Genomic DNA, 288,358 nt, shown 5'->3' on the forward strand with positions numbered 1-288,358 from the left:
ATAATTTAAAAAAAGAAAAAAATTAGTTTTTTAATGATGCAAATTCTGTATAAAATATATTACAGGCTGGGTGCAGTGGCTCATGCTGGTAATACCAACCAGCACTTTCAGAGGCTAAGGTGGATGGATTGCTTGAACTCAGGAGTTTGAGACCAGCCTGTGTAACATAGCAAAACTGTGTCTCGACAAATAAATACAAAAAATTAGCTAGGTGTGGTGGCACACGCCTGTGGTCCCAGCTACTCAGGAAACTGAGGCTAGAGGATCACTTGAGTCTGGGAGGTCGAGGCTGCAGTGAGCTGAGATTGCACCTCTGCACTCCGGTCTGGCCAGCAGAGTGAGACTCTGTTTAAGAAAAAAAAAAGGGACCTGTAATGCCAGGCACCGTCATTGTCTTGTAGAATAGGGCACTCCATCAGAAGTTATCTAACAGTTGGAGCCTCATCCTCCTGATTATTCTGTAAACCAATGACTAATATTTCACAATGATAATGTCTTTTTATTGGATTCCCAAAAACACATTACCAAATTTTGATAATTTAAAGATTCACACTTAAAAAATGTTTACATTAATTTTCCTTTTGATATGGTTTGGCTGTGTCCCCACCCAGATCTCATCTTGAATTCCCACATGTTGTGGGAAGGACCTGGTGGAAGGTAATTGAATCATGCGGTCAGTTCTTTCCCATGCTGTTCTTGTGATAGTGAATAAGTCTCACGAGATCTGATGGTTTTAAAAAGGGGAATTTCCCTGCACAAACTCTCTTCTCTTGTCTGTTGCCACGTGAGACATGCCTTTCACCTTTAGCCATGATTGTGAGGCCTCCCCAACCACATGGAACTGCAAGTCCATTAAACCTCTTTCTTCTGCAAATTGCCCAGTCTTGGGTATGTCTTTATCAGCAGTGTGAAAACAGACTAATACACTTTTTGTGATAGATTAAATTTTCCATGTACTAAGAAAACTTAAAAAAGAATAGTGCAAATTGTAAGGAAATTTAAAATATAAGTTAACCAATGTGATGAAAATAAACAGAAGCCTAGATCTCCCCATAGAAGAAGGTGCTTTGGGATTGCTGGTTTCTGTAGTCTTCTTTTAGCAGCAAGATGGAGACAGGGTCCCTGATGAGAATGGGGTGAGAGCTAAGGGTGTTGGTATGGTGAGAATTCAGGGTGAGGCTGCTGACCAGGGTACTGAGAGGGGAAATTCTTAGAAGAGCAGCTGCCTGCCCATTCCGGTGAAGAGTGAAGATGGACAGAGCTTTGCACTGACCCTGCTGCTCTTCCCACTGGGGTGGCCAGTGTGGAATCCAATGAGCTACTAACAAGGACAGTTACTTTTGCAGATAAAACAACAGTAATTTAGAAGAGAATTGCAATTTACTGGGATTCACTAAAAGACTACCCAGGAGGGAACACTACTTGCTATTTTATAATCATCCAATCAAATTTAAAAGATGTTTATTAGCTCATGCCTTTCTACAGTAATGCATCGTCTTTCATGGGATTGTAGAGAAGCTCAGTGCAATAATTTCTTTGGTTCAATTCCTTTGCTACATATAATTAATCTGCATTGATAACTATGATATTTTGGGGATGTATCATTTGGGAATTGCATTCTCAAATACCTTTATTGTGATGCTAAAGAGTCCCAAATCATAATATATTAAACCAGATATATATTTCCTTTCATATAACAAGAAGCTTGAAAGGAGGTAGTGCAGAGATGAAATGAAAGTCCATAGCCCTACCACAGTCTTAGCGAGTTCTTTCCATCTGTTTTGCCATCATTAGCATATGGTTCCCTGATGGTTGTTTCAGAATTGAAAGATGGCTGCTACAACAACCAGCCATAGCATCCATTTCATAAGCAGAAAGAATAAGCAAGGGAGAAAAGATTCCTACTAGTTTAGCAGGCCCCCTTTGGATAACTCTCTTAGATGACCCACACAAAGACTTCTTCTTCCATCTTATTACCCAGCATGATCTTCTAGAGAGGTGGGGAAATGGAGTTGTACCTGCCCTCAACAACATAAGGATTCTGTTAGTAAAAAGGAAGGGTAATATGAATATCGGGTAGGTAACTGGTAGACTCTGGCTACCACTGTGTGGCATTTTAGTGAATGAAAGATGACGATGTGGTGTGTATATTCTTAGAAAGTCCATGTAAGATGATGTTATCTATGGGTCAAATGAATTTCCCTTCAGGTGACCAAAGTAGCTACACACATTCATTGCAGGCATTAAAAAGAAAAAGGAAGGAGGGCAGGGAGAAAGCCACTGCTACAGTTGTGGCCGAGTGAAAGGTGAACACCTAGGTGTGGTAGTTCCAGTATGGCAGATGGAATTGTTCACTCTTTCAGTGCCCCCTTGTGCCCAATATACTGTAACAGGATAATACAGGGAAACAGTCAAGAAAGAAACTTTTTGAAAACTCCATTCATTAAAGCAACAGTGTAGCAATGGGTGGTTTTAGCTACCAGAAATGCAAAAAAATAAAAAATACCTATACAGTATATAACTTTATGACGTTGGGAGAAGACGTCACAATGTTAAGGCATATCTTTGTTGTGCTAAGTTGTTCTCTTGTCAAAAAATATGTGTTACTTACATTTAAATTTGGAGCTGTTGGGCTTTTTTCCTCCCTTATATCTATGTATGGTCTGATTTTTTTTTTTTTTTTGTATTGGCTGGTTCTTCATTAATCTACCAAGCTAACTGTACTTATATGTAAACTCAACTTAAGCCTGATGCAAGGGTCTTTTGTTTGTTTTATTTCATTTTTAAATAACTGTCTGAAAAGCATTGGAATATGGGTTGCAAAATTTACCAGCAGCACTATCATCCAACAATCAGTTTAAAAAGGTGAAGCAAAAATAAGGCTGCTCACACCCCTGTTATGGGTAGGCACTAATTGAACATTGCGTGTGCCCTGCAGACCTGCATTCTCCAGTGATCCCAGTCCAGTTCCACAGAATCAACTTTTAGAACTGTAATCATCAATACAGACCAACTTACTCAACTCCCTCTTTCACAGATAAAGATGCTGAAGCCACACAGGAAAAACCAATCCTCTCACAGTCTCGTGGGACAGGGTAGGAATTAGAACCAACGACTCATCCGGAGTTCATAACTCCGAACTGTTGCCACCATTTACAGAGACTCATAGGAGAAGCCACTTGCTCTACAGTGTGAGGATTGCAAGCAGGGCTAGGATTCAAGCTCAGAGTCCCTGAGCCTTTGTCTCCTGTTCTTTCCTGTGTGCTTATGTGGTCAGTCCACTTTCCTTCTCCGACATGAAGGCTTGGCCCATTCCAAGCCTCCTTTGGAAGAAAATGGGTAAACTATGAATGCCATTGTTTAACACTGTCAATTGGAAAATTAAAATGTTTCTTTCATTAGAAATAAACTTTTGTCAATTTAAACAGTGGAAGAGTAATTCATCACAGGGGAAGAGGAATGAGAACCTTTGGAATTTATTTTCAATAAAAGATCCTGCTAGTAGAAGAAAACTCCTGAAACCCTGGTTTTACTGATGCCCATTAACATGTATACTTGAAGCAAGAGTATGAAGCTCTTAAAATCTGCCCTTTCAAAAACTTTAAAAAGTTATGTAGGGAGTTATAAGTACATAAGATGAGAATGAACACCTTCTCTTAGTAAATGTATTTTAGGAGCATAGAGAAATTGTAAAGAGAAAGATGGGAGTAATAGAACTTCACCTGGTAATTTTCTGGGGTAAAAGAAAAGGGGATAAAGGGCCTGGGGCTATATTACTAGAGAAAAAATGAGAAAGAAGGGCAACACGTTGTTAAATAATGTATGTAACATTCTGTCCTGAAATTTTTATTTTGAATAAGATCTTTTACCTTCCCTGACGATATGATCGTATTGAACAGTTTGATTAAAAAAAATTGTGGCTTAGTTCAGTAAAACCTAAATACCAGGGGAATATCTGCTTTCTTTATACCCATATAATTAGATGGAAAGTGGAAAAATCCAATCAAGCTGTGTCTGACTGTGTATCTAATCTGATTGGCTTTCAACTGGATCATAGAGGAGATAAGTGGCATTTCTACAAGACAGCCATTCAGCCACTTTGTTATGAACTTTTTCCTTACCTTAAATTCATCCATAAATGCCATTTATACTCTGGTCCCAAAGGTAGTGAGGTGGTGAGTAGAAAATAGAATCTTAACACCCACTTCCTCTGTTCAGTTATGTCTTTGCTCCTTCAAGTACGGTCTGCAGGCTGGTCATCACGTGGGAGCTTGTTTGAAATGCACCTCTCAGGCTCTCACTCTGACTTGTGCAACCAGAATCAACATTTTCAAAATATCTTTGGGTAAACTGTTTGCACATTAAAGTTTAAGAAGCTGTCAGTCATCTGTATAACTTCTATTCACATGGAAGTTCTGATTATGAAGCTGCTGCTTAAATCTAAGATATAGTTCACATGACTTACACACCTATTCTGGAAAATATCTGAAAATATCCAGGAATAAAATGCATGAGACTATCTGTGTATATATAGCTTTCTATGTTTCTACTTGACTTTTCTTTTTTTTACTATTTTATGGCAACAAATATTTTATTGAAGCAGCTTGGGTTTTTTTTTTGATTGGTTAACTGACTTATTCATCCCACAAATCTTCATTAAACACTTCCTGTGCCAGTAAATAAAAAAAGATGATGAAGACATGCCGATCTCCTCAAGAAAATCAGACTCTGGCAAGGGGAGCAAAATTAAAGTCTCAAGGAGCTCAGATATTCATAACCTCAAGCAGGTCACAGACACTCTTGCTATCATGATGAAAGCTAAACAAAACTTTTCTAGGAAAATGTCCACAATTTCAAGGAATTCATGGTACCACTGGAGACCCTTTGTAGAACTCCTCAAGTAGGTTTTCCTAATCTGGTGCTCACCAGTCACAGTGTCTGGGATTCATGATTTCTTTCTTTTTTGAGACAGGGTCTCTGTTGCCCAGGCTGGAGTGCAGTGGCACAATCTCCACTCACTGTAACCTCTGCCTCTCTGGTTTAAGTGATTCTCGTGCCTCAGCCTCCCAAGTAGCTGGGATTACAGGCGTGCACCACCATGCCCAGCTAAATTTTTATTTTTTTATTTTTTGGTAGAGAGGAGATTTCACCATGTTGGCCAGGCTGGTGTTGAACTCCTGATCTCAAGTGATCCTCCCACCTCAGCCTCCCAAAGTGCTGGGATTACAGGTGTGAGCCACTGCACCCAGCCTATGATTCTTAGAAGTATTTTAAATCTCCTGAAATTGTACATAAAATTCCATTTTTATGTGCTGCTTTCTGGGAGGAGAAACCATAATTTGAATCTGGTTACCAATGAAATTCACTCCCCAAAAGGAGATCTGGCAGGTGATAATGATTTTGAAGGTTTACATAGGCTTTTTTGCTACTTAGAAAAGTCTTTACATGTGTCATCCTTAGTGACTCTAGAGTGGGTTAACCGGAGATTTGGCGGGAAGAGGGTAGAGTCTAAAGAAAACAAAAGTGAATTGGTTTAGCTTTCCACTCAAATCGCCTTTCTTTACCTGTTGGGCAGGCATACCCTTGTGTGTTCTGACTCCTAAACCTAGTCTTCTCTGGGCATCACCAATCAACCGCATCATCCCAGGAGGCCAGTTGGGTCCTCAAGAAGCAGCCTCCCAGGTTTCCTGTAGAAGACAAGCCAAGTAGATCCTCTTTAAGGACATTCATGACCAAGGACCTTCTTGAAAGAAGAAAGAAAGGGAGTATGAAGGGAGAGAGGGAAGGAAGGAGATACATTGCCATCACCTTGTCTTTCATGATAGTACTGAAAAAATTTGTTTTGAAAAAGTTTGCTGAAAATGCAGCCAAGATGTGGGCAAGCCTTTTCTTTGGGCAGAATGAATTTTAAAATGATTTAAAGTTTATTTTAATAAGATTATTTAAATAAAGAGTCTTAGCTTGACCAAGGATGCTCTGTTAATAAAGCTCCCGTTCTATTTCATGATGTTAGTATTTTAAAATATAGCTCTCTGTATTCTTTTTCTTGAATAGCCTTGGTTGTCTTTACAAATACTAGCAATTTTAGCACTTTCTTTGTAATATTTTGTGCTTTAAAATATGTATCTTTGGTCAGGCGTGGTGCCTCATGCTGTAATCCTAGCACTTTGCGAGGCCAAGGTTGGAGGATCATCTGAGGCCAGGAGTTCAAGACTAGGCTGAGCAACATAGACAGACCCCATCTCTACAAAAAAAAAAATAATAATAATAAAAAATTAGCTGGGTTCAGTGGCATACACCCGTAAACCTAGCTACTCAGGAGGCTGAGGCAGAAGGATTGTTTGAGTCCAGAAGTTCAAGGCTGCAGTAAGCCATGATTGCACCACTACACCTCAGCTAGAGCAACAGAGCAAGACCCTGTCTCAAATAAATAAATAAAAATGAAATATCTATTTTTCTTTTGGTCTTTAAGGGTAAGATACATAAAGCAGGCAATGTGCTAAAATGTACTTCTTTTTCTCTTTAATGCTAACTTTTGACCTGTAATCTCAGTCACATATACAGACGTAGATTTGACAACCAGAGAACATTCTAGGTTAGTAAAAGTTGGCATGCAACTTCTTTGAAACTGAGTTTCTTGTTAGATGATGAAAACTTAGAAAAACTCTTTTTCTTTTCTTGTGGGTAGAGCTTTTTGTAGATTGTTATAATGTACATGATGGTTTCTTAGTTTTTAAAGCTGGGCTTCATGTATGAATTATCATTTTAATTTATCTAATAGTAACAATTTACTCTAATTGAATCTTTTAATTGAGAAATACCAGGGTATTTTACAGGCATTAATTAATGCTTCCTACTTCCCTGTGCGGTAGGTAAACGTTAACCTTGTTTTATAGGTGGAGAACTTAAAGGACACAGTTAAGTGTTCTGGGGCCACCCAGAAACTCAGTGGGTGGAAGGCCTAGACAACCCATTTTGGTTCTGGACCGATGCTCAGTCCCTTGGTTCTCGAGCTAGAATCCGGCCTTTGCTCTGATTTATGTGGAATAAAAGAACAAGGAAAAAACATGGAGATCTCTTAACTTTTATTCTTTTGCTTTATAAATGAGGAAACTGAGTCAGAGAGCAGTGATGTGAATTCACTATCCATGATAAAGTTGCTCATCTGTTTATTCATTGAACAAATATTCATTTAGTACCTGTTGCATGGTGTGCGTGCTTCTTGAATTCTGTAAACACATCGAACAAAACAAGTGAAGCCCTTGTTCTTAAGGAGCTTATGTGACAATGGGAGGAAGACAACAGTCAATAAACAAATAGAAAAATAACTGAAACTGAATCAGGTTGTAGTGTTAGTGCGTTTTGCATTGCTGTAAAGGAATACCTGAGGCTGGGAGATTTATAATGAAAAGAAGTTTATTTGGCTCATGGTTCTGCAGGCTATACAGGAAGCATGGTGCCAGCATCTGCTTCTGGTGAGCTCAGCAAGCTTTCAGTCGTAGTGGAAGGCAAAGCAGGACCAGACAGCTCATGGAAAGAGAGGGAGCACAAGAGAGGGGATGAGGTGGCCGGATGCTTTTTAGTGATCAGATCTCATTGTAACGAACAGAGTGAGTAACCCTCCATTACTGTGGGAAGGGCACCAAGCTACTCATGAGGGATCTTCCCCGATAAGCCAAACACCTCCCAGCAGGCCCCACCTCTAACTTTGGGAGTCACATTTTCACATTAGATTTGATGGGAACAAATATTGAAACTGTATCAGTTGTAATAAGTGTTTTTTGGAAAAAAAAAAAAAAGCCAAAATTAAAAGGCTGTAGAGGAGGTGCTATGTGTGTAGGGGTGGAGCTGTTGCTGTTTTATATATGATGTGCAACAGGGCTGTTTTATATATGATGTGCAACAGAAGTCTCATCTGTAATATAATGTTTCTGTAGAGACATAACATGATGTACAAGTCATGCAGGTAGCTGGAGAAAGTTTTTCAAGCGAGGAATCAGCATGTGCAAAAGGCCTGAGGTAGGAGAATACTTGACTTCTTTGAAAAACAGAAAGGAGGCTAATTTATCCAAGAGAAGCAAGCAGGTAGAAGAGTCATAAGCAATGAGATCAGAGTAAAAAGTGGGGCAATATTTTAGAGAACCTTGTAAGCTATTGTAAGGACTTCAGCTTTAACCCTGACATGTGAAATCATGAGAAGATCAGGGCAGAGGAGTGATGTAATCTGACTTACATTGTAGAGGGCTTACCCTGACTATTAGGGGGAGACAAGTCAGGGGTGTGTAGAGGAAGTGTGCAAATAGGGAGACCAGTTGAATGTGCAAGACAGTATACGGAAATTGAATATTGATCAAGACTGGTGGTAAGGAATCGGAAAAGCTGTCATAAAGCTGAATAACCATTGTATTAAATTCCAACTTCAAGGCACAGGCCCTTCTTGTCATGCCAGGTAGTCAGTAAGTTTCAGAAGGTTTAAAAATATTCCTCCTGGGTGAATAATAGTAAATGCATCTAAATTTTCTTCAATGAGTGCTCTGCAAGGTACAGCTCTCAAAAGATAACCAAGGGGCAAGTTGTACCTTAGGCATGGGTGCCATGGTCACTTAGATGAGCAGCTTTCTAAGATCCTGACTCTACAAATCAAGAATAAAAGGAAGTAAAGGAGTTGCTGATGGGTTGAATATTCCTGCTTTAGCAAGAACATTATAGGCTGCAGTAATTCTGCTTGTTCTTTGTCATCAGGTATTTGTACTAATTAGGAATGCTTTCAGCTGTGTGTAACAGAAGACTCTGACCAATGGTCTTAAGTGATTAACATATGTAATTATTTTACAGGCCAAGTTGTCTAGAGGTTGGTGGAAGAGGATTTGTTGTAGTGGCTCAAAGATAAAAGTCCTGAGCTCTTTATATTTTCCAATTTAACCATTCTTAGTATGTTGGTTTTTTGTCATCATGCTGCTTATTTCATAGTCACAAGATGGCTGCTGCAGATCCAGGCATTACTTCTTCATAGTAGAGTCACATTCAGAAAGGCAGTGGGAGGGGCAAAACACCCTCTCCTCATTAGACTTGCTCTTTTTTTTTCCCTTGGAAGAACAGCCCCTAACAGACAACCTCTCACCTCTCACTGGTCAGCAGAGGACCTCAGGAGATTTCTAGATCCTTTTGCTTTGTTGACAAAGAGCAAAGGATTACCTTGCCTGTTATAGAGCAATCATGAGTCATCTCCTGTGGCTAAGAGGAGGCCACATTCCCCGAGATCAAGGTCTCTTTACCTGCTCTTGGACACATCAGGAGTCTATTAGCAGGTATGACGTACACTTGGGTTTGTGGTGAAGGGTAGAGGGAATGGGGCAGAAATGACAATTGGGTATGGGAGTGGCTGAGTGAATACTTTTGAGAGGATAGTTTGGGCTCGTTCTTCTAGACTTCATATTTAAGCTGTGACCTAAATCTTTCAAAGGAAAATGAACACAATCTGGTTTGCTGGAGGAACAGAAGTGTACCCACAGTGCTGGCAGTGAGGGAACATGAGGTTGACAGCTGGGCAGGAACCAGATTAAGAGATTGGATCTTATTTTAAGTACAATGGGGAGCCACTGCAGGTTTTAAGTACAAGAATAACTTATGTTTTAAAAAAGATAGTTCTGGCTGCTGAATGGTTAATAGATGGCAAGGAGAGAAGCAGAAAGATGGAATAGAAGGCAATTTCAGGTATCTAGGCAATAGAGGGTGAAGACTGGAGCTACGATTCTATGATAGCTGTCTTCCATATTTCCCCTCAGTGATTCTCTCCTTTTGGTATTTACACCCTTTGGAAGTCTTCTGCATTTTACCAGGGTTAGTCTCAATGTAACCAATAGAATACAGCAGAAGTGATGGTCTGCTGCTTCTGACCATGGTTATAAAGGCCATGACTTCCATCTTGGTCTCTCTCTTTCTTGGATCTCTTGCTCTGAAAGAAGCAAGCTCCTAAGTTTTGAGCTACCTTAAGGAGAGGCCCATGTGGCAAGGATCAACAGCCAGCAAGAAATGGAGGCCTGCCAACAACTACATAAGTGGCCCCAGAAGTAGACCCTTTTTTTTTAATAGAGATGACAGTTGGCAATTGGCTATGATTCCAAAACTATGGGGATAAATTAGGAATGGAGAAATAGATTTAATAATCTCTAGGGCCAGGTGTAGTGGCTCATGCCTGTAATCCTAGCACTTTTGGCAGCCAAGTGAGGCCGATTGCTTGAGGCTAGGAGTTCAAGGCCAGCCTGGAAAGTATGGCAACACCCTGTCTCTACAAAAAATAAAAATAAAAATAAATAGGTGTGGTGGCAAGTTCTTGTTGTCCTAATTACTAGGGAGGCTGAGGTGGAAGAATTGCTTGAGCCCAGAAGTTTGGGGCTGCAGTGAGCTGTGATTGCACCGCTACACTCTACCCTGGGCTACGAAGTGAGATTCTGCTTCTAAAACAAAAGAGAGAGAGAGAGAGAGAATATCTAAAATATAGGTAGCATTTAAAGCTGTGGAATTGGATGGGATAACCTAAATCAAATTTATTGAGAAGAGACAAGACCCAGGGCATGAATGAATGAAACGAATGAATGAAATATGAATATCTACATTAAAACACAGTTCCCTTTAAAAATTTAAACTCAAAATGGGAATACATATAGGTGTTAAGTTGTCCATACTGGGAATATTCAATACTAGACATTACTACTGAAGAAAATTTCTTAAACTTCTTTATGATGTGACATTTATACACTGTGAGTGTGTGTTAAGGTTGCTGTGGGGACCTTAACTCTTGAACTTCCTGATACTTGGTATATTTTCATTTTAAACCTTCCCATTCTATCACAATAAATTTACAAGTTAAACATGTATAGCTATGCACATGGCTTCAAATGTGTCTGAATTTCCAAGGAAACATGCACTATGGTATTGGCTATTTATGAGTGTGGAGAAATCTAAGGAAATATATTTTCATTTCATATTCCTCAGCAAATTACAGCTCGACATGGGACTTTAAAAAATAGACTTGCTTTTACTTCAAACAACTTGCTTACCTTGAGGTTTCCTGGGAACGTAGGGCCGTATACTTCTGAGAGCTCTTTCATAAATGATGGGATGTGCTGCAAACTCTCAGCTCCAGGCACCTTGAAACAGACAGGAAGGGGGTTTATCTTTTGCCTTCCGTGTTTGCTTAAGGGAAACTAAAAGCAATCTTCTATTTGAGGTCAAGTTCTATTACACTGAAAACATTTAGTCTTCAACATACACGATTAAGATAGCACATCTGTAGCGGCCATGAGGATACATGCCCAACTTGCCCCATAGAAAGATAGTAAAGGAATCTCTTGTATTGGTGGAGTAATAGGACTGAAACATATTGAACTTCTTGAGGGGAAAGTATAAGTAGCATCCTCTCCTTTTGCTTTCTGGACACATCTTTTCCCATCTCCAGAAAGACTGAGTCCCCAGGGAATGAAGACTTTTGATGTGGCGTTAAGTTTGCAATTTGTGCTTCCCATAAAAATTCCTCCCCCAACTATGTACTGTATGTCAATCATGATATGTCACCAGCAGGTGGCAACAGCGAGTGCAATAGAATGGAAAACCCCAGGTCAGAATCTCTGCAGATCACTAGGAAGGGTGGCATGCCAGTGTACACAGTGTATGCAGAAGGGAAATGACTGCTATTTATTTTTTTTAAAGTGCTTTACCACGCTGTCCCACCTCTCCAAGAGTCCATTTTCTTTCTTCCACAAAAATTGATTTAGACCAGAGGTCAATACTCTTATTAATCAGAGGGAGGTCCTTTTAATAGCCCGTAGGTCTTTTCCTCTACATCAGGGACAGGGTGGTTTGCCCTTGTTTGTTAAAGAGTTCTCATTTTCTGACTTGCCTGCCCCATGGGCCTCTTAAAACAACTCTGAAAGCAAGTGGCAAAGAATAATTTTTTACTAGAAGACTTAGCAAGAGCCAACTAATTTGACCCATTAAGTGGGATATCAGAAAGCTAGGAGGAGATGACGGGGTTGTTTGCCAACATGAAAGAAAGAGAGATATCACTGGTTTTTTGTTTTTTTTTTCTTTTCTTTTCTTTTGTTTGTTTGTTTGTTTGTTTGTTTTTTTGTTAAGCTGGCAGCTGCTGTAGTCAGAGGGATTCACCGGCATTGACTGCCACCTGGTTGGGGAGGAGTCCTATATCTTTGCAGATTCCATCTCAGAGATGGGACATTGTCCCCCTGTAATTGCCTTTTGTGTAATTTCAGGACTAGCATCGTGATGGATACTATATGACAGAGCAGGCATGCTTGGGCTTGTCACACGTACAATGAGGGACTCAAGCTGTCTTTCAGGTCCAAGGAGCAAAGTTATTTGAGGAAAGCTCAGCTGGGAGTGAGTGTTCTTCAGGAAACATCTGCTCCATAGGGATGTAGACCCTTAGAAGAACATCCTTTGTAGGTTGTGCATGAGACAAGCCATAAGTTAGTAGGATGAGCTCCTCCTGTAGACTACTCTGAGTACAGAACTACCTTACAGACAATAATTCAGTTAGGCCTCAGACATCGCAGTGCACCAAGGCAAATAAATCCAAAAGTGGGAGGATATGCTTACAGGCACAGCCTTCATGGGGGAACTGTAAAAATTATCCCTTCGTGTTCCTCTGAAAGCAAGTGTATGAGCATTTTATGGAAACCTAGTGCCTCCCATCCCACTTGGAATCTGAATTGCCCGCAGTTTCCTGAGATGCCACTCCAGCCATCCATGAGGCCTGTTCTCACTTCACACATGCTCTAAGACCAATGACTTGTCATATTATTGAGAAGGTGGGAAACTATTTATATTACCACCTAAAGAAAGCGCATTATAAGAAATCAGGCTATGACTTTGGTTTTGCAGATAGCTGACATTTCAAATTCTGGCAAGTCACAAAAATTTCATTTCCGCTTACTCATGTGTCAAGTAGGGTAGTGATCCTGCCTTGGAGACCCTATAGAATATTTAATGATAATAATAATAATAACTAAATGATTATCACTTATTCATGTGCTGATTTCCAGCCTGATAGACAGGCTCTTCACCCATCTATCTCAGAGAAAAGCCAATGTCCTACCACCATCTCCAGGGCCCTATATCATCTGACCCCTTTACTTCTGACCTTGTTTCCTCCTGTTCTCCTTTTACTCATTCAAACTAAGAAACTAGCTTTCTTGTTATGTCTTGAATACACTAGGGTCTTTGCATTGCCTATGTGCTCTTCCTGGACTGCTCTTTCTCCAAATATGCAGATGATAGAATTTCTTACCATCTTTCCATCTTTGTTCAAATGCTGCCTTCTTAATTAAGTCTACCTGGCGCACACATTTCACAGTTAGAGCCTGTCCTCAACCAGACTCCTAACCTCTTCATTTTCCACATTCAAAAGCACTTACCTGTTAATTATGATTACTGTTTACTGTTTGTCTCCTCCAATTAGAATATAAATTCTTTAAGTACTGGAATTTTTGTTTGGTTGGTTTGTTTTCAATGGAGTATCCAAATACCTTGAAGTTCTTAACATACAAAGGGATTTGATTAATATTTGGCAAATGAATGACAACACAGCAGTCCTGTTAGGTACACACACAAAAACACACATGTATACATATATTCACACACTCCCGCTCTCACATACACTTGTATAGAGAATTTAGATTTATTTTATAACTTGATGAGGTTGATTAATAACCCATTCTGTGCTCCTATTACAAAAGTAGCACAATTAGAAATATTTGAATATGTCTTCAGGTGAGTCTGTTAATTTTCTTTTGAATAATTTTAATCAAAAAATATGTTTATATTACAGAAGAAATACACCTCCTTAGGCATTTTAAGAGAAAATGCAGTTTTATTGTTTTCAGTGATGTATAATATAAAGTAATAGTAAGGGGGCTACTGAGACACTGCAAATAAACACCCTGCTAGACCTAGTTGAATGGATAGATAAGACTCATTTACAATTAACACACTGTATGCAGTTGGGTTGTTGTAAATGTGTTTGAAAACAATTTGTTCTCAAGTAAATTGTAACACCCTCTACATTCATTCTTGTTTACATTAATTTTATTAATCTATTTTCTATAGATAATGGGAAAATAAACTGTAGCGACATAGACAAAGCTGTGTTTGAATTGTCACAAATTACAAATCACAAGGAATCTTAACTGACGAGTTTCTTTCTTGAAAATGTGTTACTCCGCAATGTAAACATCAGGTGCTTTGATTGCTTTTGGCTTACTCATATTCATGCTTCTTTATCTGGGATCCTTGCAAATAAAGCATCCAGAAAATGTTTGAGTCACAAAAATATGGGCTTTGTATTGTTTACAAAGGAATACTGGTGGTAGAGATGAGGGATGGATTTCAGTTCTATTTCACTCACCTCACATTTGGTTTAGCGTTTCCTATTTTTGGGCTATCATTACATGAAGGAAGCCTACCAACTTTTGCCAGGCACTTTGCATCTTCCCTTGTTTTGAGTGAGAAGCTCTAGATTCTTCCCCATGTCTTCCACCACAGCTTTAGGTTGGCTATTTGGCTTTGACTGAACACTCCAGCAGAGTCTTATCATTTTCCCAAACAGAGCATTACATGATGTGTAGTTGTAGACGTTAGAAAGTTCTTCCTGACATGTAGCTAAAATTTGACTCTTGGGAGGCAGCCTTTGTAGCTAGCTGTAGATCTGCCTAATAATGGAATAAGAGGCTATCTACCTCTTCCTTCCCCTGCATGTTAAGCTCCTTTCTCAAGAAAGCTAAGAGTGGCATTGCTTCTCAGCATTTTCTTCTCCAGATTAATAAAACCGTTTCTTAACTTTTTTTTAAGAAAGTGAGCATTTATAGGCACACACACACAATAGTTTATATCACCATTTTTTAGAGGTTAACTGCTTTCCTAGGTGTGATCTTGTGCTTTTTGCCACTTGGAAGAAATATTGAATTGATAAGAGAGTAAAAGGAAAAATAATTTGCTCTGCAGAGGCTTTTGACTGGATAACTTCTGAGGAACATATATTGTCTGAAAAAGAAGGCACAAAATTATTTCATGGTGAAGTCTACATAGGGTACACTGGCAATAACTGTTTACCTCTTTCAGGCCAGATTTAGATGTTCTTACTGACATCATTGGTCCTCAAAACATCCCTGAGATTGAGCCTTACTTCTATGATTCCAGGAAGGATAATACCAATATACAGATTGACTAAGAAACTGTCCACATATTAGACAAATCTAGCCAAAAATCAAGTCCAACTCTTTGGTCATAGATGAACACCTGTGAGGGAGGGTAAGTGAAACGCACACATCTACCCATGAAAATGGCATTACTAGAAGTAATGACAATTTCAAGTCATAATCGTGATGCTGTAGCATTTTCTACTTGATCAAAAATAAGGAGATGTGGGCCAGGTATGGTGGCTCACACCTATAATCCCAGCACTTTGGGAGGCCAAGGCAGGCGGATGACTTGAGGCCAGGAGTTTGAGACTAATCTGGCCAACCTAGTGAAATCATGTCTCTACTAAAAATACAAAAATTACCTGGGTATGGTGGCACACGCCTGTAGTTCCAGCTACTGAGGTGGCTGAGGCACGAAAATTGATTGGGCCCAGGAGGTCCAGGTTACAGTGAGCCAAGATGGCGCCACTGCAATCCAGCCTGGGGAAGAGAGAGTGACTCAGGGAAAAAAACAAACAAACAAAAAACCAAGGAGATGTGGAGAGAGTTTGCCATCTTTGGCAAAAAGTTAAGATCACTAATGTGGTGATCTTAATTTGATCTCTAAATGTTGTTTTGCTTTGAAAAATAGCTGAACACATAGCAACGTTCAGTTTAAAAATCATAATTAACAAAATTATGTATCTTTTCTCAGACCCGGATCACAGAATCATCAGGAGGAGATTAAATATTGGGATAGAGCAGAGTAAAAAGAATCATGAAGGAAAATCATCTTTAACTTAAAACTAAATTTGGTAACATCTAATATCAAAGGGTATTCTTATAGCATGTGGAATTGTTTACTCATTACCATAATCATTTCAAAACCAGATTTTCTGCTTTACCGCTATGGTAGTTCTTGCCTAGCAAATGAGGAGCAGATCTTGAGTTCTTGGAAACATTCATGCTATTTTATAGAACTTTTCACAGACACCTGGAGGGAATGGGATTGTAAATTAATGGTTTACATAGCTGTCACCTGAATTCCTAGAATTGGAACATTTTGACTTCCTTGATGAGCTCAGACTTTTGCTTCATGCCACCTATGAACATATTTCCAAAATTTGGAAAATAAATGAGTTAGTTTCAAAGTTTATAAATTTTTTTTGTGAATTTAGAGAGAGAATTAAAGTGGTGGAATATGGTCACAAAGTAATGTTATTAGCTATAATTAATCAGCATGGACAAATATTGTGTCCTAGGATAAAATTTTAATTAGCAAGGTCTTAATTAAGAGTGAATAGAAGCTGTCAGTGAATTTATATATAATTTTGTAAATTCAGTAGATAGCAACCTATGACATTATGCAAATGACTGTTTTGCATATTTATTAATTTTTTTTCATATTTTCCTTATTGGGAGTCAAGAAATTTGTGCATATTAAAGTTATAAAGTGTGCCACATTATGACAAAGACTGTGACCTCTTTAAGAAATGTTTCCCAGCTGGGTGCATGGCTCACACCTGTAATCCTAGCACTTTGGGAGGCTGAGGTGGGCGGATCACCTGAGGTCAGGTGTTCGAGACCAGCCTGGCCAACATGGCAAAACCCTGTCTCTACTAAAAATACAAAACTTAGCCAGGCGTGGTGGTGCATGCCTGTAATCCCAGTTACTCAGGAGGCTGAGGCAGGAGAATCGCTGAAACCCAGGAGGCGGAGGTTCTAGTGAGCTGAGATCGCACCACTGCACTCCATCCTCGGCGACAGAGTGAGAGTCCATCTGAAAAAAAAAAAAGAAAGAAATGTTTCCCAGTTTTTCATGGCCTCTGATGATTTGAACAAAGGCACTTGTTAAATAGAAGATGAGATACACATGACACCTTCGCTCAGCAGTCCTCTCATCTCTCTGTGACAGACAATTTTAAAATAAGGTGTGATTTCTTCCCCCTATTCTAAAATAATATATTTGCTATTATGGAAAACATGTAAATTCGTGAAAAGTATTTTAAAAAATCAGCCTGATCCTATAGCTTAAAACTAGCAATTATAGTGAATTAATTAGTTACTTTATTTGCTTTTAAGTCTGAATCTCACTGTTGCCCAGGCTGGAGTGCAGAGGTGTGATCACGGCTCACAGCAGCCTCAACCTCCTGGGCTCAGGTGATCCTCCCACCTCAGCCTCCTGAGTAACTGGGACTGCAGGCACATGCCATCATGCATGGCTAATTTTTTGTAGTTTTTGCAGAGACAGCGTTTCACCATGTTGCTCAGGCTGGTCTTGAACTCCTGAACTCAAGTGATCCACCTGCCTCAGCCTCCCAAAAGTGCTAGGATTACAGGGGTGAGTCACCGTGGCCAGCCAACTCTTAATATTTTAATGTTTCTTTCTCATCTTATGTCTACCACTGCATATTATAGAGTCTATATTATTTTGTGTTTGACTTTTTACTTCATATTATTGTTTTGTATATTATGAGCTTTGCATATTATGAGCTCTTTCTAAATATATTTTGTCATATTCTGACAGGATGTTATCAATGGATGACTGATAGCACAAATTACCAAATCTTTCTATGTTGTAACAACATTGTTTAGAAAAAGCGTACTTTAGATGTTTTCAGGAAAAATGTGAAAACTAAAAAGCAAAGCTTCATTTATTATTGATCACTATTATGAAAATATTAGGTGCCTGTGAAATACCTCCTGACTGCTTGATTTTCCAGCACACTGATAATGGTGGTCTAAAACTATCGTTTAGATATTGGGAATAGATTTTTGAAAGCTGGACTTCAGACTGGGAGACTTACTGGAAAATAAAACCACCAAGAAAAACACTTTGAAATTTATGAAACTTCTAAAGAAAAGTTATACATTTTAGATTTTCCTAAGTTAATGTTAGGCCTGAAGGCAAGCTGAAAATGATAAATTTTTAATGACCAATTTTTTATACTGTGATGTTAAATGAAATAGAAAATATTCCCAATATCTGTAACACACACATACACTATAGTTTATAGCTAGAAAGGAAAGATACTATTTTCTAAATAGCTTTTTTGTCTTTTTGATTCTTCTAGGTTCAAAGTTCACACTACAAGATAACAGTCATTTGCATTTCTCTGGTTTAAGTTTTTTTGAAGGGGACGGAGGAAAGGGGCAGTTTGTATTAGCACAGTTTTTTAGTCTGCTGAAACTTTTCAATACACTGAAAATGTTTGAGCATATCCTCACCTTTCGAGATATCACATAACTCTTGCTTATTTAACAGGGGAAAAAACTCCAAAACCCAAAAAAACCTCTAACCAAACACGAACATAACACTCTTAGATCAAATTGTGCTCCTGGCTATTTCTGAATAAGTCAAAGTAACACATGGTTAGTGGGATATTTTAGTTGCTGAGATGGCATTCTTTTTGTACCCAGGGCTTTAAGACTTTTGGATTTTCAAAATTCACCCTTGTCAACCTAAATAACAAAGAGAGAGGCTCTCTACAAAGGAAGAAGTTTATTTGAGAATACAGCATTGTAATGGGAATACACATGTCATAGTGAAATATATGTGTATTCAGGGAGGTAAAGGCTCTGTTTGTCTGTTTCTTAACATTTGTGATTCTATTTTGATTCTGACACTTTAACACCCTGATCATCCTGTACCCTAGGGTGATATCATAGAGCTTCAAATGCACTTTTAAATTAAGCAAGGTGATTAAAAATGTAATAACATAATTGAGAGATACATAAATTCTTCTTTAGATTTGCAGTTCCAAATAAAGACAGTAGTTATGAGCTCCTACTTAAAAATTTTAGGGTTCACATTGTAAAAATCTTAGATCTGGAAGGCCTATCACTGTCTTGTCCCAACCAGTCCTTATTTTCCTAAAGAGTAAAATCTCCATATGTTTCAGTTTGCCTAGGATAGTCCCAATTTATGCCAATTGTCCATGTGTAATTATAACAGCACCTGTTATTACTATCAAGAGTTTCTAGCTTAAAGGATTGGTTATATAATCATCTTACTAATGAGAGGACCAAACCCCAACCCTTGAAGGGGTTGCACAAGCGTATGAACTAGACCAAACTAGTTTATGGTGAAGTAAAGATGCACTCTCTAAACTTCCAAACCAGAGTGTAATTTATTCTTAACATTCACGATTTAAGATGAATTGGATGAATGCAAAGCTTGTAAGATTTTTGACCAAACAATGTAGGTACCAGTGGTTCCCAATTTTCAGCTTGCATTTGAATCACCTGGAGGCCTTGTTAAAATAGATTCCTGGGCCCCACCCCAGAGTTTCTTAATTTGAAGATCTAGGGTGGGACTGAGAATTTGCATATCTAACAAGCTCCCAGAGATGCTGACGTGGCTTCTACAGGGAGCACTCACTTTGCGAACCTCTGTCACAGAATGTTAAGGCAACCTTTCCATGCTGTAAAGGTAGACAGAGGTGAGAGCATGCCCTTCTGCAGCTGTAAATGTTTGCCTCTTCTTCTCAATATATAACTTATTTGATATGCACCAGAGTTTTCTCACAGCAAAAACTAGAGGTGTGAAGTGAAAAATCTGAAATACAAAATTCACAGAAGAAGGTAGGGTTATGTGGGGTTGGTTTGGTTTTTTTTATTAGGGGGTGCAGGGCCATTCTTTGTGGACAACACAGGGAGGCTACAAAACCAACAGGAAGAAATAGCTTTTACGTTATGATCTAGAAATTTGCTACTCAAAATATATGAGCCATCAGCATCATCTGGTGATTGCTAGAAATACAGAGATGGGAGACACAAGGCTCCTGTGACAACTTCTTTAATAGATCATGGTTAATTTGCTACTGTGAATGTGGAAGGAACTGAGTTACTGAGTTGGAGAGAAGACTTAAGGATTACCTTGATATGGAGGAAGCATTAAGAGAGACTGAACTGCAAAAATTCTTTCCCACTGAGATACTAGTTCAGAGATTCTCTGCTTTCAAACCACTATAGAAGTGAGATTAAAGTTTACCATGAATTGATCTGAAATCGTTCCGTGTTCTAAATGCTTAATAAAATCCTGAACGAGAAATCTGGGTATGGAAAACAGAATTTTCTTATTTTTTCTCCCCTTTCTTTCATTTGGAGAAATAAGTAGCTGGAATAGTAGCTTAAGAAAAACCAGCATCACTGCAAGAAAACGGAGGCAGATGAGTTTAGAATCGTAAGGAAAGCATCAGGTAGCTCAGGGAAAAGTTTGTTGCAACAAATGTTTAAGCCTGGGTTAGGGATTGTAGTTGGTTAGAATGAAGTTATATATTGACAAGCGGTACTGAAATCAGATTCACCAGAAGTTTCTAAAAGCAGAGTTAATAAGGAGAATTTCCGGTAGTGCTATTGAAACTACTTGGAATTTTCTAAGAACTGTTAGATCTGAAAGATAAGACCACGGCAGTAAATTCTCATTCCCTGCTTTTCTTTAAGGACAACAACAAAATGGGAAGACTATTTTCCTGTCAAACACACATTAAAAACAGAATTTAATGTGAGTCAAATAGAATTACCTTTGCAACTGTAGCAATGGTGAGTCACCATGTAAAATTACTTGTCAACTCTCAAAACTCTGTGGTTGCTATGAATGACATAGCCTTTCCTGGAGACAGTCTCGAAGATATTCAGCTCACAGAGCACCATTTTCCCTCCACCACTATTCCTTTGTGCACCTGCAGTTTTGAGTCAACAAAAATTGCCAACCCAGGGTGATAAGCTCCATATAAATAATTAATGACATGGAACTAATTACTCCTGTATTAGGCCACCTGCACCCTCAAAGCTCAAGAGCCCCAGGTGTGAAAATTGCAGGGGCAACTAATGGTGAGCTGCATTTCATCACGTAAGCCCTGTAGAGGAGGCCCTGGCTGTTTCCTGCTCACGCTTTTTTCAGGGTTCAGTAAGCAGAGCCCGGGTGGGACTGACTGCTTTTGTAATATCTCAGAAGGCAACCAGACGACGTGGTGACGCTTGAAAATCGAGCTCTTACAGGCCACCAGGAGGTAAGAGGGATTAGGTTTAATTAGAGGAAAATACACCTTGAAGGATATGGTTGGAAATTGTCCCTTGAGGTATGCGAAACCTGCTTCAACAACTCTATGTGTGCATGCTACATTTAAGAGTTATGGGACTTCCGTTTCATTATTTAAGCAGATTCGCAGGATTTCAGGATTTCAATCTTCAAATATGTGAATTAAATTATATACGTATCTATACATCTGAAATGTATATTATAACACAACATTATAACATTTATATTACTACTTTTTGGTGGGGATCTTTATTTTCCTGGCTTGGTGGTGTGTGTGTGTGATTGATTGATTGATTGATTTGTTGGTTGATTGATTGATATAGACTCTTTCCAAGTGAGATCTTAAAATCTTCTTTGAAGAAAATCTACTGCAAAGTAGTCTATAGTTTATGATGACTTAAACACCAGTAGAAATTCTCAGGCCATCTTGTAGCACATTATTATTAGTTTTGCATTGGCTTTGGAATGAAGAGGAAAAGGAGAAAATATGATTGAAGTTACTACCTCTAGGAACTTTAAGTTCCTTGATTTCACTGAGTGCAAAGCTCAGTATGGGAGATCCAACTTCTCATTTAGTGACAGCCTCTTATCAGTTATTATTCTTTTGTTATGTTTTGAAGGTGAGTTGAGGAAAACAACAATTAGATACGCAATAGAACATTTATGAAATGCTAGAATTAAAGATTCTAAAAGTCCGTGGGGAAAATTCCAGGAGAATTTGTCTAACTATATATTTTTCTAAAACACACTCACTAGTTTACACTAATTGGCCCACAGAATACCTATTTCTATTGTTTTCAACTTGCGAGTTGGAAAGTTTAGGAAAAAACTTTTTTTGCTTTCACCCTCTTCTGTTCCCTTAGCCCCACAATTAAGCTTGAATTACATTTTTCTATACTCATCATATTAAAATTTATATCCAAATATATATAGTAGTCTCTAATAATTTTGTTTAATTAATAGACTTTGTTTTTGGAGCAGTTTTAGGTTTACAGAGAAGTAGAGTGGAAAGTAGAGTTCCCATATATCCCTCTTACCTCCTGCTCCCCAGTTTCCCTTATTATTAACATCTTGCATCAGTATGGGACATTTGTTATGGCCAATAAGCCAGTAAAACCAGTATAGACACATTATTATTAACTGAAGTCCACTGTTTACATTAGGGTTCATTCTGTGTGTCACATATTTTATGGGGTTTGATGAATGTATAATGACATGTATATACCAATACATTACTGTACAGAATAGTCTCACCGCCCCCAAAATTCTACCCCCTCCTTTTTTTAACAAAAATGAGATATTTATTATACTTTGATTTTTCTTTCAACTTCTTCAAGTCAACTGACCGGGTTGATCTACCCCATTCCTTTTAACAACTGTGTAATAGTACGTGGTGCAATGATGTCATAGTTGATTTAACATTTCCCCTTGTGGATTAGAATTCATATTATATCCTTGTGCAGATCATGCCTTTACACTTACAGAATTTGACTCCCAGGAGGAGGGCTGCAGAATCAATGGCTTTGTGCACTATTACTTTTAATGAGCATTGCCATGTTGCTTTTAAATAAAGCTGCATAGAGTGACATTTCCACCTGTGATATGAAAGTACGTTTTTGCCCCAGTCCTCACCAGGAGCAGATATTATACACCCACAGTTGAAAACATCTGGTAATTTTTATTTGAGGGATGAATAACACACTAGTTGTATATGTTGGCTCTGAATTCTGATTGGGCTAGAGCTCTAGCACTACCACTTTCTGCTCAGCAACCTTGGGCAATTCGTTTCATTTCCAGTACCTCAGTTTCCTCATCTGTAATATATGGATATAATAATCCTATTACATCATAGGGTTGATTGGGTGATTAGACAGGATAATACATAGAACAGGCTGAGCCTGTACCTGGCTTAGACTAAGTATTCAGTTAATGATAGCTTTTATTACTAGAATATTATGGATGGATCATGAGATCCTTTGAACAATATCCAGAAATATTGCTTCATTATAATATTCTTGGATAAATTGTGGAATTCTACTAAATTTTGAGGTAATTAGGTGAGATCAAAGCAGATACAAACATTCCCTTAATGCCAAACCACAGAATGTAGTATCCAAAAACAGAAGGCTACCTCTGATCATCATCCCTCTGTAAATGTACAAAAATAATTAACTAAAATTTAGGTTATTAGAGAATCTCACTTTGTATAAGCACAAACCTTTTGTCAGAGTTGAAGCTAACATCTTGTCATACTAAATTTATTCAGGTGTTACTTCTTCCCTCCTTATATTTAAAAATAAAGTCAAAGCTGTTACTATCAAATTATTAAGTGACCAATTTCTCTTTAGCTCTTATTTTAAACTCTTTGTCAAGGTAGTCTCTGTAGACTGTACCTCAGGGCGTATTATAGCATTCCCTGATTCTTCAGGACTAAGACTGTATCCTCCAACTTTCCCCATATATCATGCTATTTCTGTTCTTCACCTGTAACCTCTGAGGCTGGACCAAAAGTTATTCCTTAAATTCCTTAGCAGGAGCTGAGTGCATCCTTGAGAGAAAGAGAGACAAGACAGAGAGAGAGAGAGAGAGAGAGAGAGAGAGAGAGAGAGAGAGAAGGGAGGGAGAGAGAAGAGGGAGGGAGAGAGACGAGGGAGGGGGAGAGAGAGAGAGGAGGGAGAGAGAGAGAGAGGAGGAAGAGAGAGGAGGGAGAGAGAGAGAGGAGGGGGACAGAGAGAGGAGGGAGAGAGAAAGGAAGAATAGAGAGTTGGAGGCAGAGAGATTTGGAGGAGGGATGGGTGCCTGGTCTCTACCTTAAAAATGTAATCATTATCCTCCCTGAGCCCCTGCGTGGATGGCACTTCCAACCATGTGAAATGCCCTCTCCTTCCGATGGGAATTTTGTGATAGTTTAGGAAATTGTGAATGGTCTGACAACATGGCTCCCTGTTGCATACTGGGCAACATCTAGTTATGACAGAAAGCTTGTTATATTAGATAAAGGCTGTAAAGAATCTTGAGAATTTTTGCTTGTTTGCCTGGGGGCTTTTGTGCTATCCTGAAGTAGGAACTGTGGAGTACGAACTGTATGACGTCCTAGTAGACATGCCCTGCTACGCTGGCCCTTCTTTCTGATCCAAGAGTCAGGGAATATTGTCTAACAGGAATTTCAGCAGCAGCTGTAATGCCAAACATTGAAAATTTCAAGACCTTTTTACTCTATCTGTGGGATTTGTGGAAAGGAGTATTCAAAATTGTTATTGACTTAAAAAATCAAAAGTGTAGCTCATGAACACTAAACTTGAAATTACTGTAGTTGTGTATTTTAAAAATAAATTGCAACCAATTTTTATGACTCCATACCAAACAGCAATTTATCTTAGCTGTTTTAAATTATTTATTCAGTAACACTCTCTGAATGCCATGCTACTTAGAGAATGAATGGAAAATGTCAGAAGACCTGCTCTAACTTAGCTTCAGGATTGCCATGGGAAACAGAAAACACTTACCTGTAATTTCAATATATATGAAGCTCTGAGCAGGTAAGCATGACCCTAAGCGAGTGTGAGAGGAAGAAGGAATAAGAGAAAGAAGCAGTGACACGTAGCTGAGAGTGGAAGGAATGTTCTAGAGAGCATGAAGAGATTGGATTGGACTGCAGATGTTATGGGGCCAGTCTTAATTTCAAATATTCCCTCTTGCTCTTTAATTAAACAGATTTGTGAATCAATTAAAAAAACAACAGCAACAACCTTGTTGAGCCATGAATTTCTACTCTGGGTTCACAAACATGTTCACCCAAATCAAAAAAAAAAAAAAAAAAAGTGATGGGCACAGTAACTCTTGATTGGTGGCGGAACTATAATATGGAAGGTCCTGAACAACAGCTTTTTTCAAAAAAGGACTCCCATTCTGGGGTCCACAGGTAATACAATGTTTTGAGCAGCCATGGTTGTGGAATTGCCAGAGATGAGAGGATCTCTAAGACAGTCCGAGGAAAAATGACTTGCCAATCATTTATGTAGAAGAGGCAATGAACTGGGAGGACCCAGAGAGGAGCCTGAATTTTAACTTGTTGCGGGCCAATTGAAAAATAATATAATAATTAAATGCTTGACCTGCAGAATGCATGATGTAGTTTAACTCTTATTTCCCCCACTTCCTAAGAGTGCAACTTTAGGAGAGTTTCCTTATCTTTAAAATAGAAATCCTGTTCATACCCAGATTATAGAATTGCCTAAAATAATCTGTGCTACATAAATTGTAGTTATTTATACTATGAAGACAGTATTTCAGGCAAGAAAGCCTAAACATTCTCACTTGACTGCTCATCTATCTTCCCTTTGTCAGACTCAATACATCAGGGGTAGAAATCAAAATCAGCATGAAGGACTGAGTAGGATTTTGCCCTCTTTTCCCATTCCCTCCAGAATGCCATTGATGATTTATGCAAGTTCTAGTAGTGAAAGATTGGAGAGAAAAAAAAAGGAAAAATGGGAATGATAAGGTGAGATAGCCTGAACCAAGGCAAAAAATTATTACAGGGAAAAGAAAGCGTAATAGGGGATGGGAAGCCGGCAGAAGGACACTGGATCATGTGTGTTTTCACTACACCACTTATTTTGGAAAAGATGTGGAAAATTGCAGAGTTCAAAAATTACTGTCCCAGCTATGATTCACTAAAGAAGTCACTCTCGGCCACATACACCCTGGCTTTTTTTCAGAGGTCATGTTTACACATAATTTATAAAGTTCTAACATGCCGTTGAAAGTTTCCCTGGCATCTTTAAAAATGTCTGGAAGAGCAGTTCTCACCATTTCACTCTGCCTGCCTTTGATTTCTGCCTATGTTTTAATTCAGTAAGTATTTATTTTGCTTAGGGCAAAGAAGGGCTCCAGTTTTGTGTGCTGTGAACTGCAAAGCTGGAGCCCTCTGGAGAATTCAGTTCCTGCCATGTCTGCCACCTGATTCTCACCTGGCAAGTTTTATTTTTAATTTTTTGAGACAAGGTCTTGCTCTGTTGTCCAGGTTGGAGTGAAGTGGTGCAACCTCAGCTCACTGCAACCTCTCCTATGCTCAAGCTATCCTCCCACCTCAGCCTCCCAAGTAGCTGCTCACCTTGGCCTCCTAAAGTGATGGGATTACAGATGTGAGCCACTGCACCCAGCCCTGGTAAGTTTTCAATAATGAAGAAATGTCTGTGCTGTGGACTCTGGATGTCTGAGCCTTGCTTATCTAGCCCTTCACATCAGTCCTCTTCATTTTCTGGGTCATAACTGGGGAGAAGATCTTACAGATGCTTTGAAGGAAGGTCAGCAGGTCTGGAGTATGATGAAATCCCATCCTGCTGCTCTTTTTCTCTTGTGATTTGATACCATGAAAGGAAGATGCCTTCTGTAAAGGCGCCTGTCTCATTTCTAGGCAGTTCTGGTTGCTAACAGGCTCTTCCTTAAAATCTGGGTCTAATATTTGCTTATTGCTGCTGGATCTCATTAGAATAATTTGATTTCTTTTTTTTTTTGCATAAAGAGAGATTAATTTGAAATTTCCATTTCTCTCCTTGGTTGTTTCTTCCTCCTTCTAAACCTACCCAATTCCTTCAACAATTTCTCACAAGACAACGCCAACACTGTTTCCTCTTTTCAATATTTGAATACTGTCCTATCATCAATAAATAGTATAGTATTATAACTAAAGGAATATATATTTACACTTATATGTATACACACACACTTATGTATATACGTATAATTCTTTTTTTAAAAGAGACAGACGGGGCTGGTCTCAAGTTCCTGCCCTCAAGCAATCCTCCCTCTTGGCCTCCCAAAATGCTGAAATTACAGGTGTGAGCCACTATGCCTACACAGGATGATCTTGATAGGTAAACTAGACTTTCACATACATGAGCATGCACTTTCAAAAACTAGTTTCTTTCTGAAAGCCTGTTGAGTTGCAGAGGTGATAATTTCAATTGTCTGATCAATTTTCTTTTTTTTGAGACAGAGTGTCACTCTATCGCCCAGGCTGGAGTGCAATGGAGTGATCTCGCTCACTGCAACCTCCGCCTCTTGGGTTCAAGCAATTCTCCTGCCTCAGCCACCGAAGTAGCTGGGATTACAGGTGACCGTCACCATGCCCAGCTAATTTTTGTATTTTTAGTAGAGACGGGGTTTCACCATGTTGGCCAGGGTGGTCTCGAACTCCTGACCTCAGGTGTTCCGCCCGCCTCAGCCTCCCAAAGTGCTGGGATTACAGACATGAGCCACCGCGCCTGACCATCTGATCAATTTTCTAAGGAAAATCCCATGGGCCTGATTTAGAGTTTGCCATTCTGCTTTCCAAAGAGGTTTCTGATGACCAATGCAATTTGAATATGCATTATATTTTTTAAGAAAGGAGTTTCTGGCTTTGGGGAAAAATTATTTAATATTATTAGTTTCTTTGTAGCAATATCAAAGTGGGCTCCTTTATTCATTTATTCATTCACTTGTTCATCAAATGTTTACCGAGTGCCTGACACATACTAGGCTAGAAACTGTAAAATGTGAATAATGCTCCTGCTAGTCACCAAAAGCTCCCCTGGCCTCGGTTGGCTCTGTCCTTTCACGAATAAAGCTCCTTCTGCTGTTCAAGCTGCTTTCATCTGTGCTATGGCATTTGAACCACCTGACACTGGAATCTGCAGGAGCAGAAGGGCTGAAAGTCTCACCTGAGAACTGAGTTAACTGAAACCCAGAGTGTTAAAGGCATTTGACCTTTGTCCCACCCCATCCACCAGACCCTGCAAACAAAGAAATGTAAAGTCACCAAAGCCAGTTTGGGATTGAGCAAAACAGTCCTTACTTTGAAACCAAAAGTAATGTGAGAAGGTTTAAAACTTACAAATGAGTAATTTTTTAAATATTTTTGAGTGGAATATGTTACTCTCCATACATCCCAGAGACTACTTCTGGTGTTTACTGAATAGGAACAAGTCTTGGGGAAATATTTAGAGGTTGTTATTACATGTCCTGATACCTCTGAGATAGTAGCATATTTTTTGTGTGTGTGATTTGGCAACAAATGTATCTATAGGACATTTTTCTAGCCACTTCAACTTTGGGAACAAAGACAAAGACCTGAGGGACTCAAAAATTCATTGAGTGGCTAATTGGACGTTACAAATCCTATGACAAAATTTTAAAGAGAGGATTCTGCAAATGCATGAAACAGCAAAATGTGGTTTACACATTATCCTTAAGATGGCAGGGAAGAATTTAATAAATTTTAAAAGTTGGTTAACAGATATACCTTTTAATGACATTAAAAAGTGGAAATCTTCACTTATGTATAAAAATTACTAAGGTAGAACAATGTTGGATACATGAGCTGTTACGATGATCTGTTTAGTGGAACACAAAGGAAGCTAGATTTGAAATTGAAGCTGTTGGAAGGAGAGACATAGCAGTTGATTATGGTCCAGAAGGAGTTTTGTTTTTTTGTTATTTTAAGTGATGTTGCTAAGTAAAAGGATTTTTGAACTACAAGACTTGAGGCTTCTGCCTACCCTTTGAAGCTGTGATTTTTGCCTGTGGCTTTGCCATCTTTTACCTAAATTTCATCACTCTCCTTCCACTCCATCATTAAGCACGTTACTTGGCAGTATAGGTAAACTGTTTTCAAACAAATGCCACTAAAATGCAAATGAGATTCCTAAACATCACTAACTTTACATGGCGTTGCATATAATAAAATTTTAGAACTGTAAAATAATAAACCTGAGAGCTACTGTATAAGAGAATTTGGACTGTGTTCAAGTTATCTGAAGTCCAATACTGTTATCCATCTGGGCTGAGCCTGACTTCCCATGAGCTTTGGCAATGACGTAGGGGGTCTTGAGCTAATTAGTCAATTCTTACCAGAGGCCAGGGATTAAATCATGTTTCCTGGAAACTGTATAAATCTATAGATCTATTTCCAAAGGCTTGTACTTCTCAACAGTGTCACCAATTTGCAAAGTGGCATGGTATTTTTTTCAGCTTGAGTATAAAGGGAGAAAAAGCATATGGTTGGATTGATCTGGAGTTTGGAGGTGCAGTAAAAGGACAGGCAATAAGAAGTTAATACGTAAGTTGGAAGTGGAAAAAAAATACTGAGTGAGGGAGTGAAAGACTGAGGAAGATGGAAGAATATGCTCAGAGAGAAGGGTATTTGGAAATAAAAATGTGGAAGTGGAACAATGCTGAAATTTGATATGGCTACAGAAGTAGATTAGCAAAAGGCAGCAGAAATTTTAGTCATTGGATCTAGGGAGACAGTGAATCATAGGTACCTGATAATGACTGTGTTGTCTACTTGGATGTTGTCAATTGGTAAGAGGTATGGTGATCTAAGAAGACAGTGGTCCAATTTCCAAAGTCTTCAGTGAATGACGGAAATATTCTAGGAGCCAGTAGTGCCAACGCTGCAGAGGGACAGGGAATGATGGCATTAAGTGCCATGAGGCTTCGTGGAAAGGAGGTTTTGCAGGAGGTTGTAAGGCAGTGAGGAGAAAGGAGAATGGCTGAACTGGTCCATGAGTGGTGGGAGATTGAACAGTCTGCCCTTAGGAAAGGGTAAAGGAGTGAACTTGAAAAGGGCAAGTTTACTTGAGTTGGGGGGTGGTGGGTGTAGAACATATCTGACCTCCAGTTCTCCAGTTTCTTTTTCTTTTTCTTTTTTTAAATTATACTTTAAGTTCTAGGATACATGTGCAGAACATGCAGGTTTATTACATAGGTAGACACGTGCCATGGTGGTTGGCTGCACCCATCAACCCGTCATCTACATTAGGGATTTCTCCTCATGCTATCCCTCCCCTAGTCCCCCAACCCCCGACAGGCCCTGGTGTATGATGTTCCCCTCCCTGTGCCTATGTGTTCTCATTGTTCAACTCCCACTTATGAGTGAGAACATGTGGTGTTTGATTTTCTGTTCCTGTGTTAGTTTGCTGAGAATGATAGTTTCCACCTTCATCCACGTCCCTGCAAAGGACATGAACTCATCATTTTTTATGGCTGCATAGTATTCCACGGTGTATATGTGCCACATTTTCTTTATCCAGCCTATCACTGATGGACATTTGGGTTGGTTCCAAGTCTTTGCTATTGTAAACAGTGCTGCAATAAACATATGTGTGCACGTGTCTTTATAGTAGAACGATTTATAATCTTTTGTGTATATACCCAGTAATGGGATTGCTGGGTCAAATGGTATTTCTGGTTCTAGATTCTTGAGGAATCTCCCACGCTGTCTTCCACAATGGTTGAACTAATTTACACTCCCACCAACATGTAAAAGCATTCCTATTTCTCCACATCCTTTCCAGCATCTGTTGTTTCCTGACTTTTTAATAATCGCCATTCTAACTGGCATGAGATGGTATCTCATTGTGGTTTTGATTTGCATTTCTCTGATGACCAGTGATGATGAGCTTTTTTTCATATGTTTGTTAACCACATAAATTCAGTTTCTTTAATCCATAAGCCATGTAGGATCTGTTTTTTTCGAAGTTTAGACTTCTCAACATCATCTACAGCAGAGTAGCCAGTGCTACACCCTGCAAATAAAGAGATCTGGTTACTTGGTTTTAACACCTTGTTTGAAAATCAGCAGCCTGAATCGGCAAGCCTCATCCTTCCCCATCATGTCCCACAGCTGTGAATTCCCCAGTTAATTATATGTTGGGTAATGAGGACTTGCTTTTATCTATACTAAATTTTAGTTTTAAGCCCTATTAATGGGCTTTCATTTTGGCACTTGTGGGAAAGGGGCAGTGAAGAGGCCTATTAAATTTTCTCTTGGGTTTTTATATCCTTCCTTCCAAAGAGGAATAATAAAAATTTCCTTCCTTACTTCTCTTGTAACTTTCTTTTTGTTTTAACCCAGATGCCTTTCCACCATTTCTGTATTCCAAGTATGCCACTTATTAGTTCTTGAGCTTCTCTGTGCCTCAGTTTTCTTGTTTATAAAGTAATGACAATAATGTGATTTACCTCAGAGGGTTGTTTGAGATACAAGTGAGGTATTTGCAAAAGGAATAATAAGAATGGCAATAGTAAAGCCCCATTAAATTGTTTGTTAAATAAAAATACTTTTATAAAAAGTATTGGTTTTAGTTAAAACCCATTGCTTTTGGTTAAAAGTATTTGGTCCTTGTTTTGATTAAAAACAAAGCAACAAAACCTTGCTGGGAACTTGGCCATAGCAGTATAAAGCTATGGTCTAGCGTTGTCCTCTTAAAAATGAAATGCTTCTTCTTGGGGCTCCCCATTGTGGTTCTGCAGACTCGAATATCTCCAGTGAAATCTTGTGAACAAATACATCCTCAGTATCACCCTCATAACTTCCTCTGCCACTATCACCCCAGGCCACTTCTCTCTATGATGTCTCACACTTATTCCAGCCAAAGATTAGGAATTTCAATCAAAGTCTTAGTGGTGGATTAGGAAGCCTTCTGCTTTGGTGTGCTGTACCAAAGCCTCTCAAGGCTGGTAGTTGGGCCATTAAAGGGCCTTAGCTGAACTTAATTGTCAACCCACTTCCTAACCAAACCTCTAACTCAATTAGCACTTATTTGACTGTCTAAATCTTTGGCTTGAAGCACCCTGCCAGTTTGGGTGGGAGCTTTTGGTATGAAAGACACCCTTTTCCTGGGAACTCAGCCCGGACAAACCAATTCATTTCACACTCCTTTCCAGCCGCCTACAAATGGGAAGCAAATCTTCATCCCAGTTTGTGTTCTGGGATTGCAGCCAGCAAGCTGATATATCCCATCAGCCCATCTCTTAAGTTACCTGGTCTTTTCAAATGTATAATGACTTTTGAGTAACACTTTTGCTTTGAATAACCAACTCATTGAGAGACTTCCCTTGCTCTCTGGCAGCACCTTTGGGGGGAGTGACATTTTTTGAAGATGATGTTTGTGTCCCTCTTAAGACCCTTTTATAACTTGAGCGTTGAAGATTGTTGAGCAAACAAGTACAGCCTTGGGTTTTGTACTAACGTTTTACGACTGGTGAATTCACTGACCTTCTCGTTAGGCTTTGATCTTAATTATTTTAAATATCATAGGGTCTGATTCACAAGGCAGTAACGGCAGGTCATTATTCCTGGCATGATTAGTCTAGGTTAGAAATTAGCTTTGAGGCCCCCCGGCACTATGCTCTAATACTTTCTGAAATGGAACACCTGTGTAATGGCTGCACAATCGTTTGGTGAAATCAGTCTCTAATTTAATGAGCTCTGACTTCACATTTTTGTTGTGATTTTTAAGAGTTAAATATGCGTGCATAGCTTTACATTTGCCATGTCGTATGATTTTCTTGTATATTGTTGTATGCTCACCTAGTGTACTCTATTGCTACTAATTTGTGTGAGAAACTTTTACATAGATAAGCGCCTGTAAATTGAAGAATCAGTCTTTAAGGTAAACAAAATAGAAATGCATAGTAATTTATCTGTACATCAACTTGCTGGCTAGAATGTAAAGAGCAGCAGAAGAACACACTCATGATTCATCCTCAGAAACTTTGGATGAAGTCACAGTGAATATGAGGCTTTAGCATCTACTCCAGAGGTTCAAAATTTGACATGGCCAACTGACATTTAGTAGGTTTCTGTTTCATATTTTGATTTCTGAACTGTTTGCATCACTTGGGAGCTTAGAAATGCATAATCTCAGGCTTAACCAGAATCTGCATTTTAACAGGATCCTCAGGTGATTTGTAGGTAAAGTGAAGTTTGAGAAACACTAATTAGCTTATGTTCTTTAAGCTGATATTGAATTCTGCCCCCATGGTTAGTATTAAAGGGCAAAATTCCTAGAAAGATCAAATCAAACAATACTAAGAAAAGCTAATATAATTTGTATTTCTGACAATATCAGACAATCCTGACTCCAACCGTTTCTCACCAAGGCCACCCTAGCATACATTTTTTTTTTTTTCTTGAGACGGAGTCTTGCTCTGTCACCCAGGCTGGAGTGCAGTGGCGTGATCTTGGCTCACTGCAACCTCTGCCTCCAGGGCTCAAGCAATTCTCTTGCCTCAGCCTCCTGAGTAGCTGGGACTACAGGCGTATGCCACCACGCCCAGCTAATTTTTTGTATTTTAGTAGAGACGGAGTTTCACAGTGTTGCCCAGGCTGGTTGCAAACTCCTGAGCTCAAGCAATCCGCCTGCCTTGGCGTCCCAAAGTGCTGGGATTACAGGTGTGAACCATTGTGCCCGGCCCTTACCATCCTTTTCTAAGCCCTCGTCAAGTCTTGCCTGAATTATTGCAGGAGCCTGCTAAGTTGTTGTCTTTTTTCTACCTTACTACTCACTACTCATCTCTCTCTCTGCTTAACACATTTTGTTGGCTCCCCATGTTACTCAAAGTAAAATAAAAAATAATCCATTACACATAGATATGGTCTACCCAAGAATTTAAAGCTAATGAGCACTCTTAGAATTATGTGAATTCTTCCTGGAGTGGGTGGATATTGGCCATCAACCAGATATCCATTCCCTAATCATATTTTAATATGGAGTTACTTTTCATTTTCCCAAATCTTTGAAACTACTGAGGTTGATGTTACTGAACTTACCTTGCTAGATAAGGTAAGGGGTTGCTACTGGCTGCTTACTTCTCCTTGCTTAGAATTCTAGGAAATCAGGATTGTGGGAGGGAGGGAGGCATGCTGAAATAGTGTGTTGGAGGTGTTGTGCCTATAATTTGGCTGCTGCTGGAACAACTATTTTGGGTAATCTCCTGTTACGCTGATACAGTTGCACTCCTTGTCCTATCCTCTCACTACCTTCATCTCCTTCCTGCTTGCTATATAGTTTTTCTTTCTTCACATTTTTGATCTACTTTCTTTTTCTTCTTTATTTTCTTTCATGCCTTCATGTACCCTTGAGAACTGAAGCATATTGTGAATTGCTGACTATATTCAAATGTCTTTATATTCCCTTTTCTGATTTTAAAGAAAATTTGAATTATTATTTATATTTCCTTAAGTATATCCTCTAGCCTAAAAAATGAAGTATTTTAGCCAGGCGTGGTGGCACATGTCTGTAATCCCAGCACTTGTGGAGGATGAGGTGGATGGATCACCTGAGGTCAGGAGTTCAAGACCAGCCTGGCCAACATAGTAAAACCCCATCTCTACTAAAAATACAAAAATTAGCCAGGTGTGGTGGTGCATGCCTGTAATCCCAGCTACTTGGAGACTGAGACAGGAGAACCGCTTGAACCCAGAAGGCAGAAGTTGCAGTGAGCTGAGATTGTGCCACTGCACTTCAGCCTGGGTGAAAGAGCTAGACAAAAAAAAAAAAAAAAAAAAATCAAGTATTTTTCTTTAGCAAGTTAATGGATCTAAAAAGACAAAAACTGCCATCTTGGCCCTGAATATTCAACTAACTGCATTTGAGCAAATACTATGCAATTAGTTCACTCATGGGGATGTTATCGGAAAGGCTTCTCGATCCTGACCCCAAGAGAGGGTTCTTGGATCTCACACAAGGGAGAATTTGGAGGGAGTCCATACAGTAAAGTGAAAGCAAGTTTATTAAGAAAGTAAAGGAATAAAGAATGGCTACTCCATAGGCAGAGCAGCAGCATGGGCTGCTGGTTGGCCATTTTTATGGTTATTTCTTGATTATATGCTAAACAAGGGGTGGATTATTCATGAGTTTTCCAGGAAAGCGGTGGTCAATTTCCAGAACTGAGGGTTCCTTCCCTTTTTAGATCATATAGGGTATCTTCCTGACATTGCCATGGTATTTGTAAACTGTCATGGTGCTGTGTGAATGTCTTTTAGCATGCTAATGCATTACAATTAGTGTATCATGAGCAGTGAGGATGAACAGAGGTCACTTTCCTTGCCATCTTGGTTTTGGCGGGGCTTGGCTGGCTTCTTTATGGCACACTGTTTCATCAGCAAGGTCTTTGTGACCTGTATCTTGTGCTGACCACTTATCTCACCTTGTGACTAAGAGTGCCTTAACCTCCTGGGAGTGCAGCCCAGTAGGTCTCAGCTTTATTTTACCCAGCTCCTGTTCAAGATAGAGTCGCTCTGGTTTAAATGCCTCTGAGAGGAACACCTGTCTGTGACCAGTAAGTAACATTCTATGAGTCAAAGTTTTTGCTTTGGTTTGAGCAAACTCAATCAAAAATCATTTGAGTATTGAGTAGATTATATATTGTATTGTCATAGATGGCAGCAACAATATCTTCCATCCCACAGTCTAGAATCTTGACACTACATTATTGCCATTAAGAGGTGAAGTATGTGTCCTCTTTCATTGAAACTGGATGGGCCCTTATAACTGTATCAATGAATAAAGTAAAATGAAAGCAAACACTGTGTGACTTCTGAGGCTAGCTCATAAGAATGTCATGTGCTTCAGAACATCTGGGATGTTCACCAGACAGCCCATGGTGAGGCTACATTGAGGGGAATCATATCCCCCAGCTCACAGCCCCAGCTAAGCTCCCTGCCAACCATCCAGCACAATCTTGAGCCAGGCCTGCGTCAGCCATCTCCAAACTGGTACCTCCAGCCTCTAGTTAAACCACATGGAGCAGAGATGAGCAGTCCCTGACAAACCAAAACTACATATTCATGTGCAAAATATACAATTGTTTTAAGCTACCAAATTTTAGGATGATTAATCATGCAGGAATAGATCTAATACAAATTTATATAAATTAATATTTTATTTTTGAATTTATCCAAAGAGGTTGAAAACCATTAATGATCAAATATTGCAAATCACTTAATTTAAAATGGGAGCCACCCACAAAGAATAGACCCTGTCTCACTTTTCTGAAGCATTTACTTTGCCCCAAGGTCATAATTTAAATGCAAACTCTTTGGAACTCTGTCCAGGATTAGCTTAATTTTCTAACAACCTATCACATGAGTATAAATGATGTGCTATTATTCTCAGACCTATCTCAGCCTCCTAGAAACAATAGTGAGGGCCTTTGAGATGCTTCACATCACAAATGAAAGTGGCAAATGTGAATTCCAAGCTCAGTCACCACCATTATCTGGGCAGCTTTAGTTTTCTCAAGGCCAGGCAGTGCCTTAAATAAGACATGATCTAAAAGGTAGTGGGTCTTTTTCCTTCCAACTTTTCTTTTAGGTATGGGGGTACACATACAGGTTTCTTCCATGGGTAAATTGTGTGTTTCCTGGATTTGGTGTACAAATTATTTTGTTACCCAAATAGTGAGCATAGTACCTGATAGGTAATTTTTCAATGTTCGCCTCATCCCACCTTTCATTCTCAAGTAGGCCCCAGTATTTATTGTTCCCTTCTTTGTGTCCATGTGTACTTAATGTTTAGTTCCCACTTATACATGAGAACATATGGTATTTAGTTTTCTAATTTGCTTAGATAATGATCTCCAGCTACATCCATGTTGCTGCAAAGGACATGATTTTGTTCTTTTTTATACCTGCATAGCATTCTGTGGTATATGTGTACCACATCATCTTTACCCAATCCACCAGGACAGGCATCTATCTAGGCTGATTCTATGTCTTTGCTATTGTGAATAGTGCTGCAATGAACCTACACATAAGGCAGTGAGTCTTCAGTGAGAAATAAGACTGAGACTAACAGGACTTAACAGTTCTCCAGGACTGACCCCCAAAAAACTTGGATGGCAACTAAGTGGAGAGAAGGATTGTACATTAAGAACCATCTCAACTGACCTCAGTAGCCCAGGAATTCAGCCTGTTAGGTGTGTGCCTAGTGTTAGAAATTTTGGGGCAAAAGTGGTGTTCAATGCCGGGCAACTGCTTGCAAAGCTCATCCATGTGGAGGTAATGTCTTACCTGGTGTTTATGATCCAGGCTTTCTGAGAGAGAGAGGCTAGTCAGCATCAGGCAGCCTGTCTGAGCTGTGGTTCACAAAAGGACTTCCAACTCAGAGGGGAACTGGATCATCAGCCAGCAAGGAAATTGAAACAGGCTTTCCCAGGGGAGAGAAAGGGGCTAAAATTTGTGTTGTTGTTGTTGGTCTATTTATTGCATATCATTCTGAACATTTCTTAGGTCTAAAAAGGAAACTGGAAAAGAATTATCAGTCTGTAATATAGTCAGCTGTTTCTTAAGATGTTTGCCTTGCTTGTGATATTTTTCTTAATGCTTTACTGTTTTCTTTTTTTTTTTTTTTGGGACGAAGTCTCGCTCCGTCACCCAGGCTGGAATGCAGCGGCACAATCTTGGCTCACTGCAACCTCCGCCTCCCAGGTTCAAGCAATTCTCCTGCCTCAGCCTCCTGAGTAGCTGGGATTACAGGCACTTGCCACCATACCCGGCTAATTTTTGCATTTTTGGTAGAGACAGAGTTTCACCATGTTGGCCAGGCTGGTCTCGAACTCCTGACCTCAAGTGATCTGCCTGCCTCGGCCTCCCAAAGTGCTGGGATTATAGGTGTGAGCCACCGTGCCTGGCCTGCTCTACTGTTTTTAACACAAGCTCTCAATTACTCATTTATTTGTCCCTTGCAAATTTCAAAGACCCATTTTTATAACAGATTCTCAACATTAGAGAGGTCATCCCTTGGATAAATGGATTCTTCTGCCAATTTGCAGAAGTGGTGGTGAAGAAGCACGCAGGAGGCAGATGAGTTGCAAAGAGGATTACGTGGCAATTCCACAGTAGGAAGAGGCTTAGGGAAGTGTCCTGTAAACACGAGAAAAATGCTGAAGCATCCTAGAGAACAGTGTGGGGCAGTTTAGTCCTCATGTAGAAGAAAAAAAAAATTCATGTTTGTGTCTGTTTGATTCCCTATTATATCTCTGGCAATTAGGGCAACGCCTGGTATATAGTAAGTACTCAAAAATATTTAGAGAAGAAATGACCACACACAAACCCTACAGCTTCCCCAGCACATCTCTGGAATAAATCCAAGCTATTGGCCCTGAGTTTTCAGGCCTTGTAACCATCTTCCAAAGTCTCTCTTGCCTCTTTCTTTAAAATTATTAGTGGCTATAGAAGAGTAGAAAACTCTTCTTTAGAAATCCTTGTAAATATTAGGGAAAAATACATTTTTTTTGACTATCCTCTAATTAATTGATTGGATCTTTCAAATGCATTGGGATAGAGACTATGAATTCTAAGGCATAAAAGTCAATTTCCCCAGCTCCCTGGCTTTACCATAAACCCCTTTTATTTCCTGCTTGAAGTTATAATAGAATCCAGTACTATTAGTTTGGGATCCTTAGCCTTCTGCTGAGGAGGCTTCTTCCTCTTTTTTTAAATGTCCAAAGTGTGGAGACCTGCCCACCTCCCTTAAATAAAGAAAAACAGAACTTAATTCACCAGAGAGATCTATAGACATGGCCAGGTTACAGTTTCCCGGGGGGCAAAGAAACTTGACTCTCTTTTTAATAAGCTTGACCTTGGTGACATCCACTTACCACTTTTACTTTCTCATTTGAGGCCTTGAGAGATAGGTTTCCTCTCTTCTCTAACAGACATATTATGAAATTCCAAGCATACAAAATTTCTCAGGACAAAGAGCAAGGTATAAAAATGAGCAGAGTATCTTGTGCTTCAGGTTGTTTCTTAGGTTTTAGTATTTCTATATCATCTTCTTGAATGAAATGATCCTAGCCTTATGCTCCATACTCCAGGAATAAGAGTTTATCAAGCTATTTTTTTCCCCAGTTCCAGGGTGATTCCAATGTGTAAGCATTTATTTTTGTGCCTTATGCCACCTTCCCACTGAGGACCTTGGATTTCAGCTGCAGCACATCCAACATGGTTACTCAGGGGGTCCCCACAAGATGGAACCCAGTCGTGTACAGTGTGAATAGATCAACTCATCTTTCACCTGGATTTCCCTCATTTCCCATCTCATTCTCCTGGGATCATTCCTGGAATCACTTTTTAAATGAGCTACCTGCACCCAAGTCCTTAATCAGGCTTTACTTTTGGGAGAACCCAAACTAAGAAAAACTGTCATATGCAAAAGCACAGACAGTATTGCAACTTTCATATGAACCACATAGGCAGTGGCGTGCTGGTTATCCAGGTATCCTAAAGAAAAACTCCTGATTTGTAGTGTTGGCTGACGTCTGTGGCATAAATACTTCCATCATGGCTGTTTTCAGCTACCAATAGGATATTGCTGAACTCAGAGTGGGAAGAAATGTACACCATCAGCTCGCCAAACTCATGCTGGCTCCAGTGCACCACTGCTAGAACCCAGGCCAATACAATTGTCATAACTGACCATCAAGAAATATCAATTAAGAGTGTGGATACTATTAATGTTCTGTTAGATATCCTAACACATGATACTGCATATCGATTTATTTCTTTTCTTTTTTCTTTTTTGAGACGGGTTCTCGTTCTGTCGCCCAGGCTGGAGTGCAGTGGCGTGATCATGGCTCACTGCAGTCTCAACCTCCCAGGCCCAAGAGATCCTTCCACCTTAGTCTCCTGCGTAGCAGGGACTACAGGCACACACTACCATGCCTTTGGAAAGATGAGGTCTCACTATGTTGCCTAGGCTGATCTCAAACTCCTAGGCTCCAGCTACCTCCCTGCCTCAGCCTCGCAAATTGTTGAGATTACAGGCGTTAGCCACCAAGCCTGGCACTTTATTTCTTTTAAGCATTTAAATAATACATGTTTTATAAAGATACCTATATTCAGAATGTAAATGACTGAGATTTGAAACTGCCTTTATCTAATTATGTTGTACAAAAAGACAGCCAGTTGTCATCGCTCCACAGGGTAACAGGTGATACACTCTGGGATAATTTGAGGAGAGTTTAGTAAAAGAGCTATTTACAAAGAGGTGGCAGAGTGTAGAGAAAGCGACATTTGTGACATACCACTGAGTCCCTGTTATTAATCTAGAAGGGAATGAGGAAGGTATAGCCATCAGACCCAAGGACAGAAAGGGATGTATGGAAAGGGCCACCTGGCAGAAGTCGAAAGTTTGCAAAGACAAAACCAGTCCACAGTAATGTCTCCAGAGGCTGCAGGGAGGAATTATTCCAGCAATACTCTTCTCCTTCCTTCCAATCTCCTACCCAGGCAACCCATTGGCAAAACCCTCCCTGCTCTTATGAAGCTTACTGTCTGGTTCTAGTAGAATCTGCACCCTCATTTGGGCCTCAGAAAAATCACTATAATGGCACAAGAACGTGTTTTCACAAAATGTACTAGTTGAGGCCATACGAATTAGGTTACAATAAAGTTAGGTTGCAATATGAAATAGTAACCGCACTTTGGCTGTTAGGAATGATCATGAGAAGTGGAATCAAATGCAGTGCTAATCTGCTTACTGGAAAGCTGTGCTTTAACTAATGAAAGTACCATAATCGAAGTTGGAAGAATTGGTTCACCTTGTGAAAGGCGGAAAGTTACAAGGCAAGTGTGCCAGGGAAATTCTGAAGGAAATCCAAGAGAAAGGTGTCTAGACAATATTAAGGAGTGGCTGGACAACACTGTCAGCTGGTGACACAAATAACTATCTTTAAAGTTAGTGGCTCAAAATGGTTGCCATAGATACCCCTGGAATGGAACAATAGGGTTTCTAGCAATGCTTTTTTTTCCAGCATATTAAAATGCTTGAAGGAAATCTCCTTAATTTTATTTTTAATTCTTGACTACTGACCTGTTCACGTGGAAAACTGTAGGTTTTAGAATATGAGCCTGGAACTAGTACTCTATCCTGGCCTAGATTTTGACCTCATTTTCCTTTCTGATCTTTGGTCAATAGGTTCCAGAGAAACTATAAAATATGAACTTGGATGTTGATTTCCAGCCTTGGTTTCCATTAGTGAGAATTTGGGAATAGAATAAGGTGAAGGAAAGGTTGCTCTAAGTAAGAACTTTTAGAAAGATGTCAATTAAATGAAATGGTGTCAGTGATTCTTAACTTGCAGTGGCTGGATTCCTGGCAGCTGAAATTTCTATCTGAATTTTGGTCAGTGTTGCTTATAGGGCTTATGATAGCCTGCAGCTTGTATGGTGTATGCCAATCTGTTCCCTTCTTTCCACAGACCTGGGACCACAGCTTTGGCATGAAATTTTTTGGGGGTATGCTTAGAATGTGGTTTGTAAGCCCATCTTTATTACAAAGAGGTAGGGAGAGAATGATGTACTGAACACAAAAGCAAGAGAGTTTATCAGGATGCATTTTGCTTATAAATAAGAGAAGACCAACTCAAGCTGGCTTAAACAATATGGGGTTGTGTCAGTTTTCACATCTGGAAGGTTTATAAGCTTCAAACTTGGTTTGTTCAGGGTTCAGGATTCTCTTCTCAGTCTCTCAGTTCCTCCCTGTTTTGTGTGTTTTTGTGCTCATGGCACCAAATCCATACCCTGCATCTCTCAGGGAATGAGTCCCCATTCCAGAATCCTCAGGGAATCCCCATAAGTCACTCTGGCCATATTGACTTCAGCCACACATTCATGCTTGCATCAATCCTGGTCAGAGCAATAGAGAGACAGTATCTTCTTTACCCCCAGAGTCTGCCCTTCCAGGCACTTCCACCGGAAGGGAGGTGTGGAATGAATGCAAGAGAGATCACCCTGGAACCCGCTGCAAAGAATGAGTGTGAGATGGAAAAAGAGAGCACCAAAGGGGAGTGTGACGATAAAAAGTCTAATTTTATTCTGCAGCTAGTTCAGGCAAACCAAAAGTGGATCTGAGGTGGTATAATTGAATTAAGTCAAAGTGGTTCTATCAAACAATAAGATGTTTGTGCTATCAGCTATAGACTGTGAGTTCTTGGATGTGGCAGTTCATTTTTCTGAGTCTCAGTTTTTTCAACTGTAAGATAGATAACAATTACTGTTGTGCAGAGTTTTATTGATGATTAATAAATGTAGTGTTTTATAAAGTCCCTACTGTAATATCTGGCAAAAAAAAATAGGCGCAAAGTGAATGGGAGAATTAATTATCAAAATGACAATTTATTGCTATCATTTTTAGTACATTTTTGGGTACTCCCAAAGTGCTAGTTACTATATTTTAGAGTTGTTTTGATAAATATAAAAGATAGTGTCTCTAAACAATGTGGAATAAGTGGGTAGAAAATTAATGTTAGAATTAATAACAATATATTCTATTTAATATTACATAACATGTAGTTGTATCTATCCATAATAATTTATTGTTAATTTCACATTTTATATAATTCCAAGGTGCTAATTTGAAGAACAATGCTTCCCTAAATATTTAAATTTAATGATGGTAGCTTATAAGCTTTGTCTTCTTACTATGTGGTTCTATATCACAGTCATTGCAAAAGGACAATAAATTAAAAGTGCTTTAGTGATGATTATAATTCACTATTATTACTTGTCAATAGTTATTAACAAAAGGTTAACTCTTCATATGTGTTCATTTGTTTACAATGCTGTATACTTTCTGCCTTTTGATACTAAACACCTTGTGTATACAGTGAACTAACTTTTGGGGAAGCAAAGTGCAGATGGCCATAACTGGATTCTGGGGATGGGGTCTACCCCGGCAATGCCTTGCCTGCTTGTACTTTCAATTATGTTCTAAAGGGCTTATCTTCAGCAATCTTATTCCTATAAGCTGCTTTTAAAAACTTAGAGATGTCAGGCAGTGGGTCAGATGACAGCTGTGCAACATGGCAGTATTTAGAGTATTTCTGTTTTGAACTGTTTTGTACCACTCAAAACTTCAGTATATTTCTCACATCATAGCCTTCCATAGTCACATATGCAACTTCATATTCATAATCAACCTTGTGGATTATTCATCTCTGACACTATTATTAATTCCTATGGCATTCTTATTTTTAGTTCCAAGTGTTCTCTTTACTTAAAAGCCTTTGTTGTCATCAATTGTTAATTTTAACATTATAATCCATGTGATTGTTTCTCTAGTATTTCCTAAGCATTTTTTCTGGGTTCTTGTTCACCTTTCAACCATTTTAATACATCCCAGAACACTTAAACTTTTGCTTAAGTCTCAAAAGCACATACAATTATTTGACCAAATAAGTACATGATTAGAAATTCATAGGTCTCTTAAAAATATTTTATGTCCTATATTAAATGTCAAATAAGAGATATAAGTTTGTGATTAGATAATATTAGAAACTTGGACTTACTTTTATATGTTAAGTAAACTAATGTTCAGATGCATGCAATGCTTACTAAATACCGCTACCTGTAACTTTTAAGCACTGACATTTATCAATTAACAGTTATTTTATTAAGCAATCATTGTATGCCTGGACATTCATTTGCTGACATCTTCATGTGAAAATCATTCCTTCTAAATCTTAAGGATACACACATAAGTGATATATTCCCCTTATAGGTTATAGATGACATGAGGAATGATTTGCATTTAGGATGCATGATCAAGTGCATTAGCTCTTCTTGCAATTTGGTCACCAATGAAAAGAAATTTGGGGAATTTTGACACTGGGATGTAATAAAATGGGTTATCAAAAGACATGCTTTTTTTAAAAAAAAAAAGAGAAAATATTTTAGGATGAGGTATGCCTTACTTACAAAACGAATGAGGTATGCCCTATTTACATAACATCAGTATAATTCTAAGATGAAACCATTAAAAGATAGGGAGAAAAAAACCCACCCTTCTGCTGATGAAATGGTGGCTCCAGAAGGCATAAGGGCTATCTTAAGACAGTAACGTGACCAACTACAAATTATTTACAACCAGAAAAAAGGGAATAACAGAGGAGGCACTACTGGATCAAGGCCTCCAAACTCATTTAGTAGGATTAGGTTTTTTCCTTAAAAAATAAAGAACTGTGGAACTCTCCCTGGAGACTTCACTTTGAATATGATGCATCTGATGAAGGATGCTCTTCATCCTTTATATTGGTAAAAATAGAGCAACATAATACAAAAAGTAAATAAAATTAAAATAGTAAGGTTATTGAGACCAGGCGTGGTGGCTCAGGCCTGTAATCCCAGCACTTTGGGAGGCTGAGGCGGGCGGATCACAAAGTCAGGAGGTTGAGACCATCCTGGCTAACATGGTGAAACTCCGTCTCTACTAAAAATACAAAAAATTAGCCAGGCGTGGTGGCGGGCACCTGTAGTCCCAGCTACTCGGGAGTGGCCGAGATCGCGCCACTGCACTCCAGCAGCCTGGGTGACAGTGCGAGATTCCGTCTCAAAAACAAAAAAAAAAAAGTAAGATTATTGAAATAAGATTAAAATAAAATTATGGAACATAATGTAGGATGCAAAATTTTTATGTACATGAAGCCAGATTGCCTCACTTATCCAATTTAGATGAATCTTAGAAAGTATTATGCTTAGAGCATATAAATACTATATTTTTAGTTGTTGGCATTGGGCATTTAGCCTCAAACCCCTTACCACACTGCTGGTTCATGGGAAAATAAATTATGACTTACAAGCTTACCCTGTTGAGTACTGTTTTAGAGAAGGTAATGTGCCTTGGGTAACAGAATCACATTTGTTCATTTGCATCCCTGCTCTCAGATGTGTGTTAACAAATTTATAAATATTAAGGAGAAGTTTTATCTCTATGGGATTGACATAAATCACTTAGAGGGTAGGTTTGTGGAAATGGTATGTCATTTCTTCCATTTTCCAATGAATAGAGCAGAAAGACCACTGGAGAGTCTTGAGTTCTTTCTGGGACTGTGGGCAAATTGCTTCACCTCTCTGAATCTCAGTTTCTTCCTCTGTAAAACGAGGTGGTTGAAGCAGATTATTTAAAAAGTGTCCTTCTATTTCAAATTTTAATCTCAGACAGTAGATTAGCAAAGTGGGAGTTACTCCTTGGTAGAACACTAATGTGGGAAAGGCTGACACATGGAACCTAATTGCAAACTTCTTGTCTCAACCCAATGCGTGGAGATGAGGTTCATTGGTGTGTAGGAAAGTGTTGGTCGTGACACAGCACAGCTCAGGTGAGCCTGCATGGAAAGCAGGAAGTCCCAGGATGTTTCTGAGCTTTGTCCAAGCAGAGTGATGTTTCCTAGGTCTCCCTGTGAGTCAATAACAATAAGGCATGAGCTTCAATTAACTTTGAACTCCCAATCCTTAAATAACTTTCACTCCCAGAACAAGAATAACCATTTTAGGTGCTTGATTAAAATTCTCTGAGTGCTTTTGTAGCTTTAGAACTTTTCTTAGCACTAGCTTTAGTTACACACACACAGTCACCCCTTGGTATCCATGGTTCCAAGATTCCTGGGGATACCAAAATCCATGGATGCTTAAGTTTCTTATATAAAATGGTGTACTATTTGTATGTAAACTACCAACATCCTCCACATACTCCAAATTATCTTTAGATTACTTATAATACCTAATGCAATGTAAATATTATGTAAATAGTTTTTATACTATATTGTTTAGAGAATAATGACAAGAAAAATATCTATAGATGTTCAGTACAGACACAACCATCATAGGCCTAACTATATTTCCTATCATCAGTTGGTTGAATCCACGTACATAAAACCCATGGATATGGGGAGCTGACTGTATTTGCATGTATGCATATACACACGTGTATATATACATATACACACATATGTGTGTTTATAAATACATACATGTCTACTATATATAGGTTAATATGTATGGATAGTATATGGTAAGAAATATATACATATTTCTGTCCACACTTTTAAAATATGTGAATTATTTTTACAGAAAACCCACTCTTGATTTATTTCCAGAAAGTTTCTAACGATTTTCCCATCTATTTTTCTGTGTCTGAGCCCTGAGGATGTTTCCTTCATAATCTTTGCATTTATTTATGTGTTTTCACTTATATGTGCGTTTTCTCTATTAGAAAACCATTTCTAAGAGGACAAAGCCTTAGCTTCCAGGACCTAACAGTTTTACTCAGAACGTGACACGAATAGATGCATAATTAATATTGTTGAATAAATACATGAAATAAGGTTTATTGTTTGCAATGTTCTATGAAGACACTGTGTTAAGGATTACCTAATACCCTCCTATAATTTTGAGGTAAGTTAAATTATGATCTCCTTTTTGACAGGTGAAGAAACTAAATATCCATAATAAATACAAGAAGATTAAACTCTCCTATAAAAATATGTTTGGTTGAATATTTGAAACAAACATAAAACAAAAATAAAAATAATGAAGTATTATATCTTATGAAAAACCTAAAGCAAACAACAAAGCAGTTTGAAATACTAAGAGATGGACAAACATCCACCACAAAGTTTGAAAATAAAAAAAATCAAGCATAGCAATATTATCAGAAAAAAACTCATTTCATTTAAGTCCAAGAAAATAGGTAAAAGGAGGAATAGTGGATACTATAATTAAAGATGAAATAATCATGAATCTACCTGTACTTAACAATACAGATACATATGCAACTATAAGAAAAAATGGACAAAGGTACCATCATAGGGGTATTTCTAAACATTTCTCTCAAAACTGACAAACAAAAGATTATTATGGTAATAAAATTTTGGATCATTAAAAAGCTTAATATTAACCTTACTCTCCAACTTGGCTATTACTTCTGTTATTTTTTTTAAAAACTTAACTTTATTGAATTATACATAGAATAAAATGCACAAATCTTAATTGTACTATTTGTCGTACTTTGATAAAGGTATACACACATGTCACAGTTACCCTTGTGAAAAATTACAGCATTTTCATAACCAGATAGTTCTCTTGTGATCACTTCCATCCAATTCCCAAGCCTTACACTCCAGAGACAACCCTGATCTCATTCCTATTACTAAAAATTTGTTTTTCTTGTTCTGAACTTTATATAAAAGAAATCATATAGTATGTCCTTTTGTTCAGTCTGGGTCTTTTCACCAAGCATAAAGTTTCTGAGACTCAATGATGATGATGTGTGTATTAGTAGTTCATTCCATTTTATAGTTAAGTAGATATGTATGGATTTATCATAATTTGTTTATCTCTTCACCTGTTGATCAACATTGGGATTATTTCCAGGTCTTGGTGATTATAAATTAATTCTCTAGGAACCTGTAAATACAAGTCTCCTTGTAGACATATGCTTTTATTTTTTCTGGGGTAAATACCTAAGAGAGGAATTGCTGGATCATATAATAAGTTTAACAATATAAGAAACTGCTAAATTGATTTTCAAAATGATTGCATTATTGTATTCTGATCAGCAATATATGAAAATTCTAGTTATTCTACATTCTTGCCAATACTTGTTTTAATCATAGTGCGTGTGAAGTGGTAGCTCATTGTAGTTTTAATTTGTATTTTCCTGATGACAAATGATTTTCATGTTTACACATGCTCATTCAATCAAGTATTGTATTAAAAGATTCAGGTTCCTTGCCCTATTACAAACAACTGGGTTATGTGTCTTATTATTATCACTTTTTTATTATTAAACTTCAAGTTCTGAAATACATGTGCAAAACGTGCAGGTTTGTTACATAGGTAGACACGTGCTATGGTGGTTTGCTGCACCCATCAACCCTTCATCTATGTTAGATAGTTCTCCTAATGCTATCCCTCCCCTAGCCCCCCACCCCGACAGGTCCCAGTGTGTGATATTCCCCTCCCTGTGTCCATGTGTTCTCATTGTTCAACTCCCACTTATGAGTGAGAACATGTGGTGTTTGGTTTTCTGTTCCTGTGTTAGTTTGCTGAGAATGATGGTTTCCAGCTCCATCCATGTCCCTGCAAAGGACATGAACTCATCCTTTTTTATGGCTGCATAGTATTCCATGGCGTATATGTGCCACATATTCTTTATCCAGTGTATCATTGATGCACATTCAGGTTGGTTCCAAGTCTTTGCTATTGTAAACAGTGCTGCAATAAACATACGTGTGCATGTGTCTTTTTAGTAGAATGATTTATAATCCTTTGGGTATATACCCAGTAATTGGATGGCTGAGTCAAATGGTATTTCTGGTTCTAGATCCTTAAGGAATCTCCACACTGTCTTCTATAATAGTTGAACTAATTTACACTCCCACCAACAATGTAAAAGCGTTCCTGTTTCTCCACATCCTCTCCGGCATCTATTGTTTCCTGACTTTTTAATGATCGCCATTCTAACTGGAATGAGATGGTATCTCATTGTGGTTTTGATTTGCATTTCTCTAATGACCAATTATGATGGGTTTTTTTTCATATGTTTGTTGGCTGCATAAATGTCTTCTTTGGAGAAGTGTCTGTTCATATCCTTCACCCACGTTTTGATAGGGTTGCTTGATTTTTCTTGTAAATCTGTTTAAGTTATTTGTAGATTCTGGATATTAGTGCCTTATTATTAAGTAGCATGAGATCTTTTTAAATGTATTTTGAATATGTCAATGGTAGGCAGAATGGCCCCCCAAAATCTCCATTCCCTAATTCCTGGATTCTGTATATATGTTACATTATAAGGCCAAATGAATTCTCCAGATGTAATGAAGGTTAGGGACCTTAAAATAGGAAGATTATTTTGGGTTATTTGGATGGACCCAATCTAATCACTTGAGTCCTTAACAGCAGAGAACTTTCTCTGTCTTTGGAAGCAGAAGGAAAAGTCAGAGGGATGTGAAGCCTGAGAAAGGACTGAGTATACCATTGCTGGTTTAAAGATAGAGGTGACAATGTGACAAAGAATATAGACAGCCTGGGAGCTAAAAGAGGCTCCTGGCTGACAGCCAGCTAGGAAATGAGGACTTCAGCCTTATAGCCTCAAGAAAATGAATCCTGCCAATAACCTGAATGAGCTTGGAAGTGGATTCTCCCCTAGAGCCTCCAGATAGGAGCCCAGGATGGCTGACACCTTGATTTTGGCCTTGTGAGACACAGAGCAGAGAAACCAGTCCAGCCCACCTGGACTTCGATCAACAGAGCTGGGAGATAATACATTTGTGTTGCTTTAAGTCACTAAGTTTGTGGTAATTTGCAACAATGCAAAACTTATCAAAGTTCTTTATCAAATACATTTTGTTAATATTTTCTTCCAATTTTTGATTCAACTTCATTTTCTTAATGGTGTCTTTTGATGAGTTTAAATTTGTGTGAAGTTCACTTTATAATTTTTTTTTTTCCTTCATCATTAGTGCCTCCTGTTTTGTGCTTGGGAACTTATCTCTTATATTAGGTCTCCTGTTCCAGGAGATCTGGGGCTTTTCAAAGTTAAGCTTTGTCGTGTAGCTCCTAGAATTGTTCAAGAGCAATCAAAGTGTGTCAGATCATTGGTGAACCTAGGATTTTAAATATCACACCCACATTTATGGGCCAGGGTCTCCCTATAAACAAAATTATTCTTACTTCATTAAACTGATTTTGCTCCATTTTTCCCAAACCATTCTCTTTCCTTATAATTACATAATGGATTATTTCAATTCTAAGAGAAAGTAAACTATCTTAAATACATACTTTCCTTAGCTCCCACTTACTGAGTCTGTCAATGTGGCAGGTACTCCTGGGAATATGATATATCTTTAATCTCCATAATAATTCTGCAAGATAGATATTACTGACATCACAGTTAAAAGTAATGTCATAGCTTGGAATTTAAAGGACAACACAAACATCCTGAAAATCTACTGTTTTGGGTTTTGACATTTTCCAACTCTGATTCCCATTAGGATGTTAATCCATGTCCATAGAATTATCTTCAGAGTAGCACTTTACTTGTTTTTACTTTTTAAATAATTTGATTCTGATAAAAAACATTTAAACAAGAAGATCTTAGTTTCTTCCTGTTTAAATGTTCTTGCAAAAAGACTATAGAAAAAAAATTTAGGAGGAATATATTTGCATAATTTTAAAGTGTATATTCTTTAAATAAAAAGAAAAATATAGTAAGTAGTGAAGAAGTCAGACTCGACAACAAAATAAAATAACAAAAATAATATAAATGTGAGGCAGATAGACACCCTATGCCTGCAAGTGTGACATCCTGAGAAAGACACATTATATACAATATTCCAACTGAAAAAGCATAAACTGAATCTAAACACAAGGCAAAATCAGACAAATCCCAAATGAGGAACATTACATTCTTTTAAAAAAGGAAACTGTTCTTCAAAATTGTCAGTGTCCTCAAAGAAAAAGATGAGGAACTGATCAAGATTAGAGCCTAAGGAGGCTTGCGGTCAGCTTGCACTGGTTTGCGAAAGCCAGTTTTGCACGTCTCTTTTCAACTGTAGGTTCGGTGATAACATTTTGGTAGCTTAAAATTGGTTATATTGGGAGTGTTTATAGAAATGACAAAGGTTACAAATTGGGGTGTTCATCCATTGGAGCACTGGTTGTTAAGCATTTACCAGCAAATCACTGAAGACATTACATTTAAGCACAATATGTGATCCTAGACTACATCATGAACTGAAGAGAAAAATATGCTCTAAAGAACATTACTAGGTCAAATGGCAAAATTGGATTAGAAGAGAAAGAAGTATTGCACTAATGTTAAATTTACCAAAGTTTATAATCAACTGTGGTTATGTAAGGGGATATTTTTATGGTTAGAAAATGCACATTGAAATGTTTAGGAATAAAGGGGGACGATGTATGCAACTTATGTTTTAAAAAAATATATAAAAGAACAAATGATAAAGCGAATGGGATAATACATAACCTGGATAAAGATTATATGAGCATATTTTTATTCTTGCAACTTTTCTATAAGCTTAAACTTATCTTTAAGTAAAAGTTTTAAAATATCCCAAATGATAAAAGAGAAGCTTGATCACAAGTAATCTATTTTAAAACCAGAAGATTTGTCTATGCATTTTATTTCATGTCTATTTTCAAGATAGAAGGCATTGTTCTCCTGAGCCACACATGGAAAAGAAAGGGAATTTTACCATGTGGAAATTTTACCTCTCTTGGTAAATTTTATATTTTGGTGGGTTTAGGAATTCATGAGAGATGTGCCCTGGCTGTTGCAGTTTTTGTATATTTATGCCATCTGGATCAAAGACAGCTCAGACTCTCACCTGTATTGGGCAAACACTGCTACATGAAACTCAATCCACTGTAATTCATTCTCTTGAAATCTTTATAAAGAAGTTGCAAGGGAAATGCATGGATAATTACTGTTTATGCTCAAGGACCAAATTTACCCCTTTCATTGGGTTTGAAGGAGATGGTAATGAGCTTCTTTTGTGGCCCTGCCATTCACCAGATGACAAGCTCTTTTAAACTGAAGCCTGGTTTAATTCCTTCTCGCAGAATAGCATTTTAGCAAACTTGACAGCAGAATTTTATTTTTGTTTTGTTTTTTTTTTTGGTAAAAGTATTATGTACAATTATTTTAAAAAATCTAAATGTAGAGAAAGCTACAAGATGAGAAATAGCAATACTCCCTGCACTCCTAACTCCATAGTCACTGTTAAATATTTCTTGTATACTCCTGGGAGTAGTGAGTATACACTTTCACCCATATGCATACTTTAAAAAAATACAAATAATGATTTATGCTTTACAGTAACTTATATTTTTTCCAAATAGTGATATATCTTACTTCCCTCTCTTAATAATATGTCTAGAACATGTTTCTTCTAGGTTGAACCATATGAAATTACTGTTTTGCTAGTTTGACCCAATATCTCAGGACATGGGTATAGCCCATTCTTTAGACCATGGTGTAGATTTTTCTTCTACAGATACAAAGATATCTATCAGTCCCATATTGCTGGACATTTAGTTTGCTTACAATTTTTTCTGTTATATATAATGCTAAAATGATCACTGTTTACATATATCTTGGGATACTTTCATGACTTTGTGTTAAATTCTTAGTAGAAAAATTTCTAGGTGGAAGAGAACATATATTTTTAAATCTCAGTTTTGTCAAATTGACCTCCAAAACTGTTAATGTTTACAGGGGACCCAGTTATGCAGAACACTGTGGCATCTCAGAAATTTTAATTTTTGACAATCTTTTTGGTGAACATTTTTATTTTTATTTCATTGTTTTGACTGACATTTTAAAAATGGTTTTGAACATCATCTTATAAGCTTATTTGCTTTTTGCATTTATTTTCCTGCAAAAGTTGTCTTTTTCATAACTTTTAAAGATCATTCTTTTAATTCAGTATCATTAATTTGTGGGTGTGATGTTTAAGTTAAAAAAATTTGCTATTTGTCAAGTATTTTGCAGTAATCAAATGACAAGAAAGTATGAGGAAAGTTAAGGAGGAAATAGTAATTTTGAGACTATGCTACATTCCACATACAGGCTTTTTTTTTTTTTGCAATTTGATTTCATTGATTTTTTTCTTTGCTATTGGATTTATTAATTTTTTGTGGCTTTTGTATTCTGTCTGACTTGGAATGACATTTCTAATATATCTGGGTTTTTCTTGTTTACTTTCAAAGACTCACATACATTCCTGCTTTTCTGGAAAATTTCTGATTACAAATGTTTGTAATATTTGTACAATATTATTGGACTATGCTACCAGAATTTGATTTCAAAAATAAGGTAGCTACAGTAACTCTAGTTACCACAACATAGCTATGTCATGGTCTACATTAATTAGACATCCTTTAAAACTGTTTGTACTAATTCCTCCACCTTCCTGTGCTGTGCTCTCAAAACAACTTTCCAATCATTCCTTCAGTGTTCAGGAAGGTGATGCTCCAGAGAAGGAACGCAGTTAGAAAGCCCCCTGTAAATGATCAATTTGTGTTCTAGTGCAAAGCACTGTTTTCTGAAAGCTGGGTTTCCCCTCAACATTCCAGACTTGCTCAGATGAGACCTCACTCACTGTGGAAGCCGGAGTTAAAAGTGACTTGGAATTATAGGTTAAGGAAAGAGGTAGATCCTTTTTCTATCTTAAGTTTCCATCTGAAGGATGGTCCTGATACTTGTTCCACGTAAGCCAAAAAAAGAGTCTCCAGGTAACAAGATCTTCCCTGGGACAAGCAAAAGTTAAGGCAACAAAGCATGAGGTTTTGGTTGTTGTTTTTGTGAGTTTTCTGTTTGTTTGCTGGCTTGTTTTTTCCAAGGGTTCATTGGCTCTAGGCAGCCCAGCTTTCATTTAAGGAAAGGTTCGTGGGCGTTTTGTGGCCTCCACTCCACATGCCTCTGCACTATGTCTATGACTTGCAAAAACAACCGTGTGGGATGCTAATTCAGTCTTTGGTTTCTTTTTCATATCAAATACTGCCAACTTGGCCTTAAATATGTGCCAGATGCACGATGGTTTTATGATGTGATACCGTTAGGAAGTCTGGGCTGAGTATAGCTGGATGTGAGCTGGCTTCTTCTACTGGAGCAGTTCCTGTCACTGATGACTCTAGCACAAGCTAGAGAGCTTGATGGCTTTGCTGGGCACCTTGGAAAATAGTGCCTGGCAGTGGATGGTCATTGAGTCCCTGGTGAGAACTGCAGGTTCTCTTTTCTCTGATGTCCAGATTTCTGAGTCCTTTGAGAACTTGCATGGTGCTTTTCTGGGAAGGGAATGAAAAGCCTCATCATCGTGTAGCACACAGTGTCAAAATCTTGTCACAAATATCCCAGGTACTACCTCCTGATATGCATACCTAGGGCATTCTTGCCTTTCCAATTAATATTTTAAGGAAGTTTTCGTTGCTGATAGGCCCAGAAACTCAAACATATTTAACTTTGAGTTAAAATTAAACACCAAAGGACTGAGAGAGATACCCAGTTGAAAAAATAACTAGAAAGTTTAGGGAGATTATTTGATCTAAAATGACTCTTTTGGAGAGTAAAACCTATGGGCAGAGTTCTCAGTTCTTATGTACAAATTTTACAAGAGACGTAGTCCAAGCACTGTAAGCGCACATTATTTTTTTTTTGTATACATTTTCTCTTTTGTTTTTATTGCCTGCAATCAGGTGAAATAATGGTGGCAGTTCAGTGCTTTATTTCTGACTTTGACCAAACACAATCTCTTTTATGCCTGTGATCAGAGATTTATTACCAAGCAGTGTGAAAAAATTGGACACTTAGAAAACGAATCGATGTTATGATTCAATGAAATTCTTAACATTTTTAAGTCTTGAAAATCCAAGGATAACTTATGTGCAGGTTCTGTTGGTCACTGTGGAGACGTAAATATTTTATTTGTGAAATCTGTTTGCTTACTCTCCAAGTATTCAGGGTGAAGTAGGTTGTGCCAGAATATTTAGTGGTACTGATAATAGTAACTACAGATGGAGAAAATCATAGAGGACGGTGGTGATATGTCTTGGACATCATTTCCGTAATATTTACAAAAAGCAGAGCAACGAAAGGGCTTTCTACTTGAATCAAAATGATGTACCAAAGACCAATCTGTTTTCAGGATGTGGCAGGCAGCGACTCCCATTTCCTGTAATAGGATCAAAACCTCTTGCTAACAGGCTATCTTCTCCCACACCTTCGTGGCTCCAAAAAATTTATAACCTTTGCTGCCCAGAATCTTGCTTAGTAAGGGGTATATGAAGAGCGTGCACTTGTAAACTTGGTGTAAAAATAAAAAATATCATCCATTTCCTTTATTTTCTTTCATATTTATGAACATATCCTAGGGCAGAGCTGTGCAACAGAACTTTCTTCGGTGATGGAAATGATCTAAATTTGTGCTAATATGGTAGCCACTGGCAACATGTGGCTATTTGAGTGCTTGAAATGTGGCTAGTGTGAGGAAAGAACTGCATTTTAAATTTTATTTAATTTAAACAGATGTATATGACTAATGGCTGCTGTATTGGACAGTGCAGCCCTTGATTAGAGCTTAATTTTCTCAGTGAGGATTGGCTTGAGAAAAACACCACTAATGAGCACTTCCTAAATAACAGCACAGGTAAAATAAAATTGAACAGATGTTTAGATTTTCCTGAATTCAGCTTAGGCAAGATTTCATAGGATCATAGTTTTGACTCTAATGGCTCCAGGGAAAATCATTGATTTTATTAAAAATAAACAAAAAAGAAGCTCTGATACCACTTTCTAAAATGTTTAAACAAAAATGCATGATTTGATAAATAAATCTGTCACTTAGATCTTTAAGATTTTCTTCTTCTCAAATACATTTATGTTCATCTGGTGTGACCTTAAGTCAGGTTCAGGGTCAATTTGGAGGCCTCTTATCTTTGACCTAAACTATCTCCTTCAAAATCCTATGCGACAAGATTTTCAGTGGAGATACTTTTTTTCTACGTTTTCATGCTTTGCATTCATCTTCTTTTAAATCATTAAGAGGTAGGGAAGAAGGCATGAAATTACTGTCATAAGTACATGCTGCAGTTGGCTTTGCTTCGCAGATCTGAGGAGAGCAAAGGTTTGGCTTCTGTGTGATCCAAGACGATTGCTATCATTCCAAACAGTATATCACCCAAAGAAATCTTTCTATTCCCAAATGAGTGATTTTTATTGTATTTGTCTATTGATTTATTTATTTTCATGTATGTAGGGGGGTAAAAGTGCAGGTTTCTCACATGAATATATTGCATAATGGTGAAGTCTAGGCTTTTAGTGTACCCATCACTCGAGTAGCGCATTGTACCCAGTAGGTAGTTTTTCAAACCTCACCCACCTTCACCCTCCCAGGCTCCATAGTCTCCAGTGTCTATTATTCCACTCTGTATGACCATGTATACCCATTGTTTCGTTCTCACTGATACATAAAAATATGCAATATTTGACCCTCTGTGTGAGCTATTTCATTGAGGACAATGGCCTTCAGTTCCATGTTGCTGCAAAAGTTGTGATTTCACTCTTTTTTATTGCTGAATAGTATTCCATATTCCATGGTGTGTATATATGTATATGCTACATTTTCTTTATCTAGTCCTCCACTGATAGACACTTAGGTTGGTTTCATATGTTTACTTTTGTGGATAGTGCTGTGATAAACATAGGAGAGCAGGTATCCTTTTTATATAATGATTTACTTCTGTCTAGGTCTATACCCAGTAGTGGGATTGCTGGATTGAATGGTAGTTCTATTTTTAGTTCTTTCAGAAATCTCCACGTTATTTTCCGTAAAGGTTGTACTAATTTACATTCCTACCAACAGTGTAAATGTTCCCTTTTCTCTGACTCCTTGCCAGCATCTGTTGTTTTTAGGCTTTTTAATAGCCGTTCTGACTGGTGTGACACGGTATCTCATTGTGGTTTTGATTTGCATTTCTCTGACTAGTGATGTTGAACAATTTTCATATATTTCTTGGCCACTTGTATGCCTTCTTTCGGAAAACGTCTGTTCATGTCATTTTCCTAGTTTTTAATGGCGTTATTTGTTTTTTTCTCGTTGACTTAAAGTTCTTTGTAGATTCTGGATATTAGCCTTTGTTGGATGCATAATTGCAATTTTTTTCCATTCTGTAGGTTGTCTGTTTCCAAATGAGTGGTTTTTAAACATGTAGACTAGCAGTCATCAAGGTGAAATGTTTTTTAAAAGGATCATAACATAAAAGATGACACCAAGGCATAGAGTTTAAGAGATATCAAATATGTGTGAGCAGGGGTACATGAAATAAATAGTTTGACTTTCTGGGTACTGGTTTTATTTGCAGAGTATGGAGTGTTATTGCACTCAAGGAACAGAACATCAAAATTTATAGGGGTCATTTCAGGCAGGTGTCTTGGGCCTTGCTAAGCTGCTATAGGTAATTTGGGGAATCATGGAAAGATTTAGGCAGAGGGTTTGCAAGCCTGATTTGCATTTCAGATAAATCATACTCAAAGCTTGATGGTAATGAACTTGTGAAAGGGATATCCTTCAGGGTAACTTCAGCAGGACTTGGAAATTGACTAGATGTGAGGTACAATGCGAGTAAAGCAGAAGACAAAAAATAGAATTCAGTGTTCTCACTTGGGACTGGGCAGATATTGCTGTCAACAATTACAACTGGAACTGTTGTTGGGGAATAAACAAAACTGAGAGAAAGAGAATGAGCTAAATGAACCCTTGGAATATACCCTCAGGAAACTATCCAGCAGGCATTGAGATGTTTAAGTTGGGATTAGAGGAGGTATCTAGGCAGAAAAGAGAAATTTAAGAATAATCTGCATTCTGGCAAGTCACTGTATATGGTCAATGATGAGCTAGAATCATCAACTTGTAAAATAAGCCAAAGAAAAAGGAGCTCTTTAAGGAAACAGAGAAGAAATGAGAGGAGAAGAAGGAAAACAAATAGAAGTAAATAATCAAGAAAAGAAGTAGTTTCTGGAAGGTCACTGAGGTAAACATACACTATATAGTGGGGACTGAAACTATCCTGTAGACATTGTGTTATATGTGACAAATACCTGCCTTCTATGGATTGCTTCTCTTTCTCATTTGCTCCTCTCTGTGCTATGTTCCTGCATATTCTCCCACACATCCTTCAAAACTCAACATAGAGGCATTGTCCCCTGCAGGCAAGCTTTCCTGCCTCAGTGTCTCACCCAGCCAAGCTACATGAGTTGTTTTTCCATTTGCCCCTATTGCTCCAGTGCCATCCTAAGTTATTGCAGGGATAGTACCTACATGCCAGCCTCTCTGTCTGTACTGCAAGCTTTTCAGGGTTATTGTGGGGGACTGATTTGCACTAGGGATTACACATTTCATGTGTCCCTGTATTCACTCCTTTGGTAGTGCCCCTTCCACACTTGGACTTGACTATGTGTTTTCTTTTGGCCAATGGAATGATACAAACTTGATTTCAGCAGAGGCTTGAAAGTGTTTGTGCATTTTGAGTTTCTTAGACTCCTGCTACCACAGGCAGATATGTCTGGGCTCACCTGATGGTGGAAGAGAGAGTACTTCAAGCAGAACCAAGTCATCCTCAACAAAGCCATTCTAGACTAGCCAGCCCCTAGCTGACACAACAGCTGAATTCATGAGCACTAAGTTTTGGAGTGGTTTTCATACAGCAATAACTGATACAATTAGGAATCATGCCTTATACATCTTTTTTATTTCTAGCACATTAACCCAGTACTTAACATCCACTGGGTGCTCAATAAATATATGTTGAACTGAAAAGTCTAGAAGACATAGAATGAAAATTCCAATCTATTGCAAAGCATTTTTCTTTCCTCTCTTTCTGCCAAACATTATGGCTATACCTCAAGTTTCCCACTAACTTTTACCTCTGAGATTTTAGGAGCTAAGACTGCAGGGGTGGTTGTGGGAAATCCAGCATGCGCAGTGTGGTTTGAAATCCACAGACAAGGGGTGATGGCTTCCTTCCTTGGCCCACTGCCCTACACGCGGTAAGCAGAGCAGCCAAGCCAGAGTGGCAGCCGCAGTGTGGGAGCCCAGCTCTGCTGCCATAAATTACCCAGGGGCAGGAAGGAGCAGTGAGAGTCAGCGGTTTCAGCTACCTAGTAGTTCATTTTTGTTCTTGTTTTTCAGTTAGCAATCTGTAAAATTTATTACAAAATTAAGCTCCCTGCTCCAGAGTCAATAATATTCCTGGTGCCAGGTGGTGTAATAATTCACCGAAAGGGCAGAAGTTGGAGGGAATAAGACTGATTTAGGAAGTAGACTTCCAAGCCCTATTGCTGCTGCCTATTCCCTGCTGCTAAAGGTCAGGTAAGTAGAGGGCTAAGGTTACAGCCTCCTGATATCCTTGGAGGGCTAGAATTTCTATTGGGTTTGAAATTGAAAACAAAAACTGTTTCTATTGCATGATGGATTCCTTTTATCCTTCCCACCTCTGTTTCCATTTTAGCGTAAAAATAGAAACGTTCACTTTCATATTTTGTTTCTAGCTTTGCAAGGAAGAGGTACTGTAGAAAATCTGGCCATGTACAAGCTTCCTGCAGTGCTTTCTAATACCCTAACATCAATGTCTCTGTGAACTGGAGGGGCTACTGGAGATCTCTCTAATCCAACTTCTTCATTTACAGATGCAAACATCCAGTCTGGGAGTAATTAATGATTGTTCAGTTTCTGTCCAGAAACTTACTTGAGGCTAAACACTAAATCTCATTCCCAGGTTATATGCCAACTGCTTCACTGGACATTCTGCTCCTGAAAAGACTTCAATTTTTCTTTGTTCTTTCTTGATTATGTACGGTATCTTTAAAAAATTATCTCTCCCTCTCCTATTATTTCTTAAAGAGTCTTAATTATGGGTCTGATTATCTAAAAGGACCATGAAGCCACATTTTCATTCCAGATGCAAGGGACAAACTGTTACCATCAACTAGCTTGTATTTAGTTATCTTTACAAATTAATTCCCTAATGGATGATTGAAATGCCGTATTTGGCTATTCCCTATGTCTCTTTCTTGAAATGCCTACAAAATCATCTTTGCAACCTGGGATGCAAGTTTGGTATTTCTTGGGACAATTAGCAGTTGGGAATTACACTTTACAAGTTAAATGTGTATGAAATTCAACATCACCATCTACTCTTTTAGAAAATTTAGATGGAATTTCTTCCTTTCACATCCTCAGTTCTTCATTGGTGTTGGAGCCTTAGCCACTAGCTCAGTGCTAGCTATAAAGCTCAGATTAGAAGAAATTGCTTTGATGTTTTCAAAGTCAAGAAAGAATTTTACACCTCTCTGAGTAGCCCTTGACTGCAGATGAGGTATGCACCTCTGGAGAGGTACCATTAGAGCTAATTGTATATTACCTGATTGATCCATCAGAGCTCTTAGAGTTTCTAATTGAATTTGCTTTTGTCTTCATAAAATGAAGATTTGATTTAGTTGTAAGTTGTGGATTGGAGGAGCTGGCTGCATTCCGTATCTGATCACAGGGATACAGTTGATATGATGATCTGAAGTGGGCTGCATAAATCCACCCTTGTCACCCAATTCCTCCCCTGTTACCCATGTAAATCAAGGATAGCTCCGAGAAGCTCGTTCTCCATCTAGGAGGGAATGCCAGTTTCACCTCTTAGAAGCTGAGGCATTTCTCCAGTTATTAGCATCAGGGTGAGAAGGGGCCTAGAAACCAGAACATTGTGAAACTTTTGTAACCTGACCTGAAACTGGGCAGGAGGAGTTTGGCTTCAGGCTTCACCAAGACCTTGAAACTCGGCCCAAGCTGATTAAAACTTGAGAGTGTGAGTCTTTTCAAGTGCACTAATTGTGTTATGTTGTGGATAGAAACCATGAAAAACCGATGTTTTGAAAGTCTCCATCTTCGGTGAATTTTACTTCTAAGCTAATTAAACATCTGTTCCATCCTGAGATTTGGATCAAAACTTGAATGAAAAGTTGGAAAACAAATTAAATAGTCATAGTTAAGCCATCAATAAAACAGATACACACACTAGAGACATTTATTCTGATGTAGCAAAATTAAATGCCCAAACTGAACATCATCTTTTCAATTCTATCTACCAGTATGTTCAAAATATAATTAAATGATTTTTTTAATTCCATAAGATACTGTCTATATCAAATTGTCTTAAAATGGGAATTGTCTACTATCTCCTGTTTATATACACACACTCACACATACACACACACACACATGCACATGCACACACATGTACACAAATATATGTGTATATATATGGTGAGCACTCTATGATTTCCCATTGGAAGCAAAATTAAGTCTAGTTTAAAATGTTATTTAAAATTTGGTGTTTGGCTGGGTGCTGTGGCTCACGCCTGTAATCCTGGCACTTTGGGAGGCCAAGGTGGGTGGATCACTTGAGGAGAGGAGTTTGAGATCAACCTGAGCAACATGGTGAAACCCCATCTCTACTAAAAATGCAAAATAGAAAAAAAAGATTAAAAAAATTTTGTATTCTATTGTCTTTCTCACTTCACACACACAGATACACTTCATTTGTCTACAAACCATGCATCCTTGTCCTTACAGTTGAAAGTGTCAGCCTTTCAGAATCTACTATATACAATCAAGAGAAGAAAGTCATCGCTTCCTCAACTAGCCCTCAAATCACATAACAACAAATGGTCTGCAATTAATTTTATGTGGAGCAGATGTATAGACAGTATATAATGTTGTAGTGAAAGGTGTATATACTTTGAAACTGGACAGCCTGAGCTCAAATTTCTACTCTCCCACTTATTAGCTGTATGACCTCAGGCAAGTCATTTAAACTGTTTGAGCCCCAGTTGGCTCATCTATAAAGTGGGGTAATAATTCCACCCATCTCAAGGGATGTGGATGAAACGAATCAATCTTCATAAAGTTCTTGAAATAGTGCCAGGGTGATATTACACTTACATAAGCAACATGCACGTGTTTCTCCCATAATACCCTAAATGTCTTAGTAATCATATATTTGTGAATCCAAATGGTTGTTCATGCAGTAGATAATTTTTCATTAATACAAGATATACCTAATTAAGGGGCTCCAAGTGGAACTTGTTTGGTATCTACATGCCGCCCTCCCCTTGAAATCCAGGGTATTTTCCTTGTAGTTAAGAGCTCTTCTGCTTGTAAAGCATATGCCACGAAGCCCCGGATACCAATTTAGAGATTTTAAAGACAGTTTTTTTGTGTGTGTTTGCTTTTGCCTTTGTTCTGGTTTGTATCAGCATTTATTCTTCTTATCATCGCAAAGGAGAAGGAAGGCTGGCTAACCTGATGGAATGGTTTAGTTAGGAAATAAACGGACATCACCTGGTTTGAGCTGACTCTTGTCTCTGGCATCTGTTCATCTTTCACACACCCCTTAAAATAGTAAAACGTTATTTTTCTAGGGTCATTCTCATTGGGAAAAGCTTTAAAAGATCCACTTGAAAGTTAATTGTACACAGGGTGATAAGGCTTTCCTGGTTCAGGGATTTGTTTCAAATTAAGCTATAAATCAGTAAGTGTGCTGCACTCCCTGGTTCCCTTTATGATCCTGAGGGGGACTGCACCATTCTTTAATTTGAACCTTAAATGAAAGGGAAGGAGAAGGGGAAGTGAAAGGAAAACTAAGCCTTAAGATTCGAAGGAAACCCATCTATCTATCTAGGCTCTATTCTCCAGTCTTTCCCTAAGACAGGTAAACTTTGATGAAGTCACCTCTCAGTTAGGCAATAGACTGGATAAATTCCTGCATTTCCATGTCATGTGACTTTTATTCTTTCCCATAATACAAGGAGGTTAAATGATCTCCTAGCCCCTTTTCGCTGTATTAACTTTTACATTTTGACCGAAACATGTTTTTCTTCTTGTAGGGATCATGGCTACATTGTTGCCTCCATTTTGGAGTTTCTCCTCTGTAAACCCAAATATAATTGTCTCTGTCCTTATTTCAATAACCTTTGGTAATCTCACCAATTTATCAGATGGTAACTTCAAGAATAAATGAAGTATATCCCGAAGGAATTCAAAATAAGAGCAGGTTAATCCTTGTTTGCATTCCCTTCTACAGCATGAGCTAGCAACTTCTCATCCAGAAGGTACCAAACCATCAGTAGGTATGGGAGAGCCAGTTATTACCAATGATTGCTCAGGAAAAGACCATTTACATGCACAAGGAAAGACAAAAATAGAGTGTAAAAAGAAAGTACTTTAAACGGGTTCATAATGTCTCCCCTCCAACAAATGTCCTTTCTAAAATGTCTTGACCTTTCCCATCTGCCTCTGTTTTGTGGGTCCTCCTTTCTCAGAAGCCAGAGAGAAATTCTCAGTGGCTGCTGATGTATTATCTTTAGGAATGGAAGGTTATCGTATAACATGCATTTTCACTGCTTGAATCTTAATTTCCTGCAAGCTGCCCCATCTATGAGTCAAAATAATCTAAGTGTGGAAGACATTTATAGAACGTCCTCTGGCTTATTCCTCATCACTGAGTGGGTCATTGGTGGTGTGACTCTAGCATTGAAACCAGGGCATTTTTGAGAGTGAGAGGAAAAGCCACTAATAATTATCTAGAATAGCAGAAACTGGAATGATCCTACACTAATTGGGATGAATTATCAAGGAATAACTGGGCAATAAATAAAAACTTATTCAGTGATTGAGTTTTAAAAAGAAATGAAGAAATCAAAGTAAGAGTTTCTTTTTACTATTATATTTAGAAACTGTGCTGTGTACTTTGTATCTATTAACTCATTATAATACCTGTATTAAATGGGTGTCATTCTCATTTTATGGATTAGAAAACCATGGCTCTAGGAAGTACAGTCATTTGCTCAAGGATGCAATATATTATATGTTGGGGAAAGCATTGAATTAGAACGTTTGAATTGAATTAGAAAGCATTGAACTAGAAATTCTGTAAATTTCTAATTTAGAGAAATTAGAAATTGTCAAAGGAACTAACCAAAAATGAATAAATAAATGATTGAGGGAATATGCAAACAAATGATTGAATAAATAAAATTTTTAAAAGCCCAGCAAATCTCGGCCGGGCGCGATGGCTCATGCCTGTAATCCCAACACTTTGGGAGGCCTGGGCAGGCGGATCACAAGGTCAGGAGATCGAGACCATCCCGGCTAACATGGTGAAACGCCGTCTCTACTAAAAATACAAAAAAATTAGCCGGGCGTGGTGGCGGGCGCCTGTAGTCCTAGCTACTCTGGAGGCTGAGGCAGGAGAATGACGTGAACCCAGGAGGTGGAGCCTGGGCGACAGAGCGAGACTCCATCTAAAAAAAAAAAAGCCTAGCAAATTTCACTTATGAGATGAGGAGAATCCTGTGCATATGACCATTTAGGCTTGCAGAAATCTGCCAATTTAAAAATATTCATAGCTAATTTACATTATCTGCTCTTATTTTACTTTTACTACATCATAAAGATGATAGCAAATTCCAGCAAGTAAGAAAGTTAAACCTCAGGACTATTGTTATGGCAATTTCTCCAAATGGAGGAAAAAAAAAAAATATATATATATATAATATATATATATATACACCTTCCTATTTATATATGGAATAGTTTAAAAGAGCTTTTTTACTTTTACCTGCTAATTTCACTCATGATAATGTATTTTAAGGAAATAGAGCTGGGCTTTGGCACCCCTTGCATAGGCCAGTAGTTAGATGCAGGCTGCTCTGGGGAGGGGTTGAGGTTTTGGGCTGGAGCCTTTCCTCAGCCAAGGGCAATCCCCAGAAAGAAATCCAGGCTAATGTATGACCTTTAGCAAGTTACTTTATCCTCTTTGGTTCTCTGCTTTCTCATATTAAAATGAGGGTTAATAATTACCATCTTATTTACTATGCATGGTTGTTATGAGAATCAATAAAATGTCACTGCATCTCAAAATACCTCCAAATATAAAACATGAAATACGACAGATGTTGCTGTCAGTCCTATTGCTCTGAATAAATTAGGAACTCAAGTTGGGCTGTCTCTGAGACCTGATCTTTTAAAAGCAGGTCTTTCAGCAATATAGTCTGCCTTTAAAAAGGTTTATAAAAGCCAACTGTGTTGAGTGTATTTCTTCTCTTTATGTTCTCTTCTATTTCAGAGTTGTTTATTTATTCTTTATTTTTTAGAGAGACAAGGTCTCACTATGTCACCCAGGCTGGAGTGCAGTGGCGGGATCATGGCTCACTGCAGCCTTGACCCCCCAGACTCAAGCGATCCTCCCACCTCAGCCTCCTAAGTAGCTGGGAGTATAGGCATGAGCCACAGCACCAGGCCTATTTCAGGGTTTTTGAGTTCAGAAAGTTGGTTTCTGCAATCCCCAGACTGCTCTTCACTGTTTCCAGTGACTTTTGAATAGACACTTTGATTTTTCATCTTTAAGAACTCCCTGCTATCTTCAAAATGATACATTTTAATGACCACTAATTCTTGTTTTATGGATGCATTATTCTTAGAGATACAATTAGATTACAAATTCAAGGTGTTTGAGATTTCCTCCCTTTCTTGCACTATGTTTTATGAAGTGATAGCTCTTCTACTTTCTCAGGTAGATCCTTTTCTTGTAAGTCTGATTTGCTTAGTTTGTTCTATGAATATATAACAATTTACTTCTCCATTCTACTATTGGTGAATTTTTAAGATTTTTTCCAATTTGGGACTACTACAGTAATGCTGGGATGGCTATTTTTTTTTTAATATTTATTCTGGTTCTTATAAGCTAGCTTCTCTTGGTTATATTTTAAAAAGTGGAATTACGAGGTCATATGTATGCACATCTTCAGCTTTCCTTGATAATGCTCAACTGTTTTCCAAACCAGTTGCACCATATCACGGTCATACCAGTAGTGCAGGTCTTCAATTGTCAGACGTTGTAGCAGATGTTGCCGATGCCCCATATACCTGGCACTCACCATTTTCATGCATGACCAACTCAAAAGCTTCCAACTACAAACACCTGCAACTGTTTGCCTAAGGGCTTTCTTTCACTGTCAGTGCCCACTCACCTCACAAGTGGAACAGAAATTAACCTTTTCTCCACCTGGCCCTGGAAGTTGCCCTAAAAAAATTCCTAACTGGCTGGGGGCAGTGGCTCATGCCTGTAATCCCAGCATTTTGGGAGACAGAGGTGGGTGGATCATGCAGTCAAGAGTTCAAGACCAGCCTGGCCAAGATGGTGAAACCCTGTCTCTACTAAAAATACAAAATTAGCTGGATGTGGTGGTGTATTCCTGTAATCCCAGCTACTCGGGAGGCTGAGGCAGAAGAATTGTTTGAACCCGGGAGGCAGAGGTTTCAGTGAGCCGAGATCGCACCACTGCACTCCAGCCTGGGTGACAGAGTGAGATTCCGTCTAAAAAAAAAAAAAAAAAAAAAAAATTCCTAACCATAATGATGTATAATTCCAGCTCCCCTTTCCCTTCCCACAAGTGAGAAAGCTCTGAGGTGTATTCACCAACTCCTGGTATTTTTAGGAGATAAAGCTCTACTTGCTCACAGTGATAACTCACTCCGTAGTGATACTTTATTTGGCTTTCATCTCTTCGTCTCACTCCCCCATTTTCATATTAATGTTTCCTGTGATCATTTTCCAAATAAACTATTTGCACTTGAATCCTTCACTGATACTTCTTAATGTGTACAGGTTGATCCTCCCTCCTGTCATCTCACGCAGCCTTGTGGCCTTACTCTCATGATAACATTCCTCACCCTCCATTGTATTCCAGAGTGTGAGCTCCATGAGGGCAGACACTTGAAGTGTTTCTTTCACAGCTGCATCTCTCATGTCTAGCACGGTCCCTTGTAGGTAGAAGGTGCTCAGTATTTTCTGGGAGAATGACTGCCTCAAGGGGTATCAGGTGAGTTAAGGGGGCATGATGAAAAATAAAGCAGATAAAGGTGACAGTAAATATAGGGAGGGTGGAGTACTGATGTATCTTTGAGAGTATCTCTGAGGAAGAACACTTGAACTCAATGAATTGAAGAAAGCCATGAAAACATCTGAGGAGAGAGCATTCCAAAGACAGGAAGAGCATGTATAAATGCCTAGAAATAGGAATACGCGTGACCATTCCAGGGTGAGCCAATAGACCTGTGTAGCTAAGCAGAGCAAGGGGAAAGTGGCAGGACATGAGACAGAAGTAGCCAATGATCATAAAAGTGATAATAGACTGAATAAATGCAAACATATCTGAATACATCTATAAGTGAGAGGTGGCAAGGTACCATTACAATATATTTGAGTTAGATCTTCTTGTGACTAAATTTCCTAATTTGTAAGATAGTAATATTAATTCTTAATGTGGAACAGTTGAGGATTAAAAGAATATGTATTATGTACTGGGCAAACTGCCTAGTCAGAGTAGACTCTCAATGAGGACTTATTGTTAGAAGCAGTAGCAGTAGTAGAAGTGGTGATCATCATTCTGGTGGTGGGGTAATGTTATGGTACTCTGACCACTGTTGAGTAGAAAAAATTAGTTTTCTCAAGCAAAGGAGGGTTAAGGGCAAGTACTGAGAGCAACTGGTATTTGAAGTTCAAGTTGGAATCTATGGCTTTCAACATAGCAAACTAGTTAATGCATAGGGTTTACAATGGATATTCAGAAAGAGAAATTCATAAATAATGTACATCACAGTAGGCCCTATGACAAAATAAATTGGGAAATGTGAAAAATATGTGTGACAACATTGGGCCCAAATATTTCAGATACGTTGCTAAGAAAATTAGAAATATTTTTATTTTTCTACTCATTTTTCCTTCTGCCTGCCTTCCATTCAATCCATTCAAGCTCTAAGTCTTTATAAATACCTTACTCGAAGCATTGCCTTTGCAAAGCCTGCTGTTAATGTTGTTAAAGTGAGTGGGAAGACAACTGCTGGTTCTGGAGTTTACCTGCAGTTGGAGGCTCTTTGCCTATTGACAAGGATGTTCACAGAGAATGCCAAATCTAAAGCATTTGAGGCTTAAGCAGAAGAAAGACAGGCTGATGAATCATGTATAAGGTAATATATGAGGAGTCCATGAAGCAAAAACCTATGGCATTTGGAAGACATCATTATCTTACAATTTTCAAAAATCTTGCATCCATTATTATCTATTGCTTACAGAATCAAAACTGACATATCAATGAAAAAACATTAGTTACACAGGTGATGGAAGAGCCAAGAAGGTAAAACTGGGATATTTTTAAAGTAACTCAGATATTAGCAACAACAGGAAGTTCTTACCACCCCAGTGGCTGGAAGAACAGAGAAAGAGGTGTCATTATCAGAGTTCAGTGACAAGGTTCACCAATGGAAGCTGGAAGCATGGTAGGCTTGCCCGGTAGGAGCTAGTGTCATGGAAGAGATACAGCCAACACTGAAGATGTCACCTATGGGAGCCGGAGTGGGGCTTGGACAGAGGGAGACCGTAGCCTGGTCTCTCCATCACACTCTCCTTCCATTCTTCTGCCAGTGCCTGCCTGACATTGGCTGAAACCAGAAGAATAAATGCTGATTTGGAAGCCTGGGAAACAGAGTCCACAGAAGTCAGCCACACGTGATTCAGATCAGAGCAGAAAAAGAGCAAGCAATGGATCTAAAGACAAGGCCAGGATGACACACAAAGGGACAAATGAACAATCAAAGTTCAAGGACTTTAGAGAGACACCTGCTCTCTAGAGCTCTGCTACTAAGATATTCCAATTCCAAATTCTTCGTCACGGTGCCTCAGTCTGATTTTCTAGAGAAATAATCTAATTTGTTTCATCTTCATCCTGATGCAATCAGGATGGTCAAAGTGAGGCATCAGCTCATACAAATATGGCAGACTGGCACTTAACCCCATGTGAATTCCATTTCTGAGTAAGGTGGTGGGGACACAATTTGGAGAAAGGAGTAGCTTAAGGGCTAGACATATACTCTACATTTTACCTGACTCTGCTAGATTTCAGTTAGCTAGTATCTTCTTTAGGGTTTTTGAATATGTATTCTTAAGTGAGATAGACTTAATTTGAGATATATTTGTCAGATGTGTTATCAGTATTATGCTAACAATATGCCATTAATTGGATAGCTTTAAATATTTTTGGAATAGATTTTGTAGTATGTAGTATGGAGATTATCTTTCCCCGTGATTGTTTAACAGAACTCAGGAGTAAAACATCTCATCAGAACCATGTTTTGGAAGCAAATCCTGAACAACTCACTATTATTATTAGTCTTTCATTTGCCAATATTTTTTTATCTTCTCAAAAATATGTTATATAAATATTTATAAATTTTATACATGATAGTGTGCTTTCTATCTTACATTTAAAATATTCTGTCTTAGTTATATATGTGTTTTTATTCCTAATTTTATGTTTTGTATCCTCAATTGTATTCAAGATTTAACATTTTTAAAGAGGTTAAAAAGACATCAGTTTTACAATTGTTTTCTACTTTCTAGCTTGTTAAAAATTTATGCACAAAGCTTTTCCTCTTGCTTAGGCAATTGTTTGACATTTTTGTTTATTTCGTAATTCAAAAATTGTCCAGGACATGTCTATGTATCAGTTAGTTTCTTTTCACTAAACTTAGTAAACTTTTAAAGAATTGCTAATTTGCTTTTTTCCCCTCAAACCCCCCAAAATTGTAATCCTGTTGTGATTACCTAGGCTTTAATTTTACTTAGTTTCCTATTGAGAATACACTTAAGAGTTTGGTGGGATTGTCATTCCTTTGTTGTTTTCATTTCTTTTGTTCTTGCTCTCCACATTGAGGTAAACTGTGAATATCTGTCCTGGTTTGCCCCAGACTGACAGGCTTCCTGAGATACGGAATGTTTAGTGCTAAAACTGGGAAAATCCTGGGCCAACTGACATGATTTGGTTACCCTAACTACATATCACTGACAATTTTCCACAGCATCCTGCCTGTATTTTATTCCTTCTTTCTTCCCAATATGGGTTTTCTTTTTTTTCTTTTCTTTTTTTTTGAAATAGGGTCTTGCTCTATCGCTCAGGCTGGAGTGCAATGATGTACTCACGGCTCACTGTGGTCAAGTAGCTAGGACTGCAGGCATGCACCACCACGCCTAGTTAATTCTGATTAAAAAAAAAAATTATAGAAACAGGTTCTCACTATGTTGACCAGGCTGGCCAGTATAGGTTTTAATTATCTTATTTTTTAAAAATCATTTTCTCCCAGTTTTTCCTCACCTCCGTGTTCTTTTTTCATCATGTCCTATAGTTTTTCACTTCAGTCCACCTAATCCCTTTTTGTCTTCTGTTCACCTTTAAGCTAACAACCTTCTATCTAGTAGATATGCCACCAGTTTTGTTTAAAGCTGTTTAAAATTTACTTCGTTTCCATAGTAAATAATTTTCAGAGCTGTTATCTTTAAAAATTCCAGCTTGATATTCTTTTCCTATTACCCTGTATCACGTAACACTGCCATTTTAAGACCAAAAATGGTAAAATATCTAAATTTCCAGAAGATTCTACAAATATTATTATGTAGTCATTTTCTTAGTTTTCAGTGATTCCTTCTTTCACCCTCGATAGGTGCAATTAATGTTTGCTTTCACCAAAGACCAGGAATGTGGATTTCCTTTGTTTTTACCTACTGTTTGGATGTACTTATACTCAGATCCAAAGGTAGAGGACAGGGTTATATGCACTTGATCTAGACTGAGTGATTCTGCTTCCTTTTCCCATAATCTAAGCTCTGCTTTACTGTTCTGTCTTTCCCACGACCACCAGAGAAATGGGAAGGGCCACACCCAGAGTGTGGCCCTTCCAGGGCTTTTAATAACTCACTTTCGCAAACTACCCTCCTGCCTTGCCTCCTTTGTCTTTCCTTCCACCTGTTCTCTTATAACAGCTTCTGCCCTATCATTTCCTGGAAACCAAAAATAAATGCAGAAACATAAAGGTTGTGTTAAACTTGGTCTAGCCTCGTCAAGTACCATCAACAATGTAGCAATGACAACAGCAATAATATTGACATTCATTGAATACTTGCTATGTATTAGATATTGTGGTAAATCCCTTAGATAGGCTGTCACATTTACTGAGTGTCCTGATGTTCTTGTTGGTGAAGTTCATATGTCTCTAAACTAGGGACAGATAGTAAATAAGAACAAAATTCATTCCTATTTTTTTTCAGGTGGCAGGCATCTTCTGATTTATAGGCACATCACTTATTTATTTTTCAGCTAACCAGCTCCATCAGCATTCTCATTGGTGACAATTCCTTCTACGTTGTAGCATCCAGTAGCTTATAAGTTTTTAGCATCAATGTTTTTGAGAGTTGTCATAATTTCAACGGGCTATTTAAACATTTGACGAGAAGTTTTTTGTAAAAAAAAAAACTTTAGTATTTGTAATCGTGTGACTTTGTTTTGCTTATAAATTGGAATCCTATATTTTAATAGACAGAAATAATGTAATATGTTTTTATGGCACATAGTAGAAGATATAATTCTTAAACAATAGAAGTGATTTGTTGGGTCATGTTACTGCAAAGGTCAGAGTAAGGATGAGACACGTGAGTTTTAATTGTGTCTTCCTTTCTTCATGGTTCTCTTGATTTTTCCCTCACCTGTGTTCATACCTTGCTTTCAGGCTTCTTTCCCTAATAGTGACAAATTTGCATATTAAACTCTGAACATTAAGCCATGAAGAAAGCATAGGTTGTTCTGTCACATCCTTAAAAAATATTCTAGACCCTGAGACTGTAACTGTAGCAGTGCTTCCCAAACTTCTGCCTACTATGTACGCCAGGCAGTGGGAAGGGAACCATCACCAGGAAGACAAGTACCACATTCACAGTCATAGACATATCCACATTCTCTCAAAAGTCAGAAACACACAATGGACAAGACCATGCTCCTTCTTTCTGAAACAAATATCCAGCAAGTGGTTTGCACTTGAAAACTTTTATTAAAATGTTGCTGGGGTGAGAATATATCATTATTTGTCCTGGAAAACTCCTCATTTTTTATTTTGGCCATTCAGTTCCTTCTTCTCTGGGAAGTCTCATCGCTTCATGGGACCTTTCCCGATTTCATCAAATCATGTAATGAAATAAAACACATATTGCCCTCATTTTCAGTATTCCTTACTTTTACATTTAGGATCTTTACTAGATCATTCTTGTAATGTTATTAGATCAACAAGACATGATCTCTCGCAATGTTTTCAGCTCTAAAGCTTTACATGACTATTTTGTGTGTGAGTTAACCTTATGTTTTCTATTGACGTCCACAGCACATTGAAAGTTAGTATGATAGATACTTGCCCTCATTCCAGGCACCTCCTGTATTATGCCTATAGCATATGCTAAATTAAATTCATTAAATCAAAGAAATAAAATATTCCACTGGAATAGAAAAATTTGCTCTAAAACAATCACTACCTAGATAGGACTTTGAGATCTACTCTCTCATCTCCATCCAAATTATATGCTCAGCCTTATCTCTTCCCTCTAATTATACCCCCTCTTGACCTGTAAATGATGGGAATGACTCACTGACCTTTGCTGAACTGGTTTTAAGTTTCTCTCCTGTTTGCAAATCTAATGCATTGAGTGTTTTCCTGCTATAAGTTCCTTCCTAGAGGGCTGTGCCAAGGTCTCTCGTTTGAGTTACAGTGTACCTAGCATAATATTAAGCCCAATTTGGTTCATAAGAATTGGTTTGTGATTATACGGTTATTTTTTATTTATATGGTGTGATTATATAGTGTGACTCCGAACAAAGTCACATAGAGTAGAAGTACATAATATAAAGGAATGCACCCTCAAAAAACCCCCTGCATTAATGCAAACCTCATGTAAAAGAACAGAAATACAGAGGATGCTAACATAAGATAATTAAAATGTACTTCAATAGTTTGAAAGCATAAACAAATTCTTCCTCTTTTAAATGTCTGGTAGATGTACACATGTATACTATCACTGGACAAAAACAAAAACTATATTCAGAGATGAATTTTTTTATGCTTAGAAAAAGTTAGCTGACTTTTAATCTCATTCTTGAGAATCTTCCATTTCAAATTGGAAAGATTTATGTGTTTTTATTAAAGTTTTTAAATACTTCAGAATAATACATAGCATTTTTTGAGATTGATTTAATCTTTCTCATTTTTACTCCCATAGCAACAAGACTGTTGATTTGCACTAGTCACCACTTTTCTCCCCTTGCCCAACAGACCTCTCCTAAATTACTCTGAGTGGATTTTAGAAAGATTGGCTATAATATAAAGTGTGTTGCCTGTCTTTTCTTCCATTTCCCCTAAAGGCAAAATGCAGTGAAAACAAAATGGAATTAAAACACATAAAGGAACTAAACTAGAACGAAGTAAAAACTTCTTATATTTGTCAGAACATTGAGATAGGTGAGAAGCTCCAATGCTTTAAGCATTTCTTTTTTTTTTTTTTGACAGAGTCTGGCTCTGTTGCCCAGGCTGGAGTGCAGTGGCACAATCTCAGCTCAGTGCAAGCTCCGCCTCCCGGGTTCATGCCATTCTCCTGCCTCAGCCTCCCAAGTAGCTGGGACTATAGGCGCCCGCCACAACGCCCAGCTAATTTTTTGTATTTTTAGTAAAGATGAGGCTTCACTGTGTTAGCCAGGATGGTCTCGATCACCTGACCTCGTGATCCGCCCACCTCGGCCTCCCAAAGTGCTGGGATTACAGGCATGAGCCACTGCACCCAGCCTGCTTTAAGCAGTTCAAAAGAGATGTTAGCATTCTGAATTTAAAAGTGTTGAATTCTCTTAAAATCTGAAGTACTCACAATTTTTACCATAGTAATCCAAACCAGAGGACACAGAATCTAGATAATTCTCAACTCTGCCACTACCTCTGAATTTTAAGTGGAATATTATTAGTGATGCATTTTTTACTGTAGTTTCTATCAATATAATTTTCACAATTGGCTGGGCGCAGTGGCTTACACCTGTAATACCAGCACTTTGGGAGGCCGAGGTGGGTGGATCACAGGATCAGGAGATCAAGACCATCCTAGCTAACACAGTGAAACCTCGTCCTACTAAAAATACAAAAAAAATTAGCCAGGCATGGTGGCGGGTACCTGTAGTCCTAGCTACTTGGGAGGCTGAGGCAGGAGAATGGCGTGAACCTGGGAGGCGGAGCTTGCAGTGAGCCAAGATCTCGCCACACTGCACTCCAGCCTGGGCAACAGAGCGAGACTCCATCTCAAAAAAATAAATAAATAAAATTTCACAATCAACTAATTTCTATAAAAATTCCATTGAGAGCTAACTAGATTGATAACCGAGTAAAACAGATAGCATACATTCAAGTGAAACTGATAGGCTATACAGTTGCAAAGACAGTAGTTAACACTCTGAACATGGAAAGTTGATGTTTAACACCAAGGAATGAAGTAAGTGATAATAAAAATGCTATGTCTTGCAGATCTGCTCTTCTGTGACTCAACTAAAAAATATTGAACTAAACTTAATTCCTTATTCTCTCTGCAATGGTATTCATTAGACACAGCTCAGGGCATAGTTCATCTACAATGTTGCAGTTAATTTCACTTCATTCCCAAACCATGAAATAAATTCCCAAACTCGGTCTGCTACCTTGCAAATGTTAATTTGGAACAATGCACTGTGCCGATCCATCACTGTTATTTTTTAAAAAAACTTAAAATCTGTGATATGGATAACTAGGATTCGTATAAATTTAACTGTTTAAGTAATATCTTTATGTTATTATCAGATTGTCAGTCAGCTGATTCACTGGGGTGGTAGCAAGGTCTTTGAATGTAAGAACACAGAACACCTTTGCATTAAGAATGAATCTTAGGCCAGGTGTGGTGGCTCACACCTGTAATCCCAGCACTTTGGGAGGCCGAGGCGGGTGGATCACAAGGTCACGAGATCGAGACCATCCTGGCTAACACGGTGAAACCCCGTCTCTACTAAAAATACAAAAAAATTAGCTGGGCGTGGTGGTGGGTGCCTGTAGTCCCAGCTGCTGGGGAGACTGAAGCAGGAGAATGGCGTGAACCTGGGAGGCGGAGCTTGCAGTGAGCCGAGATCCCGTCTCTGTACTCCAGCCTGGGCGACTGAGCGAGACTCCGTCTCACAAAAAAAAAAAAAAAAAAAAAAAGAAAAAAAATGCATCTTATCAGCTAGAGAAGTTGATTTCTCAATTTAATGAATTGTATTGGGAGATAATTAGCAACGTCTTGAGAGAGGAAGGGAAGTCTATTACCAGTCAAGCAGTGTTAATAATGAACAGCATTTATCCAGTATTTTCTTGTTCTTTTTTTTTTTTTTTTTTCTTTTTTTTTTTTTCTTTTATTATTATTATTATTATTATCATTATTATACTTTAGGTTTTATGGTACATGTGCGCAATGTGCAGGTAAGTTACATATGTATACATGTGCCATGCTGGTGCGCTGCACCTACCAACTTGTCATCTAGCATTAGGTATATCTCCCAATGCTATCCCTCCCCACTCCCCCCACCCCACAACAGTCCCCGAAGTGTGATGTTCCCCTTCCTGTGTCCATGTGTTCTCATTGTTCAGTTCCCACCTATGAGTGAGAATATGCGGTGTTTGGTTTTTTGTTCTTGCGATAGTTTACTGAGAATGATGATTTCCAGTTTCATCCATGTCCCTACAAAGGACGTGAACTCATCATTTTTTATGGCTGCATAGTATTCCATGGTGTATATGTGCCACATTTTCTTAATCCAGTCTATCATTGTTGGACATTTGGGTTGGTTCCAAGTCTTTGCTATTGTGAATAATGCGGCAATAAACATACGTGTGCATGTGTCTTTATAGCAGCATGATTTATAGTCCTTTGGGTATATACCCAGTAATGGGATGGCTGGGTCAAATGGAATTTCTAGTTCTAGATCCCTGAGGAATCGCCACACTGACTTCCACAAGGGTTGAACTAGTTTACAGTCCCACCAACAGTGTAAAAGTGTTCCTATTTCTCCACATCCTCTCCAGCACCTGTTGTTTCCTGACTTTTGAATGATTGCCATTCTAACTGGTGTGAGATGGTATCTCATTGTGGTTTTGATTTGCATTTCTCTGATGGCCAGTGATGGTGAGCATTTTTTCATGTGTTTTTTGGCTGCATAAATGTCTTCTTTTGAGAAGTGTCTGTTCATGTCCTTCGCCCACTTTTTGATGGGGTTCCCAAAGGAACGCAGTTCCTCACCAGCAACAGAACAAAGCTGGACGGAGAATGACTTTGACGAGCTGAGAGAAGAAGGCTTCAGACGATCAAATTACTCCGAGCTACGGGAGGATATTCAAACCAAAGGCAAAGAAGTTGAAAACTTTGAAAAAAATTTAGAAGAATGTATAACTAGAATAACCAATACAGAGAAGTGCTTAAAGGAGCTGATGGAGCTGAAAACCAAGGCTCGAGAACTACGTGAAGAATGCAGAAGCCTCAGGAGCCGATGTGATCAAATGGAAGAAAGGGTATCAGCCCTGGAAGATGAAATGAATGAAATGAAGCGAGAAGGGAAGTTTAGAGAAAAAAGAATAAAAAGAAACGAGCAAAGCCTCCAAGAAATGTGGGACTATGTGAAAAGACCAAATCTACGTCTGATTGGTGTACCTGAAAGTGACGGGGAGAATGGAAACAAGTTGGAAAACACTCTGCAGGATATTATCCAGGAGAACTTCCCCAATCTAGCAAGGCAGGCCAACATTCAGATTCAGGAAATACAGAGAACGCCACAAAGATACTCCTCGAGAAGAGCAACTCCAAGACACATAATTGTCAGATTCACCAAAGTTGAAATGAAGGAAAAAATGTTAAGGGCAGCCAGAGAGAAAGGTCGGGTTACCATCAAAGGGAAGCCCATCAGACTAACAGCGGATCTCTCGGCAGAAACCCTACAAGCCAGAAGAGAGTGGGGGCCAATATTCAACATTCTTAAAGAAAAGAATTTTCAACCCAGAATTTCATATCCTGCCAAACTAAGCTTCATAAGTGAAGGAGAAATAAAATACTTTACAGACAAGCAAATGCTGAGAGATTTTGTCACCACCAGGCCTGCCCTAAAAGAGCTCCTGAAGGAAGCGCTAAACATGGAAAGGCACAACCGGTACCAGCCACTGCAAAATCATACCGAAATGTAAAGACCATCGAGACTAGGAAGAGACTGCATCAACTAACGAGAAAAATATCCAGCTAACATCATAATGACAGGATCAGATTCACACATAACAATATTAACTTTAAATGTAAATGGACTAAATGCTCCAATTAAAAGACACAGACTGGCAAATTGGATAAAGACTCAAGACCCATCAGTGTGCTGTATTTTCTTGTTCTAAATACTGTGCTTTGTATGGATTAGTCCTCACAGGCCCGTGGCAGAGGAATATTAGATGTTCGTTTTGTTGTGGAGGAAACTAGGTCATAGATGATCCAAAGCTAGAGAGGTGGTATGTGGCAGAAATAGAATTCAGACCCAGGCTGTCTGACCCCAAAGCCTTTTTGTTATGTACTGATGAACCATGGAGCGTTTTCCAGTAAGGGCTGCTTTATTTCCAAGTAGGGGAATATACATCAACCTACATAAGGGCAGAAAGTCGGGCTGGGTTTTATTGAAAACTGAAATAGGAAACCGGAAAGCCACTAGGAGCCAAAATATCTTTCTTCATTATCTGCTATCTCTCTCCAGCTCTTTCTTCTTTCTTGCTTTCCTTCAGTTGGTTTTCTATGCTTTCAAATTTCTACATTGTCCAACATGAGTTAACAAAAGTCTGTGTATGTCTTCATTAAGATTTTCAAGAGATATAACCCTGGTTGATTCAGCTCATCACTCATATGCTGCTGGATAAACAATGACTTGTCTGGTTAAGATGTTCAGTCTTGGTCCCCAAATGGGAGAGGGTAAGAGGCACATAGACTAGAGCTACAGCTGCCATGGACCAGGCTAAGGATGGAGACTCTGCAGACATAGTACCATCTCCTTCTCCTCAGGCCACTGGCCTATGCAAGCATCCATACTTCAGTCAGCTCCTGGATGCCTTGGTTCTCTGCAGGTTAAAGGCCACCTTCATAAACTGATTGAGGTCCAGAGCCAAGGAAGAAGCTACCTAATGCTTCAGGTCACTTCTCTGTGTATGATGGGGGCTTAGTAAAAATTAATGCTGCCAGGAACTACAGTCATTTTTATTTCATCTTAGCAAGAGAGAACTCATGCCTCTGTTTGGTTCTTTAATGGGTGAGGGATTTGGGCCTAGAAAATGAAGGGAAATTGAGAAGAATACTCTTAAACCTCCCAGCAAGAGAAGAAATGTCTTGCTGGGATCATACCTATTCCAAAAGATCCAAGTATTGCAGCGAGTTCTCTTCCTCTCTTACTCCATCTCCTGTTCTTCACTGAGGGAAGCGGGACCATATTGATTTTCCTGTTGAGACAATATCCCCTAGGATATAAGCAGAACCCTCAGGAGGAACTCATACTTTTCCCTTTGTCTTTGGCCTTCTTTAGAGTAGCCTTTTTTATGTAACAAGATTTCCCTGCAATTTAGACCACCATTGCCTTAACGTGTGAGCCTAAAAGCTGCTATTTATTTTTCTAAGCATCAGGGTGAAATAATTCCTGTGTAGTTTATATTTCCCCAAGCACTACATTATTGTGTTATACTATTGAAAATTAGCCTCTATATCTTTATTATGGCATATGACCTTGCTGGCAGAAAAAAACACTGATGACATTATAGATCCTTAATTATATAGATCCTTAATTAATCCTCATAGAATCTTTATTCATAGTTGAGTGAAATGAAAATGGAACTACTTTGCCACCTCTGGTTAGATCTCTTAAGTTGACTTTGGAATTTGTTGGCTTGGCCTCTGAAGAACAAAGAATTGGGAAAGTTTGACCTTGCCTGCGATTAACTTTCTCAGTGCATGGAATTTAGAGCTAGACTGGGCTTCTTTCTGCAGTCTCTTTAGTCAATCCACAGGCCAGTGGAAGCACTAGTTTTTCAAGGAAAAGCCAACTCTTGACATAGCAAGAATCAGAGCTAGAATCCTAGGAAGCATGCTTGGCTGTACACGATCCCTCTAATTTCAAAGCAAAGCAATGTAAGGAGACAGCTTGGTAGTTGTTTTATTTTCTCGAGTGGACTTATGTTGTCAGTGGCAGAAATCCATGAACCATGAAGATAAAATAATGCTAACCAGAGTGCTAAGTAAAGAAAACAAAGATGGCTCCACAATTAGTAGCATTATATATGTTAGTGCTAAGTAACAACAGATGTGTCTGCAGGGAGAGAAGCATTCCTTGCAATCCATCAGAAACCAAAGTTCTCTGACACCACAAGCTATCATGATTATCTTAGGCTTGGGGGATGATGGCTGAGTCCACTGGGTTGGCAAAGTAGGGATGCTGTTGAGGGTGTTCCAACCCACCTGTGTCATCCTTCCCGCGTTGCACACTTGTGCTGAGTTAACAGGGCGATGTGCTCTGTAAAATCCGGTTCTGTAAAGACATGCACTAGCCATGAGTCATTAGCAAGCATGCGAAGCTAATTGGCAAAATACTCATAAAAGATTTTGAAGGTGGGTTAATTACAATTCATTACACAGTAAACTGTCCCCAGGCTATTGTTAAAAAGTGCAGGAGTTTCAGGGCCCATTATTTTATGATTCATTTTGCCATGTTGTGAAAAACAGACTCTAAATCAAACTACATTTATTATAGGTCAGACCACAAAATCTTTATTGGTTTTTCCAACATTCCACCCTTGTTATATGAATTCATATGGACTGCACATTTCTGTCAATTGGCAAGAAAGCATGAAATAAAATTTATGATATTTTCTTACCTTATCCTCAGTGTAGCCTTAAAAATCACAAGATCTAATTGCTTCCCCTACTTTCCCAAGTTCATGCAAGAAATAAGTATTTCAAAATCAACTCCAAAGTTCTAATGATTGAAAGCAACTAAAGCATAATGAAATCTGTCTTCTAAAGTAAGCATCTTAAAGAAAAACTCAAAGCAACATCCACTTGAAATGTGTTGAAGCTTTTTTCTCACTCTACCCAGTAAAATAACTAGAATGTACTTTACATTTGGAGGATAATTTGAAGTTCATTGGCTCTATAACACAAATCTTGTTCTTCTCATCTCTACCTTTGAAAACATCTTTCTTTCTTTCTTTTTTTTTTTTTGAACCAAACCAAACCCTCAACATTTATTTCTTGAAAAAACAAAAAACAAAAAAAATAAAAAAAACCTCTGGTACAGTTGTGTGCCTCCTGTTATTACCATAGGCAGATTTGGTCAGAATCATGTAAGGCCTCATAAGTAGTCATTCTGTACCATTACATGTAATTGTTTGTTGATTAATGCTTTCAATTATGTTGATTTTCACTATGTGACCCAAACCACCTTGACATAGCCAGCCTGGTATACTCATTACTGGGGATGAGCAAGGAACAAAATGCTAGGTTCACTTCCAGCCTCCAAGAGTTCAGCAGCTCATTTGAACCTTATCTGAACTATCAAAAGTTTTGACTCTGCAGAAACCTGTGTTTGGGGAAGGGGCAGGAGTGTGTGGCTCAAGAAAGGCTTTAGGATGAAGTGGGGGTTGCGGGGGGAGATGTTGGAAATTGTGCAAAAACTGGTTTCCTTGTGAGTGATCAGGTACTTCCTGATTCTGGCTGGGCCAGAAATACCACAAAAGCCTTTCTTGAAATTTCCGAGATCTTTGGAAGGTCTTCCTCCAAGCAGCTTGCCACTTCTGCATGCCTGGGTTTTGGCTAGGGCTGGAGACTAAAGTATGTGCAAGAGGAAACCGTTTAATAGAAAGTTACCTGTATACTTAAGAATTGTCAAAAGAGTTTTACCTCTACTAGAATAAAGCCTGAATGGTTTGATCAGTGTCAATGATCTTAACCACTCCCATTCCTCATAGAAAGATGACGCTGAAAGATAACATTGGAAATTGCTAATGCAACCCACTTATTTTATAGGGGCAGTCAGGATAACCATAGAAACTATTGACTGGGTCTATACACGTGGACCAGAGTGAGAACTAAAGAGCCAGTAGAGGAATAAAAGAGGAAGAAAGGGGAACCAAGCTGTTTCAAAAGCCTGAGTTCTGTCTTTACTCTGCCATATTAGTGGTGTGATCTTGGGCAAGTCACTCCAATTCTCTGATCCTCTCTGGATCATTTCAACCACAAATTACTAAATTAAATGTTGTTGTGGGATGAAAGTACTAAGAAAGGGTGATTTGGAAGCCAGACCAAGCTGGATGAAAAGAGTGTCAAATTGGGAAGAGAAAGAATGGCAGCTAGGAAAGGCTGGTGAGATGGAGAGAAAACATTGAGTGGAAACAAAAGAAATTTGATGGGAAATGACTATTTTGCATTGAGTAACAACAGACAATCATAACATAACTTGAGGAGAAAGTAAAGTTGTTTGATGCAATTTTAAAAGACGTCAAAATAGCCGTAAGTTTTATGAAAAAAAAACGAATATTCCAAAGAGGCAAGCATGAAAGGAAGAAGTGTCCAAAAAAGGGAGACCCTGGGTCGGGCGCGGTGGTTCACGCCTGTAATCCCAGCACTTTGGGAGGCCGAGGTGGGCAGATCATGAGGTCAGGAGATCGAGACCATCCTGGCCAACATGGTGAGACCCCATCTCTACTAAAAATACAAAAAATTAGCCGGGTGTGGTGGTGGACGCCTGTAGTCCCAGCTACTTGGGAGGCTGAGGCAGGAGAATGGTGTGAACCCAGGAGGCGGAGCTTACAGTGAGCCGAGATTGCACCACTGCACTCCAGACTGGGCGAGAGAGCGAGACTCCATCCCAAAAAAAAAAAAAAGGGAGACCCTAAGACAAATTAGTTTCCTAAATCATGCTTCATGGGACTAAGGGCTAGAGCACAGAATACCCCACTACTTCTTCCTCAACCAGAGCAGTTGCCAGTTTATCTCTTCCAAGCAAGCTTTTGTTAAGAACGTTTTCTGAAGCTAAGGAAAAAAATTTCTAATTGCTAACCTTGCAAGAAATCAAAAAAATGAGTGGTACTTTAATGAGTTCATTTATTGTGACACCTTTAACAGATAAAACTACAGGCCCTTGAGTGAATGAAGATCTGAAGTGGCTGTTCTGTGTGAAATACACGTGGATTTTGCAATGTGGCTGTTCTAATTGGCAGGTAACTTCAACATTAGAAATCTCCAAGCTGGGCTCTCTGAGGGGAGCGGGACTAGCTCTCTTATAGGCACCAACATTGCAGTTTGGATTATGGTTTTTTGACGAAGGGTATTCAGTGTGTCAGAGGGAAGTCCAGGGCCAGGGTCAGCCATCTTTCCTTCTGCCCGCAGTAATGTTGACCTCTAGAGGAATTGATGACGGTGGAAGAGTTGGGGAAAGGAAACGGTGGTCAGTAGCTCCAGAGTATAAACATTGGGAACAGCTTTGAGAAGAATGCTCAGGAAAATAGAAACAACTAACCAGCAACTAAACAACTAAATTGCCTGACAGGGAATCATGGAAGCTAATCAATGCAAAATTGGTGGTCAGGTAGGGGTGGGCAATGTTGACATTGAAGTCTTGTGGACAGGCTTCCTGTGTTGATTTAGTAACCACACAATGGGTAAGGGAGAGGGGATCTCTGATCATAGCACCACTAATACTAGGATGCTTCTCTTTGACAGGCATAGAGTATTTTTTTTCTTTTAAGCATTAAGTAAGTGAGAAGATCACCTTCCTTTCTTTCTCTTTTGCCCTAAGGGCCTGCCCATTTCCAGCTGCATAATTACCTCCTTCATAAGCCTTTACTCTGAGGCATGAAGGCTCTAGCCAGTACCCTGACTAACTCCCTGCTGGGGATGCCTCCGCTGAATAGAGCAGAGAGACCTGCTGATTTCAGAGCCAAGCGCAGAAAGCAGCTGGCTCTCAATTTGTTGTTTAAGAGAGCCAAGCAGAACAGAGCTGACAATTGCCTGGCCAGTGGGAGCCTCAGCCAGGCACCTGTCAAATCCTGCTTTGCTGGGTTTTCCTTCACCCTGCTCTGCAGTGCGCTTTTCCGAGACTGGCGGTCCACACCCCACAGGCTTTCTCCCTCCACAGCCAACCAGCTGCCAGCACCCCTGTAAATTCTTTCTCCAGCTAATATTTTGATCCCTAAGCAAGTTTCTCTCTCTTTTACTGGCAGGAAAAAAAAATGCCAAAAAGGGAAAATGATGATGTCTCTATTTTCTTCTGATAGCAGGCTACCAAACACTCCCAGCATATCCATTCTTTGGCTTTGGGAAAGAGGGAAGGCAAAGTGGTCTTGACGGTGTGTGTGCAAGGAGAGAGATTCGAATGTGTATATTTACCTGTCATTTGGGTCTTGAGAATGTTGAAGTTTGCATATGGAAAAACTGGCCCTTTCTCTTCTCAGTTCTGAGTTTTAGAGTTAGTAAACTATGTAAATTATTTTATTTCTCTGTGCTCTGCATCTAGGCTGATGTCCTGGAGAGAGGGCTTTGAAAAACTGACCCTGAAGCTATTGGCATTAACTGAAATTGATGTTTCACAGGACTGGGATAAAGAGGGTTATCAGTAGCTCAGGCCTGGCCTGCCTTGAGGACCACTGCCCACTGGATTGACCTATTGGCTTAGGGCATAGGCACTGGCTTAGGAATTAAAAGTACTAAGTTCCAGACAAACTCTGTTTGCGAAATCACTTAGGCCTCCAGCAAGCTTTAGCTTTTCCAAAGTTTTAGTGCTCTCATTTGTAGAATGAGAGGGTCAGTTAGACATCACCTCCAAAATGTTATGAGTTTCATGAATCTGGCTGCACTTACTTTGTGGAGCCATCAGCCCTAACCTGAAGCCTGGGAAACAAGTAAACTTTTTCAAGTTTCTTGGAAGTTGCTTTCTCAAGTTACTTCCTTTCTTCACACAAGAAATGAAAGGGAAACACTGCTGCAAAGAGCCCTGGAAACAGGTCCTGATTTTAGAAGACAGCCTTGAGATGACAGGGGCATGGATGTCCTGCACATTCCTTCAGCATAACCGCAGAAAGCCTGCATATATTTTTCGTTGTTTGTAATTGCAAACTTTTCTAAAAATCTACTCTTTAGAAATGATTGCCTTTCTCTGAGGATCAGATCACAGTCCAGCCAATTCTCAGAGAAAATTAAACAAAGAATACTGAGCCTGGAATCTGTGATTAGGATGCCTGGCGAAGTAAAAATGACCGTGTACTTTCCCAAATGGGTCAGCTATGGCCCCAGATATCCAAACAGGATGGCACATGAATCATGCCGGCTTGATGGGCTCTCTCAGGCTGGATTTACAGCTGGATTTAGGGCTAAATGTTGGAGGTAAATCTAAAGGAGCAGAAAGGGGCTGGGGAGGGAATGGGAAATCAAGGGAGTTTCCATCAAAGCTTTTCAGAAGCAGAAATCCATTCTACCTTTGTCGATGACTGTGGTTTGCTAGGATCAAGATCAAAGGAATCACCGTGGGCAGAGCCATGACAAATATGAGGCTCAGTCTGGTGCAACCTAGCATTAGCCCCTCTCTTAGGCTGCCGTCTAGACTGGAAGTGGGTGCTCATACCAGACCGGGCTGAGTGTGTAGTCAGAGTACTGTTTCATGACGGGGCAAAGGACTTATAAAGCCTATCTTGATCTCCCCAGGGAAGCCCACAGCCAGGGGCAGTGAGGCACAAAGTAGCTGTTTCTCTGATTATGTCCATGGGAAAACAGGGGACATGGAATGACCATGAAGCCAGGTGGTTGACAGGGACAAGGAACTCATTTTGGCAAAATCCAACTGGCTTGTTTTGTGTATCTTTCCCTCTCCTCCCTGATTGCTTTAGAAGGCTGCTCTAAAAGTTTACTAAAAAGTTGTTCATTTGCAGGCCTAAGACACTTGATGTTTGAACTAGTAGGTCTTCTCATCCACACTTTACAGACCGAAAAACTGAGGCACCGAGGGGTTAAATTAGGTCACCCAGCTGTGGGTGGAGGATCCGGGAATGAATTAGGACAGATTCATTCCACAGCCCATCTCATAACCACTGAGCTAACTACTCTAAAGGATATTGGTAAATTTGAATCTTATTTACTGGAAAAGCCCCTCTTGTAGAGCTGGTGCATCACAGATACCAAATAGATCTGGTTCTTACTTGCATTCCTTCATTTATAAGACTCACAGTATATCTATTAAGTTACAAAGCTAAAGATTAAAGAATTTGGTGCTGAGAACATGAATGTAAACTCATCATTTGTTGCTAAATGTATTGGGGTTAGTCAACTTGGGTTAGTGATCACAAAGAGGAACTTTTAGGAGGCCCATGGCTAACTTTAGAAATGCATGGTTTTTGCCAAAAGCAAAGTCATCTTGAACATGTTTATCTAATATTCCTTATTGTTTTCATAAACACTTAGGGCACAAAGGAAACCCAAGCTCACCATGCCCAGAAAATCTTCAATCTTTCTCTCCCCATTGAGGCTCTCCTCCCGGGACTGGAGATGGTAGGACAGGAAGCTAGCATTCTATCTGAAAAATGGAATCTACCTAGTGCTGACTCATTTCCTTGCAAAATGTTGTGTGTGAGCTCTTTGATGGCCCCAGAATCTTGGGAGTCCTTTTGGATGAATTTTATAAGCTGTTCCTTGATATAGATACTGCATGCTTAGACGCTACAGGTTGCCAAGATAACTCAACACCAAAAGACTTAAGGTAAATGAAATCTCCCAGTCCCAAGGATTAGGGATGAGTTTTGGCTGCTTGTGTTTTCTCACACAAATGCCTCATATGGCAGCAGAGCAGGCAAGCACCCTCCACTGAATTGGATTATCTTGATGTTTAAGTTTTGCAAATGTATCATTCTCAACTGACCATGTGAATTGAAGAAGGTTGCTGAAATTTTCCTGGCCTCTAAGCCATGGGCAAATAGAGTGAATCCTATTGATTAAACCCAAAGCTTCCTCCCGTGGAAAATCCTATTTAAGTAGAAGGATTATTACTATTGCCCATTAAAAAATAATCACCATATTGGGGCGGGTGCGGTGGCTCATGCCTGTAATCCCAGCACTTTGGGAGGCCGAGGTGGCAGATCACCTGAGGTTGGGAGTTTGAGACCAGCCTGACCAACCTGGAGAAACCCCATCTCTACTAAAAATATAAAATTAGTGGGCATGGTGGTGCATGCTTGTAATCTCAGCTACTCGGGAGGCTGAGGCAGGAGAATTGCTTGAACCCAGGAGGCGGAGGTTGCGGTGAGCCAAGATGGCACCACTGCATTCCAGCCTGGGCAACAACAGTGAAACTCCAACTCAGAAAATAATAATAATAATAATAATCACTATATTGTACCTTCCTTATTTGAAAGGGAGCCAGAAACTAAACAGTAAAGTGTGGTGAGGGGGTTGATGTTCACTAGGGTGTCTCCCATAGTACAAGTTTATGATTCCATAGTTCCTGCTTCTGGTGCTTCCCTCCACTCTCCTTGACAGGTTTTAAACTAGATAGCAAGATTTTAGGTGCTCCACTGCATAATAAAAGTATATTGGAATACCATGTGGATTTGAGCACTGGCTTCTTGGCAGGAAGAAGAAAACCCTCATGAAGGGTCAGAAGTGGACGCCATACCTGGTATAGGTCTTGTTAACTGAACATTACTCTATTAGGTTCTCTTAATTATTTGAAAAGTCCTCTTCCTCCTTGCTCCAGGTTCCCTCCCTTTAGGTTGAACTTTCCATGAATTTTACAATCCATATCATTTTCTATCTAAATGATTAAAGCAAGAGCTGGCACCCTCTCAGGACCAGCCTGCTAAGTATTCATTTATTCACCGTAATTTAAGGCTTTCTCTGCCAGGAGTAATAACCCTCCTCCTCCTTCAGGCCATTCTGGATGCAGAATCTGAATGTCAGCCTGGGGCGAGGAAAGGAAGGACAGAAAGGACAGAGAAGAATATAATTGTCCATAGGTTTCCATAGGTTTGTTAATATTTTTCTTTGGTGGATTTTGACACTGGGGAAAGGTGCATTAACCTTCAGACTACTCTTTAGGGAAGGTAATCCTGGAAAAATAAAGAGGAGTTTTGTGATTTTGGAGCATTTCTGCCTTACAAAATAGAGAGAGAGTTTCATAAAATAATAACGAAAATCAGAAGCAACCTGAGGAAAAAACCTAGAAAGAAACAAAATGCCAGGAACAAAGACAAAGGAGCTGTTCTTCTCTTGTTTTAGGTTCCTTCTTTCTGGTCTTTATGTATGTATGTATGTATGTATGTATGTATTTATTTATTTATTTGGAGATGCAGTCTCGCTCTGTCACCCAGGTTGGAGTACAGTTGCATGATCTCAGCTCACTGCAACCTCCGCCTCCTGGGTTCCAGCAATTCTCGTGCCTCAGCCTCCCCAGTAGCTGAGATTACAGGTGCATGCTGCCACACCTGGCTATTTTTTTGTATTTTAATAGGGATAGTGTTTTGCTGTGTTGCCCAGGCTGGTCTTGAACTCCTGAGCTCAGGCAATCTGCCCACTTCGGCCTCCCAAAGTGCTGGGATTACAGGCATGAGCTACCATGCCCAGCCTCTTTCTCTTCTCTTTATCACCAGCATTCATTGAATAAATGAATATGTGGATAAAAAACCAGTGATTGAGTACATTTTTGAATGAATAAATGAATGAATCATAGGTCAGTGTTCCTCAAATTCGTTCATTTTCAGAATCAAACAGAAGCCCTTTTTATAATACAGATCCCTCATCTACCCCTTCCCTTTCCATCCCAGAGTTTCCAATTCATTAGGTCACTAATGGAGCCCAGGGATCTGTATTTTCAATTGCTTCCCAGGCAATTCCAATGATCAGCCAGGTTTCAAAACCCTAGGCCTACAGCACAAATGATAAATGATAGCATTTAGGTTCTGTCTCTCATTTTTCCTGCTATTGGCCTCACACTGAATTTAGTTGCAGATTGATATTAATCAGTTGTTTTTTCTTCCTCCATCTGACTAGCTGATTGCCCTGCCTGTCATCCTTATGAACTGCAAATGAAATATGGTGACATTTCTCCAGAACTTATGTCTTAGAAACTTTCCAATTAAAATAATCATCAGGACTGGGTGCAGTGGCTCACGCCTGTAATCCCAGCACTTTGGGAGGCTGAGGTGACTGGATCATGAAGTCAGGAGATTAAGACCATCCTGGCCGACATGGTGAAACTCCATCTCTACTAAAAGTACAAAAATTAGCCTGGCATGGCAGTACATGCCTGTAGTCCCAGCTACTCAGGAGGCTGAGGCAGGAAAATTGCTTGAACCTGGGAGGCGGAGGTTGTGGTGCCACTTCACTCCAGCCTGGGCAATGAAGCAAGACTCCATCTCAAAAAATAAATAAATAAATAAATAAATAAATAATGATCATCAGATTTTCCATCCTGTTCTATCTCAACTCTTGTGGAATTATCCATTCATGCAAAAACCAACAGGTTCCTTGCTTTGTTTGCTTGTTTTTGGTTAGAAAAGAGTTTGCTTCCGAAATCCATTGGTTTTAAAAATGCCTCATCATCATCTCCCTGCTTACTCATGTATATTTATCCTACAAATCTGTATTGAGTATCTCTAGTGTCCTGGGAACACTGTGGATACAAAGATGAAAGATATCACCATTTTCCTTAGGGAACCTGCAGACCAGTTGTAAGCTAGATGCAAAAATGATTATTTTACACTCCAGATATGGTGGAGGGATGCATAGGTTAGGAAAGTTGGGGTATATATTGGGTTAGGAGGAGGATAAGTCTTGAAGAAGAAAGTGAAAGCTGAGATTTAGATGATGAAGGGAACTGAGGTATTATGCCTGCAGCCGAAACCTGAAACTTTGGAGAACTAAAGGCAAAGCTGTGTGTGTGATGGAAGGGATGGTGGTGGGAAATGAGATTAGATATGTAGACAGGGACCACGTTAAGAATAACTTCCTAAAATATTGAGTTTTAGTCTGAAGGCATGGGAATCACATATGGGACTTGAGCATGGGGTGGACACAAACAAAATAAAAAACCCGTATATTTAAGGAAAGGCACTCATCATGATGGGGTTTGCCTGACTTTAAATTTGCCATATTTGAGACAGTGATAAGGACCTGAATGAAGTTTCAGTCAGAGGATTTAAAGAGCAAAACAGAAGAAAAAACAGAAGCAGGAGAATTAATTGCTTGACCACCTAGAGAATGATGATGTGATTATGGAAGCAATTGTTTGACTGATTTTTATTCATTTTTCCTGTGAAATTCAAAGAAAATGCTGACAGCATCATAATGTGACAATCCAAATCCAAGCACTTCAGCAAGTGGGGATTTATTTATTTTTTTCTTCTTATCAAGGTTGAAAGATCTTCTAAGCACACATGAAAGAAACAGCAGGGCCAAGACTACTTTGAACTTACTGCATACGATTCCTTTCATATAAGATGTGCTTGACAAACATTAATTAAGTCTCCCAGCACCTCTTTGAAGTAATGTAGGAAATATGTAGAGGTGGGTAAACTGAGGCCCCAGGAACTAGAAGGAGAGCCTGAGGACACACCAGGGCAGGTGCAGCATTTGAAAAGACCCTCACAGGAGGCCCCTCTTTCTCTGATGAGGCCAGATGTAGGTGCTTGTTTCCAAGCAGAGGTCTTCCAACAAGTTCTCTCAACCAGGCAGGGTGAGGCAGACTGGTTATTTACTCCAATGGCCATACTCTCTGACCTAAAACTTTGGAGAACTAAAGGCTCCTCAGACCTGGCAGCCTTGACCCTCATAGCACACCCTATCTACCTGTAATCCAGATCCACCATCTCCTTCCTGAAATTGACAGCTGTGTTGCATCTCTCCTAATGCTTGTTTCGTCCTTATAACTGGCTACTGGCTGAGACTACTTGATTCAATGGCTAAAAGAAGTACCCTGAGTCACTTTGGTGCCTGAGTTTCTGCTTTTTTTTTTTTTTTTTTTTTGCTTTTTCATTTTTGGAGATTAGCCTCACTGGTTTAGCATGAAAGATGTTTATTACGGGCAAATAGAGAAGTTGAGTTGTGATACAGGCCCCTTGGCAGCTTCGGCCAAACTCACAGGGGGCTCTAAAGCTGAAATAGCCCTTCAAAATTGTCCCGAATTGGTTACTTCCATGTTGATTAATCATTGGATGTGGCTCTTCTGGGAAGGGCAGAGGCTGAATCAATTCCTGAAAAAGGTGAATGGCTGAAGACTGTGCCCAGGCCACATTAGGAAACACATCTTCTGCTTGCTAAACTAGGTGCATCCAAAAAGATGGACCTTGATCAGTTTTATCAGCTACCCAAATATCAATTCATTCTACACATTCAACTGGTCTTCTAACCTATATATATATATATATATGTACACACACACACATATATATATACATATATACATATATATATATGATGCTGGAAATGATATTAAACACTAAAGCAATAAAATACAAAGTCTCTGCACTCAGGAAACTTAGTCTAGTGAGAGAGATACTAAATAAATAGATAAACCTAGAAACATAATTAGTTCAGAAATGGCTAAATGCTTTAGGCAATAAAAGAATCAGAGAGGAAATACAAAATAAACATGCACATGTGTTACTGAAGAGAAAAATATGGGAAACACTACCATTTACTGTTATTCCCATCTAGTGAAATAAAAAGTCTTTGATGATCCAACAAGGTATGCAGATCACTAGTAATTTAGAAGGTTAGAAAACTAAGAGTTATGATTGAAACTTACAGTAAATAAGTGAAAACATTTTTATATTGCAATTTTTTTGGCAAAAAGAACAAAATAATTAAAATAATTAGAGAAAAATAACATTTTTAGAAAGGAAGATTTAGAATTAGTAAAATCATAAACAAGTATTCTGTACAACACATCTGTAACAACAAATGAATATTTTTGTCATCTACTGACTCTTTTTATTTCTAATGTATTCTTCTAAATCCACTGTCCTTTTTTTTCTTAGCAAGCTTTTTTGGCAATATTTCTTAAAGAAATCTTTGACTATAAACATGTTCAGTTGCTTTACCAAAAGTAATAATTTCTTGCAAATCCTGTTCCTGTTAAAATTTCTAAGGAAGCCATTCAAAGATGAGTGACATCTAGATATTTTGTTCATTAGTTTGGTTAACCATTGATTTTCTATTTTATTTACTACATTTTCCTTTTTCTCTATGATTTAGCTCTCCAAAATATTTGGTCGGTTTATATGAAAGGGGCTATATCATAAATGCTTTTAAGGTCTATATGATTTATACATACAGCTCTCATGATTCATTTCTCAAATAGCCATGTTTGTGGATTTTTTTAAATTAAATTCTTGATTTATGTGAAATAGATAAATACACGGATCATTCAGAACAAGGGTGTCTGTGTCTGGGGGTGGGGAGGGGAAGGGCGGGAGGGATTTGGATGCATGAATAACTCCCTATTGGTCCTAATGGGATTTGCACAAGGAAGACTCCTGTATTCCAAGATACAATCTTCCTTCATTCTGACATGTGGTTAGCTATGTTATTGATATCATAACTTTAATTTCCGAGCCATGTTAAATCGATAGATGTTTTAGATGTCCCCCTTAAGGAATGAAACATAAAAGAATATGCCTTTTTTCTTCTACCTCTCCCCATGTTGTATTTGGCAAATTACTTTGACATTCTAAAATATCTTATCTACTTCTGTCTTTAAATCGCTTAGGGCTGCATGCTGGTCTTTCCCCGTGTTGTAAACAATCCCCTATGTTTAATCAGAATTTACCATCATCATAGAAGAAAATATAACCAAGAATGTGTCTTACAATGGGAGCATTTTATAAAAGACGATACTTAAACAGCGTTTCCTGTAATAGCAATAAAACATTTTCAAACTCACTCTCAGCTGAGGAAGGGAACTTTTACCCTGCCCAGAACTAGAGTTGTGTGAGAAAGTGTATGTGTGCATGTTTCAAATAACCAAACTAATAAGTCTTATTTCTCTCCTTATTATAATCAGGGGAACAACCATTCTAATAAAATTGTGTTCAACAGTCCCTCTATAAACTCACTCCCTCATCCTAGCTCCACCTGGTATAATATAAAATCTAATATACTTTGGAGGCATTTTTAATAAAACTTTTTCAGATGACTCTATGCGGCAACACAATTCATTTATAGTTTCCTATTAGTTCACCTTTATAGAGGTTTTAGTCTTTCCTATCTCATGGGGTAAGTCACTTTTTTTCACAGCCACCGTGTAGTTCTATTGATCTAATCTTTTTAAAAAGTTTTAAATATAAGAACAAGGTTGGGATAGGAGGAGAAATTAGCTGACTCATACCACTGTGATGTTAAGGTTGATATTTTATATGGATTTTACATTACACTGATATCTTTTATTATAAGGCTCTGTATGAACTATGCTATTTATGAAGGTAGCGAAAATGGAAGGAGATACTTCATGATTTATTTTTATTAAAATAGCTGCAAGATCATTCTGTGTTATTCTCAGGGTCAAAATAGTGTTATTCATTCTAAGTGACTTCTTATGAAGGTAATATGATTCAAGGATGGTGATAATTTGGAATGACTTCATGGCAAAAAGACGTAGTGAAGCCTCCTGTGAGCATGGAAGAAGGGAGTATTCAAATGAAGAAGGGTCACTTTTAACCAATGGCTGAAATCTGGCTGTCAGCATTTTGAAGTCCACACCTGTATTTGCATGAAGGTACCACTGGATTGTTGGACTATGGTGGTGCTTAGTATCCTTTTCTTAACATTCTGCTCCTTGGGCCTGTGCCCTTGTAGATGATAGTCGGCAAAGTGTAAAGTTGAGAAGAAACTCACTGCATATTGAAGAATCTCCCAAAATCTATGGAATTAAAGCATCAGATACCTCTGCAAGACTGGTTATGCAGTTTGTGAGGCTCAGTGCAAAATAAAAGAGCAGCCCTTTTATTTTAAAATAATTAAGAATTTAAAGATGGTGGCAGTAGAGCATTAAACCAAGTATGGGGACCTTCTAAGTGCAGAACCTTATGTGACTGTTCAGGTTGCACACCCAGGAAGCTTGCCTGCCTTCAGACACCTCTGGATGTGAAGGCTAAAGTAAGGCTAAAAACGAAATTCTACTTAAGTAGTGAGACATCAGATTGCCATTTCTGCTCTACACAGATGGGCTGGGGTCTCCTACCAGCAGAAGGCTGAAGTTGCGCATTCAGGGTATGGCCTTGGATATTCTACTATTTGCTGCATATAAATTCATTTCTCTGAGCCCAAGGATCATTATTTCTAAAATAATAGTTTAAAGCAGATCTTCCAGATGCTTGAAAACTGAATTTAATATTCTTCTTTTTTTTGAGATGGAGTCTCACTCTGTCGCCCAGGCTGGAGTGCAGTGGCTCGATCTCGGCTCACTGCAAGCTCTGCCTCCCGGATTCACGCCATTCTCCTGCCTCAGCCACCCGGGTAGCTGGGACTACAGGTGCCTGCCACCACACCTGGCTAATTTTTTTGTATTTTAGTAGAGACGGGGTTTCACCATGTTAACCAGGATGATCTCAATCTCCTGGCCTCATGATCTGCCCACCTTGGCCTCCCAAAGTGCTGGGATTACAGGTGTGAGCCACCGCACCTGACCTTACTATTCTTAAAAATGTTCAAAAGCAAGACAAAAACTTTCAAAAGCAACCCTTGGGGGGTTTAAGGTGGCTTCCTGAAAAAGTTGGGGTATAAAGAGGCATAAGTGATCAATATTTTTCTCTAGTGATGGCTATGATTTCTCTCAAAAGGTAGCAGTGTATTGAAGTAGAACATGGAAGTTATGAAAACTCTGAGATGAGGCAGATCTGAAATGAACCCATGCTCTGTCCCTTACAAGCTGTGTCACAGAACTTATTGTACAATGTGGTCAGTAATAGTACTTACATTAACGAGTTGTTGATATATAAGATAATACATGAATGATACTTCTTTGGATGACTGGCACATAGTAAGCATTCAATAAATGGATGTGGATGAAGGTGAAGAAGGAGAAGAGGAGGAGGAGAAGAAACAGGAGGAGGAGGAAGAGAAGGAAGAATACGATAATGATAGTGGTGGTGGTGAAAATGGAAGCCGTGGTTATTAAGAAAGCGGGAGCTGAACTGGAACCAGTCTGTGCTAGAATCTTCTTATCATCACTACTTGTAAGACCCTGGACAAGCAACAACCTCTTGGTGGGTTCCTGTATCAGTAAACTATCACTGAGTAACAAACCACCTCAAAACTCAGTGACTTAAAATGACTATTATTTATTCTTGTTCATGTGACTACACAAGAGGCAGCTAGTCAGCTGGGCACCTAGGCTTCAAGTTGCAGATCTAGCTGGCCTGGGTTCTAGGCTGGCAGCTGGGCTCAGGTCTACTTTCCATGTCTGCTATCCCCATTGGATCTGCAGTCTGACTGGAGCATATTCTCATGGCAATGGTGGAAGCACTAGAGAAAAACTCCCTGTGCAAATCCATGTCAAGGTTTGTCTGACATATGGCTATGAATATCCCATTGACCAAAACAACTCACACAGCTGAGACTCAAGACAATGAACAGGGAAGCATGCTTTACATCTACTGGGAAGAACCCCTGTGGCCAAGGGGTGGATACAGACTGGGAAAAGAACTGGGGCAATGAGTTTCTTTACATGGAATATGGTACTAACAAAGTGACTTCACTCATAGACCTGTTTTGAGCACTAAATAAGATAATCCATGTAAAGCATTTAGCACAGTGTAGGCACATAATTAGCACTTAATAAATGTCACCTATGTTAGTAATGATGATTCTGATCATTCTATGACCTTAATATAATGAAAGATTTTACACAAGAAAGGCATGTGTAGTCAGGGGAAGTTGGAAAATGTTGGAATAAGTTTAGTGGTGAAACTTTTAGCCAGGCCTTAGAAAAAATGGGCAGAATTTTCGTGAAAAGAAGGAGGGAGAGGGTGTTACTGAATGACAAAGAACAAAAACAAAAAGCCTAGAGGCAAAATAACGTGGATCCAAAACACGGATTGTATTTGGAGTTTTAGGTGAATTAACCACCCTTTATTTCCATCACTTTTCTTTTAAAATCCTTGAGGCAAATTGTCATTCCCAATCCTGCTGTTTGTTTGGAAAGAGAACAGAGAGTACATATATAATAAACCAGCTGTAAACCTGTGTTCTCAGCTTGGAACTTCCTCCAGCACTTCCCCTCCCTGGGCAGGTGCTGCTTCCCACGGGTCTCCTTCCATCCTGAATGGAAAGCTTGTCTGCAGTAATCCAAGGATGCCAGGAATTAGGAAAGACGCCTTGAGGGCTCAATCCTGCCTTATAGCCATGAAGAATGACTATTGCTTATGTGCAAGACTCCAGGAAGAGCCCTGAGTCTCCATGAATTCTTTTATTCTCCCTGAGCAGTAGGGATTTGAAGCAGAGGACCCGGTTAGCAATGAATATTGTGAGCGCTTGTGTCCAAGCCTCCTGCATATGCCACACTCAACTTTCCCGGCCCCACCCTTGTGGCAGCCTGCTGCCTTGCTTGCACCCTGGTGTGCTGGTTAACCAACAGGGGCAGGGAGCCTGCTGCTAACACAGCCCAAGTTGTCCAGACCTGTTAGCATCCCCCTCAATAGACACAGCCTGAAAAAAGGTGAGGGGCTTTCCTCCCCTCCTAGGAAACATATGTGTACTCTGAGGGTGTGCTTTTGAAGACAAATCTTTAGAGAAATCATACATACAATAAAATCAAGCTTGGAATTCTTCCAGCTTTAACATCCTACATCTCCCTTTTCATCTCACCTCACCCTACCCAAGGAAGCATGGTTTGAAACCTCTTCAAATGCTTTCGGCTTTCAACTCCAGCTTTCAAATGGATTTTGATAAATCATTGTTCAAAACCATTTTACCTGGTTATTTCTGTCTGTATCGATGTTTTTCAGAGTGGTTGTGTCGTTACACACATTAAGGGATGCAAGTTAAAGGAGATGGTGATGGATGTCCAGTTGTGTAACAAATATTCAGTGTTGAACATGCTGTAGTGTGTCCCTCAGATCTCCCCTTTAGGACTGAGGCACTCTTTCCCCCAGTGGCTGGGACTGTTGGCAGCTAACACCTCTCAGCCTTGTATCTCTCTGATCACTGTTCTTAGGTAGAGAGAATGCTCATCCCCAAAGTTATGCTCTTTTCTTGGGAACAGTCTTCTCCATGACTGGTGGGTAAAAGGGAAAATACCATGCCTCAAATTGGGACAACTTAAAAGGGCTGTCCCAGCTTCAGAGCTGTCTTGGGGTTAGTTGAGGCTTTCGTTGTAACCCAGTCCTCTTTTTAGTCCTATTATCCTCATTCAACCATGTGTGTTGATCCTGGGAACACTTTGCAGTAACTTCTTCTTTTTTTTTTTTTTTTGAGATGGAATCATACTCTGTTGTCAGGCTGGAGTGCAGTGGCGCAATCTCAGCTCACTGCAACCTCTGCCTCCCAGGTTCAAGTGATTCTCCTTCCTCAGCCTCCCGAGTAGATGGGATTACAGGCACATGCCACCATGTCCAGCTACTTTTTGTATTTTTAGTAGAAACGAGGTTTCATCATGTTGGCCAGGATGGTCTCAATCTCTTGACCTCATTATCTGCCCACCTTAGCCTCCCAAAGTGCTGGGATTACAGGCATGAGCCACTGCGCCCAGCCTGCAGTAACTTCTTTACACAGATATCTGCCTTAAAGTCATTTTCCTTAGAACTCTGATCTAGGACATCTGCTATGGGCCAGGCAAGACTCTCAGCACTTTTCATACCTTAGCCCATTTAATACTCACAACTGCCATCCTTAAGAATTAAGGAAACCAAAGTTGGGGCAGGCTAACTAACTTGCCCGAGCTTCCTCTTAGTAAGTGGCAAAAATGTCTGCCTTTCTCCAAATTCCATAATCTGTATGCTGCCTCACCGCTTTAAAAATAGCAAAGGCAGCTTAAGGTATGCAAAAATGTGGACCATTTGTTGAACAAATGAATGAATAAATGAGATGTCAAAGCAAACGGGAAGGTGGTCAAATGTACAGTAAAATGATCTTTCTGTGGGAATGTCAGGGATGAGTATCAGGGAATCTACACTGGGATTCAGCTGTGTATGAGTGTGTCTGATGCACGGATAGATCTGCGGCCATGGGTAAAATCAAAACTCCATAAGAGGGCTGTGCACTAGATTCATCAAAGTGAGGGTGGAAGGAGGAAGAGCTAGCACACTTAAATGGAGGTATTTGAGAAAGGAACTATTTACAAGAGTGTAGACAGATCTAAAAGAAACTTACAAGGGATGGTGAAGCTTTCTGTGTCTGACAACAGCAGGGAACGGTTATCACCCATAAGACTGAATAGACTTTTTGGAAAATATTTTAATACTTATGTCAATATAATTCATATCCTTTGTAATCTAATGTATTTTATTTTGTGCATTTAAAGCTATTTGGAAAAGGGATACAGGGCTTCACCAGATTGCCAAAGGGTTTCATAGCACCAAAAAAGTGAAAAACTCCCATAGAAGGCACTGGGAACACTGCATCTACCTTCAAGAGGCTTTCTTCAAAGTGGAGAAGACAGAATCGTGCAGAGGGCACACTGGGACACAAAGCTTGGCAAGATAAATCTACCTGAAGGATGGAAAAAGATTGCATAGAGGAAATAATACTTAAACTGAGTTTTAGAAGACAGGTGCATGTCCACCAGGTGGGCAAAAGGGTGGAGTAAAGGCAAGAGGCTGCTAGAGAGGGAGGGACATGGAAAAGGAGAGGTCTCTGTAGAGAAAGCAAGTTACCTAAACATGCAGGAGCAACAAGATAGAGAGGTGAGAGCAGGTACAGAAAGAGCTGAGAAGAAGGCAAGAAAAAGCTGAGGTATTTCCATGAACTTGGAGAACTGTTAAAGGCCGCCATGCTAGGAAAGATATGATCACATCTATATCAACTGTAGAATCATCACATGGTCTGCTGTGTAGAGAATGAAAGGAGAATGCAAGGGTGGGAGATAAGGAAACGCATTAGGACCCTCTTGCCAGAATCAAAGCTCAGTGTCATGAGAGCCTGAAGTAAGGTGGTGCAGGAGACCAGCATGTGTGGCCCACTTGGAAGCCACTGAAGAATGCACCAGAACACACTAAAGGCTTTCTGTGACTCTCTTCCAAAGGTGTTTTCTGGCAGAAGGACGATGCTTGGCCTGTGTGTAGACCCTCAAGGCACTAAAGGAGATAATGTCCCAGGAGCAACCCTCAATTAATGAGGGATGGGAGTAGGTGGATAAATACTGCAGCTTCCTCACCCTCTAGGCCAACTCTGCTGAGGCATGTTCAGTGCTGTTTCTTAGAGGACACCAGTGAGGGTGAGCTTCGCTTGCCCACAGTAGTAACTTGATGTCTTCCTTTCTCCATATCGTTTCTCCACATTCTCACAGTTTTTCCTGGAATCACCTCCCAAATAAACCACTTGAACTCAAACCTGATTTCAGGGTCTGATCTGGGGGAAATCCCGACTAAGACGGGCAGTTTTAGTGGGTCTGGAGAGATGAGAATGTAGGGGGAAAAAGCTGTGAGAGAAGTGGAATTACAGGGCCTGGTCATTCATCAATTGCAGAAGTGCAGGAATAGGCGGTATCAAGCATGATGTCAGTTTTTCTTTCTGCTTGTGTGATTGGTAGAAAGATCTGCAATTCTCTGAGCTAGAGATGACAGGAGGGAGAGCAAACTGTGGTGGAACGGCATAATGAATTCTGCTTGGGCACCATGAGTGAACTACCCCTACGACTCTGGACGGAGATGTCCAACAGGCAGTTGGAAGTTCAGAGGTAGACACTCATGGAGAGAGTTAGGCTGGGGAGTTTTACTTGGAGGCATCTAGGATTTTGATGAGATTTTTCCAGAGAAAGTCTAGGGAACTTAAACCTAGACCTTTTGAACAGGACAACTGTGGAAGGCGCTGTCTTTCAAGTTGGCTTATTTCCCTCTTAATTCTGACTCTGCCACCTGCCCCTTACACCCTAGTTGCCCTGACTCAGTTGAAAGAATTTTCCTGTCTAAAACTTCTTCCAGCAATAGAAAGTCACAACTTTTTGGTTTTTCTGGGATATTATTGACTGTGATTGTGTTGACAAGAGTATGTGCCTCTCTCTTCCTTGTTTTGGTTTCTACAAAGGCAAGTATTATTTGTAGAGTGGACATATTATTTATCATCCAAATCAGGATACTTTTGAGAGTAAAAGAGAGCACTAGTTATAATTATAGTTATAATTATACCAGAGTATTAAGCATCAATTGAAACTATCTTAAGCAAATCAAGACATGGTTATGCTGATTATCTAATTAAAAATGTAGACCACCTCGAATCTTTCTACAAGTATGTGGATGTAAAAATAACACATAGGGTGAAAGAGAAGGACAGAGAGAAGGAGAGAAAAAAAAGGGAGAGAGAGAGGGAAACAGGAAGATTAAGGATAAATCAAAGATCCATTTTGAGAGTCCTTTGTGGCGCTTTACCTAAAACAGTTTTTTCCTCCCCTTTCTCTGCCTCTTTCTTATGAGTGCATACAGGGTTATTTAGCTTTTTATCTCCAGCCTATAACCCAGTGCCTCATATACACTAGAGAGTCAGTAAATAATTTTTAAATACACGAATGAGCAAGTTTCTCTATTAAAATTCTCCTAAAAATTCCATTTCCCAACTACTCTGGCCTATATGAAATTTTTCCTCCACTGAAATCCTATGTCATCTCTAGTTTTAATTGCATAATTAAATATTTAATGAAATGCTTTTCTATTTTGTTGATTAATTTAGGCATGGGGATTCTATCTCTACTATACTGATTCTATTAAAATGTACTCCTGGCCAGGCATGGTGGCTCATGCTTATAATCCCAGCACTTCGGGGGATCGAGGCAAGCAGATCATGGGGTCAGGAGTTCAACACCAGCCTGACCAACATAGTGAAACTCCATCTCTACTAAAAATACAAAAATTAGCCAGGTGTGGTGGCACGTGCCTGTAATCCCAGCTACTCAGGAGGCTGAGGCAGGGGAATCAATTGAACCCAGGAGGCGGAGGTTGCAGTGAGCCAAGATCGCGCCACTGCACTCCAGCCTGGGTGACAGAGCGAGACTCCATCTCAAAAAAAAAAAAAAAAAAAAAAGTCCTCCTTTGGTATTTTCTTCTGTAAATGGGGATGAGTATAGTGCGTATCTCATAAATTTCTTAAGTTTATTGTGAGGATTAAGTCAGCTAATAAATATGAGCAGCCTGGCCAATAATAAGTGCCTATTTTATGTTAATTATTGTTATTTTTATTATTTCTTCCAGGGAAGAGATGGGGCCATTGCACTTACTAATATTTGAACAAAAAATAGTGACTTCATTATTTAATGACTTAAAAGCATGTTAACCCAAATATGGTAAAATGGTCATGTCTGGTAGACTCATGAATGACATTCAATGTGCAGTGATACCAGATTTATAAATTATTTTTCTCTGAAGCACTCTAATTTCAATATTTGAAGCTATGTTTGTGGGGTATTCAGTTTTCTTTACTCCTTCATATGAGAGTGTGTTGGCTATAGTGAAGTGGGTGGGGAAAAATGCCTGGAATTTAAATTTGAAAACCATAGTTTAACAGATTTTCATGGGTTTTCTGAAAGATGAACTTCATTCACCACTGTTATTAATATTCTTTTTTTTGGATTTTATAATATAAAAGTTAAAATGTGGGCCGGGTGAGGTGGCTCATGCCTGTAATCCTAGCACTTTGGGAGGCCAAGGCAGGTGGATCAGTTGAGGTCAGGAGTTCAAGACCAGCTTGGCCAACGTGGTGAAACCCCGTCTCTCCTAAAAAATAATCAAATAAAATAAAACAAAATAGCTGGGCATGGTTGCACACGCCTGTAATCCCAGCTGCTCTTGAGGCTGAAGCAGGAGAATTGCTTAAATCTGGGAGGCAAAGGTTGCAGTGAGCCAAGATTATGCCACTGGACTCCAGCCTGGGTGACAGAGACAGACTTCATCTCAAAAAAAAAAGTTAAATTGTGCTACCAGGTAGCATTGGCAGAACTTCTAATTTATCCAGAAATATGAAGCTTGGCAGATCTTAGGCAAGTGTGTCAAAAGGGTACGTAGAGTAGAGTTGACTTCTCTGCTTAAGGAAGACTTCATCCCTCATGTCAGAGCTTATACTTGAAGACCTTGCATTCCTTGGTACTTAGTTGAAAGTTCCCCAATCCAACTTCCAGCGCTTTCCCCTTGGAACACATTCAGAAACACATTGGTCCCCGGCCCCGGTCCTCTCACCTGTAATGGAGGCAAGTGCCATGTTATAGTTTCTTTATGACCCTTGTCATCTTCTTTATTCCATCCTGACTTTCTGACCTGAAATGTTGGCAGTATTTGAAGATCTGGAACATAAGTTTTGCTTCACTTAAACCTGGTTTCTCATTGACTTAGAGTTCTCTTAGACTAGCGCTGTTCAATGGAACTATTCTACAAGGATGGAAATGTTTTATGTCTACCTTGCCCCTAGGCACATATAGTTACTGGAATGTGGTTAGTGTAACTGAATAACTGAATTTTCAATTTTATTTTAATTTAATTAATTTAAATAACCATAGATAGCTAGTCCTATCATCTTGGACAGTGAACTATCTTTTCCTTCACAGATTTTATCTAAGTTACAGTTCCTGAGGAAAACAAAAATAAGCAAATATGCTATTTATTTATGATGACAATCACTGTTTAAACCACATGCCTCAATAGCCACCAAGACATTTAATGAAATTGTGAGATACACTAGAATGTTGACTTAAATCAAAGTCTTCCCTTGACTTTGATAATGCTGTCAACCTCTTGCTTTTAGTTTCACTCCTTTCATCTCTTTAGGTACATACTGCCAAGTCTTAATGTTGGAGATCCTCAGGAATAAGTCAAAGACCATTTCCCTTTCTAGCTCAGTATTCTGTTTCCAGTTTATTGCAATCATGCCTATAGCTTCAGTAATCTCTACATCAATCACTTCCAAAGTTGTATCTTTAATACACACTTCTCGTTCAGGCTTTCTCAAATTTAGCATGCTCAGAACTGAATGTGTGACCCCTCTCACAATCTTGTTCTTTACATCACTGAGTAACACCAATCTAGATGGTCAAGCCAGAAAACTAAGAACCATCCTTGACATCTCTATCTCCTTCCATTAATTCCCATGTCAAAGTCATTTCCAACTCCAGTTGTTTTCACTTGGAAAATAGCTTTCATATCCATTCACCTCACTTAATCTCCACTGTTGCTGCTATGATCTAAGTTACCATCACCTCTTACCTGGATCTCCTGCTGGAAGTTTCTATGTGTCCATAGTCACATAGACCTATATGAACAGAGTTTTGTCATGTGTCATGCTCCCTCAAGTCTCAGAGCCTTTATAATGTCTCTAGAATTAAGGTTGCCCAAAATAAGCTCCAAATTCACAACCCTCCCCTCCTCCCCTCTGCCCTGTCCTGCTCAACACCTGGTTCCTGGTTCATCTTGAAGTTTTATTCAGACCCTAACTCAGATGTCACTTCCTTAAGGTTAGTTTTCTTGATTCCCCAGATCATATCTGGACTCTGTTACACACTTTCCTATCACCTTGTACTTCCCCTTCTGAGCACTTATCACGATTATAATTAATTATCTTTAATATTGTCTCTGCTGTTAAAAAGATAATTTCCATGAAGGCAAGGATCTGTTTGTCTTATTCATCACTTGATTCTTGGTGCTTGAGTAAGTACATGCACATAGTAAGTGCTCAATAAATTGATTCTTTAGGTACTTAATGTGAAGGTAATTGTATATTCTTACTGCCTAAGGTTAGTAAGCTGGACTGTCACTTTATATGTAGGTTAGGAAATTGACAGGAAAATGAATTTGGTAACTGTTATTCACATTTAATCTCAATCCTCAAAACTGAATTTCTCTGTGAATAAAACAATAAGTTACTGGAAATGTGGAGTTTTCAGAACAAACTCTTGATGTAAACTTTTATACTTCTGTTATTGCAGGTGCAAACTTTCCAGCTGTTCTTTGATATTTTAAATGTGTTTCAAATTATTCATTTACTATTTTGAGTAGTTTATCTTGGATATAAATATATTTTAAAATTAGTTAACTTATTGATACTACTCTAATTACTATTTTTTGGAACAATGTTCTTCCAAGAGACCTTGTCAGAGACTCACCAATGCCATTAATTGACCATGGTTACTGACTTCCAAAGAGTCATCAGTCCTTCAGGGATAATCTTCGGGATCAGTTGTCATTATTTATCTAGCATGACACCATCTATGAACTATGTTATTCAAAAGTGGAACCTTTTCTATTTCCTGTGTCATTGTTTCCAAACACAAATTTGACAATTTCCATGCAGGAAGGGAACATGAGTGCTTCTGGACTTGTACATGAATTTTTTGTCTTTACCTATTAATTGCTTAACCGACCTTGTAACTAGCTTCCTCCCTTTGATCTGATACTTTCTTATTTCATGCTTGCAGATGTTTTTAAGTGTTCTAATATTCCCCCCCTGGGGAAACTGGATGTTTTGTGGTAGTTGATGACATAGTTTGCTAGGCCACTATGGCTTTGTTTCATAACTTTTTCTAGAAAGTAAACCATTCAGGTTGAGGATGAGAAAAATTGTGGAGTTATACTAATCTAAATGTGAGATACTCTTCATTGACTTTCCTGGTTGACAAGTTCTATCTATCTATCTATCTATCTATCTATCTATCTATCTATCTATCTCTTTTTAAAAAATTAAAACCATTTAAATACAAATTACTTAAAGGAACTGTAGACTTTTAAAGATTCAGAAAATCAATTTAAAAAATATGAATGTCCACATTTTTGAGAATATTCAAAGCAAGTCACAATATCATTTAAAAATTAGCCATGTAGTAAATATCAAATAAATTATTAATGTATATTAATTTTATTGTATTTAGTAATTAAAATGGTGAAAAATCATGAAATATTTATACTCCTCTATGGTCAATAACTATTTATACAAATCATTTTTTAGGCCATAGAAAACTTTGGTTCTCTTTAATTAATGAGTTATTTCAACTAAACATTCAACCTTTGTTTCTAGAAGCACACCTTTTTTTCACTTCCTAAGGCATATTGTAGTTTATTATAATTCTATTAATCATCAGACTTTGTTACTATTAAGCAACAACTGAGAAATTAAATAAAATAAAACTTTTGAATTGAGGAGCAACTGTTTCCAGGTGATTACAACAATAGTGATAATAACAACTATTCATATATTCTGTTAGCAAAACGAAAAAATGTAAAAATAAGACCAAACTTCATTTAAAGCAAAGGTCTAGGTTTCATATGTGCATGAGAAATGGAAATTCAATTGCTAACCCAAATCTGAACTAAAGTCATAATCAAACTAACTGAACTGTTCCAGTGTGTATGGGGGAGGGGACACTGGATGGTTTACCTACTTTGGAGGAGGGTGTTAGTTATTAAAGCCATACACCTCAACAGAGTAATTACTAAATTCAAGAGACTGATTGAAGGGGCCATTCAGATTATATACCACATGCTATTCTAAGTTTTTGAATGGCTATTAAAAAAAAAAAAAACACGGGTTCAGATTTTTTTTTTCCCTATTAAAATGCACCCTGATGAATGTCTCTGGGAACACACACATTGTACTCATTCAGGCATAACTGTGTTCTATGGTATACTTGTCTTGAAGCCATGTTATTTAGCATGGGGATAGAGAATTTAGTTCTCTGCCTCAGGTGCAATCCTGGCCTGTCCCTTTATTACCTCGGGCATATCACTTAACCTCTCTGAAGTTTAGCTTCCTCCTCTTGTAAACCATAGGAATAATTACACGTAATTCTTCACATACCTGCTTGGATTAAACAAGATAATTCATGAAATTACACCATGAGTGTTCAGTAAGTACTAATTTTTGTTAGTTCTATTATTCACCCCATGGACTTTGAATGAGTTCCCTTGATTGGACTTCAAAGCCTTTACATTTCTTGTTGCAATGTTAGCATCAGAAAAGGGTGTAGTATTAGCTTCCATATGACCGCATTTGGTAGTGTGAGTACTGGTGTCAGTGTATTTGGTTCCTAAGAAGACTAGACATCAGGACCAGATTGGTTGCTTCTGCCAAAAGAAACAAACCACTTCAATTTCATCAGCACAGCCCTGCAAATAGCTTTTCAAATAGTCAGGGAAGTAAAAGTTCTATTGAGCTTGGGGCTATTTTGCATTATCTCCAAGGGACACTTTCTCCCTGGAGAGGCCACCTGCATCTTATAACTTAAGAGGGTCTCTCTGCTAAGTCCTGGAGTTTCCACACAGCTGCTGAAGACAGACACACATTCCTAGCATTTGGCATCACAAAGGGAGCTCAAAGGCCAGGCGGGAATCTTGCTGTCATTTTGTCAATCCCTTGTCTGTTTTTCCCCAGGCTTCCCCAAAATTTCCATTAATCTTGGAGCCAAGAAATACAACACAATCAGCTTATGCATTAGTCTTTGAAAAACTTAAACTTTTTATTTAGAGGTAATTGTAGGTTCATTTGCAGTTAGAAGAAATAATATAGAGAAATCCCATGCACTAAGCATCCTTTACCAAGTTTCTTCCTATGGGGAAGTTAAGATACAAAACAATCTCATCACCACAAAAATTCCTCTTGTTTAGCTTTTATACCATGTCTCCCTCCCATTTCACCCTCTCCCTCATCCCCAATACCTGGCAAGCAAGCACTAATCTCTTTTCCATTTCTATAATTTTGTCATTTTGAAAATATAATATAAATTATATCATACAGTGTATAAGCTTTTGGCATTATCTTTTCTGATTCAGCATAATGCCCTGGAGATTCATCCCAGATGTGGGTGCATCAATAGTTTGTTCCTTTTCACTGCTAAGTAGTATTCCATGATATAGATGAAGGACATCTGGATTGTTTGCAATTTTAGGATAATATGAATAAATCTGTTATGAATAGTTATATGCAGGTTTTTATGTGAACCTAGATTTTTGCTTCTCTGTAATAAATGCCAAGAGTGTGATTGCTCGGTGGTATTGTAATTACATGTTTAGTTTTATGAGAAACTGCCAAGCTGTTTTCCAGGGTGACTGTACCATGTACATTCTACCAGCAATCTATAAGGAATGTAGTCTATCTGCATCCTCTCCAGTATTTGTTGTTGTTACTATTTTTAATTTTAGGTATTCTGACAGGTGTGTAGCAATACCTCATTGTGGCTTTACTTGGCATTTCCTCAATGGCTAATGATGCTGGACACCCTCTCAGCAGTCTTTTGCAGACGGTATACTTTAAGAGCTAGTATGCCATCTGAAAGGGGTATCCACTTTAATAGTTGAGACCAAAATTAATTTGTCTGGATGAGAATCAGGTCCGAAAGAGAGAGAGAGAGTGTGTGAGCTGGAGTATGCTTCATCTTGAACTCAGGTTTCCTGAATCCAAGCCAAGTGAGCTTAACCAGACCCTACCACTAGTACACATTAGAGATGATTTACTTGCCCTGAACTGGGTGGTAAAATAGAGCAGTTTGATGGCCAGTTAAGAATATATGAGTAATATAGTGATTCTCTGTGTAATATCTAGCAATTTAGTGTCTACTGGGAAATCAATAAATACTTGAATTTTTATACATACATTTTATATATATGTAAATTTACATACATGTATGCCAATATCTGTATATAGGTGTATCTATGTCTCTCTAGCTATCTATTTATCTAGAGAGACAGATGTATTCTTCCAAAAAACTTATCTTTTTTTTTTTCTAAAGTAGGCACATTAGAAGCTTTGTTTCACCGTTTACAGCAGGGAATATTTTAAGAACATAGTGTTCTTATTATCTCAAGTTAATCTCCAATGTTGGTAGACATCCCTTAATCAACTATCAATGGGGACAATGCTACATCATCCTATTTGGAGAAGCCTCAAATAGGATACATCGGGAAGAACAAAACGTCACTGCTATTGTATTTCTGCCCAAAATTCACAAACAAAATCTAATGATAAACAATCAGACCTACATAAATAAAGGGAAACTTCATAGAATAACAGGTCTGTGCTCTCGAAAAAAAATCAAGGTCTTGAAAGTCAAAAGAAGAACTTCAAGATTAAAGAGAACTAAAGAGCCTTTGCTCAGCATAAAGACTACTGCAGAGATGACGAACAGTACGTGTAACTGAGACATCCAAATTCTCAGAGAGGCTGCATTGCATTATTGAGAAAATTGATGAAATCAAAATATGGCCTATGAATTAATTACAATTAAGTTTCCTTGTTTTCATCATTGTATTGTTTTAATGATCTTTGTATGCCTTATATATTGGCACAAAGTCCTTGTTGCTAGGAAAGACACACTGAATTATTCAGGACACAATGCCTGCAACTTACTCTCAAAAGGTTCAAGCACTACAAAAGTGTGTGTGTGTGTGTGTGTGTGTGTGTGTGTGTTTAGAAAGACAGGAAATAATAAAGCAAATCAAGTAAAATGTAAACTATTTGTGCATCTGGATTAAGAATGTGTGGAAGTTTTTTGTACTATTCTTACAACTTTTCTCTAAATTTGAATTTATATTAACTAAAATCCCCTCCACCCCCAACAAAAGAAAGGAAACCCATGCCTGTTCAATGTATTCTGTAGTTCTCATTAAGTATTAATAGGGTCAATAATGAAGGTCCTTGTAGAAGAAGGAGTTCACCCTCTTGATATGCAGATGAGGAGACAGAAGCTCCCAGAAGTGGAATACCCTCTCAGGTGCTTCCCAGGAGGGTGATGGAGGAGTTGGGACTGAAGGTGCCTTCTGATGCTTTCCAGTGGCCCTTGCCTGAGCTCTGGCTAGGCTCACACACAGAGCAGGGAAAATAGTAGTCAAGAGCTCTGTGTACAGTGAGACACTTTATGGGGAGTGGGAGGAGAAATGAGGTGAACTGAGAACTGTAGAAAATTTCAGAGGTTCAGAATTTACACATGTATCGTGACTCCTTACTCTGACCTGAGAGATGTCACACCACTTTGACTTTGCTAAGAGACACACTCTTTCTATTTGAACCTAAAAAAGGACAAAACTCTGATGACTACCTCCAAAGCCAGCTGTTGTGCAGACCCAGCTTGTAGATGGAGTAAAAATAATCCAAAAATGTGCTTAACACAGGAAGGGGTAAGCAATGAATGTATCTAATTCAGAAGGAAGGTGTTTCAAAGGCAGGGGCTGATGTGGCCAGTAAAAGAAATAGTTACAAGATGGAATACATACTAAGTGAAATGCACCCCAGAAGTAATCTCAAGTAAGACAGGATATTTATTTTATATTTATAGACTCATGGAGAAGCTAAGCCTTTCAGATTGTGAGCCTACACTGGTAGTTTCTTCCATGTGCAGATAGCCCTAAGCACCTGCTTGTAGACCACAGATTAGGAGACATGCGATAAATAGCTGGAAGGTCATAGTTCCTGAGGTGATCTCCAGAGCTGAACTCTAGTGCCAAGCATGACAGCTAACATAGTTTACTCAACATGTTGCTGTTTAAATAGACTTCAATATGCTTTCTCATTTACCTGTCACAGAAACCCTCCAGATAGACTATCTTGAGAGAGGCAGGGCTTGAGCTCCATGACTTGATGTAAATCAGTGCTCTTTTCATCCCAAGATGAGGCAAATTCCCAGTGATGATCTCCCCCTGCACCCAGTGTATTTACAGAAAGGGTGAAGGCCAAAAAGTTGGGCCCTTGAAACCAAAGAGCAAATGTGTTGCCACCACTGGAATACAGGATCTTTTAGATGCTGGTGTCTCATGGCCATTAGAAGAAGATATTTTAAATCTAAATATTAGAAGGAGTAAATAAGGATCTACTTTCAATCATTCAACAAATATTTATTGAGCATTTACTATGTCACGGGCACAGTGTGAGGCTATGCAAATACAACCTTGAGCAATACAGGTGTGCATTTTGCACTTGCGGTACATATAGGCTAGGGGGCAAATAGATAAAGGCAACTCTGCAGCATGTATTCTAAAGAAGAAGCCCAAAGGGCCACGAGGTGGGATAGCAGGGGTCCAGCTCTGTCCTAGAGACCAGGAAGTCCTCCTGGAGGAAGTGAGATAGAAGGCCTGGGGTGGGGATGGGATGAGAGGAGAGAGAGCTTTTCAGGCACAGAGAACAGCTAAAGAAAATATATAGCTATATGACTTGTTTCTGTGGCTGAAACAGAGTAAGGACTTTAATGGGAAGTGACCTCCAACCACCCCCTCACTTCCTCCTAACCATGAACACACTCATTTTTCCCATTCAAATTCCCAGAAATGCTATTAACAGGAATCTTTTACCATTATTTTCAAAACTAGCCTTGAAATGATTTATTTTGTCAAGTTCTCAGCAGAGAGAACTGCTAACACTAATTAAATCAGAATCTCAGGCAGTGGTACCAGGCATGAGTATTGTTTAAAGCTTCCCAGGTGATCCCAAAGTTCAGTATAGTCAAGCTTGGGACTTTAAACCCCTTCTTGACTATGCACGCTGGTTAAGACAGGGAGAAAAAACACCTCTGGCGCTGAGAGGTGGGGGGAAATGGTAAAGAGCTATGTTCTAGCTTCTGAGGTTTGTAAAATATGTTATGGAAGTGAAGTGAGTGATGCCCAGAGAACCCAGGATATTGTCTTCATTTGGGGTCTTTATAAAATTTAATTTTGAGCATATATATATATATATATATCCATAGGTTTTTGGGGAACAGGTGGTGTTCGGTTACATGAGTAAATTCTTTAGTGGTGATTTGTGAGATTTTGGTGCACCCATCACCTGAGCAGTATACACTGTACCCAATTTTTAGTGTTTTATCCCTCACCCCCTCCCACCATTTCCCCCAAGTCTCCAAAGTCCATTGGATCATTCTTATGCCTTTTCATCCTTATAGGTTCACTCCCACTTATGAGTGAGAACATATGGTGTTTGGTTTTCCATTCCTGAGCTACTTCACTTAGATTAATGGTCTCCAGTTCCATTCAGGTTGCTGAGAATGCCATTATTTCATTCCTTTTTATGGCTGAATAGTATTCCATGGTGTAGATATAGCACAATTTCTTTATCCATTCATTGATTCATGGGCATTTGGGCTGGTTCCATATTTTTGCAACTGCAAATTATGCTGCTAAAAACATGCATGTGCAAATATCTTTTTCATATAATGACTCCTTTCCTCTGGGTAGATACCCAGTAGTGGGATTGCTGAATCAAATGGTAATTCTACTTTTAGTTTTTTAAGGAATCTTCACACTGTTTTCCATAATGGCTGTACTAGTTTACATTCCCACCAGCAGTGTAAAAATGTTCCCTTTTCACCACATCCCTGCCAACATTTATTATTTTTTTATTTTTTGATTATTACCAGCCTTTAAGGAGTAAGATGGTCTTCATGGCCAAAAAACCCAAAAGCAAATGCAACAAAAACAATGATAAATAGGTGGGACTTAATTAAATAGGAAGTTTCTGCACAGCAAAAGAAACAATCAGCAGAGCGAACAGACAACCCACAGAGTCAGAGACAATGTTCACAATCTATACATCTGAATCTATAAGGAACTCAAACAATGTTCACAATCTATACATCTGAATCTATAAGGAACTCAAACAAATTAGCATTGAAAAAAGCAACAAAGAAATTCCATCAAAAAAGTGGGCTAAGGACGTGAATAGACAATTCTCAAAAGAAGATATACAAATGGCCAATAAACATGTGAGAAATGCTCAACATCACTATTGAGCATCTGTATTTGACTATGAAAAGATTGAGGGCTAGATGTGGTGGCTCATACCTGTAATCCCAGTACTTTGGGGGGCTGAGGCAGGAGCATCATTTGAGCCCAAGCTGGAATTTGGGACCAGCCTGGGCAATATAATAAGACCCTGTCTCTACAAAAAATTGAAAACATTAAAACAATTAGCTAGGTGTGTGATGTGCACCTGTAGTTCCAGCTGAAGCAGGAGTTTTGCTTGATCCTGGGAGGTCAAAGCTGTAGTGAGCTATGATCCTGCCACTGCCATCCAGCCTGGGTGACAAAGTAAGAACCCTGTCTCTAAAAATAAAAAAAATCAGGAGCTCAATGTTCAGGATGCCAGTGCAGACTTTTCACTGTTGTTACTGGAGAAGGAAGAGGGGAGTAGACGGTGTGAGCCCTGGAGAATTCTCTTCCGGCATCATCTTCCTGTAGAAAACAGTGTGACAAAGCTGTGAATCCCCAAAATTCATTCCTTGATAACAATTGTGTTTGTACTACATAGCCTGAAGCAAAGCTAGCAGAGGTAATAGCTGTTGAAAAAAAAATTAACGGGCATGATGACTGATTTATAGCTTCGTCATAACATAAATTATAACAGGAGACGGAGGGAATGGCTTTTTGGAAGCCCTGCTTTTCTGCAGAGGTGCAAGGCCCTTGCTGCTTTCCCAGCTATTGTTAAGTTTGCTAAAAATAAGATCTGTGCAATATGTAAACATCACTCCGCCCCAAGTAAAAATATGGATTATTCAGATACTAGAGGCAGGAGAGAGTCAGATGTTGGCCTAAGGCCTTAAGTTCATGTCCCTGACAGGCTCTGAGCTTGTCAAAACTGCTCTTCAATCCCCTTGCTAATAGCATGGTGTGCTTCAGTTACTGAATTGGTCACGTAATTAGCATACTCCTCTGGCTGGGAAGAAATCTGCGGGTACACTCTAAATTAAAGAAAACCAACTTGTTGTGCCAGGTTATATAATTTAATGAAGAATCTGTAGACGGTGCCTTTTAAAAAGTATGATTTTGGGTATAAAATTAAGCACTCAAGCCTAACATTTCTCTTTTAGCTCTCAGCCAAGGCTCACTGTTGTGTAAATGAATTAAATGCAGCCAAAGGCCCATCTGCTTCACAGGACAGAATCAAATGAGACCTGGATGCTTGGGGTCTATTTGCCCTTGCTTTGTAGCATCTTGGGCAAACCAGCACTGATGTCCAATGTGAGAGGCGAATATTTCTGCTTTTATCATTGTTGTAAGCCACATTTTTTTTCTTACCTCTTCTCTGTTTGTTCTTTAAACAACAAAAAAATCTGGTGGTAGATCCATCTGACCTCATTGAGTCCAAAATGGCATCTCCCTCTCCTTGTTCTTCCTCTCTGGCCGCTCCTTTATTTTTCTTCTTTTCTTTTTCTCTTTCATCTGGCTTCTCCACCCAAAAAGCCAAGGGAAGTGAGGTAACAATAACTTTGTTGCATTTCACCTGGCCCACCCAGAGAAAATCTATTTCTAGGCAAATGCGGAAAACCCAAACCTTGTGGAACGCAACCGGCCCTTTAATCTAACATCCTCTGTGAGCTGCGGAGTCTAATGTTTAATTTGAAAAACAATCTGAAAATAGCAGGAAAGGAAACGTGGAATTTGCATAGCTATATATATGTTTAAGATAGTCATAGTCGTTTCGGAAAATACTGTGTTTGAGAGCTGACCCTTTACTTGAAGTTGCCCGAATTTTCTGGACTCCTCTGAGATAAGGAGTGTAATTTTCAGTTGAGTGATGGTTGCTTTTCTGCACAGTCGTCTTGATATTAAGGAGTCAGAAGTCAAAGCCTGTCATTTTGGAAAACTGAATGCTGATATTCAGAGCTGTTTGAATGACCAAAACTAAAGTCAAAATGATGACGAGGTTCTAGTTTATTTCTAATATCTGTTGGATTGCCACGCTTTTGAGAATCTTGTTAAAAATATTCTGTTTTCTCTTTCTTTCCTTTTATCTTTCTTCCATCTCTTTCTCTCCTTTTCTTTGCCATTTTCATGGCCTTTTAAAAAATCTTTTTCTGCATATTCCTTTTTTTTCAAAGTTTAAATTGCACTAAAATCTTTATATAGGCATGACCTAAGTTTGGTTTATTCCAGCCCAGTTGCCTACAGATGAAATCCTTTCTTCATAAGCCCTTTGAAGGACAACTTCCATTTCCAAAGCCTTAAATTTAATAGCTGGAGAAAAGACAAACAAAATCTCTACTGTTTCAGGCTTCCTAACATTTCTACCATATTCAAGGTGCCTTTAAAACAATCTTTCTGAAAGGTGCTGGGAACTCAGGTGTCAAGCATAAGCTCTTCATTTGGTGAGAGACGCTCAGCAGGTCAAGGAGACAAGGCAGAGAGTGCAGAGGTGTAAAAATTTAAGGGTGATTTCAAACCAGTGTATATGCCTCTAGGAAAAGGATTTTAATCTTGGAATCCATGGATAGAAGTCAAGGAGTTTGTAATAGTCCATTTTCTGTTGCTTATAACAGAATACTTGAAACTGGATAATCCATAAAGAAAAGGAATTTATTTCTTACAGTTATGGATGCTAATAAATCCAAGGTTGAGAGGCCGCATCTAATGAGAGCCTCCTTGCTGGTTGCATGGCAAGAAGGATGACCGTGCACATGTGCTAGCTCAGGTTGCTCTTCCCCTTCTTGTAAAGCCACCAGTTCACCTTTCATGATAACTCATTAATCCATTAATCCATGAATGGATGGATTCATTCAATTCTCATTGAATTGAGCCCTTGTGATCCAATCACCTCTTAAAGGCCCCACCTCTCAATACTGGCATATTGGGGATTGAGTTTCAACAAGTGTATTGGAAGGGGCATTCAAAGTATAGCAGGGTCCATGAACTTAATGGGAAAACATTACTTCTTTGTATTTCCTAAGCTTTTGTTGAAATATAGCTTTTCTACCAATTATAAATATGGACAAATAACCCATGGTAATGTCAGCATTCTGTAACATATTACAATACAGTTGTTGATGTAGAGACATCTGGTCTCAACAGATGCTTTATGTCCAACACTACTTAGATATTATGGTAAATATTAGACCTACCACTAGGTAGTCTTTCTACTTAAAGCATTAATGAGGGAGCACATGCCTCACTATAGCAATTAAAAATATTATTATAGATATGTGGGAGCTAACCTATGAGGAGGTATAAGAATCATACAATGGACTTCAGGGACTTGGGGAGAAGAGTGCGAGGGGGGCGAGGGATAAAAGACAACAAATATCGTGCAGTGTATACTGCTCGGGTGATGAGTGCACCGGGTTCTCACAAATCTCCACTAAAGAACTTACTCATCTAACCAAATACCACCTGTACTTCAATAACTTATGGAAAAATAAAATTAAGAAAAGACTATAAATATTTCATTATTGATGTTTTTCTTAATAATTCTATATATTTTATTTAATGCATTTAAAAATTGTTATTCTGAGAAGCAGTCAACGGCTCCATTGAATTGTAAAATGAGTCCATGTAACAGTAAAGGTTAAGAATCTTGGCTCTTAGAGGAAATTATTCTTCCAACTGGATACTTTGTGGTCCTTGATTTTGGAGAAGGGGAGGGGCATAAAGGAAGAGGAGAAAAGGAATCTGGAATTTGTTTTGGGCCTAACAGAGCTTCTGATTGTTTCTGTTGGTTCTGTGTCCAGAGCTAAACACCTGAATAGCATTTTAAAAATGTGGAGAAAGGAAGAAAGAAAAAAACATAGTTTACACTAGACAGGGGCATCTAGGGCAGCACCAAAACAAAATCCCGGCCGGGTACGGTGGCTCACACCTGTAATCCCAGCACTTTGGGAGGCCGAGGCGGGCAGATCACTTGAGGTCAGAAGTTTGAGACCAGCCTGGCCAACATGGCGAAACCCTGTCTCTACTAAAAATGCAAAATATAGCCGGGCGTGTTGGCGAGTGCCTTAATCCCAGCTACTCGGGAGGCTGAGGCACAAGAATCACTTAAACCTGCGCAGCAGAGGTTGCAGTGAGCCGAGATCACCCCACTGCACTCCAGCCTGGGTGGCAGAGTGAAACTGTCTCTAAAGGAAAAACAAAAAAAAGCAACAACCCTACAAAAAGTCTCACAGCAAAACAAAAAACAAAAAACAACAGCCTTCTCATGTTTTCTTCCCTCTTTTTGGACAATTTTTTTTTTCTGGTGCCAATACCCAAGCTCCTTTTCCTTTTTTTTTTTTTTTCAGCAGTGTTAGAAATGTAGTTTTAGATATATTCTAGAAGATGCTCATGCATTTCAATGTTACTTTCCATAGGAACTTGTAGGCAAACCTCCTGTGCCATTGATTGAGCCCTTTTTCCAAACTGTCACACATCACAACTTTTCCTGCCTAAGTCTTTGCTGATGTTTACAGTCATAATAAAAGGCCAGCTTGCCATGGAGATTGCTATTATCTGTGGGAGAAGTTGGTTTATTTGCAAGACTATAGAAGGGTCTATGAACTTAGATGGGAAAATAATACTTCTTTATATTTCCTAAGCTTTAGTTGAAATGTACCGTTTCCATCAATTATAAATATGGACAGTAAACCCATGGTAATATCAGTACTCTGCCATGTATTACAATACAGTGGTATTGTCAGTAGGGGCTAGAGATATAAACTGACAGCCACTGTGTATGCTAAATTTCCAGCTGTGAACCACATTGACTTTGGGAGTTAATAGTTGAAGTGAAGTGAATCTAATGAGATATCATGTTTTTCCAGAGTTTCTGTTAAAATAGTCTCATCAGAGTAATATTGAGAGGAGGAGGCCCTGTCAGAAAAAGTTATCTTTTGCTTCTATGATTCTTGATTCTGCAAGGTGGTGGAAAGGAGAAAGCAAGAAGGAGGAAAGTGGGAAGAAAATGTGGGCAGTGAACTTTATGGGGCCTGGGGGACAGACACAGACTTTAGTCAAAGATAACTAGATTTAAATCTCAGCTCTGCAACTTTCCTGTGTGATCTTTGGCATGTAGCTTAACTTCTCTGAACTACCAGTTCTTCATTTGTAAAATGAACATAATAGTGGTATCCACTTAGAGAGTTTTCATAATAATTTGATAAGCTAAGCATGGTGGCTCACACCTGTAATCTCAGCACTTTGGGAGGCCAAGGTGGGCAGATCACTCGAGGTCAGGAATTCGAAACCTGCCTGGCCGACATGGTGAAACCCCATCTCTACTAAAATAAATAAATAAATAAATACAAAATACAAAAATTAGCTGAGCACGGTGGCTCACGCCTGTAATCCCAGCTACTCGGGATGTTGAGGTAGGAGAATCACTTGAACCTGAGATGCGGAGGTTGCAGTGAGCTGAGATTGTGCCACTGCACTCCAGCCTGGGCAACAGAGTGAGACTCATCTCAAAAAAAAAAACAAAACAGAATTTGATGGCATATAATGCATTAAGACATTTGTCACAGTGCATAGTACCATGTAATAAGAACTTAATAGAGGGTAGCTTCTGGAAGGCTGCTGCTGTGACCAGGTCAGTATGTCAGCTGAGCTGGCAGAAGTGACAAGACTATGAGCAGCTGCTGTTTTGACACGTCTGCTATGTTTGTCTCTGTGATCAACCAGCAATCCTGTCCCACTGGGGAGGGGGTGTTCTTGGCATTGGTCTGCCAACAGCCTGTCCTCCTTCCTTTACTCTTAATAATCTTGGTTTTTTTTTTTTTTTTTTGAATTAAGTAACTGTGTCAGTTTTGCTAACTAAAAAATCAGGGTCTTAATAATAGTTAGCATTTACCTGCCCCACATGCTGGATTAATCAGTGTGCGTGTGAAGTCACAAATTTCTTAAAGTCGAGATAGTGACTCTGCTACTCCCATAATGAGGGTGTGAGCACTGAGGTAAGTGTATATATACAGATTCATATCTGTACTTGAGCTTTTGTTCATATGTAGTTAATGTTTTAAATGGGATAATCGTTTGACTGATAAATAAGATAATTCATGTGAAAGTCTTTGTAAACAGCTAAGCATTAGTAAAAGCCAAACTTCATACTTATTAAAGTTGTTGCCCAAAATAAAAATCATGTAACAGCTGGAAAATTACCAACTATCAAGGAAGAAGTCAAATCCCTGGGGAGTAAAAGGGGATAGGAGAACCCTAAGCTTTAGCCCTCGTTGATCACTAAATAACCAGGGAAGTTACTGCTCCGTTTATAATCTTATCTTCCTCTTCTGTAGAATAAAAATACTGTAGGCTTGGCCTATGTTTCAGCCTTCTTGAGAATCATTCTTGGAGAATGATGCTAAAAAGTGGTTGATGAAAAGTACGGTAGGTGAAATTTTGGGGTGGTCCTCTACATATTTCTTGCTTCTTCCCATAGTTGGTAATATAAATCTCATTCATAAAATAACACTATTTTTAAATCTATTTAGTTCTTAGTAAGGACCTTTTTAAAAAAGTTCAGTGAGTGGTTAAAAACCCTCATAATGGTCTCTAGCCTCCTGCCATTTGGACCTGGACTAACTTAAAAATGATGCCTGCCTTACCTCTAATTACCTGTGTGTTTATTGCAACTAATACATGTATTTTATACAAGTTATTATTTTACAGCTTAGATTTAGCTGCTTATTTGTTTAAAAAAAAGTTCGACAACAATAAAAAACATAGCTCATCTCCTCATGGACTGGGGCATTCATCTGCTTTGAATGTGGAGACAGAAACCTTATAGACGGTTTCAATTTGTCTTATATTTATTATGTACACAACTGACTGGGCTAGACACTATGAAGACAACAGAGGGGGTAAGATATAGTTCTGCCTTTAGGAGTAAAATGATCAATCATTCTCTAAAAGACTGTCAGTTTGCTAAACAGCAAAAAGAAACCAACTGGTTGCTAAATACGTGATTTTCATTTGCCTCATATCTGCACTGGTGTCCAACACGGAAGCAGTAAGTATGTATCCACGTGTGCAGAATGATTCGCCCAGGGCTAGTTTAACAATGGCTGTTATTCACAATAATAAGCTAGTTTGCATTGACACTCCTAATTCAAAGTGATGTCGCACCTGCTTTAAAAATAGGTCAGCGTGATAACTTATTGGCATAGTCACCCTTGGGAAATCACAAAGGGATAGCTCTTTACCAAATTGGTGGCTGATATCCAGGCTTGGTTTGAAAACTGTGCTTTGAGGGAGACTTGTTTCTTACGCTTGGCCAGAAAAGCACAGAAACACTGAATTATAATGTACTGCTTTTAAAGCCAAGATTTGGCTATACATTTAGGATAGTTTATGCAAAACTGGCAGAGGTTGGTTTCTAGCTTTTTTTAGTTTCTAGGTTTGATCATTTCCCTCTGGTTAGTGTGGAGAGAACTAAAGCCTTCTGTTCTGAACAAACAACCACAACCCAAATAGGCCAAGAGACTAGGAAAATACCAGGACAAGTGAAATGAGGAGTGTCCTTTAGGGCAGCCAAGCTGAGGCACAGAGCTTAAAACCAATGCTAGGGCATGCCCAAGAGATTTCTTAAGAGGGCTGATGGCACTTCTTTTTGAAGCTGTAAAGTAGTGGCTGTTTACATTAAGGCAGAAAAAATGTCAAGTACTATATAGCTGTGTCTGTCATGCTCTTCTGTTATTTTTTCCTCTGTGTACCATTTTGGTAACAGTTTCTTAATTTTTCCCTGGGGACCCATTTCTTTCTTATTTTCAGTTCCTGAAGTTTGGATGGGACTTACAGCCTCTCTTTGCTTCCACCACCGCCAGTGATAGTCACATGGCCCATACCTGACCAATCAGAGCACTGTATCCCCAGCCAGAATGATTAGTTCGGAGTATGCTCCTGGTGTAGCATACAATCAGAGAGCCTTATTCCCAGGACTTCTGCTAGAGATTTTAGGGAAGAGGTGCTCTGTTCTTTCTAGATTAGATGTAACAGCAGAATGTACACCTAACACTCCTGGAGACCATCTTTGTCACCACATAAAGGGATCTCCTCTGAGAATGACACCAATCCAGAGGAAAATAGAATTGAGAGATGGTTCATGTCCTTTGCCCACTTTTTGATGGGGTTGTTTGTTTTTTTCTTGTAAATTTGTTGGAGTTCATTGTAGATTCTGGATATTAGCCCTTTGTCAGATGAGTAGGTTGCGAGAATTTTCTCCCATTTTGTAGGTTGCCTGTTCACTCTGATGGTAGTTTCCTTTGCTGTGCAGAAGCTCTTTAGTTTAATTAGATCCCATTTGTCAATTTTGGCTTTTGTTGCCATTGCTTTTGGTGTTTTAGACATGAAGTCCTTGCCCATGCCTATGTCCTGAATGGTATTGCCTAGGTTTTCTTCTAGGGTTTTTATGGTTTGCAAAAGAAGACATTTATGCAGCCAAAAAACACATGAAAAAATGCTCACCATCACTGGCCATCAGAGAAATGCAAATCAAAACCACAATGAGATACCATCTCACACCAGTTAGAATGGCAATCATTAAAAAGTCAGGAAACAACAGGTGCTGGAGAGGATGTGGAGAAATAGGAACACTTTTACACTGTTGGTGGGACTGTAAACTAGTTCAACCCTTGTGGAAGTCAGTGTGGCGATTCCTCAGGGATCTAGAACTAGAAATTCCATTCGACCCAGCCATCCCATTACTGGGTATATACCCAAAGGACTATAAATCATGCTGCTATAAAGACACATGCACACGTATGTTTATTGCCGCATTATTCACAATAGCAAAGACTTGGAACCAACCCAAATGTCCAACAATGATAGACTGGATTAAGAAAATGTGGCACATATACACCATGGAATACTATGCAGCCATAAAAAATGATGAGTTCACGTCCTTTGTAGGGACGTGGATGAAATTGGAAATCATCATTCTCAGTAAACTATCGCAAGAACAAAAAACCAAACACCGCATATTCTCACTCATATGTGGGAATTGAACAATGAGAACACATGGACACAGGAAGGGGAACATCACACTTCGGGGACTGTTGTGGGTTGGGGGGAGGGGGGAGGGATAGCATTGGGAGATATACCTAATGCTAGATGACGAGTTGGTGGGTGCAGCGCACCAGCATGGCACATGTATACATATGTAACTTACCTGCACATTGGGCACATGTACCATAAAACCTAAAGTATAATAATAATAATAATAATAATAATAATAATAATAGAAAAAAAAAAAGAATTGAGAGATGGTGAGGGGTACATTCCTGATAACACCAATTGAGTTATATTAAAAGGGGATCTAAGTTCAGCTTTGCCTAAACCCACAGATCCAGTTAATTGATTTTTCTCTTTGCATAGATTAGTTTTGGTTATGTTTCTGTTGCTTGCAATGAAGAGTGCTTTGAATAATATGTGGTCTTTCAGAAAGCCTATGTATCAGTCATCTACTGCCATGATAATGCTGCATAACAAAATACTTAAAACAAAAACAACCTCAAGGACATCCAACAATAGTCATTTCTTTCTTATTTATTTATTTTCTTTCCAATTTTTATTTTAGGTTCAAGGGGTACACATGCAGGTTTGTTACATGGGTAAAGTCTTTCTTTTTAGTGTATTCATGAGGTAGTTGAGATTGGGTTTGTCCATGTTGGGTTTAGCTAGAGTAGGTTCCTAGCTTCAGGTTGTTCAAGGGTACTCCATGTATCTCTTATCACTTTTGAACAAGTGGCTATTTGGGGCATGTTGTTATAACTTTCATGGTGACTGAAAGCAATGCCAGACAGCAATCCCAATTATAGAAGCACAGCTCAAGCCTTTTCCTCTGTCATGTTCACTAACATCCCATTGGACAAAGCAAGTAATTTGGTTAAGTTCAACATCAAGGGAGTGGAAAATGGCACTCTTTCCACGAATATGGGGGAAAGGGAGTGAATATTTGATGAACAGTAATCTACCACAGCCTAAACTTAACCAAAGGAAATAAAGGCTAGGCATTATAGAATCATGGAATTCTAAATCTGCTATAAATATAGTAACAAACAATGTAAAATATTTTAAATAGGTTAATGTAACAAAAGGCTATTTTTTAAGAACTGAGATATGTGTATTCCTGAAAGATTCACATTTTGTTTCTAATATTAATGATGTTGAAATTTGTTTGTTTTTGTTTTTTTTTTTTTTTGAGACAGAGTCTTGCTCTGTCGCCCAGGCTGGAGTGCAGTGACGCGATCTTGGCTCACTGCAAGCTCTGCCTCCTGGGTTCACGCTGTTCTCCTGCCTCAGCCTCCCCAGTAGTTGCGATTACAGGCGCCCCCCACCACGCCCGCCCAGCTAATTTTTTGTATTTTTAGTAGAGACGGGGTTTCACTGTGCTAGCCAGGATGGTCTCAATCTCCTGACCTCGTGATCCGCCCACCTCAGCCTTCCAAAGTGCTGGGATTACAGGCATGAGCCACCGCGCCCGGCCTTGAAATTAGTTTTGAAATAAGTAGAATATTGTATGGCTGCCACCTTCTGGCTAAGGGATTACTTCAGTGATATAGTTATCAACTGATGTAGACATTCAATAGCAATTTGTGTAAGTTGATTTTGAAATTCAAAACCTTATATCTTGTATCAAACATTGTACAAATATCATGAACTATACAGGGAGTATAAGATTAAAGGAGAATAGCTGAGTGTGGTGGCTTGTGCCAGTAATTCCAGCTACTCAGGAGATGGAGGCAAGAGGCTCACATGAGCCCAGGCATTTGAGACCAGCCTGGGCAACATAATGAGGCCTGATCTCTACAAAAATAAAATTAGAAAACATAGCTGGCTATGGTAGCATGCACCTGTAGTTCCAGCTACTCAGGAAGCTGAGGTGAGAGGATCGCTTGAGCATAGCAGTTCAAGGCTGCAATGAGCTGTGACCACACCACTGCACTCCAGCCTGGATGACAGAGAAAAACTGTCTCTTAAAAAATATAAAGGAGAGGCCAGGCACGGTGGCTCAGGCCTGTAGTCCCAGTACTTTGGGAGGCTGAGGCGGGTGGATCACAAGGTCAGGAGATTGAGACCATCCTGGCTAACACTGTGAAGCCTCATCTCTACTAAAAATACAAAAAATTAGCTGGGCATGGTGATGGGTGCCTGTAGTCCCAGCCACTCAGGAGGCTGAGGCAGGAGAATGGTGTGAACCCGGGAGGCGGAGCTTGCAGTGAGCCGAGATTGCGCCACTGCATTCCAGCCTGGGCGACAGAGCAAGACTCTGTCTCAAAAATAAAATAAAATAAAAGAGAATATCTGAGGACATAATGATAATGCCTATCATTCTTTTGGGTGCCTCCTATGTTTCAGGTACTGTGCTGAAGAGCCTCAGTGATATTAAATAATGTGGTCAAATTCCCACATTCTGGTAAGAACCAGAGAAAGTACATCTACCTGAGGATGTCTTGTGTCAGAGCTTGGGCTCTGGCTTCACTACATTGTAGGAAGTTTAAGTTAGACAATAAGGATGAGTTGGCAGCTTACTAATGGCAGGTGTGTCTTCTCAATTCTAGAAAATGCTGCACTGATACAGAAAACCATGTTCCAGTCTTGCTTTAAAGCAGGAGGTTGAACTAGCTGAAGAGAGACTGGTTAAAGAATACAACTAAGGAATCAGCTTGTACAATGATGCAAAGTACAGGACCTTGTGAGGCTCCCCTGAGAGTTTTCTGTCTTGCACTATGGGTAAAAGAATTGTCCTGACAATTCATTATGAGGAGTTAATGTAACATGCATGAAAAGATTTTTCATATAGCATGTGGCTGAGGGAGCACGCTTGTTATGAAGTTCAATTCAAAAACAAAAACCAGACTAGCTCTCTGTCCTGGTGATTCAATTACCAACCTGTCTAAAACAGAGGCTGAATTTGGTAATTTCTTGAAATCACTTGTGACCCTTCACTTCTCGGGTTGTTTTGATTTGGGGACTTTTCTAGCCACTTGAAGAAAATATCTTTTAAAGGGTGATACTGTCCCTGGTTTTGTTTGAGTTCCAACAGTAAGTACTAGGCTGCCTAAATGATCACAACTGGGCAGTAAAAATTCCTGAGAAAGCAGAAACATTAAGTTTCAAATTCCACTTGAATTAATGTATCTGGAGGTAAGGTTTTATAGTTAAAATATTTGGATGGAAAACATAATTTTTTTAAATCTTTCCTTTGAATCGAGGTAACATCAGATTGAGGGTTGAGCGTAAAGTAGCTGGAGGCAGTAACGTAGGCCACCCCCACTCAAGAAAATGAAACCAGTGAAAAATGTCTTCTTAGATTTTGTTATGTCTCTGTTTGACTATCTAACAGTTTACGAGTGATAATGTGGATGATGGCTGTGATAATATATTTAACACAGTTAATATAAGAATATGATTCAGTTTATAAGGCACTTTTCAAACAAGGTAAGCACAACTTGAAAGTAATTGCATGGGAGGGTTGATTCCAGACACGTGGAGGCACGATTCTTAGTTCTAATTTGAGCCTGGAGACAATTAGATTTAAAGCAACCAGGAAAAGTGCCCACTTTTCCTGGGTTGTGAAGGGGAAAGAAAACTTGATATATTTTTGTGAATCTCCTCCTCCTCTTCTACTCTTAGGATGGGAGGGTAGCTTCTTTGCTAGGGAAAGTTCTGTGCAAACACACAATGTTGGGAATAATCAAAAGCCCAGAAAACTGAGTCAGGTACCTGCCTCTGGCAAAATTCTGAGTGAATAGATGGGTGCCCTGAGTGGTAGCAAGCAAGTGATCTGTCAGAACATGAAATGAGAGGAATTTCGAAGTTATGGCCTTGCCCAGAGAATATTATGCCTCCCACTTCTGAAGGTTTCAGTCTAAGAACCCAGAAAAAGAACACTGTATTACTCCTGAGAGATCTGCTCAGAGTAACGTGGGTCAGAAGAACTATTTTGAGTTTCATAGTCAGAGTGGCATGACCCAGCCAAGTTATTATTTTTGTGACTCTTGCAACTCATTGACCTCTTCTTTCATTTTTTTTTTTTTTAATTTGAGGAAATAAAGGTGATGAGTTGAATCAGTGGTTTTAAAATTGTGAGCGTTGGAGCTCTTGTAGTCCTTAGAAACCTCAGATGATCTCAACAACCACTAAAGCCCATCACAGGTTTGGCAGACAAGTAGGGCAAGCAGGAAGAACTCTGTTCTCTCCACTTCCAATTCACTGCATACAGGACTTAAAACCTAGATGATGGGTTGATAAGTGCAGCAAACTGCCGTGGCACATGTATACCTATGTAACCTACACATTCTGCACTTGTATCCTGGAACTTAAAGTTTAAACAAAAAGAATAGTTTCCTAAGTTTAGGTTTGGGTGTACGACTCTGAATGACAACTTCTGTACTTAGCTTTTTTACTAGTCAGCGTACTTGACCTTAAAGTTTGCTCCCCTCTAATTCCACCATCCTGGGTGATCCTGAGCACCAGAACCAGGTTCGGAGTTTATTCATTCTCAGAAGAAACACAATTCAGCATTATAAGTATCACCTTAGGCCTTAGGAATATAAAGAACAAAAGATGATCCCTGCTCTCAAGGCTTTTATGGTTGAATGAGGAAAATACAGGCAAACTTATCATTATACTGCAACAAGGTGATTGATTAAAGGGAGGCCAATGTCAAGGAGAGAGGGAATATAGAGGGTGGATTGCTTAGTCCAGCTGAGAGAGTGAGATGAAGCTTCGAAGAGAAGGAGGGCTTTGACAGTTTAAGAGAGGATGTATGGCCGGGCGCGGTGGCTTACGCCTGTAATCCCAGGACTTTGGGAGGCCAAGGCGGGCGGATCACGAGGTCAGGAGATCGAGACCATCCTGGCTAACACGGTGAAACCCCGTCTCTACTAAAAATACAAAAAATTAGCCGGGCGTGGTGGCGGGTGTCTGTAGTCCCAGCTACTCGGGAGGCTAAGGCAGGAGAATGGCATGAACCCGGGAGGCGGAGCTTGCAGTGAGCCAAGATGGTGCCACTGCACTCCGGCTGGGCGACAGAGCGACACTCCGTCTCCAAAAAAAAAAAAAAGAGCAGATGTATGATTTTAAAATATAATTCAGATCATGTGAGTCCTCTGCCTGAAATACTCCAAGGGCTTTCCCATTGGATACAGAATGAAATCCAAGTCCTTGTGTAGTTAGGAGGTGGATATGATGTGGCCTGCTGCCTTTCTCAGACATCTGCTTCATCCTTTCTGGCTCCTCCATTCTCATTATCCTCTCCTCTTCATTCCTCAACAATCCATTCTCATGTTCAGCTTGTGACTTTTATTTTTGCCATTCCCTTTGGCTGAAATGCTTTTCCCCCAGTCTTCAGTCATGTGTCTTCCTAATCACTCTGGAGTCAGAATAAATGCAGTAGCCACTTCAATATTTCCAGTTTTCCTCCTTATGGATACAAGGGAGGGATCAGAACTTGCCTGCCTTTTTTTTTTTTCTTTTTTTGAGACAGAGTCTTGTGTTGTCGCCCAGGCTGCAGTACAGTGGCTCATTCTCGGCTCACTGCAAGCTCCGCCTCCCAGGTTAAGGCCATTCTCTTGCCTCAGCCTCCCGAGTAGCTGGGACTACAGGCGCCCGCCACCACGCCGGGATAATTTTTTGTATTTTTAGTAGAGGCGGGATTTCACCATGTTAGCCAGGATGGTCTCGATCTCCTGACCTCGTGATCTGCCCACCTCGGCCTCCCAAAGTGCTGGGATTACAGGCGTGAGCCACCACGCCTGGCCCTTGCCTGCCTTCTGATGTTAGGGAAGACTAATCAGGTGGGTTGCTTTGGCCAATGAAATATAAATTAAAGTTACATGTGCAACTTCCTGGCAGAAGCATTTCTTTTCCAGTGGGAGGGTCTATGAAGTTTCCTTCTTCTGATATGGAGACTCTAGAAGTCTGTGCTAACATGGAAGAACAATGCTTAGCCATCACGCAGTGGATAAGTCACTGCAGAGCCTCCTGGGTTCATAGACGTCTTTGCCTAAATGCGAAAGGAATGTTCATTGACTTTAGCCATTGAAGTTTTAGGGTTTGTTTGTTATTACCCTATAACCTAACCTAGTCTGACTGATAAATATTCTTTTGAACTCCAAGTCTTAAAGTAGACATCCTGCTTTACTCCCACTTTGCTACAAATTATATTTATTTTTTACATTGCACTTCTGTGAAATTATGCTGTTTGAATGTTTATTTGTGATCTGTCTTCCCCCATGAAAATATAAACATCACGAAAGCAGGTATCTTACATGTCTTGTTCCATATTTGGCGAGTGTCTGGCACAAAGTAGGCATGTTGTGCACAAATGCAGAACACAAAGTTTATCTGTGCCACATGGGACCCGGTGTCTAACCTTTGGAGAAAGAAAACATATTTAGACAGGCAAGCATGAGAATGCTCCCATCAATGGGCCCCCCAAATTAGGAAAACATGTATAAGGAACATAAGTTATTTACGTAATCTTTCTCAATCTCAATTTTTAAGTCTTAGACTCTAAAATCTAACAATACGAAAGAATATGGGGTTTATCCTAAAATATTATTGAGTATTTATTGGTAACAAAGTTAGATACAAATTTTTTGCTGAGTTTACAATGCACATTTCCAATATTATAGTGAACATCAGTGTTTTCTTGTTGTTTGTTTAAAAAGTGAGCTTTATTAAAGGTTACTACTCTATGTAGTGCGGCAGAGAGACTATGATGGTGACAGGGTCTTATATGGTTTTCCTTTAAGATCTGAGAATCAAAATGATATCGTCTTTGTTTCATACATGTTGGCATTGTTTATTGCCAATACATTTCTTAAAAAATGTACTGCATATAAGAACAATAAAAACGCAAAAGTGGAAAAGTTGAGAAGTTCAATTGGGAAAATTATTGATCATAAATAATTTCAAAAAATAACTGGACAAACTCCAAACATAGGAGAAATTTTAAGAAGTGTTAAATTGTCTATATGACAAAGAAATGGAAATTGTGTCGAAATAATTTGTTCAAATGTTATTGAATTGCTCATTTTTCTAAAACTACAATGGCCCTTTGAAGCCTATGGAATCTGTTAACATCTTTAGTGCTTTTGATGCAATACAAATGGTTTCCAATAAATAAGCTTTAGTTTATTTCTCAACAGTAAGTTTTGATTGAAGATCTTAAAGATGACATTTTCCTCTTAGGAAGCTGTGCTGGAGTTGTTAGCTTTGAACTTATCTAACTTTACAAGCTGAGCTCTTTTTAGATTTAGATAATTGTCTTGCATTTGGGTGCTTACATCCTAAGGTACTACCTCCTTCCACCTATATAACGAAATTTTGAGGCTGGGTGCAGTGGCTCGTGCCTGTAATTCCCACACTTTCAAAGGACGATTGCTTGAGGCCAGGAGTTTGAGACCTGCCTGGGCAACACAGCAAGACTCCATCTCTACAAAAATTTTTAAAAATTAGCCAGACATGGTAGTGCATGTCTGTAGTACCAGCTACTCAAGAGGCTGAGGTGGGAGGATCACTTGAACCCAGGAGTTCAAGGCAGCAGTGAGCTAGGATTGCACCACTGCATTCCAGCCTGGGCAGCAGAGCAAGACCTGTGTCTTAAAAAAAAAGTTGACATGATTAAAACCTTATAGAATCAATACAATTAAATCATTTGCATTATTGCCCAGGAAATGCTCAATATTATCAACATGATTCTCTTAACAGAAAATTTTAGCGTGAAACCTAGGATCAAGCAGGAAGTTACTTCACTTTTCATAATTACAGGCATTGCTAAGTGAATTCCTTTGTTCCAATACAAACTTTGGACATCTTTGGCATGTCTTTCCTTCATGTCCTCATCTCAGATGTCACAAGGAGAGGTACAACCTGGCATTATTTTCAGTCCTCTGTTGTGAGCATTCAGCACTCGTTGTGTTTGCATCCACACAACAGCAATAAACTATGGGAACTATCTCTACTTGACGTATCTGATTTCTACACTAGTGGGAATTCCAATCTTTCTTTCCATCAAATGCTTAAAACACTGTTGAATGGATGAAATTATCCTCAGGCACTATGAGATATCCAATGGCATAGGGAAGGTACATGGACACATTGGACAGAAATGGATTTAGTGTTGAACTCAAAGCCTGAAGTCAAACTACTACTATTCTTTTTTAAAGTAGGATTCTTTATGTGATGGTGCTGTTTTCCTTTAAGATGATCTTTGCAGCACATGACAGAGAGGAGAAGTCCTGCCCAAGAGAAGTTAGACTACAAGTACTTCACAAGGGAGTATCTACCCATATATGTGGGTAATTATACAGGCTGTGCAGATTATAGGCAGATTATTTCATGAGAATATTGCCTTGTTTGTGAAAGCAGGAATGGATGTTCACTGAGGTAACCTGGCAACCAAAGAGGTAAAGTAGGGGTGCAGGGTACTTATGGTGGCCAAAGGCATTGTATTCTCAGACACATTTTCCAGGCTCTGTCACCTTCTCTGGAGGTGCCCCAAAGCCACTACTGAAGGGGTAGGCCTAGGCAGATATGTTCAGACCAGATGACCTTGCTTCAATGACTAACGTTATTTGGATCAAGGGCCCATAATCCAAGCTGAGTCCATCATATTCTCATTTTAAATTGGAACTAAGATACATAGAAAATAAGGCAGTGAATGTTAGATGCTGTCAGGTGCTATCCAGCTCCGTGGGTCCTCACCACTGTGGAGCACCATGGATGGATTTCTCAAAGCTGAGTGTTTTCTCTGGTAACCAAAGACATCATTGCACATGATCATGGCAGGTCAGAAGTACCAGAAATTGATATTCCTAGGAAGAGCTCTTGAGCAACGACTTACAAAAGTTGGGATATAAACACCTCAGCTTCTTTGCCTCTTGCCTGGGATAACTCTGAGGCTTGTGTTTTGTACCAATTTCCAGAGGGTAGAGATGAGAGACCATGCCATAAAAAGAGAGAGCCAACCAGTAGGCCAGAGATACTGCCTGGTAACTTTATAGCATTTGTGTTTTGTGAGATTACAAATAGGTTTTCTTCTTGAGATAGTATAAAGTGTATCTGCTTCTTGCTATCTAAATATCCCTGGTTGAGACAAAAGTCAATCTTCTTGAGATAGTATGAAGTGTATCTGTTTCTTGCTATCTAAATATCCCTGATTGAGACAAAAGTCAAAAATCAACTAAGCTGGAAGTTTGAGGGTCAAAAAAAGGTGTTTGTAAGGAATTGCTAGTATACAGCCCATTGATGGGGTGGCAGAAGAGTACAAAACACCAATGAAGAGGGCTTAATAGGGGAGGACCAAAGCCCTGACAGAATTGGCACAGGAGGTGAGAAAATTAAGCTGTGATAACAAAAAGCATGTTTTGTCTATTAACCTGTAATATTATGGTGAAGAAGAAGCCTAAAAGTGCTTTGAAAAGAAGCACTTATTGATATTCTCTGAGTGTAAGTCAAAAGTGGACTTAAAGATGCCAAGTAAAAATCCCTGCCAGGATCAGTGGCTCATGCCTGTAATCCCAGCACTTTGGGAGGCTGAGTGAGGAGGATCACTTGAGGCCAGAGGTTTGAGATCAGTCTGGGCAACATAGTGAGATCCCATCTCTGCAAAAAGTTTAAAAGTTAGCCAGATGTGGTGCCAGTGCACCTATGGTCCCAGCTACTTGGGAACTGAGGTGGGAGGATCACTTGAGCCTGGGATGTCGAGGCTGTAGTAAGCAGTGATAACACCACTGCACTCTAGCCAGGGCAACAGAGTGAGACCCCATCTCAAAACAAATCCTCATGCCACATGGAATCTATACTGGCTATCTTTTCATTTCTTGCCTTTCAGTTTCTACATAGAGTGGGACTGTGCAGCATTCTGAGTTCTGTTTTACTGGTTTTGTTTTTTAAACAAACACTCACATTCTCAGCCTAATGAGAAGGGACATCAAGCAGATAGAGATAGAAGCTAGGGTGGAAAGGGACAAACCACTGGTCCTCCAGGGTGAAGCTGGAGCAACACTGAGAGCTAAACGAAGGTTACTAATTCAATGAGTTTTGGAAATGATTGGGAAGAAATTATTGGAGACTCTAGATTACAGCTTTTGAAAAATCAGCTATCAGTAAAAAATTAGTAGCAACCTTGGGGATTCTCATGAATCTAATCAATACTTGAATTAAATAACAAAATTGAAAGACATTTGAGGAAAAGGGTAGATAAAGGACCATGATTTGAGAAAAGCACAGATAAATAAAAGATGGAGAACGTTCTTGGTAAAGTTCTGTAATAGATCTTTCCTAAAAAGTAAAAATTTTTTTCCTTGTTAAAACTTTTTCAAGTGCTTTGGCCTATGACATTCTCCCTCCCCCTCACACCCACACTCATTGAAATTTACTTTTTTTTTCAAAATTTGTCCAAGGACGACATTATGTAAATTTCTCTTTAGAATACACAAATGGGATTTAAAAACTCTTCAAAGGGAATTGAATGAAAAGGGTCTCAGTAAATAGCACTATTGGTCTGTTATCAGAGGGACACAGAGAAAAAAAAGAGAGAGACAAGGACTGACATTAGTATCTGATGGCAGTTAGTCCAATGTCACAGCCAACCTTACCATGTCTTAAGCAGAATAAACAATGCTTTCTTTTTTTAAATAAAGTTTTCATTTTGAAATAAGTATATATTCACCACGAGTTGCAAGAAAATGTACAGAGGGGTCTGCTGCACTCTTTTTCCAATATTAACATTTTGCATAACTATAGTCAATAATCAAAACCAGAAAATTTACATTTTGTCAGTTATACATTAACCCGTTTGTGTGTGTGGGTGTGTGTATGCATGAATGTGTCCTGTGCAATTTTATCATAATGCGTAGGTTTGTGTAACCACCACCACAATCCAGATACGGAAGCTACCCCTTTATAGCCATTTTCTCCTTCATTCCAAACACCTGGCAACCACTAATTTGTTCATTTCTATAATTTTATTTCAAACGTGATGTATAAATGAAATCATACAGTCTATATAACCTTTTGGTGATTAGCTGTCATCATTCAGTATCATTTTCTGGGGTCTATCTAAGTCATTGCTTATATCAGTAGTATGTATTTTTTTAAATTGCTGAGTAGTATTTCATAGTATCTATGCATCACATTTGTATAACAATCCACCCATTGAAAGATCTCTGCGTTGTTTTCAGTTTTGAGAGTTACAAACAAAGTTGCTAGAAACACTCATGCATAAGTTTTTGTATAAACATACTCCTTTATTTTTCTATAATAAATATCTAGGAGTATAATTGCTAGACTGTTATGTTTAGAGAATTTTTAGTTTCATTAGAAGCTGCCAAACTATTTTTCAAAGTAACTGTGCCATGTTACATTCTCATGGGAATGTATTCCCCCTATTTGGTATGGACATTATTTTTACTTTAGCCATTCTGATAGGTGTTTATTGATATCTTATTGGAGTTTTAATTTTTATTTACCTAATGACTAATGTTGAACATTCTTTCCATCTGCGTATTTGCTATCTGTATATCCTTTTAGGTAAAATGTCTTTTCATGTCTTCTGCCCATTTTTAAATTGGATTGTTTATTTTAAAATACTTTTGAGGACTTTTTATTTATAATTTCACCATTATTTATGTCTATTTTCCTCCTTTATTTTAAGATCAACCACCCTGTAAAATGAGCAAATATTTCTGTCCTTATTTACGGATGAACGGATTGAGCCCCAATATACCTTCTTTATACACCTAAGAATTGTGATAAAATCAAGGGTTTAGAAAGGTACATATGCTTGCCTATTGAGTTCATTCAAGTTCTAGTGTTTCACTAAGAAATAAGTATCTAGAATTAATTGGATGTGCTAGATTGAGAAGTAAATGACTAGAATAACAGTAAAGTTAAGAAAAACCATCAACATCGTATGGGATATCTCTTATAAAAATTTATAGATATATAAGAATATATTCTGAAAAATGCCACTTAACAGAGATATAATCCAGCTTTATTTTTAGTTATTGATGTTATATTTGAATGAATTTATAACAAGGAATGTTAGGTTTTCTCTTTAACTTGAATGTGCTTTTTTATTTTTATAGAAAAATTCTATCAGGATAACTGAACTTTCTACATTTTTCTTCCTTTAGTTTGAATGCTATACAGTTGTTTTTTTTTTTTTATTTTGCTGTGGTTACTCTTATATTTTAAACATGGTTTATTTATGTGACAAAATCTGGTGTTGACCAACATCTCAATCCTCCTCCAAATCAATATGAGGAACTATAAAAATGGCTAGTCAAGTAACTTCCATCTTTCACACTTTTGTTGTTTAGTTTATCCTTGATTTCAAGTGAAACAAATTAGTAAACATACAGTAATTGTTATATACATTGCTGTGTATTAACCACTTTGAATCTTTTTAAAATTTTTATATCACTTTGCATCTTGACCCTATTACTTTTTATCTGAGTTCATGTTTCTTTTTTATTTCTAGAGTTTCCATTTAGTCCTTTTAAAAGTATGTGTTCTTTATTCATACAATCGCTCTTTTTTCAATATATTTATTTCCACTTTTAGCTCTTTAAACATTTAAAATACATTTCTTTTGTAGACTTTTAGAGTGTTTTATAATTTTCTTTTTTTTTTTTTTTTGAGACAGAATCTCGCTGTGTCACCCAGGCTGGAGTGCAGCGGTGTGATCTCGGCTCACTGCAACCTCCACCTTCCAGGCAAGCAATTCTCCTGCCTCAGCCTCCCAAGTAGCTAGGATTACAGGCACCCACCACCACGCCCAGCTAATTTTTTTGTGTATTTTTAGTAGAGACGGGGTTTCACCATGTTGGCCAGGCTGGTCTCAAACTCCTGACCTCAGGTGATCCACCCTCCTCGGCCTCCCAAAGTGCTGGGATTACAAGTGTGAGCCACTGCGCCCGGCCAAGTGTTTTATAATTTCTTATTTTTCGGATGCTGATTTTCCTATTGGTTACTTCTAGTGATACTCCCAGTTACTACCAATGATGGTGAGTTTCCTTTTACAATTTGTAGTTTTTAATAGCAAGCTCCTCTTTGACAGGGACTTGGGTTGTGGATGTGTCTGTACATCAGCCAGTGTCATAATAGCTTCATGGTTTGGACCAATATCCTGGAATAGCATTTTCCTAAGTTGCTTGGGATACAAATTCACATCTTATACTTACACATTATCTAGACTAGTTCTAATGTGACTTTGAGCCTTGATTTTTACTAAGAGATCAAGATAGATTTTTTTTAAAAATACCATTTTTCTAGGCCAGCAGATAGAATTTTTAGTACTCCTTTCACTTAAAAAATAATTAATAAATATCATTTATTATGGTATGCTTAAAAGGGCAGATATGGAGCTAATTTATGGATCCTTTGATTAATACCTTGTATTTTTATAACATTGATTTAGTATGTGGTAAGCTCAAGGCCAGAGACAAAAATTTTGTTTTCTTTGCATAGAAATAATCATCACCAATTAAGGATGTATTATGTGGAAGATATTATTCTGGGCACATTAAATACATTGCTGCTTACCTTTATATCACATACTCAAGCTGGTTATTATTCTTTCATTTAACATTTAAACAAAAACCCAAATAGGACATATACCATGGCTATATTCACATACTTTGCTCACTTCTCACTGAAAAGAGACTAAGATTTTGTAAAATGTTATATTTTTAAAAAATGATTCCCTGTTCAAAAAACATAGGAAACGTTGAAAGCACTATTATTTACTTGATCTTCTGAGTTCTGATCTTCTCTCTCATAGATATGCAATAATCTCCGGCACATTCAATGTACCAACCCGAAGTTTCTATTTTTTTTTAATGTAACACCTATAATAGCCCCTGAAACTCTAAAACTAGCAATTAGAATAATTCATTTTCGGAAATTCCGTGGGCTTTTTTTTCCATTCTTTCTCAAAATTCTGTGATATTGAAAGGGCAGGCTGATATTAAATTAAAAAAAAAAGTAAAACCGAGGGTAAGAAACTTGTGACACAATGGCAGTCTTTGAATGAAATCCCAGGACTTCAGAGAGCTAGCTTGGAGCTACCTCTGCCTCTTAATGCTTACCATCAATATTTACTGAGTGTATAATACACATAAATAAACTTATTCAAAAATGGCCAACTGAAATTTTCTTACATATTGTGAGAATTTAGGGTAGTAGTAGGGAATTACAAATCAAAGTTTCAAGACATTGCAGTCAGTTTTCTTCCTAAATATGGCCCCCAAAATTTCTCCCATCCTACACGCTATTCTTTCTTTTTTTTTTTTTGAAACGGATCTTGCTCTGTTGCCCAGGCTGGAATGCAGTGGCACAACCTTGGCTCACTGCAACCTCTGCCTCCAAGGTTCAAGCAATTCTCCTGCCTCGGCCTCCTGAGTAGCTGGGATTACAGACATGTACCACCATGCCTGGCTAATTTTTGTGTTTTTAGTAGAGATGGGGTTTCACCATGTTGTATAAAACAAGAATATTAAGCCTGGCCAATTTTTTGTATTCTAGCAGAGATGGAGTTTCATCGTGTTGCCCAGGCTAGTCTTGAATTCCTGACCCCAGGTGGTCCACTTGGCTTGGTCTCCCAAAGTGCTGGGATTACAGGAGTGAGCCACCGTGCTCAGCCTATACACTATTCTTATAACGTAACTTCAATACTTTTCCTATTGAGCAGTGGGGTCAATGTTTCCTCCGCTTGAATCTGGGTGCACGTGAGTATGGCAGAAGTGATGACCTGTGGCTTCTAAGGCTAAGTCATGAAAGGTGATATGAATTCTGCCTGTTGCCATCGAGGTGCTTGCTCTCAGACCCCAGCAGCCATGCAGTAAGGAATTCTAGGCCATGTGGAGAGGCCATTTGTAGATTTCTGGCCAATATCTCCCAGCTGGCAGCTAGCATCAATCGCCAAACATATGAGCAAGGTATCCCTGGGGATGATGTCAGTCCCAGCCGCCATCTGACTGCAACTGCATGAGGTACCCTGAGCAAGAACTGCCTACTAAGAATAGTCAACCTCCAGAACTGTGAGATAATAATAAAAGCATTTGTATTGTTTTCTACTACTAGGTTTGCAATAGTTTGTTACACAGCAGTAGCTAACTAATACAGAGATCAAAATAATAACTAATACAGAGATCAATACAAAGGTTTGCATGGACCGATGGAGAAAGTACTCTAGTAGGTGCATATAGCATTTAGTACCTTGAGAAATAGAGAAGACATAAATAGATTATAGTGAAATAAGAGGCAGTTTGAAACATTTCCCTTTCATTCTAAAAATGACACATGTTCAGCATAGAAAACATGAAAAATTCAGGGACGCACACAAAGGAATTTTCTTAAACTTTAAATTAGGACAATATTATAGGTATTAGTTTGTAATGTGATTTTCTCACTTATAATTTGTCTAGTTTTCAATAATTTCTCACAATATGTTTAAAAACATTAAACATATTGTGAGAAATTATTGTTTTTAAACATATTGTAAGAAATTATTAATGTTTTTAAACATATTGAAGAAATTACTGAAAACTAGAGAAATTATAAGTGAGAAAATTATATTACAAACTAATACCTATCAGTTTAGAAACAAACATGTTGTGAGAAATTATTAAAAACTTATAACTTAGTTGTCATGCAACGGCAATTTCATGCTTAATATTCTTGTTTTATAGACTTATTCTTTCAACAAACATTTTCTAAGCCCTTTCCATAGGGAAAGTGAGAATGAACACTAGGCATGTAGGGCTTGAATTTGCTCCTTGTCATCGTGGAGATTTTAGCTACTGGAAGAAATTGGGCATTAAACACTCAAATGAAACCATAAATATGCAATTACAATGAACAAAAAATATTGTGAAGTGAGTGCACTACATGCTAGGTTGGATAAAGAAAGAGGAAGGCAGAGTGCTCGAAAACAGACATGAAGGATAAGAACGAATAGCTCTATGAAGTGATGGGGCTCAGAATTTGAGGAAGAGGTAATTGGATTTGTGAAGGCTCTCAAATAGGTCAGTTAAATGGATAGAAGTAAGTGTGCAGAGTACTAGGATGAAGGAAGAAGGGTTGGCAGGGGCCAATTAACAAATCCTCTCTAGTTGGATATTTAGGGTGTTTCTAGTTAACCACAACTATAAACAATGCTGCAGTGAACATTATTATATGCATGTTATACATATATATATATATGCATATATATGTGTTGTTTTTTTTTTTCATTTCGTGTGTGTTTTTCATTTGTTTTATTTTTTTGAGATGGAGTCTGGCTCTGTCGCCCAGGCTAGGGTGCAGTGACACAATCTCAGATCACTGCAACCTCCGCCTCCTGGGTACAAGAGATTATCCTGCCTCAGCCTCCCAAGTAGCTGGGATTACAGGTGCCCACCACCATGCCCGGCTAATTTTTGTAGTTTTAATAGAGACCAGGTTTCACTATGTTGACCAGGCTGGGCTTGAACTCCTGACATCAAGTGATCCACCTGCCTCGGCCTCCCAAAGTGCTGGGATTACAGGCTTGAGCCACCGTGCCTGGCCTGCTATGTATATATCTTCTGCATATCTCTTATTTTTATAGACTAAATTATCTCAAGTAAAATAGATGAACCAGAGTTTGCCCTTTTTAAGGTTGTGATACACAGGGTCCTACATAACTGTTATCCAGATTTAGCTTTAGCCTTCTTCCTTCCCTAGCTCCCTTCCTCTTTCCCTCTCTTCCTTCCTTCTTGTTTTCCTTCCTTCCTCTTTTCTCTTTCTTCCTCTTCCTCCTCTCTATCTTTATTTCATCTTTTTCATTATTTTAATATGAAAATGTTTCATATTTTAATCAGAAGATTAAATTTAATAAATGTAATAGGAAGAAATTAGCTTTGTTTTGCAGACATGACAATATTGGTATCTTTAAAGTTTCCTTCTTTAAAATACCAGTCCCATATTGAACATACATGAAATGTGTCTACTGATGTCCTTGACCCTTTCTCTTACATTTCTTTATTTTCACTTTTATTTCTCCTGATTTATTTCCCATTGACAATGAAGTGTGGGTGCCTTTGAAAACAGACATCTTGGGGACCTTGGTGGTTGTATGTCTTCAGCGGCCCATACATGGTCTTGGATTGTGCTATTTTAACTGATCCCTGGAGGCTAATGGTTTTGTAAGCCACACACACATTTTTGGAAGATCACTGGACAATCCTGCCTGTGCATAAAATACATAAAGGCATCTTAGAGACCCCACAAGAATATTTACTAAAACCCCAGACAGACACATTTCAAGGAGATGGAAGTGAGGAACAGGAGGTTTTAGAATTACTCTTGACTTGTTGGTATGTTTGCAAAATTGTCTGCTATCTCCCTAAGCTTCCCGTCAAACAAATAATTGCCTTCCACAATGAAGGGGCTAAACATATTCACACTGGGAGTGTTTGCAGGTGAAACAAGCAATCCTTGGAAGGGAAAAGGCAAACTTAGAGACTGTTTGCTGAAATTTTGGGAAGCATTTGCCATTGTAGGCAAATTCAGTGTCTGACCTGTATTATTGATTCTTGTGAGCAAATTTGGGAGGGGTAGAGGGTTTTATATCTAAGTCAGAGAAACAAAGATTTGTGGTCTGTTGGGTGCTGCATACATGGAACAGATTCCTTCAAAATTATTTAATTCTGGGTAGTTTTTCTTCTTTAAATAAACACAGGAGTTCTATGTCAATGTGAAAACACCTATGTTTGCTATAATGATAGAGTGAGATTCACTAATAGTGTTTTCATTTGATAAAAAGTTGATGTAATTCTTAGGACTGGAGTGAAAAAGCTTAAGATATATGATGACCTGTTTTTTTCTTAAAATTCAGCCCAGTGATGAATTGTTTGAGTCTGCACTGTCCCAGGCCTAATACAGGATTAGAAATTGGGGACCTGTCCTCAAGACACTTTACTGCCATCTGCCGGAAAATCTTCACAGTAAAACTACAAATCACTGGTGATCATGTCACGGAAGGCGCCCTCTATGGTTGTGCAAGGTATAACTTGCACGATCACACTGTGACCCTCTAGGGTATATTACCAGGCATAATTAAAACATCTGGTAGAGGTTGACACTTAAGAAATAGTCAGTGACCTTAAGGCTTTCTATTAGAATGAATTTTGAACTGAGAGGTTTGGATTTCCCCACTGATCCAGGCTGTAGGTAACATTATTCCATTTTGTGAGGTGCTGATGATTTGAGATGAATTGCACACAGTTTTTCCATATTCAAATATTGACTTATACGAAAGTTGCTGTGGGAAAGAGAAAAGGATTATGGAGGGTTGGGGTGGGGGTCGTCTTTGTCAACACCCCTGCAGAAATCTTGGTTTGTGCTGGCCAACATCTGTGCTAATATATAAACTGGAGTTGTTGGCAGCAAGATGGAAATCTCCAGGAAGACAGCCTCTGCTAACTTTTTTTTTTTTCCTTTATTAAATGCTAGGCTGGAGGTAACCACGTAGATCTGAAAATGCAGCCTGGTTTAATTAGCCAGGACTTTCAGGAAGACAAGTAACAAATGACAACTTAATTAAACACAATTAAAACATTTTAGAACTTCTTGAGGCCTCTTTCAATAGGGCAGTGATTGCACCATGAGAGGAGGCCACGGAAAGAAAGGCAAGGTGCTTTCATTTTCCTTTTCCTTACTTTTTTGGTCACAGCTCCTTTTTTCTCTTCACTATTAGAAATGCAGCTGGATCCTATTTATAATCCATTTTCACATTTGTTTGAATTAAAATCCCAGATTGTTGTGCTTTCAAGGTTGAATGTGCATGGCAGCCAACATTTATCCAGCCATTTCAGGAGTTACTGGGTAACTGGGCTCCAGGAAGGGAAACCACACCATGCATTTGAGCCACAGGGAGCAGAGAGAGAAAACAGACTCACACCTAAAACCTCTGACATCACTGTTGTTTGGAGAGAGATTGTTCTGCTCTGAACATGTGCTCCCTACTTAAGACTCTAATTACTCTAAATTACTTAAATAGGCCCTAATACCTACGTTTTATTATTTGATATTAAAGAACAAACCATTTTATGAAGAAATTCATAATGCAATCAAAATATTGGCAACCCATTCTCCCAGTAGAAAGCCTGGACTTGGAAATACCTATGCTTTCTACCCTACCACCTGAACTCTAATCTGAGAGCTGCCGTGTGCTCTCCCCCAGCCTTTTCCAGTATCCTGTTTATGTCTAAATCCAATAGTCCAGCCATGCCAGCTTGTTACCACATGGAAAACTCCATTGCTCAGAGAAAGTTATGAATCCCTATATTCTTTATGCTTTAAGATTCACTATGACATCTCAAAGTAATTGCCAGGTAAACTTACCAGATGGTTTTTGGGGGATGAGGAATAGACTAATAATTTCCATTAGCATAATATTGTTATTATAAAGATTTAACGACTTCACTGATGTGGTGTCCTGTCCTGGTGGAAAGTTTATGAGCCAGAAATAAAATAATACTTATGGGTACCCATGAGGCTATTTGAAAGAAGTAGTAGAGAGGTTAATGAGATCTCAGGTCCCTAAGGCTCCTAATAGAATGTTCCTATTTGAGCTGAGCTAAGTGATATGAGAAGTACAAGGCAGGCTGCACAGGGGGCAAGGGAAGCTCAATGCCAGTCGTGCGTCTGCTGCAACATTGCAAATTGGAATGAGGGCTCTGATCTGGTTTTGGACTGCCTGGATTTCTTTCCTGGCCCCATTGTGCACTGGCGTGAAGACCTTGGGCATGTTACTTAAGCAATTTGTGCTGCAGGTTTTCATCTGCAAAATGGATCTAATAGCAGTATGTAATCAGTGGTTGTCTTGAGGAATGAGGCGATCCTCACAAAAGTCTTAGGGCAGTACCAAAGACATAGTAAACATGTACTGCATATTCACCGTTATTATTTTTACTAGTCGCAAATCATCAGCCTGTGCTGAACCTTAATTTCCTAATCAGTCACCAAGTGAAAGAGGTTCGCCTAATTCTGAAATTCTGCGATTCTATAAGCCGGAATCCTGATATAATTAAAAACTATTCTGTTTTGAAATTTGAATGTGGGCTTTGTTCTTTGAGACCCATCACCAGACTTTGGAAACAGTGTATTGTACAACAAGTGTTAACTATTAGAATCAGAGTTCTGGGGAAGGGCCCTTGAGAGAGGAAGAGGCTCCTACCTTGCAGACAGAAGGAATGGTGATAGTCATAACTTGTACTTGTAGTAACTTGTTTGGGAGGTCATTAGTCTCCCTTGTCTAGGGGTCATGGAGAGGAGAAAAGGTGGTTATTTTTTATAGGGGCTTAGAAATGGATTACTGAGACTGGTCATCCTTAGTTATCAGATGCAAGAACATATCCTTCTCCTCTGACATGGAAGTATCTTCCTCCATTTTCCTCTTTTTTTACAGAAAAGGAGAGGATACTTTTGGAAATACAGGGCAATGAATCAGGTGATTGCTACTTCTAGCTGGGATAAGTCCTGTATTTCCAGCGCTACCAGTTGCCTGTGTCTAGTAGTAAAAATAATACATGCCCCTTGTTTTTACAAGAATTATTTTGGTTTCTAGTTGTCTGACCGTAATCAGGCAATGTAGTTGAACGTGCTCTGGGAATATGATCGAATACTCCGTTAGGCCATTGACTTCTCTGTCTTGTATACACAGAGCAATTGCTCTTTTCTCCTGTAAGGAAGACAATGTGTCCTTCTTTTTCTTCGCATGTGGCTTCAATACAAAAGTTATCTGTCCCTTTAGTTATAGTTACCTTGGTGAAAAACATGAATGTTCTGGAGCTTTGCATTAGAGCAGCCATATTGAGGAAAACTTTGACCTTCAAATCTTTACACTGTTGCAACAGATGAAGCCAAGCTCCTTTTGCAAAACCATTTTCTGTTTTGAGGTAAAAACACAGTTGATTTTGGCCGGGTGCGGTGGCTCACGCCTGTAATCCCAGCACTTTGGGGGGCCAAGGCGGGTGGATCATGAGGTCAGGAAATGGAGACCATCCTGGCTAACACAGTGAAACCCCGTCTCTACTAAAAATACAAAAAATTAGCTGGGCATGGTGGCGGGCCCCTGTAGTCCCAGCGACTCGGGAAGCTGAGGCAGGAGAATGGCGTGAACCTGGGAGGCGGAGCTTGGGGTTAGCCGAGATGGCGACACTGCACTCCAGCCTGGGCGACAGAGCGAGACTCCGTCTCAAAAAAAAAAAAAAAAAAAAAAAAAAACAGTTGATTTCTCTATCCTCTGCCAAAAATGCCTTTTCTCCTCTTGCCATACGTCTTGAGTGTGTAGGGATATGGTGTGCCCATAGATAACCCAGGGAGAACTTCCCTCCAAAATCCAAATTCCTAGGAAAGCAACACATTAATAAATGAAGGCAAGGGTCATTAAAGTTTCTTTTAAGCACATTGCCTGATTTCCTTGAGGGGCAATGTTGATTTATTTTTCTTATTTTATTTATAAGAAAGCAAATAATTTATATGGATAACTTACGTATCTTTAAACCACCTGACTGTATAAACAGCATTTCTGTCTTTAGCTGCAAGTCCAGGACTCAGGAATCTCCTCTTTTGAGTACCCATTGATTGGCATTTCAGTATTTGCAGTTTGTCCATGTGATTCCATTGAGGTTAAACACTCAGCCCCATGAAATTCAAGCAGTTCATTTCCTATTCAAACAAGTTAAATGCAAGAGACAAAATGAAGATAAATTCCTCAATGGACCAAGATAAGCTGGTTGGGTGAGGAGAAAGATAATTAATCAATCTTAAGCCAGCTCTGATTCTTCCAGGTTTTATCTTTGCAGCTTTTGGTGGTGGACCCTCTATCTCTGAATCTGACTGATTTCTATCTTGCTTTTACACCTAAGGCATTTCAGTAACAAGGTCGAAGGGGGTTGGAAGTTGCTCCCAAATAGTCCTTTTATTGAGTGGATTCCCCTGGGTATGAGGGGAGGCAGAGAAAGATATGTAGCAGGGATGACCTTAGAGAGAAGCAGGATGGAGTTCTCTTTGTATGAAACAATACAAAGAATTTCTTACTGAAAACTTATTGGGAACCCAACTTGAGGTCAACTGGCTCCTTGCTAATCAAAGTGTGTTTGTAAACCGGTGGCATTGATATCATCTCCTGGAAGCTTGTTAGACACGCAGAGTCTCAGGCCCCACCCTCCACCTCCTGAATGAGAATCTGTATTTTCCAAGATCCCCACATGATCTATAATGCACATGGAAGTTTGATTCTTCTTGAGTCATCGTTAGCTGATGGCCACAGTATTTAATATTTGCTGGTCCTAAGACCCTTTATGTGAAATTTTGGCATTTGAAGAAAGAGTAGATTATATTAAATAGCTGATTATAGCAAAAAAACTACTAGTGGTAAAATTGGGAAAGGTAATTTTTATTCCCCCATCTGTCTCTAATCAGCTAGATGGCCTTGAGAAAGTCATTTCACCTGTCTAGGTCTCAGGGTATTGGTACTGATAACTTCTAATGATTCTGACTACAATATTTAATGGTTGTGTGAATATAGGACTCTTGATATATGGAACAAGAAAAGTTCACTTAAGAATTTGTTGCACCAAACACTTAGATCAGTACTGCATATATAGGGTGAGAATTCTTTCTGTCCATACGTTTCAATTTCATAGCTCCCTCCTCTTTCATGTTGCACAACCAAATAATCAAGCCTGTGGTGGGGCTGCTTGGTTGATTTGTAAAAACCGTTAAAATGGTTGCAGAAATGAAAACTGCAGCCAAATAGCATGTAGTCCCTCAAAGTGTGACTCAAGAACAAAAAAGTAAAAATGGTTTTGTTTCCAAAAGGGCTGTTGAAACATACAGATGAACATGTTAAAAACATGGCTGGACCATGAAATACTTAGGGCTAGATGCTCCAGTGCTTCCAGAACCTGAGACTGGAGTTTCAGCTGGATCTTTCATATAATTTATATAATGTAAACTATAATAAGGCATAAGGTTCCATGTTTTCAGCTATGGAAATATAAGCAAGAAATATATTTATATATGTATGTATATATACACATATGTATGTATACATACACAATAATGATATATAATCTACATATACATATCATACATTTTTCTCAAATTTCAAAACACCTTTATATCTTATTCAAATGATTCTCAGAAGAATTATTTTTTGCTTGTTAAAGTTCATGTTATTTATAACCCAATTAAAAGTTTATCGATGAAAACTTTCCCAAACCTATTGAGATTTGGTCGTTTGCCTCTAAGATAGCATTTATGTTAGTTTGGTTAGCATCATAATGAGTCATTTCTCAACTATCTTACTCATTGGGTTGTAAATTCTTCAAATGCAGGAAAATTTTTAATATTTGCCCTATGAGTGGCTACAGTAGTTCCTGACACATTGCAAGTATATGGCAATTATTTATTCAATTAAATTGAGTTAGTATTACAGAATATCTTGACTCCTATTGTTGTTTTAATTAATTTTTAAATAATTCTAAATTTTTAATTTTTGAAACTAAGGCCAAACTACATTTTAGAATAATGACAATAGGATAGGATCTAGAAGATTCAGAAGGAGTGCAAATCTCTGAAAATAATCTATTGCATGTACTGGAGAAAATTTCAGGAAATTTTTATTCATTATACAATTTAAGAAGACATGATTTCCACAAAGCTGGGACATAGCTTGATAATGAAAAGGCAATGGTTGCAAGGAAAAGAAGGTACAATAAGATAAAATTACAAGGAAAAACAAACAACTAACCAAGCTTCAACATTAGAAATAAATATTCACTCCTGTAGTGCAAATGGTGCTAGGAAATATCTCTAAACTAGAGAATAAATTTGGGAAACACTCTCAGAAGTCAGAGGAAAAGCCAACAAAATAAAGATGATGAGAAAGTAAGTGATCAATAAGGAGACTAGTGAATAGAGGGATGACTTCAGAAAAAATCTCACTTTCCAAATAAGCCATTGGGAAAAATAGATCAATAGCAATTTATCAAAAAGATATTAACTGAGGATTGAGGTTTGCAGAATTATAGAAATCATCGTTTTCCTTCTCGTGAACAACTATCATGTTATAGTCAAAACTGGCACATAAGGCTTATACGTAGCCTCATCTGGGCAAACGTTTCAAAGTGAAAGGACTTTAATTCTGCAAGTATCCAGACATAGAAGAAGTGTAAAAGGCTAGCAGACAAAATTATAAAACTCAGGGTGGCCTCTGGCATCTTATTGATACAAACATTTTCTAAAGATAATTGCGTGCGGGCAATGGATAGCTTACAAATGAAGAAAATCAAGTATGAAAATGGACTTATCATTACTTCAAAATAATGAAAACTTAAGTGAAATGTAATCACAAAACTATTACGTATTATGGAAGAGAGAAAAACAATGTTGAGATTTGCGAAGTCTGTGATAGCATTAAAAACGTTTATGTAAAAGTTAAAAACATAAAATAATAAAATATATGGTTTAACACTCATATACATGAGGTAGAAATTTTAAAAACATATATCAAATGCAGATTAATTTGTAAAAATGCTTGCACATGGAGAAGAATGAGAGTTAGGGCGAAGAATATAGAATAGGATGTTTGACTGCTCTGTTTTATTTTAAACATATCTAAAGCACATTTGAACCAATTTTGTTCATTTTTGGATGGCAGATAAACAGTGTTTGTAATGCTAGCCTTTGTAATTTTCTATACTTGTTCTTAGTTTTAAAAAGAAAAGCAATTATGACAAAATTGAGACATCAGTTACCACATCTCAAATTAACAGTATAGGTGTGTATAAACATGTATATATATGTGTGTGGCTTGTGTGTGTGTGTGTGTGTGTATATTTGTGAATGTATACATAAATAGATGCATATCTATATACACATACATGTATACATGCATATATACATATATACACACACATATACATAGTCAAACACACACACACATATATGGATGACATATTGATAAGGGTTAGTTTAAGAAAGCTTTGCTGTCCTTCACTTTAAGCGAGGTCTATACTGTCAGACATAATATCAAAAATCTTAATTCCCATTTGGAAATTTGCCTTTGATCTAACAACTCCACTAGAACTTTATCCTAAGGAAATAATAAACATTTAGCAGAAACAAAATGCACCACTGTATTTATTCAATAATTCTTGTATCCGTCTATGAAATATTTATCAAGCACCTACTGTGTTCATGGAATTGTCTCAAATATCCAAAGTCTCAGCCTTCTGAAAGTTCATGGCATATTTCTAGCAATGAAAAATTTGAATTAAAGATCATAGAAATACCTAACAAGGTTTGATTAATTTGTTATAATTGTGTTTATATATTAGAAAACAATTTTGCCATTTAAAATAATTTTATAAATTTTAAAATCTATTTATAACTTTTTAAGTAACTTATATAACTTATATAAATTACTTTACATGCTATGACCAACTTGTAAATTAATATGCTTACAAAACTGATTAAAAGATGTTATTTATTTTGGGATGTTGTAAAATGTTTAGGCTTTGCTTCTATCTATGTTTTCTATTTTATCACTAATATATATATCATGACAATAAATATAATGTTTTTAAAATTAAAAACAAATATAGAATATAATTTGTTATAGGATAATATCTGTAATACATAAAATCTACATTTAACTTTTAAATAATAAATTAAAACCTTTGGAATCAATTTCCAGAAAAATACTGAAATTAATATTGCCATACCCATTACATATTTACTTTATTTTAACATTTTTGAATGGCACACATCCTTTGACCCAGCAAGTACATCTCTAAGGATTTACTTAATAGATACACTTACACATGCACACAATGTTCATTTCAGCATTGTTTGAAATAGAAAACTAAAAACAACGGAAATAACTATCAATTAAAGGATTAAGTATAATCCACATAATAGGATGTTTTACAGCAATACAGATAATGAGGCAGCTCCATATAAACTGATATGAAAATGAAAAAAAGATACAGAATAATAAATTCATTATAATATATTTTACTAATTAATTTGTACATATATAAATATAAAAGCATTAATAAGAATCTGATGTCTTTATTTTTTTTGGGTGGGGGGCAGAGCCTTGCTGTGTTAGCCAGGCTAAAGTACAGTGGCTCAATCTTGGCTCACTGCAACCTCTACTTCCCGGGTTGATGCAGTTCTCCTGCCTCAGCCTCCTGAATAGGTGGGACTACAGGGGTGCACCACCAAGCCTGGCTAATTTTTGTATTTTTAATAGAGACAGGGTTTCACCATGTTTGCCAGGCTAGTTTCGAATTCCTGGCCTCAAGTGATCCACCCTCCTCTGCCTCCCAATGTGCTGGGATTACAGGCGTGAGCCACCGTGCTTGGCCATATGATTATTTTTTGGCGAGGGTAAGATTTTATACTTTTCATTTTATATCATATAATACTGTTAAGTTTCATTTTTGTTTTCAGGTTTTATGATTAAAAACTTTACGTATATATTAAAAATAATCTGAAATAAAATGTTCTATTAGTCTTTCTCTTTGTATGTATTGACGAGTTAGTATACACATATATTTCATCTTAAATTATAAATAGTCCTAAAACTCCATTCAAATCTATTTTGTAACAACCACTTTCACTAAGTGTAATACCATTTTGAGACAGCAATGGGACAACAGTCATCTTAAAGATATTTTACTCTCTTTCCTTCTCAAAACACAATGATAGAAAGTATTTGCACATTTGAACTATAGTCTATGGGCATCTTTATTTCCTCTGCACATCTTTGAGATGACTGTATTTACTTTCTGAAAAACTCATTTATTCAACAATTTAATACAAAATTATCAGAACTTAATTTTGTGTACATCACTGTTTAGCAAGTTCTTGTACACAGTAGAGTGTGCAATCTAGAAATCTTTGGGCCATATGTAGCTTACTGATGGCTCAACTTTTTGGCTCAGAACACTGCTGAAAAGAAAAGGAAAGGAAAATGTAATTCTTGCCAGGCACTGTGGCTCACGCCTTTAATCCCAGCACTTTGGGAGGCCAAGATGGGTGGATCACTGGAGGTCAAGAATTCGAGACCAGCCTGGCCAACTGAAACCCTGTCTCCACTAAAAATACAAAAAGTTAGCCGGGTGTGGTGGTGGGTGCCTATAATCCCAGCTACTCGGGAGGCTGAGGCAGCAGAATCACTTGAGCCTGGGAGGCTGAGGTTGCAGTGAGCCAAGATCATGCCATTGCACTCCAGCCTGGGCAACAAGAGCAAAACTCAAGAAAGAAAAGAGAAGAGAAGAGAAGAGAAGAAAAGAAAGAAAAGAAAAGGAAAGAAAGAAAATGTAATTCTTTGCTAACGAACTAGCATTTTAAAATTGGAAGATTTCTCATAGAAATCGCATGATTTGTCTCACCTCGAAAAAATCAGATCTTAAATTTGACCTGCATTCCCACTGAGAAACACTCGGCTAGAACTAAAGAGCAACTGTTTCTTTTAGTTTGGGCAGGCCGAAAACTCCCCTATTTTTCATAGTCGCCACCAGTCCCTAATTAGTTACACCCTATTTGTGTTGCCTTATTTGTTCTACATGCATCCCAAGTTTATTGCCCATGAATTAAAAGAAGAATCTGGGAAGAAGGGAAAAATAGCGCCATGAGGAATTAAAACATACTAGAAAGCTCAAAATGATTATGATAGTATGGTATTGAACCATGGATAGACAAAATGACCAACGGAATAAAAGAGAAAGCATGAAATAGAATCGAGTACATATGGAAATTTAGCATGCGATAAAAGTACTGTCTTAAACCACTGAGAAGAAAAGCAGCAACTTTTAAATATATGATGCAGGGACAATGCATTAGCCATTTGTAAAAAGAAAAATTATATTCAAACCTCACACTGTAAGAATAAACTTCAAATGGCTTACATATCTAAACAGAAAATAATGAAACCACACATGGACTAGAAGAAAACATGAATGGATTTCTCCAACCTTCTAGGGTAGTCTAGGGAAAGACTTTCTAATCATGGCTCAAAATCTAGAGGTAAGGAAAAAGAAGATTGATAAATTTCAGTGCATAAAACATGCATTAAAAATTATAGCTGGGCACTGTGGCTCACGCCTGTAATCCTAGCACTTTGGGAGGCCGAGGAAGGTGGATCACTTGAGGTCGGGAGTTCAAAACCAGCCTGGCCAACATGGTGAAACCCCTTCTCTACTAAAAATACAAAAAAATTAGCTGGGCATGGTGGTGGGTGCCTGTAATCCCAGCTACTTGGGAGGCTGAGGTAGGAGAATTGTTTGAACCTGGGAGGAGGAGGCTGCAGTAAGCCAAGATCGCATCACTGTACTCCAGCCTGGGTGACAGAGCGAAACTCCATCTCAAAAAAAAAAAAAAAATTATAAACAAGTCAGAAGATGAGTAAAAACTGGAAGAAAATGCTCATGAATTCATGATACATACCACAGACATAGTTAATATCACCAATATCAGAGAAATATTATAAATTATGGAGCAGAGGTCTAAAAACCTGGTAGAAAAATGGCAATAGATATAAACAGGTAATTCACAATAAAGAAGATAAAAATAGCCCTTAAAATATTTAAAAAGCTCACATCTATTCATAATTAGAAAATCACAAATTAAACCTATGCTTTTTCCCATCTATCGGATTGATGAAAATTTCAAAATAGGACAACACATTCTGTTGGCAAGGCTCTGGGGAGATAGCCACTCCCTTACATTGTTGGTAGCATTGCAAATTAGAGGGAACTTCTGGAAGGAAACTTGGCAATATCTAAGAAAACTGCATGGACCCTTATCTCGTCACCCAGCAATCCTGCCTCTAGGAGTCTATCCTGAAGATACATTTCCAATAATACAAAAATAATTACAGGAAAGATTGTTCACTGCTGTACTGTTTGTGATTTAAAAATATCAGAAATGGCTGGGTGTGGTGGCTCACATCTGTAATCCCAGCACTTTGGGAGGCCAATGTGGGCAGATCACCTGAGGTCAGGAGTTCAAGACCAGCCTGCCCGATATGGAGAAACACCGTCTCTACTAAAAATACAAAAAAAAAAAAAAAAAACAAAAAACATGAGCCAGGCGTGGTGGTGGACACCTGTAATCCCAGGTACTCAGGAGGCTGAGGCAGGAGAATCGCTTGATTCCGAGAGGCGGAGGTTGCAGTGATCCAAGGCCATGCCACTGCACTCCAGCCTGAGCGACAAGAGTGAAATTTCATCTCAAAAAAAAAAAAAAAAAATTACAAACAACCTAAATGCCCATGTACAGTGGTTGAAGAAATTGTGGTGTAGCCCCACAATGAAGTCCTGCTGTGCAGCTGTGCTGCTGAATGAGGATGGTTTCTAAAAATGGATATGTGGTGACATCCAGGAAACACTGTTAAGTGAAAAAGGCAAAGCATTAAGGATGCCTGTAGGCATTCATGTAAGAAACAAGAGGATATTGGAAAATATGCATGTGTCTGCTGATTTGTGTCAAAAAGTGATACAGGAAGGATAAACCAGAAAATAAAAAGGCTGCTTGGTTATGTATGGGGTGTGTGTGTGTGTATCTGTGTGTTCTGGAATACAAACAATAACGAATGCATAATCACAGAGAAGAAAGGGAGAAGAAATGAGCTGAGTAGCTTTAAAATGACAATATTTAGTCTGCAAAGTTAAGGTAAAAGACAAAAAGAACTATCTACAAATATTGTTCTCTACTTAATAAATTTATTTCTGACATATGTATAGGTTAGCAGCTCTGGAACTACTTTACATGTATATTAGGATTGAACAAATGAGTAAATATATTGTGGATACTGAGAGCTGGGTTTCTCCCTATCAGAGAAACAAAATACATACAAGGAGAAAGGGAAGGCTGTGGGGCTGGACTGAAGTTATAGGATCAGTATGAATTTATGTTTGTTTATATATACTCACACACATACACATATGCACACAAACAGGTGGATAGATAAATAAATATACATGTTTGTGTATGTGTGGATACATATACAGATTACTTTTTACCTTTAACTGCTGGAAGGGCCTAGAGGCAGTGACACTTCAGCAGCAATCAGCATGCCTTCCATCAAGATCTTAGTTTCTAAATATTATTCTCCAATAAAAAAGATAGACTCTTTGGTTAATTTCAGGGATAGGGTAGAGAAAATACCAGATGAATGTGGAATTTCTCTTGGTGACAGAAAGTTAGAAAGTGCTTTTTTTTTAAAAAGAAAAAAAAAAAAGCCCGCTTGTAAAAGGACACGGAATCTACCCAGTAGGAGTTCTCAGCAAAAACTGGCAATAATTTGAGCCCAAAACATGATATATTAAGTTATAACACATAGAACAAAACAAGTATCCATGGAAGTGACGCAAATAAATAGCCAAATAATAAAAAAGGAGAAAGGACAGCTCTTTTTTATTGTAGAATTTCTATCACTAGGTTGGGCGTGGTGGCTCACACCTGTAATCCCAGCACTTTGGGAGGCCGAGACAGGCAGATCATCTGAGGTCAGGAGTTCCAGACCAGCCTGACCAACATGGTGAAACTTCATCTCTACTAAAAATACAAAAATTAGCTGGGTGTGGTGGCGCAATCCTGTAATCTCAGCTACTCGGGAGGCTGAGGCAGGAGAATCACTTGAACCAGGAGGCAGAGGTTGCAGTGAGCCAAGATCATGCCATTGGACTCCAGCCTGGGCGACAAGAGTGAAACTCCGTCTCAAAAAAAAAAGAATTTCAGCCACCAAATACCAAATATAGAGAGAATGAAAAAAATAAAAAAGACACCATCAAGCAATCACAAATAATAATTATCTCAGGCAAGAACCATTGATGGATGCTAAAATTGTGGGGGAAAAATGACTAGAAACAAGATAGTTGCATAGTCTCAAAATATCTGCCACAAGATACTTATTAATTATAAAGATAAAAGGAGTAATTTTAGAGTGGAGAAATCCAGTAGACACCATAGTAAAACAAAATGATCCAGGTTTACATTACCAGTCATAAGATGGGTTGACATCACCTACCTCCTAGTATGAGGCACTGAGAAAGGCACCATATGACTTCTATGCTATTCTTGACAAAAGTGCATAATAGCAGTCTAATCACAGGGAAAACAAAATAAAACCAAACCTAAAGATAATCTACAAAATAATTGACTTAAAAACACCAAAAATCATAAAAAATAAGGAAAGATGGAGCAACTGGCACAAACCTGAAAATATGAAGGAGACATGAAGAACCTTAGCGGAAAATTGGTGAAATTTTAATAAATTATACTAATTAGTTAATATTTTTAACCATATCAGTTTCCTCATTTTGATGATTAAATTCTAATGACATAAATTGTTCAAGATTTAGGAAGTCTGTGTGAATGGTATGTAAGAACTATGTACTATTTTTGCAACTTTTAAATTATTGAAATTAAATATTTGAAATAATAAAATTATTTCAAAATAAAAAGTAGGAAATCATACTTAAATCAATCAGACTCTGGAAGTTGGTCTTAGAATAAGCTGAAAAATTTTGGGAAAGGAATTACTGAAGGGGAATGATAATAATAGGAAGTCAGAAAAAATGTATAGTTAGCATTTTTTAAAAATGTAAAAATTGAAATGATGTTTCAAATCTTAGCGGACAATAATTGATATACTTAAATGAAAACAGGTGGACAAAGAGAAAGACAAAAGACTAAAATACCAAGCACTCAAGTTGAAGAGATATAAAAAGTATGTGTAAGTGTGACTGATTTGAAAGATCAAGTTCATCTGGGCTAAATAAATTCATTTCTATATTTTCCAAAATGCAATCTTATCTCTCTTATTGAAGTAAACCTAAAGCTAAATAAAAATAAAGATGAGTGTGTGTTTGATAAAATTCCAGAAAGGTTGCTGGAGCCCAGAAACCACGTGATATTTTAAAGATGTCAGAATTTGCCCTCAAGGATGGCAGTTGGTTATGAATGTCAACCTTTAACTCTATCTTGGCTATCACTAGATCCCCAAGTAAGATTTTACTGTTTAAAATGTTTTCATTCTTCTGTTGCCGCCCAATTGTATGGGCAAAGCAGGTTTTATCACACTTTGTAAGTTCATCATATGTAATTTTATTTCTGCCACGCTAGATTAAATTTAAGGGTCACTGAAGTCAGGAGCCAGTGACCTTTGCCCTGTTAATGGTTCTCACCATTAATACTTGACCCTAAAAGCTATGTATACAATAAACCATATTTATAGGGTGGAGGGAAGGGAAGAGCAGAAACAAAGTGAATGGAATGATTATTTGTTTTGCCATGCTGTGCAGAGATTAGGAATGTTCACACAGTCTATACGGATGGCCTGGGACTGGCTGCCTTTTATGGTGTCCGAACAAAACATGAGGATGGAATCACATATAAGGGTAATAATCATAATGAGATCCTAGCGTATCTCAATTGCTCAAGCATTGCTGACACTTCACCTTCATCACGCTTTAACCAGAGCTCTTGCACTCTGGTTTTCTTTGGCCGTAAAAGAAGAAAAATAAAGGACACATATTACATTTAAGATTATCCTTGGCAGAAGGGAAAAAAATCGTCAAACAATTTATTTTCAGCAATTAGAATTGTGAAAGCTCTGAGAAACTGATTTTGGGATTTTGTGAAATATCTTTCATTACTCCATCTGATTGAAAGAGAACCAACAGAAAAGTCCTTATGAATTATTATCTCCAGCATTCTGTTCTTGTAAACTTTACATGCTTTTGTACACTCAGTTACTTCTGCAGTTAGTTTTCTCTTCCTTAACATTTGGGCAAAATGAGTGAATTTGTTTGCTGCTTTTGCTTTCTTTCTTTTACTTTTTAACATGTCCAGTATCCAGAACATTTAATTATTTGCACAATCAATTAAAAGCCATTTATTTTTTATTGGTGAGCAACAGCATCTAGGCTGGAGAAAGGGATTCACTTCCTGGGAACAGGGCTTTCAGGGCATTCTGTCTGCCCATCAATTCTTGGATTAACAGGAAGCATTGCTTTCAATGACCCGTGTGTGTGTGTGCATGTGTGTGTACATGCACACATGAAATAGTGCAATATTAAGAGTTGCTAAAATACACATGCAAATATTGCAAAAGAGCACCAGGTTTATTATTAATTTACTCACAGGAACAACCATTATAACTTTTTAGGGAGTGACTAGACAAAATCTTTTCTGAAGCTTAGGATATAATTATTTTGGCAATATACAGCCATCCCCAAAAAATGCCTAGTGATTAAGGCAAAGAAATTCTCTTGGTCACAGATTGAGGGAGAGTCTTGGGCTTATAAAATACTCTATTTCCTCCATTAATTGTGTCCGTGTGGAGTTGTAACCAAGTAGCTGAAACAAATAAAACTTGAGTAATATTGTTTCCTTTTAAAATATTTTACTTAATGTGTGGAAGAGGCTTGAACTCATTAAACATGCAGTGTTCCTTTTGCTCAACACCCCCTCCCACCCCCCCTCAAAGAATACCCCTACTCCAAGTCAGTCCTCCTGAAACATTCCAGCAATGCCTATAGCACCACTGTCTCCTCTTCCCCGGGAGGGAGGCTCCTTTAGCCACTCTCTAATTTGAGGTGTGCATGGAAAGGAAAGTAGAGAATGTAGTTATCCTGGGGACCTGCAAACCTCTTCTCTTTGACTTGGCCTGGGACTGAAGCTAAATAGTCCATTTTGTTTTACTGTAGTTGCCATGATAATTCTAATTTGTTATACTTCTGAAAACTTTGGTGAGAATTCCTAGTATTTTAAGAAGGATTCTTCTTGTGAAAGAATGAGGTGGTTTTATGAGAGAGGGTACATTTTCCCTACACACTGAAGCCGGGAGTCAGTGGATTTGGACAGGAAAAGCCAGGTGGCAAAAAGAAAGAAGAAACTGGAAAGAGAGAGTGTGTGTGTGAGTAGAGAGTTGAACTTCTTTTTCTTGTGCTGGCTTATTACATCTGTCCATTCCTTAGACTGCAAAACTCACCAGAGTTAACAGAGAAGCCTTCTCTTAGGCAAGTTCCCTCAAGTTACATTAGATAGAGCAAAGCTTTTTATTTACTTCTCCCTGTTTCTTTCCCTTATTGTGAAAGAAGCTACAGGAATGGATGGTTCTTATTCTCCTTAATGTAGACACAAAAAGGCATGGGGAGATAGAACAGGACTTAGACCATTTTTAGTAAATTATTTTCTCCCATCATTGTCTACAGCCAGTCAAGAATATTTGGGGTATTTGGGCAATGTTATTTAGAGAAAGCAAGCTAAGAAATCTACATATGACAGAATTACCTTTGAATCTTATAAATTCTAAATGGGGATTATTTCAAAACATATTCCTTAAATATCAACAGACATATTTTCAGATCCTCGAAATATCAACATAGTGATGGGTTCATTCATCTTTTCCTTCAGTGCGTGGTGGGTGAGTGAGATCATTCCCCTGCTAGTCTTCCCTTTTAGGGATCAACACATCAAGGGTTTGCTCCAAACACCTTCTGCAGAGAGTGAGGGCTTTCAATTTAATGAGTCAGACTTTTCCTGTTCGGCTGAGTCAAACTTTATTTTCGTCTGTCACCATTGGGAAGTGTAGAGCTATGATACAGTCCTTCAGGTTTACCTCTTCGAGTTTAAGGATGCATGAAAAATGAGAAAGGCTATTAACTTTCAATATGATTCATTTCTAGATTCTTTTCAATCTCTCTCTCTTTTCCTCTCTTTTCAATGTACTGTGGGTGAAGAATGCAGCTATAAATGTGTTATAGACAGTACATAGTGAATGAACCTATTCTTAGGGTATAATTTTCCCTCTTCGTGGTAACACTATAATTTAAATGTACAGAGAACAAGCAAGTAGACCATGTGAGGTAGATCAAGATTTCTTTATTCAGTGAAGAGCTGAACTTCCCAAGTAGAAGTATCCTGGCCAATGATATGGCCAGAATTTAACAAAAAGATTTTACGAATTGGAGGATATTATTTTTACTATTTCAAAAGGAATCTTTAATAGAACTATTGATTATTTTATTAATTTTTATTGTAGTGAAATATATATAACATAAAATGTGTCACTTTTACCACTTTTAAGTGTACACTTCAGTAGCATTAAAACACATTCACAGTGTTGTTCAGCTGTCACTACTATTCTTTTCCAGAACTTTTTTATTTTTTCCAAACAGACTTGCTATGTATTAAGCAATAAGTCCTATTCTTCCCTTCCTTCAGCCCTTTGCAATCACAGCTCTAATTTCTGTCTCTATGAATTTGACTATTTTAGGTTCCTCATATAAGTCAATTCACAAAATATTTCTCCTTTTATGTATGGCTTATTTCACTTAGCATAATGTTTTCAAGGTTCATTCATTCTCTAGCATTCTGCACAATGTGTCAGAATTTCATTCCTGTTCATGGCTGAATAATATTCCATTGTATGTATATACCCCTGGATTTTTTCAAAAACATATTCATCTGTTGATGGACAGTTGAGTTGTTTTCATTTTTGACTATTATGAATAATGCTGCTGTGAGCATTGACATGCAAATATCCATTTGAATCTCTACTCTCAATTGTTTTGCATACGTATCCACAAGTAGAATTATATTACCATATAATAATATGGTAAGTTTGTGTTTAACTTTTTGAGGAACCACCGAATTGTCTTTTACAGTGGTAGCATTATTTTACATTTCTATCAACAGTGCACAAGTGTTCCAATTTCTCTACATTCTTGTCCACACTTGTTATTGTCTGGTTCTGCTTTTATAATACCCATCCTCATGGATATGAAGGGCATCTCATTGTGGGTTTTGGTTTGCATGTTCATAAAAGTTAGTGAGGTTAAGCATCTTTTCATGTGCTTATCAACTATTTGTACATTTTCCTTGGATAAATGTGTATTCATTTCTTTTGCCAATTTTTGAATTGGGCTTTGTTGTTGTTGTTATTCAATTTTATGAGTTCTTTATAAAATATATTCTGACCTTTCTACTTCTTTTCAGTCAGATGTTTGTATGCTACATCGAAATGAATTCTCTTACATAAATTATTTTACTATATTATTATGTCATTTTATATATGTGTGTATGTATAAGAGTAGATAATTTCATGTATATAGTGTGTGTCTTATGTATATGCATGTGTGTGTTTGTAAATTTTAGGAAATTAAGTTTAAATTTTTTTTGTTTTATTTAGCCATCCTCAATCAGAGACGCTAAAATAATAGTATATAAACAACAAAAAGTAAGTAGTTCCTCTTGAGTTATTTAATTCTTGGTCATTTCTAATATGTTTCAAAGTGAAATAAGCAGTAATTTGTATTAACATTAATGTAAATGGAACTTAATAGTTAAGATCTTGGTTCCTGGGAGTAGCCTGCCTGGGTTGGAATAATATTCTGTCACTTATTGTCTTGTTTAGTCTCTCTAAGCCTCACCTTCCTCATATGGAAGTTGAGATAATAGTAGTTACATAGGACTATTGTGGGAATTAAATGAAGAAACCTAGTGAAGTGATCTCTGCAGGTCTTACCTTAGAACCCACTTGGTGCCAGAGAATCCTCTAATAACAAAGGAAGTTCATAGCCCCTAGAGATGCTTTCCTAGACCTGCAGGTAGAAGCCATGGCATGGATTTTACCACTGTATTGCAGGGTAACCATCAGAATTCCTCAGAGGTAAAGAAATGAACAAGAAATTCTTATGGCTTGAGAGCCCAAGTACATTTTAAAATGAGGAAATGCCAACTCAGGATTATTAAAATATGGTATATTTTAAATGCCTGTGTCTAACAAATAAACAGTTAACACACATATACACGGGTACACACAAACACACTGATAGTATATGACTTAACTTGGTGATAAGATCAAAGTCTAAACTTATATGCTTTAATCAATGAGAGGCCTAGGCCAATCTCCTGCTGCCTCTCACCACTATCCCATAATAACCGCTGGCAGTCACACAAAAATAAGACACCATGGGAGATTAGGGCTCAAATAAACATACGTATCATTTACTCTAGTGGATTTCATACTCTGATGCCCAAATTTTAAAACCATATGAAAGTAGAGCTTCCATGGTTGAGGTAGGATGGATTGTTGAGGCTGCCTGGCCCACCAACCTATTTCTATTAGAGACGTTAGGGACACAAACATAACCCATGGCTTCATAAAACAAGTTTGGAAATGATTGCTTTAGTCTAATTTTATAGCTGTCCTCCTGTATCCTGTAATCTAAGGCATAAGTATTAGGGAGGAGTTGTGCACAAAGGTGAAAATTGTTAATTAGTGAAAATATACAACATGTGGCCCTGGAGAAATAAACTGATATTAACATTTTAATTTTAAAGAAGTTGAAATTAACCCTGGGCACCGGGAGCTGTCAGTTGTACTACTTTATGTGAACTAATTGCCAAGCATGTCTAAAGTCAAACGTGTCTAAAAGAATTAATTCATATACACACAAACACAAAAAGGTCTATATCACACAATTATTTTAAATAGCTTTAAGTGGTTTTCTCTTTTCCATTTTTTTCTCCTCCTTCTCCCCCACCACCCCTATTTTTTGTCTTTTTCTCTTCCTTCTTTTAAAAATATAATTTTCTTTTTTTTTTTTTTTAAATATAATTTTCTAAACCATACAGGTCAGGTCAGATTTTATTACCTCTAGCCAAAGGTGGTTTTAAGAATAAAGAGAAAAGAGCAAGTATCCTTATCTTTATGCTGTTTGACAGACTATGTAAATATACAGCATGCCATAAGAAATTCTACAGATGGAGTTATCATAGCAGTGAAAAACTGCACAGATTATGCTCTCCTTATGGTTTTTACTCATTTTTGTGTGACGAATGGATGCAAGAAGTCATCATTAGAGAACATAATGGTCGCTGATGATGTATTTATGACATGGAAAGATGTCATGTGATGAAGTGTTTACAACCTATAATGAGGTTGTGTAACAATCTCTTTACAGCCCACAATTACATTGACTAATTCCTTATAAAAATACTCAACAATATGCTCTCCATGTGCACGTGCTTGATATCACAGCACTTTAGTAACTGACACCTATAACTGCAAAATCAAGCATCTTGGATGACTCAATACTCTGTTTCCTATCCAAGGCACATAAAAGATCCTAGGTGTTTAGTTAGTATATTCCAATAAATTCCTCTTATTGGAGGTGACTCGAGAATACAAGGCATATGTGTCAATATCCTTATGGGTTGGAGAATTTGAGAGGCAAATTTACACCTGAAATAATCATTAGTGTAATTTCTTTTTGTTGTAATGATGGGAGAAGTATACATATCTGCACTCTGACATCCAGGAAAATATCTGTACCTGATCTTCCACATCGGTCCCTTATCTGGACCTTATCCCTTATTTCACTAATTAGTGAGCAATATGACTCAAATGAGGTCCCTAAATTTAAAAATGTGGAAATACATTTTTAAATGTGGAAATACCTTCCATATGAAGATGTGAATAATCTGTATTGTATATAACTACAAAGATGAGTTAGACAGCTGGGGAGCTGGAGTTGTTAAGTGGCTAAAAGGTTGAGGTTCAGGACCTGAAATGAGTCCCTGAACCTCTTACCAGGAAGTGAGCTTCAAGATGTAGGTGAGAAAATTCTGGAGCAATCCTGTAGATGTGTAAGAATTTGAAGGAAAATGAGAAAATAGGATGATGAGCAGACACAGAAAGAGGGGGTAGGATGTAGAAATACCATCTACTAAACTTTCATCAGAATATGAATAAGCAGTTGAAAGTGGTTCTAATCCAAGGGAAGTAAATGGGTTCTCAGACTAATAAAAATTAGTCCACATACTTTGAAGAGAAAGACAAAGTAGGGTTATAATATTTAGTTTGGAAATATACAAAGAAGTGTGATGTAGGTAAACTGGTTTAAGAGTAGGTAAATTACACAAAACTAATTGAAATTTTATTATGTTGAAAGGGTTTAATTCTTTTCAACGGATGATGATAGACACCACAAGATTTTAATAACACACAGAATGTGGCTAATCCCTTATAATAAGACTAAATAATATAACACTGACAGGAAGTGAGTATGACCTGGTGATATGATTATGTCTTGCATTTATTTACATCTTTATGATTTCCAAAACACTTCTCATAACTTAATCAAACTTCAGAATAGTCCAGGACATGAGCTAGAAGAGACATGTTTGTTTGTTTATTTTATTTTTTAAAGGTAGAAAGTAAGAGCCTTAGAAGTAAAACGATCACTTTAAGGTCTTGGAAGGAATTAATGGGGGGAGGTCATAGACTCTCTTTCCTCATCCAAAGAGGATGAGAAAAATCACCATTTCCTCAGGCGTTGTGGAGGTACTGAGTGGCCCACGGCCAATCTAACATACCAACTGGAGACACTTAACTCAAAGCAGCTCCACACACGCAGAGAGGGCACCACAGGGAATGTGATGGTTTTTGTTTTTCTCAACTTGCTCCAAGACAAAAAACAGTTAATGTGGAAGCAAAACAATAGAGCTACAAAAGAAGACCCACCATGAAAATGGTGTTGAACCTGAGTGTCAGTGTCTAGCAGAAGGGGCCAGCAGGGCATGTCCTTTATATGGCTCATGGGACAGAAACATCTCATTAACACCATCACATGGTATTTAGTCTTCACCGCAAAATAATGTATTTCAACAATACCAGCAATGTCATTGGTTTTTTTAGAGATTGATTATTCTATTCCTCCATGTCCCCCTGGTTTTTTCTGACCCCAGACCTCCAAGAAACTTTGAAAAGGACTCTGCATAAATAGGAGCAACTGGATTTGAACAGATAATTTGGATTTGAAGACTAACAGGGTTCTTGACAGTAACACATTAGGGCAATTTAGCTGAAATGCTCTGCTTATTATTTTGTCTGATTCTAGCATGAAAGTTCTATAAAGTGATTTTACTTTGATTCATTCCAAGAAGTCCTAGGAATCCAACAGTATTCACAGAAAAGGAGACCAGTGGTGTCTTCATGGCTCAGTTGTTGTGGTGCATTTTAGTCTGGACTTATGTGCTACTCATTTCTGAGTTATGTGTTTCATAATAAGCAAGTGGGCAAGTTTTAATGGCATCTTATGGTAAGGTGGAACAATGTCTTAGGTAGGGAAAAAAGGGATGGTGCTGCTCCACAATTTAGATTGCTATTCCTGGTATTCTAGATAATAATAGGAACACTCACTGGTCTGCTGAGAGGGAGCAGGGATTTTTTGATTAGTTTCTTTTTCTGTGTGGACAAGCAATGAGAAGCATGGGATTTGCTGCAGTGACCAGTTATCCAAAAAGGAGGACAAATGTAGTGGGAGAAGATGACATAAGAAGAGAAATATAGACCAGGCATGGTGGCTTACGACTATAATCCCAGCACTTTGGGAGGCCGAGGTGGGTAGATCACCTGAGGTCAGGTGTTCGAGACCAGCCTGCCCAACATAGCAAAACCTCATCTCTACCAAAAATACAAAAATGAGCCAGGCATGGTGGCACACACCCGTAATCTCAGCTACTCAGGAAGCTGAGGCAGGAGAATCACTTGAACCTAGGAGGCAGAGGTTGCGACTTCACTAAAAAAAAAAAAGAAGAGAAATATAAAATTTAAATAGCACTAATGGTATATGTGGTTAGCAAGGCAACTGAGGAGAAAGAGTCACTGATAGGTACAAAGGCTGGAGCATTTTCTTCTGATTTTAAATATTATTATAAATTTGTGGTTTATTTTTCATTTGAATCTCCAATGAAATTAATGGAATTTCTTTTGAAATTTATATAGGAGTATAAAAAATTTTAAAAATCTATTTGATATTGACTTTTGATTGTTGCCTCATCTTAAACTTCAGAGAGACATATTCAATTTCCTCTTCAAAGCCAACATCCTGTTCTGACAAAGGCAGAATATTTCACTAGCACTTTACCTTATCCAGGAAGCATTCTGGAATTCTGAGTTATGAAAACAACAGTCTTTTCACAATTATGTTTGTAGCACCCTGAAAAGGAATACATGTTGCAAAACTTTTAACCTGTAGGAATCTTGAGAATCTCACATATGATCCCCCAATTAAGAATATCAAAACTGAAAGTAGAGGAGAGAGGGAACAAAAGATGACTTGAATTAATAGAAATTACTCTTAATATATAAAGTATTTAGTATTGGATCTTAATTTGTCCAAAATATTTATTAAGAACCTTTTCACATATCAGGTGATGGATGCCAAGGAGAAGCAACCGAAACCAGTATTTGAGAACCTCAGCCTAAATTGCCAATTTTGGTTTTCTTTTAATTGGAATGATATAGATCAAGTTCTATTCATTTGCCTCTAAGGTGCCTCCAAAACCAAACTAAGTATTGTGTGATTTTGTAATTTCCTTGAAGAATCCAACCCATTTCAGTATTTTTACGATAAGCACAAGAAGACTCTGTTTTGTCTTGACTTTGGAGAGTGAAGCTTGCTTCCATGTGCATAATTGCTGTTCTGCTGTCGTAAATGATCCTCCATTGTCAGAGTCTATCTTTAGAGCTCACAACAGTTTATAGTTTCAGCAAATAATAGTTTCATACCACTTTATCACATGCAAAATGCTTTTCAAATTATTTTATACTCACTCATTATTCCCTTGTTATGGATGAGTTAAATTGAAGTTTAGAAATGCTAAGTAACTTCCTTAAGGATTCACAGTGAATAGGTGGTAGACCTAGGAATGGAGTCTATCTATGCTTGGACTTTCTACTGCACCTCACGGCATGCAAGTAATACAAACACACTTCATACCTTACATCCTGCCCCAGTTTGCTGTCACTGATTTCTCATTATTTACCTTATTGAAAAATGCCTCATTGAGAAACAGGCAAAAGGAATATTGTGGGTAGAAAGTTTGAGGGATTAGAGAAGTAATGACAAATGTATCTTAACCAAATCTTGAACAGATGACCTGTACTACATAGTTATTTTCCTTGGAAAATATTTCAAAATTTAAAAACTTATTTTTGACATTTCACATCTAAATATCTACAGTAGTTTGAAGGGTTTTCTTTCTTTCTTTTATTTGTCACAAAGTCAATAAAATTAAATTCCATTGTGGTTTTAATTTTATTCCAGAAAAGTATTTCAGAAAGGAAAAAAACAAAATGATTTGTGTTTCAAAGATAAATAAAAACTTAGATCATGCTGTGGATTGAAACTCCAACCCTGTTGAAAGAAAGAGGTCTCCTGAACTTTAGTGGACCTTGTTTGTCAGCCTTACTCCCAACCTTGGGGCATGGCCTGTTGACATAACCTACTGAAGCTAAGAGGCTGAGGGAAGGAGACAGGCCAGAGGGCAGAGAAACCATATGCCAGCCAGTCTCAAGAAGAGAAGTGAAATGAAGCTTTCTAAGTCCAAGGACCTGCTTTTTACAGCTCATCAGGCTTAGGTAAATTGCCAAAAAGGGGAAAAAAATGATCCCCATTAGGCACAACCTAAGTATTTTTAATTTTAAAAAGTCAGTAAAAGAAAAAGAGTCCAGAATCCAGTTTTTGTGGCAGCAAGTACGTCATTTGAATTTGTTTTTAGTTTAAAATTGTTATGCCTTATGTTTTAAGTTTAATGTTCATTTGAGTGAGTACTTTAAGTGTTGCTATCATATTCAGTGTCCATAAGTTTGTGAAAATGCTTAAAAAGCCATCAAAGTTTTTGTGAGACAATTGAGAGAAACTTAGTTTGGAATGGTTCCCTGATTTATTTATTACTTTTCAGAAAGTACATTATAATCAAGCAGGTATTACCCTAATCAAAAGAAATATATACCGCTGGAGCTTGAAAGGATAATTTTTTTTGGTTTTCCCAAGTTTTATTGCAATAATTCAATTTATGATAACCAATAAAATGTGTGAGCCAAGTTTATTGAGGTGTCAACTTCCCATTGCATAATTTCCCCTGAGAATCTTAATTTTTAATTCAAAAAGAAAGTGGAAGATTTGTTGTACAGATGCCAATGAATGTGTGGGGTTAAGGAAAACACAAGACCCTTTACAGAAATCAAAGTGGGGTTTAGAACAATTCCCTTATCACTTCTTCCCATATCCTTTAGCTCACCATTAATTTTCCAGGGGAATAAGTTCTTGAAATGGTCAAGATGTAGGCCTTTTTCCTAGATTGCTGAAAGAGATATTGGACAGTAAGATCTGGTCAACAGTCAAGAGTATTCAGGAGTGGAGAATATTATGACTGGCTTACAAATGTCGGACAATAAAAGGAAGTGAGTCTATGAGTTTGACTATGGGCTTAATTTATGACCATACATACACCAGTGTTAAAATAGAATGTGAGACCTCATGGACCTAAGAAATGAGGCTAAAAGCCAACTAATGAAGATGAAGACATTTATTGGTAACATGCAGATTTTTTTCTTTTTTGGTAATGGTTATATAATAAATACATTAGATTGGTCACAAAAATATCCTGATTCTTTGCCCCTCTCTATATCCGAGCTCTTTGCAATGTAAACTTTTAGCTCTGCCCATCAAGAGGGAAGTCTATCTCCCCAGCCCTCGAATCTGGATTGATTTTGTGACTTGTTTGGCCAAGAGAAGAATACAGGAGAAGTGACAGTGTGCCAATTCCAAGCCTAGGCTTCAAAGGGCCTTGTGCATTTTTATACCACGTGGCAGAACCCTACCCAGCCACTGTTAAGCAAGTCTAAACTAGGCTTGTGGAAGATGCGAGACCACATTCAGCAGAGATCAGTTTTCATAGCTGAGGGCATCCTAAACTAGCCAGTTTCCAACCAACTGAGTAGTTGACCACAGACAAATGAGTGAAAGCAGTCAAGACAAGAACTACCCAGCTGACTGGTAGACTTGTGCCCGATGATAAACACTGATGGTTTTAAAACACTGAATCTGGTGGTGGTTTGTTACATGGAAGTAGCTAACTGATACAATGTATGAGTCATATATTTAGGAACTAACATCAGAGCTGATTTCTGGATTCTAGATACTAAGAATTAATAATATAAAAACCACCATTTACTGATTGAGCACTAACTAGGTATGAAGCGATTAGCTAAATGTGTTTTCTACTCTGTGCTGAATGACACCCTTAGGGGATCACATTTGGTATTATGAGCTGAAATGCCGAGATGGTGAAATTCTGACCCCCAGTACCTAAGAGTGTGAACTTATTTGGAAATAGGGCTTTACAGAGGTAATCAAGTTAAAATGAGGTCATTAAGGTAGACCCTAGTCAATATGACTGGCTGCCTTATAAACAAGCAAGATTTGAACACAAAACCGGAGACACAGGAAAGATGATGTAAAATTACACAGGGAGAAGATGGTCATGTGACTGGAGCTATGCATCCACAAGCCAAGGAATGACAAGGGTTGCCGGTTAAACACCAGAAGCTAAAAGAGGCAAGGAAAGGCTCTCCCCTAGAACTACCAGACAAAGCATGGCCCTGCCAATACCTTAATTTTGGGTTTCTAGCCTCCATAGGTATGAGATGATAAACTCTACTGTTTTATGCCACGTAGCTTTTGCTACTTTGTTATGGTGCTCCTAGGAAAATAATACAGGGGCAATGGAGGAATTGGCAGCTCATATTTAAATTATAAAGCAATTTCTAATGTCCAAGGACTATGTGGTTGCATGAGTGAAATAATTTATCTCAATGTACAAGATATATTATCTGTTTATCATTAAGTAGATAATTTTTATGCATGAATCATCAGATAAGTTAACATAGACTCACAGATCTGATCTTACACAATTGCTAGTGCTGGTCTACAACATGTATTTTTAAATCATCTGATTTCATTTGAGCTACCGTAGAGTTTTGTTTGTTTTTAAATAAGATATAGATCCAACATACCAAACTAAGGGACTACTAGGCCAGCGACCATTTGACAAAGCCAGGCTATTACTTCTGATGTGGAAATAACAAAATGACTTCACAGAGGGAAGTGGAAGTATGTGGATTTCAGAGTTTCAATATGCCAGTGTTCATAGATCCACAAAGAGATGTGAATAGATATGATAGTAAAGAACTAAGTTTTTTCCCTAAAGATCAGTACTATTACATGAAAGAATACAATTCTTTTTACACTTAAAGATGGGCTACACATTTTTTTATCCCAGGGCCAACACACTGTTGAAGTCAACATATTCTGTTTCATCCAGGACAAGCCAGCGCCACTGATGTCAAGCATACAACCTTCTTACCTCAACCTTTTAAATAGTATTCTGCCTGAAATACTCTTCTGCAAATATTGGCTGAATCCTTCACTGGGATTCAGGCCTCTGCTCAAATGTCATCTTTTTGGAGGGATCTCTTATCTCCATCATTTTCTGTATGTTTATGCTAGGTTTCATGCAGACATTCATGTAAGTGCACAAAAAATGAAATGTAAGCTTATGAGCAGGGGCTCTGTTTTGTTCACTTCTGTATCTCTAGGGCCTAAAACACTGCCTGGAACTTAGGAAGTTCTCAATAAATACTTGAATAAATGAAGATCTGAATTTTAAAAAACAAGAAATACTAGATGCCTGATTTCTGGCTGATTATTCTCTCTGTCTTGCAAGCATTCTTGAACAAGATCATTTTCTTGGCCGAATGTGATAATTTTCTTAGACTTCTTCAGCCTTTCTTATTGTGCACCTGAATTGATGATTTGTCTGCGACAAGTAACTGCAAATGGAAGCAGGTGGTTCACCTTCAAAACTGCTAAACTTTGAGAGTATTTTTTGTGTGTGTATGAAAACACTTACAAAAGGCTTACAATGCAGTACTCACTGGATTTATGGGCCATAGGGAATCTTAGAGATCTCAACATAAGGTCAGGACAATTTCATGGGGCTCATGGTGTCCTATGTTTACAAGCCACAGGCACCTTTCCCACATGCTCCCTTCCTGTTCTGATGTCACTTAGTTGATACATCATTAGAGCTGGAAGAGATCATAAAGATAATCTATTCTAATCTAACACCCTGATTTTACAGTTGAGAAAATAGATGAGGAACATTTATAAGGCTTTCTTAAATTCACATGGAAAGTGCCGTTGTTTTATTGTGGCTATGATTGTGCACATGCCTGGGCCTCTGTGTTTGTGTGTGTGTGTGCGTGTGTGATATGAAGTATGAGATGTTGCTAGATTAAAATGGATAGAAACAAAACCCTAGTATTTTGAGAATATTGATACATCAGGTGATATATAGGTCTAGTCTGAACTACTGAGTCTAACCTCTTTCGTTGACAAAAATAGAAATGGAAGTTTGTGTCCAAGGCACTCGGGTTGTTAAGGATATAGCCCCACAATGATACCGAGAAACTGGTCCAGCCTATGTACTACCCATTCACAGAAGATACTACAGTCTAGCAGTTCTGATTTCCATTCTCTTCCATTGTGATACATTATTTTTTGTTTCAAATGCTGTTTCCCAATTCTTCTTCCAATGAAAACAGGATCAACTGCTTACTAATCTATTCTCTTCTCCAAGCTAAAAAGAACAAGATGTTCATGTTATTCTCCCTTCTCTAAAGTCTCATTCTTGGTAGTATCTTTCTAATGTTGATCTTAGTGGGAATCAGCAAAAATTGATAATAATCTGATTAAATACATTTGGAGGACTGTCTTATGATTCCCATATATGCATTCTAATATGTCATTTTTTTAAAAGCAGAAACTTAGCTGACATACACTTAACTTATAGAAATATTTTTAAGTTTTGTTCCTAAAAGATAGCTCCATGAAAAGGCAGACTGATCAAATTTAAGACATTATTGAAGTTTGTGTCTAGCAATAATTCATTTCTCTGTTCTTTTCAAATAGTTCCTTTCCCTCACACATCTTATTTTTTGTTAAAATAAAAACTTACGAGCTTTTGATGTCCACCATCAACTTAGACTTAATTGAAAGCCATTTTAAATCTAATTCTTTGTGCAGATAATACCACAGCAGAGAATTATAAACAAAGCAATTACCACCGTAATAGCCAGAAATACATTGATTCTTTATTTTCATGTCTTGAACCAAATGCATGCATAATTTTTGCCTAATTGTAACCACGCTTTCATTAAAAAATATAACAGAGGGAGTGGTGTTTATCCACCATGGTGTTTGGAAAATAGAGATCCCAAGCTAATTTCATTGATTTCCCAATGTCCTCAAATGAATGAAGAGGATGGCTTTTCCTTCCATATTTCCTCTCTCATTCTAGGAGCTTAAGGATCTAATATTGAGTATAGGCCAGGTAGCTTGCTGCCAAAGAGAGGTTCTCATTTGGCATTCATGAAAAGTTCAGCAGGACTAGATGTGGGTGAGAGGCACCACTCACAGATGTGCTGGTGCACAGGCCATGGATCTGGGGACACTGATTCAGCTTTTCCATAGATCCTGTACTCTTGAACAATGCTCTCTCATTGATGTCTTATTTTAAGATATACGAAACATTTCTTAATAATATACACAAATGAGAAGGATAATCAGAATGCAAATTAGCAATATTTGAGAAAGCAAAATAAAAAAGAAATTAATGAAAATTCAATGGAATGTATATAACGGATCCAGGAATGGATCTAGTTTAACAAAAATATATCATTTTTTCTCAAATGCAAAGAAACTGATTGAGAAAAGAACTCTTCCAAATAAACATTCAAGACTTATCTCAAGAACTCTCAAAAAATTTAAAATGCTCAATTTATCATCTCATATAGACCCTTATTGCCCAAAATGTGGTCCTTGTACCAACAGCACTGGCCTCACCTTAGAGCTTGTTAGAAATGCAGGATCTCAGGGCTCACCTCATCCTTTCTTAATGAGAATCAGCAGTTTAACATGTACCCCAGGGGATTTGTGCACACTGAAGTTTGAGATGCCTTGGACCACAACATCTTTAGATTTGACACACTTCTGGAAGCATGATTCTCCAATCCATTCACCATATCTTCCAGATATGGTGATGGATTCTTGACACAATCATTCTATGAGTTTTGTTGATGTGACTTAATCCAGAAGTAGATGTCAGAGATTATCCATTTGTGTAGACAACCTGCCCATCCTTTAGACAATCTCCACAAATGTAGCTTCTCACAGGCAAGATCTTATATCTTGAAGAATTATAATTTTCTCAGCCAAGGGCCTGGACTGGACTGAATTATATTCTTGGAGTCTTGAACAACCTAGGGAGCCTGATGGGGACATGGGTATATACAGAAGTTCTTACAGCCTCTAGCACAGAAGTAGGCAGGGCCAAAGCTCTTCTTAGAAAAGTGTGTTTAAAATTCTAGATGGAAAGCCATAGATGGCACATAAAATTAATATTGTGGGCCATAACCAACATGGAAAAATAAAATAGAATAGCCAAGAACAGAGAGAAAGGAAGTAAAATAAAATAGAAAATATAAGAGCGAGACATATAGCAAGGAAAGGTTTTTGTTAAATTTAATGTTCCAATTATACATATATGTGTATGCATGTACCGAGTCTCAATGTAACACAGTTTTCTTTCACTGGGCACCAGTCTAAAGTGTGGATATCATTACCTTAGAATATACTTTTGAATACACTTTTATGGAGAGACATATGAGAAAGGTTCACTCACTGAATGTTAAGGGAAAAAAGGCTTAATTTCCAATATTTATAGGATATATTTTATATTACAATTTTTAGATGAAAATCTATAATATTTTGTGTTGTGATGTTTCACCAAAATTAATATTCACCATTTATACAAAGATCATAAAAATAAATTGATCATTAGCATAATGTTTCCTCAGACACATGGGTGACTAGTTTAATTTTGGAAATATGGGGTTTGAGTATGAAACAGAATTTTGGAAATGTTGGTGCTCATGATTCCTGAATTGCAATAGCCATTCATTACTTGGACATTCTTCTGAGAAAAGTATCACATCCAATTTCTAAGAAGAAAGCCAGATTTAAAGACCCCTCCATAAAACTCCTTGAGCATGAAATCTCTTCTAAAAATCAACATTTTATTAATTGAGTGTAAAAGCATTGAAAAGATGCTTATTTGACTTGCCATCAGGTTCACATGAGGTAATTTAATGGTAAGAAGTATTCTGAATTTTTTAAAAGAAAATTTGTAGAGAACAGCACAGAGAATTCTCTTTTACCACAGGGAAGTTCTTTCTCATAAAAGTAAAGGGGAATCATTTATGCCTACAGCTTTGAATTCATGTACCAAATATCCTAACACGTGGAATTCAGATTTTCACTCTGTTTTCTTTAAAAGAGCTATTTTACAGGAATATGAGCTAAGAGTCAATATAGTACTATGTTTATAATAGGAGCTTGTGTATAAAAAGTTGTTTTAAAAAATAAAGTGGTATCAGAACCAATTTAGTAGGTACTCATTTACATAAATTAAGATTCATTGGATTTTCCTAATCTGTAGTATTTAGAAGAGTCATTTTATTCCTTCTCTAAAAGTTCAATGCTTGCTTTTTAGTAAACATTCTAGATTAATATGTATTCATACGTTTTACTTATGTCCTCATACATATTTAACTTGATTCTTAATTTAAATTCTGAAAATAATCTATACATGCTGTTAATTAGGCAAAATCAGTACAGATGTTTGCTATGCTTGATTTTTTAACAGCTAAAAACTTCGGAAAACTTTCCAGAGGATAGGTAGATAATATAGTCTAGATGTTTTTGCATTCTATGTATCAAGGTGACATCAGAGAAACTTCTATGGAAGATGCATACAAATGACATTAAAATTGTTTCAATTTATATTTGCTGGTTAAACTAACTTCTACTGAAAGAAATTTTCTTTATGGCACATGAGAATGAGCACTCTGGCTGAACTATTAACAATGCAGAAACACAACAGTTTAAGAAGAGGAGCATTAAAACAATCTGATTTGGGCTTTACAGGATGGAGAAATTCTTAAGGGAGCCAAAGGGTAATCATATATTCTAAAATACAGGTGATCTTCTGTATATCTAGTCATAGTTTAAAATTATTTAAGCTACTTATTAAACATGATTCAGAACTTTACCATCTAAGCAAAAAAACATACAAACACTTCTGCTCCCTGGCAGGACAAAAAAATGTTACGATAGTACACCTCTCACTGAGGTCAGAGGCCTAAAATAACCAGCTATAATCCTTTCTGGTAGACTTGCAAATAAATTATATTTACCATATTAGAAAAAAGATTGCCTTTCGCATTAGAAGTGAAAGGACAGTTATGCAATGAGTATGAAGAGCTGACTGTTGAAGATAAATGCCAATTGCTTTTTAATATGGTGTGTGTGTTTGTGTGTGTGTGTGTGTGTGTGTGTGTGTGCACGCATTAAGAATAGCATGATTTTCTGGGTTTCTCCTAAAGAGAAGTTTAATTTGTTAAGTGTCTAAGTTAAATTGGGATGCCTGTACTTCATGGACCTATGGAGATGTAATTGTGCCTGGGACAGGATCAGGTTTAAGCCTCCTTTGAGTATTTGGATGCATTGGTGATTGTAATTACTGCTCACAGCTGAAAGGTTGAAAAGCCCCAGTGAACAATTCATTCATTGTCTTGTTCACATCTGGGTTAATGTTTCCTTCTTGGAGAACTCTGTACCAGTCTGTTTTTTGCTTCTTGCCACAAGATAGCAATGCCAATTTCCCTCTGTTTACTTGGAAGATCTTGAGGCTGATGCATCAGTGCTAGCCACAAATTAATGGAATTCTTTCCAGCTGCAATGTTTTCAGATCATCAAACAATAAGCCAAAAACACCGAACTGCTTTGGCTGTTTTTCTCTTAATTGTGTGCCATTCTCAGAGATGATGTAAACACGATTACTAGTTGAAATGACCATAATATCTAAGGTATTCTGAAGAAATAGATGACAATTTTATGGAAAGCAGTTTTTCAGAAAACAATTCGTTGTAGTCTGAAGCCAGAGGGCATATCATCTCATAAGAGAGAGTATTAGAAAAAGAAAAAGTGCTCACACTTAACAGAAAGGTACAGAGGTCAAGATCTGAAGTGAGGAATCCAATTTCCTTCTTTGGCTTACGTGTGGCCTGTGTTCTTAGAGTTAGCAGTGTCATTTCAGCTCTGCATTGAGATTAACCTTTGGCAAAGGATTCTGTTGGGGAAGACGCTGTGGCAGGCTTCCAGTGTCCATCTCAAAGTGTAGGCTGAGTTTGAAGCCAGATCACCTGGTTAGTCTGAGAACGGAACATATGATGAATCCAGCCATTATGTCCCAAATAAAAGGAGTCAAAAGATACATGGACAACCGAGGCAGTCTCAGCATTCCTATGGCCTTAAGTTGGGGAAAAAGAAAAAACACACATGAACTAATATGGCTGAACTGAAAGGCTCTTTGGAATAGCAACTTTTGACCCTTGTGTCTTAAAATCTCTGTTGACTCACCTCATAACCTTGTACCAAATTGGCAGTCTCAACATATTTGTTGGATAGATTTGATTCTAACATTAATTTGACTCTTAGTTCACTTTCTTTGAATCAATCAAAAGCTTCTCCACTTTTCAAGTTCAAGTTGGTAACTATGACTTTGGCCATAGAGTAGTAGTATTCAACTTGGCCTGTACTTTAGAATTGTCTGAGGAGATGTGTGTTAAATTAAATTAAATTTGGCCTAAATCTTCCTCTTTATCTTGGCTCTGTACATAGCAAATTGCAACCTAACTTGGTATGTAAACAAACTGTGACATTACTTAAGAGTACATTCTTGTGACAAGTAGCTGAGTCTCAAACAATCACAGTAACCAAGTTGCATCCAATCACAGACTGCCAACTAATCAGACTATGTCCCTAGATGACAAATGCCTCATCACACCATGTCCAAATAAGGCTAATGCCAAACTGCAACCAATCAAGCTGTTTCCACATTTTACTTCCTTTTTTTTTTGTCCATACATACTGGCCTGCTTCTACTGCTAGGTGGAGCTCTCTGAAATTCTACTGGTTAAGGGTACTGCCCAATTCATGAATTTTTCTTTGCTCAAAAAAAAAAAAAATGCTGCTAAATTTAATTTGTCAAAAGTTTTGTCTTTTAACATGTATGAAATATTTGTGCTGGAGTCACACTCACAGAGATTCAGATTCAATTATTTTGGGGTGAGGCCTGTTTATCAATATTCTTTATTAGCATCTCAGGTGATTCTAATGTCTAGCAAAATTGGAAATTGCTACTCTAAAAGAAATCTGAAACACCTGAAATATCAATGTAATTGAAAGGTGATTGAAATAAAGAATTTTAACTGATTTTGTGTGTATGCTTGTGTATATTCTTAATTTTTATCTTATATGTAAATTTTATACTTAATTTTTATGCTTGTGTATATACTTAACTTTTAATCCCCAAGAAGTCACCTTTCTATCAAGAAATATTAATATCATAAGGTCTAGGTGCAAATATACCTGGAAAATTGTTTTCTTGTAGGAATTTAATTTTAAACCTTCATCAAATAGTTTAAAATCCAAGGTACGTACATATGCACAGTTTAGAACAGCAAGAATAGTAGTGTGAATTTATTTAACTTCACTAGTTTCAGTGAATTTCGTAACTTAACACTATACATGTCTGTTAGTAGGGGTAGGGATTTGGACAAAAATATAAAAGAAGTATGTGTTGTAGTTGCTCCATTGGAAAAAATGATTAATCTTTTGCAAGAGGGAGATAAGATATATACATAAAATAATTACACAGAAGTCAAATATAAATAGTCTAGAATAGAAATAAAGTTGTGCCAAAATTTGCAACACAAGTGAACTCAAGTTTTCCCTTGAGCTCATACTCTTTTCATTAGCGTTATTGATTGAGGCAAGAAACAAAATATGTTGACTCTATGAAAAACTGGAAGTTTAGAAAGTTCAAGATTATTATTTATTTATTAGTAACAGAAGAAAATAATCACCATATAAAAGCTCTAAGAAAAGAAAAAAGAAGTGAGCACATGCAAAGCATGGATGAATAGAATAGTTGCTGGAAAATGTAACAATCCTGAAATTTGATGATGTTGGGCAATCTGGTCTTGTCTAAAATATCTGCCAGGCAGAAATTCTTCTTTCAAGCCTGAGTTTGATGAAATCATATGGTTATAAATCAAGTCCAGAAATGGAAATCAGCAAATGGACCACATCCTCCAAATGGTTTTGAAAAACTCTATTCTGCCTTTCTCAGGAAGAAATGTCTGATTATGAGTGATCTATCATTTTCAACTCTACAGCATAATTCAAATCAACAGTCTTTTCAGTAACTAAGCTTTTGAATGCTCAAAAATTTAATTAGGGACCATGAGAAAGTGGTCATTTGATTTACAAGCATTTTCTCAATATCACAAATCTAAGATCCTCCTCTTCCACTATAAACATGCCATCCTTTCTTTCATCAGTGCCTTATCAATTATGAAAATGTATTGATTAATGACTTTGGTAGGGAGAATTTGATAAATGTATTAAATTATACTCTGGCCTCTCAATCCCCTTGAGGGTTTTTGACTAATGGAAATGTCATTGGTACTTCTTTCTACAAAATATCTTTAATTATCAATTATCTCTACAAAGTACTCTCTTCTACCTGGAACATCCACTGGTCTCACTGTTCTTCCTCCTTCTAGTAAGCTCCCACACATCTTGTAGGATTTAGATCTAATAATATCTTCTCTGTAAAGTTTCCCTAGGGCTCACCCACATCTGATAGAGTTACCTTCTTTGTACTTGCTATATAGCAAACTGTTGTGAAACAAATTATGTTGTATTTTAATTATTTCTTTATGTGTGAATCCCAATTTCTCTGTTTTAGTAAGATTATGATTTCAAGTTCTGTCTAAGTTATATGTTAATTTAATTCATCTTCATGTAAGTAACCCTGCTCACTGTAGACAAAATAGAAACTAAACAGAAACAAAAAGAAAAATACACCCATAACCCCATCAACCATAGATAACTAAATATAATAAATACTTAGTGTATTTACTTCCAGAAATCCATCTGGTTCTTTTAAGTTTAGACTTTTTTTTCAGATATTTGCTCTTTTAAACAATATTTGATTAATATCTTTGTATGTGCACTCAAGCATACTTATTTAGTTGTTTTCTTCAGCTAAATGTTGAGATGGAAAGCTGCTGAATCAAATGATATGAATTTTTTTAACCATTCTGATTTATATTCCAAACTGACATCTTGAAATGTTATTCTGATTACTCTCTCTTTAGTGAATGAAAGTTCCCATACACTGTGGAGATATTGTTTATGTTTCTGTCTTAGTTGAAGGGAAGAGGAACATTTTTTATTCATTTTGCATTTCCAGTTCCTGTAGCAGTAAAGGAAGAAAGGTGAACTTATTTTTATGTCAGGGCAGTGTACCTGATCTCAGTTTTTTAAGCCAGGAGTTACTTAGAGAGCAGATTGATTGCTGGCTCCGTTAATCTGCATCCTCTTCTATATCTTTACCTTGTGGTTGCCTCATGGAGGGCGTATTTCATCTTTCCTCCCTTTGATTTGGGACTCAGCCCTGGCTTTGTCCAATGTCATGTAGAAATGCCAACTTGCCATTTCTAGCCTAGTTTCATAGGTTTTCATTTGCCTTATGTTTTTGCCATTGTCAGGAGAAGCATATTCCCCAAGCCATAGCTGCCTGTTTGTCTGAGCTGCAGAAGGAAACATGGAAAAAGACATGACAAGCTATATCTGCAGGCTATATCTAAATTCTCTCACCAACCTGCCCCATGAATCAGAATCCTCCATGGACTCCACAGGCTAAACTGCCCCAAGAGTCCAGTATAGATGGATGAAGCCTCAGCTGACCTGTAATTATGTGTGAGTTATAAGTTTATTGCTGCTTTAAGTTACTGAGCTTTGGGGTGGTTTGTGCAATATTGTTGTCATTTTTCTAATGAAATGTTCCCATGGCTGTAGACAACTTTCTGTTTTCCTTCAGAGCTACCCAACTATAAAAGAGCTCCATAAAGTCCAGTGGTCACCTTTTCTACTCTGTCTTTTGGACTCAGGGACTTATGACATCATTTGGATGTCAAGACCTATGAACTTCTCAGTGGAAAGACAATGAGTTTCTGGAAAGAAATTGGTTTAAATATTGCCTCTGCCCACTGTAGTTCTGTGACACTTAACATTTCACTTAATGTATCTGAATTTTAGTTTCCTCTCTCTAAAGTGAAGGTAATAAAAGCCTTGTCTCATGGGGCTATGGTGAAAATCAAAATATAAGATATACAAAAAGCATTCTTAAATGCTAGTCAACTCATCTAAGTATGCTTTTTGTGAAAAACTTAGTATTTAGTAATAATAGGTGCTTAGTACATTTACATATTTGCATAATAGGTTATTCATTTCTTTTTTCTTTTTTTTAATTATACTTTAAGTTTTAGGGTACATGTGCACAACGTGCAGGTTTGTTACATATGTATACATGTGCCATGTTGGTGTGCTGCACCCATTAACTCGTCATTTAACATTAGGTATATCTCCTAATGCTATCCCTCCCTGCTCCCCCCATCCCATGACAGGCCCCGGTGTGTGATGTTCCCCTTCCTGTGTCCATGTGTTCTCATTGTTCAATTCCCGCCTATGAGTGAGAACATGCAGTGTTTGGTTTTTTGTCCTTGCCACAGTTTGCTGAGAATGATGGTTTCCAGGTTCATCCACGTCCCTACAAAGGACATGAACTCATCATTTTTTATGGCTGCATAGTATTCCATGGTGTATATGTGCCACGTTTTCTTAATCCAGTCTATCATTGTTGGACATTTGGGTTGGTTCCAAGTCTTTGCTATTGTGAATAGTGCCACAATAAACATGTGTGTGCATGTGTCTTTATAGCAGCATGATTTATAATCCTTTGGGTATATACCCAGTAATGGGATGGCTGGGTCAAATGGTATTTCTAGTTCTACATCCCTGAGGAATGCCACACTGACTTCCACAATGGTTGAACTAGTTTACAGTCCCACCAACAGTGTAAAAGTGTTCCTACTTCTCCGCATCTTCTCCAGCACCTGTTGTTTCCTGACTTTTTAATGATTGCCATTCTAACTGGTGTGAGATGGTATCTCATTGTGGTTTTGATTTGCATTTCTCTGATGGCCAGTGATGATGAGCATTTTTTCATGTGTCTTTTGGCTGCATAAATGTCTTCTTTTGAGAAGTGTTTGTTCATGTCCTTCGCCCACTTATTGATGGGGTTGTTTGTTTTTTTCTTGTAAATTTGTTTGAGTTCTTTGTAGATTCTGGATATTAGCCCTTTGTCAGATGAGTAGATTGCAAAAATTTTCTCCCATTTTGTAGGTTGCCTGTTCACTCTGATGGTAGTTTCTTTTGCTGTGCAGAAGCTCTTTAGTTTAATTAGATCCCATTTGTCAATTTTGGCTTTTGTTGCCATTGCTTTTGGTGTTTTAGACATGAAGTCCTTGCCCATGCCTATGTCCTGAATGGTATTGCATAGGTTTTCCTCTAGGGTTTTTATGGTTTGAGGTCTAATATTTAAATCTTTAATCCATCTTGAATTAATTTTTGTATAAGGTGTAAGGAAGGGATCCAGTTTCAGCTTTCCGCATATGGCTAGCCAGTTTTCCCAGCACCATTTATTAAATAGGGAATCCTTTCCCCATTGCTTGTTTTTGTCAGGTTTGTCAAAGATCAGATACTTGTAGATATGTGGCATTATTTCTGATGGCTCTGTTCTGTTCCATTGGTCTATATCTCTGTTTTGGTACCAGTACCATGCTGTTTTGGTTACTGTAGCCTTGTAGTATAGTTTGAAGTCAGGTAGTGTGATGCCTCCAGCTTTGTTCTTTTGGCTTAGGATTGTCTTGGCAATGTGGGCTCTTTTTTGGTTCCATATGAACTTTAAAGTAGTTTTTTCCAATTCTGTGAAGAAAGTCATTGGTAGCTTGATGGGGATGGCATTGAATCTATAAATTACCTTGGGCAGTATGGCCATTTTCATGATATTGATTCTTCCTACCCATGAGCATAGAATGTTCTTCCATTTGTTTGTATCCTCTTTTATTTCATTGAACAGTAGTTTGTAGTTCTCCTTGAAGAGTTCCTTCATGTCCCTTGTAAGTTGGATTCCTAGGTATTTTATTCTCTTTGAAGCAATTGTGAATGGGAGTTCACTCAGGATTTGGCTCTCTGTTTGTCTGTTATCGGTGTATAAGAATGCTTGTGATTTTTGCACATTGATTTTGTATCCTGAGACTTTGCTGAAGTTGCCTATCAGCTTAAGGAGATTTTGGGCTGAGACGATGGGGTTTTCTAGATATACAATCCTGTCATCTGCAAACAGGGACAATTTGACTTCCTCTTTTCCTAATTGGATACCCTTTATTTCCTTCTCCTGCCTGATTGCCCTGGCCAGAACTTCCAACACTATGTTGAATAGGAGTGGTGAGAGAGGGATAACAGCTTCTGCTGTGTGCTGGGGAAGCTATTACTGTGTGCATGTTAGGATTAGAGGGAGATATTTTATGGTACAATCAAGAGCTACCCATGCCATAGGAACATGAATATCTATTGTAACACGATCCCTTTATAATTGGAAAATACAGTTCTTCCTCTCTTCTTTACATTGATTTTTCTTTTTTAGCTGCTCTACATTTCCTTCACAAAGTTCCAATTCAGAGCCTCAATAGTAGACCACATTTTCCAAAAACCTGATCCAAATTCTGGCTCATGCAGACAATTGAATGATTTTGAATCCAATGGTTTTTACCCAACTATGAGGTTCATGGTATAGTTTCACACTCAATGAATTATTCTTTGGATTTGAATCATCAGAATTGTGAGTATTCTTTAAAATAGGCACAAGTTTAAAAAATGTACATGACCAGGAACTAAGTTTAATTACATTTTCTCCAACAATGTTATAATTTCAATGAGGTTAAATATATAACATTTTAATTACTAGAAGTTTTACAATTAAAATAGTTTTAATTACAATTTATTTAATGTTATTGAGTGGGAGGTGTAGGTGTAAGAAAACTCATACGATATGTACATTTCAGTGTCTAGTTTAGTGTAAAAACTTGACGTTTTAAGCCCAATAGTGTCATGAAAAGTACACTATATGAGAGATCATGTAGCTAACAAACAAGACATTAGGCCAAGCCCAGTTAATAGCTTCTTAATTCTCCCTGTCCTTTCTGCAAGCAATTTTTAAAAAACATAATTTATTATCTCATGCCTCTGTTTGCTCATTCAAAAAAATAAAATGATTGCACAGTGGTATTCTCAGGGGTAATTATAAATCTGTGAAGTAATTTAAGCAACCGTCAGAACTATTTAATAACATAAGATATATTTAAATTGCTTTTATTTTATTACTGACACTGTAAGACTTTTAATTTGTCTGCTAACATTCCCAAGCCAATGAATAAAATGCATAATTGTTGTTGTTAAACTTATCCCAGAGACTTGTACTCAGACCAATTGAGGCCTGCTCAGTTTGCTAGAATTCATACTGCACAGTTTGCTGAGCATCCATACTATAATGTTCCATAAGGCATTTCTAGAAGCTTAAAATGCCAAGGCAAAAATACATGAGAATCAGTTTGATGTTTAAATGAGTAACTAGTAGATCTGATGTCCAGGAATTTCTCCCCACCCTTTCTTTGAGTAATTTGTTGTTGGTAGTGTTTTGTATATCTCCCTATTTTGAATTCTATATAGAAAATTATTTATCCTCAAAGGAAAGAAATACACATAATTTTTAAAATTGCTGGAAAGAAGGTAATTTGGGGCAGATGGAAAAGTGCAACTCAGACCACTGGGCTGATCGGGAAGGAAGTAGGGACCCTGCACAGGGCTTCTGATCACCAGGATTCATTTCTGGCCTTCAGTGACTCCTGAGGAAGGGAAATGAAGCCAGTCAACGGAACCCACCTTATACCACACTCAAACTCCCAGTGGCATTAAAGAAAATGAAAGCAAAAATAAAATAAAGCCCATCCAAGGGACAGCAGCTTCAAAGATTGAAGGAACATCAGCCCATATAGATGAGAAAGAACCAGTACAAGAAGTTGGCAACTCAAAAAGCCAGAGTGTATTCTCACCTCCAAATGGCCATACTATTTTCCCAGCAATGGTTCTTAACCAGGTTGAAATGACTGAAATGACAGAAATAGAATTCAGAATATGGATAGGAACAAAGATCATCAACATTCAGGAGAAATTTCAGACTCAATCCAAGGAATCTAAGGAAAACAATGAAATGATACAGGAGATGAAAGACGAAATGACCATTTTAACAAAGAATCACATTGATCTCATGGAGCTGAAAAACTCACTTCAAGAATTTCATAATACAATCACAAGTATTAATAGCAGAATTGACCAAGATAAGGAAAAAAATCACAGAGCTTGAAGACCAGTTCTCCAAAATAACTGTCACTCAAAAATAAGGATAAATAATAATAAATAAGAATAAACAAAGCCTCTGAGAAATATAGGATTATGTAAAGAGACCAGATCTACAATTCATTGGTGTCCCTGAAAAAGAAGGCAAGAAAGTACACAACTTGGGAAACATATTTGAGGATATTGTCCATGAACATTTCCCCAACCTCATTAGAGGGGCAAACATTCAAATTCAGGAAATGCAGAGACCCCCTGTGATATACTATATAAGATCTCAAAGACACATAGTCATCAGATTTGCCAAGGTTGAAATGAAAAAAAAGAAAAAAAAAAGGTTAAAGGCAGCTAGAAAGAAAGGGGACAGGTCACATACAAATGGAAGCCCATTAGGCTAACAGCAGAGCCTTTAGCCAGAAAAGATAGGGGGCCTATATTCAGCAGTCTTAAAGAAAAGAAATTCCAACCAAAAGTTTCATATCCAGACAAACTAACTCACAAGTGAAGGAGAAATAAGATCCCTTTCAGAAAAGTAAATGTTAAAGAAATCCATTACTACCAGACCTGCCTTCTAAGAGGTCCTTAAGGGAGTGCTAAACATAGAAGAGGAATACCATTACCAGCCACCACAGAAACACACTTAAGTACATAGACCATCCACACTATAAGGCAACCATACAATCAAGTCTGCATAACTAGCTAACAACACAATGAAAGGATCAAACCTGAACATATCAATATTAATCTTGAAAGTAAACTGACTAAATGCCCCTATTAAAAGGCACAGAGTGGCAAGTTGGATAAAGAAGCAGGACTCAACTGTATGTTGTCTTCAAGTGACCCATCATACATACAATGACATTCACAGGCTCAAAGTAAAGGGATGGAAAAAAAATCTAAGCAAATGGAAAACAGAAAAAAGCAGGAGTTGCTATTCTAACTTCAGACAAAACAGACTTTAAACCAGCAATGATTTAAAAAGACAAAAAGAAGGACATGACATAATGGTAAAGAGTTCAATTCAACAAGACCTGACTATCTTAAATACCTATTATCCAACACAGGAGTGCCCAGATTCATAAAATAAGTCGTTAGAGACCTATAAAGAGACTTAGATAATCACACAAAAATAGTGGGGTACTTCAGCATCTCACTGACAGTATTAGACAGATTATTGAGGCAGAAAATTAACAGACATTTAGGACCCGAATTTGACATTTAACCAAATGGACCTAACAGACATCTACAGAACTCTCTACCCTCAAATTCCAGAATATTCGTTCTTCTCATCTGTACATGGCACATACTCTAAAATCAACCACACAATTGTTCATAAAATAATCCTCAGCAAATTTTTAAAAAATGAAATTATATTAACCATGCTCTCAGACAACAGCACAATAAAAATTGAAATCAATACTAAAAAATAGCTCAAAACAATATAATTCCATAGAAATTAACCAGCTCCTGAATGACTTGTGTATAAACAATAAAATTAAGGTAGAAACCAAACTAATGCAGGAAGAGAAAATTCTTAGAAACTAATGAGAACAAAGATGCAACATAACAGAATCTCTGGGATGCTAAAGCAGTGTCAAGAGGGAAGTTTATAGTGCTAAACACTTACATCAAAAAATTAGAAAGATCTCAAATTAACAACCTAACATCACATCTAGAGAAACTGCAGAAACAAGAGAAAACCAACCCCAAAGCTTGTGGAAAGCAGTTTTGAGGCTTTTCTCAAAGAACTTATAACAATTGGCTGGGTGCGGTGGCTCACGCCTGTAATCCCAGCACTTTGGGAGACCAAGGTGGGCAGATCACCTGAGATCAGGAGTTCGAGACCAGCCTGACCAATATGGAGAAACACCGTCTCTACTAAAAATACAAAATTAGCTGGGCATGGTGGTGCATGCCTGTAATCCCAGCTACTAGGAAGCTGAGGCAGGAGAATCACTTGAACCCAGGAGGCGGAGGTTTTGGTGAGCTGAGATCGCGCCATGGCACTACAGCCCGGGCAACAAGAGTGAAACTCTGTCTCAAAAAAAAGAAACAAAAACAAAAGCAAAAACAAAATTACTATTTGACCCATCAATTTCATTACTGGGTGTATATTCAAAAGAAAATAAATTGTTTTACCAATAAGACACGTGCACTTGTGTGTTCGTTGCAGCACTATTCAGAAGAGCAAAGAGCAAAGACATGGAATCAACCAAGGTGCCCATTAACAGTGGGTTGGGTAAAGAAAATGTGTACATACACACCATGAAATACTACACAGCCATAAAAAAACAACAAGATCTTGACCTTTTCAGGAAAATCGATGCAGTGGGAGGCCATTATCCTAAGCAACCTAACACAGGAAGAGAAAACCAAATACCGCATATTCTCACTTATAAGTGGGAGCTAAACATTGAGTATCCTTGGACACAAATATGGGAACAACAGACACTGGGGCTTACTTGAGGGTGGAGGTTGGGAAGAGGGTGAGGGTCAAAAAACCACCACCACTATGCTTATTCCCTGGGTAATGAAATAATCTGCCCAGCAAACCCCTGTGACATGCAGTTTACCTGTATAGGAGATCTGCACATGTACACTTGAACCTAAAATAAAAGTTAAAAACAAAATAAGCCAGTCACAAAAGTTAAAGAAAAAAAAAAGTTCAGGTTAAAGATAAAATTTTGAGAAAAAAACTGGGCCTTTAAACATTTAGGGATGGTGGTGGGCAAGGCTATCTTGCTAGGAGAAGGAAAGTAAAAAGTACAGCTTGAACTATAAGAGCGAAAAGGGTATGGGCATTAACAGAAAATGAATGCTTTTATTTCCAAATGGTAGAATAGATAAAGCATTTTTTGACATCTTCTCTACAGCTTGTCAAAAACTAAAAAAAAAAAAAAAAAATACTGGGAAATTTTGTGTATTCGTTCATCATTGCATTGCTTTAATAAAATACCTGAGACTGGGTAACCTATTAAGCAAAGAGATTTAACTGTCTTACAGTTCTGCAGGCTTTACAGGGACCATGGTGCTGGCATCTGCTCAGCTTCTGGTGAAGCCTCAGGGAGATTTCAATCATGGCAAAAGGCAAAGCAGGAGCAAACACATCACATGGCAAGAACAGCAGTGGGGGCCGGGTAGGTGCCACATACTTTTCAACCACTAGATCTCGTGAGAACTCACTATCACAAAGATAACACCAAGACATGAGGGATCCACCCTTGTGATCCAAACACTTCCCACTCCTAATACCTGCAAGAGCCTTGGAAGATTATTCTCTAGAGAAATTGAACTAGAAAAATCTCAGTGGTTAGGAATGAGGAGCCCAGAAGAGGATAAGCTGGAGGTTTTGTGTTGATTATAATACCATTAAGTAAAAGTCTTTAAATCAAAAGGTGAGAACTACCTTTCCTGCCTGTAGTCTTGCCTTTAGATATACCCCTTCCCAGACATAACACTAGAGGTTAATTTTGTGGAGCACCAAAATGATGTACAGAAAGAATACCAGGAGATTCATAGTTCTGAGCTAGCAGCAAAGATGCTAGTATCTTTGCTTGGTTCTATGCAAAGATGTAGCCATCTTTTCATCTAATCACCTGAGAGTCAACCTCCCCTATGTACAAACCCCACAAACATAAATAAAGCTTCCATTCAACTATTTGGTGTTTTACTGTTAAGTAAATGGATGAACAAGCAACATCAACCATTTGAGGAAATCCTACTACAGGGAAGATATGGAACATAGCAAATAAGAACAAAGAAGTCTGAAAAAGAAGATGTAATATAGGGAAGAAAAGACTGCTTTAAATAAATTCATATTAATCATGTTAAAAAGATATATAGAGGTATTATAACCACTGTATATTATATTAAAATGTTGTAAAAATGGAACAAAGAATAGAACGAGATCTTGTAAATTAATAATAGGATTAAAATAAAAAAAAGAAGTTTTGGAAAACAAATTTGAGGGAAATGTCCAAAACATAGAAATAAAAAGAAAATGAGATGTGTTATAGCAGTTGTAAGAATACTGTCAGATGATTCTAGGTGACCTAATATGCAGTTAATAAGTGTTTGAAAAGATGAGAACAGAAAAAATAGGGAGGAGGACATTATCAACAAAATAATGTAAGAAAATTTGTCAGGTACTAGCCATGAGTGGTAGCACACACCTATAGTTCCAGCTACTCAGGAGGCTGAGGTGAGAGGATCGCCTGAGCCCAGGAGTTCAAGAAGCCAGCCTAGCAACAATAGCAAGAAGCTGTCTCTCAAAAATATAAAATTAAATTAAAAAATAAAGAAAATTTGTCAGTCCTAAGGGCATTGAACTTTTCCACCAAGTATTCACTACAGTGAATAAAAAAATGACTCACACCAAGGCAACTTTATCACGATAATTTTATGAAACAAGTGATAAAGAGAAAATTGTAATAACCCCCAGGGGCTGAAGAAATGAGAACATAACAAAGAATAAAGTGTAGGAATGGTATCAGAGAGCAACTAGAATGCACTGGAATAGACCTTCAAAACTGTTAGTGAAAATGATTCCTCAAACCATAATTGTATACCTAGCAAAACTTTTGTTCCAGTGTTAGGACAGAGTAAAGTCATTTTTAGACATACAATGTCCCAAAATAATCCTCCCTCACCCAACTAAGCACTCAATCTCAGGAAACTCCCAGAAAATATATTTCAACAAAATAAACAAATGAGACAGAGGCATACTGGGATCCAAGGAATCATATGTAAGAGAAGCAAATAGAATTTACAACATGAGGAAAATGGAACTTTCTGCATGACAGGTGTTTTGGCCTAGAGAGCAAATAGTCCAGAATGAAACAGGATGATGAAGGGCTCCAGGAAAAATGCCTCTAAGACAAGAGACACACTGACAAGTGATCAGACAGGACTGCCCTGGTTGAAAGGCTGTTTTCCAGGATGCATTATCAGAACAACTGGAGAATATGAGAAACATTAAACTTAAGCAAGTGTAAAAATTTTCTCCAGAATGCAAAAATATATACTGACTTTAGCTCACAGTTTCTCGAATAGCCTTAGCAATCCTAAGTCTGCACAGTGGCCTAGGATGCTTTCAGTTGACGTCTCTTCCCTCTTCCTTCATTCAGGGTCAGGGGTCAGGTTTCCTTCACAGTCTAGCGGCTCTCCAGTCTCACCTGGATCCTCTTCATTTTCTTTCACACAAGCATTTTCCCTTAAAATACTATCCACATGTGATTCTATCTCAGTGTCTCTTCTTCAGAGGACATAGCTGACAAACCTAGCATCTGTTGTAAATTCACTATGGTGGATAGAACTGTAATATTCGGATACCACATTTTGTCTTAATTATAATACGTTTTCTGGTGTTTTCCCATAAAAACTCACATAAAATTCATCATATTTACCCTACAAGGCAGATACTGTTATTATTTTCCTCATTCTAGAATAAGAAAACTGAAGCACACACAGGTTAAATGACTTCCACAAGGTTGCACACTAGATTGAATCTATGAAACCTGCTTGCAGGTCTGTTCTTAAACATTCCATTAGCTGCCTCTTAAACACTATACTGAAGCCTCCCTCTAAAATCCACATATATGAGGCTGTAATGGTTAAAGACTTTCAACAGGCTGTCAAATATTTTCATTCTGAACATTATTTTTTCTCAGGAGAGGGTGGAAGTAATGGTGTTAATACAATAACAGTTGCTCTTGGGTATATAGAAGAGCTGGTCCTCATGCATCAGTAGCTGATAATGGGGATACACTCCAAGGGGCTATAACTCAGTGTATCACCAACTATAGTCATGGTGTATTGGGTTTAAAGGTAGCTTCCAAACAGATGTCTACATCTTAATCCCTGGGACCTGTGAATTTTGCCCTACATGCCAAAGAGTGAATATTACCTTAGTTGGCAAAAGATGTGATTAAGGATCTTAAGAAGAGGCATTTATCCTGGATTTTATGGGTGGGCCCTCAATGTAATCATATATGTCCTCACGAGAGAGAGGCATATGGAGTTTTGAGGTAGACACATGGAGGAGAAGGCAAGGTGAAGCCAGAGCAAAGAGAAATGCAGCCATAAGACAAAGGATAACTATAGCTACCAAAAGCTGGAAACAAGGACAGTATTCTCCCCAGAGCCTCTGGAAGGAGGGTGGCCCTGCTGACACCTTAATTTTGTACTTCCGGCCTCTAGAACTGTGAGAAAATCAATGTCTATTGTTTTAAAAAACTAAAGTTGTGGTTATTTGTTACATTGGCCCTAGGAAACTTATACACATGTTATGTACAATATTTTCCATTGAACATCAAATAAGGATTGACTAATCCTCCAAGTATACAGGACGCAGGAAATATTTCTCAAGAAGAGTGATTTTAAAATTGAGTTTTGAAGGGTTCCCTTAGTTAGAAAATAAATAAAAAGGACATTCAAGAAGGAGAAATAGCACAAGTGAAGGCATAGGAAAGTGAAATGCAATGGCTTCTGGACAGAAGGTGGTTCAGTGGCTCTGGATTAGAGACATGGGAAGAAGTCTTGAGAGCTGGGCCTGGCAGGTGGAAGCATGTGAAGAAGCCTTGAATGGCATGTTAAAGCTTTTGACGTGGTGGTGATCTGATAGACAATGATGATTAATCAAGGCTCTTGGGACAAAAGTAATGATAAGATACAATCATCTGGAGCCCCATAGAAGTGGGAACTAGGAGATCGGCTAAGAGAATTTTGCAATAGTCTGATGAGAGGGAGAAGAGGGAATGCACAGTTGGCTATGGCTGTAGAATAAGATTCAAGGTGACAGACCTGGATATATGTGGATACTGAGGAGGAAGAAAGTTGAGAATAACTTGGAAGAGTCTAGTTCCAGATCTGGGTGGAAAGAAAGTGGCATTGACAAAAGAGAATGCAAATGTAGTAGAGGGAACCTTTTTTGAAGGAATGTAAAGACACCTATTATATGGCAGGATAGGTGATGTGGTCAGCTTTGTGTCCCCACCCAAATCTCATCTTGAATTTTAATCCTCATAATCTCCATAATCCCCAAGTGTCAAGGGAAAGACCAGGTGCAGGTAAATGAACATCATGGGGGGGGTGCTTCCCCCATGCTGTTCTGGTGATAGTGAGTGAGTTCTCACGAGACCTAATGGTTTTATAAAGGGATCTTCCTCTCTTCACTCAGCAACTCTCCTTCCTGCCACCCTGTGAAGAAGGTGCCTTGCTTCGTCTTCACCTCCTGCCATGATTGTAAGTTTCCTGAGTCCTCCCTAGCTATGTTGAACTGTGAGTCAATTAAACCTCTTTCCTTTGTAAATTACCCAGTCTCCAGCAGTTCTTTATAGCAGTATGAAAATGGACTAATACAGTGGGTATTTTATCAGCCTAGTGACGTTGACCACTGCACCCCTCTCTGCTTCAGCCTTCTTATCTGCAAGGCAGAGAGTAGAGGCATTGCAATGTTATTTGTCTCACAAGGACGATGTGAAGATTTAAAGAGATAACATCTGTGAAAGTGCTTTCTAAACCACTTTAAAAAATTACATGAAGGTGAGCTAATTTATAATGGCCTCTATTTGGGAAGTGATCATCTTTTGGACATGCAGGTGGTTAATGCCACACAGGTCTGGAACCAGGGGAGGCAGCAGGGCAGCAGGTCCAGATTTGGGTGTCCTCAGCAGTCAGGTGATTTCAATCGTCTGAAATCCCACAGGGCAGAGAAGAGAAAAGGCTAATGCGGAGCCCCTAAAAATTGCTGGCTCCTTAGATGTAATCAGAAAATAAAAACAAATGAAGAAAAGCAGTATCATGTGGAAAGACAATCAGAGACTGGAGGAAAGATCTTTGAGAAAGTGCAGGGACAGGCATTGGCTCTCTACATAGTCCTGTTAATAGCAACAGGCGCAGTAGATCTAAATAGAAGTAGGCAAGTTTGATCACATGAAGATATGTAAGAAATAGTCGAAAGCCATGTGTTTCTTTCAGAAGCTAGGCTCTGGGGCTCATTTGTAAGGGTAGCTCAATACCACTTATAAGCTTGTGCTGAAGGGGGCTGGCTTGCAAACTATACATTCAGCAAGCCCATGCTGAAGTTCCAGTTTTTTGTTTATTAATTGAGGTGAAATTCACCTAACATAAAATAAATCATTGTAAAATGTATAATTCAGTTGCATTTATTCAGTACATTTATAATGCAATGCAACTATTAATGCTATCTGTTATAGGTTCAAAACATTTCATCACCCCCAAAAAGAAACCCTGTACCTATTAAGCAGTCACTTGCACTCTCCCCTGCTCCAAGCACCTGGCAACAGATAATTTGCTCTCTGTTGCCATGGATGTATCTGGATATATACCCCCAAATAATTGAAAACAGGTATTCAAACAAATACTTGCATATGAATGAAGATCCAATTTTAAATGGGCAACTTTGAAAAAAATCAGTCTGTAGATCAGTTAATCTTAGAAAGTGAGTCTATAAAGAACAGGCTGGGTGGCCACAATGCCCATTGAATTTATTAACACCTGTTTTTATTTTGTACCTTAGTTCAGACTGTTCTCAGTGCCAAAAGCAGAATCAGAAGATCACAATGGTTTCTAGAAACAAGATGAATTAATATGAAAGGTGAGTTCTGAGTGAGCCAGATCATAACTTTCAGTAAGAAAAGCACAGAATCCAAATTTCATTGTTTTCAGCTTTTGTTTTAACTGTTTTATAATTGGGAAATTTTGCCCTCAAATGAATACTATTGGTAAATAATCCTTTCTAATTGAAGGTTTAAAATGTCTGGGAAAAACTAAAAATGACTCCCTACCCAAGGTTTAGTAATAGTTAAGGCATTCAAACAGGAGCAGGCTGAAGAATCATCCTCAGGTTTGGTATTAGCAAACCTGCAATTACTCATCTCCCCATCCAGACTTACCCTGAACAAAGCAAAGGGTAACCAAAGTGCATTAATTGCTCAATGATGACTCAAGATAAACAAAAACCTTATAATCTTTGTTTCAAATAGTGTGCATTGAGATAGATAGATAGAGAGAAAAAAAAAAAAACAGGCCCTCTTAGGTGGTGAATAACCATTTACCCATCAGATCTTCTCCAAGTCAAGAGTTCCACTGCCTATGTCAGGCTTTTGGACACCGCACATAAAACAAATTAAGCTTTATTAACTTAGTGGAATATTTGGAAATACTAATTTTACAGGTGCATGAGAGAAAACTGCAGTTCCAAGTATTAGAGTACCATTAAATATAATACACTCCGTATGCAGGGGCAGTTATTTAATATTAAACCAATAAAACATTACCAGTGCCGGTGAGAGTTTTGGTCGTTGACAGCAGGCTAGGTGTCCCACAGCCATGCCGTCTTTCTGTTTGCAGGCCAATTTTACACAGCTGCTTTCTTCTGGAAATCATGCCTCATTTGAAGCCTTCGCAAGTATGACAAATAGCCTCTCTAAGCCTTAGCGACGGTGGAGAAACTTGAAAATATTTAGGAGCATTTATTAACTAGAATATGAAACAAGATTTAGTTCAACTGCAGCTTTTGACTGTGTGGAGGTCTTGTTATTGTAAGAAATGCTGTCTATTCGGGCGTGTATATCTTTTGCAGGACACTGTGTAAAATTATCACCCTGAGGGCAAAGCTAAGTTTAAACTGCATAGAAATTCTAACGTTGATCTATAAGTGGACAAAATTAGAATCAAGTCTTTACTTTTAAACTCAGCTGTCTGGTGGTACTGCTGATCCACATGCTGCCATTCTACGTATCACAAATGTCAGATAGAGCTCCTTGTACTGGGAGCTTCAAATCTGTGCAGGAATTTAGGATTTATAGGCAAAAGATATATAAAAAAAGAAAGGCTAGGTGCTAATTGAATTGTTCAAACCAGGCTTGCAACATGCAAAGCACACTGGGACTAAAGTCAGGAGCGGTGGACCCAGCTGTTGGAGTTTGGGATGAATAATGGAGGAGGGGAGGACATACGCAACTGGCAGGGGCTAGGGATGGGGTGGGGTGGCTCTGTGCACACAACATAACATATTTTGAGAAAAAGTGAATCAATATGGCTAAAGTGGAGAGTTCATGAAAAGTCCACGGAGGCAAGTAGAAGGAGAGAAATGTAGATACATTGAATGGTCCCATTACAGAGGCTCTTGAACACCAGGACAGGATATAGATCTTTTATTTAACTATAGGAAATGTGGGGTGATGAGGGCTTTGGGAACATGAGTGCGACATAAGAAGGAAGGGTTTGGGGAAATTCCATTACAACAGCCTCTTAGATTAATTGACATGGAGAGAATTGAGAAATGCCCAGTATGCTTAGAGGATTGAGTAATGAGAGACCTGCACGAGGTTGGAATTGGCAGTGATAAAAAGGAATGGAATGTTTTAAAGAATCATTTGAAAGAGAGAAACATTTTGAAGGAAGTATTTATAGGACCTGAGAACTCACTGGGTGTAGAGAGTGACGTGCGGGCAGGTTCAGGCGGATTCTGGGACTTTGAGCCCAGGCCACTTAAACAACAAAATAAGAAAACTCAAAGAGTAAACTGACTTGGGGAGGAAAAGATGAGATCAGTCAGTGAGATTTCTGAGGAAGACTAGAGAGCTGTAGCGGAACGGAGACAGAACCCCTTTTTGGCTTCTAGATATTTAGTGATAGAAGCAGAAGTGAAGCCAGGGGTGTTAAAGAATGGGCCAGGATGTAATGGAAAACAAAATCTTTTGTTTCAAAGCACCTAGTCAATAAAAATTACTGCATTGAGGATTGAGAAAAAGTCATTGGGTTTCCTGAGTAAACAGCTGTGCACTATTACTAGTTAGGTGGGGTGTTGGGGGGAAACCATTCTGTAGGTTAAGGAATAAGGGGCTGCTTTCAAGATGGAAGCCGTGAAAAGACTCCACTTTTGAAGAAATAAAAGTTAAAGCAAAGAGAGAAACAAGACAGGCATTTTGGTCTAACAGAAGCATCAAGAGTACACATTTTTGACAAAAGAAATAAGAGTTTAACTTAGATAAGGGAGAAATTTAAAAGAAGAACATATCAAAGACACTAAGTAGAGTGTGTATCATCTTGGAAGGTAAAAAATCAAGTATTAATAAAGCAGATCATGACTTCTACCAAGGCAGAAGGTAATTAGAGATGATGGCTGAAAACAACAGCGAGAAACATATATCAAAATTAATAGAAGTATTTGAAAGAGGGAACTGAATAACCATATGAACTAAATATTCTCAGTTACATAGAAAGTATGATTGTCTATTGGCACTAAAAGGTGGGGAAAAAATGTAACCCCTAGTGAAGTTTCGTAGAACTATTTTGGGAGATTTATTTTGTTTTGTTTTGTTTTGTTTTTTTGAGAGAGAGTCTCACTATCACCCAGGTCGGAGTGCAGTGGCACAATCTGGGCTCACTGCAGCCTCAACCTTCCCAGGCTCAAGTGATTCTCCTGTCTCAGCCTCCCAAGTGGCTGGAATTACAGGTGCCCACCACCACACCTGGCTAATTTTTGTATTTTTAGTAGAGATGGGGTTTCACCACGTTAGCCAGGCTGGTCTCGAACTCCTGACCTCAAGTGATCCACCCGCCTTGGCCTCCCAAATTTCTGAGATTACAGGTGTGAGGCACTGCACTCCCAGCCAGGAGATTTATTTTGAATTAGGAGAGTTAATCAGTTTCCTCTTATTCTATCAGGATTTGCTCATGGTGGCCTGGAGGACACTGTTTTGAGAAGGGTTTTCTGGGGGCATTCACACTGAATTGCCAGGATGAATCAACAATGGTTGCCCTGAGCATGGGACTGGGGAGTGGCAGCTGCAGTGTTAGCCAGCAGGAGGAACTCTCAGGCAACAATGAGTGTCAAAGAACCCAGCTCCTTAGCAGGGTTCGGGAAACTTGTGTTTCTCAGAATGGCACAGGGGTGAAAATACCCAAGGTGAAAAGTTGAAGTGGGAAGTTTAGGGTGTTCCAGCAGCCTCAGTGTCACTGAGGAGCTTGTTAGAAATGCAGATCCTCAGGCTCCACTCTGGACTCACTGACACCAACTCTTCATTTGAACAATGTCCCAATGGAATCACACACATCCAGTTTTGTAAAGAGCATTGCTGAGGTCTTCAATACAATGACCAACCACAGGGTTTAAGTAGCTGTGGGGAGGAGTCCCAGAAATAAAGAAGAATACTTATGTCAGTGTTTCTTTCTTTTTATTTTTTCTCTTCTTGTGTGTGTTTTTTAAATATATATAAATTTTTATTATTCTTTAAGTTCTAGGGTACATGTGCACAACGTGCAGGTTTTTTACATATGTATACATGTATCATGTTGGTGTGCTACACCCATTAACTCATCATTTACATTAGGTATATCTCCTAATGCTATCCTACCCTGCTCCCCCCACCCCACAACAGGTCCCGGTGTGTGATGTCCCCCTTCCTGTGTCCAAGTGTTCTCATTGTTCAATTCCCACCTATGAGTGAGAACATGCGGTGTTTGGTTTTTTGTCCTTGTGATAGTTTGCTGAGAATGATGGTTTCCAGCTTCATCCATGTCCCTACAAAGGACATGAACTCATCATTTTTTATGGCTGCATAGTATTCCATGGTATATATGTGCCACATTTTCTTAATCCAGTCTATCATTGTTGGACATTTGGGTTGGTTCCAAGTCTTTGCTATTGTGAATAGTGCCACAATGTCAGTGTTTCTTAAGGCATAGTCTCCAGATAAGCTACATCTTCAACACCTCAGAACTTACTGAAAATGCAAATTCTCTGTCCCCACTCCAGATCTACTGAATCAGAAACTTTGGGTGTAGGGCCCAGCAATATGTGTTTAACAAGCCCTTCAGATGATTCCTTTGTTCCCTAAAGTTTAAGAATAACATTCTAGATAATACTGGTAAAGTGGGCATACATAGATCACGAACAGGTGTGAAAGGTGAAGAAATTTATCTTAAGAGTTTGGAGGCAGAAGGGTGTTAAAAAGTTCAAAATGCAAAAAATAAAAAAGTAAAAGCCATCAACGTTACTTTATACTACCAAGAGCTTAGCTAAATCAACCAAGGTGGAGGAGGCTGTTTGGCATTGTCGACACAGCAAGCAGTTGTCTGGATGAATTTTTCATGATTAGTAGGTAGGCAAAGCCTTTACTCGAGGGACTGCATTAGTTTAAGAGAAACTGGGTGATGAAAAGATTAAAACATACAGTAAAACACCATTTACATACATATAGAAAATGAAATTGCAAAGTAAGCAAGCCAAGTCCAGTTTGGGGTATTTACAGGCTAACTGAAAATAATGACATTTCTGTAAGCCAAGCAGGACTGCAACTTTAGCAAGCTGGTTCCCTTTTTGTCAGTAATCACACGTATCTGAAAGTAAAGTGATTATATTGTTTTAGAAAATTGTTTGCAATTCTAAGTTCTCTATCATCTACTACTAGAGAGGACTTCCACCCCAATCTAAAGGTATCTAAAATGGGGCTGTGGGACAGTGGTATCTTTGGAGCTGCCACTAGTGAGGAAAGCCAGCAGGTGTCCTCTGTGCCCATGTCCCATGTGGTAGCCCCAGTTACTACTGTGTGGTCATTTAAATTATAATTAATAAAAATTAAATTTCATTAAGAATTCCTTAGACCTGTCACATTCCATGTGGTCAATAGTCACTTGTCCAAGTGGCTGCCCTATCTAGCAGCGAGGTTTACAGAACATTTCCACCATCACAGAAAGTTCTGTTGCACAGGGATTGAGCTTATGATTCAAAATTCACAATGCAAGCTTTGTCTGAATCAGGCTTACCAAGGAGATGCTTTATAGCAAGGCTAACAGCAGATCCCATTCGTGAAAAGGGTTGGGTCGGGGGTCCTAAATGCTCACCATTTCCACCTGCTCTGAGTATACAAATGTTTTCTAGAAAACATCTCAACTACTAGGATGTGGAGACATTCTAAGGGGGTCAGGAGATGACAGTATTTTCTTCATTTTCTTCTTCATTTTTGCTATTGCACAGGAAGGACACAGAAATCACCCACAAGGTGACTTTGATTGACATTCCAGGACTCTCTTCATAATTTTATTTGCATGGTTTTGTTTTGCTTTGTTTTTGCCAAGGCCTGTTATAGAAAAGGTGGCTGTACTTAGTATTTATTTATTTGTTTATATTTTTTATTGGAAGCCAAACAAGACAAATGAATTATAAACCATGACTCTGATGAGTAGCCAGCAGATTCTGGTGCCTGGCGGAGGCCGACTTTTCAGACTTGGTTTGAGGCCCTTGCAAATTTTCAGTTATTTTTAACCTGACTTTCATGAAAGCAGTCTAGAAAGAGAACAGTATTCACCCAGTTGTGCTACATAAATCTCTTTGAGGGCCTTGTTAGGTACCTTTACTTTGGTTATACAAAGCATGTCAGAAAAAGAAAGAAAAAAAAAACAGACAAAAATTAGATTTGAAGCTTTAAACTGCTACCACCTGAAGGTGTGGAAGTCAGACCTAAGACAATAAACCCTGAATTAATAGGAAGACCTCAGGACACTTTCATGCCTCATGGTAAGACAGACTACAAACCTTAGGGCTTGAATCTATAACTTTGATATTCTGATTTTATAATAAGAATTCATTAGATATTTATAGAAATAAAAGGCCTCAGCCAGAATAATGCCACATTCATCATATACAGGTATAAATCCTTGAATAATCTGAAGTTCGGTAAGTAAGTGACTTTTGCTATACATACGCAAAAGTAAATATATGTGTGTACACATGTATATACGTGTACACACACATATATGCCTAAAAAGGCCCCTCAAAGAGATTTATGTAGAAAAACTGGGTGAATATATATGTGTGTGTATATATATATCTATATGTATATATATATCTATATCTATATGTATATATATATATGCAAAGTCTAAGATTAAGAAAAGGACATTGCCTTGGGAGACTTGACTTTTGAGCTGCCCATGGAGTCTTAGGGGCTTATGGCAACATTTTTTGTTTATCCTTTGGTGGTGTTCCCTTGGGTAAACACAAATACCTCTGTGCCTCATCTCTCCTGTGTTTCCCAGAATTTTTTTTCTCACTCTTGTCCTGGGAAAATTAATGTTCTAAGCCTTTCTGATGAGGCTTCCAACATCTTCCCTGTGAATCTTTGTGAAAAGCTAAGAGGTCTTTTCTGGGCAATTAGCCTCATATAATTTTCCAAATTATATGTTTAGCTCTGACGTGTGTCTCTCCAAAGTTGGTGCACTATTTGTTTATTTGGTTCTGAACTGAGAGTGGAAAGGAGTGCCTCCTGCTGCAGGTGACCCTGAGTGAGCCCCAGTGTGAGCAAATCGTAGCCCAGAGAGGAGGTGCTTTACTGGCACGTCCTGTCAAGGCGCTTTCACAATCTTCATGAAAAATAGAAAGCTGACATTCTTTCTTTCTTCTTAATTCTCATCATTTATTCCATTTTAAAGTGACCAATTCCATGGCATTTAGTACATTTGCAATGTTGTTACAATTACTACCTCTATCTAGCTCCAAATATTCCATCACTCCAAAGTAAAACCCCTTATCCATTAAGCAGTTTCTCTCCATTGCCCCTTCCTCCAAGTTTTTGGCAATGGGTTCATCAAAGATGTCTTAGATAAACTTAGCCATGCTAGTGTGGTAGTCAGCTAATCTATTACCCTTCCTGCCAAAACCTTAACTGTTGTTTCTTAGAAACCATTAAGGAATAACTGGCAAGAGATAGTTAAGTTCTTGCCCATTTTAAAATGGGGTTGTTTGTCTCTTTCTTGTTGAGTTTTAAGAGGTGTATGTGTGTGCATGTGTGTGTGCATGTGTGTGTATTTTGGATCCTTATCAGGTATATGATTTACAAAGCTTACTCTTTCTTGTTATTGAATTTTTGTTTCAAATACCATCTACAAAGAAAGGACTTATCTGACCGCTCTGTGGTGAAATTAGGCTCCTTTGTCATTGGCTATTCAACAACTCAATTATAATTTCTTTTGAGATGGGGTCTCACTCTGTCACTCAGGCTGGAGTGCAGTGGCACATTCGTAGCTTACTGCAGCCTCAACCTCCTGGGCTCAGGTGAGCCACCCACCTTAGCCTCCTGAGTAGCTGGGACCACAGGCACATGGCACCAAGCCCAGCTTATTTATTTATTTATTTATTGTGGAGATGGGGTCCCTTTATGTTGCCCAGGCTAGTCTCAAACTCCTAGGCTTCAATAATCCTCCCACCTCGGCCTCCCAAAGTGCTGGGATTACAGGTATGAGCCACCAAGCCTGGCCTCAATTATAATGTATTGATATACTTGTACTCTTTAAAATTATATTGCTAAATTATGTCTTTCCTCTACTGGAATGGGGAAATTAAATTTGTTTAGCAATGTTTTATTAATGCCTGGAACACAGTATATCACTTCAATGAAATGAACATATTTATAGAATTATGATTTTGTAATAAAGGAATCTGCTGAAACCAACGTCAGTTTGCTCCTACATTATTTGTCTATGGACAATAATATCCTTCTTTTTTTAAAAAAACAAAATTAACAGCATCTACATTGTGTGATTCCACTCAAATCTCTTGAGATTATTATTGAATCTTGAAGGTTCCAATCAATGGACAATTGGTTAAATACAACACTATTTTATTCAATTCTTCACTCATTTATTCATCAAATATTTTTTGAATTGGATAAACAATGAGTAAATGTTGAATACATAACTGAGTTAATAAAAGAGTAGATTTGTTTTCAGTTCACTTTAATGAGAATAAGAATAAACTGAAAATATTTTAAAGGAATCATGCACTTTCTGAAAGCAATGTAGAATTCTGCTTTCCCCATTCATGGATGGTCTTAAAAACTCCAATGTTTTATTGCAACTCTGGAAGATAATGAGGAAAAGTAATCATCTCCTGAAACTTAATATGACATCTTCATGGTGAAATAAAGTATGGTTCAGGTGAAAGAAAAGGCAACAAAAACTTGAAAAATATATGCAGTGATGCATGGATAAAATGGTATGATTATAATATTGAAGATGTTGCAAAGGAAAAGGAGAAAGAGCAGCTGCCTGATATGGTTTGGCTGTGTCTCCACTCAAGTCTCATCTTGAATTGCAGCTCCCATAATTCCCACGTGTTGTGGGAGGGACTTGGTGGGAGATAATTGAATCATCAGGGCAGTTTCGCCCATACTGTTCTCGCGGTAATGAATAAGTCTCAGGAGATCTGATGATTTTATAACGGGTAACCCCTTTCACTTGGCTCTCATTTTCTCTTGTCTGCCGCCTTATAAGCGTGCTTTTCTCTTTCCACCATGATTGTGAGGCCTCCCCAGCCACGTAGAACTGTCAGCCCATTAAATCTCTTTCGCTTTTTTTTTTTTTTTTAGACGGAGTCTCGCTCTGTCGCCCAGGCTGGAGTGCGGTGGCGCGATCTCGGCTCACTGCAAGCTCCGCCTGCCAGGTTCACGCCATTCTCCTGCCTCAGCCTCCCGAGTAGCTGGGACTACAGGCGCCCGCCACCATGGCGGGCTAATTTTTTTTTTTTTTTTTTTTTTGTATTTTTTAGTAGAGATGGGGTTTCACCGTGTTAGCCAGGATGGTCTCGATCTCCTGACCATTGTGATCGTTGTGACCATTGGGACCATTGTGATCCGCCAGCCTCAGCCTTCCAAAGTGCTGGGATTACAGGCATGAACCACCGTGCCCGGCCAAATCTCTTTTTCTTTATACATTACCCAGACTTGAGTATGTCTTTATCAGCAGTGTGAAAACGGACTAATACACTACCTAAAGCAATAGACTATTATTTCCCTCTCTATTTCTTATGGGAAGAAAGGCAGAGAGAAGAAAAAAGAAATGTGTTCATTTTATGTTAAAATGAAGTTTTCATATTATTTAGTAAGAAAAAAGGTAAAATATTCTCATTCTCTTCCACCATATTATAATGTGCTATGATTCACCAGTGATATTCTGCCCCTGCATCAATACTACTGAGGAGAGGTTTTTTTTTTTTTTAATTCTAAAATATGTCATAAGTAACACCATAGCTCTGCTTGTGATTCTCTACCTTCTCACTCAAAAAACAAAAACAAAACATAAACAAGAAAGGAAAAGTTGACAGGTTTGGAGGGGAAAGGGGCAGGTAACGAAATGTCCAGTATCTGTGTATAATCTATTCTATTTAAAAGATAATTTTTTTTGCAGATTAAGATTCTTTTATACAGCATTTAGAATTATAGAATGTTGGTGCTATCATGGATCTTAAAATATCTAGTCTGATTTCTTTATTTGGGAGACAGTGTGCCTCAGAAGTTATGACATGGAATTTGATACTATGTGGATCTGAATTTAAATATCATCTATACCTCATGCTGTGTGACTGAGGCACATTGCTTCACCTGTCTGATGCTCAGTCAACTCTTTGATAAAACAGAATCATCTGTAGGTTTTGTGAAGAGTAAATGAGATAACACATATAAATCCTTGAGCCCAATATCTAGTATATTTTAAACAGTCAGTATTAGCTTTATTTATTAATTTTTTTCTGTGACACCACTCCTTCATCCACCCAAATTATGTCACTCCTCTTTGCAGTATAAATTTTTACTGTAAATTTTGCAGATGCAGTTTTTACCTTAAGATTCCTGAAGTCTCTTGTGGCTTCCCTAGAATAAAGTAATCTGTTTCTCTTCTAAATTACTAAGGCATTTTCTCTGTGGCTTTCTTACAATATAATACATCTAATATAACAGTGGGGTTATTTAAACTACAATTCCCTAGAATATGTTTTTTATGCTAATAATCCACATAGGATCTTAGACAATGTAACAATGAAGAGTTTTGGAATGAGTAAACAGACGGCCATTAGAGGTGGAATATAAGCATAGAGATGTGTGTTATTGTGTATATCTCAATTCAATTCATTCATTCATTGAAGAAATAAGTATTGAGTCCCTACCAACAACATTCCTTGCCTCTCTAGCCAACATCTTTGCAGATGCAGGTATAGATACTTACTTTTGAATTGTGCTTTTCAAATTATTTTGGGGACCCACCAAAACATTGAAATAATTAATCCACTGGAAGTCAGATAAATTAACAGGTCATTACCATACAGATGAGAAAAAAGGGCCTTTTAAATTATTAAGCAGATCCAAATAACTATACATTTGGAAAGTACGTTGACCCCAGAGTAAATCTACCCTCTACTACAGTATTTAGCACTATTCCTGGATGGGTAGAGTGAGTTCAGCACGTGGATTCTACTTTATCTTCCAGTTGTATGTTTAAAGTGCTGGGAAAGGCTACACAACATGTAGAATTTTCAGACTTCCGATGTTCTTGCTTCTAGCCCTAAGCCAAGATCTATTAGACACTCTTTCTGAACATCCCAAGATGTTGCTGTTGAAAATTAGATAGGAAATGGAAGAGCTCTTGCATTTTCTGACCACGCAACTCATACTAGACAAATGGAATGACTCCAACGGTGACCCAGCACTTCCTGCAGACTTGAGTTGCCATTTCCTTCACTTCAGGCTTCTTTGATTACATCACCTGGACTCCTTTACCCTGGGTGAATGGTACCTTACATGACTGTCCCTGTTTTGTATTATATCACAGGTTATGCTCCCTTGATGTTTAGGTGATGTGACTCAGAGTATAGGATGAAAGGCCATTTTGTGGTTATAATGAGTGTCTTTACAGGGCTCTATGTTTTAACTATATATGGGCAGTACTACAACAATGCCAACAATTCTGGTATCAGTTTTGTTTAAGAAGTTATAAACTCAGTGACTTAATATTTTCTGTATTGAAAGGATATGAAGGAATTATTAATGCAAATAGCCAGATGTTTCTAAAGGTTCTATTTCCAGGTAGATAATTAATGCTGTTCTTAACATGGTCCTTCATCTGTGACAATTTTTTAAATTAAATGTCTTGCTTCAAGTTAGTTGTAGATTCACATTCCGTTCTAAAATATAATACAGAAAAGTACTGTGTACCCTTTACCTAGTTCCTCTCAGTAGTAATATCTTTCAAGACTATAATATAATACCACAACCAGAAAACCGACATTGATGCAATCCACTGAATTTATTGACTTTTCAATATTACTTGTAATAATGTGTAGCAAAGTGTGTGTACATGTGTACATACATACACATCCATGCACATTTAAGTCTATGTGATTTTATCACATGTGAAAATTTGTATATTCATCACCACAGTCAAGATACATATAATTCCATTTCCAAAATAATTACTTGTGTTGTTATTCATGTTCTAGGTAATTGTTTGCTTTTAGTGTTGAGTTTTGAGTGTACTTTATATATTTTTAGATACTAGCCTTTTGTGGGATATGTAGTCTACAAACATTTTCTCCAGCTCTATTGCTTGCTTTCATCCTTTTAATAGGGCCTTCTGTAGAGCAAATGTTTTTAATTTTGATGAGGTCCAATTTATCAATTTTTTCTTTGACAGACTGTGGTTTTGGTGCTGCCTAAGTACTCTGCTTAGTCCTAAATCCTGAAAAATTTCTTCTTTTTCTCAAAGCTTTGTACTTATATGTTTGACATTTAAGTTCACGATTCACGTTAGTTAAATTTTATGTAAGTTTTGGAGCTGAAGTTGAAGTTCATTTTTTGCCAACAGATGTTCAGTTGGTCCATTACCATATGTTAAAAAAGCTATCCATCTCTCATTGAATTGCTTTTGTATGTTCATCAAAATTAAATTAGATTTATGTATGTGAGTCTATTCTGGGTCTTCTGTTTTGTCATGTTAAACTATGTATCTATCCCTCTGCCACATTTTCTTGTTGTGGCTACAGAGTAAAAGTAAACACCAGGCCCTGTGATTCTTCCCACTTTAGGCTGAGGTACGATAATCACTTGAACCCGGGAGGCAGAGGTTGCAGTGAGCCATGATTGCCCCACTGCACTCCAGCCTGGGTGACACAGTAAAACTGTGTGTCTCAAAATAAAAAAAAAGAAAGAAAGTGAAAGATTTGTCTGCTGAAAACTATACATTGTTGGTGAAAATAAATGAAGACAACACAAATAAATAGAAAGATATTTCATGTTCATGGATTAAACAAAATTACTACCTGAAGTGATTTAAAAATTTCAGTGAAAACTCTATAAAATTCCAATGTCCTTTTTATAGAAATAGACAAAATAATCTCAAAAATTCACATAAAACCACAAAAAAACCCCAAATGCCAAAGAAATCTTTAGCCAAAAGATCAGAGTTGGGGGCAGTACATTACCTGATCTCAAAAATGTTACAAAGCTATATTAATTTAAAAAATGATACTGACATAAAAATAGACATATTGATAAATGTAACTGGAGAGACAGCCCAGAAATAAATTTATACATTTACTCTCAATCGATTTTTGACAAAGGTGCCAACAATACACAATGGGGAAAGGGAAATCTCTTCAATAAATGGTGTTGGAAAAACTGGATATCCACATGCAGAAGAATGAAACTGGACCCCTTTTTTACCATATACAAAAATTAACTCAAAATGGATTAAAGACTTAAATTAAGATGTGAATCTCTAAAACTACAAGAAAACGTGGAGGAAAATCTCCAAGACATTGGTCTGAGCAATAATTTCTTTGATATGACCCCAAAAGCATAGGCAACAAGTAAAAATGGACAAATGAGATTACATCAAACTAAAAAGCTTCTCCACAGCAAATGAAACAGAGTGAAGACAGAAGCCATGGATTGAGAGAACATATTTGCAAATCATACATCTGATAAGGGAATAACATCCAAAATATGTAAGGAACTCAAACAACTTAACAGCAAGAGGACAAATAATCCTATCTAAAAATGGGCAAAGGACCTGAGTAGATATTTCTCAAAAGAAGACATATGAATGGCCAATAGATATATGTGAAAATACAGTCCTAGACTAGCTAAAACAATCTTGACAAGGAAAGTAAAGTGGAAGGAATCACTGAACCCAGTGTTTAGGCTTACCCTATAGCCACAGTAATGAAGATGATGTAGTATCAGCAGAGGGATCGATACATAATTCAATGAAATAAAATGAAAAACCCAGAAATAGACACAAACAAATAAGTCTAACTTAATTTTGACAAACATGGAAAAGCATTGCAATGTGGGAAAAAAATCTATTTAACAGATATACACAATGGAATACTATTCAGCCTTAAAAGGAAAGAAAATCCTGTTACTTTTGACAACATGGCTGAATCTGAGGCCACTATGTTAAGTGAAATAAACCAGGCACATAAAGACAAACACTGCATGGTCTCATATGTATGTTAAATTTTTAAAAGTCAAACTAATAGAAATAGTGAGTAGACTGGTTGTTAGCAGAGGCTGGCAGGGTTGGGGGAATGTGGTAGATGAGGAAAGGAAAGATGATGGTCAAGAGTACAAAGTTTTGATTAAGAGAAATAAGTTGTATTGAACTATGGCACACCATAGTGACTATAGTTAACAATATTGTATATTTCAAAATTACTGAAAGAGTAGATTTTAAATGTTCTCACCACAAATAAATGATTATTATGTGAGTTGATAGATACGTTAATTAGCTTGATTTTATCATTCCACAGTGTATACGTACATCATAATGTCACATTCTACCTCATTAATATATATAATTACTATTTGTCAATTTTTAAAAAGCTGCTGGAATTTTGATAGGAATTGCATAAAACCTATATATCATTTGGGAAGAATTGACCTCTTTATTATATTGAGTCGTAAAATCCATGAGCATTTTTTGTCTTTGACTTCTTTCATCGGCATTTTATAATTTTTAGCATATTTGTCCTGTATATGTATTGTTAACTTTATATCTAAGTATTTAATTTTCTTTGTAGTGATTGCAAACAATATTGCTTTCAATTTCTGTTTCTACATATTCATTGTTAGTTACAGAAAATAAGATTGATTTTTGGGTATTTATTCTATATCCTGTAATCTTGCTGAAGTTCAATTATTAGTTCTAGAAAAGTATAGATTCTTTCTGATTTTATATGTAAATAATTATGTCATTTGTTAACAGGAGTGGGTTTCTTTCTTCCTTTTCCGTCTGTATGCTTTCATTTCTTTTTCTTACTTTATTGCACTGGCTAGAACTTCCAGTACTAGTAAGAGTAAGAGAGGTTAGAGCAAAACAGGAGAGCTGACATTCTTATCTTATTCTTGATCTTATGGGGAAAGCATTTAGCCTTTCACCAGTAAACATTTGAGTATTAAGCTACAGGTTGTTTTATAGATTTTTTTTCAAATTGAGGCATTTCCTTCTTATTCCTATTTTGCTGAGAATTTTTATTGTGAATGAGTGTTCACAATAAAACTCTTAAATGTTGCCAAATGCATTTTCTGTGTCAACTGACATAATCTCATATGCTTTTTGCTTGTCAGTGTATTCACATGATGGACTACACTGGATTTTGAAGGGATATTGAAACAACCTTGAATACCTAAAATAAAGTTTACTTGGTCATGGAGTGTAATTCTTTTTATACATTGTTGAGTTTAATTTGCTGATTCTTTGTTGAGAATTTTCGCAGCCATATTCATGAGAGATATTGGTCTGTAGTGTTTCATTTTGTTTTGTTTTGTTTTGTTTTTGCTACAGTTTTTGTCTGGTTGACATAGCAACTTGAGTGATACTGGCCTTATAAAATTTGAAAGGTGGTTTTTCTTTTATTTTTCTGGAAGAGATTGCATAAAATTGGTGATAATTTTTAATGGTAACATTTTCCTGTGAATGGTAGCACTTTCCACCTGGCACTGAAGATTTTGTTCAGGAGATTTTAAAAAAGAAATTCAACTGATGTAATAGTTGTAATAGTATTAAGATGATTTACTCTGTTTTGTGTTTTGGTTATGTTTTAATACTGGGTGGTTTTTTGAAGAACTGACCAATTCTTTTTTTTTTTTTTTTTTTTTTTTTAGATGGAGTTTTGCTCTTTTGCCCAGGCTGGAGAGTGAAGTGGTGCAATCTCGGCTCACTGCAACCTCCACCTCCTGGGTTCAAGCGATTCTCCTGCCTCAGCCTCCCGAGTGGCTGGAATTACAGGTGCCCGCCACCATGCCCAGCTAATTTTGGTATTTTTAGTAGAGATGGGGTTTTGCCATGTTGGTCAGTCTGGTCTCAATCTCCTGATTTCAAGTTACCCACCAGCCTCAGCCTCCCAAAGTGTTAGGATTACAGGCATGAGCCACCACACCTGGCCACCAATTTCTTTTAAGTTGACAAATTTATCAGGGCAAAGTTTCTTATAGTCTTCTAATGTGCTTTAATAGCTACAGGATCACTACAGATGCTGATAGAGCTTTCAATGATAACTGTTATTTCATTTCTAATATTAGTTGTGTGTGTGTGTTTTCTCACTTTATTTTTGCAGTCCTTATAGAGTTTTGTCAATTTTACTAATTTTTAAAATAACTATCTTTGATTTCACTTTTCTAGTATTTTCCTTATTTTCAATGTCTTTAATTTCTGTGTTTATATTCATTATTTTCCTTCCTTACGCTGCTTTGGGTATAATTTTTTTCTTTCACTAGTTTCTTGATGTAGAAACATAGATTAATGATTTGAAATTTTTTCTTTTTGTTAATAGAAATGTCTAATGCTATAAATTTGCCTCACAGAACTATATTAACAGCATCCCACTTTTTTATGTTTTATTTTTCTGTTACTTTATTTCTATATATTTTTAATTTTTTGAGGCTTCCTCTCTGATCCATGGATTATTTAGAAGTATGTAATTCAATTTCTGTTTATAAATGTTTCTGTGGTGTTTCTGGTATTTACTGTTGAACCAAAACATTGTATGATTTCAATTTCTTTTAATGTTTTGAGGTGTAATCTATTATCCAGGATATGAACTGTCTTGGTGAATATTGTGCATTGTGAAAATGTGCATTTTGCTTTTGTTGGGTGGAATATTATTTATACCTTTATTAGATCTTGTTGGTTGATTTTATTGTTCATGTCTTCTATATTCTTACTGATTTTTTTGGTCTAGTATTTCTACCACTTGCTGAAAATAAGATGTTGAAGTCCCCAGTTATAACTGTTAATTTGTCTATTTTTTAGCTATACCAGTTTTTGATTCATGTATTTTGAAGCTGTTATTCGGTGGCTTCACATTTAGGATTGTTCTTCTACTCTTAGTTGTTGCCTTCCTGTGGGTTAAACATTTTTCAGGATTTCATTTTTACTTATAGTGTTTTCCAGTTTGAGTTTATATCTTTGTATAGCTGTCTTAGAGTTTACTCTGCAAATTGCGACATGCACATATGGCTTATCACAGTCTACTGATAACCAGCATTTTACCACTTCAAGTAAAGTGTGAGAACCTCTCTTGTATTTAGTTCTCTTTACTTTCCCTATTGGAAACATTATTGTCTTGAGTATCAAATGGGCTTTACAGATTTTGATTCAGTCATCAAATATGATTTGTAAAACTCATGAACAGAAGCATAGTGTATTGTATATGCCCAGGATCCTATTCATTCTACTGCTCTTTCTTCTTGAAAACTTTCTATTAACCAGTCATTAAGAATAGGTTTCTAGTGACAGTTTTTTAAAAAAAATTTTCCTTCACCTGAGAATGTTTTTAAAACAAATTTCCCTTAATTTCTGAAGAATGATTGCAATGATTATGGAATCCATGGCTGTTAGTTCTTTCATTTTATCAGAGGCATTTAAACCAGAGCAGCTCCATTTTGTGTAGAGTCTGAGTAAAATGAAGCTGAGATCTACTAGGCTGCAATCTCAGGAGGTTAGGCATTCTAATCACAGGAAAAGATAGGAGGTCAGCATGAGATCCAAGTCATAAAGACCTTACTGATAAAACAGCCTGCAGTAAAGAAGCCGGCTAAAACTGACCAAAACCAAGATAGTGATGAGAGCGACCTCTGGTTGTCTCATTGCCCTTTATATGGTAATTATAATGCATTAGCATGCTTAAAGACACTCCCATCAGCACCATGACAGTTTACGAGTGCCATGGCAACATCAGGAAGTTACCCTATATGGTCTATAAAGGGGAGGTACCCTCGGTTCTGGGAACTGACCACTCCTTTCCCAAAAATCTCATGAATAATCCACCCCTTGTTTAGCATATAATCAGGAAGTAACAAGTATCCTTGGTTGAGCAGCTCAAGCTGCTGCTCTGCCTATGGAGTAGCCACTCCTTATTTCGTTACTTAATAAATTTGCTTTCACTTTACTCTATGAATTCGTCTTTCTTGAGTAAGATCCGAAAACCCTGCCTTGGGGTATGGATTGCGACACCTTTCCGGTAACACTTTCAGCACCTGAAAAATATTGTATCACTTCTTTCTGGGCTCCATGATTTTATATAAGAAATATACTATTATTCAAATTTGTGTTTCCTACAGTTAATGCATTGTTTCTCTGCATATTTTCAAGTTTTTTTCTCTCTCTTAATTTTTCAGAAGTTTCTTTTGAATATTAATTAAATTTATAGATCAGATGCATATCCAGGCTATTGAACTTATCTCTCAATTTGCATAATAGGTATGACACCGCTTTTGAAAAGAAGGAAATAGGGAAATAGAAAAAAAAAAATCCCATCAATGGTCTTCTTTCACGTTTCCTTTCCAGACTTCAAATGCATAGATGATGCTCTTCACGGTCTATGTAGACTGAAAGGCAAATTTTCAGCCACTGACAAAGCCTTTGGCCAACAATAAACAGTGACCCGATTTGGATCCTTTCTTTGTTATGGTATCTCTTATTTTAATTTTCCAATGCTCTTAATCTCAGTACAGCAGTTTCTTATCAGGAAGAACTCCAAAAGTCAGCTTGTTTCATAAGTGAGGATGCACACACAGCCTTGAGTGCTGGGAGAGGACTGGCTGAGTGGGTGAGTGTCAGCCTGTTGCAAGATAGAAGCCCCTGCAAGTGAAGAAATGCAAAACACCGTAGGATTCCAATGGACTCAGCATAGAGTAGAGGATGAGGTTGAGGTTTTCCTTCTTTCTAGAGCACATGAACGAAGACCTGGGTTTTTTTAAAATATAAGAACTTAAATGAAAGTTTAGATCATTGTGACTATGCCTTTCTGCTACAGTAAGAATGGCCCTTTTCCTTTCTGGCCACCTTTAGATAGCTTATTGAGAACTTATATGTTAACCAGTATGCTAATCACTACTCCAATATGCAGTGTAGGTCTGTTAATAATAACAATGGTGGTGGTGGTAATATAATGATATTTTATTAATAATAGCCGGTAGTGATTGAACACTTACACTATTCTATTTGCTTTATAAATATTAACCCATTTCATCTGCCTGACAGTGCTAATAGATGGTAACTACTATTATGCCTGTCTTAACAATTGGGAAACTGGGGTGATAATACTAAATAAGTTAATCAAGGCCACACAGCTGATAGACAGAGGTTGGAATTCAAACTTAAGCAGTATTACACCATAAAAGATCTTCTTAGCTGTTAAGCTATAACTACTAGACACTTCTATGACTGTTTAATCTTTTGTAAAATCAAGGAGTTGGACCACACAACAATGAAAATAACACAACAAAAACAACATTACAACAAATATACCAGTAATGGCAAGTAAAATTGACTGAGTTCTTACTATGGTTTAAAATCTGGGCCATACGCTTGGTACATATTTTTTTTCATATATCTGTTACCACATTCTATGTGGGAAGAACCATTATTATCTGTATTTTATAGTACTGCAGAAATGTAAGGTGACTTGCTAAATAGTGCACAGCAAATAAGTGGTGGCATCAAGATTGAAATCTAGGTGTTCATTTTTCTCTGGAGGCAAAAAAAAAAGCTCTAAATTAGTCGTTTCCTATTAGTACAACTTTTACCACAATTAATATATGTAGATTTAAACCCTCAGTTATGAATATCTTTCTAAAGATGAAAGCAGCTTTCCCTTCTGGGCCATTTATCCAAAATTAAGATATTAGAAATAGAAACCAGCTACGATGAGAGATAATCAGAGATGGGATTGGCAAACTACACTGAGCTGCTTGTCACAACATGGAAGACAGATTTGTTAGGCTGTCAGCCTGATGGAAGTTTGACTCTTAACCTTTGAACCTACATCAAGTCTTCAGAAAATCTTAGACAGCAATTTTATTTTTCTGGACTTCTTTTTCTTTAAAAGTGGTTCAAACTGGATTGCTATTTAACTGTGGTTTTGAAAATAAAAGGAAAACGGATATAAATTACAGCACTATCCAAATACACATTTTGAAATCCTTCTAATTCCCAAAAAGAACAGAAGGTTCAATCTGGTAACTGAAAATACAGTTCTAGTATTGTAAAGGCAGCGTAGTTAATAATCTAGAGAAGTAATTCATGTTTTATTTGAATATAAAAGAGAACATCTATAAACTCACCCTTTCTGTAATCATAAATTTCAAAAACTGGTCCATAAGTTTATATTTTATAAAAATAGTGTTTATATGGCTAAATAAATATGCAGTTTAAACTTAATTAACTCAGTACAGTTTCTCAGATATGGCCCACTTAAAATGGAGTTTTAAATGCAGATTTAATTATATGCATTTATCCAAACATAAAATTTCTTCTTTACATTTGAGATTCATTTTAATATTTTGAGGAAAATTAGATCATTTTTTATTTTGGTAGATTTCAATCACACTGTGAATTTTGATATTCCCACTTTAAAACATTGCTTTTAGTCACATCTGCTAGATTGAGCCCTGTTAATTTTTTATCATGGAAACATTAGTACCTGTGTTTACTCTTGTTTCATTTATATTTCAAGTGAACAATAAGGTAATTTGGAATGAATGGGAAACTTTATCATGTGATTATTTAAAATTTCACCAGCAGGAGTCAAATTTTTGGTGGCCAGTGTGTAACAGGAAATTTATAAAAGGTCTTCAAGCTCTAGGCTTTATGTGGAACTGCTTATTCTTTGTTGAACAAATATTTACTGCGTTCCTACTATGCGCAAAACACTGCATATGAGGGAGTGGGAAGGAAGAGTTTCAAAAGTGAATGAGTAAGGCAGGATCTAATCTTACTACCTAGTTAGAGAGAAAGGATGATAAAGAACATTCACAAACATAACATAGGGAAGTATGTGATTCGTCCCATAGACAAGACACAGATAAAATATTAACCGAGTCTTGAGAAGGCAGACCAGCCTGGGTGACCAGAGTAGAACTCCAAAGAGTAGGGAATAGTGGAAGATGGCCTGGATTTCAATCCAGTAGAGATGGTGGCCCAGGCACTTCAGCCAGAGTTATAGTTAAAGCCATGGCATAAAGAAGGGAACACACAAAAGTCTTGGAAAGGAAAGTATCAGCAATCTAGAGCAGACAGTTGAATAAGGAGGCATAACCCTATTATTAATTATTATTCATTAGTAATTAGTGGGAAAACCTAGTTAAAGGCGTCGAAGCTTTGTAAATGGAGAACTACTAAATTATCAGAGCACAAGAATGGTATATCTCAAGTGATGTAGAAAGAATAATTTACTAAGAGAATCTCACAGCGAACTGGAGAGAGAAGAGACAAAGAAAGCAACCGTGTGGCTGTTAACAACAGAGTGATGGCATTGAGAACAAGATATAAAGTTCAATATAGAAGATATAACAAAGGAAGCATAAATGGAATTTAACAGAATATTTGTGTGTTTGCATGTGCATGTGTGTTTGTGTGTGTGTGTATTGCTACTAGTTACAAGAGGGCAGGATTAGCAAGAAACAGAAGAGTCCCTGGGTCAAGCTCTGTGGTGGAAGAGAAGACGTTGATTTAGATTCTAGTTTTATTGAATTTGAACTGATAGAAAACAGAGATGTTGAAAAACTAGACATAGAGAAAGGGAGTTGAGACCAAATCTGATGGAAATTGGAGCATTAGTTACCTCAGCTCTCAGACCTCAAGTTGTGCGGTGACTTACTCAGTTCAAATATGCCTTTCAATTAGGGCTCAGAATATATTGCAGGGCCTGTATATGAAAAGAACACAAACATTCTGATTAGAATTTAGAGGCCAATAACTATAATTTGCATTAAACCCATGGCAAGAATGATGCCCCAAATTACAGATACAGATTAATAAGGATAAAAAAACCTTGTGTCCTCCTTCTTAGTATGCACAAATGAATGTATTTTTATAGTTTCCTGGAAATTTATCATGCTTCTTCAGAGGCATTAGCTCTCATTCAAGTCTTCTTCTCATTTGTTTCCATCGGTCTCCTTTTAATCTATTCACTTAGGAAATTAACAACAGTATGGTTAAAGTCTTGTCTTAGTCACTCTTGATATGAAGGATAATTTTCATGCTCTTATCTTACACTATCAATTATTCTGTAGCATTTAATAAAATATAATAAACATATAATATTTTTAATATTTAAAAGGTAAATTGTTTTATAAATTTGCTTCAGTAGAACAAGTTTTAAACAAAATTTCCAATTATTTACATAGATAAATGAAAATTGATTATAACTGAAAAATAAAAGTGTCTTACAAAGAAATAGATTTTTGACAACCTCAAGTAAACAATAACATACAGACTTTTTGAGGTAAGACTTGTCAATTTAGTAACAAACTAATGAAGTTGTTTTCTTTCTGAGAACTAGATTCCAAGATTTCTAACCCATTCTCTCATTTAGCCCGCGTCATTTTCTCTTGTTTTCTTCCCATTTTGTCAGATTTCCATTTGTGATCTGTGTATCCATGATTGTTTAAAAAAGGAGCCCAGGCTTCTAGCCCATAAACATCACTTCTGCTGTCTCCTGAATTTATTTAAATGGCTGGTACTTGAGCCCAGGGGATTATTTATACTAACACCATGGAGTCAAGAGTACTCATTACCACCACTCCAAACTCTCCAGAGGTCAACAACATGAAGCAGGGCCCTTCGTGCTTTACTACTTCACGTCCTAATCTTTCTCAGTCCTTCACTTCCCAGCCTTTGTGCTTTGGGTCATCACTTACACACTTTGTTGAGTTAAGTGAAATATATGTTTGCAGTCTGGTAAAAACTACATTTGCTTTTCCCCCCAGCTCACGGTTTGTATTCATTTGCATGCTCTTTATCATCATAAAAATCACAAATTGCCATTGATCTATTATTTTTAACCAGCTCTGAAAGTCTGTGTGCCTTCCCACTGCAAAGAGAGATAACTCAAATTTCCAATTTAACAGATGAACAATTTTTCTGAGAACAAATTGGATGAGGCCACTTTTCTCATATAAATAAATGGTAGCATTTTTCTTTAGATTTTTTTAAAGTCATGTTTTTATCAATAAACTTGAAGGCAAACTAAAAGCCTCTGCATCAATGTATCTTCTGATGAAATTCTCCATGTGACAGATCATTTTATTATTTAAGTTTAAAAAATAACATTAAACTCTATTTAACTTATGCAACTGATTACTGTGAAAAAATATTCCCTAGGCCATTTATTTTTAAAAGACTTTTCCCTCTCACTAGCCAACAAAATATCTATCATAATTCATTTTGGCTTTGAAAATGTTTCCCGTAAATTTTATCTGTTCCAAGTCAAAGAGTTCCTGAATTACAGAGCTCTTATGGTAGAAACTATGAACAGTGATAGGGAACAGAAGTTGTATTCTAGTTCAGTAGTGGTATGCTTTCCCCTTGGGAGATAAGCACATGCTTAGTGTGTAGAGATTTTCCAACAGTTGCAAAGAATTCAGTCCTTCTCAAAGGCTGTTCCTGCCTACAGGCAGGCCATTACCTGCAGTGCTTTCCGCCCTGAAGGACCTATCAGTTGACTTGATGGTATGACCTTGGACTCTTAGGGGTTATTTTCTAATTCCTGATTCCCTGCCAGGGATGTGCTGGTCTTTTATTCCCTAGTATAATGTCTCATGCAGGAACAGGACTGATTGCTTTTCAGAGATTAAGGTTGAGGAGAGATCAGGTCTCAGAATTCACCCATGAAGAGTTCGCTTAGGGTAGGCCAAGTGGAAAGCCAACTCCCAATATGTTACTTAGAAGGGTTGGGCCCTCCTGGTATTGCCCTTGTTCTCCTGTCTCATTTATGAGTCAAAATAAATAATAAAAATGTGGTTTCTATCTCGTTCATCCCCACAAACCTCTGCAACTGAGTGAATGGTAAGCTAGAGATGAAGGAGTGCAGGTCACAGGGAATACACAGCCGCAGATCATAGGTGGTTCCTGTAGTTAATTCAGAGAGCTATAGCTACCTTTGTGAACTCCAAAATGCCTCTGTATGTGTCATACTATGGGCAGGGCTTACCTGTCTGCACACCCTGTCACTCTATATACACCCATGCAGACTTTACAAATATTGATTCTTTTTAAAAACCTCATTGTCTAACTAGTAACAGAATTATGATAGGTACTTTACAAATATTTGTTGAATAAATGAATGCACGAATATGTAACAGTGTAGGGATGTCTCAGATACATCTAAACTGGTTGATTGGTTTCAAATTGTTGATACACAGAAGTGGAATAGACTTAGGGACCAGGAGCCAAGAGTGAAACCCTCGCCATATGTTTACTTTCACTCCATGCCTCAGACTCTTCTGCTCCATTTGAAAGCTGTCACCAACCTCATAGATTCAAATGATTCTCATTTTAAATGTCTAACAATTGAGCTTTGAAATATGTTAAATTACCATGTACTAATGAGGAATACTAAATAAAAGTTTAGAAAGGTCATTTTTTTTCTTTCTGCCTCTAATAATATAGTAAAAGATTGGCTTTCTACTAACTTTTTATTAATTGAAAGAATGAATGAAACACACTCCAAGAGTTAATAAACCAGGAAAAGAGAACAAACAGTTCTCAAGCACACTCACATGCTTTGAGGTACCATTTTACATGTTAGAATAATTAGTAACTACTCTTACCTAAATTAGGGTAATTACTAGGCAATGTTTTTAGTTATTTAAGTTTAATTATTACTAGTACTTAAAAATTAAAACTGCATTTATGAAAGTCTCTATAATGTAGCTTGACATTATTTAAGAGTGATTTTCTATATCAGATACTGTGAATTGGTGAATTAGAGATGGAACAAGTACAGAGTACAGCACTCAACGGTGCATGTGTGACTATTCTCGGGCTTATATGAAACTCCTCTATTAAAGATGCTTTACTCTTCTGTGTCTTGGTTTTAGGTTTGATATAAACAACACTGGTGCTTCTATTTCTAAGGTCAAGTGATTTCTAAGGCTCGACCCACAACTCTTGTTTTAAACATTTCACTCAGGCCTAGCTTACCTTCTTTCAGCCTCTCACCACCTAAATATCTTGAAAAAACATTCACCCTAGAAATAAGCACTGGCCCTTGCATATCTGTGTGAGGAGAGTAAAAAAAAATAGCTTATTTAAACAAACTACAGTTTATTCATTTTTATTCTACCTGGAATTTTTTTTGTTCGCAGTGTTTCCAGTGCTAGAGGATCATGGCTGTGTGTGTATGCATGTGTTTTGGAAGAGAACTGGTCTCATTGAGCAGAAGGCTCTCTTGCTTTCACACTAATCTGATGAGGACTGAACTTGCCTTAGTGAAAATTTGAGAATCAAATAACCCTCATTTTCCCAGAGGAATGATAAAGAAGGGCCACCATATGAGCTCAGAAATGAAAAATAATATTTCATAGTTTATTAGAGTTATATGAGATGTTAGCAGTCCATTGGTTTTTCTCAGTTTTTAAGTTCCATTTAGGAAAAATCAACTACTTTTCAGCTCTGCATGGGCAACATTTAATGCACATGGAAGTTAGAGTACACTTTGTAAAATGCCACTTTAGTGTGCAAGTCACCCAGTTGACCCATGGAATATACTGGGTTTTGTGTCATATAAATAATAATTAACATTGAAATAGTTTTCATCTTTATTAAATGTTGTCTTCTGTCAAAAGTAAATAAATGATATGTCTGAGGTTATAATTCATAGCTAATGCATGGACAAATTGAGGGCTTACATAAAAATTGTATTAATATGTATCTAAAAACATTTTTAAGCACCAAAACAACTCTTAAGTATATTAAAAATGAACATATATGTGTATATTGATGTGTATGTATAAGTATATGTATATATACACATAAATACATCTACATATACATAGATATCCACACAAGTATATCATTATTATTGATACATCAAATGTATCATTAAGTGAAAGATTATAGCTACATAAATATATGTGTATATGTATATGTGCATGTGTGTGTGCACCTGTATAGAAGAAAGGGAAAGAATTCAAAAGGCACAAATTATAAGCATAAATTCAAAACTGCTGAAAAAAACTGCCAAATCATCAATATGGGTCAATGTCTACTTTAGACAATGAGCCTTAAGAACCAGATTCTGCTAATACTTTCAGTAAAGTCCAATGTAACACTTCCTCCTAAGACTCTGAATATAAATTTTGATCCACAGTTTGTATTTTCTTCTCATATTTAAAGAAGCTTTTAAAAGGAAAACATGTTGCATTATGCAAAATATCTATTTGCCCTACAAACACATGCAGTACTGTTTAGATGGTAATTAATCTGAAAATAAGAAATAAAAATACCACACAAATAATTTGGCACCTTAAAAAGAGTTGGACTCCTTTGAAAATGCCTATTGCTATAATTATACATTTATTACAGGCATTTATATCTAAGGTTCTTCCCTCTGAGGTTTCTATTAGGAACTATTATTGTTCTTTCTGTTTTTCTTGAAGAGATCTCCATTTTCTTGTTATTGTACTATTGTTGTACTATTCCAATTGTTCCTTTTTCTGTTGAAGTTTCGGAGCATTTTTCTCCTTTTCCTCAAGTGAGTACATATCAAAGCTCCAGATAAACTCACAATTTAATTGTTGTCTTTTAAATCAAGCATTAAATGTGCATAAACTCCTGCCTGTTGGGTGAAGCTTATTCATTTATCTGGGCATGCTACTGCATATCCGTTAGCAGAGAAATGCAGGCACCTGCCAAGGTATTTCATTTAATTAATTGTTTCCTCAAAACCTTTTGCCTAACGATATATTTTAGGGAAAAATTTAACTTATTAGAAGTATATGTAAAGGCCTAGTGCTGGTGATGACAACAAACTTTGAGTGTGACTATATTGTACAATTATTGATAAAAGATTGATATTATTGACTAGACCTTCTGGACCTTAACACAAACAATAATTGGGAGAATCCATTTCAAGATACAGGTCAAATAATATTTATTAGTGAAGATTATTAGAAATTAGTCATTTAGAACTCAATCGATAGGTATTTTTGCCCATATTTCTTATTTTCAACTTAATTCATAAGGATAGGAGTGTGGCTGGATTTGGTGGCTCACACTTGTAATTCCAGCACTTTGGGAGGCCAAGGCAGGAGGATTGCTTGAGCCCAGGAGTTCTGGACCAACCTGGTCAACAACAGGGAGACCCCTGTCTCTATTTTTTAAAAAATAGCCAGGTTAGATGGTGTACTCCTGTGATCTGAGCTACTTCGGAGGTTGAGGTGGGAGGATTTCTTGATCCCAGAAGTCAAACCTGCAGTGAGCCATAATCACACCACTGCACTCCAGCTTTTATGACAGAGTGAGACCCTGTCCCTTGCCCCTCAAAGAAAGGACAGTAAGAATGTATTCAAACAATTCTCCAATGTTGAACAACTTTCCTTCAATGTATGTACCATATAGAAAAAGAACAACAAAGGCTTTTCTGACCAAGGAAAATTAAATCCAAAGGTGCTTACCAGATCTGTGGACTGGATCACTTAATAGTAGTTAGCAATCTTTGGAGAATTGGAGATCAAAGAAATGGTCATAAATGATTGAGTCTGTACTGTAAATGTTCAAGTGTTGAACAGCAAGTTTTACATTGATTTTAAAAATTAATCACTGCACAAATTGCTATTAAGGAATCAGAGACAACCGGGAGCAATGGGGTTTGTATAGCAGCAATAATACCAACTACTGATTGCACAGCAAAAACTAGATCTGTACCCTCTTTGACCTCTGCTAATTTTTATGACAAGGTTGTCTGTTACTATCCTCATTTTACAGATGAAAAGAGTAAAATGTACTCATTTTAATCAATTTGCAAGGGATCCCATAAGCAGAAAGTAAACTTGCTAGGAATCAGACTCCAGCCCCCCATTAGCAGAAACATATATCCCTCTTTGATATTTTATAAATTTACAATATGTATATATATGGTTTGTAATAATAGTATTTGTAATAATTTTACATACATTTTATTAAATAATATGATTGCATATTTATTTTAAAATTTTCAAATAATGCAAAAATGTGTAGAACATAAACTGAGTCTAATAAAATTAAAATGTACTTGATCAGTATTACTCTTTAACTTGTAAATACTAAGAGAAACAATTCCATAATTGCTTTAGGTTAGTCCAATCTTCAGTACCAATGTTCAGTGTGATAAGATCATTGGTAACTTGCCACGAAAAGCAAGTGGAAAAGTATTTTATCAAATGGACATCACTCCAAATCAATGGTACACATACGGAAAGGCAATGAACACTTGAGCTTGCTCAGATTTCAGGGCTGGGTCAGCTCTTTGCATGTGTGTGGTGATATGGTTTGGCTGTGTCCCCACCCAAATCTCATCCTGAATTGTAGTTCCCATATTCATCACATGTTATAGGATGGACCCAGTTGAAAGTAATTTAATCATGGCGGGTGGTAATCCTCATGCTGTTCTCATGATAGGAAGTGGGTTCTCATGAGATCTGATGGATTTATGAGGGGCTTTTCTCGCTTTTGCTCGGTACTTCTCCTTGTTGCCACTATATGAAGGACATGTTTGCTTCCCCTTCTGCCATTGTCGTAAGTTCCCTGAGGCCTCCCTAGCCCCACAGAACTGTGAATCAATTAAACCTCTTTCCTTTATAAATTACCCAGTCTTGAGTATTTCTTCATAGCAGCAGGAGAATGGACTGAAACAGTATATTAGTATTACAGAGAGTGGGGTGCTGTTATAGAGATACACCAAAATGTGGAAAAAACTTTGGAACTGGGTAATAGGCAGAGGTTGGAACAGTTTGGAGGGCTCAAGAGAAGACGAGAGAATGTGGGAAAGTTTGGAACTTCCTAGAGACTTGGAGGGCCCAGAAGACAGGAAAATGTGGGAAATGTTGGAACTTCCTGGAGACTTGTTGAATGGGTTTGACCAAAATGTTGATAGTGATATGGACGATGAAGTCTAGGCTGAAGTGGTCTCAGATGGAGATGAGGAATTTGTTGGGAATGAAATAAAGGTGATTCTTGCTATGCTTTAGCAAAGAGACTGGCAACATTATGCCCCTGACCTAGAGATCTGTGGAACTTTGAACTTGAGAGAGATGATTTAGGGTACTTGGTGGAAAAAATTTCTAAGCAGCAAAGCAATCAAGAGGAAGCAGAGCATAAAAGTTTGGAAAGCTTGTAGCCTGGCAATGTAATAGAAAAGAAAAACCCTGTAATCTCAGCACTTTGGGAGGCTGAGGTGGGTGGATCATGAGGTCAGAAGATCGAGACCATCCTGGCTAACACGGTGAAACCCCATCTCTACTAAAAATATAAAAAATTAGCCAGATGTGGTGGCGGGCACCTGTAGTTCCAGCTACTCAGGAGGCTGAGGCAGGAGAATGGCATGAACCCGGGAGGTGGAGGTTGCAGTGAGCCGAGATCATGCCACTGCACTCCAGCCTGGGTGACAGAGCGAGACTCCATCTCAAAAAAAAAAAACCAAAAAAGAAAAACCAAATTTCTGCAGAGAAATTCAAGCTGACTGAAGAAATTTGCATAAGTTACAAAGAACCAAAGATTAGTCACCAAGACAATGGGGAAAATGTCTCTAGGGCATGTCAGAGACCTTCACAGAAGCCACTCCCATCACAGACTTAGAAGATCTAGGAGGGAAAAATGATTTTATGGGCCAGACCCAGGGCTCCCCCACTGTATGCAGCTTAGGGACTTGATGCCCTGCATCCCAGCTGTTCCAGCAATGGCTAAAAGGGGCCAAGGTACAGCTCAGGCTGTGGATTCAGAGAGTGCAAGCCCGAAGATTTGCCAGCTTCCACGTGGTGTGAGCCTGCAGGTAGAATTGAGGTTTGGGAGCCTCCAACTAGATTTCAGAAGTTGTATAGAAATGCCTGGATGTCCAGGCAGAAGTTTGCTATGGGGTGGAGCCCTGATGGAGGACCTCTGATAGGGTAGCGAAGAAGGGAAATGTGGGATTAGAGCACCCACATAGAGTGCCCACTGGGGCACTGCCTAGTGGAGCTGTGAAAGAGAGTCACTGTCCTCCAGACCTCAGAATGGTGTTAAATTGATCCACCAACAGCTTGCCCTGTGTGCCTGGAAAAGCCACAGATGCTCAATGCGAGCCCATGAAAGCATCAGGGAGGGGGGCTGTACCCTACAAAGCCACAGGGGCAGAACTGCCCAAGGCTGTGGGAGCCTACCTCTTGTATTAGCATGATCTGGTTGTGAGACATGGAGTCAAAGGAGATCATTTTGGAACATTAAGGTTTAATGACTCCCCTGTTGGATTTCAGACTTGCATGGGGCCTGTAGCCCATTTATTTTGGTTAATTTCTCCCATTTGGAATGGGTATATTTACCCAATGCCTGTACACCCATTTTATGTAGGAAGTAACTAACTTACTTTTGATTTTACAGGCTGATAGGCAGAAGGGACTTGCCTTGTCTCAGATTAGACTTTGCACTTAAACTTTTGAGTTAATGCTGGAATGAGTTAAGACTTTTGGGGACTGTTGGAATGGTATAATTGAGTTTTGAAATGTGAGGACATGAGATTTGGGAGCGGTCAAGATGGAATTATATGGTTTGGCTGTTTCCCCACCCAAATCTCATCTTGAAGTGTAGTTCCCATAATCCCCACTTGTCAAGGGAGGGACCCAGTAGGAGATAATTTAATCATGGGGGCGGTTACCTTCATGCTGTTCTCATGATAACGAGTGAGTTCTCACAAGATCTGATGGTTTTATAAAGGCCTTTTCCCCCTTTTTCTTGGCTCTTCTTGTTGCCACCATGTGAAGAAGGACATGTTTGCTTCCCCTTCTGCCATTTTTGTAAGTTTCTCAAGGCCTCCCTAGCCCTGCAGTACTGTGAGTCAATTAAACCTTTTTCCTTTATAAATTACCCATTCTCAGATAGTTCTTCCTAGCAGTGTGAGAACAGACTAATACAAGTGGTTAAATACATGAAGGCAAAATGCTGCACTAAAAATCCATTTTATGGAAGAAGGGTTTTTAAAATGATTCTACTAGATTCTTTTTAAGAGCCATGATGAAGGTTGGTATATATCCTGAGAGGCACTGATGATGTATGAAATGAGAAAGACATACTGAGTATCTGGAAAAACAAAATCAAAACAAAAAGCATCTCTGACTTCTTGTCATTCCATCACTTTCAATAATATGCCTCTTGCTCTTTTAATTTATCATTGGAGAAAACAGCTGAATGTGGAAATACAATGGGGATATGATCAAATGACTGTCACTGCCTGAACTGGAACCAGGTCCAAAATATTATGACTTTTTAAAAATATCAGGTTTTCTTAAGAATATTGAATACTGATGAAAGTGGCCAGGTTCCTACAAATTTATATTTTTCTCAACACAATTTTCTTAACTCATCAGATTAAAAATATGGATGATACACTATTGGCCACACTTTAAAAAATCAGAAGCAAGTGTTAAAGACTTTTCAGAGATAAATAACACTAAATTGAAGATTAGGATTCAAATTGTTGCTTTCTCCTAAGAGGAAACAATCTTCCAGATTTTCCATGTAATATGCTTCTTGACTTAGCTTCTAGAGAGTGCTTAGAAGGTTGAGAAACCTAGCATTCCAAATGGGCCTTGGAGGACTGGAGAAGATAGCACAATGACTGGACAAAAGGTACATCTAGTGAAACCTTTTGTATTTTGTGCTTTCTTGTCTTTTTTTTTTAATTGTTGTTTTCTGTTGTGTGTGTGGGTGGAGGAAAAGGGAGTATGGATGGGTAGGATGTGTGATCAGCTGTTATCAATCAAGTTTGGAAACTCCCTTGTGGTTTGGCATTTCTGAGGACTGGCCTGGTCTTCCTCTTGGAAATCATCCAATCTCCATTGGAGGGCTCCTTGTTTCAATAGCAATTCCTGACAAACAGAAATTCATATGGTATTTTTCATCTTTATTATTCTTGGATGAGGCTTATTGATTGGCTAGATGTTTATAATTGTATCCTCTCCTAAAGAGTGGACTGAAATCTAAGGACAGGAGTAGTCATTAACATCTATCACATTTTGTTTCACACAGCATATTTTGAATGAGTGGAACGCAATGTGAAAATTTATACCATCACTAAATTGCTCCATTGAATTCAAGATCCATCTTCTTGACTTAAAAAAGTAGAATTAGAGAAGTTGTTCACAACCAGTTTAGAGTTTCATGGTTGAATTTTCCTTAAGTTTAAAACTAAATGTTGGGTTTTGGGGGAAGTCTTACAAAAAACTTTAATACCTGTCATTTATGTACCTTGTACTGTATTAAACTTGTAAACTGTATTTGATTTAATTATTACAGTACTCTTAGTACATACTCTTATCCATATGATTTTGCAGGTGAATCTCAGAAAGATTATTTAAATAACTTCCTCAAGGTTACACAGCTAGAAATGAGAAGAGTCAGCATTTAAACCCAGGTCTGTTTGACCCTATGTTTCTGCCTCTCATTTTGAAGTCAAGTGTAGCTATCATCCCCCATTTTCACCTGCCATAAATGGCAGGAATGTCACCAATTATTTGGGGCTTTTTTTTTCACAAGTTTTCTACAAATGATTGTTACTCTAGCCACTTATTTACATGAAGGAAAAGTCAGTTGTAGACACAGGTGTAAAACCTCAAAATGTCAGTGAGATAACAACTAGAAAGGGAGCCGGGGCAGTTATTGAATGAACATTGCACAGAGGCAATGCAGTAGGATTCTTTGTAAAAGATAAAAAGAATATCACTAAACATTCGCTCCTAACATTTAATCTGAGTCATTTTTAGTTAAATAAAATTGGCACACACCAAATGTTGCCTACAGACAGTTTATAGCACGGGGAGTTTGCCAAACTCTTGTTACCGCTTTCTCCCTTTCTCTCTCTTTCAGATCCTTTACCTTCTCACTTCCCAGAAACATGTTTAAGTGCCCTTAAAGCACAGACCACCTGACCTCCTTTCCTATTCGTGTGTGTGTGTGTGTGTGTGTGTGTGTGGTGTTTACTATGAGGTACAGTGTTTACGAATTCATTTTTAATAGGGCCAGTTGCAGGACTTTCAGTATGTGATAACTCCTGAAAAAGTGGTGAGAAGGTTTTATTCTTCCCCTCCTCTTCGCTTTATTTTCAATCATTAGAGGTTGTGACTTGAGGCATTTCCTTTTATTGGCTTTTTCCTCCATCATGATCAAGAAACTGATTTATGCCAAAGTCAGAATGAGTCAGACAATAAGAAACCAAAGTGTATTTGGACCAGGGAGCAAGGATGTATTGAAATGAGTCCCAGCAAACTCTCTGTTTTTGGGTGTTTAACCACATGCAAACAGGATGGGATGGTGGCTTCACAAGGGTGTGGTTCTTCTACCTCTCCTCCCACAAACTCCCCTTCCTCTCTTTCCCCCCGCATGTGTTTCAAATTGGAGCGATGGTGGGTGGGAGAAGCAAGAGCTGCCCTGTGAACTATAAATAGTAAAGCCAAGAATTCTGAGTGTTGGAGGAGGGGAGGTGGAGGGAGATAGCAGGGTGAGGGAGGTGGGAAGCTACTCAAATGTAATCATTTGCATTGCTTCAAACCAAACCAACTTCTGTAGTATATTAAGAGTATCGAGTAAATATGTGGCCAGCCTCAAACCCAACCTGAAAAAAAAGAAGCTATAATAGAGATGGTCCCTGATAGATAGTCACCTCCCTTAACTTTTTGGAAAAATACAGTTATAGTCAGGGCTAATGTGGACCAAAACCCATGGAAAGATTGATGGAAATTCATTTTTAAAAAGCCACACACATGAAAATAATTTACACAGGAGGCTTTCTGCACCACAGCTGTGCTGCTTATTTATTTTGGACCAGTTTCTGCAAAAAGTGGTATAAAAAATGGACTCAATTCTTGCTTGATAGCCTTACGAATGTCAAATTAGTCCCCTGAACTCAATACCCTCTTTCCTGAACAGGCTGTTGTTTAAAGGAAGATGGGTCTTCAGTGTCTCTAGGTATTCATTTCTTTAGCATGTACTTTAAGGCTCCGCCCTAGAATCTCATAATTTTCAATCTAAGTAACTCTTGGTCCTATTTCTCCTGCAACTTAAATATACCAAAAGATAAAGAGTGGAAGACAGAGGACTGTATAGGACAACTGCTTAGTGTGTGAACCTGCCTCTGCCTTAGCTGGAAGAGCTACTTATAAAGAGTCCTCCTAGACCCATGAAAGTTATACAAAAGAATTATCTTGAGCATGATTGCCCCACCCCAGACCATAGACTTCAGAGGACAGTGTTGTGCCTGCTTTGATGCTTGCTGAATTTCCTCTAAACCCCTGAGCCAGGATAAGGCAAGTGATTTATGGGAGTTCCAATGCACCTTGCAGGGCGGGATTTCCATTCCACCTTGAAACTGAGTACAGCTTGGTGCCTCAAAGCCAGCCAACACATGTGTGAGGGTGTGACATTTATTTAAGGGATTTGGAGACCAAAGCTTCATACACATGCAATCAGAGGCTTCTGGTGTCAGTATTCTTTGAATTATCCCCTGGCAAAGAAGGAGATGGGGATTGATACATCAAAAGTTGGCCTTTGTGTAAGGGGCATGTTTGTATGGTTCTGATCTGGTTCACAGTCATATTCATTATTACGATTTATCCACTGTCTTTCTTCTATGTTGCCAAAGTGTTACTTGGCCAATCTAGAATTATAGTGAATTAATTCTTTTAGGTCAATGCAAAGTTCATCTCTTAGGTTGCCTTCCAATAGGATAGACTTGTTTTAAAGAAGAACTTATTCCCTCAAGAGATGCACTTGTCATTTATTATGAGAGCTTTTGTTATATCTCTAAAGGGAGGGATGGCTGTTGAGGTTACTTTCTGTGTCTAACACAGAGCCTTAGACATAAGAGGTTTAAGGATAATATACTTCTTTTATGGATCACTGTATTAAAACACAAGGAAACAAAATAATGCTTATAAGTCATCTAGTTTTTCTAGAATAAGCTTTAAAATATTGCTAAATACATTCAATAACACCACCTTTTTTTCACTGAACATGCTACATGTTGTTGAAAATCAATTTTGGCAGGCATTAAAACTCCCATTGACCCAGGCCAATATATTTAACTCAACCAGGTTGTTTTCTCTGATTTACAATTTTTTTTGTCAAGTTTATATTAAAAGAATTAGAAGCCATAAAATTAAAATCTTACAAAGCAAGCATTTTTTTCCTCCCTCATTAACCTATCAATATATAGATGTCAAGTTCTATTTCATGAGCAGAACCCTTGCATGCACAGCCACTGAAGAGTCAGCTTGCTTTAAGTTCTGAAAGAATTTTCACTGAATTTAATATATTTGATAGGCTCAGCTTTACACAATGAGAACAGTAGCCTTTTCTGTTTTCCATTTTTTTTTAGAAAAGGAAAGATAATAAAGTTGACCTAATGAGACCCAGGAAATTTTTGAACTCTCTGAAGTAATACATGAGATATGGTTAGTAAGACTCCTGTCTGTTTCTTATGAGTGTATTTGAATTTTAACTTGGTAATTACAAAATGAGAACCTAGACACTGGATCAAAACCTGACCTTAATCTTATTTTTGCCTCAAGAGACACAAACATGTTCAGCATGCCACCTTTTAACCGCAGAAAATTGATGTGACCATTTGCCAAAATAAGCAAGGCCTCCCTCTCTGTATGGCCCGACTTTTTTTTTTTTTTCTGGGGGTGGGGGAAAAATACATGACATCCTCCTGATGGCTCCTTGACAGAGTTGATATATAAGAGCCTTGAAAATAGGCCCTAGCCCCTAAGTATAAACCCACAATAAAAGCAAAAAGAAATAGGCTATCTTTCCACCAAGGGACAATAGATACTCTAATCGAGACAACCCCAAAGAAAATGATTGGATGTGTGTCTGGCCATGTCTCTTGTATTCTTTTTCTTGGTACCCTTAGAACTTTCGTATCCACAGGGAAGTGTTGCCCTTTCTCATGGAATGGTATTGGAAAGAGACATAAACAGCAATAAAAAAGGCTTTGGGATTGAAAGGCAGGAAAATAGAAAAGGTTGGTCACACAAGTGAGAGGGTTTGGGAATTTAAGCAGTTAATTTTGTAGATTGTGAACTTTGAAAGCTATATGTGAGACTTAAATGTGTATGAGAGAAAAATACATTTTAGTTATTTTGTGGTCATCATTCTTGTTATTATTGATACTTCTTGAACTTTAGTTTCACTATCTGTAATTTGGATGTGTAGCACTTGCCTTCTCATTTTATGGTTTAAGGCCCCAGTCCCCAACCTTTTTGGCACCAGGGACCAGTTTCGTGGAAGACAATGTTTGCACACACCAGGGAACGTGAGGGGTACTGGATTGCAGCCCAGGGGTTGAGGATCTCTGCTCTAAGGCCACAAGCAGGTTTTTGTTTTTGATTTAACTAAGAATTCCAGGCACATTTCCCTAGTTTAATTATGCCCTGTTCATTGACTGAACGGAACTAAGTATTTTCAATAGAATTAAATAAAAAGAGAAGAAGAAACATACTCAAAATGGTTATTCTTTTTTCATGTTCTTATTTCTGTTCAAAGCAGTAGTTCTCAACCAGGGCAATATTCCCAGCCTACCTCCACTCCACCATGGACATTTGACAATGTCTAGAGACACTTTTAATTGCCATGACCGAGTGTGTGTGAAGGGGGACACGTTGCCACTGGTATCTGGTAGGTAGAATAGACAGTAATATTCTAAACATCTTATGTAGAACAGGACAGCCCCCTCACAACAAAGAATTATTGGATTATGGATCCACAATGTCAGTAGTGCTGAGATTAAGAAATCCTGTCTCAGAGCAGAAAAAAATGAAGGAGTGAAGCTTTACTTTTTTTTAGAAGGAGTTACATTAGTTTAAATGATGTGCTCAACTAAAATCTCATGCTCCAACATAAAGAAAAAGTTATTATTAGGAATAATGGCATGGTTGCTCTATGTGAGAAAAAACCCAGGATATTAAGAGAATAAAGAAACAAGGGACCAGAAATATTATCATTAAATTTTGCCAAATCTTGGATAATAGAAAAAAAGGTTAGAATTCTACAGATAGATGTGCCAGTTTTCAAAAAGGAGAAGGAAAATTCTGAGATGTATTGGAAGCTGAGTGGCAACGAGTAGCTAACATGATATATTTATGTTATGATCTTTATCTTTCTTTTCTTTGCCCAGTGGAGCAGAGGTAGTGTAAGTGGATTTGAGTGAGACTTGGTTTCTTATAACTCAGTAGGCTGGGGTAGGGGGGATCACTCTTTGTATATAAGTAACATTTGAGCGGTCAATGGATTAATTACAACTTAAGCAGTAATGTCTGTTTCCAGTTGTAGGGTTTTGTATTAATTCTTTTCTGATCTAATATTTGTTACAGTAAAGATTACTGATCAAATTGAAGATGACTTGAAACTGGGAAGGTTGCAGAATCAAGATAAAAAAGATGTTAACAAAATAAGAAGAGTATGCCAATAATAATGAGATGAACTTTAATGTAAGTTCCTAAAACTAGTAACACAGGAAGAGGTTGGAGGAGTTGGGAGTAAGTAGAAGCTTACATGAAAATTGTTTCAGTAATTTAGTGGACTGCAGCTTCATATTGAGTCCAGATTAACCCACATGACTTTTGTTTATATAACCATCTCAATGTCTACTGTCTTATGTCAAGAAAAACACTGACAAACTGGAGTATCCAGAGGGGAATGGCTAAGCTGGGAACTGCCACATGACCAACTATTGGAAGTGCTAGGAAAACACAGACCAGGAGAAATGAGATATTTGTTCCAAACTACATAAAAGACTGCTGGGTAAAATAAAGTTTGAGTTTTAGTGACTGTCCCAAAAGAAAAGCCTAATGAGCTCCAGAAAGCAAATTTGAACTCAAAATATTCAGCTGTTTGAAAATGGAATTGGTGCCTTCCAGTAAGTTCCGTGTCACCAGAGCCCAACAATTAAATGGTATAATTTTTTTAAGAAGCTATTCAACTATCAATACCAGGAAGATGCTAAATTATCTTCCAATTTAGGATTTGGCGATTTTTAGATCATTCATAACAGATATAAACCCAAAATACTTTTTAGGGTGGTCTGATTCTGTCAATATATGTTAATGCTATTACTTTATGAAGTAGTTTCAAATTCCCTACAAAAGGATTTCCCTCAGTAGATGTCACAGTTGGGCAGGGTCTCTTTGTACTTCACACTCAAAATTCCATGAGAAAAAAAAATGAGATTATGGCATGCTACATTATTTCTTGGATAGTCAAAAAGCATGTTAGCATGTTAGATAGAGGCTCTGAAAAGTACTGCAGTTAAAATTTTTCAAAAAATAAAACAAATTATTAAATTCATCAGTGGGTCATTCAAAGCTCTTCACTGTTTCCTCTTTAGTTTTTCAATCTCAAAGTCCATAATCCTCCTCGTGAACCCTCCACTCTAGCCACCCAGTAAAATTCTCATTGACCTTTTCCACCCTGTGGCTCTTGCCATTTCCTTCACTTGAAAGTTTTAGTTTCTGTGTCTGCCCACAGGGGTCACTCCTCCTGAAGGCAAAGCCAAAATGAAATTCTCACTTTTGCACATACCTTAGCCTTAAAGTGGTTGCATTTCATGCAATTTACTTATTAGAGCCTGGTGATATATACTTCATGAAATACTCTGATGTACCTTACAACACCAACCTGGCATGGTGTTTCTCACCCAGTAGGTGTCCAATAAATGTTTTTGGAATTATTAAAGGAAACACAGACAGTTGGAACTCAAGAGATTCATGCTCAGATCAATGTAAATATGCTTAATATTAAGGGAATAGCTTTTTTATAATCCGGACAAGCAAGTGGAAAAGAATGCTGTCAAACACTGAAAGCCAGCCAGGTGTGGTGGCTCATGCCTGTAATCCCAGCACTTTGGGAGGCTGAGGTGGGTGGATCACTTGAGGTCAGGAGTTGGAGACTAGCATAGCCAACATGGTGAAACCCCATCTCTACAAAAATTAGCCGGGAGTGGTGGCACACCAGCTACTGGGGAAGCTGAGGCATGATAATCACTTGAACCCAGGAGGTGGAGGTTGCAGTGAGCTGAGCTCAAGTCACTGCACTCCAGCCTGAGCGACAGAGAAAGACTCTGTCCCAAAACAAAACAAAACAAAATAACACAACAACAAAAAACACTGATAGCCTTATTTTATAAGGTGAAACATCAATGTAATCTATCTTGTTTTTTTAAAACAAACAGCTTGCAGTCACCCTTCATCCAAACTAGATGACTGATTCCCAAATGGAAAGGTGGCTTTGTAGAGCTCACTATATTTCAGTGAATGATACGTGTTTTTGTTTTGGTTATTCTGTTTTTAATATTTGCTTTTCATTAGTGATATTTGGCTATGCCTTTGCCTGTATCTGGACCCCTGGATTTTCATCACAAACTGTTCTAACTTGATGATTTTGCTCTGTAAATAAACAAAATAATATATTCTAGGTCTTCTTATCAACTTGAGCCAGAGAGAGAATATATGGCTTTTGACTCAGATTTTGAAGGTCTTGCCCTAAGGAGCTTACATAAGGTTCTCTAAACACCTTAAGTGACAGAGCCTAATTATATTTTTTAAGAGTTAGCAAGTAAGAGGAAATTGTAAAAAAAAAAAAAAAAAAAAAAAAATAATGCTTTTTAAAAAATACTCTCTAATTCTTTTATCTCTAGGAAACTTTAGTTATCTGTGTTTAATATTAATTTCCTTTCCTAAATAATTTTATGTCTATTACCTCTCATTTCTTTCCCCTATATTTTTTAACTTACAGCTCATTATCAGTAATTAAAGATATTAATTTTCTTTCTTTTTTTTTTTTTTTTTTTGTTTTTTTCTAGACAGAGTCTCACTCTGTCACCTAGGCTGGAGTGCAGTAGTGTGATCTCGGCTCACTGCAACCTCCGCTTCCCAAGTTCAGGCGATTCTCCTGCCTCAGCCTCCTGAGTAGCTCGGACTACAGGTGTGCACCACCATGCCTGGCTAATTTTTGTGTTTTTAGTAGAGATGGGGTTTCACCATTTTGACCAGGCTGGTCTTGAACTTCTGACCTCAGGGGATCTGCCTGCCTCGGCCTCCCAAAGTGTTGGGATTACAGGTGTGAGCCAACCTGCCCAACCATAAAGAACAATAGTTATTATTAACAAATTATTCTGAAGTTTAAATTAAGAGAATGATGAAGGCATTTGTTTAGGCAATATTTTATCCAACTCAACAAGCATCATTCTGATTGAAATAAAGTTTGAAAATAATTGAGGTTTGAAAAATTACTCAAGTGGTTGTGTATACAGAATACATACATTGTGTCTTGTCTTCAAAAAGAATTCATTAAAGAGTTAGTTAGGTCATATTTTTCTTTTCTCCTCTTTATTTATAGCATTAATACCAGTATTAAGGAGCATAATTGTAATTAGTCTACCATTTCTTAGCCTTTTAGTGGTTAACATCAAATCCCTGAAAAGCTATGATTAAATATTCAGACATGTCTAGTCAAATGCCAAGTGCACCAAAGGTAAACAGGAATAGAAAGAAAATTATCTTCTTTTCATTGAATAAGGAAATGTAGCTACAAGGGTGTGCAAATGAAGAAACTCAAGTGCGCAATTCTAACTATTTAAAGGACTTTGCCATCTATTTCCTTCCTAACAACATTTTAGCTAGACTCCCCATCTAGAGGTGCATATACCTTCCAGATAAGGGGTTGGAATGAAGGTGTGTTGTACCCTACTAAATTGTTAAGGATCTTGTCTAAAGAATGCCCAGCCACTGGAAAAAGTATGGGACTCACATCAAGACATTTGTTCAGTCAACATACAACCTTTAGAGGTTGTATGCAGTTGCAATCCCAGGCTGTTATGACTTTTCCTTTTGGCTTCAATTCGACAGTTAGTTATTCAGCCTTATTATTCTCCCACTCTTTCAATAGGCTAAGGGACTAGCCACCCCAAAAGTTTCTTAACATTTCTGTGACTACTTTGTTAGAATCTTTTACCCACCTGCCTTTAAGACAGTTGTGAAGCATGATTCAGATCCAGCCTGTCTTGTGCTTTTCCTTGGTAAATGTAGGAATTCTTAGCTTTCCTGGGAAGTCAATTTGATCTAGACTTATATCCCTGTGCTCATATCTAACTCAGTGTCTGGTTAAGGGAACCTATAGCATGTGTGTTCCACAGAACTCCTAGAGTCCTCAGGACTAGCAAAGAGAGTGCTTACTTACACATGCCTCTCTCATCGCCTCTCACCTGCCAGGGCTATTTCTCTGATCACAGTCTCTACTGATCCACTCTAAGGACACATCTCCACCCCTCGCTGTTCTCTCGTTGTCCAAGGCATTCTCATTTAGTCTCATCTGGGGGAGAGAACTGATGCTTTCTTTTGCTGTCTTTTCAGTCTATCATTATTAATGCCATAAAGTTTTCATTCTGCTTTCTTCAGAAATTTCTTTTTTGATTTTCTTTCTTTCCCTCCTCCTGTTCCTTTTTTCTCTACTTCTTTTTTTTTTTTTTTTTTTTTTTGAGATGGAGTTTTGTTCTATCACCTAGGCTAGAGTGCAATGGCATGATTTTGGCTCACTGTGACCTCTGCCTACTGGGTTCAAGTGATTCTCCTACCTCAGCCTCCCAAGAAGCTGGGATTACAGGCATGCACCACCATACCTGGCTAATTTTATATTTTTAGTAGAGATGGGATTTCACCATGTTGGTCAGGCTGGTCTTGAACTCCCAACATCAGATGATCTGCCCACCTCGGCCTCCCAAAGTGCTGGAATTACAGGCCTGAGCCACCATGCCCGGCCCTTTTTTCTCTTCTTATCTCAATAAGTTTTGCACCTTTAAAAGCAAAATCTGTGGGTTTCAAATATATTGCTTTTTTTCTCATGAAGGCTTCAAGAATCATTTTTGGATATTAAAAAATTTAAGTATTAACTTACCCTCTTTGCAGCTGTAACAATCCCACATTTATGATACTATGGTTGCTAATGGATGACTAAAAGGTTTATATGGAAAGGAGTCAGGAGTAAAAAGAATGAAAATAGACAATAAATTGCTATATTTTATTAAGGAAACAAAAGCCATTAGTTAGAAACTGACCCTTATTAACCCTCCATCACACTTATATGCTTGTCTACATCTGCCTCTACCAGCTTCCTCTCTATAAATATATTTGGAAGGCTGCCTACTTCCTGCCAAAGGTAGGTTTTATCTTTCTGCTTTTGTTTACTCAAAGACTGATAGGCTTTGGCTGTGTCCCCACCCAAATCTCATCTTGAATTGTAGCTCTCATAATTCCTATGTGTCATTGAAGGGACCGAGTGAGAGGTAATTGAATCATGGATGCTGGTCTTTCCCATGCAGTTCTCGTGATAGTGAATAAGTCTCACGAGATCTGATGGTTTTATAAAGCGGAGTTTCCCTAAACATGCTCTCTTGCCTGCCACCGTGTAAGACATGCCTTTGGCTCCTCCTTCGCTTTCCGCTATGATTGTGAGGTTTCCCCACTTAAAGGTCCATTAAACCTCTTTTTCTTTATAAATTACCCAGTCTCACATATGTCTTTATTAGCAGCGTGAGAACAGACTAATACAAAGACAGTCCTTCAATTATTTCCTCTGTTTTCTGCACAATCGAGATCAATTAAATTCTCTCTCTTCAATGGCTATTTTTTTCCCATTTGTATGCAAATGTGATTCCATCCTAAGAATAAATAAGAAATTAAATATTTCTTTAAATCCCTTCTGCTATATCTCTTCCATCTCACTTTATCCACCCCCCCACCATTTCTTGCTACCCTTTCCATCAATAGTTCTCTAAAGGATAATGTGGCCACTATGTCTCCACTACTTCACCACTTTTTATACTTAAGTCCACTTTGATCTGGGGCCCATTCTCTGGCTCCACTAGAACTGCTCTTGTCAAGGTTACTGATGATCCCCAATGGCCAAATCATATAACCCTTTTCTGCCTTCCAATTGCTTAATCTCACATCAGCAATTCATCTAGTTGTTCATTTCTATCTTTCTTCTCTTAATATCCCCTGACATTATACACCTATCATGGATAAATCCTTTGCTGGCTCTTCTTATTTGCTTGAACTTTAAACTTTGAAGATTTTTTTGAGACATTTCTTCTTTTCTTCTCTTCTCTTCTCTTCTTTCCTATTTTTTTCTCTTCTCTTTTCCTTTACCATTCTCTTCTCCTCTCTTTTTTGTTTTTTGTCCTCTGATCTCTTCTCTTCTCCTATATTCTCAAATTCTCAAAATTTATTTGTGGATAACCTCATCCACATTCATGGTTTCAAAAAACATTATAGGTAGATGCCATAAGAGCTAAGACTTGTGTCCTTTAATGTTATTAATGTCCCACTGTCTAATGCAATGCCTGGAAAATAGTGAATTCTTGGATTATTCTTCTCAGACTGCTGTAACCAAATGCCGTAGACTTCGTGGCTTAAAAAAGAATTTATTACTTACAGTTTTGGAAACTGTGAAGTCTAATATCAAGGTGCCAGGAAGATAGCTTCCATTCTGATGCCTCTTCTCCTAGCTTGCGGGCAGCCACCATTTCGCTGTGTGCTTACAAAACTTCTTTATTCAGGCACAAAGTGAAAGAGAACAATTTATCTGGTATCTCTTTAGATGAGGGCACTAATTCCGTCAGGTCAACGTCTTGACCTCATGACCTCATCTAACCCTAATTGCCTACCAAAGGCCTGATCTCCAAATGCCATCACATTGGAGACTAGGGCTTCAAAGTATAAACTTTGGGGGGACACAAACAGTCCAAAAACAGTTCCCCATAAAGGGTTTTGAGTAAAATACTGGTTATTTAAATTAATTAAAGTTAAATTGAAATTTGAAAATCAATTTCTTAGTTGCAGTAGCCACATTTCATGTGCTCAATAGCCACGTGTGGTTAGTGGACACTATTAGAGAGCATGGATTCAGGCATTTCCATTATCGCGGAAGTTTCTATTGCACAGAGCTGATCAAGACGTTCACTTCTGGGCCAGGCTCTGTGGCTCACATCTGTAATCCCAACACTTTGGGAGGCCGAGGAGGGCAGATCACGAGGTCAGAAGTTCTAGACCAGCCTGGCCAACATGGTGAAATCCCACCTCTACTAAAAATACAAAAAATTAGCTGGGCATAGTGGTGGGTGCCTGTAATCCCAGCTATTCAGGAGGCTGAGGCAGGAGAATCGCTTGAACCCTGGAGGCGGATGTTGCAGTGAGCCGAGATTGCGCCACTGCACTCCAGCCAGGGCGACAGAGAAAGACTCCATCTTGAAAAAAAAAAAAAGATATTCACTTCCAGCTTTTCAGAACTTTACACTGTACAGAACTTTCCATTAATTTACAGTCTTCTTTACTTAAAGGTGTCCTCAAACATTCTCACTTGGATAGCTCAAGAAGTTCTTATCCTTTCCCTCACTACTCTCTCTAAAACAATCTGGTTCTCCTTTTGACCTCCCTTGTTTTCTATTTTATTAATATGTTAATGAGCTGTGCATTATCCTTGACTCTTTCCTTTTTCTTATACAATGTGTGAGCAAATCCTATCAGTAGATGTCTAACATTCCACCACTTTTCTTTATTTCCATTTTCTTTATCCTAATTCAAGTCATCATCATCCTTTTCTGGACTATTCTGGTCATTTCCTATCATCTGCCTGATTTCACTTTTGCCTACTCCAATAAAATTTTCCACCCAGAACTCAAAGTGTTCTTCTAAAAAGGCAAATCAGATTATAACTTTCCCTTGATGAAATATTTTTTCAACCACATTCAACAGAAAATCCAAACCATCAGCCTGGTCCCTATCTACCTCTCCCACCTTATCGTGAGCCATTCTTCTCCTTGATCACTGCCTCCAATCCCACCTGCGGTCTCTCATGTATGTTACTTCTGACTAGGATCTTCTCTCATTCTTTTCTTGGCTAGATCCTGCTCATCCTTTTCATTTCACTTAACTGTGACCCCAAGACACCTCCTTTGACTGCTGAACAATTCTTTCTCTTTTCGCTGTCAAATAATTCCAAATTCTATCAATCTGTAATATTTTATGAATATATTTATAGCCTTGTTCAGTTTCTCCTTTCCTTCCTATGTATCCTACTTTGAGGTAAGGAACCTATCTTCTCACTGTTTTATTCCTAGTATTTAATGCAGTGCCTGACAGATAGCAAATTCTCAGCATAAGTTTTTTGAACAAACCATTGAATGAATGTGTGTTTTGCCTTGTGAACTAATGAATCAGTGATGAATAAGAGACTGCATCAATGTCTTGCTGTGTTAATCAGTGGATCTCAGGAATGACTTTTGTCAGTGTGAGACAGTCAATCAGAGAACCACAAAACATCCAGAAAATGACACAGCAGACTTTCACATTGAATACTGGATGCATCCGATGGCTTTTTTTCATGAAAAAAAATTTGCCTGATAATTTTTGGCCAAGCTCAAAACAATGTGAGTGACTGAAAATAACTCATTACACTTCAAGCATGTGAAAAATTCCACCAGTATAAGCAAAATAGTAGTAAGTAAAGACCAAATACCTTAACCCAGTTCTAAATTACTCTATTTTCCATTTATATTTGCAACCTCAGCACCAGTATTTCTTCTCACAAGCCCCCTTCCAGTCATTTCAGAGCTTACTTTCATAGATGAGTAACTCACTAAAGGGAGCAATGCTCTCACCACAGACCAAGACCCTAGTATTAAGAATAAATTTGATTGCATCAACTTTGCTTATCGTGAGATATTTGACATGATTGTTATTAAAATTGTCGACTGTACAGCCCAACTACTGTGAATTTGTGCCCAGGTTCTGCCACTTCCTGAGAATGGAATAATTAATTAATCTTTCTAAATGTCATTTTTCTTTTCTGTGTAAATAGAGGTAATGTGGTGTTAATGATAGTGGTATCTATGGCATACATAGAGGGTTTTTTGTATGTGTATATAAATGAGAACCTCAATGTAAAGTACAGAATCAGGCATACAGTCAATGCTCAATAAATGTTGGCTTTAAAATAAGAGGAAATAAAATAAAAGCACTCTCTTCTGTTTGGATCATTAGAAGAAAAAATAAAGATTATTGGGGGATGGTGCATTTTTAATAGAAAATAATTATTTAACTTACGAATAAACCTGTATAGAAAGCTTTATGCAACCGATACTAATTGTGGAATGTTAGTTTAGAAGATATAGTTCGTGTCATCTAAGAAGTTTTGGCATTAATTTGTCTGTTTCCTACTACACACCCTTAAGTAAGCATATAGAATTGTCTTTTAAAATATCAGAGGCTAGGAATGGTGTGGGTACGTGTGTGTTGGGGGAATGAAGAAAGATTGGTCAGTGGGCACAAGCATAAAGTTAGATTAAAAAAAGAAATAAGTTCTAATGTTCCATAGCAGAGTAAGGTGACCATAGTTAACAACAATGTATTGTATATTTCAAAACAGTTAGAAGTCTTGAAATATCCTCAACACATAGAAATGATAAATGCTCAAGGTGCTGGTTATCAAAAATACTCTGAATTGATTATCACACATTCTCTATGCATGTAACAAAACCTCATATATACCCCATTCATATGTACAGATATTTGTGTGTGTGTGTGTGTGTGTGTGTATAAAATATTCCAGTTTTGGTAGTGGAGAAAAAAGATAACTTCTCTCTGTTTCTTTTAGTTTATACCCTAGCATTGTTTAAATACAAATTCTAAATAATTAATTCGACTTACTCTATGAATAAAAAAGTATATTTTATACTGCTACCAACAATCTTTGAAAAATATGACTTTTATGTTGACAAAGTCTTTTTCTCAGTTTGGCTCTCTTTTGAATATCTCAGCATGCAATTTAAGAAATGGTGATTTAAGTGCAGTTTTTGAGGTTTTTGTTTCCTTTTAAAAATGTGTTTCAATCTGCTCTTGGAAAGTCCTAAGTACTGTTTTTATTTTCCTTCCCTCTTGAGGCCCATGGGTGACTTAGATGTAAAAGCCAATACAGCTTTGATTATGGATAGAGCAGTTCTGAATAATCCTCAAGTTGTTTTTGTTTTTTAGCTATTGACAGCATTTTTTGTTGTGGGGGCGGGGACTGCGGGGATGCCCTTCCTGGACAATGTATGCTGTTGATCCTCATTTCTGATTTCTACCCGTTAGATACCAGTAGCACCTTTCCTAGTTTTGATAACCAAAAATATCTTCAGACTATGTCAATATTCCTAGCACGGGGGATGGCCAAATGCCCTCCATTAAAAGTCATGGTCCTAAAGGATATTCTTCTTAGAGAAACTAGTCTGAGATAAAAAGTTTATTTTCTCTGTCAGAGGCCAGCTTAAAACTTGACTTTCTCTTCCAAGACTTTTATGACTAACTCTAAACTCACTATTCTTTCATTCTCTATTTAGCATCTTTAACCTTCTTTTTACGTTTATGTAAATACTTATCAGGCTATTGTTGTTGCTGGATATTATTATTTAATATTATTTATCCTATTGACCTCCTAACTTTTTGGAGGTCAGGAACTATTAAATATTCATTTTATCTAATTTTATAAAGAAGGTAGGCAGTGAAGCAAATCTTTATTTAAGTATCAAATGTTAAGTGTAAAAGTATCCACAAAAGATCTTTGCTCAGCTCACTGGGGAGAACTTATAAACCAGCATGCAAAATATTGTCAAACCAGATTCTTTCCATTTTTTCCCCTTTAACGATGGAAGTTGGTTAATTTTATTAGACCAGTATGGTTGCTTTTCACTCACATCGAGTATGCTTTGGAAAGGTTTCATATTAGTACAGCCCACCTATATCATTTCAATAAAAAAAAAATAGATGTGTTGATGTTGTTTTGAAGTCAACTACAATAGATTGTGTCTGAGAGTGAGCAGAGGTTATAGGTTTGGAACTTGGTCTTAATTTGGGAAGTTAAATTATACAGCTCTGGAAGTAGGAGTAGGTAATGGAAAGAAAAGCACACTTAAAATATGAAAGACCTTGGATGCGATTCTTCCCTGTTCTGCCCTGGGAAGTCCCTCTGAAGTCAAAGGGAGGTCCCTGAACCCAGCCGGGACAGGAGCAACCTCGAGACTTGCATGAAGACATCCACTTGGATGGCTGTTAAGTGGGGCTAGTGAACTCATTCCTTATAACTAGTCAACTCCTTTCAGTTCATTTTCCAAGGCAAGATTAGATCATGTTGGAAAACCTCACTAAATAACCTTATAAAAAGAGATGAACTCACTCCCAATTTTCATCAGGTTCTGAAGCAAAACCATAAAAACCACTATCCCACCTCAGGCTACTGGAAACAAATTTGCATTTCATTCTCAGGCACAGAACTATCTCTAGGCAAATATTTCTGTGAGAGGAGTTCCTGTGTTTTTTACTTTCTTCAGAAATTCACCTTGTTGGACACTTGTTCTGGAGACCTATACGGCCTGCTGCCACACAGGCCAGATGAAGCTTAAAAGCAGCTCGGGGAATATAGGTTCCTAGTTTTGAAGAGTCATAGCTCTTCAAACTCTTTCTTCCAATAAAGAATTGAGATGACTTGGCTACATTACAGTGAGTCTTCAGTTAGTCCATATGCCAGGACTTTTTATTATTTAAGAAGTAACAGTAACTGTTTTCCAATGGACAGAAACTTTTTGTAAATGTAGCATTTCCTTAATTTACTAGGCAAGTGATTGGGGTGGTGAAGGCTCTTGTTTGCTAATCGTCAAAAGGGTGAGTGAGTTTCACAAGCAAAGAGCATGTGGCTAGGCAGCCACAGGTTTTTATTCATGTCAACAGTACTTTATTGAAATTTGACTTACATTGAGTAAAATGCATACATTTTACATATACAGCTTGATGGATGTTGAAAAACGTAAATCTTTGTCACTCAGATCACCAGAAACATTTCACAACCCCAGAAGCTTCTTTTGTACCCTTTCTGATCCATGCCCTCTTTCCCTCCAAAGTCAACTGAGACTCTGAATTTTTATTACCATAAATTAGTTTATTTATTTTTCTTGAATTTTATACATATGGAATTAAATATTACATACCTTTTTTTCTTTTTTTGGTCTGGGTTCTTTGGTTCAGCATATTTGTGAGATTTATCTACGCTACTATGTGTTTTCATTGTCCTTGTTTATTGCTGATTTCATTCACACAATTTTGCTGTATGAATATACCATTGTGTAAAATTCATGTATATAATTTTTGTATAAATGAAATATCCTGTTAATTAAATTTATGTTATGACCAGTAGAAGCAGTTCCACAGATAAAATGCTGTGTCCTTCTCAGTACATCATATTAGAGGCTCTGGATGCTTGTTTTTTCAAATATTGGTGATGATCACTTTCATCATTTGTTTAAGGTGGTAAATGTCATGTTTCTTTGCATTAAAGTTACTATTTTCCTTTTGTGGGGAAGTCTGTACAATTTTTGTATAAATGAATTTCACACAATGGTATATTCGTAACTAATATGCCACAATTGGTTTATCTGTTTGTCTACCGTTGGTCATTTGAGGGATTTTTTTTTTGGTTTGGGGGCTCTTACAAATAGTGCTGCTATAATTATTCATGTACAAGTCAATTTGTGAAATATATGCACTCATTTCTCCAAGGTAAATCCCTAGAGGTGCAATGACAGGTCATAGGGTAAGTATATGCTTAACATTAGTAGAAACTTCCAAACAGTTTTCTGAAGTGATTGTATTATTTTATATTCTCAAATCCGCAATTTAGAAGAATGTGACCTGCTTCATATCTTTGCCAACACACGGCATTGTCAATTTCTCTTTGATGGGCATACATAGTGATTTAACAAGTCTCCAGTGCCAATTCCATTCAAGACAGTAGTATCCATGAACAAAGAAGGAGACTGCTAAAGGGATTTAAAAAAACATATTTATATGAGAGATATTCTCAATTTGAGATGAATACATAGTATCTCTTTACCACTAAATATTTGCATATATTTCCTAAAACTAGGATATTCTTTAACACAATTACAGTATAATAATCAAAATAAAGAAATCATTATTAATTTAATAGTAGTCTCTAGTATACATAGCTTATTCAAATCTTTTCATCTTTTCTAACAATATCCTTTATTGCAAAGTAAATAAGTTTTTCTTATCCAGGATTGAATCCAGGGGAGGTGGTTATAATGATTGGTTCTGTCTCTTTTTCTTTAATATGGAACAATTCTATTTTTCTTTTTTTTCTTTTTTTTTTTTTTAGTGCAAGACTATTTTATTGCAGTTAAAATAAAACTTAAAATGTCCCCCTACAATCAGCTATGCATTAGCATGCACAGCCTAATTAAAGAGCAAGAACTGTAACATGAGAAAGGAGATGGGCCATACATGGCTTGCAAAGAAATAAAAAGAACTAATTTGTACAATAAAGATGAGACATTCTATATCTTAAAGGTCAAATGAACATTGTCAGACTAGTTTTTCCACTTGGGCCCCTAGTTATAAGATTGGAGATACAGCATTTTAAAAATCATATATAAATATATTTTTATCTTCACTTTATAAAGAAAAAATATATCCTTATAAATAATGGAAAATAGTATTTGTTATGATTTCAAATAGGCCAAGACCCCAAAGTGTCTTATCACTATCTTTGGTTGGTATAAATGTGATCTCAGCAACTAGGATAGGGTCATCTAAATATTCTTATTCAGAATTGTTCAGCCATTTTGTTATTTACAAATTAAATTATTCTGGAGGATTAGAGGACTAGTGACCACTTTTTAGTTAAATTAGGAAAAGAGCAAATTTCCCAGGAAAAGCATTTTACTTTGGGGGTAGAACCAAGGAGTTGCAGGGACTTAAGGCTTCATTTTGAAATTTAAAAACTAAACCAGGATAAAACTATGAATCTATTTATGTAAAAACCATGGCTTTCGTCTTTATGTTCCACAAACTTAGTACAGCATGCAGTGCAAAATAAGAGCTAAATTAATATGTTTCATTTTTAATGGATAAATTATTCCCTCTTTATTACCATTAACTCACTAGTTGTTCCTTTGTTATTTCTATGTAATATTCCATGATGTGGGTGATCCACAGTTAACTATTTATGACACATTTTGTTATTTCCAGTTTTGAGAAATTACAAATAAAGCTGCTATGAATGTTAATATCCAGGCTTTTGTGAAGACATAAACTTTTACTTCTCTGGGATAAATTTCAAGAAGTATGACATAATTATTTCAAATATAAGCCATGAAGTAAAGCTATATTACATAATAGTGAATCTATAGAGTGATTGGCATACCATAATCAGAAATTTCATTTCATTTGAAGAAATGCTAGCAGAAATGCTTGCTAGCATTTCTTTAAATGGCATATGCTTTGCACATTTCTGATTTCTGCCTCTGCCCCCTAAGATCTTTGTATTTTCACTTCATATGAAATTCATGTCATTCTCTTCTAGAGCTCTTTAAAATCTATGTTTGATGATGAATACACTTGCATTCTTACACCAGAGATTCTCAGAGTGTGGTCTGAGGATGCATGAGTCTCAATGACTTTTTAAGGGAATCTGTGAAGTCAAAAAAATTTTCATAATAATTTGAAGATACAACTGGCCTTTTCACCCTCATTTTTTCCCGAGTCTACGTGATACATGTGGACATCATTACTAATGGAATATATGCTTGTATATTAAAATTTCTAATTTTACTTTTTATACTATATATATAGTATATATATATTTATATATTTTGTATATATATTATATATATATATATATATATAAATAGATATAACCCATATAAACAAAAGCTTTTCGGGGTCTTTAATAATTTTAAGAGTGCAAAGAGTTCCTGAGACCAAACAATTTGAAATCACTAGTTTTCATTATTTGTGTTATTTCTGGTTGTTCTGTGTATCTTCTTATACTACAGAGCTTCAATGGCAGGAACTATATTTTTGTAATTCTTTACAACTATCAATACTGCTTACAACAGTGATATGGGAACACAACAAATAGTGATAAATGGATGATAAAATGAAGATGTGACAATGAAATAATAGCCTTGCTTTTCTGAAACACATCGGGAAATTATTTGAGCTATAAGACAACATTCATTCTTAATTTTCAGATATAGGCTTCATGATTCTATTTGAAACAGTATCTGAAAAGTATCAGAAGTAGACTTATTTGGGTAGAGGTTTTGGGAGAGAACTGATAAGTTTTATCATTTACCCAAATGTCACCCTCTATTGGAAGAATAATTAATACGATAGAACTTCGAATGGGTCCCTACTCAGCTACCTCCTGCCACATGCTCATATACTAGAAAAAAGCCATTTTTTAATAGAAATAGTAGATTAAAGATCTACTATTTCATTTTCAGGGGTAGAAAATAACAACACATGTATGGAAGATGGAACCTCTCTTGCCTCCTCAAAATTTTCTAAACTGGCCAGGCATGGTGGCTCAGGGCTGTAATTCCAGCACCTTGAGAGGCCAAGTCAGGAGGATCACTTGAGCCCAGGAGTTCAAGACTAGCCTGGGCAACATAGCAAGACCCCATCTCTACAAAATAATTTTTAAAATTAGGTGTGTGCCTATAGTCCCAGCTACTCTGGAGGCTGAGGCAAGAGGATCACTTGAGCCCAGGAGTGCAAACCTGCTGTGAGCTACGACCCCGGGTTACACAGTGAGACCCTGCCTCAATAAAAAAAAATTGCGTGTCATCCTTGCACAGGGGCCATGCTAATCTTCTCTGTATCGTTCCAATTTTAGTATATATGCTGCCGAAGCAAGCACTCTATTTTTCTTTTATCACCTTGGAATCTTTGGGGAATATGGACCAGTTGCTTGACAGAATGTCTCTCAATTTGGTTTTGCCTAATGTGCCCTCTTAATTAAATTTATGTGATAATTGTGGAAGTAGTTCCATAGCTAGAATGCTGTGTTATTCTCAGTATATCATATTACAGGCTCAGGATTATTATTTTTTCAAATATTGGTGATGATCACTTTCATCATTTGTTTAAGGTAGTGACTGTCAGATTTCTTTGCACTAAAGTTACTATTTTCTCTTTTTAGTTACTAAATGTCTTGAAAGGAGTGACTTCAGACCATAGGAATATCTTGCTATTCATCACCCAGTAGACTTAGCATTCACTGTGGATATTTTTCTGAAGCAATTTTTACTAAATTGTTTGACACATTTTGAGCCTCTATATCTATCATATCTTCTGCATTTCTTACTTGGAATTTTACTGTAAGGAAGGGCTCTTTCTTCCCTACCATTTATTTGTTTATTTATTTATTTTTGTATGAACTCATAGATTTTTATTTTATGCTATGGATTATGACTTTTACTATCATTATTTCTTTTGATGGTCAAATTTTCCTAGACCCTTTGAGGATTTTATTCTTGAAATCATTGTGACATCAGATACTTGCATTAAAATGCATTAAGATGCTGGGTAGCTATGTTAGTTCATTGAATGACAAACAGATCAATACATGATATATATATTGGGAAAAATAGGTTAAATATAGATATTCTAGTATTCTATTTAAATAGACCTTGTATGTAGAATAATGCCCCTACCCCAAAGATATCTATGCCTTAGTATCCTAAGCCTGGGAACATGTAAACATTACATGGCAATAGAGACTTTGCAGATGGAATTAAATTGCTAATCAGCTCATCTCAGAAAAGGGAGATTATTCTGGATTATTCAGGAGAGAAAATGCAATTACTTCAGCCCTTAAAAGCAGAAGAGGAAGAAGCCAAAGAGTCAGAGGGAGATAAGGTAGGAGAATGAATCAACTTGCCATCATTACTGGCTTTGAAGATGAAGGCAGACACAAGCCAAATAAGCAGGTGGCCTCTAAGAAGCTAGGGATAGCCCTCAGTTGATGGTCAACCAGGAAATGGGGACCTCAGACCTACAACCAAAAGGAACAGGCTTCTGCCATCAAGTTGAATGAGAAAGGAGACAGATTCTTCCCTAGAGCCTCCAGAAAGGATCATAGCTTTGCCAACACCTTGATTACAACCCCATGATACCACACCAGACTTCTCACCTACAGAACTGAAAAATAACACATTTATTTTAAGCCAATAAATTTGTCATAATTCTTACAACAGCAATAGAAAACAGATACATAAGACTGTGTATGTGTATGAGCTATGATATTTTTCTTTTTTTTTTTTGAGACCGAGTTTCACTCTTGTTGCCCAGGCTATAGTGCAATGGCACCATCTTTGGACACTGCAACCTCCATCTCCCAGGTTCAAGTGATTCTCATGCCTCAGCCTCCTGCGTAGCTGGGATTACAGATATGCGCCACCACACCCGGTAATTTTGTACTTTTAGTAGAGACCGGGTTTCTCCATGTTGATCAGGCTAGTCTTGAACTCCCGACCTCAGGTGATCTGCCCGCCTCAACCTCCCAAAGTGCTGGGATTACAGGTGTGAGCCACTGCACCCGGCCTATGAGTGGTGGCTCATGAGTGTGTACATGAGTATATGAGTGTGTGTTTCTACACACTATTATGTATTTTCTCAGTCTCATTCTTTTACTTTGTCTCTCATTCTCTGCATCTCTTTACCTCTTTTTTGTTTCAGTCCCTATTAGTATTCATTCTCTTTCCATTAGTATCTATTCTATTGGTATTACAAAGACTGCAATTACTTTTGTACCAACCTAATGCTACGTTTTGCTTCTCTCTCTCCCTCTCTCTTTATCTACATAATATATTCTACTTGTGGGGCTTAATAAGTAATGTAAACTCTTTCGGTGCAAACCAAGAAGATAGTAATGCAATAGTGGAATGTCAGTGAATTTGAATTAACACTGGCCAATCTTTGAATTTTGAAAGCTGGCCACCTAACCTTTCTGTGTTTTTCCAATTTGTTTTTGCTGCTCCTTTAGTGGAATCACCTAAAATGGTTTTTACTTGAGTATTACATAAAATATCTCCATAGGGCAACTTTTCCAAGCCACACATAACATTCACATACTTTTCTCAAAAGGCTTTAATATAGCAATCAGTCTTCTTAAAAAAATAGCGTATTTCCCCCCATAACGTGGCTTCATTCCTCAAGCTTGTGGTAAACATGAATAGGCTGGAACAGGTTTAAGTGCTTAATGGTACCCTAGACACAAGTGAATATTTTCATTTCTAGGTGAGATTGGTTGGTTGGGAAGATATCTGTAAATTTGTATAATTACTATATTCTGGAGAAGTTGTGGTTAAATTGTATTTTCATAAATAAAACCACATTTTAGAGTGATGACTGGAGTTTGCTGTATGAAAAAATCTTATGGTGAATTGTTTGTTAATCATCCATTTATAATGTGCTTTGTGTGTATATTATTTTCTCTGCGGATAAATCTGGGCTATCATTATTGGGTTTATTTAAAGTAGACCACAACTGTACTTTTGAAATTTGTAAGAGATATAATTTGTAAGAGATATTATTTTCAGTGACCTGTTGAAGTATTAAGCAGATGTTAAAAATAGAGTTTAAATTTACCTTTTACCTTAAGAAAATATATTTAATCATCAGTTTTAACTTGCAAACGTTGTTCCAAAGATTTCTGTAAGTCTCTAATCACAGTGAAAGTAAAAAAAAAAAAAAAAAAAAAAAAAAAGATAATTTATTATTCTCTTCTTTCTGAGTCCTTGTTCATCTGGCCTTTTGTTGTGCACCTGAAATCATGTGACTTTGACTTCAGTTTTCACTTTTGCTATATTACTGCAACAGGTCAATATAAACAAAACAACTATGAACTGCATTCATGTGATGTTGACACTCTTCAAATTGTTGTCTGTACTTTTCATTCTTCAGTTATTTATCATGGTATATTTCATATTGAAAATTTTTATTAAATGGGAAAGTTATGGCCTTTGAGCCCCTGAGAATTTCAAAATTCAAAGCTGCTGGGTCAAAGAGATAAGCCTGTTGGCAGAAATCTATAAGTCATAATACAGTCTATAATAGAGACATAGAAAAAATCACAATGGGAACATAAAGGAGGAAAACTCAGCTTGGGGAAGAGAAACGTAATCTTAGGAGATATCAGTTCAACTGATTCTTCAAGCAGATACAGAATTTTACCTGGTGAAAATCGGGAAGGGGAGGAGGGGTGCATGGCAGAAGGAATAACATATGCTAAAGTAGAGATGAGTAAAAGACAATATAATAATTGCAAATAGTAGTTTGAAGTCACTGACCACACAGCTTACTATGGAGATATAGAAATTATAAAAGGTAGGCATTTTACCTGTATTTTCTGAACAGTCCACACAGACTCATGTCATTAGCTTCTTTAGCACAGTCTAAATTTCCTGATTAGTATTCTTTCAATTTCCCATGGTACATGCTCATGGGAAATAGGTGTACAGTATATTTTAGTTTGTTATAGGTAAAACCTTGGAGCAATGCACCTGTTTTATCATCCTGCATCTACCCATAGTCAGAAAGATTGACTTGTAATTTACACAAAATATAAGTTAAACTTAGCCTCTCACTTTGTTGTCACATCTTGGTTGCTTTCTAGCAAGAACACCTGGAATTTGGTTTCTCTGTAGTTTCTCCTTTATGTTAGTTTGATTTATTGGTCTTGATCAAATCTTATTATTTCAGTCTTGCACTGTGTGATAGTAAATCTGGCAAGTTATTTCGTATCAAAGTATTTGTAATTTAAAGTGGCCTAAGGGGGTTCCAACTTGTGTCAAATAAAGTTTAACTTTTATAGTAACTAGAGACTTTAATGAATGTTTTAAGTTAGAGGATTGATTGATTGTTCAAAGTTAGATAAGACAAACTAAATAAAGATATTTAGGGGAAAACAAAGTGGTCTTTTAAATTGCATTAATAGGTTCGTTCTAGTAGATCCTTCTGAGATAGATTGGGCAAGTAAGCAGGAAAAGAACTTCCAGAAAGCGCATCTGGGCTAGAAGTCAGGACCTGCATTTGATCCTGATCATGTTACTTTTGTTACAGCACCTCTGTACCAAACAGAGAGAGGCTGGGAGAGAAGTCCACTCCTGCAGGGAGAAGATTATATGACTGACTCTAGAATTCTTGGTATATGGTGATAATAAAAAGCAGGAAGTTTCTTTTTTGTTGTTGTTTGTTTGTTTTTTGTTTTTTTGAGAGAGAGTCTCACTCTGTCCCCCAGGCTGGAGTGCAGTGGCGTGATCTCGGCTCACTGCAAGCTCCGCCTCCCGGGTTCACGCCATTCTCCTGCCTCAGCCTCCCAAGTAGCTGGGACTACAGGCGCCCGCCACCACGCCCGGCTAATTTTTTGTATTTTTAGTAGAGACGGGGTTTCACGTGTTAGCCAGGATGGTCTTGATCTCCTGACCTCGTGATCCGCCCGCCTCGGCCTACCGAAGTGCTGGGATTACAGGCGTGAGCCACCGCGCTCAGCCTAAAAGCAGGAAGATTCTTATTTGGTTTTATTACTGCTTTTTAAGTGCTTTGAATATAATTTATCTCTGCCTGCTCCAGGGTGGACAGCTCCTACATCTTCTCACCCTTGTATGCTACTGGTCTTTTCTATCAAGACATAGAACTATTTTCTCAGCCATTCACTGGGATAACCTTGTGATTTGCTTTGATCAGAGGGATGTCTGAGAAGTGACACGATGCCATTTCTGAGCCTAAACCTTAAGAGTTCTTGCGTGTTTCTCTCCTTTCCAGTAAACTTCTATTTTTGCCTTCAATAGGCTATCCTGTTGAAGGATGAGACTATATGGAATAGAAAATAACTATCCAAACTCAGGCCATCCTAGACCATCCAACCCACAGTCAACCTGGCTGTAGATCACAGACACATGCGTGAGCCCAGACAAGATGAGGAGAACCACCCAGCTAAGCCCAGCCCAAATTGTTGACCCACAGAAATTATAAACTAAAGAAATGGGTGTTGTTTTAAGCCACTAAGTTTTGGGATGGATTATTACTTGGCAAAAGCTAATATATCCCTTAACCTCTCAACATCTTAGTTTTCTCAGTCAAAATGAAAATGAAGAGGCAATAAATCAACTAATTAAGTCTTTTACAGATTTACTATATGGATTAAGAACAAAATTATATTACTTAATGAATAAAATGTATTTTTAACTTTTTGTCATCAGTTTTATTAATGGAAATATTTTTTCATACAAATCACCAAAAATAAAGAACGATATGTTTTAGTTTCTTTTCTGTTGCTGTAACCGAATATCACAGACTGGATCATTTGTAATGAACATAAATTTATTCCTGTGGAACAGCTATGGAGTCTGGAAAGTCCAAGATCCTGGTGATGGCAACTGACAAGGACCTTGCTGCTGCATCATAGCAGGGCAGAGGAATGGTAGAAGGGCAAAGGAACAGATGACAGAAAGACAAAGGGCAAGAGAGAAACAACAGGGGATCAAACTTGTCCTTTTATAAGGAACCCACCCTTGTGATAACAAATGCACCCATGTAATAGTAGCATAAATCATTCGTGCATATAATCACCTCTTAAATGCCCCACCTTTTAATACTGCTACAATGGCTATTCAATTTCAATAGAGTGTGGGAAGGGACAAGTATTCAAACCATAGAATTATATTAATAAATCTTGTCTAGCTTCCTATTCTCAACAATTTTTATTAAGGTATAATTTACATACAGTAAATCTTATTCTTATTAATGTATAGTTCTTTGGATTTTGGCAAACGTACATAGCCATGTAACCAACTGCACAATCAAGATTTATTACTGCTCAATTATGCTAAAAATTATTCATACCTTTTGTGGTCCCATCCCTTCCCTCTACCCCCAAACTCTATCAACCAGTAATCTTTATTTCATCCTTACAGTTTTCTGCTTTTCAGAGTGTGCAATCAATAGATTTCCAGACTTTTGAGCCTGACTTCTTTTACTTAGCATAATGCATCTGCATTTAGCCATATTCTTTTTAATCAATCATTCATCCTTTCTATTACTATTATTTCATTGTATAGATACACAATTTGTTGATTTGCTCTCCAGCTGGTGGATATTTGGTTGTTTACAATTTGAGTGATTCCAGATGAAGCCACAAACATTCATGTAGAAGCATTTTATGTGATCAAAAGATTGCATTTTACTTTTTTAAATACCTAGGATTGGAGCTACTGAGCAGATGGTAAATGTATATTTATTTTGATAAAATATATCTAAATTGTTTTGCATAGTGATTGTATTATTTTGCATTCCAATCAGCACTGTGTGTTTTCCAGTTGCTTTGTGTCTTTGATGGCATTTGGTATTGTCATTTTTGAAGATTTTATTTTAGCCATTCTGATAAAGTAATGGTTTCTGATTGTGGTTTCAATTTTACCTAATTACTAATGATGTACTTCCTAATGTATGTATTTGCCATACACCTACCTTATGTTATGAAGTGTTTCTTCAAATCTTTGCTTATTTTATATTAGGTTGTTAATTGTATTGGGTTTTAATTGTTGTTTATATATTCTGGAAACAATTTTTTTTAAATCAGATATGTAATTTGCATATAGTCTTTGTATTTTTCAATCTAGCATTTCTTAGTTTATAGTTAATGTAGTGGGATAAAATGAGCTTGTCATTCTTTAATTTATTTTAGTGTAGTTTTTGCTGAGTGCTTTTAAAATAATTTTTAGTTGGAATAAAATGTATTTGTGTGTGTATGTGTGTTTGTGTTTGTGTAGTTATGGTTTTGAATACACCCATACATTTTTTCCACAGTCGCTTTGGAAGGTGGAACTTAATTCCTCTCCCTTTAAGTATGGGCTGAATTTATTCTCTTTTAAATAATTTGTAAGGCAGAATTGACAATGTGTGACTTTCAAGATGAGGTCATAAAATGCACTGTGGTTTCCTCTCTGCACTTTCTTGTATTATTCATTCTGGTGAAACTTAGCTGCCATTTTGTTAAGACACCAAGCATTCCTATGGCAGAGCCCCATGTAGTAAGGAACTGAGGCTTCCTACCAATAGGCAATGAGTTGAAGCCTCTAACCAACTGCCATATAAGTGAGCCGTCTTGAAAGCAGACTTTCCATTATCTGTCAGACCTTTAGATGACTGCAGTATCAGCTGTTATCTTGCCTGAAATTTCATGAGAGACCTTGAGCTGCCATGGTCACCCAACTAAGCTGCTACCAGAGTTTTAACCCTCCAGATACTATGCAAGATATTAAGTACTTGATGTCGTAAGCAGCTAAGTTTTGGAGCCATATGTTACATAGTGATAAATTATATATATACATATGTATGTGTGTATTTTATATATCATATATAATATTCACATATAAAATTAATGTACATACAATTTTTACATGGTAAATACACCCTCGTAAATCTACCAGATTAGGAAATATCATAGCACAAGAACATCAGAATGATATCTGACCTTTCCCAGTAATTATCCACACTGTTCCTTATTAATGACTACTTTCTTGACTACATAATTCAGTTGCACTTGATTATATATTTCATACAAGTGGAACCATACAGTATGGATCCCTTTGCACTGGCTTCCTTCATATAACATCATGTTTCTAATAATTATTTCAAGTTGTTTCACATAGTAGTCATTTCATTATCTCTCATTGCCATATCTTCTGCTGTGTGTGTCACAATTTATGGCTACTCTGTTATTGGTGGGCATGTGTATTGTGTCCGGTTTGAGTGTCTTAGGAATAGTACTTTGCACAACTTTGTATCTGTATTTTGGTAAGCATTTCTCTATGGTACATGCCTACAAGTGGAATTGCTGGATCATAAGTTATATCTATATTATGTATACATTCAAGTAATTTTCTGCAGTGGTTATACCAATTTATACTTCCACCAATGATGTACATATGTTCTACTTGCTCCCCACACAAAAGATGGTCAGGCTTTTAATTTTAACTATTCTGATGGGTATATATTATGGTTTAATTTGCATTTCCCTTATAACTAATGAAGTTGAACGTAGTATTATATATCCATTTTGATTATTTGGATATCCTCTTTTGTGAAATACCCCTCTCACCAATTTTGTATTAGCTAGTCTCTTTTTCTTATAGATTGGTGGGAAGTTGTATACATTCTGTATACAAGTCCTTTGTCAATTACACATATGGTATGTGTCTTTTCCTATTCTACAGCTTTCTTATTCATGCTCCTAATGGTGTGTTTTAATTATGGGAACTTCTAAATTTTAATGTAGTCTACAATGTATTTATGTTTTTCCATTTATGGTTAATGCATCTTGTTTAGGATATTTTGTGTACTTTAAGATCACAAGTATAGTCTCATGTTTTCTTTTAAAAGTGTTACTGTTTTCACATTTGGATGTAAAATCACTCATTTATCTGTTAATTAGTGTGGTATGAAGGTCAAAATTCATTTTCTTTCATGTAAATATCCAGTTACTCCAACACAACTAATTGAAAAGACTATCCTCTCCCCACTACTATGCAGTACTGCCTTTGTCTTAATCAAGTGTCCATGTAGATGTGTGTCTGTTTCTGGGTGCTCTGTTATATTATCCTATTTGTATTTGGTTGTGCCACTACCAAACCATTTTATGTATTGTAGCTTAATAATATCCTTAAATCTAGTAGTGTAAGAGTTTCAAATTTGCTCTTCTACAAATTTCCTTGCTTTATATATCCTTGAACTTTTACATTTGAATATACATTTTAGAATTAGTCTCTGAATATACACGCAAATACATACAATCAAATAATATGAAGAAATTTTGATTAGAATTGAATTAAACCTGCAGAATAATTTGAGTATTCTAATATATTATAAGTATGGCATATTTCTCCATTTACTCTTATCTTCTTATTTCTTTTTCTGTGTAGAGTTGTTGAACAGTTTTCATTAGTATTATTCTAATTTGTTTGATTTTTAAGGCTGTTATAAAAGGTATATTTTATAAACTTCATTTTAACATTTTTTGCTGGTAAATTGAAAGCAATAAATTTTTTGTACATTGATCTTGTATCTGGATGTCATGATAAATTTAATTAATAATAATCGTATAGTCTCTAAATAAATACAATGTTATCCTTTTTTTCCCCGAATTCTTGTCTGTTTGGTTTACTGTACTTTAAGACCTCTAGCTCAATGTTGAATGGAAATGTGAATATATAACATTTTTTTGTTGTTTTTGGCCTTAGTGGAAGCTTATCACTATATTATCCTTAGCTGTGTGTAAGTGGATGTTTGTTTCGAGATTTTGTATTACGTTAGGCATGTTCCTTGTATTCCTAATTTGTTAAGAGTTTTATCATGGATAAATTTTGGCTTTTATTTTTTAAAATTCTGTACCTTTTGAAATGATCATGTTTTACACTTATTTTTTAAGACATAGTTCATTGACTGAATTTTTACTGGTAAAACCCACATTCCCAGAATAAAGTCAACTTGATCATTATACATGTTTTGAATTTGGATCTCACTGAATATGGATTTTTAATGTTTTATTTGAATTTTTGAATGCTTACGAGAGAGATTGGTTTGAAATTTTTCTTTCTGTAATTTACCTTAGCAGGTTTTTCTAATTAAGGTTATGATGGCCTCAAAAGACAGTATCTCTCTTTATTTATTCTCTTAAAGAGTTTGAATAAAATTCAACCTCTTACTTCCTTAAATACTTATAAAATTTCCTGGTATAAACATCTCATCCTGAAATTTCTTTGTGGTAGGGTTTTAAAATACAGTTTCAAATTTCTAATAGATATAGAAATATTTAGATTTTTAAATTTCTGTTTAGGCAGTTTTGTATATTACATTTTTCTAGGTTTTAGTAACATAAAACTTTAAATGTATTAAAATAAAACTTTCAATAATGTGGAATCTATAGTGATATCTCCTTTTTGTTTCTGATGTTGGTGATTTATGTATTTTCTCATAATTCTTGTTGAATTTATAAGTCTTTTCAAAGAAACTTTTTTGTTGTATAATCATTTTCTATTTCATTAATTTTCACTTTTATATTTATTATACCTTACATTCTATTTTCTCTTTTGTTTAATTTGGTATCATTTTAAAGTTTTTAGGCTCTAAACTGAGATAATTGATTCTAAACCATTTTCCTTTTTAAAATATATGTAAAAGTCTATAAATTTACTTCAAAACAGCATTAATTGTAACATTTTAATGTCCTGTTTTCAGTATAGTGTATTTTAAGATACTTTCTAATTTCCTTTTTAATTCCAGATATGATTTGTGAAGGTAATTTAGCAGCATATTCATTTATTTCCAAAGATGCATATATTTTCTAGCTTTCATTTTCATTGATTGCAAACTTTGGTCACAGAATAATATTTGTCTTACTTTAATCCATGAGATTTGTTGAGAATTTATATCTGGGCCAAGATTCCTATGTGCATTTTTTAAAAAAGAAAAAAAAAGTATGTTCTGCATCCATTGATAGCAATGTTCTCTACATGCCAATTAGGTTAAGTTTGTTAATGACATTGTTTAACTATTTTTATATTCTTTGTAATTTTTGTGTGCTTTTCTACCAGCTACTAAGAGAAGTGTGTCAGAATCTCTCAAAATAAATTCTGGTTTACCTGTTTTTTCTCTTATGTTCTGTCATTTTTCTGCTTTATGTATTTTCAAGCTATATACTTAGATACGAAATAAAATTGTTTTATTTTCTTGAAGGATCAAACTCTTTTTACATTATAAAACATCCCTTTTTATTTTCAACATTTCTGTCTCCTTAAACTTTATTTTGTCTCTTAGTATATAGCCATGCCACTTTTCTTTTAATTCTGGTTTTTAGAATATACATTTTTTCTTATATTTCCTTGTAAACCTTCTTATTCTTACAAAGTGAACATTTTGAGCAACATATGGCAAAGTTGTGCTCTAGTTGTTTTAAAAATCATTCTGATAATTTTGGTTAATTATTTATTCAAATTATATTGAATGGAGTTATTTATATATATGTTTTATATCCACCATCTTATTTTTTATTCTGTATTACCTTTTTGGTTTTTTTTTTTTTGAGACAGAGTCTCCCTCTGTCACCCTGTATTACCTGTCTTACAGTCTGTTTACTACCTTTTTGCCTTTTTTGGATTAATCAGGCAACTTTTTTTATTTTCACCATTTTACCATGTTAATTATATATTGTTGAGATAACAATATCCATTCTTGAACTTACTAGAGTCTGTTAAAATTTATTCCTTTGCTACTTCTCAGATATTTGAGGACTTTAGAACACTTGAACTTCCATTACTTCTTTCTCTCATTTTTGCAATTTTTTTCAAATATTTTAATTATATGTGTAATTCAAACCCACAAGACATTGTTATTTTTATTTGTACTATCAATATTCATTTGTGCTTATGTATATATTCACTCTTTCCATTGCTTTTCAGTCCTTTGTTAATCTCCATGCCTCCATCTAGGATAATTTTCTTCCTAAAAAAACTCCTCTTAACATTGACATGTAACATTTTGTGTAGATACGCTGATGAAAAATAATTTCTAGCATTGTCTGATTTTTAAAAATTAAGAATACTTGTCTGTGTGCAGTAGCTCACACCTGTAATCCCAACACTTTGGGAGCCTGGGATAGGAGGATTACTTGAGCCCAGGAATTGGATACCAGCCTGGGCAACAAAGCAAGATCATGTCTCTACAAAAAAATAAACATTAGCCAGACTTAGTGGCATGGGCCTATAGTTCTAGCTACTTAGGAGGCTGAGGTGGGAGGATCACTTGAGCCTGGGAGGTTGAGGCTGGAGTAAGCTGTGATTTTGCCACTGTATTCCAGCCAGGGTGACAGAGAGAGATTCATAGTTTGGAATTCTAAGTTAGCAATTATTTTCCATTATCACTTTGAAGTTTTCTACTATGTTTAATGAATTATTTTATCAGACTAATTTTAACATTATCTTGGTTCTTGGTTTTAGACTAATTTTACTATTACATGCCTAGGAGTGTTTCTCTTTGTATACTTATCCTGCTTGGTGTTCACAGTACTTTTTTGAATTTTTGGCTTGATGTTTTTTGTTTTTTGGGGGAAAACTCTTAGTCAATACATGTTCATATAATACTTCTTCACTATCTTTCCCTCTCTTTTTTCTAGGATTTCAGTTGCATAATTTTTTAAGTTTCTATATATGTATTATACTCTTTTATGTATTTCATTTTATTTTTTAAATGCTTTAGTTTGAGTAATTTTTACTGCTTATCTTTTCTTGCACAATTTTCTGTTTATCTTCACCTATGTTTATCTGTTGTTAAACGCATTTATTGAATTGAATTCCTTACTTTAGTAAATGTGTTATTCAGTTCTAAGATTTCCACTTAGTTTGTTTCAAAGATCCTAAATATTTTTGCAAATTCTCTGTTTTGTATTTTATTTTTTGAAAATATTAACTAGTATTTAGGACTATTGAGGATATTTCCTAATAACTATTTTTTCTTTTGATTTTTGATCACTTTGTCTTGTCTTATGATGTGAAAAGTAAGTCTTTTTTTTTTTTTTTGCGACGGAGTCACACTCTGTCGCCCAGGCTGGAGTGCAGTGGCACGATCTCAGCTCACTGCAAGCTCCGCCTCCCGGGTCAATGCCATTCTCCTGCCTCAGCTTTCCGAGTAGCTGGAACTACAGGCACTCACCACCACGCCTGGCTAAATTTTGTATTTTTAGTAGAGAAGGGGTTTTACTGTGTTAGTCAGGATGGTCTCGATCTCCTGACCTCGTGATCCGCCCACCTCGGCCTCCCAAAGTGCTGGGATTACAGGTGTGAGCCACCACACCCAGCTCTGAAAAATAAGTCTTGATTGCAGTCAAGAATTTGTGAATGAAAATCCTCCAGACAGGATTTATGCGTGACTTTGGCAAATAGTTTGGATAGATGGGGTTAAAGTTAATCTAGCCCGAGACTGGGTGGAGTCAACCTGGGTTTAATCCTTATAATAGTTTGTTAATTTGTGACCAGGATTAATAACTAAGTTTTAAGCCTTCAGGGATCTCACCTGAAAGTCTGAGAACCATCAACTCTCTTTCTCCTTGGCAGGTCCTGAATTCTAAATTCTTCTATACAGCTCTGGAAGATTGCTTAAAGCATTGATTTGCTTCTCAGTCACTTTGCCATTATTTTCCTCTTGGCTTCTCTGTCCCTGGATTCTCTCCCTGCTTGGGTGTTTAGTGTCTAGGATCAAAGACTGGGTCATAGATGATAATGTAATCATGAGTTATAGATGACATTGTCTCCTCCTAATCTCCAGAAAATGTTTCACTCCTGTATTTACCATTTATGACCCTCAAAACTATCCCTCCTCTGTTGATCCTCTGAAATATCTCTTCATTGTGTTTAGAATTTTGTAAAAAGATAAGTAGAGCCCTAACATAAACCCTATTATGTATCTCAATAAAGAATCCTGCCAAGTTATTTGTAAGCATTTGATCTGGGCATATTTTAGAAAGCCATAACATGTGTTGTTGGTATACTATATTTGATTAAACCATTTAGTATATAACATCTGTAACCATTTTTCTTCCACACTCACAAACAAACTCTTGATCTTCAAAGCTGTACTAGATGATAACGCTGCTTCCATATGAACATGGAATCCAATTTTTAACATTTTTATTTGAATGACTTTTTTGAAGACTTTAATTTCTTAGGATTGAACAAAATGATATTGACACTATACTTAAATTCCTGCTCTAGGTTAAAATTAAAGTTTTAGTAATTTAGAAAAATTATGCAGAAGAATTTTTACCTCAGCAAAGATTGCCAAACTCCACACCTGGAGAGTAAGACAGGTTCCTGAATATAAGATTTGAGCACTGTCTAGTGGTTTTTTGTTGCTAACTACTTTCTGTTTGCTCTCCTACAACTCTTCCCCACCCTACTTTTTCCTTCTTTGTAGCCTGTGAAACTGACTTTTGCAATCATCACTTGGGGTTTCTGGTTTCCTGGCTTCTTATCTGTTCAACCAATGAGATGCTGGTAGGAAATAGAAGGGTAGGAATAGAAGGATGTCAAGGTATTCCTTCCCTTGCATATTCTCTATCTCAGCTCAGAGGTTGTGGTAATAATGTGTCTCTCTTTAAAGAAAGCTTCAAATATTTGTGGGCTCTGGTATTAGCAATTCCTCCCTTTGTCCCTTCATATCTAGGGATAGTAACATTTCCTTGGGTATCTGGATATCTTTTTGTGGATTTGCTGATTGTTGGCCATATCCTAATTAATATTTCTTTTGTGTTAAGCTGTTTGTGTTATCATAAAGAAATACCCGAGGCTGGGTGATTTATAAAGAAAAAAGGTTTAATTGGCTCATGGTTCTTTCTGTAGGCTGTACAGAAAGAATAGTGTTGGCATCTGACTCTGTTGAGGGCTTCAAAATCTTACAATCATGGAAGGCAGAGGGAGAGCAGACAACGCCACATGGCAAGAGTGGAAGCCAAGAACAGAAGGGAAATGTTCCAGATTCTTTTTAAACAACCAGATCTTGCATTAACCAACTGAGAGAGAACTCAATTGTCATGAAGGGGATGGTGCTAAACCATTCATGAGGGATCTACCCCCATGGTCTAATCACCTCCCAGCAAGCCCTGACTCCAACATGGGAATCACATTTCAACATAACATTTAGAGTGGGCAAACATCTAAACCATATCATTCTGCTCCAGAACCCCTAAATCTTATGTTCTTCTCACATTTCAAAATACAATAATCCCATTGCACTAGTCCCCCAAGTTTCAGCATTAACTCCAAAGTCCCAAGTACAAGGTCTCATTTGAAACTGAAGACAAGTTCCTTCCATCTATGAACCTATAAAATCAAAACCAAGTTGTTTACTCATAAGATACAATGGTGGTATAAGCTGCCTGGAGAGATTAGCATGACTAAAAGGGAGCCAAGTGCTGATGTCTAAGACAATGGGAAAAAAAAAATCCAGAGGGCTCAAGCCAAAAGCCTTGGGACACTGCTTCACATCCTCTGAAATACAGCGAGAAGCTGCCAATGGCAGCACAAGCTGCCTAGAGAGATTAGCATAACCAAAAGGGAGCCAAGTGTTAATATCCAAAAAAAAAAAAATGAGGCAAAGGCTACACTCCAGAGGGCTCAAACCGTAAGCCTTGGGACACCATCTCTTTGGAGTGGAATGTATTCCCACTCCAAAAGGGAGGAATTCACCAAAAGGATGGAAAAATAAGCCCCACACAAGTCTGAAAACCAGCACGTAGATAATTAAATCTTAAATTTCCAAATAACCCCTGGATGTCCCACATCCAGGGCACACTGTTGTAAGGGGTGGGCTTCCAAGACTTAACACCTCTGCCCCTGTGGCTTTACAAGGTGCAGATCCTGTGGCTGCTGTCACAAATTGAAATTAAGTGCCTATGGCTTTTCCACACACAAGGTGCCAGCTGCTTGTGGATCTAGCATTCTCGGGTCTGAAAGGTGACTTCCCCCTTTACACAGCTCCATTAGGCACTACCCCAGCAGGGACTGTGTGGGAGCCCCAACCCCACATTTTCTCTTGGCATTGCCCTAGCAGAGTATCTCTGCAGGGCCTCTGCCTCTGCTGCAGGCTTCTACTTGGGCACATAGGTTTTCTAATACATCCTCTGACATCTAGGGAGAAGCTGCCAAGCCACCTTCATGCTTGCATTCTGTATGCCCGCAGACTTAACACCATGTGAAAGCTGCCAAGGCTTATGGCTTGAGGCATCTGGAGTGGTGGCTTGAGCTGTTCCTGGGGCCCTTTGAGTTGTATCCGTGTCTGGAGCAGCCAAGATTCATGGAACAGGGTCCCAAGGCTTATGGCTTGAGCCCTCTGGAATAGTGGCTTTTTATCCATTGTCTTGGATATTAGCACTTGGTTCCCTTTTGGTTGTGATAAACTCTCTAGCAAGTGGTTACCTCACAGTCTGCTTGGATTCTTTCTCTACCACAGGGACAGCTTATAAATTTTTCAAACATTTATGCTCTGCTTCCCTTTTAAATGTAAGTTATAACTTCATGATAAGTCATTTCTTTGATCCCATATCTGATTGCAGGCTGTTAGAAGCACCACCTCTAACACTTTACTGCTTGAAAACTTTACTGCTTAGAAATTTCTTTCACCAGATACCCTAAGTCCTCACTCTTAAATTCAAACTTCCAGAGATTTCTAGGGCATGAACACAATGCAGCCAGATTCTTTTCTATGGCATAACGCGGTGACCTTTACTCCAGTTCCCAATAATTCCAATTTCTGTTTGAGACCTCATCAGCCTAGCCTGCACTGTCCATATTTCTATCAGCGTTTTGATTACAACCATTTAACCAATCTCTAATAAATTCCAGACTTTCCCTTATCTTCCTATATTCTTCTGAGCCCTCTAAACTCTTCTAACTTCTACCCATTTCCCAGTTCCAAAGCCGCTTCCACATTTTCAGGCATCTTTATAGAAACACCCCACTCCTCAGTACCAGTTTTCTATGTTAGGCCATTTGCATTACTCTAAGAGAATACTGAGGCTGGGTAATTTATACAGAAAGGAGGTTTAATTGGCTCATGGTTCTGTGGGCTCTACGGGTAATTGCCTTTTGTGAGGGCCTCAGGTAGCTTGCAATCATGACAGAAGGCAAAGTGGGATTAGGCTCATTAGATGGTGAGAGCAGGTGCAAGACAGAGAAGGGAGCGGTCCCAGACTCTTTTTTAAACACCAGATCTTGCATGATCTAACTGAGCACAAAATCACTTATTAGTAAGGGAATGGTGCTAAACCACTCATGAGGATCTTCCTCCATGATCCAATACCTCTCAGAAGGTTCTACCTCTAACACTGGAAATCACATTTCAACATGAGATTTGGAGGGGACACAAATCCATACAATATCACTTTTAATTGAGGACTCTTTAAAATACCAGGTGAAGGTTGTACAAAAGGATTCCAGACAAAAAGAAGATGAGGACAAGGTGTTGAGGCTTGAAAGGGTTTGGCACGTTCTAGGAAGGAGTATAAACCCAGGGATCTTGAGCAGTAGGAGCAAATGAGAAAGTAGCATGAGATGTGCTCAAAGGAACTGTCAAGCGTAAAATCATGCAGAGCCTGGTTAGTCAGAATAAGGAGTTTTTATTTAATTTGAAATGCAATGGAGGCCACTTGTAGGAGATGTCTGGGTTGGTCAATGACAAGGCTGAAGCAGACAGATCACTCTGATGAACGCATCTATTTTTCAGAAAATATGGTGGTTTGGAACATGTTGGAATGGAGACAAATGGAAAAGACAAATTTTGGAGGTAGAACTGACAGCAGTTGAAGATGGAAACTCCCGGGTTTGTTTATTTATTTATTCATTCAGTTGATATATCATGCCCTATTAAATGCCCACCTTATGCTAAGCCATTTGTTAAGATATGGCCATGGATCTTAATATATTAAACAAATAATTACACAGACAATTACACTATTAACTTGTAATAAATACAAAGAAAATTACAGAGTTTTGTGAGTTTTATAACAGGAATTTCTAACCACTGTTGGTGTTTAGAGACATCCTCAATAATGTAGCAACCTTTAAGGACAAGGAGGTTACAAAAATAGTAAAAATATCTTAAGTTTGATTCTCCTAGAAGCATATTCAGAGATAAGTATTCAAGTGCTAGCAGTGTTTTGGGCTTTACCATAGAAATGGGACATTACATGGATGAAGCAGATAAATTATGGCTACTGGACTTTATGATATATGTAACTATTGAGATGTCAGCCATGCCTGAAGCCATGCAGATGTCCTGGCTCCCAGGAACTGATCTAGAGTAGTATTCCTCTCCACTTAATCTGCATCATTTCCCCATCAGGAAAAACCCGGAAAATGACTCCCTTCTTTGTTACAAAGGAAATAAGCTCTTATTCTATTAGATATTTGGACTAGGTCTACTATTGGTCCCTTTACCCCTGTGGAATAGGCTTTTCTTGTCCAGTAGCATTGCTTTGGGGGATTGTTTCTTCAATGTTATGAGTTTACATATGTGGGGAGAGCAGTTGCCCATGAAGTTCCAGCCTAGCTTTAGGGGAGGAGCTGTGGGACTCTAAAGGATAGTTCCAGGCTTTTCCACAAACCGGCATCTCTGAGCTCTAGGTGATAACAACACCTGGGGTGTTGGTGGTGATGATTCTTTTTCAAAAATTTATATGTATCTCAGGGGAACACTGAATTATTTTTGTTTTTGTTGTTACTATCAGCATTATCATCTTCATTATTATTTTAAGACAAAACAATTCTTTATTATTGAAATAACATGTTTCTAATGACTCTTAACCAAAATGTTATCTGTGTTTTCAAATGTATACATATATGTGTAGGTATGTACACACATAATGCACATTTTCTTATATTTTTCTAGATTGCCTTTTTGTTGGTTTAGTAAGACTGGGTAAAAATGTAGCTTGCATGAGATTCTATTGAAAGTTTACCCTTGAATGAGAATGTTTTCTCAAATTTAAGTTTCCTCTGCCAGTCTTCAGAAGCTAGTGGGAAATTCCAGTCCTGTGAGAAATGCTGACATTAATTTCTGTAAAATATCTAGAACAATTGATATTGCATAAGTCAGACCCAATTAGTTCTTAGAATCAGAAGCCCATCAGAACAGAGGAGGAAGCACATGGCTTGTATTAAAAGGGAGTTAATGGAATGTTTCCTCTTTTATTCTGGGAGTTTCCAAATAGATAAGGTCATGCGGGCATCAGGGTCTAGATTGGAACAGAAAGGCAAGACATAAATTCATTCTTCTAACTCTTTATAACCAATGTATCCCAAATTTCCAAACTGAGCCTTAAGTAGAGAAGCATATGAGTCATTGACCCTGTCTGGCCATATGGCTCTTCAACAGTGGCCTTCTCTACTCCACCCCACTGTACCACAATTTAAAAAATTTATCTCATATTGTTGTACCACTGAGATAATGATAGAGAATAAACTTAATTAGCCTTGTTTAGAGAGTCTAATTTGTGAAAATTTATGAAAAGACGTTATATTGGCTAAGACTTTATATACAAATACATTCCACTCAAATCACAATTTACCTACTGTACGTATAATGATAGGTATTCTCTGTCTAGTTCAAGTTGATTTTCAAACAGATGAGCTTTAATTTTATGGATTTTCTTAACTAACTGCCCCGCTTACTCTGTTTCCTAGATTCTTTGTGTAACATAATGGGTAACTTGATCTGTACCTCCTATTTTACGGGCACATAATTCATCTCAATTTCAGATGCAGGAGAGTTGTTCCTGCATGACTTCTCAGTGTCCTCTCCACACTCTCAATTAGATGATTATTTAACAGGCAGTTGAATTCCCAGACCAAACCATCAAGGCCTAGATCTTTAATTGCTTAAGCTGTTTGTCCTTACATGTAGCTTTCCAACATCCTGCCGGGTCAAGTTTAATTTAAAAAAGATGGCTTTTCTATCCTGTGAACATTTTATAGAATAGAATATAAGCAGTGAGTCAATGATATAACAAAATATTTTAATCTATTTTTATCTAAAGTATGTATTTATTAAATCTCGTATATATGCATATATAAACTCTATGAAACTAGATTCTTTCTATGGTTAAACATGTTGGGGGTTTAGTTTCTTTCAATGCCCAAATCTACCTTTAATCATTGCTTAAATTGATGAAGAGCAAAATTGTTATTATTAGAGGATTATTTAACACTTTCTGGTAAAATACCTGTAGGCTCAATTTTATTATTATTTTTATTTGAAAAACTTTAACTAAAATGCTTTTGGCAAGGTCTGTGGCTTATAGTCCTTAAATGAAGAATAAAGCAAGTTATATCTTGTTATCAGTTCTCCACTATAAGGTTTCTACACTAGCTTACAGTGGCTAAGATGGACAGTTCTGGGGTTCTATCCATGAGGACACTGTGAAGCTTTGGCACTGGGATTCCTAAGAAGCTGCCCTAGAACACCTGATTTTCAGCAAACAGTACCAGGAGACTTAAAAAAAAAATCTATATAGTCATCACTGGTATTCCTGGGTGCTGGTTCCAAGACCCCTCGTGGATATTAAAATCCGTGGATACTCAAGTCCTTTACATTAAATGGTGCAGAACTTACATATAACCTATGCACATCCTTCTGTACACTATATCTTATTGTTTAGGAAATAATGACAAGAAAAACGTCCTGTAAATGTTCAAGACAGACCCAACTGTCCATTTAAAAAATATATATTTTTGATCTGTGGTTGGTTGAGTCGACAGATGTGGAACCCACAGATGTGAAGAGTTGACTATAATTGCATTTATCCGACTTGCACAGTCCCTCCTTTTTATGCTATGAAATATAAGATTCCAAATAAAATTTAAGTCCCAGGTACTTTTCAAATGGCATTTTAAAAATATATCTATAAAGAAAATAGAGTTTTCATTTTTTTTCTATAGTGTTTATGTGGTCTGCCCTATTCCTTCCTTTTTCTTAAAAACTTTACAATTCTTCCTTTGTTTATTCTTAACAAAAAGTCTTTGAAGAATTTTAAAAACTGATTTTAAAAAACAGAAAGTATGTACCATACCAAATACGTAAAAGGGAAGCAGGTTGAAACTGAGAAATAAGACAAATTACAAAAAGTCTCTTTACTTGATAAAATAAACCAAAAAATAATAAAAGCCAGCAAAATAAAAACTATCAAAAATTATAAAGGAAATGGAATAAAACCTAATGCTATGAACTTTGAAAAGAGGAAGCTCAGAAAGGGAGAAAGGAAAAATATAGAAATGCTGAAAGACAGACAAACAGACCAACAGAAAAAAAGGAGAGGTGGAAAGATAGAGAAAAAGAGGGAATGGAGGAAATTCTCTTCAATTTATGCAAAGCTTTATTTAAGGGATTTTATTAAAATGATATTTATGGTATCCCACTTTATAATATTTTAATCTATCGATCCATAAGAAGAAATGTTTGAAATAATGCAACTTTAACATTCTTGATGATTAATTCTGGGTGATGGAATTGCCTGTGTAAGTGTATGTCTGTGTGGGTGTGCTTATTGCCTTTTATTACTTTTCTTTTTTACTTGAATTGATCATGTATAATTTTTATTAAAAATAATGACCATGACAATATTAAAATAATATTTTTATATTTAAAAATATGTATATGTTTTATATTATATATTTATATTTTCTTATATTTAAAATATATAAAAATATATTTTATGTTATATATATTTTGTATATACATAAATATATTTATATATTCATAAATATGTACTATATATTACATAATATATGTATATTTTGAATATATATGTATTTATATTTGATATTTTAAATAGTAGTGTTATTTATTGGAAATTGGTCTGTTTCTCTTTCTTTTTTTAATGCTGTGGGGGTCTTGCTCTGTTGCCCAGGCTGGCCTCGAACTCCTTCGCTCAAGCAATCCTCCCAGCTAGGTCTTCCAAAGTGCTGAGATTATAGGTGACAGCCACTGCACCCTGTTTTTTTTTCTATATTCCATACTATTTATCTTTTTTTGAAGCTATGATGAGGTTGCATATTTGAACAGTACCTCTCAGATGCACAAGAAAATGTTTTACAATTTTTTTATTTATATAAATGTTCTAATCCTTTTCACAATCCATATTCTCTTCTCTGGAAGGATTTTTTTCTTTCACCACATCCTCCTATTTCCCTGTGGCGAAAAGACTTACAGCTGTAATTTCATGGTGGGTAAAATGCCATGGAGAAACCAGCTTGCAAATAACGAAATGCACATAGGTGGTAGTTCAGATATATGATGTGCATTACATGTATTTTCTTGATTTGTCTTTTATTTTTAAATTACATACAGTGGCCTTAATTATTCCCTTTACCTATTTCTCTTTTAAGAGCAAGCATATTTCACCATTATTGCCCAAGTGTAGGGCTGCAAATTACAAATATGGGTTTACTTTATAAAACTGTAATAAAAGTAGAAATTGAGATTTTATTATACTTGATAGGGGATTGTTATTTTTTATGATAGGAAGAGTACATACTTAACTGTAACCCAGTTTTTTGGGAAGTGACAATATTTAACCCGGGATATGGTGCATCACTTGAAAATATTACATGGTTAGAAGACTGTAATAGGTATTCTTATGAAGGTGCTGGAAGACTCCCAAAAAGAATTTGGGAAAAGATAAAATAAAGGAGGAGCTTAAATAATGTCAAATGAGTTAGCCGCTTACGTGGAAGAACAGCCAAACAGGCAGAAATGAAACCATTTCGAAGATATTTGAACTGAAGTCTCAAAAACATAAGAAGGGAAATTTAATGCTAGTGCCTACTAGACAGACTTCCTTTGCAAACTTGAACAAATGCTGCAGTCTTTTAACTTTATTTCTTTAGTTTCTGAAATGAGAAAGATTCAACTTTGTTGCCTCCAGCGTCCTTGAAGTGACAAATTGCCTAATAGTTTCTAAAGACCTTTGAAATCCAAAGGGCTGAGATTTACATACTATGCCATTTTCCTCCTTGATCATTGCATTTCTGTTAATTTCTCTGTAATTCAGTTTCCACTTCATTCTACATTTTTTAACTTATTGATTATGTTTCTTGAGATGTGTTTTGCTGAGAAAGGGGCTGAAATACTCACCAACCAGAATATTAGTTAGGACCTCTGATTTCAGACTTGTTTTCTAAAACATGACATTCCCTTCTTTTTAAATTTTTTTCTTTCATTTTTTCTTCTTCCCTTCTTCCATGAAATATTTCAAAGATAAAGAAAAATGCATAAAATAATATATAAGTTCCAGTACATGTAGCCGTGATACAGATGCCACAAATGATAATGTTTAGTTGAATTTGCTTTAGATATATTTTAAATATAAATAAAATGTTCTATACAGAGGAAGCTGCAAATGAGACCCTCCCCAACTCCACTTGCTTTTCTCTTTCCGTGAGTTAATCACTGTCTTCAAGATGTATATGTTCCTCCCAGTCAGGTTTTAAAATCAATGTGATATCCTGGAAAGTTTCAAATGTACACGAGGTAAGGATGGAACTGTACATCATCATCTTCAACTTAATTGTTTTTAACTCAACAATGTTTCAAAATTTAACCATAATTGTTTTTAACTCAACAATGTTTCAAAATTTAACCAGCTTGATGTAGGTGGACCTAATTCATTTGATGTGGCTATATACAGTGTTCCGTTAGCTGTACCTTAATTTGTCTTTTTTTTTTTTTTTTTCCATTTTGATGGGCATTTGTGTTGTTCAGGGAAATGCAAATAAAAACCACAATGTGATACCACCTTATTCCTGCAAGAATGGCCATAATCAAAAAATGAAAAAGCAGTAGATGTTGGCATGGATGCAGTGATCAGGGAACACTTCTACACTGCTGGTGGGAATGTAAACTAGTACAGCCACTATGGAAAACCATGTGGAGATTCCTTAAAGAACTAAAAGTAGAGCTACCATTTGATCCAGCAATCCCACTACTGGGTATCTACCCAGAGGAAAAGAAGTCATTATTCAAAAAAGGTACTTGCACACGCATGTTTATAGCAGCACAATTCAGAATTGCAAAATCATGGAACCAACTGAAATGCCCATCAACCACAGAGTGGATAAAGAAACTGTGGCATATATATATATATATGTATATATATATATATATGATGGAGTACCACTCAGCCATAAAAAGGAATGAATTAACGGCATTTGCAGTGACCTGGATGAGATTGGAGACTATTATTCTAAGTGAAGTAACTCAGGAATGGAAAACCAAATGTCGTATGTTCTCACTGATATGTGGGAGCTAAGCTATGAGGATTCAAAGGCATAAGAATGATACCATGGATTTTGGGGACTTGGGAGGAAGAATGGGAGGAGGGAGAGGGATAAAAGACTACAAATAGGATGCAGTGTATACTGCTCAGGTGATGGTTGCATCAAAATCTCACTAATCACCACTAAAGAACTTACTCATGTAATCAAATACCACCTGTACCCCAATAACCTATGGAAAAATTAAAAATGAATTAATTTTAAAAATAAAATAAAAAACAAAGAGGAATAAACCAAGTCTCCGAGAAATTCAGTGTCTTGCTAAAGTCTCACAGCTAGGAATCTTTGGAGCCATGTCTGCAAGACACTAAAGACTGTTCTCTTAGATTTTACATTCTATTCTTATGATATCCATGAATCAATATTGAATAAGATACTGGAGGGTACCAGGCTGGAAGTAATCCCTCCCCCAGAACTCCCCTCGCCCCCCCCAAAAAACCCCAACAAGATTGTAATAAACATTCGTTGTTAACATGTATAAATTTCTTTAGCATAAACCCTTGCAGGGAAGTTTTCAAGTCACAGGTAGTCATGTATTTCAATTAACCTTGATCTTTCCATATTGTTTTCCAGAGTGGCCACCAGTTGATGATGAGATTCACTGATCCTCACATCCTCTCCAATTCTTGAGATTATCATGGCTTACCTGAGAGATATTACATGGTATCTTATTTTTATGTAGGTATTTTGTGGGATACACTTTGCATATTTAAAATTCACCCATTTGAGTATATAGTTTTATGAATTCTGAAAAATGCTTACATTTTGGCCTAATCTACAAAGCTTCTTATTTGACCCTTTACTTTACACCTCTCAAACTTATTTATATATTTTTCATCCCCTCACCTCACAATGCTGTATTTAGGGGATTTTTGAGACAAGTTTGTATTAGATCTTTCATTAGCTGTTTTTTTTTTCTTTTCCCTATTAGTTTAGCTTTATTTTCAATGACTTAACCCTTGGAGGGGGGAAAAAATTTACTTCAGTGGAAAGCTATACATTGTCTAGTTTCTAGATAATGCCCCTCCAAGTTATTTGATCCAGATTCTGTGGAAGTTACTTTACAACTTCATGAATTGTAGATGATATCAACGCAAATGATTCTATGTACTGACACACAAATTCTATCCTATCCTGTAGAGGGTCAGTTGATTTTCCCCCCTGCAGTGAAAAATCTTTCCCCAGCTCTTCTGCAATTATTACAATATTTTCTGTCTCTAAATGTATCTGTTCTTTGCATTCTTTTTTGAAATGGTTATAATTACTTGTTTCTCTAATGAATCAAATAAACTCTTTGGCATATGTTTATCTTCATATCTGTATGAGAGTCATGGTTTTACTTTTTTCGGCACATTATAACTTAGTGGTTTTCACCCTTAGAAATTTTGTTTGTTGCCAGGCGTGATGGCTCACACCTGTAATCCCAGCACTTTGGGAGGCCGAGGCGGGTGGATTGCCTGAGCTCAGGAGTTCAAGATCAGCCTGGGTAACATGATGAAAGCCCGTCTCTACCAAAATACAAAAAAATAGCCGGGTACGGCAGCATGCGCCTGTAGTCCCAGCTACTCAGGAGGCTGAGGCAGGAGAATAACTTGAACCCAGGAGAAGGAGGTTGCAGTGAGCTGAGATCATACCATTGCATTCCAGCCTGGGTGACAGAGCAAGACCCTGTCTTAAAAAAAAAAAGAAAGAAAGAAGCAAAGAAGAAAACAAAATTCTGTTTGTTAAGTTTTTGAACCTGTTTTTTTCTCCATATTATTGTTTTGTTTTTTGAGACAGAGTTTGGCTCTGTTGCCCAAAATATTTCACATTGCCTTAATTTTTCTTTTGTGCAGTGCTATTTCTCCTGCTTGATGCATTCTCCTGCCTTTCCTCTTGGGAATATGATTCCTAATATGATTCGGGAATTCTAATACATTATTGACTTTAGGACAATTTGCTTTTACTGTGGGTAAAATATTTATCTGCTACGGGTTATGGATGGGAGGGGTCTCAATAAAATAATGTTTTATTTGTTTTGCTAATGCCTGGGTAGATTAACTTGTCCTGAGTGAGTTTCAATGTTTGATTTGACTTGGTGTTCCTACACGTGAGTACGATGCTGGCCTTGGGCTTCCATTTCTCACAGGGTAACATCATGTTCCTAGGTTGTTTGCATGTTTTCTTGTTGTTTCTCTGGCATATAAGTCAAGGTTCATATAAGCTACAAGAAAATGTTTAATATATTGAATTAGGTTGGAGGAATTGAAGAAACTGATTCTAGAAATTGTCCCTAGATTAACAAACTCATACTACCCTGGAACCAGCATCAGTGCTACGGTGGAACCAAGAATTCACTTCTGCCTCCATTGTCACTCCCAGCATCTGTCTACTCCCAAGAAACTAAAGGACAGGCACTGGACTGCTGCTGCAGAAACACCCACAATTCCACAGGCTTGCTTGCAAAAGTGGTTGAAAATCACCTCTTTTCCACCTTCTAATGTTAGGTGAGTGCAAGGATTGGTGAAAACTGGTTCTGCTTCACATCCCAGGCTGCATGGAAGTCTGGAAAATGTAGTTGATTTTATCTTTGTTCTTGGTATGTTTATTTTGTCTTGATTTTCTTTCAAAAACCTCCAAGTAGGATGAAAGTGTAATACAACTTGAGTAATTCAGTTAAGAGTGACCACACCTAGACTAACAGCAGACACTCCTTTCAAGGAGTGGGTTCTAACTCACACTTCACAGGCACCAATGGGCACTTCATTTTGGTCTTTCAGAAAGCAGATGATAAGATGAAGTTAGGAGTGCAAAAGATTTATTGAGGAATAACATTTTTAAATGTAAAAGGGAGGAAACAGATTGGGAGATGACGCCATCAGAGTTCAATACAGGTCTAATAACGTCTCTGCTAAGCCAATAACCTAGGACAATGATGGCTCACAAAACACTCACATTGTACAGATATGGTCAGACCTTTGTACCATAGGCTGACTCAGTCATAGGTTAGGGCTACCCCTATGACGATATAAAGCTGAGGAGAACCTGATGGAGTTAACACTAGAAGGCTATCAGCTAATGACATGCCTTGCAGCTAGGCAATACACTCTTTCTTGAAGGGAGATATTGAGAGTGTGTCTCTGTGTGTTGCAGAGGTCACTTGTGCTGCCATTAGGTTTGTGTGAAAAACGTTGCTCCACCCACTAGGGCCTGCTTCTGCTCTCATGCTCAAATACACTGCCACAGGATCATTTGTATTTACCTCACTAATTATCCTTTCATTCTGGGCACAGGTAAATGGTCTTTTCTTTCTTTCAAGCTTGGCTACATTATCCATAATTTCTAAGTATTAACAGTAGGAGGACAACTGTGTCTAGATATCAGTTTGCCTTTTTCTTTCACTCAATTTATTTACTTCTAAAAGCATCACTTCAGAGAGATTAACGAGGGTCAGTGAGCACATTTGAAGCAACTATGATTACGCCAATGAGACAACAAGTAAAAGTGATCCTATACTGGTCTCAAATTAACTTGAAAACAGGTGAGGATGCCGTGATGAGTGGCTATTGCCCTGTTTTTAGCAGAGTCAACTGATAAATACCTATCTTTTATTGAGAATGTTAAGGATCCCTATGCTAGAAGATGGAGGAAAATTTAAAAAATGGAAAATAAATTGTCTCTGTATTCAAGAGACTCTGAGTCTAGTTGAGAATGGGCACAAGGAATAGAGTAGAAATAATTCCATGTGAAAATATGTGGCTTGAACATTTCCTATTCAAAGTGTCGATTGTGGACTACCAGCATCAGCCACATCACAAGCTGATAAGAAATGCAAATTCTCACACCCACTCAAAGCCTACTGCGTCATAATCTGCACTTGAATAAGATATTCAGGTAATCCATATGCACTTTAAAGTTTGAGAAGCACTAACTTACACAACTGTTGATTGACTTTGGAGAAAGAAACAGACTAGGAAGGGAGGGACAGAGGACCCTCAAATAGTTGGCTTGAAATCTCAGCTTAAAGGAAGGAGAGAATTTGAATAAACAGTTACAAGCTTTTTGGAACAAAATATAGTCATGTGATTTTAAAATTTTTTAGAAAAATCTCCAATATTAACCCAAGAATCCACTGTGTTATTTTCCTTAGTAAGGTTTTATGGCACATCTAATTAAAGACAATTTGACTTGATATTGATATTTATGTTGTATGTCTTCTATGCTGCAGGAATTTGATGAAACACAGAATTTTTCTGATAATTCATTAACTAGGATTAAAATGGTCTGAGTTTATAATGACTTTCACTATTAAATAATGTTTGCCATTGCAAGGTGTTTTATGGCCTACAGTGTGGCTTTAATAAATTCTATTGCATGCGTTCCTCTAGATTATCAAAAAGCAGACATTTTGACAAAATGTGTTCTTCCTACAGCATTTTGTGAATGCATTTTCCCTCTCGTCTTCCATCTTCTGTGAATTGGAAACTGTGTAAGTCCGCAAAGCAGATCCACATGTTCTGAAATGGTAGTAATGGGGACTTTGGCAATATGTTAAAATGTTCTCTTTAATTCCTGCTCACATTATTAAGACAGGTAAATTATATTTTCATGAAATGTTTCCATGTTTGAAAACCTCTGCTATATATGATGTAATTTCAGGGAGTCTCTCTGTAGCTGCCATTGTTGTATTTTTAATTCCAGACCACAGAGGGAAGTAGCAAGCCTTGAACTGACACTACTAATTCAGTGTCTTGGTATAACAGAGAGAAGCAAAACATTTTTAACTATGACTTTGAGGTAATTTTTAAAAATTATTTCTAGGGATTCTTATTCTTATAGCTTGAGTTAGAAGTTATAATAGTGTTACTGGAGAAGGAGATATGAAGAGGAATCTCATAGTTACAAAAAGTGTAGTCTGAGCTTAATGCATTAAGAATGGGAACGTTTGCTAAATTCCAGCTTATTTGTTTAAGTGGTTTCCATTTCCCTTTCTTATGCCCTCAGTTTCACAATTTATGGACAAGTTTAGATATTCAGTAATACTTAAAAAAAAGTAAGCAGTAGTGCTGTGATTTGATGTGTCACCTCCAAGATTCAGGTATTGAGATGGTATTAAGAAGTGATTAAACTATGAGGGCTCCTCCCACATGAATGGCATTAAGGCCCTTATCAAAGAGATTTTTCTTAGTATTTGCCTCTCTTCTTCAATCTCCTTCCATGTGAGGACAGTCTTCCTCACCTCTAGAGGATGCATACTTTACCAGACAACCAATCCTGTTGGCAGGTTGATCTTGGACTTCCCAACCATCCAGAATTGTGATGAAATAGAACTCTGTTCCTTATAAATTACCCTATCTCAAGTATTTGGTTATAGCAGCACAACTGGACTAAGACAAGTAGCTCAGCCAACTTAATAAATAAATAAATAGGTTTCATTTTATTTTAAGAACTTCATTGAGATACAGTTCACATTTCATAAAATTCACCCATTTAAAATATATAACTCAGGGATATTTAGTTCAGAGTTGTCCCTTGGTGACTACTGGGGACTGGTTCCAGGAACCCTTGCAAATACCAAAATCCCAGGATACTTGAGTTTCTTATGTGAAATGGAATAGTAATTGCATATAATTTACACATATCCTCTCATATGATTTAAATCATCTCTCCCTTATTTGTAATACCTACTACAATGTAAATGCTATGTAAAGTAGTTGCTATACCCTATTTTAATTTTAACTGTTATATTATTTTTATTGTTTCATTTTCAACTATTTTTGATATCCAGTTGGTCTTATCTGTGAATGTGGAAACCACACATATGAAAGGCCAACTGTATTTAGTATATTGGTTATGCATCTATTACCACAATCAATTTTAGAACACTTTCATCACCACAAAAAGAAACCCTGTACCAATTAGCAGTCAATTACACATTCTCTCTCTCCCAATCCCTGACAAATACTAGTCTACTGTCTGTCTTTGTGGATTCGCCTATTCTAGATGTTTCATATAAATAGAATGACAAAATGTGTAACCTTCTGTGACTACCTTTTTACATTTAGCATCATTTAAAGGTGTAACTATCAGTACTTGATTCCTTTTTAATTGTCAAACAATATTCCATCCAATGGTTATAACACAGTTGATCCATTTATCATTTTATGGAAATTCGAATTGTTTCTACTTTGTGGCTACTACAAATAATGCTGCTATAAATATTGGTGTTAAATTTTTTGTGTAGTCATATGTTTCCACTTCTCTTGTGTATATACCTAGGAATGCTACTGCTGGATCATAGAATATATCTGTTTAATGTTTTCTGAGGAAGTGCCAAACTGTTTTCCAAAGTGACTACAGCATTTTACATTCACAGCAGCAAAGTATGAGGATTACAATTTCTCCACATTCCCTTCAATAGTGTTACTGTCTTTAGTTTTTGTTATAGCCATCCTAATGGGTACGAAATGGTATCTCAGTGATTTAAGTTTGCTTTGTTTTTGTTTTGTTTTGTTTTGTTTTGTTTTGTTTTGTTTTGTTTTGTTTTGTTTGAGATGGAGTTTTGTTCTTGTTGCCCAGGCTGGGGTGCAGTGGCGTGATCTTGGCTCACCGCAACCTCCACCTCACAAGTTCAAGCGATTCTCTTGCCTCAGCCTCCCGAGTAGCTGGGATTACAGAAAGGCGACACCATGCCTGGCTAATGTTTTATTTTTAGTAGAGATAGGGTTTCTCCATGTTGGTCAGGCTGGTCTCAAACTCCCAACCTCAGGTGATCTGCCCACCTTGGCCTCCCAAAGTGCTGGGATTACAGGTGTGACCCACCACACCCAGCTGCATTGTTCTTGATGACTAATGATGTTGAGCATCTTTTCGTGTTCTTATTGGCCATTTGTATACATACTTTGAAAAATGTCTTCTGAAAGTCTTTGTCCATTTTTAAATTGGGTTTTTGCTTTGGTTGTTGAGTTGTAAAGGACCATTATGTATTCTGTCTAGTAGACCCTTATGAGATATTTGATTTGCAAATTTTCTGTGAGTAGTCTTTTTACTTTTTGACAGTGTTATTTAAAACATCAGGGTTTTTAATTTTGAATTCCAATTAACCTATTTTTTTTCTTTGGTTCTTGTGCTTTAGGTGTCTTATCTAAGAAACCATTGCCTAATCCAAAGTCAGAAACATTTGTATTCATTGTTTCATTTAAGAGTTTTAAAGTGTTATGGGGCCAAGCACAGTGGCTCATGCCTGTAATCTCAGCACTTAGAGAGGCTGTGGTGGGATAATTGCCTGAAGCCAGGAGTTCAAGACCAGCCAGGGCAACATGGCAAGACTCTGCAGTGGCACAATTATGGCTCACTGTAGACTTGAGACCCCTGGCTCAGGCAGTCCTCCCACCTCAGTCTCCCAAGTGCTGGGACTAAAGTCATGTGCCACCATGGCTGGCTAATTAAAAAAGTAAAAAAAATTAAAAAGAGTTTTAAAGTGTGAGTTCTTACTTTTAAATCTATGATCCATTTTGGGTTTAGTTTTCTGTGGGATGTCAGGGAGGGATTCAAATTCATATTTTTTTCAGGTGGATATTCATTTGTTCCAAAATTATTTATTGAAAAGACTATTATTTTCTCCACTAATCTGTCCTCTTACACTTATTGAAAATCAGTGACCATAAATGTAAATTATACTTCTGTAGTGTCACTTCTATTCTATTGATCTATACATATATGCTTATGTTACGACCACATTGTATTGATTACTGTAGCTTTGTAGTTAAGTCTTTAAATTGGGAAGTGTAAGTCTTCCAATTTTCTTCCTCTTCTAAAATAATCTTCTTCATGATTATTTTAGCTCTTCTGGGACCTTTTGCATTCCCTTCTGAATTTTAGGATGAGCTTCTTAAATCTGCAAAAATTTTAGCTGGGATTTTGATAAGATTGCATTGAATCTTTAGGTTAATTTGGGGAGAACTGCCATCTTGACAATATTAAGCCTTCCATTCCATGAACATGGATGTCTTTCTATTTATTTAAATCTTCTATCTCTTTCAAGAATACCTTGTAGTTTTTTAATACAAATATTTAACTTATTTTGTCAAATTTATTTCTAAGTGGTATATTCTTTTTGATGATGTTGTAAAAGGAACTGTTTTCTTCATTTTGTTTTTATATGATTTATTGCTTATTTAAAGAAATACACTTGCAATTTTGTATGCCTTCATCCTCCAACTTTGCTTAAGTGTTTTTTTTTTAGTTCTTTTAATTTTATAGGAAAATTTTAAGTTTTCTATAGGCAATACTATGCCATCTGCAGTGGAAATAAATTTACTCCTTTTTCTCCTTAATTTGTTTGACTTTTATTTCATGCCTAATGAAATACTTAATTATTTTCATGCCTGATTTTCCCAGCATGAACATCCAGAACAATGTTGAATAGAAGTGACAAGAGCAGACATCCTTGTCTTATTCCTGATCTTAGTGTAAAACATTCAGTTTTTCTGATATTAGATGTAAACATATGGCCTTTCACCATGAAGTGTAATGTTAGCTGTGACTGCCCTTTTACAGGTTCAGGAAGTTTCCTTTAATTCTTAATTTGTTAAATGTTTTTATATATACTGGTCAAATATTTTCTTCTGGATGTATTAACATGATCCTGTGGGTTTTGTACCTTATTCTATAAACGATGTAACATATGATTGATTTTTGGATATTAAACTAACCTTGCATTCCTGAGATGAATTCCACTTGTCGTGGTATGTAATTCTGCCTATATTTGCTGGATACAGTTTGTTAGTGTTTTTAATGATTATTTTTACATCTATATTGATAAATAATATTTATCAGTTTTTCTTTTTTTGTTATATCTTTGTCTCATTTTGGAGACGCATAAAATGTGTCAAGAAGTATTCTTTTTTCTTCTACTTTCTTTGGAAACGTTTGGAAAACCTGGCATTTCTTCTATAAATGCTTGTTAAAATTCACCAGTGAAGCTATTTGGTCCTGGGCTTTTCTTAGTGTGAAGTTCCTATATCACAAATTCAATCCTTTACATGTCAACTCAGATTTGGTATTATTTTTTTCTTGAGTAAATTTTAGTAGTTTGTACTTTTCTAGTGATTTGTCCATTTCATCTAAATAATCTAAAATCAATGTGTTGTATTTTTATTCATCTCTAAGTATTTTCTAATATCTCTTGTGAAATTCCCCAAATTTATTTAAAGTCTATTGCAGAGGTCAATCTCTGTATGATTTCAATCCTTTTAAATTATTAAGAAGTATTTTGTGTCATAACGCATAGCCTATACTTGAAAAAAAAGTGTATTATGTTGCTGTGAAGTTTTTTATAGACATTTATTAGTTTATTTTGGTTTGTAATGTTGCTCAAGTGTTCTATATCCTTCTTAATTTTCTATCTAGTTATTTATTCATTCCTGAAAGTTAGGTATTGAAATCGCTAACTATGAATATTGAATTGTCTGTTTTTCCTTTAAATTCCATCAGTTTATGCTTAAGATATTTTAGGACACTATTGCTATGTGCTTATATGTTTATAGTTTGTAAACTTTTCTGATGAATTGATACTTCATCATTATAAAATGCCTCTCTATGACTTGGACAATTTTTTGTAAAAACCTATCTTGTTTGATAATGATAGCCATTCAGTTGTTTTGGTGACTCTTTATTTAGCATGGCTTTTTCCATTCTTTTATTTTCAACCTATTTGTGTCTTTGAATCCAAAGTGTGCCTTTTGTAGATAGCATATGTTTATATTGTGTTGTTTTAATTCATTATGTGAATACTTACTCTTTAATTGGCTCATTTAACCCATTTATATTTAATGTAATTTCTGATAAAGTAGAATTTCTGCCATTTTGCCATTTGTTTTCAGTGTGTGACTGCACATTTTTGTTGCTCCTGATCTTCATTGCTGCTCACCTTTGAGTCAAATAGATACACTTTGGGTGCCATATTAATTCTCTTGTTTCATCAATTTTAATCATATTTTTTGGAGTTACTATCTTAGTTGTTGTCCTATGGGTTGCATTTAATGTCTTGACTTCATATGATTTTGTTAGATTAATACCAACCTAATTTCAATAATATACAAAAACTTTGCTTCTATAGCTTTATTCTCTTCCTCTCATTGTAATATCATTATAATACAAATCACTTCTTTATATATCATACATTCATCAACACAATTTCCTAATTATTGTTTTATGTATTTGCCTTTTAAATTTAGATAAAGAAAGGATTACTGTATATATATATAGAGAGAGAGAGAGAGAGAGTAATATATAGATATGTGTGTGTATATATACACATATATCTTGTCTTACCTATCTACCTGTGTAGTTTTCTTTACTGGATTTTTTTTTAACTGTACGTGGATTTGAATTATTGTAGAGCATCACTTCATTTAAGCCTAAAGTATTCACTTTAGTATTTCTTGTATAACAGGTCTATTAGGCACACATTCTCTCAGTTTTTGTTTATCTAAGAATGCATTTATTTCTTCATTGTGTTTAGTTTTAGAACTTTATATATACAAAAATATTGAGAAGATAGTGCAGGGAGTTCTCGTATATTCTACACTCACTTTTCTCTGTTATTGACATCTTACATTAGTATGGTACCTTTTTTTATATTTAATGTACCAATATTGATACATTATTTTTATTTAAAGTTCATGATTTATTCAGATTTTCATAGTTTGTGCCTAACACCTTCTTTTCTTTTTCACCCAGAATATTACGTTGCATTTACTCAACATGTCTCCTTAGACTACTTATAGGTGTGAAAATTTCTCAGATTTTCTTGTTTTTGATGAGTTCAATAGTTTTGAGTAATACCGGTCAGGTATAATTTGCAGAATTTACATCCATTGGGATTTGTTTGATATTTTTCTCATAAATAGATGGCAGTGATGGATTTTATGATAAAACTACAGAAGTAAAGTACCATTTTTATGATATAATATTGAGAATACGTACTATCAACATGACATCAGTTTTGATGACTGCCTTGATCACCTTACTGAGCTAGAGTTTGTCAGGCTTCTCCAGTGTAAATCCATTTATCCTTCTTTATCATACTGTATTATTTATTTTAAAAAATCCACTATTCACAACACACACTTGAGGAGTGGAAACTTTTACTCTATATCCTTAAAGGAAGTATATATATGTAAATTATTTGGAATTCTTTGCACAGGAGATTTGTTTATTCTCCCCGATTTATTAATTTATTCAACCATTCATTTATATCAGGATAGACTCAATGATATTTATTTTATACATTGGGTTATAATACATATGACGGTTAATACTGAGTGTCAACTTGATTGGATTGAAGTATGCAAAGTATTGTTCCTGGGTGTGTCTGTGAAGATGTTACCAAAGGGATTAATGTTTGAGTCAGAGGACTAGGAGAGGGAGACTCACCCTCAATCTGGGTAGGTACCATTTAATCAGCCGCCTGAGGCTAGAATAAAGCAGGCGGAAGTTGAAAAGCAGACTTGCTGAGTCTTCTGGCCTTCATCTTTCTCCCATGCTGGATGCTCCCTGCCCTCAAACGTCAGACTCCGAGTTCTTAAGCTTTTGGACTCTTGGACTTACACCAGTGGTTCGCCAGGGGCTCTCAGGTCTTTGTCCATAGACTGATATTCGTCCACAGCCAATAGCCGCACTGTTGGCTTCCCTACTTTTGAGGTTTTTGAATTCCAGCTGGCTTACTTGTTTTTTAGCTTGCAGACGGCTGTTGTGGGACTTCACCTTGTTATCACGTGACTCAATTCTCCTAATAAACTCCCCTACATATATGCATATATCCTATTAGTTTTCTGTCCCTTTGGGGAACCCTGACTAATACAATACATTACTAATTTATTTATTTTGTTACACTTGTTCCGGCTTTGGCCATTTGAAGCTCTTCCAATTGGCTTTTTTTCACTTTGAAATAATTCCAATTATTGTGAAGTTTTTTGGTTTTTGTTTTTCATCACCTCCTTACCTATTGTCACTACAAATATCCCAGGCTCATCTTCTATATTTTCTGCCCCAATCCTCAAATCAGTCAGTTTTCCAAAGAGTCTTGATGACTTTAATTGGAGAACAAAATTAGAAATCGAGATCTAAGTGCTAAATGTGCCAGTTGCTACTGGGGTTTTGTTGCTTCTAGGTGATCTCAGCTGACAAAACCAGGAAATATATATGTGTGTATGTATATATACCCATGTATATACCTATATCTATAAATACATATCTATATGTAACCATCAAAATCTATAAATGTTTCTATATGTAACTACCAAAATATATATTAAACTAAGCATCAGTTTATACTAAGGTCTTCAACTGATGTCTCCCACTCTAACCCATTACACATGGAACAGTCTAACTTTCTCCCCTTGCTGTAGACTTTTATTCCAATTGTGAGAAACCTACCTCCCACTTTTCCATCCATTTACTTAATTGATCAATTCTAGTGTATATGTCTAGCAGTGTCATAATCAATAATCTGTAACCCCCATGAATACAATGTTATCAATGATAGTATAGTGTCTTGCACCTTTTGTTTTTGCCTTAAGTTTCACAGACTCCATGTATTTCTAAAGTTACTTAGGTCAACACTTTTTTCTCAATTCTTTTAATGAAGTTGTTTCATACATTTGTAATACAGTTAAACTGTTTTATTTTGTTACATTCTGCATTCTATTCTGGAATTTCCCCAACCACCTAAACAATTATTTTATTGCACACTTTAATATTCACTCTATATGCTATAACATTCAGTGGGTTTTGACAAATGCATGATGTTCTGTCTGTATGAGTACATTATAATACAGAATATTTTCACTGCCCTAAAATTTCCTTTATGCTTCATCTATTCAACTTGCTTCCCTCAAACTCCTGGCAACCACTCATCTTTCTACTGTCTCTACAGTTTTGCCTTTTCCAGAGTGTCATAGAATCCAAATAGTACAGAGTGTTTTTTTTCACTTAACAATATTTATTTAAGCTTAATCTATGTCTTCTTGTGGCTTGACAGTTCATTTCTTTCGATCACCAAATGGTACTTCATTGTGTGGTTATACTAGTTTGTGTTCTGTTTATCCATTCACCTATTTAAGAGCATCTTGGTTGCTTCTGGGTTTGGCTATATGAATAGAAATTGTAAAGACATTCTAGTACAAGTCCATGTGTGGACATACATTTTCGGACAGATGGGTAAACAGCTAGAAATGTGATTGCTAGATTGTAAGATAAGATAATATTCGACTTTATAAGAGACTGCCGACCTATCTTCCAAAGTGAGTGTGCTGTTGTTATTCCCACCATAAATGAATGAAAATTCCTCTTACTCTCTGGGACGGCAATTTTGTTGGATATAGAATTGTTAGCAGAGACTCTGCCTTTCAGTATCTGAATATGTCAACCCACTGCTTCCTGACCTCTGTGGTTTCTGATGGGAAATCAGCTGCTAATCTTATTGAGGATCGCTTGAAGTTGATGAGTAACTTTTTTTGTATTGCTTTTATTAATTTCATTTTGTTTTTGACAATTTGACTATTGCGTATCTAGCTGTTAGTTGTCAAAGAGTTCACTCTACTTGAAATTTATTGAGCTTCTTGGATGCGTTGGTTGCAGTTTTATCAAAAAAAAAAAACAAATTTAGGAACATTTTGGCCATTAATACTTCAAATAGTCTTTCTGCTCATTTATCTCTTTTCTGTCCTTCTGCTATTCCCACTATACATATGTTGATATGCTTGATAGTGTCCCATAAGTCTGTGAGGCTCTATTCATTATTTAAAATGCTTTTTTCTATTTGTTCACCAGTCTGTATTATCTCAATCAACCTATGTTTAATGTTAATGATACTTACTTCTTACAGCTAAAATATGCTGTTGAGGCTATCTAGTGATTTTTCCTTATAGTAAAATTCAACATACAAGTGTATAAAATGACTTCCTGTTATGCAGCTAAAATGAATAAACACAAACTAAAGGCTTAAGTATGATTTGTGGAAAAGTACTAAACTGAAGTCTGGGATCATAAACTTAAAGAAAATTAGAAGCTCAGTATTCCAAGGGACCTCATACACCGCAGGGTTCCGTCATTCCAAAGTTTGATTTCCATGCAATATTACATTTGAATAGCTGTTTCGATTCTATTTCAATACAGGTCAATTACCAAAGGTATATGACTCAGGGCAGGTGTCCCTAAGTTTCCATTCCTATAAAATAAGGAAGTAATATTTTGTGAACTATAGTCTTTTATGAAGTTTCAATATTTTATAATACCATTTGATAATTCAAAACGCTATTTGGGAAAACAGCACTTTTGAATAAAGTAAAAATGGTGTTGTTGCCATAATAGCATATTTTGAAAATATTTTCTGATTAACTTAGTTTGAAAATCTTACCTGAACATTATTTTAATATGTTCAGGTAATATTATGGTTATTTTAATACATTCTCTTATTAGCCCAGTAATGCTTGTTAGATGAATGCCAGTTGTGTGCTTACCAGCATTGCTTTATTTGGACTGGATTTACAGGATTTCTTTGAATGCAAAGATTGGGAGATAACATCATCATCATCCTTCTCATCATCATCAACATTATTTTATGACTGGATAATGTCTAATATTTCCATAGTATATAATAATTTATTAAAATTTATCTTGGGTTTTTGTTTACCAAAAAAAGGTGATTTGTCAAAGAAAAATGATAGATTTTTGGTAGATAAATTTTTTTCTCAATATTTGGAAAAATATTGTTTCAAGTATTTACCTTATATTAAGGGGCTATTTCCTTTGTGTGTATGTGTGTATATTGTTTATGTAAGTGTGTTTTAATATACATGTGTGCACACCATCACTGGTAATTATCCTGTTACTGAGTTTATTGAGTTTAATAAACCCAGAATTTTTTTCCCCAAGGCTACTACTGTACTCTCTTTTGGGTTCTCTGGTGCTTTAAAAGTTGCTGTGCTTGTCTGGGGACTTACAATTGTCTTCTTATATTCACTTGTCATCAAAAGAATTTTGGGAAATGGCATGATGTGTGGGCTGATCCATAAAGCTTGGTCACTTATGCCAAAGAATTGATATTTATGCAAAATAATGAAGCTTTATGTTGGCCTTACCAGCTTATTCCTCTTAGTTTCCCGGCTGTTTGCATCACCTATCATAGCTGTTTGGTGATATGTGTATGCAATGGCTTAGTTTTAGAACATCATTAGAAAAAGGGTTTGTATGCAAGCCGGTAAAAGAAAGGAAATAAAGAAATTATTTAAGAGAAAGTTAAGTAAAAACAGGAGTGAACTACTTAAGAAAGCTATATTGTCTTTAAAAATGTTCTTGGCTAGTTAAATGTCATAAGAGAGGGGTAAAATATACTTTTACAAATAACAGTTTTTTAAGAAAGCAATTGTTTTCTCTGAATTTCAGTTAGAGACATTTAACTTTATTAAAGTAGTTTTAATCATAAAAAAATCAAAACGTAATCTTTTCATTTCTTTTAATTGATCAAAGATGTATGGATTTTCGAATAAGTTTATATATTGTTATAGCAGGGTTTTTTATGCGTTTTATATAATGAACCTATTCAGTAACTATCTTTGCTGTCATATTTCTTATTCACCATTCATTCTCTCAAGTGCATCTGCATTGTCTAATACTGAATCATGCAAATAAGAAAACTGTATCAAAGAAGAGACACATAAAAGGGAAGAAGTATGACCAAAGCATAATGAGTTTTAAATTATCCTCCTCACTCTCCTCCCTGATGTTATTCTTGTAGCTCCACAGTCCCTCTCATTTACTTACATTGATTTAAACATGTTATTTTTGTTTGGAAAAATTCTCATGTCTTTTTCATATGTGTTTGTCTGTATTCTTCAATTAACCTGGAAACTATTCCAGGGGACTTGGTTCTCCCAGCGGTTGAGAGAACCAGCACTTTGTTGAGTTGTGGCTGCTTCTGTGTGGTGTGATGACTGGCAGACAGAGTGTCCATTGTTGTTTTTAACTAGGATGATGAATTGTGGAAGTTAATATTCTATGTATGACATCCTCCTGTGTACCCTATCTCCAGCTCTCCTATCTCTGAAACTCTCTGGTAGAAAGGGCAACAGATGAATCCACACTGTTATTCCCCTTAGACTGATAATGGAACCACACAAGAGATACTATACAGTTTTATTGTGGGCAAGAAGGTTTTAGGCTAAGAAAAACAGGAGAAAAAAACTGATGTTAGTTCGAGAGCGAAAGTCTACATTTTTGTACCAGTCTAAGTGTAGTATTTCTGCCAAAATTTTTCAACCATTTAACATGTGGATGGATCTTTACACAAAATCAAATCATGATGGAAATGTGCTGCATGTTTATTACTATCTCAACTCCCTCATTATTAAGGCAGTATAAAAATGACTCTTATTTCACAAGTGTCTATAGAAAGCTTGTGGCTAAAATGTAAGTAGACTGAAAATGGGAATATATCTTAAAGACAATTCAGAGTCAGTTGAAGCTATACTGCATGAAAAACTGTTAACTCTGCTGTTTTCATAAATGCCAAGTGCAGCATATTTTAAATTTTAATTTGTATTTGTATTCTTGGTAATTTTTATCCCTCTTCAGCCAAGTCCTCATTTATTTGTTTGCTCACATCTGTTCTAGAACATTCATATTTTACAGCAAGAAAAATGCCTGGTTGACCAAAGCTACTAATCCAAGAAGGAGAGTTCCAGCAAGAAGCGTTTCTAGAATGAGTTAGAAACATACAAAATGAGCAAAATTCAGACTGGCTAAGTAATGTTTTGGCTATTAATGCTGGAAGCAATGCTCACAGCCAATTTACAGCTTTGCAAAGTTTGGGTTTTAGAGCAATCCCTGTCTCCTTATCCATTAGCAAGGCCGTAAGGTTGGTAACTGGGTGATCCTTGTCAGGATTAGAAGCAAGACTCTACGTGCTGACAGCTTCCAACAATACAACATAAAAAATGCAACTGTTGATATTTTAATTTTCTTCTCTCTAGTTTGTAACAGCTACCAACTGCCTGATTAGTCAAGGGACATGCTAAAAAGAAGTATACAGGGGCAGGGACTGTTGTGATAGGCTATTTCTCAAGTTAATAGCATAACAACATTTTTGAAAGAGGGCAAATAGAGGTATTCCAAAATAGTATGGAGAGAAGTAATTTCATTATTAACTTTATTTTTATTGGGTAAAATATACATAAATTAACAATTTTTAAGTGACAAGCTAAGTGACATTAATTACATTCACAATGTTTTACCACCCTTACCATCATCTCCGGAATTCTTTTCTTCTTTCCAACTGCAACTCTGTACTCATTGAACAACAACTTCCTATTCTCCCCTGCCCCCAGCCACTGGCAAAATCATTCTACTTTCTGTCTCTGTGAATTTGATTACTTTAGGAACCTCATATTTGTGGAATCACAGTGTTTGTCCTTTTGTATCTGGCTTATTTCACTTAGCACAATGTCTTCAAGTTTCCTCCATGTTCATCCAAGGTTCAGCATGCATCAATTTTCTTCCTTTTTAAAGCTAAATAATGTTCCATTGTGTATATAAACTACATTTTATTTGTCTATTCATTCTTCTGTGCACATTTGTATTCCTTCTACATTTTGGTTATTGTGAATAATGCTATATAAACTTCATTTTTAAAAAATGGTCTCTGCACCCAATGAGCTACTATTTTATCACAGTATTTCATGGTGGATTTCAGGATAGCAAATTCCTTTGAAGAACTGAGACCCAGATACATTTTACTGAAATCATAGAATATTCCCGGGAACCTTTAAATCAAGCAGAATGCCCAGTTTTCCAGGTGGCTATCTTATGTTTTTTTCTTCATCATCTTTTTAAAAAATATTTTTTAAAATAGACTATTCCATGTGGGTGTTACTTCTGGTTTTAGAGAGCACAACTCTGTTGTTCATTCTTCTGTAGTCTGTGATGAATAAAACAGAGGCTCCCACGGTATTTTCAATAAGATAAAACCAAGACTTAATTGGACATGGTTCATTCATGTGCAGTATTTCTGGATCTACTAACTGTGTCTGTTTACAAGGGAAAGGTGGCTGCCTTATCTTTCAGAATGGAGTGATATATGCACCAATCTCCTGTGATATTTATAGGGGGAGGGCTCTGTTCCATGGATTTGGGGTTTTATGAGATCCCCCTTGGTGGGATGCTCTTTAATTGTTTGAGTTATATTAGCCCTTTAGGTAACATCCTTTTCTGAAGTGTCCAGCCAAGCCCCCAGCTCAGCCCTCCTCAAAGCCACAGTAAAATTGCCATGCTTAAGTAGGGTAGGAATGCTAACATCCTAGATCTGAGAGAGGTAATTTGGTCCAAAATGCACTCCAGTAATGTTTATGTTTCAGATAAAGTGCTTACAACACTGCCACTGCCCTTTTGACCCCCATTTCCTTGTTCATGTGCTTCTAGGAGAAAGTGATACTTAAATTCAAATCTTTACTTTTATTAGCTCCCAGAGTGAACTAGGATTTCAGTCCAATCTTATCTCTGATATAAACATCCTGTTACCTTTCGTATCTTGGCGATATCTTGAAAAAAATGATTAAATACATTCCATCAAGTGAACAAATAGAAACTCATCAGAATCTTTCTTTCTTTTCTTTTCTTTCTTTCTTCCTTTCTTTCTCTTTCTTTCTTTAAGCGTTTTTTCTTTCTTTCCTTCTTTTCCTTCCTTCTTTCTCTTTCTTTTTTTCTGTTCCTCCCTCCTTCCTTCTTTTCTTCCTCCTTTTCCCCTTCCCCACCTGCATTTTCTCTATTTCTATTTTTTCCCTTTCTTCTTCCTCCCCACCCTATCTCCTTCTCTCCCTGCCTTTCCCACTTCCCGGGTCCCCCTCTTCATCCCTTTTCATCTTCCCTCCCTTTCTCCTTCCATCCCTCTTTTCTTTCTTTCTTTTTTCCTTCTTCCTTTCTCCTTCCCTTCTTCCTTCCTCTCTCCTTTCTTAATTTTCTTCCTTCTTCCCTCCCTTCCTCTTTCCTTCCTGTTTTTTCTTCTTTCTTTTCAAATATATGAATATATATATTGCAAACTCAAGGCAAATCATTTTCACAATTTGTAGTATAATGGAGCACACTCTTTCTCCTAAAGATAATTTCTACTTTTACAGCATTGTAAACGAAAAATATTGCCTCCATAATTTCTAATATTCTGCACTAGGTAAAAGTGTTCTCTGTGGATCAATTAATGGTTGATCTTTTTAAATATCTTACAAATATTCAAAATATGATTGTTTTCTCCAATATTCTCCACTTTCTGTGTTCTCAATTATTTCATTGTAGAACTAAATTGCCTCTTGAAGCTTCCAGAGATTTTTTTTTTTTGCTCTTTGACAGCTTCAGCAGCCTTTGTTCATGAAATTTTTAATTCTTGAAGTGTTCTCTTTCTTTACCTTAACATGGATAATACCTGCTACTCTTTCTAGCCATTGTAGAAAACATGGCCTGTACAAATTCAAATGCTGTTTTCTCTGGAAAGGATTCCCTAATCTCCCTCAAGACTCCACTAAGTTTAGTGTTGGACTTCTCCCCTCATGCTTGCCCTTCCTTCCCTGAACATGGTACTTGCATATTTACTTGACTTTTTGTCGTTAGACTACAGACCACTTTGAGTCAGGGGTTGTGTATTGTTCCCTGGTGTATCGCCCATGCCTAGCAGGGTGCCTGGCTTCTGAGAGGTCGCAAATAAATGTGTGTCTAATAACTAAGGAAGAAGAGAAACTGTACACATCAAGAAGGAGATCTGAGACTACCATCATAATGGAGAGCTACCGAACTTCTCCATTCCTAATATTATGCTGTCTTACAAATATAACCTCTAATCCTCAAAATCTCTGAAAGAGAAATGGTTCTGTAATACAAATGGGAAAACTGAGGCTTGAGGAGACAAATCAATACTGATAAAAAGCACACATTGACTAAAAGTGGCAAATTGAGAATAATATGAACATCACAAATAGTAATAGTTGTTCATTGGTGGAGTATTATCACTGAAAATGGTGGAAAAACACCAAAAGGTCAAGCAAAAATGTCACAGCCAACTTTGATAGATCTCTGGAAAATGGTCAAAAGTTTGCAACAACCAAGCAAACACTGAAAAGAGGAAAAGGTAATTCAAAAATAGTAGGGACATTTTCCAGTGCCTTTACTTGTTCTTGCTCTACACCCCTCCTTGATTTGGTGGCAAATTGGTAATAGTAGCCCATGTTGCCAGTTTGGGACCCTGGTCCTTGGTTCTGGAGGAAGAATAGCCCATCTGACTCTCAAAGAATTGTATTTGACCTGTCAGTTGTCTGCCTAAAGACTCATGCAAGAGGCTTGACTTTGTTTCACCTAACTTGAAATTCTCTTAGAGAAAAAAAGCAGCTACACAGAGGGAATCCTTCAAAAAGATAGTAAGACAATGATAAATAACATGCAGTTGCCTGGAGCAAAATAAGAAAATCAAGGAAAACAATCGACATACTGAAATCCTAGGAAGAAAGCTGGGAGTTTCTTTGGGAAAATGAGGCATTTAAAAGCACTATGTGCACTGAAGAATTCAGGCAGACATGTAGATGCCAGGGCAGGGTTCATGCTTCAGAAGAGAACTGAGAAAACCCTAAACTTTCATCTCTGGCTGATCTTTAGGCTCAGTGCAAGCAGGAAGTAAGGTCTGAAGTTATAAGTGGCCTAGATAAGTATTGCAGGAGTGCCCATTTCACCATAAAAACACTTAACAAAGTAGAAATAGCAGGAAACCTCCTCAATCTGCTAAAGGGCATTTATGAAAAACTCAAGGCTAACATCATCCACAATGGTAAAAAACAGAAAATGTTCCCCCTAATACTAGGAACAAGACAAATATGCCAAATTTCACCACGTCTGTGCAATACTGTGCTTGAAGTTCTGATCAATGAAACAAGAAAAAAATAAAAGATATCCAAATTGGACAGGAAGAATCAAAACCATCCTAATTCACAGATGTCATACTCTTATATGCAGAAAAAGCTTACAGAATCCATTAAGGTTCTAGCAGAGCTAATAAACATTTCAAGAAAGTTGCAAGACACAAAAGGAGTGCACACAAATTTGCTGAAATCTCTATAGACTAGCAATGAATGATTCAAAAAAGAAATTAAGAAAGAAATTCCATTTATGAGAACATTCAAAATAATAAAATACCTAGGAATAAATTTAAGTAAGAAAATGAAAGACCTGAACACTGAAAATTAAAAAGGTTTCTGAACAAGTTATGGAAACCGTAAGTAAATGTAAGATCATTCTGAGTTAATGGATTTACTTTATGAACAACTGATTTTTGGCAAGGGTTCTAAGACCATCGAATGGGGGAAGAATAGTCTCTTCGAAAATTGGTGCTGGGACAACTAGATCTTCACATGCAAAAGAATTAAAGTGGACACTTACTTCACAACATAAACACAAATTAACTGAAAAAAGATCAAAGACCAAAATGTAAGAGCTACAGCATAAAATTCTTATAAGAAAACATAGTATTATGCCCTAAGTAATAAAAAGAAAATAACACAATTTTAAAAATATGAAAACAATTTGAATAGGTATTCTTTCAAGGTAGATATACATCTGTCTAATGAGCACACAAAATGAAGTTTAATATCGGTCATCAGGAAAGTGCTAATCCAAACCACGATGAAATATCAACTAATGCCCACTAACACAGCCACAGTAAAAAAAAAAACACAGAAAATAACAAGTGTTGGCAAGGATGTAGAGAATAAAGAGCCCTCACACACTGCTGGTGGAAATGTGAAATGCTTTAGCCACTGTATAAAGGTTTGGCAGTTTCTCAAAAAAAAAATATGAAATTACCATTTGACCCAGTAATTCCACTCCTTTGTATATACTCAAAAGTATTGAAAATAGGTATTCAAACAAAGACTTGTACAGGAATGTTCATAGCAGTACTATTCACAATAGCCAAAGGGTAGAAATTACACACATATCCATCCATAAATGAATGGATAAATAAAAAGTCATATACATATACATAGAATGGCCATTATTCAGCCATAAAAAGAAAAGAGGTACTGATATGTGGACCCAAGGGTGAATCTCAAAAACGTTAAGCTAAAGATACCAAACACAAATGGTCACTACTGTATTATTCCACTCATATGAAATCCCCACAATAGATAAAGTAATAGAGACACAAAGAAGATTGGTAGTTGCCAGGAAATTAATGGGGGAAGAACATAAAAGTGGCTACTTAGTGCATATGGGCTTTTCTTTTTGGGTCATGAAAATGATTTGGAACTTGATATAGATGGGTTGAACAACATTGTGAATGTACTAAACATCACTAAATTGAAATGTCTAATTGTGTTATGTGAATTTCACCTCAATAAAAAAAGATATGTAAAAGAATGACAGAAAAAGATTATAATTCACTGAATTAAAAAAATCTGAATCCATAGTGATATTCATAAAAATGTAGAGAGAGGGAGGGAGGGAAGGAAGCATGGAAGGAAGGAAGCAAGCAAGGAAGGAAGGAGGGAGGGAGGGAGGAAGAAAGGAAAAGAAAGGAAGGGAAGGGAAGGGGAGAAGGGGAGAAGGGGGAAAGGAAGGAAAAGAAGGAAAGGAAGGAAAGGAAGGGAGAGAGGGAGGGAGGGACGGAGGGAGGAAGAAGAATATTTTCATAGTTTTTAAGTGTCACTCCACAGATTACTTTTTAATACAAATGGGGAAATCTACCTTTACAGTAAAGATATCTGGCAGACAACATCTCAACTCAGTAATTTTACTTAGCATTGCCAACTATGGAGCAAATTGACATCACAGGCCCCCTAGTAGGGTGCAAAAGAAAGAAGGCAATATCTGCTATGTGATACTGTTGCCACAGATGCTTACAATGAATCATATCACATGGAAATAATCAGATGATTCAGATGTGGTCTGATCATATGATAGTCTAGACTCTTCAAAATGTCAATATTATGAAAGATGAAATAATATGAAGGAATATTCTAGGTTAAATAAGAATAAAGAGAATTTGACAACAAAACATAATGTGTAAGCCTTGATTAAATCTGGAATCAAGGAGAAAACAAACAATCCTAGCTGTTAAAAACATATTTGGAACAATTGGGGAAATTTGATCATGAGCTGTACGGTATGTATACGATGGTGTCATTTATTCATTGCCTCTCAGCTTCTAATAAACCCTTCAATATACACTCTGTGATAAACAGTGAAATTTCTTTAAACATTTCCCCTTTAAAAAGTGAGCATGATGTTAAGTTTTCTAAGTAGAGGGTACTGGAGAGACTTTACAGGAGCAAGAGACTCTTGCAATTTCCATGCCAAGGGGTGGCCACTGGGGAGGAGAGATCAGTGTTGGTGCCATGGAGCCTACCCCAGCGTTAAGACCCGTAACATAATCTCTCTGCCACCAACCTCTGCCTGGCAATGGCCTTTCTACAAACTTCTTAACATGGAAATCAATATCCCTGCATGGCTTACATAAAGCTGTCTATAGCACAAAGTGTTACATGCAGAACACTACTTGTTCTACGAGTTTCTATGTGGTCTGCACACAGCCTACCTATGCCCTAGGTATTCAGGCAGAGCTGCCACTCCCTTTGAAGTGGTCTGCATACTCTGAGGTCTTCCCTACCTATTGTCACGTGGACTCCCGCTGCCACTGGTTACTCATTGCCAGCTTTTGCAGCTACAATCCAGAGGGTTGTCTGTTCGCCCCGAATCTCAAGAATAGCTCCAGACTGGCGAAACTATTTAACTTCTTGGCTATCTGGTGGCTAACCCACCTGTGCTATGAGGTCTGAACTCCTTTTCAAATTTGTTCTTCTCTTGGCACTCTCTCTCAGTCCTGTGTTACTATGTAGACTTCTCTTGTATTTTATAGTTAGTCCTTTACTATAGTTAATAATTTTACAGTTTAACTTACCCTTTTTAACATACTTTCTGGTATCTATCTCCTGACTATCCAGATTGCTACAGAATTGCTATTAGGCATAGTTCCAGAAAATATACCCCGTAAAGATGACATATTAGTTTCCTGGGCTTCCGTGACAGTTGCCCCAAACTAGGTGGCTTAAAGCAGCAGAAATTCATGGATCTCACAGTTCTGAGGCTAGAAGTTAAAAATCAGTATCACCGAGCCATAGTTAAGCTGTGGGCAGGGCCTCAGTCCATCTGGAGGATCCAGGGGAAAGTCTGTTCCTATCCATTCCACCTTCTGGGGGCTTCTGGCATTCCTTGGCTAACAGCTATTTCACTCCAATCTTGAAATCTCCTTGTATCTTTATATGGCCTTATCCTCTGTATGTATCAAATCTCTCCTGCCTCTCCCCTAGGGATACATGTCGTTGTATGTAAGGCCCACCCAAATAATTCAGGATATTCTCTCCATCTCAAAACCCTTAATTTAATCTCATTTGCACTCCTCAGCTTCTTTTTTACCACATGAGATAAAAGTCACAGGTTTCAGAGATTAGGATGTGAGATGTGTGAGACGTGTAGTCTTTTAGGGGGAATTTTTTTCAGCCTACCTCAGATGGGGTGTGAG

At 37.4% G+C, this 288,358-nt stretch overlaps 2 long non-coding RNA genes and 1 pseudogene across 2 annotated transcripts; 2 read left to right on the forward strand and 1 right to left on the reverse strand.

The window, feature by feature from the left end:
- The first annotated feature begins 21,085 nt into the window (after positions 1 to 21,085).
- LOC134760791 (uncharacterized) lies at positions 21,086 to 155,707 on the forward strand. Its single transcript, XR_010138769.1, has 3 exons — positions 21,086 to 21,208; positions 26,264 to 26,407; positions 155,471 to 155,707. It is a non-coding gene; the product is annotated as an uncharacterized LOC134760791 (long non-coding RNA).
- LOC134760790 (uncharacterized) lies at positions 35,198 to 87,795 on the forward strand. The gene is made up of 4 exons (XR_010138768.1): positions 35,198 to 35,352; positions 81,521 to 81,615; positions 84,848 to 85,142; positions 87,428 to 87,795. It is a non-coding gene; the product is annotated as an uncharacterized LOC134760790 (long non-coding RNA).
- An 83,951-nt stretch (positions 155,708 to 239,658) lies between the features above and the next one.
- On the reverse strand, positions 239,659 to 239,750 carry LOC112130443 (U6 spliceosomal RNA; annotated as a pseudogene).
- Positions 239,751 to 288,358: the final 48,608 nt, after the last annotated feature.

This window comes from Pongo abelii, chromosome 21 (assembly GCF_028885655.2).
Source record: "Pongo abelii isolate AG06213 chromosome 21, NHGRI_mPonAbe1-v2.0_pri, whole genome shotgun sequence".
NCBI lineage: Eukaryota > Metazoa > Chordata > Mammalia > Primates > Hominidae > Pongo > Pongo abelii.